The 221,275-nt window shown below is 44.7% G+C and overlaps 49 protein-coding genes and 3 non-coding genes across 56 annotated transcripts; 27 read left to right on the top strand and 25 right to left on the bottom strand.

Moving 5' to 3' along the window:
- Window positions 1-14,655: 14,655 nt before the first annotated feature.
- On the top strand, window positions 14,656-15,493 carry E1B28_003683 (uncharacterized protein; the record flags this gene model as incomplete). The annotated part of the gene is made up of 5 exons (XM_043148112.1): window positions 14,656-14,704; window positions 14,764-14,938; window positions 14,994-15,069; window positions 15,120-15,332; window positions 15,392-15,493. The coding sequence occupies 5 exons, from the start codon at window positions 14,656-14,658 to the stop codon at window positions 15,491-15,493; spliced, it is 615 nt and encodes a 204-aa protein (XP_043012704.1).
- A 3,713-nt stretch (window positions 15,494-19,206) lies between these two features.
- On the top strand, window positions 19,207-22,680 carry E1B28_003682 (uncharacterized protein; the record flags this gene model as incomplete). The annotated part of the gene is made up of 14 exons (XM_043148111.1): window positions 19,207-19,833; window positions 19,900-19,920; window positions 19,967-20,048; window positions 20,113-20,611; window positions 20,668-20,999; window positions 21,058-21,096; window positions 21,169-21,202; window positions 21,273-21,389; window positions 21,468-21,620; window positions 21,681-21,989; window positions 22,059-22,181; window positions 22,270-22,364; window positions 22,416-22,477; window positions 22,541-22,680. The coding sequence occupies exons 1-14, from the start codon at window positions 19,785-19,787 to the stop codon at window positions 22,678-22,680; spliced, it is 2,055 nt and encodes a 684-aa protein (XP_043012703.1). The 5' UTR covers window positions 19,207-19,784.
- A 3,044-nt stretch (window positions 22,681-25,724) lies between these two features.
- E1B28_003681 (uncharacterized protein) lies at window positions 25,725-28,419 on the bottom strand. Of its 3 annotated transcripts, none has more exons than XM_043148110.1 (8): window positions 28,324-28,419; window positions 28,031-28,266; window positions 27,590-27,980; window positions 27,139-27,528; window positions 26,960-27,078; window positions 26,727-26,892; window positions 26,210-26,675; window positions 25,725-26,144 (listed from the first exon to the last, which is right to left on the bottom strand). In XM_043148110.1, the coding sequence occupies exons 3-8, from the start codon at window positions 27,738-27,740 to the stop codon at window positions 26,132-26,134; spliced, it is 1,305 nt and encodes a 434-aa protein (XP_043012702.1). In that variant the 5' UTR covers window positions 27,741-27,980; window positions 28,031-28,266; window positions 28,324-28,419; the 3' UTR covers window positions 25,725-26,131. The 3 variants fall into 3 exon arrangements, with proteins under 3 accessions (XP_043012702.1, XP_043012700.1, XP_043012701.1); XM_043148108.1 differs by having other exon boundaries at window positions 27,590-27,969; XM_043148109.1 differs by having other exon boundaries at window positions 25,725-26,675; window positions 27,590-27,969.
- Window positions 28,420-29,040: 621 nt separating this feature from the next.
- On the top strand, window positions 29,041-30,953 carry E1B28_003680 (uncharacterized protein). 2 transcript variants are annotated; one of them, XM_043148106.1, is made up of 8 exons: window positions 29,041-29,176; window positions 29,236-29,487; window positions 29,561-29,642; window positions 29,720-29,944; window positions 30,006-30,156; window positions 30,212-30,412; window positions 30,469-30,644; window positions 30,706-30,953. In XM_043148106.1, the coding sequence occupies exons 2-8, from the start codon at window positions 29,264-29,266 to the stop codon at window positions 30,796-30,798; spliced, it is 1,152 nt and encodes a 383-aa protein (XP_043012698.1). In that variant the 5' UTR covers window positions 29,041-29,176; window positions 29,236-29,263; the 3' UTR covers window positions 30,799-30,953. The 2 variants fall into 2 exon arrangements, with proteins under 2 accessions (XP_043012698.1, XP_043012699.1); XM_043148107.1 differs by having other exon boundaries at window positions 29,236-29,944.
- Window positions 30,954-31,965: 1,012 nt separating this feature from the next.
- Window positions 31,966-33,398, top strand: E1B28_003679 (uncharacterized protein). Of its 2 annotated transcripts, XM_043148105.1 has the most exons (6): window positions 31,966-32,104; window positions 32,151-32,297; window positions 32,356-32,519; window positions 32,573-32,748; window positions 32,805-32,945; window positions 32,999-33,398. In XM_043148105.1, exons 1-6 carry the CDS (start codon window positions 32,043-32,045, stop codon window positions 33,023-33,025), a joined length of 717 nt encoding a protein of 238 aa, XP_043012697.1. In that variant the 5' UTR covers window positions 31,966-32,042; the 3' UTR covers window positions 33,026-33,398. The 2 variants fall into 2 exon arrangements, with proteins under 2 accessions (XP_043012697.1, XP_043012696.1); XM_043148104.1 differs by having other exon boundaries at window positions 32,805-33,398.
- Window positions 33,399-36,537: 3,139 nt separating this feature from the next.
- On the bottom strand, window positions 36,538-37,032 carry E1B28_003678 (uncharacterized protein; the record flags this gene model as incomplete). Its single annotated transcript, XM_043148103.1, has 1 exon — window positions 36,538-37,032. The coding sequence occupies one exon, from the start codon at window positions 37,030-37,032 to the stop codon at window positions 36,538-36,540; it is 495 nt and encodes a 164-aa protein (XP_043012695.1).
- Window positions 37,033-48,629: 11,597 nt separating this feature from the next.
- E1B28_003677 (uncharacterized protein) lies at window positions 48,630-50,166 on the top strand (the record flags this gene model as incomplete). Its single annotated transcript, XM_043148102.1, has 3 exons — window positions 48,630-48,823; window positions 48,869-49,593; window positions 49,661-50,166. The coding sequence occupies 3 exons, from the start codon at window positions 48,630-48,632 to the stop codon at window positions 50,164-50,166; spliced, it is 1,425 nt and encodes a 474-aa protein (XP_043012694.1).
- Window positions 50,167-54,405: 4,239 nt separating this feature from the next.
- On the top strand, window positions 54,406-55,028 carry E1B28_003676 (uncharacterized protein; the record flags this gene model as incomplete). Its single annotated transcript, XM_043148101.1, has 2 exons — window positions 54,406-54,762; window positions 54,819-55,028. The coding sequence occupies 2 exons, from the start codon at window positions 54,406-54,408 to the stop codon at window positions 55,026-55,028; spliced, it is 567 nt and encodes a 188-aa protein (XP_043012693.1).
- Window positions 55,029-57,611: 2,583 nt separating this feature from the next.
- Window positions 57,612-58,280, top strand: E1B28_003675 (uncharacterized protein; the record flags this gene model as incomplete). Its single annotated transcript, XM_043148100.1, has 3 exons — window positions 57,612-57,637; window positions 57,695-58,104; window positions 58,156-58,280. 3 exons carry the CDS (start codon window positions 57,612-57,614, stop codon window positions 58,278-58,280), a joined length of 561 nt encoding a protein of 186 aa, XP_043012692.1.
- Window positions 58,281-62,402: 4,122 nt separating this feature from the next.
- On the bottom strand, window positions 62,403-64,681 carry E1B28_003674 (uncharacterized protein; the record flags this gene model as incomplete). Its single annotated transcript, XM_043148099.1, has 2 exons — window positions 62,403-63,040; window positions 63,106-64,681. The coding sequence occupies 2 exons, from the start codon at window positions 64,679-64,681 to the stop codon at window positions 62,403-62,405; spliced, it is 2,214 nt and encodes a 737-aa protein (XP_043012691.1).
- A 2,594-nt stretch (window positions 64,682-67,275) lies between these two features.
- E1B28_003673 (uncharacterized protein) lies at window positions 67,276-70,281 on the bottom strand (the record flags this gene model as incomplete). The annotated part of the gene is made up of 23 exons (XM_043148098.1): window positions 67,276-67,370; window positions 67,433-67,494; window positions 67,587-67,610; window positions 67,679-67,872; window positions 67,939-68,036; window positions 68,113-68,209; window positions 68,269-68,325; window positions 68,390-68,410; window positions 68,467-68,615; window positions 68,672-68,720; window positions 68,785-68,804; window positions 68,866-68,929; window positions 68,981-69,053; window positions 69,116-69,176; window positions 69,227-69,258; window positions 69,335-69,360; window positions 69,406-69,430; window positions 69,493-69,520; window positions 69,578-69,664; window positions 69,720-69,823; window positions 69,879-69,922; window positions 69,978-70,046; window positions 70,099-70,281. The coding sequence occupies 23 exons, from the start codon at window positions 70,279-70,281 to the stop codon at window positions 67,276-67,278; spliced, it is 1,662 nt and encodes a 553-aa protein (XP_043012690.1).
- Window positions 70,282-77,349: 7,068 nt separating this feature from the next.
- E1B28_003672 lies at window positions 77,350-77,440 on the bottom strand. The gene has a single exon. It is a non-coding gene; the product is annotated as a tRNA-Thr (tRNA).
- Window positions 77,441-78,397: 957 nt separating this feature from the next.
- E1B28_003671 (uncharacterized protein) lies at window positions 78,398-80,006 on the top strand (the record flags this gene model as incomplete). Its single annotated transcript, XM_043148097.1, has 12 exons — window positions 78,398-78,430; window positions 78,493-78,688; window positions 78,744-78,752; window positions 78,817-78,846; window positions 78,911-78,969; window positions 79,033-79,117; window positions 79,177-79,321; window positions 79,378-79,420; window positions 79,493-79,501; window positions 79,560-79,597; window positions 79,661-79,684; window positions 79,736-80,006. 12 exons carry the CDS (start codon window positions 78,398-78,400, stop codon window positions 80,004-80,006), a joined length of 942 nt encoding a protein of 313 aa, XP_043012689.1.
- Window positions 80,007-85,334: 5,328 nt separating this feature from the next.
- Window positions 85,335-86,215, top strand: E1B28_003670 (uncharacterized protein; the record flags this gene model as incomplete). Its single annotated transcript, XM_043148096.1, has 4 exons — window positions 85,335-85,432; window positions 85,474-85,599; window positions 85,670-85,735; window positions 85,786-86,215. 4 exons carry the CDS (start codon window positions 85,335-85,337, stop codon window positions 86,213-86,215), a joined length of 720 nt encoding a protein of 239 aa, XP_043012688.1.
- Window positions 86,216-99,692: 13,477 nt separating this feature from the next.
- Window positions 99,693-101,009, bottom strand: E1B28_003669 (uncharacterized protein; the record flags this gene model as incomplete). Its single annotated transcript, XM_043148095.1, has 8 exons — window positions 99,693-99,908; window positions 99,963-100,086; window positions 100,141-100,228; window positions 100,290-100,442; window positions 100,499-100,577; window positions 100,637-100,658; window positions 100,722-100,754; window positions 100,807-101,009. 8 exons carry the CDS (start codon window positions 101,007-101,009, stop codon window positions 99,693-99,695), a joined length of 918 nt encoding a protein of 305 aa, XP_043012687.1.
- A 1,988-nt stretch (window positions 101,010-102,997) lies between these two features.
- On the bottom strand, window positions 102,998-104,431 carry E1B28_003668 (uncharacterized protein; the record flags this gene model as incomplete). The annotated part of the gene is made up of 5 exons (XM_043148094.1): window positions 102,998-103,443; window positions 103,512-103,677; window positions 103,746-103,864; window positions 103,923-104,294; window positions 104,356-104,431. 5 exons carry the CDS (start codon window positions 104,429-104,431, stop codon window positions 102,998-103,000), a joined length of 1,179 nt encoding a protein of 392 aa, XP_043012686.1.
- A 5,424-nt stretch (window positions 104,432-109,855) lies between these two features.
- E1B28_003667 (uncharacterized protein) lies at window positions 109,856-111,966 on the top strand. Its single transcript, XM_043148093.1, has 4 exons — window positions 109,856-109,907; window positions 109,967-111,232; window positions 111,288-111,450; window positions 111,515-111,966. Exons 1-4 carry the CDS (start codon window positions 109,893-109,895, stop codon window positions 111,946-111,948), a joined length of 1,878 nt encoding a protein of 625 aa, XP_043012685.1. The 5' UTR covers window positions 109,856-109,892; the 3' UTR covers window positions 111,949-111,966.
- Window positions 111,967-112,079: 113 nt separating this feature from the next.
- Window positions 112,080-113,851, bottom strand: E1B28_003666 (uncharacterized protein). The gene is made up of 7 exons (XM_043148092.1): window positions 113,281-113,851; window positions 113,146-113,217; window positions 112,795-113,093; window positions 112,588-112,711; window positions 112,507-112,509; window positions 112,290-112,454; window positions 112,080-112,226 (listed from the first exon to the last, which is right to left on the bottom strand). The coding sequence occupies exons 1-7, from the start codon at window positions 113,458-113,460 to the stop codon at window positions 112,149-112,151; spliced, it is 921 nt and encodes a 306-aa protein (XP_043012684.1). The 5' UTR covers window positions 113,461-113,851; the 3' UTR covers window positions 112,080-112,148.
- Window positions 113,852-114,407: 556 nt separating this feature from the next.
- E1B28_003665 (uncharacterized protein) lies at window positions 114,408-115,872 on the top strand (the record flags this gene model as incomplete). Its single annotated transcript, XM_043148091.1, has 7 exons — window positions 114,408-114,623; window positions 114,685-114,759; window positions 114,820-115,109; window positions 115,165-115,294; window positions 115,372-115,374; window positions 115,431-115,598; window positions 115,665-115,872. The coding sequence occupies 7 exons, from the start codon at window positions 114,408-114,410 to the stop codon at window positions 115,740-115,742; spliced, it is 960 nt and encodes a 319-aa protein (XP_043012683.1). The 3' UTR covers window positions 115,743-115,872.
- Window positions 115,873-116,031: 159 nt separating this feature from the next.
- E1B28_003664 (uncharacterized protein) lies at window positions 116,032-117,725 on the bottom strand (the record flags this gene model as incomplete). Its single annotated transcript, XM_043148090.1, has 2 exons — window positions 116,032-117,648; window positions 117,720-117,725. 2 exons carry the CDS (start codon window positions 117,723-117,725, stop codon window positions 116,032-116,034), a joined length of 1,623 nt encoding a protein of 540 aa, XP_043012682.1.
- A 4,854-nt stretch (window positions 117,726-122,579) lies between these two features.
- E1B28_003663 (uncharacterized protein) lies at window positions 122,580-123,013 on the top strand (the record flags this gene model as incomplete). Its single annotated transcript, XM_043148089.1, has 2 exons — window positions 122,580-122,587; window positions 122,659-123,013. 2 exons carry the CDS (start codon window positions 122,580-122,582, stop codon window positions 123,011-123,013), a joined length of 363 nt encoding a protein of 120 aa, XP_043012681.1.
- Window positions 123,014-123,183: 170 nt separating this feature from the next.
- On the top strand, window positions 123,184-123,890 carry E1B28_003662 (uncharacterized protein; the record flags this gene model as incomplete). The annotated part of the gene is made up of 2 exons (XM_043148088.1): window positions 123,184-123,479; window positions 123,536-123,890. The coding sequence occupies 2 exons, from the start codon at window positions 123,184-123,186 to the stop codon at window positions 123,888-123,890; spliced, it is 651 nt and encodes a 216-aa protein (XP_043012680.1).
- Window positions 123,891-123,991: 101 nt separating this feature from the next.
- Window positions 123,992-124,065, top strand: E1B28_003661. The gene has a single exon. It is a non-coding gene; the product is annotated as a tRNA-Gly (tRNA).
- A 3,257-nt stretch (window positions 124,066-127,322) lies between these two features.
- E1B28_003660 (uncharacterized protein) lies at window positions 127,323-128,884 on the bottom strand (the record flags this gene model as incomplete). The annotated part of the gene is made up of 10 exons (XM_043148087.1): window positions 127,323-127,538; window positions 127,593-127,716; window positions 127,771-127,858; window positions 127,921-128,073; window positions 128,130-128,208; window positions 128,261-128,291; window positions 128,346-128,378; window positions 128,431-128,659; window positions 128,720-128,738; window positions 128,798-128,884. 10 exons carry the CDS (start codon window positions 128,882-128,884, stop codon window positions 127,323-127,325), a joined length of 1,059 nt encoding a protein of 352 aa, XP_043012679.1.
- A 1,644-nt stretch (window positions 128,885-130,528) lies between these two features.
- Window positions 130,529-131,014, bottom strand: E1B28_003659 (uncharacterized protein; the record flags this gene model as incomplete). Its single annotated transcript, XM_043148086.1, has 2 exons — window positions 130,529-130,596; window positions 130,651-131,014. 2 exons carry the CDS (start codon window positions 131,012-131,014, stop codon window positions 130,529-130,531), a joined length of 432 nt encoding a protein of 143 aa, XP_043012678.1.
- Window positions 131,015-131,723: 709 nt separating this feature from the next.
- E1B28_003658 (uncharacterized protein) lies at window positions 131,724-132,535 on the bottom strand (the record flags this gene model as incomplete). Its single annotated transcript, XM_043148085.1, has 3 exons — window positions 131,724-132,121; window positions 132,181-132,347; window positions 132,408-132,535. 3 exons carry the CDS (start codon window positions 132,533-132,535, stop codon window positions 131,724-131,726), a joined length of 693 nt encoding a protein of 230 aa, XP_043012677.1.
- A 2,373-nt stretch (window positions 132,536-134,908) lies between these two features.
- Window positions 134,909-138,200, bottom strand: E1B28_003657 (uncharacterized protein; the record flags this gene model as incomplete). Its single annotated transcript, XM_043148084.1, has 4 exons — window positions 137,782-138,200; window positions 137,284-137,721; window positions 136,591-137,194; window positions 134,909-136,519 (listed from the first exon to the last, which is right to left on the bottom strand). Exons 3-4 carry the CDS (start codon window positions 136,636-136,638, stop codon window positions 134,909-134,911), a joined length of 1,659 nt encoding a protein of 552 aa, XP_043012676.1. The 5' UTR covers window positions 136,639-137,194; window positions 137,284-137,721; window positions 137,782-138,200.
- A 122-nt stretch (window positions 138,201-138,322) lies between these two features.
- On the bottom strand, window positions 138,323-139,778 carry E1B28_003656 (uncharacterized protein). The gene is made up of 5 exons (XM_043148083.1): window positions 139,667-139,778; window positions 139,404-139,605; window positions 139,210-139,348; window positions 138,987-139,153; window positions 138,323-138,914 (listed from the first exon to the last, which is right to left on the bottom strand). Exons 2-5 carry the CDS (start codon window positions 139,444-139,446, stop codon window positions 138,541-138,543), a joined length of 723 nt encoding a protein of 240 aa, XP_043012675.1. The 5' UTR covers window positions 139,447-139,605; window positions 139,667-139,778; the 3' UTR covers window positions 138,323-138,540.
- Window positions 139,779-145,856: 6,078 nt separating this feature from the next.
- E1B28_003655 (uncharacterized protein) lies at window positions 145,857-147,266 on the top strand. Its single transcript, XM_043148082.1, has 5 exons — window positions 145,857-146,080; window positions 146,130-146,290; window positions 146,349-146,522; window positions 146,576-146,951; window positions 147,013-147,266. The coding sequence occupies exons 2-4, from the start codon at window positions 146,218-146,220 to the stop codon at window positions 146,803-146,805; spliced, it is 477 nt and encodes a 158-aa protein (XP_043012674.1). The 5' UTR covers window positions 145,857-146,080; window positions 146,130-146,217; the 3' UTR covers window positions 146,806-146,951; window positions 147,013-147,266.
- Window positions 147,267-147,397: 131 nt separating this feature from the next.
- Window positions 147,398-149,595, top strand: E1B28_003654 (uncharacterized protein). Its single transcript, XM_043148081.1, has 5 exons — window positions 147,398-147,491; window positions 147,545-147,699; window positions 147,774-149,091; window positions 149,146-149,229; window positions 149,299-149,595. The coding sequence occupies exons 1-5, from the start codon at window positions 147,399-147,401 to the stop codon at window positions 149,524-149,526; spliced, it is 1,878 nt and encodes a 625-aa protein (XP_043012673.1). The 5' UTR covers window position 147,398; the 3' UTR covers window positions 149,527-149,595.
- Window positions 149,596-150,818: 1,223 nt separating this feature from the next.
- On the top strand, window positions 150,819-151,406 carry E1B28_003653 (uncharacterized protein; the record flags this gene model as incomplete). Its single annotated transcript, XM_043148080.1, has 3 exons — window positions 150,819-150,995; window positions 151,051-151,286; window positions 151,346-151,406. 3 exons carry the CDS (start codon window positions 150,819-150,821, stop codon window positions 151,404-151,406), a joined length of 474 nt encoding a protein of 157 aa, XP_043012672.1.
- Window positions 151,407-153,647: 2,241 nt separating this feature from the next.
- Window positions 153,648-154,086, bottom strand: E1B28_003652 (uncharacterized protein; the record flags this gene model as incomplete). Its single annotated transcript, XM_043148079.1, has 4 exons — window positions 153,648-153,690; window positions 153,746-153,827; window positions 153,893-153,955; window positions 154,017-154,086. The coding sequence occupies 4 exons, from the start codon at window positions 154,084-154,086 to the stop codon at window positions 153,648-153,650; spliced, it is 258 nt and encodes an 85-aa protein (XP_043012671.1).
- A 3,262-nt stretch (window positions 154,087-157,348) lies between these two features.
- E1B28_003651 lies at window positions 157,349-157,438 on the bottom strand. Its single transcript has one exon. It is a non-coding gene; the product is annotated as a tRNA-Glu (tRNA).
- Window positions 157,439-157,679: 241 nt separating this feature from the next.
- Window positions 157,680-159,626, bottom strand: E1B28_003650 (uncharacterized protein; the record flags this gene model as incomplete). Its single annotated transcript, XM_043148078.1, has 10 exons — window positions 159,423-159,626; window positions 159,045-159,348; window positions 158,755-158,984; window positions 158,663-158,695; window positions 158,581-158,602; window positions 158,441-158,525; window positions 158,231-158,386; window positions 158,080-158,170; window positions 157,918-158,020; window positions 157,680-157,841 (listed from the first exon to the last, which is right to left on the bottom strand). Exons 2-10 carry the CDS (start codon window positions 159,132-159,134, stop codon window positions 157,680-157,682), a joined length of 972 nt encoding a protein of 323 aa, XP_043012670.1. The 5' UTR covers window positions 159,135-159,348; window positions 159,423-159,626.
- A 400-nt stretch (window positions 159,627-160,026) lies between these two features.
- Window positions 160,027-160,550, top strand: E1B28_003649 (uncharacterized protein; the record flags this gene model as incomplete). The annotated part of the gene is made up of 2 exons (XM_043148077.1): window positions 160,027-160,164; window positions 160,278-160,550. The coding sequence occupies 2 exons, from the start codon at window positions 160,027-160,029 to the stop codon at window positions 160,548-160,550; spliced, it is 411 nt and encodes a 136-aa protein (XP_043012669.1).
- Window positions 160,551-161,411: 861 nt separating this feature from the next.
- On the bottom strand, window positions 161,412-162,025 carry E1B28_003648 (uncharacterized protein; the record flags this gene model as incomplete). Its single annotated transcript, XM_043148076.1, has 4 exons — window positions 161,877-162,025; window positions 161,648-161,820; window positions 161,534-161,594; window positions 161,412-161,477 (listed from the first exon to the last, which is right to left on the bottom strand). Exons 1-4 carry the CDS (start codon window positions 162,012-162,014, stop codon window positions 161,412-161,414), a joined length of 438 nt encoding a protein of 145 aa, XP_043012668.1. The 5' UTR covers window positions 162,015-162,025.
- Window positions 162,026-163,253: 1,228 nt separating this feature from the next.
- On the bottom strand, window positions 163,254-166,220 carry E1B28_003647 (uncharacterized protein; the record flags this gene model as incomplete). The annotated part of the gene is made up of 12 exons (XM_043148075.1): window positions 166,094-166,220; window positions 166,006-166,042; window positions 165,259-165,953; window positions 164,630-165,201; window positions 164,343-164,572; window positions 164,255-164,287; window positions 164,179-164,200; window positions 164,035-164,119; window positions 163,824-163,970; window positions 163,647-163,755; window positions 163,488-163,590; window positions 163,254-163,418 (listed from the first exon to the last, which is right to left on the bottom strand). Exons 4-12 carry the CDS (start codon window positions 164,717-164,719, stop codon window positions 163,254-163,256), a joined length of 984 nt encoding a protein of 327 aa, XP_043012667.1. The 5' UTR covers window positions 164,720-165,201; window positions 165,259-165,953; window positions 166,006-166,042; window positions 166,094-166,220.
- Window positions 166,221-166,658: 438 nt separating this feature from the next.
- E1B28_003646 (uncharacterized protein) lies at window positions 166,659-168,831 on the bottom strand (the record flags this gene model as incomplete). Its single annotated transcript, XM_043148074.1, has 5 exons — window positions 166,659-166,880; window positions 166,941-167,033; window positions 167,085-168,453; window positions 168,512-168,684; window positions 168,739-168,831. 5 exons carry the CDS (start codon window positions 168,829-168,831, stop codon window positions 166,659-166,661), a joined length of 1,950 nt encoding a protein of 649 aa, XP_043012666.1.
- A 1,731-nt stretch (window positions 168,832-170,562) lies between these two features.
- Window positions 170,563-171,043, top strand: E1B28_003645 (uncharacterized protein; the record flags this gene model as incomplete). The annotated part of the gene is made up of 3 exons (XM_043148073.1): window positions 170,563-170,658; window positions 170,710-170,728; window positions 170,790-171,043. The coding sequence occupies 3 exons, from the start codon at window positions 170,563-170,565 to the stop codon at window positions 171,041-171,043; spliced, it is 369 nt and encodes a 122-aa protein (XP_043012665.1).
- A 1,332-nt stretch (window positions 171,044-172,375) lies between these two features.
- Window positions 172,376-172,843, top strand: E1B28_003644 (uncharacterized protein; the record flags this gene model as incomplete). The annotated part of the gene is made up of 2 exons (XM_043148072.1): window positions 172,376-172,487; window positions 172,542-172,843. The coding sequence occupies 2 exons, from the start codon at window positions 172,376-172,378 to the stop codon at window positions 172,841-172,843; spliced, it is 414 nt and encodes a 137-aa protein (XP_043012664.1).
- A 17,602-nt stretch (window positions 172,844-190,445) lies between these two features.
- On the bottom strand, window positions 190,446-191,257 carry E1B28_003643 (uncharacterized protein; the record flags this gene model as incomplete). Its single annotated transcript, XM_043148071.1, has 2 exons — window positions 190,446-191,028; window positions 191,082-191,257. 2 exons carry the CDS (start codon window positions 191,255-191,257, stop codon window positions 190,446-190,448), a joined length of 759 nt encoding a protein of 252 aa, XP_043012663.1.
- Window positions 191,258-193,988: 2,731 nt separating this feature from the next.
- Window positions 193,989-194,348, top strand: E1B28_003642 (uncharacterized protein; the record flags this gene model as incomplete). The annotated part of the gene is made up of 1 exon (XM_043148070.1): window positions 193,989-194,348. The coding sequence occupies one exon, from the start codon at window positions 193,989-193,991 to the stop codon at window positions 194,346-194,348; it is 360 nt and encodes a 119-aa protein (XP_043012662.1).
- A 1,533-nt stretch (window positions 194,349-195,881) lies between these two features.
- Window positions 195,882-197,309, bottom strand: E1B28_003641 (uncharacterized protein). The gene is made up of 4 exons (XM_043148069.1): window positions 196,907-197,309; window positions 196,772-196,846; window positions 196,251-196,709; window positions 195,882-196,181 (listed from the first exon to the last, which is right to left on the bottom strand). The coding sequence occupies exons 1-4, from the start codon at window positions 197,183-197,185 to the stop codon at window positions 195,954-195,956; spliced, it is 1,041 nt and encodes a 346-aa protein (XP_043012661.1). The 5' UTR covers window positions 197,186-197,309; the 3' UTR covers window positions 195,882-195,953.
- Window positions 197,310-198,042: 733 nt separating this feature from the next.
- E1B28_003640 (uncharacterized protein) lies at window positions 198,043-199,581 on the top strand. The gene is made up of 5 exons (XM_043148068.1): window positions 198,043-198,268; window positions 198,332-198,403; window positions 198,456-198,739; window positions 198,814-199,256; window positions 199,323-199,581. The coding sequence occupies exons 1-4, from the start codon at window positions 198,089-198,091 to the stop codon at window positions 198,998-199,000; spliced, it is 723 nt and encodes a 240-aa protein (XP_043012660.1). The 5' UTR covers window positions 198,043-198,088; the 3' UTR covers window positions 199,001-199,256; window positions 199,323-199,581.
- A 743-nt stretch (window positions 199,582-200,324) lies between these two features.
- E1B28_003639 (uncharacterized protein) lies at window positions 200,325-202,343 on the top strand. The gene is made up of 7 exons (XM_043148067.1): window positions 200,325-200,747; window positions 200,799-201,017; window positions 201,081-201,152; window positions 201,207-201,502; window positions 201,582-201,705; window positions 201,875-202,033; window positions 202,089-202,343. Exons 2-7 carry the CDS (start codon window positions 200,838-200,840, stop codon window positions 202,167-202,169), a joined length of 912 nt encoding a protein of 303 aa, XP_043012659.1. The 5' UTR covers window positions 200,325-200,747; window positions 200,799-200,837; the 3' UTR covers window positions 202,170-202,343.
- A 1,769-nt stretch (window positions 202,344-204,112) lies between these two features.
- E1B28_003638 (uncharacterized protein) lies at window positions 204,113-205,555 on the bottom strand (the record flags this gene model as incomplete). The annotated part of the gene is made up of 6 exons (XM_043148066.1): window positions 204,113-204,211; window positions 204,265-204,352; window positions 204,412-204,843; window positions 204,914-205,013; window positions 205,079-205,237; window positions 205,309-205,555. The coding sequence occupies 6 exons, from the start codon at window positions 205,553-205,555 to the stop codon at window positions 204,113-204,115; spliced, it is 1,125 nt and encodes a 374-aa protein (XP_043012658.1).
- A 926-nt stretch (window positions 205,556-206,481) lies between these two features.
- On the bottom strand, window positions 206,482-207,600 carry E1B28_003637 (uncharacterized protein; the record flags this gene model as incomplete). The annotated part of the gene is made up of 4 exons (XM_043148065.1): window positions 207,497-207,600; window positions 207,203-207,442; window positions 207,008-207,139; window positions 206,482-206,950 (listed from the first exon to the last, which is right to left on the bottom strand). The coding sequence occupies exons 1-4, from the start codon at window positions 207,517-207,519 to the stop codon at window positions 206,482-206,484; spliced, it is 864 nt and encodes a 287-aa protein (XP_043012657.1). The 5' UTR covers window positions 207,520-207,600.
- A 1,014-nt stretch (window positions 207,601-208,614) lies between these two features.
- Window positions 208,615-208,986, top strand: E1B28_003636 (uncharacterized protein; the record flags this gene model as incomplete). Its single annotated transcript, XM_043148064.1, has 1 exon — window positions 208,615-208,986. One exon carries the CDS (start codon window positions 208,615-208,617, stop codon window positions 208,984-208,986), a length of 372 nt encoding a protein of 123 aa, XP_043012656.1.
- Window positions 208,987-209,319: 333 nt separating this feature from the next.
- E1B28_003635 (uncharacterized protein) lies at window positions 209,320-209,878 on the top strand (the record flags this gene model as incomplete). The annotated part of the gene is made up of 4 exons (XM_043148063.1): window positions 209,320-209,361; window positions 209,426-209,531; window positions 209,582-209,764; window positions 209,817-209,878. The coding sequence occupies 4 exons, from the start codon at window positions 209,320-209,322 to the stop codon at window positions 209,876-209,878; spliced, it is 393 nt and encodes a 130-aa protein (XP_043012655.1).
- A 1,731-nt stretch (window positions 209,879-211,609) lies between these two features.
- E1B28_003634 (uncharacterized protein) lies at window positions 211,610-214,516 on the top strand (the record flags this gene model as incomplete). The annotated part of the gene is made up of 11 exons (XM_043148062.1): window positions 211,610-211,756; window positions 211,813-212,001; window positions 212,060-212,223; window positions 212,282-212,430; window positions 212,488-212,910; window positions 212,972-213,021; window positions 213,077-213,141; window positions 213,199-213,365; window positions 213,442-213,767; window positions 213,832-214,436; window positions 214,501-214,516. 11 exons carry the CDS (start codon window positions 211,610-211,612, stop codon window positions 214,514-214,516), a joined length of 2,301 nt encoding a protein of 766 aa, XP_043012654.1.
- A 1,845-nt stretch (window positions 214,517-216,361) lies between these two features.
- On the top strand, window positions 216,362-218,531 carry E1B28_003633 (uncharacterized protein). Its single transcript, XM_043148061.1, has 15 exons — window positions 216,362-216,445; window positions 216,502-216,521; window positions 216,575-216,603; window positions 216,656-216,670; window positions 216,725-216,753; window positions 216,828-216,852; window positions 216,903-217,017; window positions 217,072-217,083; window positions 217,150-217,163; window positions 217,214-217,322; window positions 217,378-217,520; window positions 217,576-217,633; window positions 217,688-217,758; window positions 217,819-218,046; window positions 218,111-218,531. The coding sequence occupies exons 1-15, from the start codon at window positions 216,423-216,425 to the stop codon at window positions 218,402-218,404; spliced, it is 1,185 nt and encodes a 394-aa protein (XP_043012653.1). The 5' UTR covers window positions 216,362-216,422; the 3' UTR covers window positions 218,405-218,531.
- Window positions 218,532-220,554: 2,023 nt separating this feature from the next.
- Window positions 220,555-221,075, bottom strand: E1B28_003632 (uncharacterized protein; the record flags this gene model as incomplete). Its single annotated transcript, XM_043148060.1, has 2 exons — window positions 220,555-220,776; window positions 220,839-221,075. Coding segments are annotated over 2 exons (459 nt in total), but the record flags the coding sequence as incomplete, so codon positions are not given.
- Window positions 221,076-221,275: the final 200 nt, after the last annotated feature.

The following is a 221,275-nucleotide window of genomic DNA, read 5'->3' as shown; positions in this document are numbered from 1 at the left end:
TATCCCCATGTAGATAGCTTAGTAGTATATAACCTCCATGTATCTTGGCTGAATCTCCAGCCTTATTATTTTGTACCCCCTTTTCTAGTCTGGTTTGCTACTCTCAATAGAGTCCCTTTACCTTTCCCCCTTCTTCTCTCTCAGTGTGAGTTCAGTACTACTCCATAAAGTACTACCAAGTGTTCTTCTCTGTGTATGAGTTCTGTACTATTTTAAAATGTACTATCTAGCATTCCCCTCTGTGTGAGTTCAGTATCACTCCAAAAGATACTATCAGTGCTTTCTCCAACGCCTTCTTGGTGCTCTGTGTATAAGTAATTATCTCAGAATAACTTTGTCAACTCAGTGGTCTGCTTTTTGTTGTTAGTAGTATTCTTGTGTGCTGGCCACATAAGCTTTAAAACCCCACTTGTTGGATACAGTAGTTCTAGAGTATTTGGTTTGTGACACTTACAGTGACTGGCACATACCATGCATACTCCCATAGACAGTATTTTGCTTATTTAAAACTAACATGAATATATCTAAATAGAAATAAAAACAAATCTAAGTAAATTAATTCACTCTCTGCCAGACTATCTTTAGCATCATCTACACACATGTAACAAATTCTCTTCAAGAGCCTTCTTAAAATGACTATGTTGCATGCATATTCAGCATCTATTTACACACAGCATACAATAATAATGAAATGAATTTGAGCTGTAACTCAAGAGTATCTTATAGACAATTTTACAAACTCAAAATATAAGCTACATATTCCTGGCTGTCTTGTTGATTTGCTCCTTATCACCTCTTGTTCCGAATTATTGCTTCAAATTACCCTGCAGTGAAAGGATCAAGTAATTGAAATGGAACTTTGATAGGTGACAGAGGCAGCCAGGACAATCATGGTGGAGTGAAAGGCATAGAACCTGGTATTGGTAAAGGTGACATATTGTCCAATAAGTTGTCAGGGTTGTTCCAGCTTTGATGTAAGAAAGTAGGATGAGTGGGTGGTGGCAGTAGATGACATTGCAACTTGGGACAAACTTTCACTTTGGATGAGCCATGGTAGAGCCTTTAGGTCTCTTCGTCCTCAAACTTAACATTTCCCTGCTCCTTGTCATCATTGTTGACATCATATAGCGGCACGACTTTTGCTGCTCTCTTGGGTTTTGTTTTCTCACTGCTTTCTTCCCTTGATTCACTCTCTTTTCCAAAATTTCCTCTATAGTCAGTGGAGTGGGCTATTGGAGGTGAATCGGGCAATGAGCAGGAATCGTCGTCGTCATTGCTTGTCACATCCAGCTACCTCATGTACACTACGTATATCTATGCCAAATACAACCAAATATTGCCTTCGCTTATCTCTTGCTTCCTCTATCCCCTACTACATGTGCCCCGTCTAAAAATTGCATGGCGTCCTCGTTGTGCGGGCTGTCCTCGTCTCCTTCTAACCAGCATTCGCCGTTGTTAAATTTTCTCCATACTTCTATTTAGTCTTCGAAAAGTTTTGTTGCTTCCTTTGGATGAAACTGCCGTAGCCGCCTGGCATGCACCTCTCCTTCCAGTCTTGATCCATTTAGTGTGGTCAGCTGGTATGAGTTCAAATTCCTTTCAACTATTCGTCTTGGCTCTGACCACTTGGGGAGTAGCTTTCTATCTGCTCGATGTGTGCTTTCTAATCTGTTGTTGTATACCTGCACCAGGTCGCCTGGTTCAAATATGACCTCGCCCGGGAATGATGCAAGGACTTTCCTGTCGAATAGTGCCTTTCGTTTGACTGCATGGCACATGGCGTTTTCGTAGCCAGTAAGCCTTTGTTGTGCGACGTATGCCATGTGTACCGTGGCCGCTTCTGGCGTGAGGATTGACATTGCCTCTTCTATAGGTGTTCTTATAGTATTGACAATGTGTCCGAAGAAGAGTTCATGTGGAGTGAAACTCAATGCTGGTAGAATTCGATTATTGAGGGCCGCAATGGCTTCTGTTAGGACTCGTTCACTTTTCGGCAGGACACAGAGTCTCTCACATTCAAGTTACGAGGGGTGATTAGGTAGCAAGATGTATGTAGTTGGAGGCTATTGTCTGGATTGTTGTCAAGCTCGAAAGCTGGCTAATTGTATAGTTCACACAGAGTGGCAGTTGTAGTTAACACAGAATATATATTCAATGCACTACGAGAGGATTTGGATAGGTAGTAAGAGTCTTACTAGGTAGGTAACAATGGGGTAACAGTGGGTAAAAAATATTGAGGTTGAGGTTTTGAGAAGAAACCTCAAAGTTTATATAGTCTACTATGTATGTACTTATTTATATACTTATTTAACAAACATGGGCTATTGTATGTATTTCGAGGTGAGGTGTACATTCAGCACGGGGTTCTCAGGGAATTTAATAAAGGGGTACTTGGGAAATAAGGGGAACTCGGGAAATAAGGGGTACTCGGGAAATGAAGGAGTACTCTGCGAGGCTGTACAGCTGTATGTATATGGCCGAATTGAGGGGGGATTGCTGGTAAAAATTATTGGGGGGACTGTCACACTTCAGTGGGCCAGAAAAGTGCACGGATCATAACAGCTTCGTCGAGGAAGTCTGGCCACCTCGCTGGAAGTTTTTCGAAGCCATCAATTTTCTTCAGCTCTTCTGAATCCTCCCCCAATTCCGGTGCGCACAATCTTGCAAGTACGTGTAATAGTATTTTGTTTGTACCTTTGATGAGCCTGTTGACCCATGGAGCATATGCAGGTGTTGTATGATGCGCAGTGCCCCAACGGCCACAGAATTCAGATACGGTGTTGTTTTTGAAATGGGAGCCGTTGTCCGACATGAATGTTTCGTAAGGTTGGTACTTCTGAAAGATGTCTTGCAGGCTGGTTATTGTTGTTGCGGCTGTGCCATGTGTTTTAAATTTGTAGCTGAATATTTTTTGGGTGAAGACGTCCATATAGAGGCCTACTGTGTGATATCCCCCTTTTCCTTTCGTCATCGACAGGTAGTCCCCTACTAGGAGCTCGAATGGATGCCGACGTGTGATAGGTTGTAGAAGGGCATGAAGGTAAGCCGCCCCGAAGCTTTTACATCTCGCACACTCCCTGATGGCTGTCATAATTGACTCGTCAATTTTCGGGCTCCATACGCGATCCAGCAATGCGACCTTGATGAGATCGCGGCCCCAATGGCCTTTCTCCTCATGCTCTTTCTTTGCCAAGCCCACTGCCTCATCTTTACTGACACATTCTACTCTTGACCTCGACCTGGACCCATTCCAACTTACCAGCCGCCAGAGTTTCCCATCCTCTATCATGTACTCTGAAGCTCGGTGTCGAGCTCTCTTCTTGTTCCGCACTGAACCTTCGATCTGCAACCCTTCTAATGCTTCTATGACCTCCCTGAACACTGTTTCATTCTCAAACCTCTGTTTGAGTTCCATGTTCGGCGATGAATCCATTGCCACCTGAAACAGGCCACTAATAATCCCTTTCTCGCTTTCCCAGTCTTTGCTAACTGTCCATTCACTACTGTCGTTCTCTTTCAAATCTGGGTTGCCATCCCATGTGCGACTGAGTCTGTCAGCCACTACATTGAGGCGTCCTGGCACATGTCTCATATCAATGATTTGGTGCGCCAGGATTCCATCTCTCCAGCGGGCATGCGCCGCATTCAACCTGCCATTGAGAAGGACGTCTCGCAAGGCCTGGCAATCGGTTTCGAGTTCTACTGGTGATCCCCAAACTATGTCCGAGAATTTGTCTAGTGCAAACTTGAGAGCTGCAAACTCTAGTAGGAACGGTTGGTACTTCTTCTCTGCTGATGACGTTCGCTTTGATGCATAGGTGATTGGGTGGACTTTGGTGACTGAGGTACCGTTAGGCAACATGGTGGTGAACCTCTGGGCAAGTACGCCTGCGAATCCTTCTTTGCAACTATCCGTAGTAATGATGAATGGAGAACCATCCCACCTTGGGGCTCGGAGAACCGGTTCCGACATAAGTGCCCGCTTCAGTGCGATGAAGGACCTGGTGTGTTCGAATTTCCATCTACTATCATCAAGTTTGTATTTTTTATGAGCCGTTTGCCACTCAGACTTGCTACAGTGTGGCTTGAGTGGGACCGACTTTAGGAGGTTCTGTAGTGGGCTTTCAATGAGTGCATATCCTTTTATGAGGTCTCGGAAATGTCCCATTATGCCTAAGAAGGATGACAGATTTAGGGCATCCTCGGGTTGTTCCCAGTTTACTATGGCTGTCAGTTTTGTGGGATCTGTGGTTACGCCATTTGGTCTGACCTTTCCTCCGGCAAAGATACCTTCGGTAACAAAGAATTCTGATTTGCTGGCTGAGAGTGATAAGTTTCGCTCCCATACACGCTTGAAGATTCGTTCAAGTCATTCCATTCCTTCATCAAAATCGTCGACTGCAGTGCCGCCGTCATCTATGAAAAGCTCCATGTCTCCATTTCCTATTAGATCCCCTAAGTGTTTGGATGTCATGTCTGTGAATGTGGATGGTGCTCCCGTTAGTCCAAAGGGCATCTTTGCACACCAATAGTATCCTTTCCCTTCAACATAGAAGGCAGTGTAGGGTCTTGATTCTGGATGTATGTCCAATGCATAGAATCCAGATGCAAAATCGAATAGTATGAGCCACCAGTGACCACTAAGTGATTGTTGTTTTCCGTGTATATCACCCTGGGGCATTGGAGCTATTTGCGTGATCTTGTTTATTTCTGTAAAGTTTTGGCATATGCGATACTTCGTTTTTGAGGGAGTTGGGCTATTTGATATCGGGTTTAGGTCGCCAGGATGTTGGTCTGGAAGATCAAATGGGGTTTCGAGGCCTGCTGCTATACATTGACTGTTGACACGCCGCTGGAGTTCCTCCAGTGGTAAACCCCCATGCTTATGTGCCTTTTTTGCCATGGTTAGTGGTGAAACACACTTGACTTGACTGGGATTACATCGTTCCAGAACTCCTGCATCCACAAGCTCGTCAATTCTTTGGTGAAGGTATGTGCGTTCCGGTGGTGAGGTTACAGGTTTTTGATGGACTCTGGTATTGAATTTTGCATTTGGTGGGATATTAAGATAATGTACCACACCAGGAACATGCCGTACTTCTGATACTGATAGCGCAAAACAGTCGGCGTAGGATGTGATGAGGGCAGTCACCTGTTTATGCTGCTCCACTGTTAGGTCATTCCCAATTTTAACTTGCTTTAGTATCTCCTGCACTCTTTCCTTACAAAATGCTCCGTTTGGTTCAATATTCCTGGTGAACACTGACAGGCTCGCATTTGTGTCTAGTCCTTCTGGGATGAGGTCACTCTCGAAGTCTGGTGTGGCTTCGGTGGATTCATCCATTATACAGATGGGTATTTCCTTTGAGTGGGGTGCATTATGATCTCCCCCCACTGTAGTTGCACCCTTCCGGGATGCCAAGTCTAGGGTTGAGGTTCCCGTTCTAGCTACAACATCCATTCTGTTTCCCGTTTTGGTGTTCCCTTCTTTGTTAGGCCTGTCAATGGGTTTCCCTAACCCATCATTGAAGAACATGGTTACCTTTCCCCCTTTCTGAGACATGGATATTGTTTCACAGTGGTAGTCGTGGATCATCCCGAAGGTTTCAAGAAGGGTTTTGCCAAATAAGAATTTCCACCCCCCTTCACTGTCAAATACTTCTATACAAACCTTTTCATTCCTTCCATCAATCTCTATCCAACCGTGCCACTGAGCTACTGCACGTATGACTCTTCCATCAGCCATTCAGAACCTTTTGGATGATGGTTTCCATCCTAGGAGCTTGACCTTTATTTGTTTGTAAACTGACGTGTCAATCGCGGCTGTCATAGCCCCGTCGTCTACAGTGGCAAGAACAGTATGGCGATGTTGCTGGTCATCAACCAGTGAAATACTTAATGTGAAGGGAATGGTTTTGCGGCAGACATCAGACAATAAGCCATAGACATCAAAAACATGAGATTCATGTGAGACTTCGTATGTACATGATGAATGTCTAATATCAATACCACGGGTCAGACAGTCGCCGCTTATGCTGTTGACCCATTCCCGTTTCCCTGGCTGGTCTCCCCGTATGGCTCATTCAGCCAGTCATAGCTGTTGCCCAGCTCATCGACAAGGTTAATGGGTATTGGCAGCGGGGTTGTGTCACAGATTTCACTATCTTATCCCTATCTAACATTTATCTTATCTGTGCCATGTGTTTATCTTATCTTATCACTAGATATTCCAAAGATGGAGTGGACCATTGGACTTGTTCTAGACCATTCTAGACACTTCAGATTGTAGATCAGGTCCAGGGGGAATTATGTTAGATCTAGATCGCACTAGTAACAGCCTTGGCAGGCTAGATGTCTAGATGTTGATCCTTGTTGCCAAGCATGCTTGGGCAACCCAGAGTACTATATATTTACTCAGTGTTACCCACTGCACCATATGGTTTCCCAGGCTTCACCATGTGGTTTCCCAGGATTACCCAGTGTACTATATGGTTTCTCAGATTGTTGCTAAGGAACCATTGTTCTGGAATGTACCTGAAGTATTCCAATCAGACAATTACCAAGCACACCATGTGCTACTATTCAAATAGAGTATTAGAGGTCTTAGTATAGTATCTGGGGTCCTAGATAGAATTCATGTATATAAGCTAGACAGTCTGAGCCTTAGAGCCTCAGACTTAACAACATCTTTTGTCTTCATACAACATCTCTGTGCTCTCCATCTAAGCTTCACTGCTAATCTCCTTCTATCACTCTTCCATATCACATCAAGAAACTAGGTGAGTTGCAGATTTGTGATAGGTTGGTTGGCTTCTGAGCTCCGCAAAGCACAGGCGTCTCCAAGCACTTTCTCTACCAACAATTGGTTGTGAGCTTGTGCATGTCCTGGCGTCATGCCCTTGATTGCCGCATTTCCAGCACTCTCGAGAGAGTACGGATGCTGTGCCTGGCCGTAGGGGAAATGGGGTTTCGAAGGTGATTGCAGTATTGCGCCCGTGTCTCTGTGCCCACTCTATTAGTTGGCGTTGGTACACTTCTCGACCTTCGGCTGTGTTTGGATGATGTGGTAGTAGTCTGATGTTACGGCGAAGGGTTTCGATTTGTTCTGCATTGAGCAACGGGCCTGGTTGTGCGGATCTAGCTCCAAATTCACGTTGTTTGGTATTGCCTTCAGAGTCATTCAGGGCAGCGCTGGGTAGTCGAGGATTAGTACGAGTTGGCTGTAGTGAAGTGTTTGCAAATGCAGTTACGACACATGTCATTCTGGGTGTCATCGGTGGTTGACGTGGAGCGCTGAGGTTACTACGATCCATTTGTTGTAACTGCCTTTCGAACCTTTCTTCCTTCTTCTTCTCCTCCTCCCTTTTCTCTAACTCTTCTTTGATGTAGTCCACTGAGATGCTCTTGATAGCACTCGTGAACTTCTCCCAGTTCTCGGGGTCACTATCCACCTTATCTCTGATCACCCGTGGCAACTTCTTTCTAACAGCTCTAATGTGGTTTCTCCCATCTACAATTTTTGCCGTCTTTGCCAGCTTCAGTAACTCGTCCGCGAACTCTTCGAATTGGTATGTAAGTGTCATTGGATTTCGGGATAGTATCTCTTCCTCCTGGAGCACTTTCTCGAGTATCAGGTCTTCCAGTTTGACCATCGTGAGTTTTCTTTTCTTTAGTGCTGGGAATCGTTCCTTGAACTTGGTCACGAATTCCTTCCATTCCACCAACTTGTCGGCAATTTCTTTGTCATACCACTCTGCTGCGGAGCTACCTGCTGCAAGGAACAAACAGGCAGTCGGAACATAATGTTCTGCTGAGAGGTTGGTGGAGAAGACTAGGAGTAATTGGATGTTGGAAATGAAGTCTTCGGGGTTGGTGTTGTTGGTCAGTTCGCCTGAAAATTTCAGTGCTTTTGCGATGTCAAGCGACATGATTGGATGGAGGGGTTTGTGCACGGGTGACGGTGTAGGGGACTTTTTTGGTGGAGACAAATATTGCTCGGGTTCTGGGGTAGATTCTGGAGTGAATCGTGCTGGCCCAAGTCTGTACGACGGTCTGGGTGGTCGGAGTAGTACTGTAGGAGGTGGTGGCAGTTGGGCAGATAGTAGAACGGGTGTGGCGGGTCAAGAAGGTGTGTTATTCCCGCTATTACTGCTCGAAGATAGTGTGGATTTGGAGGTCAAGGTTGAGTCTGTGTTGGGTGTGGATCTGCCACTATCCAGTTTGGCTTGCAATTGTTTGGATCTTCTGGTGTTTGGGTATGGCTGGCCTATTGGGTTGGAAGAAAAGCTCTAGCCATGATACGTTTAGGAGCCACAATAGAGTTTGAGAGCAAGTAGAGAGTCTAGAGGTGGAGAGGTCTGATATGGCAGTGACGAGAGTGATAGGACTGATGACGTTGGTGGGCTAGGACTAGGGATTATGGCGCAAGGCACAGAGCAAACTCTGCACTAGGGTTGAATACACGCTCGTCACCAGATGGAGCGGGCTATTGGAGGTGAATCGGGCAATGAGCAGGAATCGTCGTCATCATTGCTTGTCACATCTGGCTACCTCATGTACACTACGTATATCTATGCCAAATACGACCAAATATTGCCTTTGCTTATCTCTTGCTTCCTCTATCCCCTACTACATCAGCACTGCATCACTGTTGATATCTTTGAAGAGAACAACTTCACCTGTTTTCCAAGATAGCTTGTTCTGATTAACTGAAAAGAAAGAAAAAATGTTAGTATGAAAACTCTACAACCCACCTGCACTCCATCACTCCAGCTTAATGTACTTTGCTTCCTGGTAATCACTTGCAGTTGCAGTATCACAGATAGAGCCTACTAGTATCTAAATAAACACATTTTAAACATTTTAATACTTAATATGATCAAAATGGGAACACAATATGAGGATTAGAGTAAGCCCAAGCTGCTAGTCAAAGCTCAGGTCTATTTGCAAGTTATCTGAAGTACAGAAAGTACAAAAAACCTGATAGATGAGAGTCTTCGATGTTCTGAAACCTGTAGGAACTGATGGAGCAGCCTTTAAAAATCTTTGTTCATTTTCATTGGCCTTGTCTCACTCGCAAATATTCGTAGCAAACAAGGGGACATGATTTTACTATCAATTTATTAATTTCTTCGATATTGGTTGAAAAGACGGAAGTAACTCTTAGAAGTACATCAGGAAGTAACAATCGGATGGATGAAACTATCTAAAGTCCATTTTGGGCTTAAAAGAACAGGAATAATACCGGTGGCTGTAACTTACAGCTGGAAACAGAAAAAGGGGCAGATGTCATTGACTTTTGATTAGAAAAGGAGTAACAAATATTCTACCTAGAAAGAACCATAGAAACAACCCCTGGAATGTAGAACGATACATTTCAGACTATTCTAAATTGGATAGAACAAGGGAGAACAAGAGATCCCTTGGGGACTCACCTTGGAAATATAAAGGGGTCAGGAGCATCTTCAGATTCACATGTCAAGGATATCCAACTTGGAACAAGAATAAGGAAGATAATAAGAAATGACCTTTGAAATATTATATTCTGGACAGATTTGTATCTAATTAACATGCATTACACCTGATTAAGGGTACTTTAGTATCTCTGAAAGGGATTTCTCAGTATTTTCGACATTTTACTATATTTTGACTTGTGATTGTTATTTATTAGAAAGGGTGTATATAAGGAGGGGTGGTAGCAGCAGTATTTCCCCAGTTACCTATGACAGAAGCCTAAGTGTTTCACTAGGGGACTCTGGCTCATACTTTGCCCCACTTCTTCGAAGTTGGCATTGTATTTGGCAAAGATTGATTTGGATTATTGGCACTTTGGTTTTTGGAACATTTGAACTTGAAGAGTCATCTGGACTCGAATTTGGATTGAATTGATTAGTCTATTTGAACTTGGAAAGATTAGAACACCTCATCAAAGTAGTGAACTTCATAGAAGCCTTTTGTTTTGAATTTGTGAACACAGAATATATTTGTTTGAACCCATAAAACCCCACCTTGAAGTTTATCTTAGAGTTCCCAGTGATCTTGCTGAGAGCATCCTTTGATACTGATCTCCACAAGTCAACTACACTAATTGCTAGTGTTGGGTTTTAACAATGCTCTGAACACTTCCACTGGCAGCTTTCCTTTCTTTGCCAATAAGGGTTATCATCCGAACATCACTGTCTATACAGAATGCAATATCACATCTGTGTTATGACTCGAGCACCCAACATACATGCCAAACACTTTGACCAATCAGCTAATATCTACATTTCCATTGAAGGTCTGGATCTTTGCACAATAACACTCAAGGCAGTTCCGAAGTCCTGGTATCACGTCTAACAAGCTATTGAGTCCTAACATAATATCTAGGCTCACTGATCAGACCATCATGTCAGCAGTAAGAACCTGAACATGCCCCCAATATGATGGAGACAAAACATCATCCCCATCGGAATCCACCCCTTTCCATATGCGCTGTCCTACAGTAGGCTGGACCCCTTCTCAAAGAAATAGTGGAACAACTGGTCCACAATGACTGCCTGGATTTGATATGCCTGGACAAAGATTGGTGGAGGACTCTGGTTGTCATGAACTGAACCAGGAGTAGTACCTACCACCGACTTTTCCTCCTATACGGTCAACTGCAATTGGACTCGGCATACGATCAAGGGAGATTTCATGTGAAAGAGGTCGATTCATAGGAGAGTACTCCTAATCTTAGAGAAGGGGTCATCGGTATAGGAGTACAACCCTTTCTACTAGATAGGTATATAAGGAGTACTTAGTGGTAGATATTTCCCTAGAATTTGATCTCCTTTGTCCTCTGTCCCCTTTATCCTTCATCCTTTATCCTCTCCTATCCTTACCTTTCGCCTCTGCCCCATTCACTCTGTTGCTCTACGTCGCCCAGGTCGCCTTCATTAGGGGACTCACCATCTAACTGTAGTCTGGACTCGCCCTAGAGTCCCTTCTCTAGTGTTAGAATACAGGATGGGGTACGCATGGATTAGGGTGCAGGTATGTGGTACACTACACTGGTGTACATTGGGTACCATCTATCATATGCTCTTGTTGTCATTGGAGTACTGACTTGTGAGGGTACGGTCCTCATTGTAGGACACTCTCATCACCGAAGGTCTACTCTCGTCATAGGAGTACAGTTCGTTGTATGGTTCACCACACAATTCACGGATATTCACGATACTGGACAACATCATTATTCATTCTCCTTGGTTGCCAGCTCTTGTCATCCTCTATTGCTGATAGGCCCATAGGATGGTCCGCCAGCATTAGTCTGGAGTATGATCTCGTAGTAGGTCAGAGTACCAGGGTTTGGTACCCCTCAGAGTGCGCCCTATGTAGGTGTTGGGTTGTTTTAGGCGTATGCTATCCTCAGTGTCAGGGCTCAAGGCCCGGCATATGCATAGGCGGTTCACCCTTCTGACACTGATCCTGAATAACTGTCAACTTACCCAAGGAATCCACTCACAGCACCATCAAGTTTCAAGGACAGGCCCACTGACTCCCCGACACTGCAGCTACCTATGTTGCCCAACACCCCAAGTCCTCCCCCTAGTCCACCAGCTGTAGGAACCCTCCCCATTACCCCAACACCCCACCACCCCCTCCCTTCCATGATATTACGAACACTGAATGGTTCTGGCTGGCATTCATATGACAAATCAATTCACCATGAATACTACCACATGATAATCCCGAGGCTGCTTAAAGAAATAGATTGCAGAGAATAAGCATGCCGATTTTAAGGAAATATAAGATATTTTCTATGTTTTATAAGGATAATATGGGTAAATCTGAAGAGATATACAAGTACTAGGGCTGGGTCCCACACTGCTAGTAGAAGGCTTCAGAAGTTGGTGTACTCTGACAATCTTACTGCTGAGATAACAAACCAGCTTCAAAAACTGTAGGAGTGGACCTCGGAAGTAACAGTTGGTCTCGCGGACTTTGTAGCCACATCAAGGGAATGACCAAATCAGTGATGGCTGGTCATAACACACTGCTGAAGTAGTGGCAACTTCTGAATCAACTTAGGATAAGGTCTGGCTATTGCTCAGATATGCAGACTTACATCCGAGGTGATCTGCAGAACAGAATTTCCAATGAGTAGAGATCTGACACATAGGCGTACACCTGGCAATGACAGAAAACATCAATTGGCAACTGGCTTTGTACGTCCAAAGACAACTGACTACTTCCGATGTTTGAAACGCATACCTTGGAAGAGAATGAATGATTCCCCTTATAGCAATAAAGGAGATAAGGAAACCTAAAGAACACTAAGGAATGAAAAGCTTATAGTAAGCAAAAGAAGTAAGAAATTTTCCATAAAAGGATAAAGGAATAAAGTTTGTCTACAGCATAGACAATTCAAACCTCGGGGTCAGGAATCTAACAAGCATGATGGGTTGCTTAGGAATGAATAAGACTTGCCAATGATGAGGAGTCAATGTCAGAGATGTTCAGGGGACTATAGAAACAAATGGTATCGATATGGGACCTATGGAACTTGTGGCAGTACTTCTGAAGAGAGAGTGTAAGGAATGAGAGATATGTGGAGTCGCTTCTGCAGTACAGCCTACCATAAGAGATAGGTTCAGAAGCATAGGAAAGGTATGGAAGAATGAGTGAAGTAGGTCTAAGTGAGCATAACGACTATCCGACACCGGGACCTCATCATGGGTACCAGGGAATGCAATGATGGATAGGAATGAAAGGGTCGCCTAGTCCCACAGGCGGACATAGCAGACAGATCCTCAGAGGCAGATAAATGATCTACTATATGCCTTTGGGAGTCAAAAGTGGAGAATAATACAGAAACTCTTCAAAAAACACCCAAATATAGTACTTTGGAAGTAAACTGCATGTTTGTATTGAATCATATAGTTTAGTAGGCAATATGTAGAAGCAGGGTATATAAGGACCGAGGTTTTCATGAAGAATCCTCAAGTAATCTACAGTAGACGTGCAATGCCTCAGCTTTGAAGCAGGGTTTAGTTGTACCAGGCAAAACCAAGTGCTGTTCAAACAATATCAATGTAGAGGCAATTCCCTACAGATAGAAGTAAATTTTGAGCCTCAGACTTAGATGCAAGATTGGGCCACATTCTTTTCACAGTTTGATTTTGAGAGTCATACAGTTGACAGGTGTGATCTACTGGGGGTGAAAGAAATTCAGGGAAAAACATGACAGTGGAGAAATAGGAGATGAGACAATTAGATTCCCATTATCACCTCATGAAAGCATGCATGCTAATTCTCACTGTGTCAAGACAACCTCCTGAGTCAACTTGAGTACCACTGGATACCTTCCATTTTCTCACTGGGAGCATGAGTGGTCAGAGCTAGCTTTGTAGGCCTCTCAATATCTTACACCTCATTGTGGAAAATATGGAATGAACTCTATTCTTGTATGTAGGTTTTACATCTGGTTTATATACTAGTAGTTCATGTATCTAGAATGTTCCTGTATATACTTTGTTCTGGGGGGGTGGGTAAGTAGTTAAGTAGGTAAGAGAGAAATAACTGGAATATTCTAATACTTGTGTTTTGCACTTGCTGGAGTTGCTGGCCAACTCAGTGATCCACAACACGCCTTCAGTCAGATACAGCTGCTATGGTCTCTTTGCCTGTGATCGGTCTCATTACATGTACATGAACGATGTGATAGAGAACAGAACTCAGTTACCTGAGCTATTTTCAAATATGTTGACAGTTGATTGATTAAAAAAGTAAAGTATCCAATTAGTGTTGTTGGGGGTTGGGCTTGAGCCCTCAGACCCAACTTGACCCAACCAGGCTTCATAAGCCCAGCCTGACCCTCTTAGAAGGGTTCATTAGGGCCAGGCTCGGGCTTGGGGTTCTGAAAGCCCTGACCCTGGCTTAAGGCTGGGGGCTTTGTCACGTGTAATATTTACCATAACAGGATGCTGACACGTACACTCCTTCCAACGACTAACATTGACAGCTGCAACCTTTTTCGTCAATGCATGTATGCTATAGCAACGGCACTAGAAACGTATGTGTTCTTGATTACGGCTGTCCAGGTAGACTGACATTCAAGCCAGTGCAAAAACTTGTTCCAACATTGAAGAGTCAAAAGTCAAGAGCCAAAGCAGAGGGAGCTGGTTGTTATACAAGCAAGGCTAGTTAAAATATAGGTATGTCCACCAGTTCTTGCACTTGTATGTAATTCCTAACTCCTTCTATAGCTTCTCAATTCTATCTAGGCAGTTGTCAATGAGAATCCGTTCAAGAATTCAAAATCTGTATCCACACCTAAGTCCCTGGAAATCAGTCGTCCTCAGCCACACCTTTTACCTTTAAAGCATGGATTTTTTTCTATTCCAACGGCACTTTTACCTTCATTTCATCATGTCTGAGCGTGATATACCTGATCCCAGTCACATCCTCAGCATCAAGCGCAAACCAAAACCAACTACACGTGATGATGACCGAATTCCTCCTGCAGTCAATACTGCTCCGACCAAGTGAAGAAAGGCGAACAACCCACCTACTACAGGCTCAGATTCGGAATCCCAGTCACCCCCACCCCCACCAAAGCGAGCTAAGAGCCAGAAGAATGTTGTCAGTTCTGATTGCGACTCCGAGGTTGAGGAGATAACAAATCCAAACATGGATGAGGGGCGTTTGTTAACTGGAGATGTGCTTGGTGAGCCCATTGGTTTGTTTGATTATTCTGAGTTCAGTAGCTTCTATATTTTAACAAACTCTTATGTACAGTGCCTACGAATGCAACAACTTCACCACCAGTTACTATACAAAGTATCGACTCGATTAAAACTAGCGAAAAGGGAGAGAAGATTCTCGACATCATTTGCTTTTTCACCAAGGAATACTCCTTGGTTGACCCTACTGATAAGAAGGAGAAACAGTACTGGGATTGCAAGTACTGCATGTATATTCCATTACCGTACCATACCTCACCTAACATACTGATTATTGTATTATAGTGCAAAGAAGCAGGAAAAGATGTGGTTCGTTAGGGATACTACAACTGCAAGATGGCATTTAGAATCTATGCACAGGGTAAGTTGCCCTTGCGTCTTCCATTCTCCACTGACTGCCATTAACTACAGGATGCGTACATCGAATGGTGCAATAGGAATGACTTCAGCAGTATGCTCCCCAGAGACAGAAAGGCTGAGTGTACTGCCGTCTCCTCAACAACTACGCAAACAACACTAGCAGGAGTTTTCCCTGTCACGTCCAATCCGACCCCAACAAAGATACCTTATACAGCTGGGAACTTCATGTGTGCAGCCCTCAAATGGGTGATTGCTACTGACCAGGTGAGTAACCAATATCCACACTTGTTGTAATGTTGATGTCTAATATATATCTCTTCCAGGCACTGTCTGCTGTTGAGGAGCCGTCGTATCGCAAGATGATACAGATAGCCGCTGCACCCCCCAATGGCAAGGTGGATATTCCCAGCTGGCACATTACATGACAGGAAATTGTTCAGATGTTTTGTGAGTTTATGACCAAAACTCAAACTCGCCTCAATGTAAGAGCCTGTTTTTATGCAAGTCGCAATATTCTGAATAGCATATTCTTCCAGTCCAACCATTGTACTGGCCTCATTTCCATCACTTGTGATGCATGGGCAGCCAGTAACCTTGACTCTTACTTTTGCTCCATGGCGCATTGGATTGATGAAAGTTCAAAGGGGTGGGTGTTGAGGATGGCTGTCATAGGCTTTGTACGAATAACAGGATCTCACACTGGCGTCCATCTCACAAATATCCTGTACAAGACAGTCAGCTGCTTGGGAATTGACAACTGAGTAAGATCATTTTGTTTATAATTTATATGTTCGTCCCACTGTCAGGCCTGATTTGATTACCCCATTGAATTCCCCTTTTAAATTTCTTCCTCTTATGTGCTCATATTTTGGACCCATATTCATGGACCCATACTTCCTTTATGGTATCGTAACTATCTGCATAGCCTCCTTTTATACATATTTACTAAGTTTGGGAGGGTTTTCACGTATCCGTTTGGTTGTTTGGAATGGACCATAGTTCTGGTTTATAGTAATAAGTACAAACAAAGGCTTCCAGTAGTATATAAACAGGGGTGTTCCCCACAAAAGATAGTTCATTCTCCTCCCTACTTCTCATCTCTCAGTCTTGGCCACCTTGGTTCAGTATAACCAAGAAGAATTGCACCCTCATCACTGTCAGGAGTGTTCTCAAGAGTAGAACAGCTGCCTACACTTTGACTGGTGAGTTCGTCGTTGCCGTCTGTGTTGCTGATTAGGTTTTCTCTTTAGGTTCTCTTTAGGCTTGCTCATTGATCAGACCAGCGCGGATCATCATCTTTCATCTCTTACTATCATTCACTGTTGAGGTATAGTCACACCTATGCCTCCAGACCTCGCAACTTCATGTCCGGTCATTGTATCCTTCTTCATCGAGGTTACATATATCGCTCATCACCACTGAATCCTTACTACTAGATTGGACATATCACTTGTGACAATGCTACTAATAACGACACAATGATGGGCGAATTGGCAATTCTGTTTGATGACTTTGATTTCATTCCCGAGGAACACCGTATACAGTAAGTTTAGGTTTTTTTTGTGTTTGGTCATCATTAACACTTGTTACTATTCAGATGTCTCGCTCATTACATTAACCTGTCAGTCCAAGCTCTCATCAAGACTTCCAGTAAATCACCGCGCTATGAACCCTCAAATTCTGATGGATATGAACTTTCTGACACCGATGATGAGGTTGGCAAAGTATGCGCGATCACTGTTAAGGTTTATATAGATTTAAACTGCGTGTCTTCGAAGTACTCTAACATTTATTTTACTAGGCCCGCCAGGGTAGTCAGCGCAAAGAGAAATTTTTTGGCGTCCAAGAGGAGTTGGGATTTTCTCCACCCAAACAGTTATCAGTTGACATGCGTGTGCAATGGTCATCAACGTTTATTATGCTCCACTGGGCATACTCGTTAAAACCAGTAAGCGTCACCTTTCTCCACCGTTCTATCAGAAATTACATGTTTCGCAGGCTGTTGATCGTTTCATATGCCTTCTTATACTTGACGAAAGCAACAAAACAAAGTGGACAAGACTGGAAGCACTGCAGATGACTGATGAAAACTGGATCCATGTACAGCAGTTCTTACGTCTTTTAAAGGTATGGTGTTTGTGCGAGTTGGATGTCTAATAAGCTAACAAAAGCTCAAGCTTGCAGACAATTGTCAGCAGGCATTCTCTGCTGACACGCACCCTACTCTTCATGGCACTCTTCCTGCGCTTGAGCGACTTCATCAGAATTGGCAAAGCCGTAGAGACAACGACGAGTACAAGCAGTTCAAACCAGCACTCACCGCTGCCTTAGGCATTATCGACAAGTATTATATGCTCACGTCACATTCAGGAGCCTATATTTTGTCCATGGGTATGTCTATGTATCTGTATAATATTTTGTTGGGCTTATAGTGTATAGTTATTCATCCAGAATCAAAACTTACTCATTTCCGAAAACACTGGAGTACGGAAGAGCAGGAGGAGCTTGATGCTTTTCTGAGGAAAATGGTGAATATTGTCTCTTGTTTCAATAGTCTTCCTCACTCACAGCATTGATATCTATCTGTACCACAGTTCCGCAAACATTACGGGAAACTTCATCCTGTGTCTCCTATGGCTGACACGGCGAAGTCATCAGGCATCTGACCTATGACCACTCAGCGTCAATGGTACGATGTTGCAGATTCTGATGAGGAGGGTGACATGCTGACAATGACTACGACACCAAGTGATAGTGGGATCGACACTTGGGAGATGGAGTACAATAAATGGATTCTGTCACCAACTGAGGAACTACCAGAAGTCGTGAAGCTGGAGGCAAAGCAAACCAAGCATCAAGCTGTTGAGCGAATGGGCATTGTTGAGTGGTGGGGGGTAAGGGTGTTTCTTTTGATTCACGTTATGGTTTCTAATTGGCGTTCCAGCTTTACGGGAAGAAGTACGGCAACACATGGGTTTCCATCACCTGTGATGTCCTTCCAATCATGGCGTCTTCTGTCTCTAGTGAACGTGCCTTCTCAAGTAGTGGTATCACGATCACTAAGCGCCGTAATCGACTGCGGGGAGATGTTGTCGAAGCCCTTCAAGTTCTCAAGTGTGCATTCAGACAAGACTATAAGTTGGCAGTCGAGTCACCAAGTACTAAATTGGAGGATGAGTTGGAAGCGGCATACATGGAGGAGAAGGATGTAATGGCTGGCGTTTCGGGTAAAGGAGATTTTATTCTAGATCTTGACTCAGACTGTGAAGAGTAATATCTAAACCGACTTTTTAGATAAGGTATAATCATTTTTATCTGCTATTCTTATCTGATGGGCCCGGGCTCAGGCCTGACCTGACCCCGGGCTTAGGGCTTGTGAGGGCTAGGACGGGGGCTTGAGGTTTGTTGAGCCCTGACCCTTGAAAACCCGACCTGACCCCAGGGTTTTGAGCCCGACCCGACCCTCAACAACACTATATCCAATGACATAGTGCTGCCTGACCGAGCCAGATCCCTCTCGCATGGTTTATCGATGAACACGCCATCTATTCTCACCGTGCTTGTCGTCGTCTTTTGCTCCTCACCATGTCCCTCTTACTGAGGGCCAGCGTCGTGTCAAGTTGGCGATGACGTCGCTAGAGCACTATGATATCTACGAAGTTCTTTTTCTTTTCTATTTTTGTAGGTTCAACTGTCAACATATTCGAATTTTTTCGAAAACAGCTGTAAGTGATATTCCGCGATTGGAATTTTCCGGCAGTATCAAAAAAGTAAGCATCACCAAGACCTCTCAGGTCCGCATGGTACTGGTTTCCTTACAACTGGAACAGCCTTGAGATGAATGGATATTCTTCGTCTCGCAGAATGCCGGAGTATAACAAGAGGCCGCATAAATACAAAATGGTGTTCTGACTGAACAGGAACAACACTTGATGTGGAGCAGCGGAAAGACGTAGAGAACACGAGGATATGGGAACAACTTGGCAACTTTCAAATTTCAGTACTCAGTCCCGACCTGATAACGGATCTAGGCTAGACCTTGAAACGGTATAAAAATGGTGAGGAACTTGACGTTTCTATAAACAAACACAGACGGTATATAAAGAGGGTTGGATACGAGGAATTGTGGGAGAGCCCACTGGGCAATCCTGTTGGGCGTTGCCTTACGGTAAGTTTGTGTGTTTCTTTTTTTCTTTTGTTCGTTTTCCTTTGAAGTTGATAGTTGCCACTCTGAGTTGTTGAGAACGGAGAGCAAAGATAGAACGACGCCTTGCGAGCGAGGGCGTCGAGCGCAAACCCGGGGGACGGGACAATCTCGAAACTTGAACATGTTTCTGAGCTTCTCCGCGGGAGGCACCCTAGTTCCGTACCTAAAATTGGGTCCGCCTGTAAAACGGAGGCCTCGAGTACTGATCCGGCTTGAGTTCGGCTGTCACAAGGTCATAATCTCTCCGAGCTCACAGCGGAATGAAATAAAAGAATTGAATTGAGCTGCCAGGACTGAGGGGTATTGTGACACCTCTGATGACCTTCCGCACCCCCAATATCCACGCGCTTCTCTGGTCTTTTGCACCCTGCTTTCCTTTTTTGGCAATTTGATTGATGGCATCTCGGCTTTCGGCTTTTGCCCGTGTACCCGTAGTCAACGTAGATCCCATAAATGCTGATGGCCATCGATATTGATTCTTGTTTCGGACTCCCTCGTACGACGTTGACATGTCAGAAGGACGCACTGTTTCCCGGCCGACTCAGAGTTGTTTCCAGTGTACGCCTTTTTTATTTTCCCCTGCCCCGTCGCCTAACACAACATTGACTTGACCTCGTCTCTTAGGTCGTAACAGGAAGATTAAGTGTAAGCGCATGGCTTTCCTTTTGCCAGGATCTGACTATGCTTGCAGGCAACCGTTCACACCCTTGCGCAGCGTGTCTCCTGCGCGGAGAAGGAGACACATGTCATGAGGTTGAGAAAATTATTGCGAGGCAAGCCAATCAGCCCAAACTTTTCATTCTTTTATGTCCTTATCAGTGTATCCCTATTTGTTAGGGCTATTGGCCCTGGTGTAACGGTCGAGGCTGTCGATGAAGTTCTTAGTAAAGTAGTTGCACTTGAGCAGAGCGTATCAAAGCTGTCGAAAATGATATCCAAGAATGGTCCCGTCGAAGACTCTTCAGAAACAGAGTCAATGCATCATCTCGGACCCCAGAAGCGAGTCCTTTCCAGTCCTCCACCAGCCGGTTCTAAGATCCAGGCCACGCGCCCCGAGCAGAAAGCTTCCATGATGCTCGCAGATCAACTTGCGATGGGGAATCGCATGAATGGCCGTCGCAACTCCATGCAATCAGAAGCGGAAAGAGCGATATCGTCGTCGCCCGTCGACCCCCCCATTCCGCTACCAAGCTCCAGCAAGTTTCCCCCAAACGCGAATGGAATCTCACACGACCACCCTTTGTCTCTTCTTGTCCGACCAGCTACTAGCATCGTCTTTCAAATTCTATCTCATCTACCTGATGAAACTGATTCAAGATCCCTGATTCGATTCTATGTCAGTTCCTTATTACCGTCATCTTCCTCCTATCCACTACTGATCGTCAAAAACAGTTCGATAGAATCGAATGGTACACCAGAATCCTCCATTATCCGACATTCTCCTACGACGCGAAGATTCTGACGAGGCAGATATCCGACTCCGCGTCTTCCGCATCCTCAGGATCCACGGCAGCTACCCATTTCTCTCTACCGTTCCTCTCCACCTACTTCATGGTCTTGTGCCTCGCTTATCATTTCATCGAATTCGACATGTGCAAGGTTCTGGATAACACCTTCGAAGATGCCGCGAAGATGTCCAAAAAGATGTATAACGCTGCTCAACTCTGCCTTTGGATCGACAACTACTTGGAGAATCATTCTTTGGAAGGCGTTCAAACCCTCATGTAAGTCGTTTTCCCACTATCTTGGTTTTTTTTTGTATGTGGTTCTTACGTTGGCTAGACTCATGGGCATCTACCAACAAAACCTCGGTGATTCTGAGTGAGTGTTCGCATGCACATGGGGCGGCGATCGTGCCTTAACTTCCCGGTCCTGATATGCCCGCCTGAATAGTTCTCATTGGGCGCTTTTGGGGTCTGCGATCAAGGTTAGTGGAATCAACTCGACTCTCGGAGGGTTCTTCAATGTTTTTTTCTAAACCTCGTTTGATTATTCAGATCGCTCAAATCCTAGGCGTTGACCGTCTGGGTACCGAATCTGACAGAAAGTCATACCCTGGTCCATGGAAGTCGGTCGTCAGAAGAGAAGTTGGGCGGCGTGTCTGGTGGAACCTGGTACGTTTCACTTTGCTGGATAATTTCACGTGCCTGATGGGTGGGGGTTGGGTTTTGTTATTTTTTCCTCTTTCGAAGATCCACAACGAATGGTCGAACGCCGCCACTCATAACGGTGCCTACACCATCGTTCCGTCACAGAACAACACCGGACTGCCACTCAACGTCAACGATATCGATCTAGAAGATGATCTGGACCCGATTGAACCAGCCCCCCATACGGAATACACCGTAAGCAACCCCTATATTCAGCCCTCCGTGTTTTCTAGACGCTAAAGACATACTTTTGAGGAAATGACCTACTCTCTCATGCGCTTCCGGTTTGTCGAGATCCATCGACAGATCATGGACAGCGTGGAGAATCATCCAACAGGATTTAGGCCTAGTTTCATTACTGAGATTGATTCGAGAGTGCTGACGATGTTGAAAGACCTCCCTGCAGCGTTTCAGGCCCCCGGAGTTTCCACGGGGGAGAGGTCTTCTCTATCGTTTAAAGGAGTGAAGAGTATCGAATATACTATTTCGCTTATTACCGCAGAGGCGATGAGGATGAGACTTCATCGACCGTTTTTGTTCCGTGGGTATACGGAGGAGAGATACGTGGGTGGTCCCTGTCGCTTTCTCTCTATTGGCCTTGTGGTGATACTACGTACTACTACCCTCTATCAGGGCCCTTCCAAGCAACAATGCGTTGCCTCTGCCAAGGCTATTCTCAAATACCTCAAGTATGATATCGGTCAAACGACGGTCCTTCTCCGAAGGTGGTCCGTGATGTTCTTTGGATTTACCGCTGTCAGTCGTTTATTCCAATCCACGAGGGAAGTGTACATGCAGCTGATTTCTTTTTTTTTTTTGTTTCATCCTTTACCGCAATTGAAAGGCCATCGTGTTACTCGTGGATTATTGTCAACAAAAAGGTGCTGGAGCTCTTCAGGATAGTAGGAAGGAACTGCAAAGCGCGTTGAATATGTTCAAGTGAGCCACTACACATCATTCGAGAACTTCTACTGACGATTTGAATGATAGAATGGTTCAGGTTTCATCCAATGCCGCTCAGAGTTTTATTCCGCTCTTAGAGAGCATGGTCGGTACGTTTAACTACTATTTTAATTTTTAAAACCTGGCTTTATCTAATACTTAACGCTTTTCAGCCGCCGCCGAACGTAATTTAACATCCAACACATCCAACAAGCACTCGGGAGGCCATCACGACGTTTGGAGCGAAATAGCCAAAGAAGCCTTCGTGAGTTCACATCCCTATCTAGACCTTCTCAACTATTGGACTAGCTGATGTCTCCTCCACTCCTTGTGAGTCGTTGTCAGAAATCCAGGCTGAGTTTGTAGTTGACTAGCCTGGGCATTAACAAATTAAAATGCTGATATTGTCTGCTGAATGTTTTCCACAGATTTTCCATATGCTACCTGGGCAATACCATTGTAGGAGCAAGACCCTAAGAGCATACAGTTAAGCTATATGTGAAAAGTGGAAGCAATTGTGTACTTGCAGACATTAAAACCAAGACAACTGAGAAATCTAATGGTACAAAACCTTTTGTCTGGGGATCTGATACAAGATTAATCACTACTGCAGTCAACAAGGAACCTGCATATAGCAATCCAGACTCCACACTACTTTTTCTAGTCAGTATGGAAGGTACAGAAGAGAAGGAAATCTGTACATACATGATAGCTACAATATCATTGTATCTTATGTGTATTGACCTTCCCATAAATTGCCTTGCTTGATGAGTAATCCACCAAATGCAGCCTCCTTTTATTGAAAATACAGCAATATTAGTGTAGCTGCAATTTAATGAAGATAAATGCACTTGCCAGTCAAGGATGTCAATATAATTTGAAGAACAGCTATACCTATTCCTACTCCATTGTCAATAGAGCTTGCTAATAAAAGGTAGTTATTTCTAGGTTTGGATGGGCTGTCATATGCAATTGTTCCCAGAATAATACATCCAAGGTCAATGCCTATTTTAATTATCATTAACATATTAGAGGATAAAGCTCTCAACAATGAAGCACACCATTCAGAATACACGCAGCCATAACAAGTGGAAACAGAATAAATTTGTTGGAATTGAAAATGAGATAACAACGATGAATCTATAAAGAAGGTTAGCTATTACTATATTGTGGTTATTTGAGAGATTTGAATAACTTACAAGCATTGTATCAGCTATTGAGCTTGGATTATTGATATCCACAGGTTAACTTTACAATAAACAGTAATGATTTCCATGTACATACTTCATAAGATTTGAAATTATGCTTCTAGTTCCACTGAGTTGAATGAATATGAGCGGAAGTGAAGGTAATTAGAATGGTATCACTCATGTCCAAGCAGCCTTCTGAGTACCTCCTCCACTGAGGTAGGGGATGAGTACAGTAGAATCCTTTGTTGTTGTAGCATGGAACTGCATGAAGGCTAGCTGAGATGTTCCCCAAGTGTTGATGGTGGTGTAGATAGTTGCTAGTACAAAGAGAGCTATATTGCCCCCTCTATATAGCCTGTAGACAGAATTAGGTTGGCAAAACAGGATATAAATTGATAGTCCAACTGTAAGACAGTAGATTCCTGCAATCAGGATGGATATTAGCATGTTATTAGAGTAAAAATGTCAAAAAATATACCATATATGAAGAATAGCATCTACAGAGCAGTAGTTTCAGCATTCACTGACATTAGGTATATAAATGATACAAACAGAGAGAGTAGAGATTGGTGCAGTGAGGATATTCCCAGTGCTGAGGTAGGGTGCTAGAGCCTGTTCAAGTTCACTTGTGGAAGGCATACTAGAGTGGATATTGAGGTTTGCTTATAGTAAGTTGAAGTTGGAAAAGACCCAAATGATAGTTCAATAAGCATATAGTTAGGCCCTCTTATAAAGACTCACAAGAGCCACAATTATTGTACAATATATCTTACCTGATTTTGGTGTTTTAAAAACCAAATCACAAATCCTTACTTGCTTTCAATTGAATAAAGTTGGTTCTGCTGTAAAGCAGTGGAGTATTAGCAAATAAATAAACAAACTTCTTCAGATTTGGCTAAGATATATTTATATTTCTTTGATTAAAATGAACAATCAGTGATATGGGTAAAAATTGTATTGTAGAAACATTACAAACTAATTGAGGCATTAGCTCAGTTCTATTTCTGATAGACATTCAAGGTGCATATATGACTGATTTTCAGAATCCTTAGGTCATCAAATGTATCAGAATAGCTTCTTCTGATGTGAATCTAAGCTGTGGATCATCTGCTTATCTAAAGACCAAGATTTGTTTTCTTGCAGGTGTGTTTTGAGGTAATTGAGACATTTATTTATACCACTGGCTTTCTAGACAGAAACTACATAACCAATACCTCAAAATTAATGAAAACTACCTTTTTAATATAATAATTCAATGACTATAACTGGTTCTGTTAGAAATCAGGTAACTGTCATAATCACAATGGAATCAAAATATTAACTTAAGGCAGTGGGAATAAGAAAATGAGTTGTTGGTATAGAGTCATATTTATATTAAAATCATCATTCAACTTCAAGATATCATTTGAATCAGCAGTGTTTGAATACTGGAATTAGAACATTTATTAGCAAGAATAAAACATGTGAGGGTAGTCTAAATAAGTACATTAATACACTGACTCTACAAGAAAGACCTCAACTCCAAGTCTAGGGTTAGTTTCTTTTCAGTTTGCATTGAGGTATCCTATAAGCAGTTATAGTTGAGAGTATAACTATTATGACCATTCTTCAAGTCATAGAAGGGAAACCTTATGCTCTGATTTATCTCCTCACTAAAATGTCATATTCTACTCAGCACCCTAACATCATTCAGGTTCTTCATATTGGTCAGAGTAGATACAGTGATACAATTCAGTCACTTGACATTCCTCTGTGAAATAAGCTAGTAAGCAAAGCATTACCAGATCTTGAGTCAGTTGTAGTCAGTGATGCTCCAAGTGCTACTTCTGTAGCCCTGATATTTGATTGATTTTTGAGTGATATACTTCTGGTCTAGAAATAGCTATAGAAAGTCGTCCACTATATTAATACTTTAGACTGAAGGGCTGAACTTATAACCAATGACCTGAATATCTTACAGAGACCTGTTGAAGGTCTCCCCCAGATATATTGCCAAAAAATGATCAAACTAGGCAATGTTCCTGAGACAGTTTTGGAACAATACACTAGTAGGGAGATGATATAACACTTCAGAATTATCACTTGGAGCATCAGTGAATTGATAAATATAGAAGACATCCCAAAGGTAGCAAGGCAGAATCACTCAGTGGAGTCTCAGAAGATTAAAGCAGGTAATGGATTGACATAAAAGGAAGGAGAGTCATATGAACGATAGCACAAGGAAAGTAGCAGCAGTACATGGATAAACAAAACAAGTAACAGAACATGATATACAGAAGTGCAATTTGTTATACATATACAATTTGTTTTACAAGGGTTTTTCCCCTCCCATTTAGAACGGAGAAGGTGTTTAAAAGAAATGAGAGTCTAGCGTGGAACGTCCATCAACTGAGTCCTGTCAGCTCTGGCCACGCCTTTCACCAACAGAGAGGGAGAGAGAAAAGAAAAACCGTACATTGCAGCGAAATGCACTACGTTGGTAGCTCATCCCTAGAGATGGACCAAGTAATGACCAGGACCTAAGCATCTCCAGAAACCGACATCGACATCCGATACCTCCCCTGAAATTGTACATCAGCTCCATCCGCTGTACGAGTCGAAAATGAAATCTGAGTCGGCGATGGGAAATAAATAGAAGCACCGCTAACGGACCCTTGAAACGCCCTCTCTTCACTCTGACTCACTTGCGCGTTTTGAATGACTTCGGGTACCCTAGGACCTGTAAGGTCGGCGGCCAAACCACGACTCATTGAACCGAAAAAACTGCCAACGCCAACTTGCGGTGGGTTATCATCATAAGCTCCGTCGGTTCCCCCTGCGAATGTCGCCGGACTGATAACTTCATCCTCAATCCCTACACCCTCCTCCTCGCCCTCCTCCTCCCGATCCATCCCATCCATCATCTTCATAAGATCCATCTCTCCCTGAACAACCACACCCTCCAACCATCTATGCATAACCATCTCTCCCGCTGACACACGTTTCTCGGGATGTACTATCAGCATGGGTAGAAGAAACGCAGCGATACGCTCAGCTGCACTTTTCCGGAACCGGTATTTTTCGTGAAGAACGGACACTAGGGGCCATGGACGTAAGGTAGAAATATGACGAAGTTCGCCTGTGGAAATGTTATTTCTTATTCAGATGAAAGTGGATAGTCGATGCGTACCTCGACGATTGAAATACTCCCGACTGTACTTACCCGTTAGGACCATGCTTGGGGGTATTGGACCCAGGAGTTCTATTATCTGAGCAAGATGATCGTCGTCTTTCGAATAACTCTGTCCAGAAACAGGGTCAAACAGATAGTCGCCACCGGTTATGAGCTCAAACACCTAAAAACCAGGAATGAAATATTTATTGTTCCACGTACTGGGAAAAAGAACAATCAAAAAGGCGAACCAGGCAAGCAACACTCCAAACATCCGCACTTGGTCCCCATTTCGCTCCGAGGATGACTTCTGGACATCGATACTGCCTTGTCTGAATATCGTCCGTAAAGTGATGATTTATCCAGGTGGCTTGGTGAACAAAACCGTTAGCTTTTCTCCCAGAAAAAATGGTACGGATAGCCGATTCACCATTTCCCAAATCTGCGATCTTCACCGTAATAGTCTCGGTTTCTCCTCCAAATTCCGTCAAGTTCCCAGGGTACTCGTTCTCCTTCCCTTGCTTACGATTGATTTTCGGCGGGCCACGTTCACGTTTGGAAGCCGGGGAGGTGCCTGAACCACCATGAGTCGACGGTTCCGGATCATCAGTCTCTATCCTGCTCATAGCAAAAGCGAGTTTATCCACGCCTAGACTGATAGGCCGGGATACCGAACGAGGCGTCTGGTTCCCACCACGTCCAGAGCTCGAAGGTACTCCAACCATCCTCGTTCGCGTACTGTCAGAAGGTAATGAAAGCTCGTGTAAAATGACGCTCTCGACGTCGGGGATGGAGACGAGAGCATTCTCGGGCTTCAGATCTGTGTTCAAAATAAGAAGGAATAAGCTGGGAAGGGAATAACAGGAAAGGCAATCGAATACCGGTATGAATTATGCCGCAATAGCGGTGCATGTAATCCAACCCTAATAGTACTTGTTTCGCAATCTCCTTGACCATGGGTAAGGGAACTCCTCGGGTTTGGTGCCGTTTAATAAGCCCTAACAAGCTTTCGCCGAGAACTTCGAAAACCATACAGACATGCGTGCCGTTGGGACCTTTGTGTAGGAAATGATCGAGAAGACCAATGACATGAGATCGACCTGGGTGAGCGAGAGGCGGTAGTTCAGGGCCTAAAACAGGGTCTTCGGCATGGGGTATGGAGGGATTATTCAACCGCTCCAACAGTTTAATTTCGTCCACCGCTGTTTCCGTATATCGAGAAGCAGACTTGACGATCTTCAGTGCGACATGACGATTTAGTCTATCCACAATCTGTTTGGTCAATAAACTCGAATATTTTTGACAAGAAACAGGGGACGAACTGCGTATTCTTCGCCAGCCAGACTGTTGAGAAATGACCCCAACCAAGCTTCCTAACCACAACGTACTTCCCATCTCTAAACACATCACCAATCTCTACAGGATGGTAGCCTCCCTTGACATAGTCCTCCAAGTCCTCCTCCGAGTCCGAATCTTCGTCACTCCTCGCTGATGTAGACGATGAGCATGAGCTTGAGGCGTCTTCGTCGTCCAATAATGGCATTTTCTCTAGATTTCTCTGCAAGATGTCAGTTGTCTCTCGACACTAATTAGATCCGAACGCATCCGAACGTACTTTGAGAACCGGGTATCTATAGCGAACTTGTTATTCGTGCAGACCCCAGGGAGGGATGTCGTGGTAGATCGATGGAAGGAAAACGTTTTTTTGGATGACATCAGTTGGTCCGTACAGCCCGGTGTGAATTTAATTTGTATTTAATTTGCAGTGGCGGGCCGGCACAGTCTTATTTTGGCCCGTGACTACGGGCGTACGATTTCCACTTGAACCCCCATGCCCATTCAATGCACCAATTGCAACGACAAGGCTCTCCCATCAAATACGGCGACCCACCGGTTAAAGAGGCTACTCAGGGATATTCTTCCTGATGAACGGGACAATCCAACTTCTGCACCACGAGATCTTTCGACAAACTTGTGCTCGATGTAAGAATAACCTAGAAGTTAGTACGTCTGCCAACCGGCTTATTGATGAATGAACCCATCTTTTGGAAGAACGCAAAGTCGTTCCTGAGCTCTGATAACCGCTGGTCCAAAAGAAGGCTACAACGTTCCTGGCCTTTTCATCTTTCAAAGGCCTGTGCTGTACTGACTCGTTCTGAAATTTTAGTACGGCTACCGTGTAATCCGTTCTTTTTGCGTTGCCCAGAACGGTCGCTAATTTCACCCATTTTGGCGATCTCCATGTGTCCAAGGTTGTGGCGGAGGCGCTTAAACTGCAGCCGTCGCATCGCTCGTTGACAGCAAACACTGTGGCGGGACATTCTCGGGGGAAGTTCTTTTCGACAAAAACAATCATGTACACCTCCTAACCCTTTCCGTACATCATCCCCGTACAGTTTTCCGACGAGGTCCCACAGATCGTCCTCTTATCGTGACGGAGCGCTCGCTAAACCCAAATAGCACGACAGGTTGCGTGGATTATCATATAATGAATCCTCATTCTGACTTCTTTTTTCTTTCTTTCCAGCTCTACCTACTTCTTCCCCTCCACAACGATGTCACTGTGGACTCCTGCTCCGGAACCTCCCACTAAGTTAGGCTATCTCAGAACTCTCTCAAGTCGTGCTGGCATTAGTGTCTCTCCCTTATGCTTGGGCGCGATGAGCATTGGAGATCAATGGAGCGATTACATGGGACCTATGGACAAAGAGTCCAGCTTCAAATTACTAGATGCTTACTTCGATATGGGTGGAAACTTCATCGATACGGCTAATAGTTAGTGCGTCGTCGCTCGTGATATGATTACCCGGGTACCCTTTCATTTTTGACGCTTCTACTTCTACTCATGATAGCCAAGACGAATCGTCCGAGAAATTCATCGGAGAATGGGCCGAGAAGCGTGATATCCGTGATCAACTGGTCATCGCGACCAAAGTGATTTATCCCCCTCTAAGTTCCTTTCTTCGCGGAATTATGTATATCTGTTCCGCTGACTGATACACCTATTATAGTATACCATGAACTGGAAACGCGGTTCAACTGACATTGCACAAAAAGCAAACTACGTCGGTAACCACGTCAAGTCGCTACAAATAAGTGTTGAAGCTAGCTTGAAGAAATTGCGCACATCGTACATTGACATCTTATATCTGCACTGGTGGGACTGGAACACGTCCGTAGAGGAAGTTATGGATAGCCTTCACCATCTAGTCGCACAAGGAAAGGTACTCTACCTTGTGAGCTTTTGTTTAATCCCGATCTTTCCTTCCGTTGAACTTAAGTTTAAACTCTCGTTAGGGGATATCCGCTAGCCCCGCGTGGGTCGTGGCGCAAGCAAATACTTATGCTCGGTGTATGGGGAAAACGCCGTTTGTTATCTACCAAGGTCTGTGGAGCGTTAAGGACCGGGATCTTGAACGGGAGATTATTCCCCTGGCACGATCATTTGGTACGTGCTACCCTCAATTAAATTCAAGTCTTCATTTCAACTACCTTCTTTCAAGGTATGGCCATCGCACCTTGGGGTGTCCTTTGTCAGGGTAAACTACTTTCGGAAGCTGATATCAAGCGCCGTCAAGAGTCGGGGGAGGGACACAGTAGGATAATTAAATCGGATACTTGGCATCAAACCGAAGACGAAATGCGTATCTCTCGTGCCTTGGAGACAGTCGCAAAGGAAATCGGAGCGAAGAGTGTCACCGCCGGTTGGTTTTTCGCAACAATCCTCGCTAGAGTCGTAATTGATAAACCATACCTACAGTCGCCATCGCGTATGTCATGCAGAAGACCCCTTATGTCTTCCCAGTTATTGGAGGACGCAAAGTTGAACATCTAGTTGAAAACTTGGAGGCATTGGATATCGAGCTCTCGGATGAGAATATCAAGTACCTCGAGGGTATCCTTCCGTTCCACGCTGGATTCCCGTATACTTTTATTGTGAGCCTCTCTCCCACGATTCCTCGGGCCCGTAGTGATTTCTGACGCGTGCTTCCAATAGGGTGATGGAACAATAGAGCACTTCTGGTTGTCGAACGCATTCAGGCATCAGAAAATGCCGCCGCCTCCAGTCCTTGGACCGGTCAAGAATTGATTTCGAATGGGAGTCAGAAAGAATATTTGTAGATTAAGAATTTGTTGTAGAGTTCGTTTCGCCTTTTGACCGAAACCACCCATACGAGAAGGATATATATATATGCGACTGAAGAAGAGTGTAATGATGGCTACCGGTCAAATGATTACGCTGCCAAGTACGGCGAAGGACGCACGTACGATTCTATTCCATATCCTGGCAGTTCTGATACACGAATCGTATCCTGCTTTAGTCGCCCTCCGATCTTCTAAACATTCACTGCCAACCAAAATTTTCCCCTCGACATCGCCTCCCTCCCCCGTGTCAATCAATGACGCTTTTGCATTGCGTCACGGTCTCCCTCAGTCTCTGCCCGGTATCATCTATAGTCGCTTCCTGGCTGCGCTCGCCGCTCGACATTCAAATCTTGCGTTGTTGCTATTGTATGTTTCATCGTCCAATCATCGTCTGTTTCCCAGCGCTGTTTACTACAGATACGCTTTGCTGTCAATGGTCATACCTAGTAAAATTATAAAGTGGTAGTAGAGAATTGGTGGAGAACCAGAACATCATAAATGCTATGTTCAACGTACCTCAACGTACCTCAACTTGTCTGTTCCCCTTACTAGGCTACGTCTGCTACTCGTCGCCCTTCATGATACCTTCACAAGAAAAAGAACGCTGCCAATGGTGATAAGCGTGAATACGAGAACAAGGAGAGAAAAGAACCTACCTTACATTTCTAGTAGACTATTTCTTCTTTTCATTCTTAAATTTAAAGACAATCCACTGCTGCTATTTATTAAATATTGAAAACTTATGAAGTGGAGGACTGGGGAAATAGATAAAATTGAATCTATGGTGTATTTACACCTCTACTACTTCCAATTTTTGATGTTGAATAAATCTGAGTATTAAATTAAAAGGGCTAGAGAAAAATTGAATCACAGAGATTCATAGGGTATACTTGAGATATAGTGAGAAATATACTGACTAATTTTTAGAACTTAGCCGTGATAGCTGCCCCTCCTAGCTCGCCATCGAGGAAGAAAAAGGACATCGCGCACAAGTCGCGTGTTGGTGCCCTGGTGCCGGCCCTGCCGGGCGTGTTATCTTATCGTATCGCTTTACGGGAAAACCTGCTGGGGGGATTATGTTTCCTGCGGTGACGCGTCTACACAGCCATTTTATCCCTCTTTTTCCACAACTTCTATTATACTCTCCCCTCAACCGTCATTGAAACTCAAGCATCAAGACCTTCCCTCATGTCCGCGAACCCCTCGAAAAGGACTCCCCTTTTAAAAGTCACAGAGGAACCGCCTCTCACGTACGCTCCGTTTCTTCCCGAAGACGTCGTCCTGACCCTTTGCCAGATCATCCGCTGCAATAAACCTGATAGAAGACAAGTTGAAGGAAAGAAAAACAGGCGACCCAGACCACATCTTCAGTTTCTGCCTGCGAGCAGAGGACCTATCAACATTCCTCGACGTTTTTGATGAGCACCTCTCTGGGAGGCCAAGGTACGTAAGCTCACCCACCGCGATGTCATTGAAATCACATTGACCCGTGCCCTGTCAGACTACAATATACCTTGACACCTCCAACGGTGGACGTCCAGATCAATCTGGTTGGAAGGTGGCATGAACAGGCGACGTGGGCAGTGTGGTCTTTGCTGCGTACATGCTTCAATCGCAGAATCAGCCGTGCGTGGAGTGTACTCCTATATGAAAGTGGTTGCGGTCGTACGTTAAGCCTTGCATTTCTCACAAAGTCCACGCTAACCCGTTCCACTCAGGAGTAACAAGCAAGGACAGGCAGGGGGTGGAACGGGGGATGGAACCGGACGGGGGTGCCGCCCCGAGACTGCGGAACGAGTGCCTTGGGCCTGTAATTGTGGTTGAGGTATCAGATAGCCAAACGTCGGCGGACCTTTATGGAAAGATTGAAAGATGGTTCGAGAATCATCCTCTGGTTAGCAATATTCACCTCATTCTTCTAATTTCAAATTGGCCTAACCTGTCGAACAGGTTCAAACAGCCATCTCCCTTGAGCTTGACAAGACGACGAACACTGCGAGATTCATGTTGTGGAAGCTGGACCACATATCCAAAATGGTAAGGGTACGCTTTTACATTGACTTCTCGCCAGAGGACAAGGATTGGGAAACTGTCAGCCAAGCCTGGTTTCTTTGTATGGGCGATTTCTTCATTGACTTCCGCAGGGAGGAAACTTCAGAACAGATTGGTAGGCTGGAAGAGACAGGGGGAATGGCAGAGTTGTTGTGTGATGAGCTGCCACTATCTTTCTTTACAGAGAATGGCATGGACATGAGTACTATGCTTCCCCTCAACAAGGAAGACTGGGATACATTTGTGCAAGACATATTCAGGTGTCTGCTGAAGCAAGCTGGGGTATAGAATGGGACATAGACTGGGGTAGGAGTGAGGTGGAAAACAAGTTTATAGAAATTCCACCAGAGCGAAAGAAATAGTGATGGATTGTACTGTACTAGCCATGGTCATATATGGAATAGATTTCCACCTGTGGTTAGTCAGACAGAAAATTTGGCAGTAATGGGGGTAGCTGTTCCAAACATGGAGCAGGGAGATGTTGGAACTGGCACTGGGAGTTCACTTCCTGTGACTCCCCTTGGCAGCTCTCTTCATGAGATCATTGATGGTGATTATCTTCAGGATATTGTCATAGTTCCTTGACAGGGTAGTTTCTTGACAGCCTTCAACCAACAATGAGATGTGAGGGGTGGAAATGAAGAGGAGTGGTTGGGTCTTGCACACATGAGATGGATACTATGCTTTTGAGGGTTTACCTTCGATCTGAGCTCAGTTTTTCCATACTTGTCATACAAATGGATGGACAGCTTATAAAAATTAAATTTCCCATTCTCAGCCCCTCCCCTTGTTCCCTTCAATCATCTGGTACCCCATTGTATTTGCTACCCTCTGGTGCTCTTTCCTTTGACTCCTACCGTGTCTCTGACTTCCCTCGGCCTGTTAAGGATGTGTGGAGATCGACCGGACCCGAGTGGATCCGACGAATTGAATGATAGATAGATAGAAAGAAGAAGTGAAGAAGTGATTGGAAGTGATCGGAATGTTTCGGACAGCGATGAGAGAGATGAGAGTGACGAGTCTTGACAGTAGCCGAAGTTATTGGACAACAGCTCCCTGAGTCGAACTGTCTTAGACCTGATCAATGAGATAACCAGAGTCGAGTTAAATTCTGAAGTACTAGCTATTAAGAAGTACATCTTATATAGTACTCGAGATATCTAAAGGAGATAGAGTGAAAGTAGGTGAGATCCGATCGGAGTCCGAGTCGGACAGACTAAGGAATTAAGCGAAGTTACTAGACTGAATGGACACTCGGCCAAGTAGAGATAGTGGAGTAAATAATGTGAATGTGTGGAGTATATGAATGATAGTAAGTAAAAGCATCTTGGTCTTTGTTACAAACAATCCTTGGTCATAGACTAGGGACTGGATGGAAGTGGACCGTAATCCGGTCAGTCCGGAATGGATCTGGCATGGATATAACATGGCCCAAGTGTTACTCCTGTTTTTTTTTTCGGCCGTGAGACGGTGAAGTACCATCAGAATATGGTTGTGGCAACCACTGTCGTTTTCCCAATACCGAGCTCCTACCTTTCCAACCCTGCCCGCCTCTCAACAACATTGCGTTGCCTGAGTAAATGGTATCATCTCCATCTGTGATTGATCCATTGTCAACATCAAGACCCTCATTCGAACTAGATCCCTGAAGCTTGATATGGCAGTACAATGGGATGATCTGGTGCCTGGTCACTTGTGTCCAGAATTTGGCAGAGAGTGTGTGAGTGGACTCAACTGCATGAACCAAATGTCGACACAAATGATGGCAGTTGTACATCTGCCGACCACAGCGACATGTCCAAGTGTCAACGTTGGTAGAATGTTCCTGGAGAGACCCAGCCCGCAGGTTCTGTGCTCAAAGAACACTCCAATTTTTTTTTGAAAGACTTTTGGAACGGTGTGAGAGGTTTTGCCTGGCCAAGGCGTGCTTCAGGTGCAATTAAATCCATCCAAGCAATGTAGCTTGGAGTGACTTTATAGATTAGAATATGCACAAGCTGGTCAAGTCTAGGGTGAAGAAGGTGGTGGAGCTGCTCATGCTTGAGCTGCTTCCAGAAATTCTCGATAATGGGCGAAGAATACCACTCAAGAGTCAACCTAATATCAGAGCTACGGGAGTAGCACCAACACCAAATCAACCCAAAAACTAGTAAACCTCCGTGTAAAGTCTATCAATAACTCTACACACCAGGAAAGATTGCAAGGGTGGACTGCTTGGCAAAGGTTACGCACAAGATCACAGTCTCAATATCGTATGAAGTTCTTATGAAATCAATGTGTAACTGCAAGTGTAAAACACCACAGCTACGGGGACTCTAGGGTTTGTAGGGGCTCTGTTTATTGTCCAGTGGACTAAGTGGGACTATGAATTTCGTCTACGGTAAGACTAATTCGAACGATTGGAGACTATTGCCCTCGACGGACACGAAAACTAAGTCCTCGGCGGACACGAACGCTAAGACCCTCAACGGATCACGAAACAGTAATCAAGACCTCGGCGGCCTACGGACGGATAGTTCTCTAGTTTTGACCTCGACGGTCTCGTATAGTTCAAATCAAGTCTTATCGTTTCACTGCACAAAGACAGGGCAAATCTCTCTATTGGTGTCAAGAGCAGTTACTCACGGGCAACCCACTCAGGACTTTCCTACGCACGGGTAGTACTTTTTTATCTACGGATACATGAGCTGCTTTTATACTACTTCTACGCTAGCTTTGTAATCCTATCTCTACTTGTTCTATCTCTAAAAATAATGCACCGTAGCTACGAATCCATGCGGAGTCTTATCGCTAGGGACTGCTACATGTGCAGAATCTTGTCTACGGAGCTTTTCCGTATTCGAATCATATGTTTTGGACCAATCTGGACCGTTCTTCATTCTTGTTTCAGCATGTAGAATGGACCTACATAGGCGTACCATATGGTATTTCCTGCCTACGGACCTTATCCTGTATTTCGACGTTATCAAATCATATGGACTTTGTGTGTCCAAGTAGTTCCAGCATATGGATCCAGAGTTCCGAATCGCCATAGCACATGAACAGTGTGGACTCCGAGATCCGTTGTTCATTCCTGCCCGGTTCCTGGGTACTCTATCTGTGATCTGGGATCTGTATCATGTCTTTTTGTCTTTTCCTCAGATCAGGACTCGATCTTCGGTCATATCAAATTTCTCCTAGTCTGCGTGGTCCTATGTCCGATTTCTTGTCAACTAAATCCCCCGTAGAAGTAGGTACTCCTAGTATGAAGGTCTTTTGACTCCGTTAAGTTCCGCTACGAACGGTTCTGTGAAGACTACAAGTCTTCTAATAGTACAATCCCTTGATATGCCAGTGCATAATAGAATGTAGAGAGTAGAACTCGGTGAATTACCGCTTAAGTCCTCTGCTCATAGTGTTCTACAGGTTTCGAACGGTCATACAGTTTTCTGACACGATCTACGGCTCTCTCTAACTGGTCTAGCTGCGCCTACGGCACATTCTACTAGCAGCACTAGCTTTAACTAGCAATTCGGGCTCACTCTAGTTCTTAATACGATAAATATCGCTCCGTAGCACTGTTTAAAGTGCAAAAAGAACCGTGTAGCATAGTCAACTAAGTCGCATTATCGACATTCATGGTTGTTCAGAGTCATGTGAGGTATGGACTTGAAGACCATGCCCAAAGGGGCCACATGGTCTGACAGTACCAACAATTCCACATATAGGCCCAAACCTCACATAGTCCTTGTTTCTTGCAGAATTGGTACATTTGGAATACAGACTTACACTGTATCTCTAAGGCAGACCGGGTTGAACCATCACGAAGGGAAAAGAATGGATGTGCGCGAAAATGTTGAGTAAAGAGATGGAGGGCCTGCTTTTGGTGAGGTGCTGGACAAAAGGTGTAGTTCAGATCTTTAGAGGAGGTCTCTCCAGCATCAAACATCCAATCTGGACCATCTTCTTGGTCCATCTCCATGTCAAGCTGAGCGATGTCATCCAGAATATTGTTTTCATCTTTATCATCCTCACCCGTAAAGACGGTTTCACCCAGACTAGAGGGAATATTGCCGTCAGTGCCTCCAGAACTTGTTGAGAGCTTCTTTTGGTACTCCTGAACCGCCTCCCCATTGATCTGTATCATGATTTTTGGGGGCAGAGCAGGGACATAGTTCTGAATAATTCCACCAAGGCAGATAGTCAAGTTAGGAATGGCTGATGCCACTACATTCAGGTCCTCCTCGAGAGTTGGTTAAATAGATGGTAAGCAGAGTGCAATTACCTCAAGCAGGTCATTATCACCTGTTCAAGTTGCTTGGATGTCATCTGTGACCGGGGGACAAAGTTGATATCAATGAAAGCGTATATTGAGTGGGCCAGTTCTGCATTATAGTAAGTGGGTTGTTGGCGAAGAATTGAGAGACGGGTTTTGATGGCACGAATACAGTGCCAAAAACAGAGCTGGTGTTTTGCATCTGGGAAACAATGAATGAAGGCATTTATCTCTGTCCGGTCCTTGTCTGTCAGAGTCGCTATAGTTCTAGTTGGCCACTTGCTTCTAAAATATTTCAGAAGTGAATCAATGTATTTTTGCTTCCTGTTTTCACCTCCTGCATGGTTAGGTGTTGACTGAATCAACAGATAGCCCAGTGGGCATCCAGATCCATAAACCTTGCCCAACAGCGCATAAATTCCAAAACGGGACTTGTTGGTGTTCCCTATAATCAAGATATAAGAATAACAGAAATTGAAGTAAATATAAATCTCAGATAATTGACGTACATGCAGAGTCAAGAGCTATTTCTCTGATTGTACCACTCCATTGACGTAGTATGGGCACCAGTGAAAATGCAATAGTGGTAAACCCAACTGAAGGATTCTCTGGGAGTGGTATGTTCTCCACTTGAAAGGTACATAACTTGATGTCCTCCACCTTGCCTAATGTGGATGCCTCTGCAATTAGTTGCTTCGCAGAAACAAGCTCATCTGGGCTCCATGCTAGTGATTGCAGTCCACATTGAATATACAGATGCCTGATTGAATCTAGGAGCAGGAAATCGAGCAAGAATCTCCATCCAAAACTTGCAACAGATAATAAATTTAGTATTCACGCTGCTGAGATCATGTCTGAGTTAAATATCTGGCCAGGACGCATCATAGCAGAATTTTTGCGCACAAACTCCTTGACATCTTCAGGTATATCAATTCTCCAGTATGGTACATGCTCATCTTCATGTTTGATTGTGATGTGTGCTTCATGAAGGCCTTCAAAAACTGTAATGTGGAGCCAGCCACTGCATGGGAATGTATCCATCAGAATCTTGTCATGAGTTTCATTTGGATCGTCAATGTTACATCCATGCCGGACCGATACAGACTGACTGGTCACAATCACTTTCATTCTATTCTTACTTACTCCACTTACCTTAATCTCCGTACTTCCCATCAAGCCTAGACTATCGGCTTGGGAGTTGGCAGTCTGAATGCGGATCTGACTACTGTCTCCATCTCAGACCTTGTACATTCTATCCTATATAAGAAGTACGACTTAGTAGTTACATTCTTTAGAATTAAACTCAACTCTGGTTTCCCAGTGACCTGGTCTAAGGCAGCTCGACTCAGGGAGCCATTGTCCAATAACTTCAGCTACTGTCAAGACTCCGTCATTCTCTTCACTATCTCCTTTGCTCTCCTCGTCGCTCTCCGACACATCCAGATCAACTCCGTTTCCTCCCTCTCTTCATCTTAGATCATTCCTCTTCTAGTATATCTTTCAGTACATATCTTATATCTTATCTTATAGTTTCTCCCTTCGGTTCTGAGTCATTCCACATGTCCTTAACAGTCAACCTTCTGGGGTTTGCATTGTTGTTTATAGTTCTGGCAACAGTGGTAGTGAAACCATATGGATGGGGTCCTCTGATGTTTGTACTGAGACTGGTATCTGTCAATTAACATGAGTGAATGGCAGAAAAGTGCTTTGCTGTGGAACCCTACTAAAACGATACTGCATCACCTTCTACACACTCTCAGCCACACTATCTGCTGTTTTGTGCAAGTCACCCTCAATATATACAGGCTCAACATTCACCCTAGCTGTAACAGAGATGACACATTGCATGTCAATGTCCTGGTTTGGTCTAATAAGGTTGTGAAATTGTTCAAGTGAAATCAATGAGAAGTCGGCATATTCAACAGAGTTGGTCCGATCATCACTTTGTGCAGCATCCTGTACCTGAGGCTTTTAATAGTCTAATCAAGTGACTTCATTCAATACAAGTAAATTTACCCACCACTTGACTCTTTTTTGACTTATTCTTTGCATTTCGGGTGTCTCAGCAGCTTAAGCATGTTTTACCAAAGTCTCCATTCTGTTTCGGGAAATCCAAGAGCAGCTTGCTCTTCCTGCAGCTCGAGCATTTCTGCTCTGCCATGATAGGGGGAATGAAGGCAAAAAAGAGGAAAATTTAAATTTACATGATGCATGTATCTAAGTCGTATCCAAGTCGACACTGGTCTCCCAGTGACACTGTCAGGATCATGCATCTCGGCAGATGCAGGTGTCACATCTTTATGGGAAAACATGCTGGGGGGATTATGTTTCCTCGTCACCATGGGCTTTCCCAGGGTAAGTCAGTGTAACGTGATTCGCGGCGCTGTGACTGTTACTGTTTCTGTTTTCCTCGCTAATCTCATCATTGTTTGCCATTTTCTCCTCTTTCCTCTCAATCTTTCACTCAAAAACAGCTCTGACGGACTCAAGGTGGAGATCCTGGGTTTGATTGGGATGGTTAGGTGACTGCAACACCGGGGTTCTGATTGCGACTCAGACACTTTGATGTGGGTGGATTGGTTAGTGAAGCCTTTTGTCCTCCTGTCTCATAGTCCTTATGTCGATCTCTTTGGTTCCTAGTATATGACGATATCCCAGTGTATTCCAGCTCGCTACATTGTACTTGCAGGCTTGCCTTTCTTCAAGGTCAGATCCAACATCAGATATATAGACAATGCAGTGGCTTAGGGACCTGGAAGACTCAGAATCGGCTCCCAAATTGAAATGTTTGAGCATATATATTTTCAAGTGACAGAGGTAAGTGATGTACATTTACTAGGTAGGTAACAGTGGGGTAACAATGGGTAAAAAATATCGAGGTTGAGGTTTCAAGAAGAAACCTCAAAGTTTATATAGTCTACTATGTATATACTTATTTGTATACTTATTTAATGAACATGGGCTATGATATGTATTCTGAGATAAGGTGTACATTCAGCACGGGGTTCTCGGGGAATTTAATAAAGGGGTACTCGGGAAATAAGGGGTACTCGTGAAATGAAGGAGTACTTGGCGAGGGGTACTGGGCGAGGCTGTACAAATGTGTGTATGGCCGAATTGAGTGAGGATTGCTGGTAAAAATTATTGGGGGGACTAACATGCTTTGGCAGGCCAGAAAAGTGCACGGATCGTAACATACAGGTGGACCAATGATTTTGGTCTGTAGTTTAAAAATTCACTTGACTACTGACGGACAGAGAAAAAAATAAAGAAAATAAGGCTGGAGATATCAATACTGGTGGAGAAGGTAAGTGTGAAAACACGCGCCACAGTGTTCTAACAACATTGCAGGCTACTCAAATATATCGAAATATACTATTTATTGATTCAAATCCTGCTGGTGAGGCAGTCCTACTACTGTCCTTGATGAGCATGTTGCCATACCTCACTGAAGTCCAGGTATGTCAGTTCCAGTCTTATTTTACTTATCTTCTTTCCTGTCCGTCAGAATCCCTGAAGATTTTTGTCATAGCCAGTATTGGCCAACCAAGGGACAAAACGAGACAATTGGGGCACCATAAGTGAAGTGATGGGGGAGTGAAGATGGGTGGCAAGTAAGTGATAGGTGAGTAATGGTAAAGTGACAATGCAGTGTTGGTTCAGTGATGGGGAAGTGATGGGGAAGTGACAAGTAAGTGATGGTAAGTGACAAGTAAGTGATGGTAAGTGACAAGTAAGTGACAGTTCAGTGATAGTTCAGTGATAGGTAAGTGATGGGAAGTGATGGGAAGTGATGGGTCAGTGATGGTAAGTGGTGGGTAAGTGGCTAGTAAGTGACAGTAAGTGACAATAAAACTTGTGCAAATCATTTGGCAACATCAGACTGTCGAAGATTTCACCTCATTCTTCACAGGACAGTCATAGAACTTGGTGGGCAATGTGGTGTAGTTTCTTATACTTTTTCGGGACCTAGAACATTGATTAAAAGTACTTAGGTACACAGGATTGAATGGCGGTGGCTGTGAAGTTCAGTGATGCACAAATGCAGTGGCTGTGAAGTTCAGTGACAGGTAAGTGATAGGTAAGTGATGGTTCAGTGAAAAATACATGGTCACTTACCATCACTTAACCTGTCACTTGAATTTGTTATGGCCCAAAATGTTTGCTTTGTGCTTTGTGCTACATTGACACATTCATTTCACATGCTTGACTTTTTGAGCGATTCATTGTGTGGGATTGATCGGAAAGGGGAGAGGCAAGTCTGAAGGTGTGTTTATATTTAGAAGCTGAATCAATCATGGTACCAAGAAAAAAAGGAAAGCATATTAGCAATCAAATGAGTAAGGTCAACTAAAAACTCCAAACCACCATTATCTCAGAACTGAGTCCTCATGACTACGTTTTCGAGTACTCTCATCTGACATCTGCACCTCAAAAACCTGGTAGCAGTACAGCAAAATTGTTTGAGCCCATACAACACAACAAATCTGACATACCACCTCCAGTGGTGTTATAGGTCCTCAGAGCCTGGACATTTTCATGGTTGAAGATCAGGTCAGAGAGGGCACTAGTAGTGCACTGCGTAGGACCTTCAGCAGCAGTGTGTAGGTGGAGCATTACCCTGAAGAGAGGATTGGTGCTGTCGTCAAGGAAATGATTTTTCCAGAGCTTACCAAGCAACTAATACAGACATTATCCTATGGTAGAGAAGAAAACATCAACATTTTGATGTCAGAAATGACAAATTCAACTACGAGTGATTCACATTGATGGAAATGGGGTGTTGAAAGAGCTTAGATTGGCCTCAAAGAAGGAAATTGTATAAGCAATGATGGAATGATGAACTAGGTGTGGGGGAGAAACCAACCGGAGCAAGCTAGGTCAACAGAAAAACACCAGTTGAATGTTCAGATTCTTTAAATATCGAGTCTGGGAAGGAGAAACCTACCGTTAACAACAGCACATTGGTTAGGTTCACAACAAAAATGACACTGTGCAGTCCTTTGAGTGATGAATTCGAAACATTCTGGTTCAACATCCCACTCACGCGAAGTACAACATTCTGTTTCTGAGAATCAACATTTTGAGAGGGATTGATGAATCAGTAAGGTGAGAGTATATTGCTTGGCCAAATGTCAAAGTGAATAACGTAGCATCGAAAGCTAGTGCAATGTACATAGATCAATGCCAGTCCTTCCATGAATCAATTAGTTCAAAACTCAACACGACCACGAAAAGACCAGAAAACATATGAAGCCAGTATCTAGCTTCAGAACAGGGATACATCCAATAAATCCTGGTGGTAGTTGTGTCAAAACAGCTGCAGGAATGGCCCACTATAGGGGGAGAATTCAAGCTTCAATATTGAATTTAGGGAGCTGTAGAGTGAACAAACATACTCCCATGATGATCAGTTGCGTGATGTAATTTGTGAAAGTCACCCACAGAACCCAAGTGGCTGCAAAAATAATTATATCAGAAAAAGAATTGTTCAGAATGTAAGAGACTCCCTGGGCAGCATACCTTGAGAGTAAATCACATGAACTCACAACACTGGAAGGTACCATCAAATGTTGTTTGTTCAGTGAGGAAAGAGCTTCCATTAAGATTTTCAAACTCACTCAAGATAACTAGAGTGGTGGTTCAATCAAATGACATTCTGTAAAATGACAATGATAAAGTCACTTCCAGTTGCAAGGCTGACAATAGGCTCAATAGGTACTGGTAGCCAAATCCAATTTTCACACGCAGTTCCAATCCAGTTCGGGTCATGTTCTGAGATCAGCTTGATAAGTGAGATGATGGGGGTAAGGTATTGAAAAAAACTAGAAAGAGATAGAAGGGGAATGACTTCTTCCTTTTCCACATGTATTTTATTTCATCCTGTTTGGGATAACAGAGACTGGGTTAGTACTAGCGGGCTTCAACGAGTTAGACTTTAGCAGGTCGCCGGTTAAACCAGTATCGCGATATAAATCGGAAAAGACCTTAAAGATGCATATTTGTACAATTTTAACACTTATGAGTTATAAATAATGGGATTAATAGGACTAGAGTGAGCCCGCACTTCTGGTTAAAGCATGAGCCTCTACAAGAGACTTTATCCGTACAAACTGTACAAAATTAGGAAAGATGAGAGACTTCGCCAAAGTTCAGAAAACTGTATGAACTTTGGGAAGCAGCCATTTAAAAACCTTCGTTCTTTTATTGGAAGGCCTCATCTTACTCCTGGAATGCTTATAGCGAACATAGGGATTTTATTATACACTTTATTGAGAATTCAACGAAGTCTGGTTGGACTGCTCAGATATATGGAATTCTCGGATATAGAAATCCAAACAAGGATAAAGGAAGGAATATCTGATTCTCACGAACAGAAAATGGAAAGAATAGAAATTTCTCGGAAAACCAAGGAAACACGGACTTCAGTGAAGTGCGCATGGTATTTGATTTCAAGAGAGAAACCTTGGAGACAGAGCCTAGAATCGAGGCTAGATCTTCTCCAAAAAGGAATAGAACAGGAACATGAAGAATGGATACACCTGAAACAGGGACTCGTTCCCTGGGAAAACAGGAAAATGCGGATATGTCGGGTACTTTGGCAAAGTCAACTCCCTACATCGCAACCAGGAAACAAGGAACAGATATTCAGTTTAATATTCAATTTGGCACTTCAGCACATAAAACTCTTGTATTATACCCAATTAAGCGAGTTTCTGTTCGACTGAAAGGAACTTGTGTGCACTCTTCTTGGTGTGGTTTTGGTTTGTGCACTTTGTGCTTGAGGTGTGTTTGCTAGCCATATTTAGTGGTACACAGCATTATTACCGGAAAAAGCCGAAAAAATCCAGACAAGCCAGCACTGTATGTTTACTGATGTACAAGTATGTGATATGGCCTGCATGCAGGTGTAACACAATTGAAACAGCTAACATCACCCTTCATCTCACCCTCATTTAAATACAAGCAACACTAATAACTTTACCTTTGTTCTCTACAATAATCATTGACTGCAGCATAGACTTATCTACTTACTCTCAATCATTTGAACTTTGAATATCTAACTATCTTAATATTCTCAACCTTTCATGTCAGGTTGAGATTGAGTTGAGTTTTAGAGACATTGAGGTTTGAGTTGAATTTTGGAGACTGAGATTTGAGTTGAATTTTGAGATGGAGATTGAGTTGAATTTTTGAGATTGCGATTAAATTTAATTTTTGAGAGCATGATTGAGATTGAGACATAAGACACTACAACCTATCGGCTTCAAAGCTAATAACAATATATTTTTGTTGCAGTGGGTTCTTAAGAGGTCGCTCAAAAAAAGTTTTAATTTTAATTTGAGAGACATTGCAACATCTTCAGTTTAAACAAAATGCATGAAACTTCAGCAAATGCACTGTGTTTTCTATAATGGGCCTGATGCAAAGGAGGCACATTGTCACAGTCTTTCTTGCAGCAGACCCCTCTTCACAAGATTATTTTCAGAAGTGGACAAGAGACTTTGTAGAGGTCATATGGGTATGGGTTGACTTCCTACTGATTCTCAGGATCCTGGTGATCACTGGAATAGGGCCATAGAAATAGTGAAAGGATGCAATTGCTTGGGATCAACTGTTCAAGTGTCCCTATGTTAACCTTCCACAATGGTCAGTTTTGTATCATCTCCTATAGTTTGATTGATTTTTTGGCTGAGATCAAGTTAGAGCTTGTGCCTCTCAGTCATGTTTGGGAAAGCCTTCACAATTTAGGACAAGGATACTTCCATTTATTAGCATGGGTAAGTATTCAACATAGGATTCATGAAGTGGAATAAAGCTGCTTGGTCTCCAGGATAAATTGGAATGCTACAGTAATGAGCTGTGGATAGATGCCAAATGAGGAACCTTGATTCATGGACTTCCAGGACCCTCTCTCTCTCCTTTCATTTATAAGTTCCAAATCAAGACCCTGCCAGCATCATCAAGCTTTGAACTTCTCTGGAACTTCTCTGGAACGACAGTCTCTGGCACTTCCTCTCTGATTGCCATTGAGTAGCCAAACTGACAATGCTATTACTTTTGTATCTTCAATTACTATTGAAAGGAGCCTCATTGATTTACCAGTCATCTCATGTGAGCCCATTGTCCTCCCAAATAGGGCAGAATCTCCAGTTGTGGTCGGAAATGCAGTCTGGTTGAAACTCTGGGGTGGATGCCTCGACCACAGAGTACAGATGTCTGATGGTGCAACAAAATGGGTTCACTGGAAATACAGAAGGATTTTAGCTCATGCACATATAGATTCACTCTTGTCGAAAACTGCATTTATTCCTCTTTTGAGTTAGGATCTAAATCATAGCACTGGGCTTGTCAAAGTGTATAAATTTTGCATACAGGAGGTGATATTCACTTTTCACTCCAAATTTGGGTGAATCATGTCTTCACACACCATATGAATTTCCCCCAAAATTAAGGGGTGCAAAATTTTACAAACTCCTACTTAGAGCGAAGGCAGAAATTCACTGTATTCGGGGTGAAAACTGGGTAAAATTGAGAGCCATGCATATGTCGTCATATCTGTTGCATATCTGTCACATCACTAAGTGGCGCAGCACTGGGAGTTGGGTAGGCCCAGTTCTCTTTCTCACTCACCACCATGTACTAATCTCCAACATCCCACCAGCAGTGTGACTCTTACTCACCATTCAGCCAACTTTCAGCTTCCTTTGGCATCAAAACTGAAGGCAGTAAACATATATACCGTCCAAAAGCAGCGCTTGAGCTCACTGTTGTTGTCAACAATTGAAGGCTGAAGAACTTCTGGTTAAAGTCAACAGAATCATTGATACATCAGATGAAAGCTTTACAAAATGACAAAGGTAAACTATTGACTATTAGTACATTTCACAATTGTACATTGACAACAAGAAAGAATCAGCACTCAAAATACAACTGAGCACCTCCCTACAAATCCTCCCCATCTACCTTGGCTTTCTTTACTGATTGCAAGGTAGGAGGGGCATCCTGCCCTCTAACCCCTACATTTGGACCACCATCTGGTTCAACAGCGCGTTTCCTCTTTTCACCAACCACAGAATTATCATCTGCTGTTGTCTCTGGGCCCTTGGTCTTCCTGCTCACATCAGCTGAATGACTATCACCACCCTTCTGCCCTCCTCCTCTTCCTCCTCCTCCACCCCTCCCACCTCCAAGGCTACGACCACCACTACCACCTCTCGAACCACCCTGCTTACCCTGATTATCTGCCCTTCCTTTCCCATTTTGAATCCGCAGACTCAGCCTGCCTCAATGCGAACCTAGCACCTGACTGTGCTAATTTGATCATGAATGAATTCTTGTCTTCCTCAGAGATGGATGTCCAGGTAATCAAATTTCTGTTGATTGTTTTTACAGCTCCCTTTACTTTTTCAAGTCATTTTTTCGGATAGGGCGGCGTGGAAGCCAATTAAACTGTGGTTGTCTCTGTGGTTGTATTCAATATATGGTGTTTTGTTGTTGAATAGTTCCTGTATGGGGTTCTACAAAGCGAGTTTTTTTTTTGTTGAGTTAGTTTATATGGGGGTCTCAAAGTTGAATATAGAAAAGGAGCTTTCTGTCGCAATGGGATCAACCGTACCTTGATGTCATTCCACGAGAAGTTCTCCCCAACACCTTTGAACTTCAGCGTTGAATCCTTCACAAATGGGATCTCTACTTCCTTAACAGTTCCATGTTGTCAATAAGAATACAACGAGAAACTTGTCACACCTGGTTGTTAGACCTGTTGTTACAATTGCCAGGGTGTGTACTCTAGTAGAATACAGTATTTATACTACCTAACAGTAATGCTAGAATATTCTACTTAACAGGCTGAGTAAGTAAATTACTAAGACACAGGTGACAGAATATACTGGAATAAACTGGGATTGACTCAAAACTACAACATTCCGTTCCCATGGTTATCCTTCGTTATTAAGAGCTTCTTCCCGAAATACTCCATATACACATCCTGTTTTTTACCATCTTTAGTCATGTTCAAGGTGGGCACATCGTGGGGAGGAGCCCTCCATCCTTTTTAGGGATTGTGACGGCGTTGAAGGCAAAATATAATTTGACTGGTCATAGGCTAGCCTTTATCAGTTCAGACCAAGAACGGAAAAATATAAAGAAAATCGACCAATTACCCTGGCTAACCACTCTCTTCCGCCTAATCTTCTCCTCGTCATTGCCCTTCCTTTTGTCAACATGGACGACATTACAGTTTGGTTATGGTTCTTTGATGTCAGTTGTTCAATTTTGTAGAGGCTCAATATTTTCCATGGTCATTCCTTCCAACATTGTGTTATAGATACCGAGGAGATAGTGATAAAATAGAGAAGGAGAGAAGGGAGGGGAAGGGATTAGGTTGTTGGTGTGAAAAAATTTCACTCTGATCATTGTTGTTACACTGGAGGCAAAACCCCAGTCGGACAAAATGTGACTGCCTGGAAAGCAGACACCTAGCTGTGACTGAGTTGGTCACTTGGTTGGACAGTGTGCGGACACTTTTTCAGGTACAATCTAATCTATCTTGTCCATTTTTGCCTTGTATAAGTTACAGTAAAGTAGAATTTATTCGTTAATTGAATTCACTATAAATCAAAGAAATCATGATCAGTAAAGCATAGGAAAGTACATACTATGGATTCAAAAGTAAATGTCAAGTATAAGAGAAAAACTGAAAGCTCACAATTCGGGATTCAATTGCATATCGTAATACATCTGCATGTTATCCACGTGGCTAAGTTTCTTCAAGATCCTCCATGTTCATCCATAGATGTCAGAACAGGCCTTGGGATCAACTGGACCACCACCATCTGAACCACCAGCTGAAAGTGACGATGATAGAGGAAGTAGAGCACCTTACCAATTGAAGAAGGGAGCATTCTACAACCACTGGGTCTTCTTTTACATCTGGCAAAAGGTTAAGAGGGAGACAGGACAGCCAGGTATATTGGAGTTTGAAAGGCAGCTGGAAAATACCTATAAACAATGTAAAGTGGTCAATTCCAGTGTTTGTTCAAACATATATCTACTAACCTTCAGTCTTAGATGGGGAAAAAAAAAAAGAAAAAAAGCCTTGCAAAATGCTGGATTTGGCCCAGAGCTTCAGAGTATTGTTGGACATCCCTGATGTGTTTCCGAACATATGGAGGTGGCACCTGGAGTGTTTGAGGTGTGCGCAAAACCAGAACAGAATCCATGGGTCACAGAGCTGGTGTTGTGGATAGACAATGACTTCAAGGTCCCCAATCTCCCCAAGGATGGAAGGGCCAGCGATGAGAGAAAGCAGACATTGTCGCACACCAATCAAACCACAGGAATAGATACGCCTTTTCCCTACATGCCCAGCAGTAAATGAATTTGTCTTCCCCGATGCTGGAAACTGTCTGGTTGATTATTTCGAGCCAACGTTCTTCAACTCGCTCAGAGCAAGAGTAAGGGCAATGTGGAGTGCATCTAAACCATATGCAGCACTACCTAAGGATGACCTTATCAAGGAGATCCTAGCAACTGACCCTCCCCATCCCTTCAAGAAAATGGATCGCAAACAGTTTACATGCACTTATAGCATCTTAGCATTGGAACCCTACAAATTTCCAACTCAGGCTGAAGTCAATGCCATGGCAGAAGAAGAAGAGTGGGCCGATTGAGAAAGGAAGAGAAGAACCAAAAGCACCTGAAGAACTCGCACAAAACTCTCCGGTGGGAGGAAAAGGGGCCATAACGAAGATGACAGTGAGGATTCAGATAGCCAGGAGAGTGAGGGTGATGACCTGGTCGGTGCCCAGGGTGGGAGTCATAGCAGTGACAGCAACAATAGTGGCAACAATAGTGTTAACAGTGGCAGTGGGAGAAATAATGATGGAAAACTGGGCGCTCCCCGAGAAGGAAAGAACAAGGGCAAGGAGAAGGAGAGAGACGAGGGAAACCACTGGGATGATGATCGGATCCGCAAATTCAAGTTTGCAGAGTTAGAGCAGAGCCTTCATCTTCCTTCCACGTATTGCTGGTATGCAGGACAGGATATGTTACATGTGTGTAACAAGAAGGACAACATTGAGTGGTTCAGATACTCAACTGGAGGGATTTTGCAAGATGGTATTCTGAATTTGATTCCCTTCGACATTCAGAATAACGATGAATTGGTCTTCACACGGCCTACTGGCAAATGTCCTCTGGTTATGATCCCAGAAGAGAATGCTTTCTACACTGGATTCAAGCTTCAAGGCCAACCTATTGGATATGCCTTCAATCAAAGACTCAAGTGGGAGTGGTTTCTTCTTGACATACCTGGTCACGACAGATCAGTCTTGCTCGACGGGCCATGTGGTTCAAATCCTCATCGACTGGTTGACCCACTCACACTGGAGATAGAGTTTCTAGATTCAGATGCGCAAATGTTGTCAGGTAAGGTCAAGCTTCAATTTAAGATAAAGAGAACCAACTAACTGGGTACGTTGCTCCATCCATTCAGATGCCACTGATGAGCCAGAATTTGTTGACAGCAGATGGTTTTCTATGCATACTTGTCAGCATTTCCAAGATCCAACCAGCTTGGAGATATTTGTAGAGACACACTCTGATTGCAAGTGGGAAACCCATGATGACAGGGAATACATTATTAGAGAGGGTCTGCTGGGCTCGATTCCCAACATAGTCATGGGCAGGAGATTGAGGTATATCCAAGCATCCGAGTATTCAGAGGACCAGGATTCGACATCAAAAGATGTTCTTGTTAATCGAAGTATTGTTGGGCAAGATTGGAAGTTCAAGTGGAAGGGACGGGATGTTACTTGGACGTTGGTCATTGGGGACAGGCTGGAGACATGGTCGGATGATTTAAGTGGAGAATTACTGTGGCAAAGGATGTGGGGTACCACCAATGTGACGATGAACTTGGATACAGGTGAAATAGCCTTTCTTCATGGACATGGATATGGACATTCCTCAAGATTCTACATCTCCCCTGGTTTCATATAATGGTAAATGTTTCTGCTGCATAAACCAAACTCTTCTTGATTGCGCTGTCTACCACTCAGTGGATGGACAACCAAGATACGAATGGTGGTTTACTGAGGATGGTGTATTATTCTCCAAAGGCCCCTATGGAGAAGGTTGGCGACGAGATGCCGGAAATGGGGTATTCTTTGAGCAAGAACCTACTGCAGGCCTTGGAAATCCGAAGCGCCCATAACACTGAGGCCGTTGACCGCAATCGAGCAGAAAGTCAAGGAAGATATCCAGAGGAAAGTAGACTACACAAACCAAAGCAGCAGCACCAGGGGTTGGAGTTTTAGCTGCTGTATTAACGACGATCAAATGGTTTGGTACGTTGCAAACGAAACAGCGTTGAAAGAAATTTGGGTTGGGATAGATGGGAAAACATTTTGGTCAGGATACTATCTAAGGACCTTTGATAAGACCACCCTAGACAGTAGAGTTATTTGGAGAAACCCATGGCCACCTCACAAGGATACCTGGAGGTTCATGCTCCTGTTAGGAGTTCTGCACATTCATGGGCTCACTACGACTATCAGGACTGATGGGGATTAGAGGCAACTGTATATAGTCAGAGTAACTACTTGTACAGTCGGTTTGGTGAATGCTTATGGTGATCTTTGCAAAGCAAAGGTGATTGGATGGTATGGTTGAAAGACTTTGATGCTTATAACAATGTTACAAGGTAGTAATTGAGGTGATTCACACAGTGAGTGGGCTTATAGGTTGAATATTGTATATTCAACAGTAAAAACAAGAGGTAAGAGTTCAGAAGGTAGGAAACTTGGGGGGAAAAGGTACAAAAAATATCTAGGTTGAGGTTTCAAGAAGAAACCTCAAAGTTTATATAGTCTACTATGTATGTACTTATTTATATTGTGGGCTATTGTATGTATTTCGAGGTGAGGTGTACATTCAGCATGGGGTTCTCGGGGAATTTAATAAAGGGGTCCCTGGGGAATGGGGCCTTCTCAGAAAGGGTACTCGGCGAGGCTGTACAACTGTGTGTATGGCCAAATTGGGTAGGGATTGCTGGTAAAAATTATTGGGGGGGCTGACATGCTTCAGTGGGACAGAAAAGTGCATGGATCGTAACAGCTCCATGGGGATGTGTGTTGGCATATTGTGTCGTTGCTACAAAGAGGTGGGAGGAGCAGTGGACAGACTCGAAGGGGAAAACCATCTTGCAGCAGGCCAAGAGACTGGATTCCCATTTCCAGCTGTTTCCATAATCGTAGGCTGCTCAGAAAAAAATTTGACGATGACCAAGCAGGTCCCACGACCCCAACGCACCAAATCTATAGTGTGGCCGACTTGACTCGCTTTGTGTGCAAGTGTGATATTTGTATGATATTTATGATATCACTATGGCGTGGGACCTGCTTGGTCATCATCAAATTTTTTTCTGAGCGGCCTACGATTATGGAAACAGCTGTCAAATGGATTTCCCAGGACACTCTTGATATTCAATACGGCGGAGAAGTAGCACAGCTTCTACAGCTGGAGCTCAGTGGAAACCCAGCGTTAAATCAACAGGGCAGAAGGGTAGCAGTGTTGCTCCTGCGGTTGGTACAGTTGGCCATCCACAAGAAGACGTTGATGTTGCACCTCCACAAGAACGTATTGGTACTGTTCCTGCAGCTGGCCCCAGTGCAGTTCCTACCGCTGGTACTCTGCAAGAAGGCATTGGTGCTGTTCCTGTTTCATGAGAAGGCAGTGCTGCTTCTGCCGCTGGGTCACTATGAAAAGATAGCACTGTGTTGACTGGTGAAAACAGGGGATGGGGACAGAAATCGAGTAAGAAGGGACAGAAAGCAAGTACTGCTGCTGCAACTGAGCCTTCATGAAAAAGTAGTGCTGCGAGCCTTGGTGGAAACTGGGGATGGATTACATGGTAGCAATAGGCTGACAAGCCAAAAGGAGAAGCAGGGAGGATAAATGAGTTGAATGTATGAAAGTGGCGCTAAGACTTACCAAGGTTGTATAACAGGTTCTTCTATATGCAGTCAAATTTTTCATTCCAGGTTTCTTGCACGTGAAGCTCCTATTTTGTGATCCTTCAACCTGAGAAAACCAAGCTCGAATACAATAACTATACACTGACCATAGAAGGCATATAGAGGGAACTATCTCGACCAAAGAAGAGATAACGCTAACAACGTAGAGTACCAGAGAAGCTGGCCACAAACAAGGTGAGTTTTGTTATGCAAGCAGGAGGAGATGAGTGACTCACCATTGTTTTAAGCCAGAGAAGTCGCTCTAAAGGCTGAATCGTTATTGAAATTCCTCATGTCTCTGCAACTCTTATGTGGCGTTGATGGTCAACTTGGAATTGCGAATCCAGGGGGTTGAATTCGCTCATTCATGTTGCCCTAGCACCATTGCTGCCTTTCCTGGATGATTGGGTATTGTCATCATTGCCGCATGTTACATCCATGCCAGACCAATCCAGACTGACTGGTCACAATCACTTTCATTCTATTCTTACTTACTCCACTTACCTTAATCTCCGTACTTCCCATTAAGCCTAGACTATCAGCTTGGGAGTCGGTGGTCCGAATGCAGATCCAACTACTGTCTCCATCTCAGACCTTGTACATTCTATCCTATATAAGATGTATGACTTAGTGGTTATATTCTTCAGAATTAAACTCGACTCTGGTTTCCCAGTGACCTGGTCTAAGGCAGTTCGACTCAGGGAGCCGTTGTCCAATAACTTCAGCTACTGTCAAGACTCTGTCATTCTCTTCACTATCTCCTTCGCTCTCCTCGTCGCTTTCTGACACACTCCGATCAACTCCGTTTCTTCCCTCTCTTCATCTTAGATCATTCCTCTTCTAGTATATCCTTCAGTACATATCTTATATCTTATCTTATCATTTCTCCTTTCAGTTCTGTTCGGTTCTGAGTCATTCCGCACGTCCTTAACACCGCAAAGGATTGGCAGACCCTGAAGTACCTGGGATGACCTGAGCTGAGCTTCTGCTAGTTTTCAAAATGAAAAGATATAGGTTCCCAGGTCATCATACAAAAGCCTGAAACGAGGCTAAAGAGTGGGATCGATCTCTCCAAAGACTCACGTTTGAATACCTTGCCAACTTTCTGCAAACCGACCGTAGAAGGTTTGTAAAATCAGACCATCTCAACCTCAGAAGAGATAGCATTGGCGAAGGAACATTTATGAGAAGAAACCCAGCCTGGAAAACACAAGGCACAGTCAGGTCAGTTGTATTTTTAACAACAAGGAATTCGAGGGGCTTACCGTTCAACTCTCTGGTAGTACCACCTTGAACGATGTTGGTGTTGATGTTGAAAAATGATGGCAATGCACAACATTGACCTATAGAAGATGCTGTGCCTCAATCTCTACCACAGCGGAGATTGGGGTGAGTTGCTAAGGGGAGAAGCCTGGGAAAATGTGGATCAGTTATTTGGACCAAACAACAGCTTTGACCGTGACTTAGCATGAATTAGCATAACCACCACCTCCACTTTGGTAGAGTTGGTGTGTAATCTTCTCCAGGTCGATTGCACATGTTCTAGTCGACCCTATCAATTCTAAACTCTATATACTGCTGGTAAGTTTCCCTTATATCTCATTTGCATTGAACTAATACCTGCTACCTTAGAAATATTCACTCTATTCGTTTATGGCGATGGCGCAGGATAAGCTGTCTGTTCTGAACCTTTCCTTTCTCTCAATTGATACTCCTCTTCAGTCAAGTATCGGTTTCCTTAGCTCCTCTATGGAAGAGTTGTTTTCGCCTCACCTTCTCATTCCTTGCCCTTCTTCGGTAGACCATTGAAATTTCAGCTTCTCTATGGAAAAGCTTGACTTCGTACTCTCTATTAATGTATTTTCTAATAAATGAATAGATTATATGCCCACACTTCTGGTTCTGGAACCTCACGAGGGTTAAGTCGGGGTGATTTTCAAAAAGGTGCAAGTCTTCGTCACCACACCCAACGCACAAGCTATATTCCACCCTTTATGCAGTGTTCGATCCATCCATCTTTGAAAAAACAACCATTTCGGTCTCAAGGATCCGCTTTACTTTCCACAGCCATTCAGCCTTGCCCATCCTCACCTCACTCTTATTCCCCTCCCATCCACCGTTTCTTTTAACAGGCCCCCACAAACGACTGAGATTAGAACCGCAAGTTCCCCCTGCACCTCCCCCTAAAACCCATGTTAAATTCAAGGAAGTTGAGGCCAACATTATGCCTCTTTTTCTCACTCCATGGAAACAGGCATCCGAGCGTGTGATGGAGAACTTCAATCCCAATGCATACCATAACCCGCTTGGCTATTTCCTCCCCGATCCTCAGATGATTGCTGTCTGTGGTCTGGAGAGCGGCAATTACAGCACACAGACAGCCTATATCATAATGTGGCTCAAACTTCACCACATTCTTTGCTACTGTCTTCGAACATCCTCCATAACTCCACTTGGACCCTCATGTTGGCGAACAGTTTTAGGAATCGAGAAGATGGCCTTCAAGGAGAAAAAGGTGGCAAAACAAAAGGCAGAAGTAGAGGAAATGTTGGTGGAAATTTTGAAGAATTCTGGGAATATGGTACACATTGATTCCTTCAATTTAATGACTTCTAGTGGGCTAACTTATCTAATTAGATGTCGGTAGATTTGACTCGTCTAGACACAGCAAAAGTTGAATGGAACGGTGCGCCTATCGAAGTTGCAACATCTAGCCCAGCCAAGTTGAAGGAAATTCTGTGGGAGTTGTTTGAGGTTGGGTTCCAATACGAGCTTCTCATGATGGATTGCCTACTCTATGGTGTGGTAGAGCCCCCTGGTTCTTTCGTAGATTCCTTACGCCGATGAGGTTTTCCTTTTTATTTAACTTCTTGTGCTTTTCTCTATTGTCAATCCCTTTATAACAAAAACCTTATTTACCTTTCATTTCAAACGCAGTTGCACTTTTCTTACAGTGTATTCCCGCTATCAGTCTTATCTTCAACTTCTTACTTTACGGTGAGCCTTTGATCTACTTCATTCCCGTTCCTTTTCCCCTCCTACCAGTCCACTCCCGCGAGGCCTTGTCCACCTGGCAGTAAATAGCCTTGTGCCGTGTTGGGACCTCATCCACCCAAAGCGAAGACTTAGCAGCATAGACTGAGGTGGAACTGGCTCGACAATGTTGTGGGTTGAAGGTCTAGCCTCTCCGTTATCTTATCAGAGAACCAAGTAGATATACTTTTTTTAACCTAGTTTTTTTTACTTCTTTTTATTGCACACTCAGACCCAGAGTCCTTTCATAAAATCTGTCAAACTCGTACAGGAATACAAGCCCCCTTTCTTCCCTTCCCTCTCTGAGCCCACTCTGAGCTGAGCAAAAACTTCGAATCAAGAGCCCTATCTACCACATCGAGCTTCAACGACGACTCCGAGATTCATATTCCATTTCATCATCACTGATCTCTGTGATCTCCACCATCATCCTTGTGTTCTGCAGCGCCTTTCCTTTGTTACGACTTACCTCTTGCCTCATGTCAATGTCAGGATCTTCTTCATTCTTCTTCCACTTCTCTGTCAGATTTCCAACCAGTCGCTCTCGCATCTCTTTTTACCAGCAAACCGCTAGATCCTGCTGCAACAGCAGTTCAAAGCCACGGGAGGAACAAGAGCCAGAGCTCCTGATCTCCTTAATGCGGCATTGGAAAGGATCTTTCATTCCTGCTGACCTCAGTGAAGGAAGAACAGGTTTTGCGTCTAGGGACCTTCTTGAACATCGAATGGCGATATTTCACTTTCTTATTCTTATAGATGAATGGAAGGATGCAGGCAAACTTCCTCCTTCTCTCCAACAGGGATCCGCGATGTGGAAGCGAATTGATGTTAATGTGACGGTAACCTCTGGGACCACCACTCGCGAAGTCAATGAGATCGAATACATCATTGCCCAACATTATATCTTTTGTTTTGCTACGAGTTTCGGATGGGTGCCCACTCTCCCTCATCGTCTATCTTAATTTTGCTTGTACAGTATAGCTATGATGCACTAAATCTTGACCTCCATTTGTTGCACCTCTACTACTGCCCCTGCAGGAATGTCAGATCTCAAGTCCAACTACATTCGCATTCATTGAACTTCAAGTACAAGCATTACATATAATAACAGACCACAAGGCAAGTTTTTTTGCCCACTCATTCATCTTTGACTTATTCAATTAACTGTTTGATCCTTTCCACAGCTCCGTTGATAGTTTCCAGGGAACAGTCATATCGTTCTATGTGTGCTATGCCACCTTTCAACCGAGGATTCTCAGCAGCCATATGAGTCAGACACAAGAAAGTTCAACGTACAAGCACATTCAAGCTCGGATATATGAAAGCCTGCGAGTTTCATCCTGAGATGCAACAACAACTCTAAAAGGTCGTTTGAATGGGCAAGACTACAGAATAGATATTCGTAACTCACCTACGTGACTGACCCAACAGACTTCGACTTTATACGCCTCCCACAACTCTGTTTCATCCATCTGGCATTTCCTTCAGTGTTCCTTCAACCGGCATTCTGGATTATTCGTTCTGCCTGCCAGCTGGTCTTTGGAAGAAACACAAGATGGGATAGCTGGTTTTGAATGTCCCTGTAAGAGATTTTCGTGTGGTTGAAATATTCCATGAGCAAGACTGAAGAAAATTCACATCGCAAACGTTCTTTAGCTTGGGTCTGTCGGGATTTCGGGAAACTTGTTCTTTTTGTGTAAATTGAAGATTTGTGGCAATTTTTGTGGCTGAGGACATGCGAGAATGAGGGCGAAGGGTAGCTTTGTGTCCACCTTTAGGAGCCATCATTGAGGGTCGTTGTGGGTAATCGAGAGCAGGCTCAGGCTTCATGGACATGTCGTGGCTCCCTCCACTCTTACTTTGCTCAGCCACCACCACCAAGTGTTTCAGTACTCTATTTCTTCACCTCACCACAGAGAGGGTACAATATCAACAGGAGCAGGCAAGCATTCACACTTTCGTTCTCCCGTAATCTTGTTCAAAAACTTGAATGTAGATGCTCAATAAGCTCAAAGACCTGGTCAAAAATAAAAATAAAATATTCGCCATGGCAAGTGAAGAAAGTTACTCCCTCGTATATCTCGTTCCTGTTATTCTTAAGCTTTACGATTCTAGAAGGAAACAAATCAGATCATAAAACAACGTACCACATTTGAAAACACTCTCATTCGGCACATTGCCAGAAAGGCAGATTTTTTGAGATATGCTCAGTATGAAATGAATCTGGAATTGTTCAGACGGAAGCAGTTACAACAAATGAGCCAGCCTATATATTCTTCTTCCAGGCTCTCATCCACCTGCTAGAGTTGCCTTCTGGTCCCGCAACTATCTCTGACTACACTTTAGTGCGAAGGCAATTTCACATTTTTGAATGGCGCTTGAAGCAGTTCAAATCCGATGTTGGGCTATGGAGTAACCACCAGGTTTGTTCAAGTTTTCCAGGTTTTAGGCTGAAGTGGACTTACTTTGAGTTGTTCTAGAGCCCTCCAATTACATCCAAATACACCTGCGCTTTATATTCTAGTGGCCTTGCGTAAATTAAATGATCTTTCACCATCCACAGCCCATTTGTTGCTACAGCGCGGTATCCAGATCAATCCTGAGAGTGTCGAGATGTGGAAGGAGTATGTCAAAATGGAAATATGCTTTATTGAAAGTCTCAGAAGGTGCTGGGAGGTAGTAGGGTTCCACAATGATAAAACTAATAAGGGGAAGGAAAAAGAGAAGTTGCTGGACTCAGAGATTGTTGATGAAAATGGTGATCTACCCATGGTCACAATGACAGATGATGTGGATGTGATGGCTTTAGATGGACAGGAAGGAACAGCGGCCAGGAAAGAGATTATGGGAGGTATGATCGTCAATGCCACCATTTTAAGTGCTGTTCAAGGTGTGTGGACATGATTATCATTTACCAGCTAATGACGAGTATCATTTTCAGGATCAGCTTTGCCTAAAATCAAACTATTCAAAGCATTGGACCAATTGATCACCAGTTATCCATCAACTCCAGAACTTTGGGGCTCAGTAATAGCCCACAGTAGTATATCTTGGGTTTGCAAGTGACAAAATAGAGTAAAATACTCTAGTATATTATCTACTGTGAATTGATATAGTATTATTTCCACCCACAGTTCAGAGATGAACATACAACGAGCATGTTTTGTTGAATTCTATAAGTTCCAGCAGGACGTGGATAAACAACAGTATGAGATATAAGATGGGAAGGTTCAATGAAATGTAAATCACCATATTCAGTATCTACAATTTCTGTATTAAATTGGGGACGTTTTATAAATGGTGACTTTTCTCTTCGTCAAGGGGTAGTTTCTTGTGCAACTTAACCAAAACAAAGATACGAGCAACTCCTACAAGTGCAAATTTGATAATTGTGTCTATAATGCCTGTGAGTTTTCCATTGCAACGATAGTTCCAGAATTGGATAGTGCTATTCCCCTCATGAGTTGAATATGTGCTGAAAGTTGCTCCATCATGATGAAAGCATTCTAGAATTTGAGCAGAAGCTGGCAAAATGTTGGAGTTCTCAGGGGGTGGACCATCCTTCCAGTTGCACCAATGAGAATGAGGTTGAGAGCTTCGCAAATAACTCAGCAATGCCTCATATTGAATTGTTGGAAGAGCAAGGCTGTGCTGTCACACTTGAGCTTCTTCAAAAGGAGAAAGGGGTAGATTATCATCATTGATGGAAGAAGGTGAAGTTGGAGTTAGAATTTTGAATAGATTATTGAGTTTGGACTCGCTTGGGAGATATTGGTCATGAATAGCAGCCTGAAGGCGGCCCAATGTGCACATTTGATGGAGCAAAGTGTAGTCAAGATTATCTATTATTGTTATTAATTTAATTAATTTGAATAAACAGATAAAATAGACTTACAGACCTGTCAATTTGTCTTGATTTGTTGGAATTTTCCATTCATTTGCTCACCAGGTGCCTCGCTAAGCAAAGATAATGGTCCCCAGTGTTTCAAGAGTTGAGCATTGTGCATTCCATAGTGGTGGTTTGGCATGGAGGGTGATGTTGGAAAGAGCATAGAGTTTGACTCTCAATACTTCAAATAGTGAGACATATATGCATCAGCCTCTTCATCTGAAGTTGAGTATGCTGCAACAATGTTTACAGATGCAACAAGATGATAAAAGTTGTCTAGAAGGTTGTTATCAAGTTCCAAAGAGTTTGTGTTGAACCAGAATTCTGGTATAATAAGTGGAAAGGCAATCGTAAACAGTAAAAGATAATCTGCTGCTTTGAGGGATCCATGTGAAGGTTCACCTAGATTGACTGGAGGTCTAGAGACATAGGAAGGCAGTGTGAGATCTTGAATACAAGTGCGAATAGCCTCAAGTTGGTTCTTGTCAAAGGTGAAACCGGATGTAGTAGTCTCAGGTTCTGATCCATCAGCCATATATTCATCATCCCCTTCATCATAGTCTGATCTAATATTTCCAAAGAAGTCAGCTGCCACGAACTCGCCGTACTCCGAGTACTCCTCCATAGCACTTCATGTGCTATCACAACTCCTCCTGTCCTCGCGCTTGATCATTTCAATCTCTGCAATCGTCCTCCCTTCAATTCCTTCGGCTCCTCACCATCGACCACTCTGTCTGACTCACGATCGCTGTAGACCATCATAGATAGGGAGGCCCCTGCCCCCTCGACCCCTTACCCCTTAAGTAGTGTAGTATATAAGTACTCCAAGTGTACAGTAGAACTTCACTCTTGTCTGGTCAATCCTACCTAGGAGTCATTCTTTTCCCTTCGATTGTCAGCTCAACTTACCCAAGGTTCGACTCCTGACATCAGCTAAATGTGTTGGAGTTCTGCGACCGCTCTCATGACTTCCTAGTGATTGACTTCGCGATTGAACATATTGTTTAAAAAGTTCATCCTGTTCTATATCACTTTCTTCTGACTCTAATCCTTCCAACTCATCCTGTAGTTGAATATTGCCTTCTGCAAGGACTGCTTCCCATGCAGCTTGAACTTTTCCCACTGTATCAATTCCCCATATCGTGCGTAGGTGATACTGTAGAACTCCCTCCAGAGTATTGTGTAGGAAGCCCAAAAGAACATTATTGATAGGATCCCAGTTTGGAAGCTCGTGTAATGGTGTCCATCAAACCCCTGTTTCAGTTGCCAATCTCTGGTGTTCCATAACTGTTTCTGCATTATGCCAGACTTGAACCTGATTCCGAACCGTTTGAGAGTCCCGTAACTCCCATTTTGATGAATCCAATTCTCCTACATTCTCCCGCAAACAAAGGCACCAGGTGCATATAGATGGAGCAGCTGTCACTTCTAAGGTCCGAAAATTAGTGAGCTTATTGGCTTTTATATGTACTCTATGCTCTCTGATTCCTTCTAATTCAATTTTTGTTTAGGTTTGTCAATCTCAGATTTATTTGATATATATGGACCAATTTATTTACTGTGCTACTATTTTTGGTGCTGTGTTTCAAAAGGGGTTTCAAATTTGTCCCTTCTTCTAGGGTTGCTTTTGGCTCCAACTCAGAATAGATAGTGGACAGTGTTGATATTTTAGTTTTCCATCACACTCGATGTTGGGAGTCAATGTTAAGCTTCTTGAAGAACAGACAGCCAACCGACTGGCCCGGCTTCGAAAATTGGAAGAATAATTTTCCATTTTATTTTGTCTCAACCGTCAAAAAGCGAGGTGAGGAGGGCGGATCGTTGCACAGTGACAGTGTGAACAAAAAGTTTTTGACCGACTTGACGTCTTGTGACCGTCGGCCGAGCGGAGTTTTAACACGGCCACGGGACCAAGGCAAGCGCGTCGACGCTTTGTTCATTAAGTGCTCTGGCACTGGCCACTGGCCCGTGCATTATCTACCTCTTTTACGCACAAATGATTGCCACATTGGCCACAATAACTAACATATTTTACTACAAAATCATAATCTTGGTTAGGTTAACTTCGATCAATTTTCATTGTTCGAGTCACATTTCGGTCTAACCGAGCACTTCCACATGGGGTCTACATGACTACGACATGACATAGACAACACAATTGCCACATGACAACAAAATGCCGGTGGTGACTTTGGCGTTGTTCGGCGATTTCGGCGATATACACTTGTTGAAGGTGTGCGCGGCGAATTGCCGGTGGCTGTACGAATATTTGCCGGATTTCCGCGTCGATAAAATCGTGGGAACCCTGAGCCATATCGGTTTCGCCGCGGCTGCACTGCCACTAATTCCGAGCTTTGACTCGTACCACCATGCTGCGCATCGTCGTCGTCGTTGCGGGCAGCGTTCTGGTACGTGTATTTTCTTCCAACTCTTTCTTATTTCCTTTTTACTGATGCCGGCTAATTTTCTAGGCCTCAAAACCTTCAAAATAATGCAAGAATTCACGACATTCTGAAGGGCAAGAACCATAGGGGGAATTGGAAGTTGGGGAGGAATTGGGGAACGGGATGAGTGTTGTGAATGGCGGCCGTACAACTGACAACAACGAGGATTCGCTTCGGGCGACCTGACGGGGCTTGCTACGTGCAACCTCAAAGAGTTCGCTTCGTGCGACTCTAAATTAACTTGACCATTTTCAGATATCGACGAATATGCGACTAGCGAGCGGCTTGCAGGGTACGAGGGAGAACGAAAGTGTGGAGGGAAGGGAATAGAGGGTGGACAGCTTGCAAGGTACGTGCTGGTTCGATCTTCTTGCTTTGTATTACTGACATTACTTGATATTTTCGTAGCAAATCCACAGGAACGCCAAACCGGATAAACGAAAAACGGTTGAAGCGTTACAGGGAGTATCGAGGGGGAACGGAAGCGTGGTGGGAAGGAAATCGTGAGTGGGTGGTAAGTACCGTCTTCAAGGTACGTTCCGTTTTGATTTTCTTGGTTTACAGTGGTGGTCCAACTTAATGTTTTCGCAGAACCGTTAGGAACACGACAGAACATATACCAGAGAGGACGAAGAACGGCGAACCAGTAAAGCGGTAACGAGGGTGAACGAGACTGCGGGGTGGGGGGAACAGTAGTCGAATGATAATACCAGTCATCTAGGTACGATTTTACTGGTATTTTTTCACTCGCGATACTAATTGTCTCCGTATTTTTGCAGTTTAGGGTGTTACTGATCACGAAGACTGCGCCAACGCTGCGGCGCCGTGTAGAAGTGGCGATCAAGAACAATGTTTTCACCATGACAGTGATACACCAAGAAACGGTCGTGTATGGGACAAGCAGCGAGGGCGGGCAAAATTGAGGGGGATGGGAAGGAGAGTGTAATCGCAAGGGGGAGACCAACATGAGTTCACTCTGAATGACTCAGTTTGACGATTCTCTTCACGAGGTCGTCGCTGGCGATTATCTTTATGATGTTGCTGTACTTCCTTAGTGACTTTCAACGACGAGAGGCGAGGGGTGAAACGAAGGGGAATGGTTGGGTCCCGTACAAGTAGATCAGTAGGTCCTTTTTGTTCTATATTTTCGTATCCGCACTTAATGTCATTCGCAGCAGCGATTTTACGTTCGCAAGGGTGCGATGACGTGATAGCATAGCAAACAAGTTGCTGCAGAGCGAAGAGCGATAGACATTGAAGAATGAGAAGGCACGGACGGATTGTGGTACGTTGAACATATCGTTTGTGATCTTCGGGTTCTTTGGTAACACTGTATCTCTTCACTAGGTATGACAGGGAAGTGTATACGTGGTGAACGATGGCAAGAATAAGAAGATAAAACAAATGATAGCGATAATGCAAGACTCGACTCTCGGGTAGAACTGGCGAAGGGAACGAGTGATTATAAACGCTATAAACGGCGGTGGGCAAGACTGGCAAAAGCAAGATGCGATTAACAACGTCCCTTGGTAACACGGGGGAGAGAGGCGATGCCAACGGAGGAAACTCAGCGGGGAATGAACACTTGGAGAATTGGAGAGTGAAGGACACAGCTGGAAATAGAGCAGGATGCGCAGTGAGTTGGTATGTGTTTCTTCACCGTATTCAGCGTAATCGTCTGACGTATAACCTTCATTATAGGTCTCGTCTTCGACTACGCTGTCCTCGATATCACCATACTCGACTTCCGAAGAATAATCCGGGTCTGGACCTTCGGATGGAGGAAGTTCGTTGGCGCAGGCTGAATGGCTGTCATCGCCATGGTATTCAGCATTGTCAACGTGCTCGTTCCTAACCTCTTCATCTGGTACGTCGTATCCGTTATCGGAATCACGCTCGTAGCTGATTGGAGCCTCAAGATCTGGATTGTAGCCATAGTCCTCGGCATCATAGTATGGGCCGTCATCGAGTAACGGTCCTTCAACATCCTTCGAGTCAGGTAAGTATTCTCGGGAATGTTCTTCCGAATGCACGTTGATGTCTGGATATTCACCAGAGGCATCAGGTTCATCCAGGAAATTAGTTTCGCCTTCTACGAAACTACGTGGGCTTTCGACATCATCGACAAGGCTTGGACAACATTCTTCGTTGTCTGCCATAGTGTCGACGACGTCCGCGGACTCCTTGTCATCACCGAGCTGCTCAGTCAGCTGTTCGTTGACGGAATCGCAGGTGCGTGCTTGACTGTTCACTTGGTCGGAGTACTGACTATCATCTGACTCATAGCCGGGCTCAACATGACTCTGAGTGGGGCTTGCAGAGCGCTCCTGACCTGATGACTGACTCAAGTCATCGTCAAGGGAGTCAGACGATGAACCAGCAGCACTTGTAAGGGAGGGGGAGCGAGGTGGGTACGGGAGGGAGGGCGAGCATACAGAGACAAGCGACAGTAACGATGGTGTTGGTGAGGGTGTGTAGCGAGGTGAGGGAGAATGGGGGTTGGGCTCAATAGTGAGCGCTGATGGACGAATTGTGGTGGATGATACAACTGTCGTCAATGGGGGTTGCTGTTGGGGGGAAGGAGAAAGTGGAGGGGTAGTCGGTACTACACGGTGAGTAGAATATTTGTTAGACTGTGGTGTACGCCCAACTGACTCACGTCTGTGTAGACCTGACTCGATGCGGTACTCCACAAAATCGGCAATTTCGGGTACAGTTGCAATATCGTACAACCGATACATACGTCGCCAGACTTCGGGACCAGCATGGGAATGAAGGTATTGTTGAAACTCATTCGGTAAGTTGTCAAATGTTGACTCGACAAGCAAACACATCTCAACGATATTCTCTTCAGGTGAATAATGGTTAACATCACGGTACCCGAGGTCTTGTAACATCTTTGTACAAGCCTTTCCGAGATATTCGACATCTTGTTCAACTGTGCTCACTAGGTGTGAAGACGGTTGTGGGTGACGAGGGCTCTTGGGGTATCGTTGATGAGCTTGAGGGGGGACATGGTGGGGGGAGGGGTGAGAGGGATGAGATGAGGGATGAGACAAGGGGCGGGGGGTACTGGGGACAGGATGGTAGGTGAAACTGGGGGGATAGATATATTCGTAGCTACGATAATTCATGTTGAATTATGTAGACATGAAATATAATGCTGTTGAACACTGTAATGGGGGAACACAAGTTTTTACAAGGGAGTAAACCTTTTGAAGGCAGTTTCAGCCTTGTAATTATGAAACGAACCGTTCAACCTTAGAACCACTGCACCCAACTAGTGGGGTTTTAAGGCTTACGTGGCAAGCTAAACGATAGGGACCGCTGAGGCGGCAAGATTTACTCGATGGTAAACACTTGCTGGAGAATACTGGGAGGGAGTTTGGAAGCGCTTGTAGCACACTGGAAAGGATACTGGGGCTGAGGACACTGGAATATTTGGGGGAACACTTGGGAACACTGAGGAGAGAGAGAGAAAAGCAGAAAGCACAAGAGACAAAACACAAACGGAGGGTTTAAAATTACAAGGCTGGGGAAAAAGCTAAATACATGGTGGGTTTATATACTACTGAGCTATCTACATGGGGATAACAGTTAGCCAATAGGAAATAACCATGGAATGACTGTGAATAACTGGAATGACTGTGAATAACTAAATGTCACAGTTTCTAGAATGGTAAGGATGTCCAGGATGCCCAAAAATCGATTTCTGGGGATTATTTGCAGCTGGACATGCCCCGGAAAGTGAACGATTCGTGACAGCATCGCATCCAGATCTGCAATGAGAGGAATGAGAGCAACCCGTATACTGGTTCCTTGTGGATAGTGAAATGTTTTAACTGGCTTTCCATTCCAAAATGGAGTCAGAAATTCAACAACAGGCTGAAGCACCTGAAACATAGCCAATGGACTTGGTTCATGAGGTGGTGGTAGAATGCCAATGATGAAAACATTTCTCGGGGCAATATCAGATATCTGGAGGTAGATTGAGACAGCAGAGCAAAAGTACTCTACAAGAAACACATTTGCCTCAAATTTTGTTGCTAAATGGATTGAACCAGTCAATGTAAAGTCCAAACATGAGATTGCCTTTAGTCATGGGAAAATCAGGATTATGCCATGTGGGACTATCCCAAGTGCTATGCATCTTTCCATCAGGTGAATGATGAGGTCCATAGGATTTGTCAATCAGATCCTCAACGCCTGGACGTGATAGGAAAAATTTGAGCCAAGGCTCAAATGCCTGTATATTATAATGTATCGAGGAACTGTCTTAACACCATGACCTGTTCTCTGTTTGTGCTTCAGAGGTTCCTTGCATTCTCGACGACCTTTAGTATCTGTTCGGAATGTGCAGTTATCAGGAACACTGTCTAAAGGGTATTGGGCCCAACACTTTGGGCAGCAGGCATTACAGATAATAGTTGGTTCAAGATGAAGGTGTTTGAGAACAGTGCAAATATCATAGGGAATGTTGGGTGGAGAGAGGTCAATTTGATTACCCAGAGATAGGAAAAGAAATGAGAATAGCTGAAGGGAAGTGGCCAAAATAAATCCGATGCTTTTAAGAACTATATTTGTTGTTTCTCTGCTAGTTCCAGCCTTAATAGTGTGTAATAGTGGAAATCAATAGATGGTATGACAACTGAAGTTGAATGTAGATGTTGTAGTGTAATCCACAAGAATCTGTGCTACGAACTCAAATATCTAAGAACTCAATTGTGCTAGGAAATTGGTTCCAGACAACAGGCATTGATGGAAGCAAAATTGGGGGCAACTATGCAGAAATCGTAAAATGTGCCCGCCACACCAACTTCCCACCATGTCGCTATCAAACAGAGGCCCCTAGTCAAAGGCCAGACAAAGGACCTGGGTGGGGCTTGATTTGAATATAACCTTGTTCTACTAGCTCAAAAGAAGACTCAAGATACTCAAATGAGCACAGTTTCTGAAGATATAAATGTCTGCAATGGCAATGAGGTAAGATGTTATAATCTCAAAGGGATAAGCATAATGTACATACCTGAAGTCAAAGCTACCCAACTCCCAGATCTACAATTTGGCTTGGGAAAAGCACAAATGAAAATTGAAGGGGGTTTGATGAGGAAAGATTATTGGGCAAGTGTTTTCTGTAATAATATTTGCATAAGTACCTTATAACCAGGCTGATTGAAGGTTGAGAATGTCCAAGGAGTATTGAGGTACTGGAGAACAGAGTGGGAAAAAGGGAGGAAAGGTTTGAACAGTACGAGTACCTTGTATTTATCATTTAGAAAGAACATGTGAACACAATTTTATTGATAAGATAATGATAAGATAAGGGTGAAAGTGTCCGCGCACTTTCCGTGCACTTTCCGACCAAGTGACCGACCCAGTCACAGCCAGGTGTCCGATTTCCAGGCGGTCACTTTCTGTCCGACCAAGGTTTTGCCTCCAGTGTCACTACAGACGCAAATAAACGCGCTCCCGGCCCGGTCTCGGGCCTCGGCCGACCATGGTCCGTCTCCAGTACAGTGAGTACTCGAAGAAACCACGATATCCGACAAGAGAGAAAATATTCAAAAGCCCGTCATATTAGTCGACAAGTGAGTCAATGTCGATGATAGTTCTATAGTACTAGTGAACGTTACCGAGAAACCGAAAAAACTTCTCAACTGCAGGCCAGAGAGGGGTCACTGTCAAGACCGGCCCTACCATGCAGTAAGTGTGCTACCATCCATCATCCTCAGGCCGGGGGCGCAGTCCCATTACCCTTCGGGATCACTTCTCCCCCTGGTCCAAACTCGCGTTCATACGCCGGACACAGGTCCTTCCAAGATTCTAATATCAAATAATCAGGGACCCCGCATGCTAAACACCGCCCAAGGGTCGAATTCACTTACGCGGTGCAGGATCAATCTTAGCAATACCACGGGTATCTTCTGCAAATACGACCGCCAAACCGCTGGAATTAGAGGGGGGGGAAAGAAGTTGTTAGCTTTTGATTCTAACGCGCAAAGAACGCAAATGGAAGTTGAAAGGGTTATCATAACATACATATCAAGATGTCGATCAATATGACTAAAAAACCCAAAAAACGTCAGTTACAACGGAATAACCAAACCAAACCAATGGAAGGACCCCCTTACCAATGTAAAAACCAAACCCCTGCGCTGTTATCCGTCCTTCGTGGGCCAACATCAGTGAAGAACCGAATGGTAACGTTATCTCCCGTCACTCCCGTATTGACGACATCTCTCCTAACAGGATTGTCATAATTGTAGGTGCTACTGTTGGCAGAACGAATGACGGAGAATGAGTGGCCGTGGAGGTGCATTGGGTGCTTATTGAGTTATGTCAAAGTCAGAGGGGACTTCTCGCAAAGTAACAAAACTTTCAAATGGCTCACCGGTCCACCAGTATCACCGCCAGCCCCAAGAGGGAAAGCGAGTTGGATGGTTTTGTTTGCTGGGACGTAATAGATGGACTCTGGCGGGAGAAGTTGTTCTATGGAGAGCAAATACGGGTAAAAAACGGTGAGGACATCATTAAGGGCGAAGGAGGGCGATCGGAGTTTCCTTACCGGGACTGGATTTCCCACTCAAAATCTGTAACAGAATCGGTGCGTTCGGCGGTGTGTAAGGCGCTCCGTTGATAGTGAACTTTAAGTTTACAGGGTCCTGGGGTAGGGTTGAGCAAGCTAAATCCAACAGAAGAAAACAGGGGAAAGTTTACGAACAAATCCGATAACCAGGTTGTAGTCGACATCTGCTCCGTCGATGGATGCCCCTCCAGGCTACCATAACGACCATTCATTTCTCAGTTTTTCAATACGACGTATGAGAACGTTGGGTGCTTACCGCCTTGGGATCTTTCAATGGCTACAATGATCATCACTCAATGAATCAGAAAGGAAGAGAAGAAAAGAAGAACATACCTGAAGATTCGACTCAATGAGTGGGACATTGTTCGCTTGCTGCGTGGTAGTGGGATCAACTTTCTTTGCATGCTTGTACCGAAGGATACCCAAGTTGGTCTTCTGGTCAAAGGTCAAAGATACGCCGAAATTCGGGAGTGCACGAATCCCTGTGTTTTAGCGTCAACTTCACTTTCGGAAGGGAAAAAGCAGACGTATGGCGTACAGAAGTTCCCATCTCCATTCGACGAGTCTGTATGTGCGTTTGCGTTGAGCTGGATTCGAATTTTTATAAGAATTCTTTGCGGTAACTCTTCGATGAGCAACCTTGGAACTTACAACGAACGAATAGCGTTGCCCTGGGTTGCGTTTCGGATCAGCCTCAAGTGCATAGAAGCTCGAAAAAGGGCGTAGGCGTACCTGTGTATATCTGAATTGAATTCACGACTAGCGGAACGGTGTTTTGCCCATCTACTTCAATTACCTAGAGCACGTTTTCAACGTCAATGGGGCTTGGGCTTTCAAGAATACTGACCGTCAAGTCATGTCCATCAATGGAGAAGATGTAGTTGGGTTCGCAAGATATGGATACAAGGCGGAATCGATAGCTGGGAGGGGAAACGAAGAGACGTAAGTAAGGGGTAGGAGCTCAGAGAAAACGAATACGTACCGCTTCCCGTGTTCAACGTTAACTACAGCGAGCGGTGAGGCTGTTCCATTCAAGTACCTCCCTAATTCTGAAGTTTATAGAGCCCTAGATTAATAGAAAGAAAAAACGGACCGAGTCCATTGATTAGAGTCGAGTCCGGAGGACTGGACGAAGGGTAACATGATGAGTATGTTGTAGTGGTGAGATGAAAGTGGAATGGGTGGAATGGGTCGGACTCACGCGATGGGACCGTATTGAGGCGCGGGCTTGTCTTGAGGGCGGAGGAAAGAAGGTTAGGGAGAGAAAGCGACGGGGTATTTTGTTGACTTACGGTACCTTAGATCCGATCAAATTTGAGTAAAACGAGAAACCAAAATCAAAGAATGAATTGAACTTACCAGTCCGCCAATGTGATGATAGTGCTCTCTGTTAGTTTGCTCATCAGATCCAGTGGTCGATGAAAGTACTAGTAGGAAGCCTTACCATCGTCAACATCGTAGAGTGATTTGTGTGGGTCATCCGGGTCATACACAACGAACACGCCCCTCAGTCCATCGCAGTACTGAGTCGCTAAGTTCCGGATAGGTTAGATCGAGAGTAAAACGAAAGAACGGGGTGGCCTTACAGAAGTGAGAATGATACCAAAACGTCCCAGCTTGGTCTTTCGCTTGAAAAATATGCTGGAAGGAGCCTCCGGGCGTGATAGGGCATTGAGTGACGGACGCGGTGCTGGAAATCTCGAGGTATGAGAAAAAGCAGAAAAGATGACCCAAATTGCAATCACCCATCTGCCCAGTTGCTTCCGTGCTGGCTTAAACCGTGCCAGTGCTAGTGAATAATTCTGTTAGCCTACACTCGCAGTGAGATGAGGAGAACGACGCACAACTGAGGTACTCCTAACCATGGTTGTATCATACAGTTTGTCGATGACATTGATTTTGAACTCGTCATTCTTGAAGAGTGTCAATAAAAACGACTTTGGACGGAGGAGAGAGCAGACGAACCTTTTTACCAACAATGACAGGACCTGGAAATGTACCCCCCGGGAGAACTGCGGAGCGAGTGAAGCCATCAGGAGCGATTTTGGCGTTGACAATGGGAAGATCAGCGACAGGACCGATGGTGGACCCAGACTTCTTTGCACAAACCCCGGCAATGAGTGTGAGCGGTAGGAGGAGGTTCAGCATCTGGGGAGGAAGACGGAGGGAAGGAAGGGGAGATGAAAGGGAACAGCTACCTGTAGGCGTGACATTTATAAATGAAGGCGCCGACGTCAAGATCCACTATTTTGATTGAGCGGTGGTGACATCTGAATTGGAAGCTAGCTGTGCCGGACGAAGTAAACCGTTACAACGTTCCGTGATGTTCCTATTCAAATGGAACATATCATAATTACGACCTTGCCACGGTATCCATTAGCTACCCCGGTTTGTAAGAAAGGCCAGAATGTTCCGAATAGCCGTGGCCTTGGTAGATTGATCTTGATGTTGAATATGAATTCTCGTACCTGGACACTTGAGATCTTGAGAACTGGCTTGTAAAGTGAAAATGATACCATCTGTATAACGTGGAAAGAGTTGAAGTTTATTTCCGTGGGAAACTAAGCCGCTATCCCATTTAAAGAAGGACCGGGACGGCTCCACCGTTCCGGTCATCCACTAGTTGTCCAAGCTTCAAAACACCAGATGTGCGAGCGCTGCAGTCGGCTCCGTTGGAGCGATTCAACCTTGCGGTGTTTCATAACACAATCTGTCGCTGAGTAACCCTACTAGCTACTGTGCCATGGGGTTACTTCCAATGTAATGAACCGAATATTCGACATTGGTTCAAGAATGGTTCAACCTTGCACTTCAACAGTTGCACTGTGTAACTCCTTCAAGGCTATAATAATACGAGGAGGGAATACATAGTTACGAAAGCGTTCTGTACCGGGTCCGTGTACTGAATCTAAAAACAGAAACCCCTCGGCTCCGCTTATACTCCATTTCAAGTTGCCCTTCCATTCTGATGCTATGAAGCCCTGAGACCTGAGCGCTGATGCGTGGGGTTTTAAGGGCGGGTGTCACGGATGGTAGAGCTCCTCTTGCTCTTATTTCGTCGTATCCCCTCCTCCGTCTGGGGTTTAACTAGGAGCGAGATCTGATCAAACTCGTCGTGCGTCGCCTGGCGCTCGGAGAATTCGAGGCATCGAAAAAGGCCTGAAGATCAGGACCTGGTACTCGGGCGAACTCGGCACTTCTGGAAACAATCAATCAGTCGATGCCGCTGTGTATTGATGCTGCCTGCTGTTCTGGCGAATCAGGGCAGAAATATACGTCTATGCCAGATTTCAAACGCATGGACCTGTAGCGACAGTAAGGAACGTCGAGAGTCTAGTGACGGCAGAAGATGTATCCAGACAGTTGAAGGGGCATAATCCGCAACCCGCAATGACGGCCCCTCGTTACTCGTCTACTTCTGACAGAAGCCTTTGAGATGGCTGATAATCACGTTTCGTCGCTAGTAGATGATGAATCGATGATAGCTCGTGATGTCTGATGTATAGGTGGAAGCGAGCACGCGGTTGATTCGTTTTTTTACCAAGCTCTGACGTGAGCATCCCATCGTGTTTCGTCGCTAATATCGCCCATGTGTTGTATTGAAGGACTCGATGATCATTCGAGTGTGGCCAGGCATACAATCACTGCGACTACTTGTCTGGTCCAGCTACCGGGGATCGGGACGGGTGTGACATTGGCCCTAGTCCTAAGTACAGATGAAACTTTGTACTTCTCAAGTACTTCTTCAGCTATCGGCCGAGAGGTGAAAGTTGGGTGAAAGATCCGTGCTGTTGAGCTATTTGTTGAGACAGTATGACCCCCCTGAGACCTGAGGCTAGTTGGATTCGAAGTATCAGAGAGCAGTCATGATAGCAACATGATGGACTGAAGAAGGGTAGGTAGCGGCCGCAAACTTGGCACGTGTTGAACAGCGACCAAATATGACCACACAGGCGACGCGGTCCCGCCGGTCAGCCCCACCGTCCACGTCAATTACAACGCCCATAACCGCCCACACCTCACATCCTCTAATTCCTTCCATTCGACTTCCATTCGAGCTAAAAGCTAACTCTGGGTCAATTCCTCGAATATCTGCCAACTGACGTTATGATTTGAATACCTCCTACCCGTTTTTTTCTTGTTCTGATGGAAACAATCAGTCGAAAGGACTCAGAAATCAAAGGATCATACGGATTTACGGCTGTAGTCCGTTACCTCTTCGTTTACTCGCAATCAACGAGTACGTACTACGTATCGCCACTGACATGGGTTCAAAATCAATTCAGCTAAGGCTTAGCCCCATACTTAGCTCATCTAGCGACGACATCTGTGCTAGCAACGTCGTCATTGGGATGGATACCTTGTCATGGGGTTGTCGTTGGTTTGTAGGATCGTATGGCTGGTTGGAATGGCAAGGGATTTGTACGAGAAGATTTTAGTCTCCCCTCAGGGTCGTTGGAAGTTTGGATTCTCGGAAGTGGAGTATCCACCGGTGTTCGTAAGTGGTCCAATCAATCATTGAAATCTTTCCGTCGTTACTAAAAAGATCAACAATCAATCAGGAGACAAAGTCCACGTAAGAGAGTGAAGGAAGGCGATCATTACATCTCTGAGTCTCCGATATCTATCGGACCCCACTCGACCGAAACAGTGCACCTATTCGAGAGAATTCGAAGAGATGTTACCCTCATCAACTTGGAAGACCTGGAGACGAGACTAGAGCGTTACGGGGGTACCTATAAGGAAGATTACAATTACAATGCACCACACTCCTAACGACAAAGGCCCCCTCCATACGTGTGGTAATTCATTTTTGACAAAGCTGTTGATCATGAACTCCGGGTAGATCAAGTTACGGTACGTATTGTTAATCAATTACTGGAACATTCACTGTCCCGCTCATTCTTTGATGAACAGAGGTCGACCTACTGTACGCATGTGGAAGTGACATGTAGTGCTGTAACGCGAAAACCCTTTCCACGACTGTCGGACCATGTCATCTTACATTGGGAGGGTTCGTAATGCTGGCCCTTGTTCTTTGCCCTCTACTTACAATGTTTGTAGGTCTATCGCAAGCACTAAGTTAGGGACCACACTGCCAGAACTGAAAACCACCAGTGCTATACGTGATGCATCAACCGGGTCGCGGGACTTAACCCGTCTATTTCTTTGCTCTCAAACACCGCTATATTCATCGACCCTTCGAACCCTTACCCTTCCCAAAGCCTGTAAGATGTCTTTTCTCAACGAACTCGGCAGAGAATATACATATATTTACCACTCGTTCAAGTTAATCGGGAGCAAAAGGAGCCTGCATTGCTCAAGGAGGTGAGTATAACAGTTGTCTGTACGGTCTTTACTTACAACTTCCACCAGGTACGGTGTGCCGATGTATCTGTGGTCTAAGGACATTCGTAGCGAAGTGGCATATCGTGGGATTAGAACAATTTCAATTTAGACTTTCTTAGGTTGGTTAAAACAATCTCTACCGTCGAGGCTTACCCTAATCAAGGTGACGTTGTACTTAAAGTGAACATGGCACAAGGGGACCCCCTGGTTCTCCTTACAGCTACCAGTGCTCTCATGGGTCTATGCCAACTAGCTTTGGGATGGCGCCAGATAAAATGTTCAGGATCAATCCGTCCGATATCCGATGATATTGGTATTCTGCAATGGCAGGCTCACTAATATTAGAAACTCCTGCCTTGGACCAGTCGTACTTCCTGCACTTGTCCTGCATTTGACGCCAACATGAACATCAATCTAACAAAACGGCAATGAAAGTTCCGTCCTGGACGGTCCGGAACTTCCCGGGACCAGTCGGCCCTCGTTTTTCCGTCCGCTTTGCTCGTTACTTCAAAATCCCTATCTGTGGAGCTCAACAAGCCCTCGGGACGCTGGATAGCTCTTGCTTAAAATTTCACCCCGATCTCTTCAGACTTGGTTCTTTATCGCAATTGAGGAGACACGATCAGGTCGATCGGTCTCAGGTCACACACTTTCCCAGCTACCAATGAGCTTTGCTATCAACAATTGTAGACGGCCTTCGGGGGGTCGGATATAATAAACGGAGGTGGAGCTCTTCAAATTTTTGCCAGCTCCTCGTCTGTAGAGTGACAGTAACCGTGTTAGCATCTGGTGGATGTAGGGCTGGAGCACGAGAACTGAAAACAGAGCCGGGATGCCCGCAGACTTTTCGGGCACGCCGATTGGGCGCTCTCTTTTTCGCAGCTACAGCCTCCTCTCGACGACCTCTGCGGAAACTTGGGAGTCTCCTTGGTTCTCTTCGATTGACTGCATATAGAAAGGCCACGAACCTAAAAGGTTCTGTCTGTAAGTTCACGGTAGAGCCTCTGAAGCCCTTGGCCCTTATCGGTATGTTCCCATTCCAAATCGGACGGTGCTTATAAGCCTTCACACGTTTCCGTGGAGAGAATTTTGAACATAGCGGTCGTAGGGACGCCACAAATTCGCGACTCTCACGCGACGGTTTTGGCCTTTCAAGCCGTTCCCTCCGTTCGCCTCGCGCATTGGGGGTGTTCTCAGGTTTGAACGTTGATCGACCTCCTTGCATTAGCCAATTTCCGCGTCTCTCGAATGATGACTGGGGAAATTCATATTGATTATTCTGCTCACGGTAGTTTTCAAGAAAGATAAGAACGTTCGACCAACGGTACGCTACACGCTGTGGGCCTCGTGTAGTGGGGGTAGCCTTCCAAGCAAGGAATAACTGGTACTTCTCAGACTCCTTTAAGGTCAGACTTATGATTAACACATCTTAGTCTCGACGTGGAAGTAGTACATCCCCTCGGCCGTATTTCTTGTCATATCGAATATCTCACGTGATGGTCCTAACAGAAACAGGACCTGGAGAAGACTCCACAGCAGACCCCCCTACTGGTAAGTACTTAAGGAGGCAGTGATATGTTCTACTAAGAGTAACCACAGGAAAGCTTCACTGCTTCCTACGAGCCTAACTCTTCCTACCTACGAAACATTCACGACTGTTACGGACTTACTATGGCTAACCGACACATCAAATTGAGATCCCAACGGGCGGCCAAACGATTTTTCCACGGGCTGCTTTCCCTCTTGGTTCCCGCTGATTTATCGGTTCGTACCTACGAGCTTTTTACTCCTTGTCTGTAGCAGTCGATGACTCTAAACTTTGTTCGGACGTTAAACAGGTCGCTGGGGCTCATTGCCAGGCCTCGTGTTGTAAACCATACCATTCACGTTCACACAAGCGGCGAACTTATTATTGATTTTGGTTCACGTCACGAATGAGATATGGAGGTTCGTGTATAGTTCCTTGGTGGCGCACGTATTGTTGAGAGACTGACTCCCAACATTTCGTCAGGGTCTCGGCCTTGCCATGATTATGAGCTAATTCCTGTGATTTTCACCATCTTGTACTGTGAATCTGCGAATGTATACAAATGAAATATATGACTACGAACTCAAGTTGAACATGCGCAAGCGTGATAAGTAGTTCAAACAAGCACTGCTTCTTCGACCATACCCCCGATACCTTTCTACCGCCCTCGGGAACCGTGATAACGGGATTATTTTGAACCAGAATAGATAACTTAGGGCATAATTTCCGGAGCTCGTAAGGGTACAGGAATTACGTGTAAGAGTCCTGAAACCTGAGCGCATGGGGAAGAGGCACTTTAATTCAATACTACCACTGCCGGGAAGACTGTTAAACGCACGAGAAATTGTATTCCGAGTTGTACGTACATTGAAAATTCGCCAAAGATTGTCGAGTCTGCTTCCACTACATAAGTAATTATAAGGAGCGTTCCGAGCTGCCCGAGATCTGGAAAAGGCATTAAATCCCAATCGGGAAGTAGGAGGTTGCAGCAGGGGGCACTCCACATATCCACGCACGGCGGCGCCACACGGACTCGGAAAGGCTCAGGAAAAGCTTGCGCCTGATCATTGACACCCACTCAACACGAGTGGTTTCTGCCAGATACCCTATATTTTCACGCGATGTCCAGCTCACAGTGGCGTGGTGCGGTGCAATATAAGGATTAAGACTTCTCTCTATTAATCCGATAAAAGATCGATAAAAGTTGCGGACGCTCGGGCCACTGGTTTCTGCGGCCCGTCGGCCCGGGTTAAATTAAGTAGAAGCAGGCGGAGCCAAACATAGCCATACTACGCCTTGCATTTCGACGCCCATGTTTCTCATCTCCCCAGGTACCACTTTTCCTGACCCCCTCTTCAAAGCAGCTCGACAATTGCATATAAGAATTACGTTTCTCCTCAATAACTCATCAAATTGAAGTTGGACCACGATCTTTTACGGTCGTACATGTACCAGTGGGGGGAATCTCAACCTCCGAACAACGGCCTCGCCGGGGTTCTTTCGACGCATCTTCACACGCAGACAGCATTCGGGCATTCTCCCTGAAATCTTAGATCTCCTAGTGGCATCAACACTTCCCAAATTGCTGGGCGTCGTACATGGAGTCGCCAAATAAGCCCTCGTTCTTTGGAGTAAGTCCAAATGGGCATCAGAACGGAGATGTACTACTCGACGAGAATCAGTTTTCCTTTCGGGATGAGCAATGTCTTGTTGTGAGTTATTATTTCCAGATAATGTAACCATTCTGATAGCGATGAGGCGGAATTCGTTCATTTTCAAAACCCCGAAAGTTTTTTCCTTAGGTAGATGAAACTCCTCTCGACTCGGATGGGCAGTACTGTTTACAGGGTCGGAATACTTCAAGTAACATAGGGTCGTATTCCGTATCCTCAAGCCTTCGTTCGTTTCCATCCGTCTTCATATCAGTTCTCCAAGGAAACATTTTATTCATGCGCTTGACAGGTCCCGGCAAGACTGAATAGTTGGCTTGCGGTAGAGAGGAAATTGTGATAAGGTGTCTTTTGATCGATAATCTTGGTGTCACTTGGGATGACAGATCTGCAGTTCGTTCGAAGACACCAGTTATGTAACGAAATCGCCGTTCGTTGGGACTGGCTTTTCTATTTTTTGGTGTAAGATGAAGTGATGAAAGGAATTATGGGTAATGAGAAACCGACCCGACCTGGTTCTCGCGCAATTCCAACGGTACCTCATGTTTCCAGAATCGTTCGATCCCGCATGGTACCTAGCTCTCGTTGTGTCTAGTGATATCCTCTTACCTGGATCGCCCCTTGAGCTTGATAGGCAAGTGAGGGCCAAAAGGGTAGAAAAGGACGGAATTCCCTCTAGCCGACTTGAACGACTGACCTCTTCATATTCTATAGCAATCGTGTATACTAGTGAAGCGCTCTACCACTGAGCTAAGAGGGATACACAATCAGGGTTATGTTATAACACACATAAGGAAGAGTGATTCATGGGTGGTACTCACTTTTGCTCAGAACCCCAGTGACCCATTTCATCGTCCACGATGATCATAATGAATGTAATTCAAGTGAGTTCCGTTTTTATTTTTTAAGCTGACGGTACCTAGTATTATGGCCTACTTATATCCGTTTCGAATCATCTATGGCGGTGGACACGTAAGTGTAGTTCCTGTACGCCTTGCTTTTGGTGGAGTCGGGTCGACTGAGTACTACGCAAGATTTTCAACGTCTTGCCCATCATGATTTGACTCTCGTCAGATACCGTTGATTAATCGATTCCCTTGAGCCAGGTCCCGCAGATCAATATCAAACCAAACGCCCAGGTGTTGTGGCAGTTCTAAATTTTGATGAAACATCATGGTGGGGAACCTAAAACCTGATACCCGTTCAGAGCGCCTTGTTTCTTTTGAATGAGTCCGATAAAGGCTCGAGTATAGCAGCTTCCGTAGAAGTCGAGAGGAAAGGAGTGGACGACTAGAGGAAGTCGAGCGGAGCCCTGGCAAGCCCGGCCCGTTACGGAAGACAGTCGACTTTGAAGCTCGGCGAATCGGCTTCAACCGGCGACCTGGTAAGTCACGACAAAGGCACGATGTCCATGTTTCGCCTGCATCTTAATTACAAGTTACCATCACTATTGCGATGCACTGCTGGCACACTTTTAATACTTACCCTCTGCTTCATGTCATTACAATTATCCTCTCCTTCACCTTCCCCCTGTCTAGGCTAATGCCATGGCAGAACCGGCATCTCCATCCCTCTCACCAGAGATTCTTCAAGTAATAGTGACAGCATATGCTCATCTGTATGTTTTCATTCAGTCAATCATTGTTCAAGCTCATGGAACACGAATGACCGTTGCTGTAGATTAGTGAACAAGTATTATGTTCTCGCATCCACCATCATGCTTTGTTATGACCATCTTTTGACCTTCGATGTGCGTTTAAAGTCTAATTCTGAGCCCATTGGTGCTGACCCAGTCTCTCTTATCCCAAACAGGATGAGATAAAATATATGTGGCAAAGGAAGAAGGCCTTCCCCTTCTATCTCTTTCTAATTTTTCGATACATTACCCCCATCGTCTCACTTATCAACCTGATCTCGGAACACGACCCGAACTGGATTGGAGCTGCGTGTAATAATTGGATTTGGCTACCAGTAGCTATTGGGCCGATTGTCAGTCTTGCAACTGGAAGTGAGTTTATCGTTATTGTTTTACAGAATGCCATTTGATTGAACCGCCGCTCTAGTTATCTTGAGTGAGTTCGAAAATCATTAATGGCCTCCCTCACTGAACAAACATCGTTCGATGGTACCTTCCAGTCTTGCGAGTTCACGCGATTTACTCTCAAGGTCTGCTGCCCACACAAATATCTTACTCTGAAAAATTCTTTTTCTGATTAAATCCTTTTCGCAGCCACTTGGATTCTATGCGTCACCTTGCCGATTTATATCACACAACTGATTGTTATGGGTGTATGTTTGTCCATTCCACAGCTCCCCGAACTCAATACTGAAGCTTGAACTCTCCCCCCATAGTGGGCCATTCCTGCGGCTGTTCCAGCGAATCTACCACCAGGATTTATTGGATGTATCCCCGTTCCGAAGCTAGATACTGGCCTTCGTACGTTTTCCAGTCTTTTTGTGGTCGCGTTGAACTTCGAACTAATTGATTGATGGAAGGACTGGCCTCGATTTACATCGCTGCACTAGCTTTCGACGCTACGATATTCGCTTTGACATTTGGTCGAGCGATATACTCTCGCCTTACTGGTTCATCTATCCCTCTCAAAACGTTGATTATTCGAGACGGAACGTTGTACTTTGCGTGGGTGGAATGAATTCTCAGAACGGTTCAAATTTGATAACTCAAGGGCTGCATAGTGTCATTTTCGTTGTGAATTTAACTAACGTGCTGTTGTTAACGGTGAGTCTGCTCCTTTCCGACTGAATATCTGAAAAATCTGAATGTTAAACTGGTGCTTTTTTGTCTACATAGCTCGCTCCGGTTGGTGATTCCCGATTCGTCATTTCGTCGTCGCTCATACGCTTTCCTTACCTTTAAGCTCGATCTGAGCGCTATCAACGCCCCGTTCGCTTCTATGTGAGTTACTCGTAGCGTACTTTAATCAGCCGTTTTAATAATATTGACGTTTCTTCTCCATAGGATAACGGCTATATTAGTTGCTCGGTAAGCTCTAGAAAACCCATTTCCTGATGATATTGCTAATCCTCTCTTCAGGTTAATGCTCCACCTACGTGCTGCAGCCGATACCCAGAAGGTCTCATACGGAGCACGTCCTCCTCAGGCCAGAGTGACTAGTACCCTCCCTGAAGATATCTACACCTTCAACCGCGACAGTGTTCAAGCCGCCGGAGGTGGTGGTGCAGGGTCATCGGATTTATTGGGTCGTATGGGTGCAAGCGGGTTCGCCGTACCGCTACTGGATACAATTTTTGAGGAGAGGTCGTCGGATCAGAATACACAAGAAGGTAGTCGTGAGGAGGTGTGAATGTTTGAATAAAAAGCGGTTTGGAGTTGTTAGTTTATTATGATTGTTTACGTGCATTCTTTCTTGTTGATACCATCACGATTAATTCGACTTGTAACGTAAACATACCTTTGGACTTCCCCCCCTCCTCCTTTGAATGAGAGAGGATAATTATCCTTGTATAATTAATCTTGAGTTGTAATTCGGAGGTAGGGGGAAAGATTAGTAACTCACAAGGAGATTTTGTGTCATCTAGACGAAAGACAGTTGAAGCAAAGACGAAATGTAATTTGATATTCATGGAAATTTATAAATCGTTACCTACACTACTATAGAGCGGATTCATTTTAGTTTAGGCTCTGAAGCACCGCAAAGCTGGAACTCGCGCGTCCCGTAGATCTGGAGGCACCAGTTGATTTGAAATGTATTGGTCCTGATATAGCAGAAATTTGCCCCGAAGGGAGGTTCGTTCTCGCGTCTGCATAGCTTTCTTTCTGACTTCCTCATGTTTGCCTGCAAACAATGGGCGGGGAAAAAGGTGTGCGTGCCATCCGCTCTGACGTAGCTACATCACAACCGTTTTTTGCAAGCTTACAAAAACCTCTGTCTGTACGGATGACCACAATGGCAGGTAATCCGTCATCAATTCGTCATAGGATGACCCGTGGTGCCTACTACTTGCCTACTACTGGCACTTACATTTATTCCGACATGGTCATCTTGAACGAAACCGTTCAAATGAAATACATGTCCCGGAATTCATTATTCCACTACAACAGGACAAGGTTAGTTGAACTATATCGATTCGAATCACCTTTTGATGAACTGAGTTGAACTGGCTTAATGTACATACAAATGTAACAGGTATTAAACTACATATTGAGCTAACTTTATAATTCAGTACTATTGAGTTGAACTAGAACATGTCTAATACACTGTGAGCTATCTAGAATTTTGAAATATCTGAAAGATTGAACTTTAAGGCAAGAGCTAAGTTGAGAATTTAAGTAGTTTAAACAACTGAACTAAGAAAACACCTAAACTTATGAATTTGTAAAGAGTATTGATACATTGTGTAGAATGCTAAAGGGAGTGATGCTAGTGATTTTGATTGTGTTACACCCGTGCATGCATGTGGCTGTGTAATCTACAGAGAAATTAGTCACACATAACCCATTATAGCAACATGTCACACATGTGGGTTATTATGTGTGACTAATTTCTCTGTAGATTGCACAGCCATGCACACGTGTGGGTGTAATGCAATCAAAATCACTAAGTGTGCCCTGGCAAACATGATCAAAGACAGAAGAAACAAACTACATCTCGCACTTTGTTGTTGCTCGTAATTAAAACTGGACAGGGAAGTAATTGATGGTCAATGTCAAGCCTTTACATTGTCAATGAGCATGCACTGCCAGTTTGACAGTTATAGTACATGAGTACTGTTCATTTGCTCTTGGTAGCTTGCATTAAGTTGGGCTCTATCTGACTAGATTGGCACCTGTGGCATAGTGGTCAAAACAGGATCAAAACATTCAACCTGCTCCACAAATTTACAAATCTTGTAGAATATGCTCTATCCTGGAACCAGCCACAGATCTGTTGGTCAGCTGTGTAGCCATAGATTTGATAGCACACAAAAAACTTCAGTGCTACTGACCCTTTATAAAAGGTGGGTATGTGAATGGACTTCAGTGCGTTACCTTCAATCCAATGCACCTTTGGCTCTTCTACAACTTTGAACCATTCAAATACTTGTGATTAGCGCTTTCCTGTGAAGCAGTTCTTGAGTTGCTCAAGTGAACTACAGTTTTATCATGGATCCTATGCTCTACGACACCACAGATGACAATACACTCGAGCTCATGAAGCTTCACATGCAACAAATCATCCCAAATTTTCAACAGCTCTTCCAGTTGCCATTGATAAATGATCCTACTCAGGATGTCCCTTCCCCAAAGTGTTAGGAGTCATGCACTTTGCAGACTCACTATGACTATCAAGGACTAGGTGGGATTAGAGGCAAATTGTATTAGTTAGAATATCTACCTGTATTGTATAGTTTGTGAATGATATAGGGTGATTTGGTGATGTCTTTGAGGGGTTTGATACTTGTAACAATGTTACGAGGTTGTAATTGAGATTGTTCACACAGTGAGTGAGCTTGTAAGGTTGAATATTGTATATTCAGTAGTAAAAATAAGAGGTAAGAGTTTAGAGGACAGGTAACTTGGGGGAAAAGGGTACACAAAATATCTAGGCTGAGGTTTTGAGAGGAAACCTCAGGGCTTTGATACTCTACAGTTATGTAAATAAGTACAAAGAAATAAAGGTGAGGTGTACCCTCGGCACAAGTATTACTTGAGAGAATTTAGTAATAAAATCTGCCGAGATGAGGTGTACACTCGGAAAGGGGGTTTTCTCGGGAAAATTAGTAAAAGAATCCTCGGGGAGTGAGGGGTACTCAGCATGGGGTACTCGGTGAGGCTGTACAGGCTGTGTGTATGGCTGAATTGAGTGGGGTTTGTTGGTAAAAATTGTAAGGGGACTGTCCATTGGTTAGCATGCTTCAGCAGGCCAGAAAAGTGAACAGTTCGTAACACAAAGGTTGATTGTGTCGCTATAGTCAGAGCTGGTGTACCGGTATCGCACTGAAAATCGGATTTAGCCTTAATATGCATATTTTTAATCATTTTATTAACATTTGAGTTATAAAATGAGGGAATGTAGGACTAGAGTGAGCCCGAACTACTAGTCAAAGCACAAGCATCTACGTGAGACTTTAGCAGTACGAAAAGTACAGAATCGGAAAGATGAGAGACTTCGCGACCTCGGGAAGTCTAGGCTCTGTCAGCGTAACATGGATACAGACAGGGAATTCTTGGCTTATTATTTTCATTCATGGTTTCTGGCACAATCTCTTGTATTATACCTGATTAGGCGAGTTTCTGTTCAACTGAAAGGGATTTTGTTATTACTCTCAAGTTTATTACATATCTTGGACTTTTATTATTGTTATTTAGAAAAGTGTATATGAGGAGGGAGGGTAGCAGGAAATTTCCCCCCAGCAGCCTATGAGCAGAGACACAGTTCACCTACTAGGACTAGCTCAAGGATTTTATCTTTGCCCCTCACTTCATCGAAGTTTGGTGTTCTGTGTTTGGATAGGACTGATTTGGACCTTTTGCAATTTGGATTTGATTAGGACTATTGTTGAAATTGAACTTGGATTTTGAAGTTGATTTGGACTTGTATTGAATTGGAATTGCATTTGGACTTGATCAAAAATTTGAACTTGAACTTGAACTTTGTGAAGTCTTGAGAAAAGCTTTGTTGAATCTTTATTGTGGAATTAGTGAACTAGTGTTTTGCCTTGTCATTTGATAAGAAGGAATAGAACCTTGATTGAACCTTAAAGACTGAATATCCCTATATTCTCTCTTTCTTAGTGCCTCTTAGTGCAAACTAAAGCCTTAGAATACCGACCTCCACCCTATACTCTAAGAACAATCTTTTGGTGTGGTTGGTTTGTGCACTTCGTGCTTGAGGTGTGTTTTCCAGTCCCATTAGTAGGGCGTTCCAAGCATTATTACCGGTAATGCAAGAAAAACACACCAAGCAAACAGATCAACAAATCTATTGCTCTTAGTATTCTCTAAAAGTGGGGGTTCTAAAGTTCGGTTTGTCGAAGGTAACACCTTCTTTGATCTCTTGAGATGGAGACAAAACTAACTCTGATATTGAAGTCTGGTCTGAGATAGTAGAATTCTCTACTACTAATCTGTTTCTGCTTATATATATATGAATCTAACAACCTGAAGCCTACTTTGGCTTATGAAACTCAAACAATCTGTTGTGGCCCAAGTGTCTAGAGTTCCCAAGTGAACTATTCCAAATTCCAAATTCCAAATCTGACAAAAGCCCCCACGTGAACTTAACCAAATACCAATTCTGACAAAAGCCCCCAAGTGGACTTAACCAAATTCCAAATCCAAATCTGTGTTCTGATAAAACCAATACACACTGACGGAGTCAGGGCAAAATCACTACTGATTCAAGAGTTCCTGCTTAATCGTACAATTTGGGCAGTACTAACTAAAGAATCCTAGCCTTTACAGGGCTCCTTATATACTGCTCGAGAACTAGAAAATATGAAAAGTAAATAATAAATGGATTTTCTACAGAATCTCTGATTTCAGATGAGAAAAGAATTGGAATAGATGTCAAATTTCCTTCTTCAGCCATTTCTCCTTCGATTTTGAGTATAATGTTCTTCTTCCCTCTCTCTTCTCGGTCTTCTCGGTTTCTTCCATGTGCAGTCCTTGTAGGTCCAAGCCCCTCTTTCTTCCGGTCTGAAGTCGGACGCATGGTCTGCATATTCGATCGCTCCTTTCCATTCCACATCTTTCCGCTGCTATGATCGAATGAATCTCATATCTCTTGTTCTCCTAATCTGCTCAATGTCCGAAAACACTTTCCCTTCGACTATTTCTAATCTCCTCTCATCTGACTTCTCTTATCCTATCTCTGAGTAATCTAATCTTATTCAGAAATCTTCATGTCCAGGATCTCTTACTTCGCTCTGATATCTATCAATGTCTTAACCATCTGTCTGTAATCTGTTTTCCTCGATGTCTAATAGAAGTAAAACAAAATAGTATAATATCCCTTGATTACCCAAAACATGTTACTGAGGGCAGAGAGGCCAATGAACATAGAAGGCTTGGAAATAGCTGTCTTCTTGAAGTCCTACAGGTTTTGGATTACTCTTCTCGAAGATCTCTCTCTATTCAATTTCCTTCAAACAGAGGTCTAGGGTTTTGACTAGCAGATTGGGCTATCTCTAGTCCTCTTATTCCACTAAATATTATCTGTTCTTCTTTCTTAAAAGCAAAAATTGAAGTCTTTTATAGTATTGCGCAAAACAGGCGCAACACTGGGACTCCTATTGGCATTGAGACTCGGTAAAGATACCCAAGTTGACGTATATGAAGCTTCTAATCATGCTGGTGGTTGCCTTTACACTTGTGGATTCCCAGGTGGTGGGGAGTGGGATTACTTCATGAATGACTTACTTGTTTGTCTGTATCTCTGTGGTGATGCAATATATCTGACTCCGACTTATGTGGTAAAGGACATTGGTGCTATGCAATTGCCCGACAAGGCTGCAGTGATGAAACCAACATATGATCTTTTCAGACAGCTTGGTATTCCACTTCTCAACTATCAGATAGGCTGTGACAAGACATGGTTATGCTACAACAACATTTGGGTTCAACATGGTGATGCATCTTGACAAGAATTTGGCGCACATGTGAGCAAGGGAGGGATGTTCTGGACAGGTGCATGGACAAAGGCGTAGATGGACTGATGGAGAATGTGTATGGGAGATTCCTCGCCAAGCCTAGGGCAGATTTCAAAGTTGGCTATAAGGAGTTGATGAAGTACGATGAATACTCGACTCGAAGTTTCATGGCACTTGTAGAACTGGAGTCACGGAAGGGACCCAACTCCCAGGCGATGAGTATCCTGCAAAGGAGCGCTATCCTACTTCTGTCGTCAATTGGCTTGAGACTATGACCTCTGTAGGATCATTTGATATGTTGTTGAGGTATGTGTATTTTGATTTGTTATCTAACAGTTGTAGGCATCTTATCATGCTCATCACTTCTCTATCTTAGCAAGACTATTTTGCACTACTATTGCTTTGCAGAAGGACTGCCAGGCACAAAATGGTGTTGTCTCAAGTGGGTATTGACCTTATGTGATGAATTGAAGCTAATTGTTATCGGTTTAGACATGGTTCTGAGAGGATAACCGATAAACTGTACGAGATCTTGACGACCATCCAGCCTTTCAAGAAAAATGTCAGGTTCCAGTTTGGTAGGAGGGTTAACCATGTGAATTATCATCAGTGTTCCAGCAATTTATATCGCCCAGACCAGCCTCCTCATCACCCAGATCATCTGAAAGATGCTTCTTTTCATCCTTGTCAAGATCCTGGTGTGATGTCTGTTACTTCCAATGGTGCTAGTGACATCAATCACCCCATGTATTCACAGGTTGTCTTGACTGTATCTCCTCAGTGTATGAGATACATGGATCTTTCGAAGCGCAGCTCCCTGTGTATGCTTACTCCTGGCCCTTCAATCAAGGTTGGCATAAAATTCGAACAAAATTGGTGGGCTGACCAGAATATCACTGGGGGACAGAGCGTGACTGACTGACCCATACATACAGTTGTTTATCCATCATATGCATATGGAGGTGGTCAATCCGTGGTGCTCATTGCAAGCTATATGTCAGGAGGGTGAACCATCTATGCATATGCTGGGCCTCGAACCCTGACACTGAGGTTAGCATACACCTACAACAACCCAACACCCACATAGGGCATACTCCAAGGGGTACCAACCCCGGTACTCCGACCTACTACAAGACTATACTCCAAACTAGTGCTGGCGAACCATACTACAGGCCTATCGGCAATAGAGGATGACAAGAGCTGGTGGTCAAGGAGAATGAATAGTTGTCAGGAGTCGATCCTTGGGTGAGACGAGCTGACAATTGAAGGGGAAAAAGGAATGTGTCAGGAGGGTGAACCACCTATGCATATGCTGGGCCTCGAGCCCTGACACTGAGGATAGCATACGCCTAAAACAACCCAACACCCACGTAGGGCATACTCCGAGGGGTACCAAACCCCAGTACTCTGACCTACTACGAGATCATACTCCAGACTAATGCTGGCGGACCATCCTACGGGCCTATCGGCAATAGAGGATGACAAGAGCTGGCGACCAAGGAGAATGAATAATGATCATGTCCGGTATCGTGAATATCCGTGAATCGTGTGGTGAGCCGTACGACGAACCGTACTCCTATAACGAGAGTAGACCTTCGGTGATGAGAGCGTCCTATAATGAGAACCGTACCCTCACAGGTCGGTACTCCAATGACAACGAGAGCATATGATAGACGGTACCCAACGTACACCAGTGTAGTGTACCACATACCTGTAACCTAATCCATGCATACCCCATCCTGTACTCTAACACCGGGGAAGGGACTCTAGGACGAGTCCGGACTACGATTAGACGGCGAGTCCCCTAATAAAGGCGACCTGGGCGACGTCGAGTGACAAAGTGAATGGGGCAGAGGCAAAAGGTAAGGATAGGAAAGGATATAAAGGAAGACAAAGGATAAAGGACGAGGGACAAAGAAGATCAAATTCTAGGGAAATATCTACCACTAAGTACTCCTTATATACCTATCTAGTAGAAAGGGTTGTACTCCTATACCGATGACCCCTTCTCTAAGATTAGGAGTACTCTCCTATGTTTCGACCTCTTTCACATGATATCTCCCCTTGATCATATGCCGAGTCCAACCGCAGTTGACCGTATAGGAGGAAAAGTCAGCGGCAGGTACTACTCCTGGTTGAGTTCAACTGTATGTATGTTGAACTTGAGGAGGTTCAACTGTGGAGTTTATTCAACACACAAGTTGAATACCAAATCATAAATGGTATTTTATACCAAGATGAACTAGAGTCTAAGAGAAGTGGAAGATGGTATGACGTGAGTGTGCCTTCTCCCCACTTACTATAAAAGGTTATGTGTGACTAATTTCCCTACCAGTAGGGATTACACAGCCACATCCAAAAATGGTAAGCACACTACAGGACCACACCACAGGACCACATGCAGGTGTAACAAAATCAAAATCACTAACATCAGCCTTCATTGGCCCTATACCTTATTAACAATAATACTACTCACTATTATAGTACACTGTATTTTGCATTTATTATCTTCTTGTACTTGTACTTCTAGTTGAATTACTTAGTGTAAAATCTAACATTTCATAAGTACTTGAGAGTATTACAGTTCAGTTGAACTGCACAGTTGAACTCAATTTAGTTTAATATTAACATGTAGTTCAATATGAATTAAACCACAGTTTGAATATATGCGCTTCAAAGTGATCTATTCTCAACTAACCTCATTCTACTTTTCGATGGTCTACAGCGATTGCGAGTCGGACAGAGTGCTCAACGGTGAGGAGCCGAAGGGATCGAAGGGAGGATGATTGCAAAGATCGAAATGATCAAGCGCGAGGATGGGAGGAGTTGTGATAGCACGTGAAGTACTATGGAGGAGTACTCGGAGTACGGCGAGTTCGTGACAATAGTGATGATGTCCAGTATCATGAATACTTGTGAACCATTAATAACACTTGGAACACATTACTAATGGGACTGGAAAACACACCTCAAGCACGAAGTGCACAAACCAACCACACCAAAAGATTGTTCTTAGAGTATAGGGTGGAGGTCGGTATTCTAAGGCTTTAGTTTGCACTAAGAGGCACTAAGAAAGAGAGAATATAGGGATATTCAGTCTTTAAGGTTCAATCAAGGTTCTATTCCTTCTTATCAAATGACAAGGCAAAACACTAGTTCACTAATTCCACAATAAAGATTCAACAAAGCTTTTCTCAAGACTTCACAAAGTTCAAGTTCAAGTTCAAATTTTTGATCAAGTCCAAATGCAATTCCAATTCAATACAAGTCCAAATCAACTTCAAAATCCAAGTTCAATTTCAACAATAGTCCTAATCAAATCCAAATTGCAAAAGGTCCAAATCAGTCCTATCCAAACACAGAACACCAAACTTCGATGAAGTGAGGGGCAAAGATAAAATCCTTGAGCTAGTCCTAGTAGGTGAACTGTGTCTCCACTTGTAGGCTGCTGGGGGGAAATTTCCTGCTACCCTCTCTCATATATATTTTTCTAAATAAAGATAATAAAAGATCAAGAAATATAGTAAACTTGAGAATAATAATAAAATCCCTTTCAGTTGAACAGAAACTTGCCCAATCAGGTAGAATACAAGAGATTGTGCCAGAATCCTTGAAGTAAAATAATAAGCCAAGAATTCCCTGTCTGTGTCCATGTTACGATGACAGAGCCTAGACTTCCCGAGGTCTCTGAGTTGCCCACATATCCTTGGAAACATGTCTCCTATATCACCTTTGTCCTGTTGTCCTCTAAATAAGGAAAAGATCCAGTTGCCGTCCATGACATATCTCCTGTGTTCCTGTCTCCAGTAACAACTGTCATGTCAACTTTGCGAGGTCTAGACTTCCTTTGTTTCGGAACATTTGTAATCCTGTCCTTTTACTATGACTTCATGGGGAGCCGGATATCTCTATCCTAAATCTGCATGTAGGTCCTTTGTCTGATATATCCTTCATTAATTCCTTTAAGTCCAAGTTGTCCAACAATACTTCGTGAAGTCAAAGCATTCTGCAAGTAAGACACGGCCTTCTATTCAAAATACGAAGGTTTTTAAGAGGCTGCTTGAAGTTTCTACCATTTTCAAAGCCTCACCAAGTCTCTCATCTTTCCAATTCCGTAATTTTTGTACTGCTAAAGTCTCATGTAGAGGCTTGTGCTTTGACTAGTAGTTCGAGCTCACCCTAGTCCTACATTCCCTTATTTTATAACTCAAACATTAATAAAAATGATTAAAAATATGCATATTAAGGCTAAATCCGATTTTCAGTGCGATACCGTGTAATGTTATAGGAAGAGTGAACCTCCAATGACAAGAGTGTACTGCGACAAGGACCATACTCCTATGAGTTGATACTCCAACAACGACAAGAGCATATGACAGATGGTACCCAATGTACACCAATATAGTGTACCACACACCTAATCCATGTGTACCCCATCCTGTACTCCAACATAAAGGAAGGAACTCTAGGATGAGTCTGGACTCATGACTGAACAGTGAGTACCCTAATAAAGGTGACCTAGACGATGGTAGAGTGACAGAGCAAATAGGGCAGAGGCACCAGACAGAGGAAAGATGAGGTGACAAAAAGACAAAGGAGATCAAACTATAAGGGAACTACCTACTACTAAGTACTCCTTATATACCTACCTATCTATGAAAAGGGACATGCTCCTATACTTGCTACCCCTTTCTTCTAAGATCAGAAGTACTCTCCTTTAAGTTGATGCTTTCACATGGTATTCCCTCAATTGCATGCCAAATCTGATCATAGTTGACTCGAAAGGTGAAAAGTCAGACAAAGGGTGGTGATGAAAGAAGATCAAATTCTAAGGGAACTATCTACTACTAAGTGCTCCTTATATACCTATCTAATAGAAAGGGTTGCGCTCCTATACTGATGACCCCTCCTCCTAAGATTAGGAGTACTCTCCTATGAATCAACCTTTTCACATGATATCCCCTCGATCGTAGCTAACTCCATGGGTGGAAAAGTCGAAGGTAGGGTACTACCCCTGGTTCAGTTCATGTCACTATAATTGGAGTAAGCATTCAATTAATCTGGGTTTAACTGTGGCATGACTAATTAAAATGGAACTTCATATAGCTCAAGATGCGAGCAACATGGGGGTGAAATGAACTGTTCAACCTTAGAACCACTGCACCCAACTAGTGGGGTTTTAAAGCTTACGTGGCAAGCTAAACAATACGGACAACACTATAAAGGGGGACCACTGAGTCGACAAGGTTTACTCAAAGGTAAATAATTACTGAGGGATGCTGAGGGGCTTAAAAGCACTTGAAGCACACTGGAAAAATTCTGAGGGCACTGGAAATATGGGAGGGAACACTTGGGAACACTTGGGAACACTCAGGAACACTGGACAGGAGCAATGGCTCAACTGAAGAGAGAGAGGAGGAAAAGCATAAAGCACAAGAGACAGAAACACAATCAGAGGGTTTAAAATTACAAGGCTGGGGAAAAAGCTAGATACATGGGAGGTTTATATACTACTGAGCTATCTATAAGGGGATAGAGCTTAACCAATAGGAAATAACATGTGAATAGCTACCAGAGTTCTGATTAGAACAGTGGAAACCTGCAGGAGCTATCAGATTTCTGATTAGAACAGTGGAAACTTTTTGTAAAGATGACCAGATACCAGGAATGCCTGGGATGTGTTGAAACAGCAATGAGCAACAGGAGACAGTCGTCTCTAACTCACCGAATAAGATGTTGAGACCTTGAAGAGTCTTAGTAGAGAGCTAAGTAGAACAGAGAAGTAGAACTATGTTCGTTATTGTTCAGAGTGAGCTACATACAGTATTTATACTGTAAAAGACTACAAACCCTGTACCCTACGATAGATAAGAGTAGTAAGCAACATATGTAAAACATATGGTGAGCATATGGTGAAAAGCATGTAAGTAGTGTGCATATTTCATATAATGTATCTACAACCACTAGCACTAAAGACGTTGTGCTGGTAGGAGCATGTATCTAATTAATATTGTTAAAGGGTTGGTGAAACATATGTAGTACACATGTATAGTAATACAATTGTGGCTAAGGGCTAAACTATGACGACTGCGTCTATACATTTCAACACTCCCCCTCGCTAAAGTCGTTTAGACCTTGGCGGAATTATTGAACATAAGACCGAGATTGGATCTGAATTTATTGAAAGTTGGATAAGGTAAATTCTTTGTGAGAAGATCTGCAATATTGGTATCGGTCAGTGTATAAAATATCTTAACCGAACCATCTTCTAACTTATCTCTGATATAATGATAACATATATCAATGTGTTTAGATCTCTTTTCTGTAATAGCATTTTGGGCCAGAAAGATTGATCCTTGATTATCGCCAATCAAAGGAGTAGAAGATATAGGAAATCCAATTTCTTTAAATAAAGATTGAATCCAAATAATTTGACGGCAGCTGTCTGAAAGCGCCATGTACTCGGCCTCAGTGGAAGATAGCGCTACCGTCTTTTGTTTGTGGGAAACCCAACAGATCGGTCCAGCGGCTAATTTAATCGAATATCCGGTATGTGATTTGCGATCATTGGAATCACTAGCCCAATCAGAGTCAGCATAAGCCAAAATTCCTTGATCAGATCTACCATCGAATACTAAACGATAGTTCGAGGTATTTAGCAAGTAGCAACAGATATACAGCGCTTTTGCAAGATGATCTTTGGAAGGATTAGCTGCAAATTGCGACAATCTAATCGTAGTGTAAGCTATATCAGGGCATGTTCCTAACATTAAGTAAAGTATTGATCCTATCACTGATTGGAATCTTGATCGGAGTTCGGAATCAACGGGACCGTTATGTGTGACAGGTTTATAGCCGGACGGCAAAGGTGTTTGAGCAAGCTTGGCATTGTCCATACCAAAGCACTTAACTATCTTATTAAGATATGAGCTCTGATCCAGCGTCAATAAGCGCTTAGATCTATCTCTCTTAATTTTCATGCCAAGAAATTCTTTGGCTTCACCTAAGTCGCGACATTCCCATTTATCCATAAATTCGCGTTTCTTTTTAAGGACAAGATTGCAATCAGAACCCATGAACAAAGCGTCATCTACATAGATGATGGCAATAACGGTTTTGCCTTTTTCTGTGAAGACATATACACCGGCATCAGGTAAACAGCGCTTAAAGCCAAGTTTTTCCATGGATGAGTTGCACTCTTTCCACCAGGCTAAGCTAGCTTGTTTAAGACCGTATAATGCACAATGTAACCTCCAAACCTTCGTTTTATCCTTAACGAAGCCTTCAGGTTGTTCCATATAAATTTCTTCATCAAGCGCGCCATATAAAAAGGCCGTCTTTACGTCGAGTGCCTCAATTTCCCAATTCTCGAGTGCAGCTAGTGCAAGAAGAATGCGCACTGTTTCAAATCTGACAACAGGCGAGAACAATTCGTTATAATCTATCCCTTCTTTTTGGAAGAACCCTTTGGCCACGAGACGAGCACGTTTTCGGCCATCAGACTTAATATTAAATACCCAACGACATGTGATAGGCTTTTTGCCTTTAGGCAAGTCCTTAATATCAATGATTTCAAAGAGATTTCGCTTTTTAAGCATAGCGATCTCTTCCTCACATTTCTCAAACCATTGTTGGAATTCTTCCTTAGGAAGTTTGAGAATATCACGATAGTTCCATTCGCGAAAAGTTTCAGCGTTAAGAACCGTTTCGGATTTGTGAAGTAAGAAATTCATTAAATCTACTCCCCCTTGCTTCGCAAGTCTAGAAAGAAGTTCTTCTTCCATTTGAACATCGCCTTCATCATCAACTGGGGCTGGTTCTGCCATATCCTCGTCTTGAGGTGGCAAAGTTTCTGGAGAGGGAGCTCGCTCACGCGTAAACTCTCGTCAAACATGTGGTTTGTAACCAGTTTGACGTTTCCAGGAACCAGTTTCAGGAATATATCAGGTAGGTGCTTTCCTGGCTCTCCCACCAGGATTGATCCGGTGCCATTCTTCTATATCTTCCAGTCGATAACTAAAAGGATTAGGTACCGGAGGTGGAGCTGGAGGAGCCTGTGGAGGCGGGGGTAAAGGATCATTGTTGTCGTCATCCTCTGGATCAGGATCATCTACCAATGGAGGTGGAAGGTCTCTATTGGGAGATCTCTGAGGTGTCGAGGGTGGAGTGAAAAAAGGTACATCGTTATTCTTATCACTCTCTTCGTTAGGGTTAGGAATAGACAGAGAAGGTATCGAGGAGGGTTTTTTCTCTTCAATATCCTTTTTAAGTCTAGGAAATTGTTTTTCATTAAAGACACCATGGGTACCAATAAAAATTGTATTGTCAGATCGCATAAAGCGATAACCCTTTGTTCCTGATTCATAACCGATGAATGTCATCAACTCAGATTTTGGTGCAAGCTTATTCCTTCGTTTATCTTTTGGAATATGTACGTAGGCAGCGCAACCAAAAGTTCTAAAGTAAGACACATCAGGTTTTTTATTTAGGAACATTTCAATGGGTGTTTTCCAATTACCGCGTCGTAAAGGCGTACGGTTATAGATATGGACAGCTGTGTGAAACGAAAATTCCCACCAGGATTCAGGACAGCCGGCTTGTAGTCGCATGGCTTCTGATTTATCCATTAAAGTACGGTGAATTCGTTCAGCACGTCCATTCTGTTGATGCACATTAGGTGCAGAAGTTTCCAAAGCAATACCATTTCCACACAAAAGATTGTTAAATTCATTATTGATGAATTCTCCCCCTCGATCAACACGCAAGGTTTTTATCTTACAGCCGGTTTGTAATTCAACAAAGGCTTTAAAGTCCTTGAATGTTTGAAAAGTATCGGGCTTCCTGGCAAGAAAGAACGAAATTGCAAAAGAGGATTTATCATCTAGAAGAGTAAAGACCCATTTTTTCTTATGATAAGATAGGGTCGGTAACTCAAATAAATCAGCGTGAATTAATTCCAGCGGCGCTATTGTGCGCTTATCAGAACTATGGTAAGGTTTTGCAGGTAATTTACCAAGAGCGCAACCTGAGCATGGAATGTCTCGATTACTAGGAATACTTATTTTAGGAAAACCATTGACAGAATCAGGAATATGTCGTAAGACAGTATCTGACGGGTGACCCATACGATTATGCCAAACGTCGTAACTAATAGATGTAGTCGATGTTAGTAAATTCTTCTCAGGCTCAACAATAGTTGATTTAAGCCAATGAAGAGTGTCATTCCTGTGCATTGGATGTAGTGACAAGAGTAATGAATTATTTTCCTTAGACTGGATTGAAGTTCCATCTTCGGAGGCTTGTGAATAATAGCCTGCTCGGTGAATGGTTCCAATTGAGAATAGTCGGTCTGAGCAGTGTGGTTGATAATACACAGGATTAAGGGTCATATGTTGAGTAATTCCTTCATCATTTGTATGCTGGATTATTACAGATCCAAAACCTTCAAGAAATACGCGCGATCTTGTATCGGCTGTCATTACTGGAATAGGGACATCAAGCTTTTTGTAATCAGCGAAGTCACTTATATTTGGAGTAATGTGCACAGAAGCACCAGAGTCTCCAATCCAGAAGCCGTTATTAAGAGTATTATGCGCGGCGCATTTATTTGTCTTAACCTTAGACGTTTCACGCAGTTTGTTGTTACAAAATGCAGCATTTAATTTAACAGATCGTGATTTAGATACAGGACTAATTATATTTAGACTACGTTTTAGACTAGCTAAAGTTCGTGTCTTAAGTCCGTGAGTGATCTGGCGCAAATTGTTAGTTAAGGTTGTAGACTTTTTAGGTTTAGAAGGTTGATCATACCAGTAAATTAATTCTTCATCCGTGCCTGCGTTGTATACTTCGAGTTTGTCGGCGGCGTCGTAAAAACCTTCATTGTCAATGACAATAGGGGAGATGGAAGACCCTTGAACAAATTCTGGTTGAGGAGTTTGGAACCTGTGAAGTTCAACGAACCGAGGTGTCTCCATTTTAGTGGCGACTTCAATCTTCGTTTCTTTGGAATCCTCCTTTTTCTTTTGGCCTCCACGTTTGCCACGTTTATGCTTTGGTTTCTTATCACCCCCTTCCGACGAACCACCAGACTGATTTTGCTGCTCTTTTGGAGCGCTATCAGAGGATTTATCCTTCTTTTTCTGGTTGTTCCAGGAAGGATTATTATTATGGCGTTTGACGCCAGAAATCCGAGAAGCGAAAGAGGCAGCCGTGCCATTCCGACGTTTATACTCGTCTTGTATTACCGCAACAACATTTTCTGATGTTAAGTTATCTAAGTGATAATTGGCCAAAATTGACGAGGCCAAGTGATCCCAGGATCTGGGAAGCGCTGCTAGGATTATCATGCATCTGGTCGCTTCATTTAGTGCTAGTCCCATACCGGCAAGTCGCGCAAACATTGATTGCAGCAAGGTAAGGGAAGACGTGGGATCAACTTTATCAGACAACTCAAAATGGATTGCCTGTCTAAAATCTGTAAAGATAGAGGTGGGGCCGGGAGATCCGAAATGCTTTTTTAGGATTTCGAGCATCTGTACGGCTGTACTGCAATCCTTGATCAAATGTTGTATGTGTTGAGGGCAACGGAGTTGAATCGTTCCCATGGCTTTATCCTCCAATTCGTTCCAAGCGATGATCTCTTTTTTGATTTCTTCGGTTGTCGTTTCCATAATAGATCCAGGAGAATTATCCGTTGCTGGAATATTCCTGTATGTCCGGAGTGGTTTTTCATCCGGACGTGTGACAACTTTGATGAGACCAGCGAAACGGAGGTAAGCAACGAGAGCCGTAGAGAAGGCTTCCCAATTGCTGCTGGTGAGTTCGGGAATCATGGAGATGGATGAGGAAGACATTGTTTGATGTAAGCGAGATAAGAGTTTGATATCTGAAATTGAGGAGCATCAGCAAAGAGCTCGAACTCGGTTACAGAACTCAAATCGCTATCGAAACTAGTCATGACCCACTGTGAAGTGGTTTGGATCGCGGTGTGTGTTTCCTTCAAGTCATCTGGCCAATAGCCATCCAGACTAACATGTACAGTAAAGTATAGTAAAGAATTTATAAAAATTCAAGGAACTGTATGCGGGGTGAAAGCCGTTTGTAAAACCAGCTGCATCGTCCTGTTTGTACTTGATTAGACCACCGCCGATGCTCAGCCGAAGCGAGCGAAGGCTCTTGGAATAATCTTCCTAATAAGGAAAAGCGCTCAGTTCACTACTGGGTGTTTAAGGGACTTAAGCATACAGTGGAATGCTACACTATAGGGATCCCCAAAGGTGGCGACTTGTATAAAGCGGGACTCAACTGTGGGGTTACCAAGTTGTATCCACTGCATAAAGAAACCCGCATGATGCTGCTGAAGCAACCGAACAGAGTTTCCCAAGTGTGCCTGCCAAGACTGGCATTGCCTTCAGAGACCGTAATTATGTACGTAAGTCAGTGGTTGTTAGGCAGCCGTATATATTTTGGGCGCCTCAAACGGTGATGAGAAAGAAACATTTTACCTTTTGATCCGTACCAATCAACACACACATCTGCTATGAGGACAACTATCTCGGCGGTCAGGACGAGCGTCTTTGTTACACGATCCTCAATGTGTCCAGGACACAATGAGTAACGACCAGTGTCGATGGCGACTCAGGGCCCATAACCTGTTGAAACAGCAATGAGCAACAGGAGACAGTCGTCTCTAACTCACCGAATAAGATGTTGAGACCTTGAAGAGTCTTAGTAGAGAGCTAAGTAGAACAGAGAAGTAGAACTATGTTCGTTATTGTTCAGAGTGAGCTACATACAGTATTTATACTGTAAAAGACTACAAACCCTGTACCCTACGATAGATAAGAGTAGTAAGCAACATATGTAAAACATATGGTGAGCATATGGTGAAAAGCATGTAAGTAGTGTGCATATTTCATATAATGTATCTACAACCACTAGCACTAAAGACGTTGTGCTGGTAGGAGCATGTATCTAATTAATATTGTTAAAGGGTTGGTGAAACATATGTAGTACACATGTATAGTAATACAATTGTGGCTAAGGGCTAAACTACGACGACTGCGTCTATACATTTCAACAGGATGCCTCAAAAAAAAAAAATTTCCAGGCATTTCTTGAGACTGGACATGCCTCGGAAAGTGAACTATTCGTGACAGGGGGCTTGGATGTGCAACCCCAGATCTGTTGATGAGAGCAATTTGAAGGATAGATCACTCAGTTCACTACACAATATTCACAATATAGGACACTATCACTGTTCATTCTCCTTGACCACCAGCTCTTGTCATTCTCTATTACTGATAGGCTTGTAGGATAGTTTGCCAGCATTAGCCTGGAGTATGGTCTTGTAGTAGGTTGGAGTACCAGGGTTTGGACCCCTTGGAGTATGCCCTATGTAGGTGTTGGGTTGTTATAAGTGTATACTATCATCAGCGTCAGGGCTCAAGGCCCGGCATATGTATGGATGATCACCCTCCTGACACATCTCAAGTTGAGACAGATGTCACAACATTAAGATCTTTGAGGAAAATGCATGCATTTAATGGCTACTGTTAGGGCTCCATCACTCTCCTCTCTCTCATACTCTTCCTTGTCACTCTCCGACACTTCCCAATCAGTTCTGATCTCTTCTGCTCTATTGTACATAAAGCACTGAGATATCAGCAAATGGATAAATATACTACTGAGCAACTTGGGTTTCATTCACAGCTTGTTAAAAATGATTAAAATGAATAATCAGTGAACAGGGATGAATATAGTATTATATGAGCACTACAAAGTAATTGAGGCATTAACTCAGTTCTGTTTTTGATATAGATTCCATCAAGGAGTGTGTACATATGTTACTGATTTTCAGAATCCTCAGATCATATCCTTATCTAAGGATCAAAATTTATACCACTGGCTTTCCCTGGTACTCTGACCTACTACAAGACTGTACTCCAGGCTAATGCTGGTGAACCATCCTTGTAACAATCATCACTAACTATCAATCATTATCTGTTGAATGAAACCAACTACTCACATCTTGCTCATTAATCAACCCTAGCTTGAATTTTAAACTTGTACAACCTACTTAGCTTGAACATTTATCTTGTTGAGCAGCTACTGAGTCATAACATGTGTGAAGTACTGGCACTTGCATTTACATTTTATTCTGACAAATCATCTTTGCTTTAAGCCTCAAACTGCATCACAACTATTTTTCCTACAAAAATGTCACGAACTCGCCATACTTTAAGTACTCCACCTAGTGTTCTGTACATCATCATGACCCCTTCCGCCCATACACTTGATTATCTCGATCCCTGCAATCACCCCTCTGTCGATTCTTGAGCTTCTTACCGTCGACCATTCTGTCCAATGCATGATCACCGTAGACCATCGCAGATAGGGAGACCCCTACCTCCTCGACCCCTTTACTCCTTAAGTAGTGTAGTATATAAGTACTCCAAGTGTACTGTAGAACCTCACTCTTGTCTGGTCAACCCTACCTAGGAGTCCTTCCCTTCTTTTCATTTGTCAGCTCACCTCACCCGAGGATCAACTCCTGACAAAAAATCTCTGTCTATATGAATGTATCTGACCGCAATGACAGTTAATTTGCCATCAATTTGTCATAGGAACAACCCATGGTGCCTACTAGTTAAGAGTTGTGCATTTGCCTATTTCTAGAGGCTCTTGAAATAGGCAAATATGCAACTCTGAACTTAAGATTCCAAGCTTTCCCAATCCCTGATGCAAAAGCAACTTCAGCTGGAAGTGTGAGGAAGTGTGAGATGCTACAGGAATCATGGTCATTATAGAGGGAGATATCTACTCAGGCAAAGTTTGATGAGCAGTTGTTATGTGGGTGGATTGATATTACTTTACTTTTTTCTTTTGCACTGTGGCCTTATTACTTACAAACCTGCCTAAATAATCAGAGCCAATATCAAAAGTTTTTTTCCACAAAGAGAATATTAATGACCACCAGAATTTATCAATTCTAAAGTACTTATCCAAAGTGAGAATTGTACTACCAGATTTTCTTACTGAACATTTGATTTAAGAGTCTTAAAACTCTGTAGGCAGGCATTGCATTTACAATGAGATATGTACAAAAGGTGGCTTCACTGATGCAGGTTTGATGTCATCCCATCTCTGCTTGCTACTAGTTCTCCAGCCTTAGCTCTATTACAAGTATCTTCATCATAATTATTCAAAACATTTAGATTTGGAAAATCAATAAATTACGCTGAATCTTTGTAAAAGTTCACTTGATTACAAAACTTGAGTCCAAAATGCAATCCCTGACTCTGGGAACAGTCATTCAGTGACCAGCACATCTAGAGCTTGATCTGGTTGGGTATCAATGGGGGAAGGGATAAAATGACCATGCTATACATCTATGTCTAGACCTTCTCAACTGTTGGAATAGCTGATCTCTCCTCCACTCCTTGGGAGTCATTGACAGTAATGCCAGGCTGAGTTTGTAGCTGGAAGTCATTAGTTGCTTGTCTTGAGCCAGTCTGGGCATTAACAACATGGAATGTTGATATTGTCTGCTGAACACTTTCCACAGATTTTCTATATGCTACCCGAGCAGTAATCATTGTAGGAGCAAGACCCTAAGAGGATACATGTAAGTTATTTATATAAAGTGGAAACAATTGTGTACTTACAGACATTAAGATGACAACAACTGCAAAATCAAGCTCAAGATAACCTGTTGCTTGGGGATCCAATACAAGCCTAATCAATACTGTAGTCAACAAGGAACCTGCATATAGCAATCCAGACTCAACACTGACTTTTTTAGTCAGTATGGAAGCTATAGAAGAGAAGTGGATGTGTGCATACACAATAGCTACAATATCATTATATCTTGTGTGTGTTGACCCTCCCATAAGTTGCCTTGCTTGGCGAGTAATCCACCAAATGCGGCCTCCTTTTATTGATAAAATAGCACTATTAGTGTAGCTGCAATATAATGTTGGCAATGGACTTACCAGTCAAAGATGTCAATGTAATTTGAAAAACAACTATTCCTATTGCTACTCCATTGTCAATGGAGCCTGCTTTAAATACCAGGTAATGATTTCCAGGTTTTGATGAGCTACCATATCCAATTATGATAACAATGATACACCCAAGATCAATGCCTGTTTCAATAATTATCAACACATCAGAGGATAAAGCTCTCAACACTGAAGCACACCATTCAGAATACATGCAGCCACTACAAGTGGAAACAGAACAAGTTTGTTTGAATTGAAAATGAGATAGCAGCGATAAATCTATGAAGAAGGTTAGCTACTACTACATTGTGCTTATTCAGGAGCTTTGAATAACCAACAAGCATTGTATCAGCTATTGAACTGGGATTGTTGATATCAACAGGTTAACTCCACAATAAACAGTAATAATCTAAATGTGCATACTTCATAAGAGTTGAAATTATGTCTGTAGTTCCACTGAGTTGAATGAATATGAGTGGGGGAAAGTAATCAGAATGGTATTACTCACCTCCAAGCAGCCTTCTGATTATCCCCATAGAGATCCTTGATCAATAAAGTGTAATCCTTTGTGGTTGCAGCATGAAATTCTATGAGGGCTTGTCGACATAATCCCCAAGTGTTGACAGAAGTGTAGATAGTTGCTAGTACAAAGAGAGCTATATTGCCCACTTTATATAGCCTGTGGACAGAATTAGGCTGCCAAAAGAGCATATAACTTGATACTCCAAATATAAAACAGTAGATTCCTGCAATTGGAGTGGATATTAGCATGTTATTAGAGCAATACTGTCAGAAATTATATGCACCATATATGAAGAAATGCATCTATAGAGCAGTAATTTCAGCATTTACTGACATTAGATATATAGATAATACAAACAGAGAGAGTGGAGATGGTGGTAGTGAGAATATTCTCAGCGCTGAGATAAGGTGCTAGAGCCTGTTCAAGTTCACTTGTGGAAGACATTTGATGTTTGCTTGGGATAAGTTGAGGTTAGAAAAGATCCAAATGATGGCCCAGTAAGTACATAGTTTGAGCTCTTATAAAGAGTTACAAGAGCCAAATTGTTCAACAATATTTCCTATCTGATATTGATATTTTTGAAACCAAATTATAAATCTTTATCTGCTTTCAATTGAATAAAGTTGGGGATGCTATAAAGCACCGGAATATTGGTAAAAAACAAACATACTTCTGAGCAGCTTGGGTTTCATTCAGATCTTGTTAAAAATGATTAAAATAAACAATCAGTGAATTGAGATGAAAACAGTATTGTAAGAGCATTGCAAACTAATTGAGGCATCAGCTCAGTTCTGTTTCTGATACAGATTCAATCAAGAAGTGTGTATATATATTACTGATTTTCAGAATCCTCAGATCATACAATGTATCAGAATAACTTCTTATGATGTGGGTCTGAGCTCTGGATCTGTTTACCTAAGAACCAAGATTTGTTTCCTTGCAGGTGTATTTTAAAGTAGTTGAGACATTTATACCACTGGCTTTCTACCTCAAAATTATTGAAAACTAGCTTTTTAATGTAATTCTTCAAGCACTATAACTGGTTCTATTAGAAATCAGGTAATTGTCATAACTACAATGGATATCAAGATCTTAAAGGCAGTGGGAATAGGAAAATGAGTTGAAGTTATAGAGGGGAAAAACTTGTTCTCTGATTTATCTCATCACTGAAACATTATATTCCACTCAGCCCATTCATGTCCATCATATTTTTCATAATAGATGCAGTGATGCAATTTAGTCACTTTACAATCCTCCATGAAATAATCCATGTGCTACTTCTGTAGCCCTGGTATTTGATTTATTCTTGAGTGATATGCTTCACCCATTATCAGCTACACACTAAGTGGATAAAAATAGAACCTGGTTTAGAAATAGCTATAGAAAGTCATCCACTATGTTAATACTTTAGACTGAAGGGCTGAACTCCTGGCCAATAACCTGAATAAAATAAGCATCTCAACAGAGATCTGTTGAAGGTCTCCCCCAAATATATAATCAAAAAAAATGATCAAACCAACCAGTGTTCCTGACTGAGATAGTTCTGGAACAATACACTAGTAGGTAGATGATATAGCACTTAACAACTATTACTTGGAGCATCAACAAAATGATAGAAGATATTCATCCCTAATGGCAGAATTATGCAGCGGAGTCTCAGAAGATTAAAGCAGGTCATGGATATTGACGTAAAAGGAAGGGTTGATAAGAGAGTGAAGGATAGCACAAGGAAAGCAGTGGCAGTATATGGATAAATATTAAAAAAGTAAATAAACATGATATACAGAAGCACAATTTATTATACATATACAATTTGTTTTACAAGGATAGTTTTCACCCTTCCATTTAGAGCGCAGAAGATGTTCAAAGAAAGGAGTCTGGCATGGTATGTCTATTGACTGAGTCCTGGGAGCTCTGGCCCTTCTACCAACAGAGAAAGAAAAAAAGAAAAACTGCAGATTGCAGTGAAACGCACAATGTTGGTAGCTAAAGATGGATCAAGTGACAGCCAGGACCTAAGCATCTCCAGAAACTGATTTTGACATCTAATACCTTCCCTGAAACTGCACATCAGCACCATCTGCTGTACGAGTTGAAAATAAAATCTGAGTTGGTGACAAGAAATAAATAGAAGCACCACTAACAGACCCTTGAAATGCCCTCTCTTCACTCTGACTCACTTGCGTGTTTTGAATGACTTTGGATACCCTAGAACCAGTAAGGTCGGCGTCCAAGCTATGACTTGTGGAACCAAAGAAACTTGCAACACCAACTTGCGGTAGGTTATCACTGTAAGCTCCATCAGTTCCCTCAGCATCTGCAAATTTGCCAGACTGATGACTTCATCCTCAATCCCTGCGTTCTCCTCCTCCTCCTCCTCCTCCTCCTGATCCATCCCATCCAGCATCTTCATAAGGTCCATCTCCCCCTGAACAACCACACCCTCCAACCATCTATGCATAACCATCTCTCCTGCTGACATGCGTTTCTCGGGGTGTACTATCAGCATGGGTAGAAGAAAGGCAGCAATACGCTCAGCTGCACTTTTCCGGAACCGGTACTTCTCGTGAAGAACGGACACTAGGGGCCATGGACATAAGGTAGAAATATGACAAAGTTTGCCTATGAAAAAATATTAATGGTTTCTACTTCAGATAAAAGTGGATAGTCAATGTGATGTAAGTACGTACCTCGACGATTGAAATACTCCCAACTGTACTTACCGGTTAGAACCATGCTTGGGGGTATTGGGCCCATAAGTTCTATTATCTGAGCAAGATGATTGTTGTCTTTCGAATAACTCTGTCCAGAAACAGGGTCAAACAAATAGTCTCCACCAGTAATGAGTTCAAACACCTAAAAACCATGAATAAAAACTTTATTGTTGCACATACTAGGGAAAAAGAAAAATCAAAAAGGCGAACCAGGCAAGCAACACTCCAAACATCCGCACTTGGTCCCCATTTTGCACCCAGGATGACTTCTGGACATCGATACTGCCTTGTCTGAATGTCATCCGTGAAGCGATGACTTATCCAGGTGGCTTAGTGAACAAAATTCATTAGCTTTTCATGCAGACAAAGTACAAATAGCCGATTCACCATTTCCCAAATCTGCAATCTTCACCGTGATAGTCTCGGTTTCTCCTCCAAATTCCGTCAAGTTCCCAGGATACTCATTCTCTTTCCCTTGTTTATGACTGATTTTCGGCGGGCTACATTCACATTTGGAAGTAGAGGAGGTCGACGGTTCCGGATCATCAGTCTCTATTCTGCTCATCGCAAATGCGAGTTTATCCACGCCTAGACTGGTAGGCCGGGATACCGAAAGAGGCATCTGATTCCCACCACGGCCGGAGCTCGAAGGTACTCCAACCATCCTAGTTCGCGTACTATCTGAGGGTAGTGAAAGTTCGTGTAAAATGACGCTCTCGACGTCGGGGATGGAGACGAGAACATTCTCGGGCTTCAGATCTGTGTTAAAAATGGGAAGGAATAAGCCGGGAAGGGTGTCACAGGAAAGGCGATCGAATACCAGTGTGAATTACGCCACAATAGCAGTGCATATAATCTAACCCCAATAGTACTTGTTTCGCAATCTCCTTGACCATTGGTAATGGAACTCCTCAGGTTTGGTGCCGTTTGATCAGCCCTAACAAGCTTTTGCCGAGAACTTCGAAAACCATACAGATGTGCGTGCCATTGGGACCTTTATGTAGGAAATGATCAAGAAGACCAATAACGTGAGATCGGCCTGGATGAGCAAGAGGCGGTAGTTCAACGTTTAGGGCCTAAGACTGGGTCTTCGGCATGGGGTATCGAGGGATTATTCAACCGTTCCAACAGTTTGATTTCATCCACTGCTGTTCATCAGGAAACACCGAAAACTACATGTATCCTCGGGCCGGCTGTCTGTAGCCTCCGTGGGATATGTTTGTGTAAGTAGTATTTGCACGTCACTAATGACTAACTATCTATCCCCATATGATCTGTATTTGTCTTGCGCGGAGTCTATAAGGCTCCGTGTTGCATCACTGTCGGCGCTATAGTCACCTGTAGAGTCAGGGCCACAACTCTGTATCCTCTGTACACTCTGTATAGCATATATATATCTGTTGCTTCAAAACAGTCTGAAGATATGGTTAACACAGCAATTCCCCAATCTGCAAGCGACAACTAAGTCTCTACACTATGGCTCCAAATATAACCTGCCACGTGATGCGTGCACAAGTGTAATGCAAGCATAAGCGTTAGCACCAGGTCCAATTTCGAACATACAATAATTGTCAGGAAAAATTCTTTGTTATAGTAGATCAACTAAAACTATACTTTAGTGGTCTAAATTAGTGCCTTAGTTGTTACATCTAATTTAAATTAAATAGTTTAGTAGACAATACTACCATATCTAATACTTTATATGAATGTGGTACGTCAGAATAACAACTCAACGTCTATGGGATGGGTTACTACTATATAAGGTAAATTTTTCTGTTGTTATAGTCCTTATTACGTCGATATACATTGGTTGTACGGGTTTAATATGGAGGTGCTACGGAGCACTACATACAAGGATCTTGTACACTACAGGTCAGTACAGAGCCCTACATTGTCTTTGGTGGGTCTCTACGGAGCCTACAGATATCATATTTATAGGGGGGGGGTGGCTACTGCGCTACTCTTGCTACGGATGATACAGAGATATACATTGTGTCTTCGTTTTTCCCTGATGACTTTCCATATATCGAGAAGCAGACTTGACGATCTTCAGTGCGACATGACGATTTAGTCTATCCACAATCTGTTTGGTCAATAAACTCGAAGATTTTTGAGAAGAAATGGGGGACAAACTATGTATCCTTGGCCAGCCAGACCATTGAAAAATGACCCCAACCAAGTTTCCTAACCACGACGTACTTCCCATCTCTAAACACATTGCCGATCTCTACAGGATGGTAGCCTCCCTTGACATAGTCTTCCAAGTCCTCCTCCAAGTCTGATTCCTCGTCACTCCTCGCTGATGTAGACAATGAGCATGAGCTTTAGGCATCTTCGTCTTCCATTAATGGCATTTTCTCTAGACTTTTCTGCAAGATGTCAGTTGCTTCTCAACATTGAATAGATCTGAATGTACTTTGAGGGCCGGGTATCTCTAGCGAACTTGTCCTTCAGGGCAGACCCCCAGGGAGGGATATCATGGTAGGTCAATGAAATCCGGAGAGGGAAGGAAAACATTTTTTTTGGATGACATCAGTTGGTCCGTACAGCCCAGGGTGAATTTAATTTGTCGTTGGCCCAGTGCCGGACCATGGACAGCTTTTTTTGCGGTCTTGTGGCGTGACTACGTGACTACATGATCTCTCGCTCGAACACCCACCATTACTGAACCAATTGCAACAGGTTCTCCCATCAACTATGGCGACCCACCGGTCAAATAGGCTATTCTCGGTTATTCTTCCTGATGCACGGGACCATCCTTCTGCACCACGAGCCTTTAACAAACCTGTGCTTGATGTAGGAATAAATGAAGGCTACGGCGTTCCTGGCCTTTGCCTGTACCGACTCATTCTGAATTTTTAGTATGGCTAAAGTACACCGTGTAATCTGTTCTCTTGTCACCGTGTTATTGTGACTGAGTGCTTGCTAAACCCGGATAGCACGACAGGTGGCATAGATTATCATATTGTTTTTCTTTCCAGCTCTCCCCACTTCTTCCCCTCCACAACGATGGCGCTGTGGACTATTGCTCCGGAACCTCCCACTAAACTAGGCTATCTCAGAACCCTTTTGAGTCGTGCTGGCATTAACGTCTCTCCCTTATGCTTGGGTGCGATGAGCATCGGAGATCAATGGAGCGATTGCATGGGACCTATGGACCAAGAGTCGAGCTCCAAACTATTAGTCTCAGTCCCACTGAAAGTATTGTTCCGGAACTGGCAGCATTAACACACTCGCTCTAATGCCTATGCCTATTGAAGTTCTAATTCTGGAGGTTCCTTGCTAGTTTTGTGCTATAAAGAAGACATCGATACAGATATTAGCTAGGGTTCCGGGCTTACACACGAACGCTCACTGCGCTCGGATGTGTTCCTGCCCTTCACCCAGCTAGGCGGGGCTTCGCCCCTGCACCCCATCGCCTTTTTCTTCTTGAGAAATATGCACCGCACGTGGCCCGGTAGCTCGCTTCAAATCTCAGTAGCGATAGAAAGTAAAATTTCATTACTGTCGCCATGTAATCTAAATCTTTTTTGTTCCCCATCTTCAAATACCACTGTTTTGACTAGGACGATTACAACCCCACGTTGTCGTACAGTTTCTAGAAGGTGAGCGGGAATGTAATGTCGAAATTTCAGAATCTTATGGCAGCATGTACATTTTTGCTTTTGCTGACATTTCTTACAGTGATCGGGAAGAGGTGTGTTGGGTTCGTTGGGGTATGAGCGCTCTGATTTCAGCACCTTACAGAGCGAGCACCTCTGACTTGTCTTAGCATGATGGCAAGTCTTGCATTGGTCATGACTGTGTATTGCTGAACGCGTGAAACAGTTGAACTACATTGCGGAATGGACATCTTTTCCGGGCTGGTAGGTGAACTGTGAGGGATTCTTCAGTATTGCTATCTCAAGGAACACTGGGGACACGGGCATGATGGTTTATGAGATTGTAAGACGGTAGAGAGGCTATATCCTCTACAACTGAACACCCTGTATGTATTACCTTCCCTATCCGTTGTCCAACATATCTTACTGGCGGTGAAAAAAAAACACGTCGTAAAAGCAGTGAAAAAGTATTGATTTCTGTCATTGAACTTGATACATGGGTGATAATAAGTCTTCTCTTTTGATTTTTGAGGTTTTGGAACAGGTAGAATGGAGGATTTCGGCGACGAGCAAACGAGTCACGCAACGTTGAAACGGAAACAACAAACAATTACAAACAAAAGTGGACCAGCCCCGGGTCTATACGAGCAGCAGCACACCACAATGAAAAACCAGATGCAGCACATAGCACATCTGGTGCAAGATGCAGCACACTGAGCTTAAATGCAGCATACTGACTCGGAAATTGATTTCCGAGTGTGCTGCACCTCATGTGAATGTGCTGTAAATCGAACTCAGTGTGCTGTGTCCTGTCGTAATTTACTAATACATTCAAAAAATAAAAATAAAAAATAAAAAATTGTACCATGCCCAATATGACACGTTGTGATGCCATCACATGTGACTGTTGATTTTGTTCAACAAACCATTTGCAGACCCCATTCATTCTGGTCTTTTCCCCCCTGCTCTACTTCTCAAACACCTTACAGAATCAGTAGTTAATTAATAAATTATGTGTACATATCTATTATAGAGAATAGAACATATATTTGAAGTGGAAAAGGGAGGGACTGAAGGGTGATGATGGATGTCGGAGGAAAAAAGAAAATGCTGTGCTGCCAGGGTCTGCGGGAGCCGATATTCCGTGCATGCTTTGGGGTGAAACAACCATGTGACTATTTCCCACACTCCTGCTGAGAACTGTGTGGGAAATAGTCACATGGTTGTTTCACCCCAAAGCATGCACGGAATATCGGCTCCCGCAGACCCTGGCAGCACAGCATTTTCTTTTTTCCTCCGACATCCATCATCACCCTTCAGTCCCTCCCTTTTCCACTTCAAATATATGTTCTATTCTCTATAATAGATATGTACACATAATTTATTAATTAACTACTGATTCTGTAAGGTGTTTGAGAAGTAGAGCAGGGGGGAAAAGACCAGAATGAATGGGGTCTGCAAATGGTTTGTTGAACAAAATCAACAGTCACATGTGATGGCATCACAACGTGTCATATTGGGCATGGTACAATTTTTTATTTTTTATTTTTATTTTTTGAATGTATTAGTAAATTACGACAGGACACAGCACACTGAGTTCGATTTACAGCACATTCACATGAGGTGCAGCACACTCGGAAATCAATTTCCGAGTCAGTGTGCTGCATTTAAGCTCAGTGTGCTGCATCTTGCACCAGATGTGCTATGTGCTGCATCTGGTTTTTCATTGTGGTGTGCTGCTGCTCGTTGAGCCCCACCGGCCCCCCCACCCGACGATAATAATTGCTCGCTTCGCTCGCAATCAGCACCAAGGAAGCATCGAGGAACGGTAGCACTCACCCTGATTCACTAGCTAGTCTCCCCCGTCTGTTCGATTCAGTCGTACTCCCTTGTTGCGGGACAGAACCCTCGAAACCGCACCATGGCTTTGACTCCTACCAACAACGATGAAAGAAAAGTTAGTGAAAAGAGTTCAATGTATGTATGCACATTAATACAATAAACCCTTCCTCTCAACTCAGTTAACATTCGTTCGCTTCGCTTTCAGCACAGAATTCCAGTTTCGAGAAGTATCCTCTTGATTATAAATTGAACGAATAAACTGTGTCGAAGATTAGAAAAGTCTGAGACAGAGAAAAAAACCTATAAACAGATCTCACTCGATCGTCTCGCTTCGACCATTCCTCCACCGAACCTCCTTAAGTGCTAGCGTTGGTACATTCGATTATTCTGATCCTGGCATGAATTACCGACGAGGACACAAAAGTTACCAGATTACAGGTCAAGGTAACTGTGACTTGCCTGAAGGATAAACGCTACGATTATACGTATGTTGGCAGTAGAAGGAGGCCTAGGGGAACGAGAGGGGGAAGAGGCAGCGCAAATGGCATAGGCTGCACACACATTGGCTCAGGAACCCACCGGTTTGGTCCGGCTCGAAGTAGTCTCCTGCGCTGTACACTCGGTTTTCCCACACTTCAGCTCTGTTTTTCTTTCTTTTCACCTCTCCTAAATCCATAGTATCATTGTACCGTGCATTATCGAAGTTTTTGATGGTCGACTTTTAGCAACAATTGAGGGGGAACGCGTGAATCGAGGCGAGAAGGAAAGGGAGAATGGCTTTGAATCCGCGGAATCCGTCGAAAGGTCCGATGGGCCGGCAGCACGTGTCACATAGCGGCAGTGTGCAATATTTTTTTTTCTCCCACGCGACGGCCACGTTTCTTGTTTTTCAACCACGACCGAGACTCTTTACATGGAAAAAAGCGGCGTAAGTGTCGCGTGGATTCCAATTTTTCCTCTTCACTTCACGAAAAAAAATATTTTCAGCCCAATCATGCACTTGACGCGCGTCGTTACCGATCGGATACCTATGCAAGCGTTATCAATCGAGACATTGAACGCGGGAATCTCTCGAGGCTCAACAAACCAGTTCCTACCTCTTTCGATTCTTCGCATCCTTCCCCGATCTGCTATGAGATGCTAGATCTGCTTACCTTTGCTCTGAAATCACTCAATCTAAACAACACTCGGACCGTATCCAACTTCCGAGCACAGTGGCATCGAATCTGTGCTTGGACATCGTTTTTCATCCATCACTCCATTCTTGACGGGACTGCGCTCACACCTGAAAGTCTCGGATTCCAAAATCGACTCATTTATGTCTCGGCTGAGGTCGCCTCCATGCTTGACGTGGCTGGGTTTACGGTGCCAATCCACATGCTGAGGGTTCCACCTTCTCCAAAGCGACTTCACCTGGTCGAGGCAACTCGGGATTTTATTCCGTTATTGGTCGAATTGACGATTCATCTCGCTTCTATTTCTCATCCCGGATTTGAATTCCTCTGGTCTCACATCCTGAGGCTGGATAGAATCCTCGACAAGCAAATCTGTGATGCACTGAACACTCTGATCAAGGCGCCAAATCCAAAGTACGACGTCGCTACAGTACTCCACGACATTCTTTTGGAGGAGCTTAGGCGAAATACAGATGGGGTTAACGTATGGGCTCTACGGTGTGCCCTCGACATTACAACCCGCCTCATGTTTTCGGGTCCAGTCACCATCCCTCGTCAACTGGTGTCCAAGGGGATCATAAAGACGCTCACAGGGGTTCTCGAACGAACGGCTGTATTCTCACACAACGCGAATAACCGGGAGCAACAAGATGCAACTATAGACGTACTCAATGACTGTCTTCGCGGCATCGAGTGCTGCATATCCGACGGATTCGCGCCAGTGTGCGACGCTCTCGACGCGGGACTTCTCCTGGCCATTTTGGAAGCATGGTTTATCGTGTATTCCTGGCTGGAGTACCCCGACGATGAATGTCCCTTTCGAAATTTCAGCGTGCAGATTTTAGACACTATTCGGCAACTTTTGATCGTTCCGTCTGTTGTTCGCCGAGTCCTGAAGAAGACACGGAATATACTGTCAGATAGGACGATTGCGATTCCATTGATGTATCAGTCAACGACCCAAACTGCTGTGGTAGAGTCGGTGGAGCTTTTAGGTAAGGAAGCGTTCAATATGAAGATCGCGTTGGACTATTTCGGTAAAGCGACTGAGAGACGGCTTTCGTGCTCGAATGAGGGGGTACGTGTTGGTTTTTTGACCGTATTCCTAGTGGAGTACTCAATTTATGAACTAGAAGTGCCCGGAAGCTATAGTACCGAAATCCTCCGAGGGTAGCTTGTTGAAATATAAACTTTGCTCTTGCTGTCGAGTTTCCGTCTACTGTTCTGTCGATTGTCAAAGAACTCATTGGAATGATGTGCACAGAGCTCAATGTCTCGCACCCAGACCGGAAGAGGGTGAGTTAAGGCTTCCTTCTCTCAATGTGTGCTTACTTTTAGATGAACCCTTTCTGTCTCATAGGTTGCCCGTTCCGAATATCTAAACTGGACGAATCCTTCATACGCTACTATGTCACTGAATTCGAGATTCAGGATCATAAAGAGCTCGTCAAAGACTCTCATGATTTGAACCTTTCGGGACAGGAAACAGATTTACTCGTTCATCAGTTTCACTTCAGCATGGATCCGGCGGATGAGAAGTACAACGCAATCGATTATCATGAACTCTTAAAGGAATTCAGCACTTGCCCGGAGTGTAACTGGATCAAGGAAAAGACGATTAAGGAAAGGGCTGAACTAGATGAAGCTCGGGAAGGGTTGGTGTATGTGTTGTATCCGGGAAGGAAAGCGATTTCGTGCATGATTTTCCGCGTTGATTTGGAGGTCGCCTTGAACAGTACCGGTGTTTGGGAGGAGGCACAAGCGCAAAAGATGTCAACTAAAATGTTTTACTAGATCTGGTAGTAATGGGAGGCGTGATCTGGCCTAACCCTCACATCCATGCCTACGCTTATGGGATTATAATATTATTTTCCCATACCTTAAAGTGCACTAAAAGGCTAGATTTTCGGTGCTGGGGACAGTGTGCGAAAATCTCTTCATTTTTTCTAGGGAAAAAGAACTTTTCGGAACCATGATAAAAGATAATCAGCAAATCAGACTGGGAAGTTGAATTTTCCGTTGCACGGGACCTCCAAGAACTGCAACTTCAAAGTCACTTTCTTATTGAGTTGCTATCATCGAAAACAGGCCAGGCATTAACAATACAAACAGTCCAAGAGAAAATATGCACGTACGATGGTGATACCCGGCTGAATGGCCGGGCAAGCAGGTCCCACAGCGCGGAGTTGTACGACGCACTTGCAAGAAGAGCACGATGTTTTCCCCTGGAACTGGTTGATATCAGCAGGGGTGTTGCTCGTGGTGAGAACCATATGGTTTCCGGAGAAGCCGGGCCAACCCTGGGATGAAGAAGATTAGAGGAGCATCTTTAGCTGAAAGCTTCCGACTCACAATCTATATACGTCAAGAAATTGAGGAAGAAGGCAAAAACCATTCAGTTTTCTGGAGCACTAATCGAGAAACTGAACGTACCCAACCGTAAGTTGCTGAACCATCAGCCGGTCCAATGAGATCCTTAAGGTAGAACTTATCCACAGCCCTGACAGGTCCAGTTCCGCAATCCGTCGGCGCCTTGCAGATCTGGAATGGGATGTTTCTGGGGGGAGAAGTGTGGTTAGAATCGAGTTAGGATTCAACGATCCAACGCAACACGGGAAGATATAAAAAGCTTTGACGTACTGGATGTAGCCGCCCTGAGCATACTGATCTATGTGCTCGGCGTTGAACGCGCCTCTTCCAAGTTGTTGTCCGTTAGGGTACAACAACTGATAGCATTTTCCAAACTGTAATCCACTAGTCGTGGCGTCTCCGCAAGTAACCTTCAACTGACATGCACCTGGCTGTTGAGCGGGGCAACCTTGGCAGCTAGAGGGTGTTGGCGTAGGGATACACGCTCCGTCTTTGTTCAAGGCAGATTTGGGTGGGCAGCATTTGCCGTTGGGTTTGATCCCGGTGTAAATCTGGTCAAAACCACAGCACTAGATGGAGGAGATTGGATGAAAAAAGAAAAGTTGTCATAGTTATACCCACCACACCGGCACGAGACTCTTCGTCGTAGATCACCAACTGTTCTCTAGGGTCACAGCAGAGACGTGCGTTGTTCTGTAGTGTTTGATCACTGAGCTAGCCGTCGAACAGGAAGGAAAGAGAAGTAAAAACACGAACACTGTCAACGTAGCGCCGTTCCTCACCACCAACGCATCTGTGAATAATCTCCTCGCATATAGCTTCTCCATCGAGTATGATCGGCTCGTAACCGTCTGGGCAGCCGCCATCAGCTTGAACTCCGGAAATGAGGAGGAAAGATAGGAGGAGGAGTGGGAGCGTAGAGAAGGAGTTTTTCATGTTGTCCACCGTTCGAGTCTTCTCCTGAGGAAGGTACCTTGAAGAAAAACCTGAAGGGGTGATGTATCGGGCGGAAGGAAACGCTCTACATTTACCGTTTTATAATAAAAAGATCACGAATTCTGAAGTCGAAGTTACAGCTCTTTTCCCACTGTCCCCACTGGCATTAGATGGTTCCATTATCCATAGTCCTACAGTCCATTTTTGCGGTAGTTGATTGATGAAGAGAAGATGACTAGACTGAAGGAACGACTGCTCAAAAGTCGCAGTTATTCGACTTCCAGCCTGTTTGGACGCGTCGCATATAACATATTATCTTGTTGCATTGGGGAACTCTCGAATGAACAACAATCCGACGTTGATCCCACTACAGATGACTGGTAATGTTGTGATAACGAAACATGACCGTGACGATTCGAGACGTCGATAACTTGACCGGTATAACGACAGTTCTTAAGCGAATGCTTAAGAAAAGAGAAAGGAGAGAACGAAACCCCGGAGTCCTGATTCAGACAGTCACGTGTCACAGTGTGTCACAAGACGAAATTGAAATTTCCCGCTTTACGTTTCTCAACTCGCATTATGTCATAGCTTCGGCACTTGCCGAGCCACGTGTATGGTGGACGTTATTGAATGTTGAATTCGCCAGGCAAAGCTTCATATTGCATCATCTTGCACAGACGGCAGAAGCTAGTATTAGCGACTCCAAGGTACGTCATATGTATGTAAACTTCTCCAGACAAAAGTTACATTCACATCACTGCAAACAAGACGTCCTCAACGCGCGCATGGAGGCCGTCCTCCATCGGAGACACCAATGATGTTCCTTAACGGAGCTCGTGGCCGGTCGTCTGGATTTGTCACGTTGAATGACGCTCGGTACGAAGCGAACCGCTCCAGCCTTCAATGTTATCTTTGGCGAGACGTGCTAGCTGCCTACCATAGCAATGGTAGGTGTTATAAAATCTTCAAAAGGCCCACAGTCGTTGCTGTTCACCTTACAGTTTCTCACCGAGAGCAGGAGCAACTTATACGTCCGGCGAAACAGATTGGAACTAGGAATGCAATACCTCTTTGTCATCACTGCCACTTTCTTGCCTTTCCTCCTCGCCGCAGTTCAGGCTCAAGAGGAATGCGGCCCCGAAAGAATCTATGTAAATGCGGTGAGTATTGCGCGATTTTCCGCTATTTGAAACCATACTTAAAATCGATTTTCTCTGATAGGAATCAAATGCCCAGCATTGTTGCTCACCAGGTCAGGATTTGGTCATCTATGACCAGAAGAGTCGTGTCGGCGTGGTACGTCTCATTTACCTTGTTCGAGTCCCACCACGTCACACTTTGAAATCACGATTCTAGTGCTGTGGTGTCGACCAGGACTATGCGGGAATCGCTCCAAATGGGAAGTGCTGTCCTCAAGGCCAAATATTAGGTGCCGATGGCAAGTGCACCAACCCTCCTGGGGGCAATTGCCCGTCTTGCCCGAATCAACCAGTCGGTGCTTGCCGACGTCAACGTGCCTGTGGAGACGTCAAAACAAATGGATTGAAATACGGGAGCTGCTACGAGATGACTTTCCCCAATTCCGGGGGGAAACAAATGGGTAGGGATTGGCCCAGCGATACATACATACCGGATGGACATGTTCAGTTAGTCCCTCGAATCGAATACTGGGGAGACGTGAGAAACCATTGACGTCTATAGAAACATTATATACAAGATCTGCCAGAGCACAGATGGGGCCTGCGGTACCGGCCCTGTCAAGCCAACCGATACTTTCGTCATTGAAGATAAAGTTGGCAATGAAGGAGATACGACCGATGTACAGAGTTGGGTACGATGTCTTTCGGTTTATAGGGCCAGTATTCACTCACTGGACACCCATTCCTTTCCCTCTCTTCCCCCGTCTAGATTGTAAGTCTTCGTAGCCAGTTCCCCGTTCTCAGGTTCTGACACTCTGCCCTGATCAGGGTAACGGCGCAGTCAACGGTGCTTCATTAGCTCTGACCACCATTGCCACCAAAGCCGCTCAATTCCAGGGAACCACATCCTGCTCTAAATGCACCTGTGTTGTCGCTCTTACCGGTGTTGGCAGAGGATTGAGTACGCGAGACGGCGATCCAGTACACATCGCCTTCGTCAGTATCACTATCACGCCTAACTCTTTCTTGGGAACCCATACTGACTTTGTCACTCCCAAACAGTCCCCTAACCCAAGGGTTACGCTGGATATGGAATTTACCGAATTACCTTGCGATGATCTCGATTTTCCTGAGGATTAGTAAGAGAAGGTGATGAATATCTAAACGTGGTGTGACCCGGGCGGCTCGGTCCTGTGGGGTTTAAGAAAAAATGGTACCTAATTTCTATGATTGTCGGACCGCACCGAGCCTTCAATATATTTGTTACACCGTCCGGTCTGCCTTACTGTCGGAGAAAAGGAAATTGTGACATGTATACAGGGGGAAAATGTGTATGGGCCTCGTGGTTCCTTCCAAGAAACGATAGTTTGAAAAGTCTTTCCTCGTAGCGTGTGAATGTTTGCAAGTACAAAGATTCAATATGTATACATCATTCGCTAAGTGATATAAGGTCCCTCCAACAATACCGCCTCAAGCCAACTACTGGCTTAACCCAATACCCAACCACCTCTTTTTCGACACTCTCACCTTCAACCACACGTACAGCCAAATCACTCTTTGCATTGATACTTTCCAGCCAACGCACATCAAGATGCGTAGCCCTCCCACGAATTCTAAGAAACACTGACTTCAGTTCACCATCTACCCGCGACTGAAGCATGTTCTCGAAGGCATTATCTTCCCAGTCATTACCAACAATAAAATTGGCTTCGCGAAGCATGGGTAGTGCGACCGTTTTACGTGGATATACCGAAGACTCGTGGCTTGCAGTAGGCCAAAAGTTCAACGCATGGAAGAAAGCGGTAGTAAGGAGGGGAGGAAAACCGTCATTGGTGATTGAGTGGATTTCCAGTGTACGGAGGGAAGGTAGTACGTGAAGAACCTGTATGAGATGAGTCGTTGGAATCGGGATTTCGACGACTTTGAACGACTTGAGAGTTTTGGGACCACCAGAGCGACGAAGAAAGCTGATCAATGAGTTGCTGAATAACAATGAAAGGACTACCGGCTGTTCATATGAAAGGTTTGTCGTGATAACGGAGAGAGATGTCAGCCATGGAGAGGTAAATGCGCACAGGAAGAATGATATCAGATGAAGATCGCTTTGGCTTGGTGCCTCTACTGTCAGTGTGTGCAAGGTTCCGTGTGTGTCTGGGATCATCGAAGAATGCACCTCGATTGGGCGTCCAGTGTTCGCGAGTACAAGATGTGCGGCCACGAGGTTCTGGCAGGAACGCAATAAAGGAATCGCGTCTCTGATGTCGACTTCAACCCGAAGTCGAGTAAGGAGCGGAGTGTGCCCAAATATTCCGAGAAAGGGCATTATTGCGGTTCCACTAAAAGAAAGATGGACAGTTTGGAGTGACGAGGACACGATACATGGCGTAAGCTCAGGCGGGACTTCCTGGTCATAACTTTGATCAAGCACAACCTTGAGGGTCTCCAAGGCGCGCATTTCTCGCTTCAGTATGAAATCGAGGTATAGGAAATCTCCTATTTGGGATAGCTGTATGTAGTGGAATGACCTCCATCGATGTGATTGCTGGAGAACAAGATCAAGGAATCGTGTAGAAGAGTCATGTTCTATGACCATAAACTCAATTTCAATTTCGACAGACAATGGCGAATCTTGAGAACGTAGAAGATGATCTGTGAGTCGTTGAAAGGCTGTGATGGGGTAGGTGCGAAATGGATGGATCTTCAAGAGGATAGTGGTCCAGAGACGAGATGTTGTTTGGGAGAGGTTCCGCCATCTTCGACATACTTGTCCCAGCTTGTAGGTATCCGAACTGCAATGACCTGGTCTCCATCCAAACGAGTTCTTTTCCACCGCATACTCGAAAATACACTCGAGTGTTTCTTCAGGGATCCGATAAAAAGGAGATAAGGATGTTTGATATTCCAGACGAATCCGTTTCAGACGTGCCAGTTCTGTTTTGTGATATGCGATCTGTTCATTCATGGAAGTGACGGCTGCCATGATAGAATCAATGTTGAAAAAGTTCCGGGGACCAGGTGTTGAGGAAAATGAGGATATCTGTTGTTTCTAAGGGCGAGTGCTACCGTTAGCAATCGCGATCGAGCAGGCAAAGTTGACGAGCGAGGGGTGCCACTAACTATCATCGTTGTTGCTGTGCAAACCTCGAGTTGTGGGAATATCACCGTCCAATTACATAATTTCGGCTACTTCAACTGGCTCACAATATTTTTAAAATTGCGAGTCACACACACGCCAATTTTGCCAAAAAGTCTGTTCTGCAGAAATGTGTCTCCATTCCTCTTAATGCCGAGCAACCAGTCATTTATTTTAGTCCCTCCACGTATCCAAACCAATAAATCCCTCTACCGGTACAGCGTCCTGTACGTCGTCCGCTTGAGGGTTGAGTTCTAGAAAAATGTCTGGTTGAACAGAAGGCGTATCCCATAGACTCCAAGATTAAGATAAGGACCATAAGAGAATTGGTGGAGGGGTGATGTAAAGTTGTAAACCTCTAGGTCCGCGTTGTACATGTCGTGACTTCCCGCATGAAAAAAAAATGATAACCCCCAGAGTCGTACCGCGAGATCAGAAACTTGTTACGCATATTCAATATATTGAACTTGGACAGAACTTCACTGCCACGTTTTCATCTGCAGAAAAGAACGACCAACGTGGTGTTTCGTGGTTTCCACTTTTGAATGCGGCAAACGTCGAAAAAGTGCTGAAGCCTGACAGTCGCGTCATTCACGTTATCGAGTGGTGAAATTTGAAAGGTAAAAATAAATAAATAAACCACTTGAACTTCGGGGTCTGTGGACTCTGTAGAAATATGGTAGTTCAACCAAATGGAGAATAAAATTAATGAAGTCAAGGAGGCTAATGCGTAGTTGTAGCTTTTGTTATCAGTTCCCCAGAACATTGTGGTTGAATGGAAGAAGGGAAAAAAAAAGCATTTTGCTGTCGCAGTGGCGTAGACGTACACATGAGAATGTATTACTAGATTAAGATTACGAGCTGGAAGACGGCGACTTGGCGACTTCACACTCGAGATTTGCGATTCCAGTACATAGCCAATATTGTAAGTCAGAAAGCTCTGACCCGGGCCTTACGGTCTGCTAAGCTCCCTAGAAGACAGGTCGCCACTGGCTGAGTTATTACGACATCCAGCATTCAGGCCAAAGTTGAAAGGTGTTCGAGGGCGTTATTGTTTCGATGTGAGCATATAATAGCACGGTAATTGACAACACAAGCAAGGACAGAGGTAAATATACAAATCCCAAGAGTATTACTATGAACATGAAGAGAGAATAAATTCCAATAAGAGATACCACAGAAATAACCAGCTAAGAAATCCGAACGACCCCGTTTTTTTAAACCTGAGCATGAACCGGAGGTCCCGAACTATGCTGAGGAGGATACATTTGTCCCTGAGCTGGGGCTTGCTGTACGACTGGTTGCACATAACCCATCTGGGGCTGTTGACCCATATATTGCGCACCCATAGTCTGGCCAGTACCTTGCGTAGGTACGGTGTTCCTGGTATACTGAGGTTCACCATGATGAAGAACCGAGGGTAGAATACACTGAAGACCTCTTGCCAATAACTCACCTGGACAAACTTAAACAAGTTGAAGACACAATCAAGGCAATTCGTACATACAACTTCGAGGCAGAAAAACTCCAATGGACTGAAGACGAATTCCATGCTTTCCGAGATCTGTCTACTGAGGGTTTCGATCTAGACGACCCCGATATCACAATGTCTTTCCAACTTTACCTCGCTCTTTCCTCTACCTGCTCAGAAGCCATATATCGAAATACCTACAAAATCTGGAAGATACGACATCCCGACTCCAGCATTCTGTCATATGATCAGGTTCGAAGCTGTTTCAGGTTATTCACTGGCATAAACCCACTATGGTACAACATGTGTATAAACTCATGTATGGCTTTCACTGGAATCCATGCACATCTTGACCATTGTACAGAGTGTGGAGAAGCACGTTTTGAGGCTGACGACATCACTCCACGCCGCAAGTTCGTTACTTTACCTCTCGGCCCACAGCTACAGGCTTTGTGGCGACATCTGACATGTGTCTCCAAACTACAGCATCGAGTTGAACATACCAGAGCCCTTCTGGAGGAACGAAAAGCGACCGGGAAAATTGAAGTTTATGATGACGTTTTATGTAGTTCGGCAGGAATATCATTTCCCACGATTAATCCTAGACTCAAAATTCAGTAGATTCTCACGCTGTAGTTTAATCCTATTACTTGTATATAATCCTAACATAATTCAAGATGTTCAAATGTAATCCCAACTCAAAAAAAAGGACTATAATCCTTGGATAATCCTATGTAATCCTGAATGGGAGGTAGGATTAATCTAATTTAATCTATGATCCAACTGTAATCTAATTCTGTGTAATCCTAATCTAATCCTAATCTAATCCAATCTGGGTCAGTTGCTGAAACACCAAGTAGTGCTCTTGGAGTTGAGGTTGGCTGCCTTCAATCAAGTTTATTATAAAAAGCTGGTACCCAACATTTGCACTTTGCAGTTAGCATATATTTTTTGGGTGCAGACAACAACTCACCCTTCCTTTCACTTCCCATTTGAAAAGCATTTCTTGGCTTATTTTTCTCAGTTCTTCACTCACTTCTAACCCTTCTTGACCTTGCAGACTTGTAACTTGTTGTGATAAATTGGGAGGGACATCAAGCTGACTTGATGTGTTAGCAGGTGAGATGGGATTGAGAAGAGGCGAGTGGCAGCTGTGCAGCCGTGGCATGACTGTTATAGTCCAGCTTTCCCACGAATCTGTCAACCTGTAGCACGTGCATGTCTTGTTGATGTCTGGCGCATTCCTCTCTTCTGCATTACTTCCACCATCCCCAATATGGTGTTTCTCCTCTGTGCATCGTTGTCAACTTTCAAGTGGCTCAGTAATTGGCCAATATAATGTGAAGGAGTTTATTTGGACTCTAGGTGTGTAGTCATTTTATTTTTATTTCCAATAAATTCTGACTGCTTTGAATTCTTTTCATGTTGTATTGCATAATCACAAGGACCCATCAATCATGCACTACCTGTATGCTGTGAGGAAGTGGCTGCAGGTAGGAAATTCCAGAGTGAAGTCTACAGACCCCCAGTGATGGTTGATTACACTAAGTCCACTCACAGATACTAAACAATGTCACATGCACAGTCTGGATTACCGTAGGATTAATCCAACCTTGGTGGGATTATAGTAGGATTAATCTATCTTGGTGAGATTAGTGTAGAATTAGGTGCCAATAAAATTACATAGGATTATATAGGATTAACAAGGATACTATTATGTAGAATTAAATAGAATTATAATGTGATTAATCCTTATTTTTGTTGGTTGGGATTGTACTTGCTTCTCCTCAGGTTATGATAGATTATATTGTAGTGATAGGATTAATTTACAGTGTGAGAATCTACTGAATTTTGAGTCTAGGATTAATCATATGTAGTGCAATTGTTGGGTTCGGAGTATCTGGATTTGGTAGAGGCAGGAAAGATCAGGGAAAATGATATGGTCATTGCCATGTCAATGGATGGAGCGCAGCTTTACCGAGATAAAAGCTCGGATACATGGTTTGGCATCACAATGGTTCTAGACCTCCCCGGTGAGATTCACCACAAACGCGAACATATTCTTCCATTATTTGTTATCGGTGGACCGAATCCTCCAAAAAATTACAGCTCTTTCTTATTCCCAACCCTTTCCCACCTCTCCGCTTGTCAAAATGTTGGCCTATGCATCTGGAACTCAGCTGATGGGTCCACGTTTATGTCGTACCCATGGTTTGCATATGGCTTAGTGGATACAGTCAGTATGGCAGAGCTTAGTGGATCTGTTGGCCACACCGGGCGAAATGGCTGTCGTATTTTGTGTCCTACACCAGGGAGGCACAAACCAGGTGTAGGTACTTACTACCCTGCGATGTTACGGCCCCTGGGAGACAACTTACCTGCTGGTTCTCGTCACAACGACATCAATATCAATCTTATTACAACCTGCACTCCCGAGGAGTATCAAGATCAACTTCGCTACGTTCTATTGTCACCTACCCTACGAGTTTACGAAAAACGTCGAAAAGAAACTGGAATCTGTTGGCCCTCTCTCGTCTCTAGTCTCGTGAAAGCAACTCTGGTTCCTAGGTCTCTTCCTGTTGACCTCATGCATCTTTTTTTCAACCTCTCTGTACTACTTGTTCTCCTCTGGCAAGGTGCTATTGACCATGCTAAGGACAACCTATCTTCATCATGGTCTTGGGCACTTTTACAAGATTCAGAAATTTGGCAAGCGCATGGTGCACAAGTAGCTCAAACCCGCAAGTACATTCCTGCTTGCCTCGAGTCTTGAACCCCTCAGAACCCGGCAGAGAAAATTATTACTGGTTACAAGGCCATTGAGTACCTTGTCTACGTCTTCAGCCTCTGTCCTGCTCTACTCTATAGTGTTCTTCCAAATGAATTTTACCTCCATTTTTGTCAGCTGGTCTGGGCAACACATATTATTCACAAACGTAGCCAAACTCGAGGTAGACTATTGGATGCTTACAAAGCTTTCATGACATTCATTGTCAAGTTTGAACTACTCTATTACCAGTGAAAAATGACCCATATGCAAATCTCAGCCAAAGAATTATCGAACACACCCATTCGAATGTGATTCATGCTATCGCCCCCCATATTGTTTTGGAAGACAACGTGGCACCAAATGGGTCAATAGTAGTGGGCGATAACTTTGTTCTTCTTGGACCCCACGATCTCCACTTCATGGATAAGCCTGAACTTAATGCCTTTCAATCTTTAGTTCAAGAGCATGGCTGGCAGATGCAAGTAAGTGATTCGGAAATGATGATAGCTCGATTTGCAAGATTATCACTTCCAAATGGTCAGATCGCACGGTCTCTATGGCAAGAAAACAAACGACCTGATTATAAAGTCCGAAGAGCTAGAAATGTCTGAGTGAGTTTTCCCCCCAAAGTCAGGCAATGGTCGTAGTCTCGTACTAATTGTTATTTTTATACTTAGTTAAGTCTGAAAGGACAGCGCCATTTTGCAGAGATACTTTATTTCTTTCTGGTTGACAAGGGCAATCTCCGCTACACCTGCACTGTAACAAGAATGTATTTGTTGCTGGACAACGATATACTCGAAAAATCTTACAATACCCTTGAAGTCTGCTCATTTTTGGGAGATGAAGAAACTCGAATTGTTGATGCAAAGTCAATTGAGAGTGTTGTTGGTATGATACCCTTCCGACAACAGGGAGCTACAGAATGGAATGGGACCTCTTATTTTGTGTTAGAGAAACTGAGTTCTGCAGAGCTGAGTGTGGTTGTAAATGGAGAGGAGCTAGATGAGTTGGCCAAGAACGAGAACGAGAACTAGTAGACAAATACTTATACTTGTCATACTTAGGTTATCTTGTATCCCGACATGGCTGAGAAGCCTCACGTGCTGAGACAACTTGTGGCCACACATACTGGAAACATTTCAACACTTTGCTACCATCAGCGACGCTGATTGACCTTGCTTTGCTCCTAACAGCTTTTCTTGCTATGTTTCCGTCTCTATCTCCAGAAAGCTGCAATGGATATAACACTGAACATCAACAGTTCCAGTTCCAAATCAACAACCTTCCAATGTTTCAATCTGCTAGGTCACCTGAGCGACAATTTAATCAAACGCATTACTCTCGAGAAACTTCTCAAGACAGCATCAATATATGTTCAACAGGCCAACTACATGCTCTGATCTCTGCGATCACAGAAGATCAGTTGAGATCAGCGAGAAATCCAGTGTTTCTGAAGCTGGAGCAGAAGGTCCGGCATTTAGAGTGTACTGTCCAACTTCAGTGCGTGTATCAGTATCTAATTCCTGACAAGCTCACTAACATTGCATTTCTTCCAGAAACGACCTTTTACTACTCTTGTCTAAAGTCCAAGAAAGACTGAAAGCCACTGAACTCAAAAGAGAAGATTACCCTCACGTTCTCTTCTGGTCAAAGCCCAAGAATGTCACAAAAGCTTCCAAGTCCAAGATCACTACAATCAAGATAACTGGGGATGAGGATGACTCTGATTCCCCAGGCTCAGACTCATCAACCGGCAAGAAAGGGAAGAACCTACCACCTGTGCACCTCCAGAAGGCCAACAGCTTGGTTATTAGCTTGGTCGAATACTCAGACTTGCTACAGGATTGTCGAGGGTTCTGGAACGATGATGCGCCTACTAATGGGGTAGCCACAAATAAGCTCCTAATATAGCAATGTTGGGTATCCACTGCGCCCTATGGAATATGGTCTGTAGGGTCTTGAGTCAGTGAGCCACTTGTATAAAGTGTAGAACCACTTTAGTATAAGTACATGGCACTATAGCTCAGTGGTTGAGAGCACCTTAGAACCAATGAGGAGGTCTGGGGTTCAAATCCCCATAGAGCCACTTTTGGAAAACTGTTAGTTCAGTGAACAGGCATCTTAACGACAAAATTGATACGCAAAATCCACCTGATAACTGATCGGCAAGTGGAGTTCAATGAGAGTATCTTGTGATGAGGACTGTACTCCTACAAGTCGGTACTCCAATGACAATGAGAGCATATGACAGACAGTACCCAACATACACCAATGTAGTGTACCACACACCTAATCCATGTGTACCCCATCCTGTACTCCAACATAAAGGAAGGGACTCTAGGACAAGCCCGAACTCATGACTAAACAGTGAGTACCTCAATAAAGGTGACCTAGACAACGGTAGAGCAACAGAACAAATAGAGCAGAGGCGACGGATAGGATTAGGGAAAAGGATAGAGAACCAAGACAAAGAAGATCAAATTCTGGGAAAACTCCCTACTACTAAATACTCCTTATATACCTATCTAATAGAAAGGGTTGTACTCCTATACTGATGACCCCTTCTCCTAAGATTAGGAGTACTCTCCTATGAATCGACCCTTTCACATGATATCCCTTGATTGTACATCAAGTCTGATCATAGTTGACTCCATAGGCGGAAAAGTCAAAGGTAGGGTACTACCCCTGGTTCAGTTCATGACAATCCTCTATTGCTGATAGGCCTGTAGAATGGTTTGCCAGCACTAGTCTAGAGTACGGTCTCATAGTAGGTCAAAGTACCGGGTTTGGTACCCCTCGGAGTAAGCCCTATGTGGATGTTGGGTTGTTATAGGCATATGCTATCCTCAGCGTCAAGGCCTGGCATATGCATAGACGGTAATGCGACTTTTGACATCTATGCTACATTATGTCCATTTTAGCACATATATTAAGTGCTTTGGAACGATATAGATATTGTATGAGAACTAGAGTGAGCCCGAGCTGCTAGTTAAAGCTTATGGCCATTAGCAGAGTACACTAGTACAGCTGAGAAACAGCTAGAGAGCATCCCGTAGCGCTAGCCTGAAAACTGTAAGACACTACGCGAGCGGTCGCTATTCAGAAAGACCACTCTCTGTACTCTATTATGCACAAAGCGATTAAGGGATATTAGGTTGAGGCTTATGTTTCAGTACTGGACTCGTAGCTAAGAGGGATGAAGTCTTAAACAGACTCCTAAAAAGAGAGAGCGAACACTCTCGAACGAAGACGGACTTAGGGAAAGGCGCGCTGAAGTGTTGAGCACTAGCGGTTCATACGGACCAAGCGGATGCTACGGAAAGAAGTAAGAACACTCGCCCAAGATCAAGGACGAGGTGAAGTCGAGTACAAGCGATCGGAGAGGTGTCCAAACATGTGCAAGCATCAGAGAGAGAAGGTCTTTGGACAGGTCGGAGAGAGCTAGCGCTTGCGGATAGGATTAAGGATCGGATTCCATGCGCCAAACCATATGAGTTCTCGCTAAGAGACTAACCAATGAATAGAGACCAGTGACGTTAAGAGCTAGACTCTTCCAGACTGTGTGCAGATGCCTGGCAGAGAGAGCTAGCGAAGTTAAGAGGCATATGCTAGTGGTATTAGTGAGCGAGAATACAGCTATATAGCATCACCTGCAAGAACCCAGCATGGGCACCCAAGCCCGAAGACGATTTGTAAGCTAGTGTAGAAATTGTATATATACCAGGCCTGTATCTGTAGTTAAGGCAAGCAAGTACTGCCAGTGTGTAGGAAAGTTTTGGAGCAGCTGCCCGCACGTAGCCTCCAAATAGAGATTAGATTTGCCCTGTTAAATCAGTGATTGGATAAGAGATTGGATAAGAGCGAGCAATTCAGAGAACAGTTCAGAGACCTTCAGAGTTATTCAGAGAACAGTCTTCGTATTGAGTTTCATAGTCCACAGAGGACCCCTAGCTTTCCACTCTCCTTTCTAAGTCCACTGGACCCAAAGCAACCCTAATACAAAAACCCCTAGCTGTTCAAGTGCATAGCACCGATAGCTGTAAATAAGAGCTAGCTTTCCCTAGTCTTTAGTATTACCCTTTTTGAGATAAGAAGTGTACCCTTTGACAAGCATTTCCACCCTTGCAATTCTTCTGGGGTGTTGAGTGGTGATAGACTGTTCACAACTGGGATAGCTATATTGTTGAGGATTGATTGATTTGTCAGTGCTACACATAGCACTGATAGGTTGGTTTGTTCTTTAGGATAGAGGTTGATATATCATTCCCAGCGCCCATTAATGGTCACCCTCCTGACAAAATACCTGTTGAATGAAACCAACTACTCACATCTTGATCATTAATCAATCCTAGCTTGAATTGTAAACTTGTATAACCTGCTTAGCTTGAACATTTATCTTGTTGAGCAGTTACTGAGTCATAACATGTGCCTAGTACTGGCACTTGCATTTACATTTTATTCCGACAAATCATCTTCGCTCCAAGCCTCAAACTACATCACAACCATTCTTCCTACAAAAATTTCTGTCTATATGGATGTACCCGACCACAATGGCAGTTAATTTGTATCAATTTGCCATGGTGCCTACTATTCAAGGGTTGTGCATTTGCCCATTTCTAGAGGCTCTTGAAATAGGCAAATGTGCAATCCTGAACTTAAGATTCCAACCCAATCCCTGATGCAAAAAGTATCTTCAGCTGGAAGTGCGAGGAAGTGTGAGATGCTACAGGAATCATGGTAATGATGGGAGGAGGTATCTATCCAAGGGAAAGTTTGATGAGCAGTTGTTATGCGGGTGGATTGATATTACTGTACTTTTTTCTTTTGCACTGTAGCTTTATTACTTATAAACCCACCTAAATAATCACAGTCAATATCAAAAGTTTTTTTTCCACAAAGAGAATATTAATGACCACCCAACTGGGAATCTATCAATTTTAAAGTACTTATCCAAAGTGAGAATTGTACTACCAGATTTTCTAACTGAAAATTCGATTTAAAAGTCTTGAAACTCTATAAGCAGGCATTGCATTTAGAATGAGATGTGTACAAACGATGGCTTCACTGATACAGGTTTGATGACATGCCATCTGTGCTTGCCACCAGCTCTCCAGCTTCAGTTGTATTACAAGTATCTTCATCATAATTATTCAGAACATTCAGATGTGGAAAATCAATAAATTAGACTGAATTTTTGTAAAAGTTCACTTGATTACAAACTTGAATCCAAAATGCAATCCTTGACTCTGAGAACAGTCATTCAGTGACCCAACACATCTAGAGCTTGTTCTGGTTGAGTATCAATAGGGGAAGGGATAAAATGATCATGCTATACATCTATGTCTAGACCTTCTCAACTGTTAGAATAGCTGATCTCTCCTCTACTCCTTGGGAGTCATTGACAGTAATGCCAGGCTGAGTTTGTAGCTGGAAGTCATTAGTTGCTTGTCTTGAGCCAGTCTGGGCATTCACAATGTGGAATGTTGATATTGTCTGCTGAACACTTTCCACAGATTTTCTATATGCCACCCGAACAATAATCATTGTAGGAGCAAGACCCTAAGAGGGAACAGTTAAGCCATATGTGAAAAGTGGAAACAATTGTATACATACAGACATTGAGATGGCGACAACTATGAAATCAAATGGCGCAAGACCTTTTGCTTGGGAATCAAATACAAGCACAATCAATACTGTAGTCAACAAGGAGCCTGCATATAGCAATCCAGACTCAACACTGACTTTTCTAGTCAGTATGGAAGCTATAGAAAAGAATTAGAGGTGTACATACATGATAGCTACAATATCATTATATCTTGTGCGTGTTGACCCTCCCATAAGTTGCCTTGCTTGACGAGTAATCCACCAAATGCGGCCTCCTTTAATTGAAAACACAGTGCTATCAGTCTGACTGTGATATAATAAAGGCAAATAAACTTACCAGTCAAGGATGCCAATATAATTTGAAAAACAACTATTCCTATTGCTACCCCATTGTCAATGGAGCTTGCTTTAAATACAAGGTAATGATTTCCAGGTTTTGATGAGCTGCCAAATCCAATTATGATAACAATGATACACCCAAGATCAATGCCTGTTTCAATAATTATCAACACATCAGAGGATAAAGCTCTCAACACTGAAGCACACCATTCAGAATACATGCAGCCACTACAAGTGGAAACAGAACAAGTTTGTTTGAATTGAAAATAAGATAGCAGCGATGAATCTATGAAAAAGGTTAGCTATTACTATTTATTCAAGAGCTTTGAATGACTTACAAGCATTGTGTCAGCTATTGAGCTGAGATTACTGATATCAACAGGTTAATTCCACAATCAACAGTAATAATCTAAATGTGCATACTTCATAAGAGTTGAAATGAGGTTAGTAGTTCCACTGAGTTGAATGAATATGAGTGGGAGAAAGTAATCAGAATGGTATTACTCACCCCCAAGCAGCTTCTGTGTCATCCTTATTGAGATACTTGATCAATAAAGTGTAATCCTTTGTTGTTGCAGCATGGAACCCTATGAAAGCTTGCTGAGATAATCCCCAAGTGTAGACAGAAGTGAAGATAGTTGCTAGTACAAAGAGAGCTATATTGCCCACTTTATATAGCCTGTGGACAGAATTAAAGAGCACATAAATTGATACCCCAAATATAAAACAGTAGATTCCTGCAATTGAAGTGGATGTTAGCATGTTATTAGAGCAATACTGTCAGGAATTATATGTACCATATATGAAGAATAGCATCTGTAGAGCAGTAATTTCAGCATTTACTGACATTAGATAAGTATATAGATAATACGAACAGAGAGAGTAGAGATTGTTTCAGTGAGAATACTCTCAGCACTGAGGTAGGGTGCTAGAACCTCTTCCATTTCACTTGTGGAAGACATGATGGAGTGGATATGTTTGTAGTAAGTTAAAGTTGAAAAAGACTCAAATGATGGCCCAGTAAGTATGTAGTTTGAGCTCTTATAAAGAGTTACAAGAGCCAAAAATGTTTATATCTCTATCTGATATTGATGTTTTTGAAGCCAAATCATAGATTTTTACTTGCTTTCAATTGAATAAAGTTGGGGATGCTATAAAGCACTGGAATATTTGTAAAAAAAACAAACATACTTCTGAGCAACTTGGGTTTCATTCAGATCTTGTTAAAAATGATTAAAATAAACAATTAGTGAATTGAGATGAAAATAGTATTGTAAGAGCATTGCAAACTAATTGAGGCATCAGCTAGGTTCTGTTTCTGATACAGATTCAATCAAGGAGTGTGTATATATATTACTGATTTTCAGAATCCTCAGATCATGAAATGTATCAGAATAACTTCTTCTGATGTGAGTCTGAGCTCTGGATCTGCTTACAGGTGTGTTTTGAAGTAGTTGAGACATTTTTACTGCTGGCTTTCTCCACAGAAAACTACATAACCAATACCTCAAAATTAATGAAAACTAGCTTTTTAATATAATTCTTCAATACCTATAACTGGTTCTATTAGAAATCAGGTAATTGTCATAACTACAATGGATATCAAGATCATAAAGGCAGTGGGAATAGGAAAATAAGTTGAATTTATAGAGGGGAAAAACTTGTTCGCTGATCTATCTCATCACTGAAACATCATATTCCACTCAGCCCATTCATATCCATTATATTGTTCAGAATAGATGCAGTGATACAATTTGGTTGCTTTGCAATCCTTTTATGAAATAATCTAGGAAGCAAAGCACATATTGGTTTCCATACCAGATTACTTGAGCTGGTGGTAGTCAATGATGCTCCATGTACTACTTCTGTAGCCCTGGTATTTGATTGATTCTTGAGTGATAAATTTCACCCATTATCAGCTACACACTAAGTGGATTAGAACAAAATATAGTTCAGAGATAACTATAGAAAGTCATCCACTATGTTAATACTTTAGACTGAAGGGCTAAACTCCTGGCCAATAACCTGAACAAATAAGCATCTCAACAGAGATCTGTTGAGGGTCTCCCCCAAATATATCATCAAAAAAATAATCAAACCAAGCAGTGTTCCTGACTGAGATAGTTCTGGAACAATACACTAGTAGGGAGATGATATAGCACTTAACAACTATCACTTGGAGCATCAGCAGTGAATTGATGAACACAGAAGCCATTCATCCCTAGGGTAGCAAGGTGGAATCATGCAGTGGAGTCTCAGAAGATTAAAGCAGGTCATGAATATTGTCATAAAAGGAAAGGATAATAAAAGAGTGAAGAATAGCACAAGGAAAGCAGTGGCAGTATATAGATAAACATTAAAAAGTAAACAAACATGATATACAGAAGCACAATATGTTATACAATTTGTTCTACAAGGATAGTTTTCACCCTTCCATTTAGAGTGCAGGAGGTGTTTAAAAAAAGGAGTCTGGCATGTAATGTCTGTTGACTGAGTCCTGGGAGCTCTGGCCCTTCTATCAACAGAGAAAGAAAAAAGAAAAACTGCAGATTGCAGTGAAACACACAATGTTGGTAGCTAGAGATGGATCAAGTGACAACCAGGACCTAAGCATCTCCAGAAACTAATATTGACATCCGATACCTTCCCTGAAACTGCACATCAGCACCACCCGCTGTACAAGTGGAAAATGAAATCTTAGTTGATGACAAGAAATAAATAGAAGCACCACTAATGGACCCTTGAAGTGCCCTCTGTTCACTCTGACTTACTCGTGTGTTTTGAATGACTTTGGGTACCCTAGAACCAGTAAGTTCAGCATCCAAGTCATGACTCATCAAACTTGCAACACCAACTTGCGGTGGGTTATCACTGTAAACTCCATTGGTTCCCTCAGCATCTGCAAATGTTGCCAGACTGATGACTTCATCCTCGATCCCTGCATCCTCCTCTTCCTCCTCCTCCTCCTCCTGATCTGTCCCATCCATCACCTTCATAAGGTCCATCTCCCCCTGAACAACCACACTTTCCAACCATCTATGCATAACCATCTCTCCCACTGACACGCATTTCTTGAGGGGTACTATCAGCATGGGTAGAAGGAAGGCAGTGATATGCTCAGTTGCACTTTTCCAGAACCAGTACTTCTTGTGAAAAACGGACACTAGGGGCCATGAACGCAAGATAGAAATATGATGAAGTTTGCCTGTGAAAAAATATTAATGTTTCTTCTTCAGATAAAAATGGATAGTCAATGAGATGTAAGTATATACCTTGCCAATTCACCATTTCTCAAATCTGCAATCTTCACTGTAATAGTCTTGGTTTCTCCTCCAAAAAGTTCCCAGGGTACTTCCCTTTCTTACGATTGATTTTCAGTGGGCCACGTTCATGTTTGGAAGCAGAGGAAGTCAATGGTTCCAGATCATCAGTCTCTATCCTGCTCATCACAAAAGTGAGTTTATCCATGCCTAAACTGATAGGCTGGGATACCAAACAAAGCATCTGGTTCCCACCAACCTTACGGTCCGCTAATTGAAGCTCTCTAGAAAAGCCTGCCTGAGTTAACATGACATCCAGTATTTAGTCCAGGCTCGAATAAGATGGAAGGAACCGTAAGTTGTATATAATAGCAACGACAATTGATAACATGAGCCAAGACAGGTATAGAAAGTACACAAATCCCAAGAGTATTAAGTACTATAACATGAAGAGAGAATAAATTCCAAGTTTCATTAGGTTTGCAAATAAGGAATAACCACAACAATAAAACAGCCTAAATCTGAAACGACCCATTTTCAATCAAACCTGAGCATGAACCGGAGGTCCTGAATTGTGCTGAGGAGGATACATTTGTCCTTGAGCCAAGGCTTGATGTACGACCAGTTGCACATAACCCATCTGGGGCTGTTGACCCGGCATATGAGATTGTGCACCCATAGTAGTCTGGCCAGTACCTTGTGTAGGTACAGTGTTCCTGGTATACTGAGATTCACCAGTGAATGATCCACTACGGTTATTTTTGTTCCAGGTAAAGTAATCTGCAGCACTCATGTCGACCAACCAAACATTGTTCCCTCGAGACTTTCCGATGAGACAGAATACGATAGTCGTAGCTGCGTATCCAAAAAGAGTGATCCAGGTGATGAATAAGAGGGCTTTGATGGCTCTGAATTCTCCGCAGAACGTTTGGCCAGTAGCTGAACAGAAGCGAGAGAATAGGTAGGTAGATTTAGGAAGTCGTGGATAGACAACATACTACTAAGGCAGTTGGAGGAGCACTGAAGGCTTGCATACAAAACACTGTCCCATTCAGTGTAAAGAATTCTGTTTGCCAACCAGAGGATGCTCAGGAAGTCCAACACAGGGACTTCGATGATGTTCATGGTGAACCAAGAATTTTTCCTCAGGAATCCAACAACTAAACTGAAACCCAGAAATCAGTTAAGGACGGCAAAAAGAGGGGAAAAATAGAAGGGAACATACAACACAGGAACCAAAATAATGGTGAGTACAGCGACAGCGATGGACAAGTTCTCAAAGTCATATACAATGAATTCCCTCATAACGCTACCATCAGCAAATATCCGGCCACGCTGCAATGCTGGTACCATGTGTAGTGGCCAACCTAACACTACACTACAGGTAGTGAAGATTATAAGAGTCTTGTGATCGTCTTCTGATAGTCTTGCAACCAGTATGAAATTCAGTACAACCCACCCCAATGTCTGCCATGGTCCATGGAATGGACAGGTTTTTGACAGTGTCACAGTGCTGTGGTGGAACTCTCAGTATCCTGCAAAATCTGGTTAAAAACTACACTACTATGTATAACTCTTACCATCTGTGGCAGTGCGTAGCAGGTTTAGTAGCGGGATTTAGCCACTGTGAGCAGTTGTAGCCATAGCAGCACATTTTGAGTGTTTGCAGATGACCTGGGTGACTGGTATTTGCAATGTTTTCAGTGATTTCCCGGTTGCTAAGGACCTGTCACGAATTGTTCACTTTCCAGGGCATGTCCAGCTGCAAGTAATCCCCAGAAATCGATTTTTGGGCATCCTGAACATTCTTGCCATTCTAGAAACCTTGACATTTTGTCATTCCCAGTCATTCTGGTCATTCCCAGTCATTCCATAGTCATTTACAGTCATTCCATGGTTATTCCATTTTATTTCCTATTGGCTAAGTCTTATCCCCATGTAGATAGCTCAGTAGTATATAAACCCACCATGTATCTAGCTTTTCCCCCAGCCTTGTAATTTTAAACCCTCCGTTTGTGTTTTGTCTCTTGTGCTTTCTGCTTTTCTCTCTCTCTCCTCAGTGTTCCCAAGTGTTCCCCCAAATATTCCAGTGTCCTCAGCCCCAGTATCCTTTCCACTGTGCTACAAGCGCTTCCAAACTCTCTCCCAGTATTCTCCAGCAAGTGTTTACCATTGAGTAAATCTTGTCGCCTCGGCGGTCCCTATCATTTAGCTTGCCACATAAGCCTTAAAACCCCACTAGTTGGGTGCAGTGGTTCTAAGGTTGAATGGTTCGTTTCAGGACCACCCGGGATCCAGACTAAATTTTCCCACGCTTCTTTTCCCTTTACCTCGTTGCCTCATCTACCTCAGTGCGTCTTTGCAAGTCCCTCTCTTCCCCTCCTCCCTCGGCAACGATCTCAATGAGGTATTTCTGACTTCATAGTGTACGGACCATCCCCAGAGATATATAAAGCAAACGAGTTGGCTCCCACTGCTCTCGTTTCTTTCTTCCCTCCCACCACCATCTCCCTCTCATGACGATGCCCTCCCTTTCATCCTTTCTTTCCTCATACTTGATAGTTCAAATCTGGTTTGCTGTTCTGTCATCTTCGTTATTTGAAGGGTGGTTGTAATGTGCGTCATGTATTTTTTTCAATCCTCAGATGAGGATGAGGCTGATCACACGGTGTATTCCTCACAGGCTTGTACACTGTGCACATCTCAAGCCCCCCACACTGGGGGCATTTTGCTGTCATGTGAGTGCTGTCTTGTCTATGTCATGAGTCGTATGTGGAAGGGTTTGATGTGACCAAATTGTGACTCAAGCAATAAAAATTCATGAAAATTAACCTGAATAGGATAATAGTTTTGTAGTAAAGTATATTAGTTATTGTTCCTAATGAAGTGAGTGTTTGTGTAAAAGCCGCTGTAATGCTGATTCAATGTTACATAAGGTCACTGTTCACGTGACTTAGTGACTTCACAATCGACGTCGAAGCAACAAAGACCCTGCATTGAGTTAGCATTCCAGCACCTTTTGCGCAAATGATCACTGCATTGGCCACAACAACTAATATATTTTACTACAAAACTGTGATCTCATTTAGGTTAAATTTCATCAATGTTTATTGTTTGAGTCACATTTTGGTCACAATAAGTGTTTCCACATACAGCTTACATGATATAGACAAGACAGTTCCCACATGACAGCAAAATGCCTCCAGTGCCACTGCTGTCCACATCAATCATTGTTCTCGACCATATATATGCAGGCATAGCCACCGGCGGTCACTCGTTCTTCCTCGATGGCTAGCTACGTGAGACAGCTATCACTTCTAAGGTTTGCAAACTGGTGAGTGTATTTCTGCATATATCTACATTATACTCTCAAACTCTTCATGGTTCAATATTTGTTTAGCCCTCTCAATCAAAGATTTATTCAAGATACCAATTCACTATTTACAAATTGTTGCAACAGATTTGCTGTCCTTCAATATTTGCTGTAACTGATTGAGTCTTCATTTTCTTGTGATAATTTGTTTTCAGTGACCAGCTCCTGTATGTCATCCACTGTGGAACTGTTAAGGGAAACTTGAAAGGCATTGGCAAGGGTATAGATTATAATTTCATGAGGTGCATTGTCATTGTTTGCAGGTGTTAGGGGTGGCTTATGCCAAATCGGGCATAAGCCTCCACAGACACACAACATGAACCCGGTTTAAATATCTGGGTATAAATCATTTGCTAAAGCGATATAAGGTCCCTCCAACAATACCGCCTCAAGCCAACAACTGGCTTAACCCAATACCCAACCACCTCTTTTTCGACACTCTCACCTTTAACCACACGTACAGCCAAATCATTCTTTGCATTGATCCTTTCCAGCCAACGCACATCAAGATGCGTAGCCCTCCCGCGAATTCTAAGAAACACCGACTTCAGTTCACCATCTACCCGCGACTGAAGCATGTTCTCGAAGGCATTATCTTCCCAGTCATTACCAACAATAAAACTCGCTTCGCGAAGCATGGGTAGTGCAACCGTTTTACGTGGATATACCGAAGACTCGTGGCTTGCAGTAGGCCAAAAGTTCAACGCACAGAAGAAAGCGGTAGTAAGGAGGGGAGGAAAACCGTCATTGGTGATTGAGTGGTTTTCCAGTGTACGGAGGGAAGGTAGTACGTGAAGAACCTGTATGAGATGCGTCGTTTGAATCGGGATTTCGACGACTTTGAACGACTTGAGAGTTTTGGGACCACCAGAGCGACGAAGAAAGCTGATCAATGAGTTGCTGAATAACAATGAAAGGACTACCGGCTGTTCATATGAAAGGTTTGTCGTGATAACGGAGAGAGATGTCAGCCATGGAGAGGTAAATGCGCACAGGAAGAATGATATCAGATGAAGATCGCTTTGGCTTGGTGCCTCTACTGTCAGTGTGTGCAAGGTTCCGTGTGTGTCTGGGATCATCGAAGAATGCACCTCGATTGGGCGTCCAGTGTTCGCGAGTACAAGATGTGCGGCCACGAGGTTCTGGCAGGAACGCAATAAAGGAATCGCGTCTCTGATGTCGACTTCAACCCGAAGTCGAGTAAGAAGCGGACCGTGCCCAAATATTCCGAGAAAGGGCATTATTGCGGTTCCACTAAAAGAAAGATGGACAGTTTGGAGTGGCGAGGACACGATACATGGCGTAAGCTCAGGCGGGACTTCCTGGTCATAACTTTGATCAAGCACAACCTTGAGGGTCTCCAAGGCGCGCATTTCTCGCTTCAGTATGAAATCGAGGTATAGGAAATCTCCTATTTGGGATAGCTGTATGTATTGGAATGACCTCCATCGATGTGATTGCTGGAGAACAAGATCAAGGAATCGTGTAGAAGAGTCATGTTCTACGACCATAAACTCAATTTCAATTTCGACAGACAATGGCGAATCTTGAGAACGTAGAAGATGATCTGTTAGTCGTTGAAAGGCTGTGATGGGGTAGGTACGAAATGGATGGATCTTCAAGAGGATAGTGGTCCAGAGACGAGATGTTGTTTGGGAGAGGTTCCGCCATCTTCGACATACTTGTCCCAGCTTGTAGGTATCCGAACTGCAATGACCCGGTCTCCATCCAAACGAGTTCTTTTCCACCGCATACTCGAAAATATACTCGAGTGTTTCTTCAGGGATCCGATAAAAAGGAGATAAGGATGTTTGATATTCCAGACGAATCCGTTTCAGACGTGCCAGTTCTGTTTCGTGATATGCGATCTGTTCATTCATGGAAGTGACGGCTGCCGTGATAGAATCAACGTCGAAAAGGTTCCGGGGACCAGGTGTTGAGGAAAATGAGGATATCTGTTGTTTCTAAGGGCGAGTGCTACCGTTAGCAATCGCGATCGAGCAGGCAAAGTTGACGAACGAGGGGTGCCACTAACTATCATCGTTGTTGCTGTGCAAGCCTCGAGTCGTGGGAATATCATCATCCAATTACATAATTTCGGCTACTTCAACCGGCTCACAACATTTTAAATCTTTCTGCCCGCAGCTACGTTGCACAAGTCTCTTCGTCAATACCATCCCCTAGCCACTTGATGACACCGAAGTTCATCTGCCCCACGCGGATCCGCCCACCCGGGCCACCATCCTTCATCATTGGAAATACGCCTTCCAACTTTTCAAGCTCCTCCGGCGGTATAACTCTGCTCGACTCCCACTCTGAATGGTGACCCTCCCCAAAATCAAGGTTCATCTTCAAAACACGTAATCTGCACTGTCAGGAGAATCTCATCGAGGTGTTTCCATCCCGGATGATTGTACTCGATCTCGGTGATACTGTCGTAGTATGCTAGAATGTAGAAGTTGAATTCCATGAGAGACAAAAGAGGATGAAGGGGATAAGGTTGGATTATCGTACCACCAGTTCGAGGTGGTTCCTAGACACTCCGTTGGGTCGTTGATCTCATAGTTGATACCGAGGTGGATGACTCGAAGGGAGGAGATATCAAAGGGCTCAAGTTTGAGAGGCATCGTCTCCGGAGACTGTTACGAAAACAAACCGATCGGAAATAGCATGACGAAAGGCGGGAATAAGAACCAAAGACGGGAAAGGTGAGCAGAAAGAGACGTACTTGATACTTAAGGTAATTCTCATCTCTCCCAGCGACATACTCGCTTCTACATCCTGACGAACAGAACGAACAGAGTTCAAAGTGTTTTCGAGTTCAAAGACCAAACTCAACTTCTTTAGCGACAACAACGCCAGGTTCGAGCTTGGCCGTTAGCCAGCCACGCACAAAACCGGGATAAAAGCCCGGGTTCCAAGAAATAACCCCAGCGATTCGATGGTCCGGTTATCTGTTCTCCCACTCAACGCTCCTACGACGTGCTTAGGGGTTAGAGGACCGGCCTGCGAATGTGGTCACTGCAATCGACGTGTGAACGAAATATTTATACCCTTGCGTTATATTTCGTGATAGTTTCGTCTGGACACTCTATGCTTCAAAAGAAATTTCGTACAGCAATTCGGTCGTGAGCGTGAGTCGAGTGTAGAAGATGGTGTGGGACTGCTATAAGGGTTACTGTTGGTATATGAAAACTAGAAAAGAAAGAGGAAACTGAAAGCGCACTGGAATGGGAAGGCGGCTCCCGCAAAGCCGAGCAACCAGTCATTTATTTCCTGCCCTTCAGTCCCTCCATGTATCCTAACCAATAAATCCTCTACGGCTCCTGTACGTCGTCCGCTTGAGGTTGAGTTCATTGAACTTGGACAGAACTTCACATTTTCATCTGCAGAAAAGAACAGCCACCACTTTGAATGCGGCACGTTGAAAAGTGCTGAGAGGTCGCGTCATTCACGTTATCGAGTGGTGAAATTTATAGACCGCTTGAACTTCGGGGTTTGTGGAGAAACACGGTAGTTCAACCAAATGGAGAATAGATTTAATGAAGTCAAGGAGGCTAACGCGTGGTTTTTGTTATCGGTTCCCCAGAGAACATTGTGGTTGAACTGAAGAAGGGAAAAAAAATGTTTGCTGCCGCAGCGGCGTAGACGCACGAGTGAGAATGTATTACTAGATTAAGATTACGAGCCGACCTTACGGTGCGCTAAGCTCCCTAGAAGGACAGGTCGGCAGTCTCCGGCATTCAGTCCAGGCTTGGATAAGATGGTTCGAGGCCGTTAATGGCACCTTAAGTTGTTTTCGATTTGAGCATATAATAGCACGGCAATTGATAACACGAGCAAGGATAGAGGTATAGAAAACACACGAATCCCAAGAGTATTACTATAAGCACACATGAACATGAAACATTAGGTTTGCAATACGAAACACCACAACAATGAAACAGCCCTAATCTTGTAAAGAAATCCGAACAACCCCGTTTTTTTAAACCTGAGCATGAACCGGAGGTCCCGAACTGTGCTGAGGAGGATACATTTGTCCCTGAGCTGCTGGGGCTTGCTGTACGACCGGTTGCACATAACCCATCTGGGGCTGTTGACCCGTATATTGCGCACCCATAGTCTGGCCAGTACCTTGCGTAGGTACGGTGTTCCCAGTATACTGAGGTTCACCATGATTTTTGTTCCAGGTAAAGTAATCTGCAGCGCTCGCGTCAACCAACCAAACATTGTTCCCTCGAGACTTTCCGATGAGACAGAAGACGATAGTGGCAGCGGCGTATCCGAAAAGAGCAATCCAGGTGATAAATGAGAGGGCTTCGACGGCTCTGAATTCTCCGCAGAACGTTTGGCCAGTAGCTGGACAGAAGTGAGAGAATAGGTAGATTTAGCGCAAGTCGTGGATGGGTAAGCAAGTTTCGAAGAACGTACCACTAAGGCGCTTGGAGGAGCACTGGAGGCTTGCGTACAAAACACTGTCCCATTCAGTGTAAAGAATTCCGTTCGCCAACCAGAGGATGCTTAGGAAACCCAACACGGGGACCTCGACGACGTTCATAGTGAACCAAGAACCTTTCCTCAGGAATCCGACAACTAAACTGAAACCAGGAACCAGTTAACGATGGCGAACAGAGAGAAAGTAGAAGAAACATACAACACGGGAACCGAAATGATGGTGAGGACGGCAACGGCGATGGACAAGTTCTCAAAGTCATATACGATAAATTCCCCGGTAACGCTACGCATATGCCCAGCGAGAGCAATGGTGACGAAGCTGAATAAGGCCGCAATGCCTAGTTAGAGTCGTGAATATCATTGCGTATTATGTGAGAACGGATGGCAACGTACCCAGCACGACCATCCTTGCGATGGAGATCATTGGCGACACCATGTTCGCTCGTGTTCTTCGGACTAGGGGGATCGATGAAAGAGGAGTGGAAAATGGAGACAGAAACGAGGCGAAAGGGAGTTGAAGGGCTGGATGTTGAAGGAGGGAAACTTATAAGGGCTCCTGTATTCACGGGCACAGCCTGCCTGCCATGAGAGGCGCCTTTGAATTTGAACTGTCAAACGTCGATCTTCTGACAGGATGTACTGTTTTCGTCTCTGACCTGATTAGGGAGTCAGTTTATGGGCGTTGCGGGGGGAATACATCGAGCGAAAGAAGCTTGCGGCGGTCGACTCACTTTAGGGTCTTTTGGCCGAGGGTACGGTATGCGAGAGGGGGAAAAGGAGAGCGTAGGGACCGCTTGAATGATTCCTTCCCCTTAATTACAATTCCGTGCACTCCGGGTCTTGGCGTTAATTAATTAGCGATGCCTTGGCGTAGCTGCTTCCATTAACCCTACCTTATTCTCTCTGTACAGTGCACATCGATCTTTTCATGGCATGTTCCCCATAGTCATCAATGATACGACTGTGAAGAAAACATGTCTATCTACCGTCCAAACCATGCCCTGGACCGTTGACCAGGAGACCTACGCAGGCAATAATACTCTGAGTCATGACTCAGAGTTAGACGTTGGCCCTGCAAGCCTTGGCGTTAGTAAATAGGATGTAAGGGTACCCAGCCACCCCGAGAAAAGAGTACCTGCAGGGTTGACAATTGGTCCCTGGCGCACTGCCTCCGGAGCCCATGTCACTCCGGATCCTGGTATGACGAGCCGGCCGGCGATCCCGCTTGGGCTTGAGCTTGCCTTCGAGGCTACGCTCATTTTACGCTTCTTATACTTCACACAACTCTAATTGAGTTGTGTACGAAAATAATTTGGTTCGGGCTGGTTCTGCTTTCTGCGTCGTCTACCTTCTTGCATGTCCTTCTCAAACCGCCTGGTACAGTAAACATTAACAAAGTGTGACGATACCGTAATTGATGGCGGGCCGTGTCGAAGACGTGCGAAGATACATGTGCAAATGGAAGTTGAACCTTTTCAAGTTACTTCGCATACCATAGGGAGGCAGTACCATAAATTTATACGCCCCACTTGCAGCTCTTTCTCAGCGCCATTTCTTTTCTTTTCTTTTCTACAAGCAGTAGTAATGTTGGTCTCGCGAGGCAAGTGAGCTGTTCTGCTGAGATCGTTCTTACCCGATTCTTACCGATTTTCTATTCTGTATCGGCAACAACAGTGGCTTCAAAGAAGTATCTGACAACTCCCGATAATACTGCGCCCTCGGGCTGGAGATGCACGACCAGGTGCGTACGGCTTTGAGACGGTATGGTTTCTCTTCTTTTCATCATTCACGCCTCGTCAAATTAGCGAATGCGGTGTTACAGGACAACGAAGGAATGGAAGACGGTGGATGCGCGAAGGCGAGAGGGCTGGATTCCGTGATTCTTTGACGCTCAACACTACAAAGCCGTAAGTACACCACCTTGGTATTCCTAGCTGGCCATGGGCTGGCGTGAACGGTTAATAAGGGTGATTTAAGGCACCTGGTTCTGTTTACGGGTTCGAAAAGTTACAGGTTATAGATGTTGAAAGGGAAGTACGGTGGTGGTAGGTAAGCAGGGAACGAAGACTTCGTTTAATGACAAATTCTCCCTCAGTCGTTTCTAGCACCTCGACCTCAGGGATCAGCTGCCATCCATCGGTACCCACTGCATCATGCTTATCATTCGTCTTTCAATGTTGAACGAGGCCCAGACGATTAGATTATTTGTTGAATAACTCGGTTCCTAGAACCACTACCCAGGGCCGTGGCAATCCGCTCCCAGCCCTACTCCTTTAGAGTAGATGGAACGGGTATATCCGAACGTAACGCTGAAGCCTATTTCCCCCGGTTCGTCGACGTCGACTATCCCACTCCTCTGAGGAACGGCAAAGATAAGGATTGTGATTACCGAGCCAGAATATCAGTGACGTAGTGAACTTTCGTGAGGAAACATGAGACTCCCACCTTTCGGTGTCCAGAAAATCTATATTTGCAATTTCTTATGCGGACCATGGTACTGTTTTCCCAGGGAGAGTCTACATTGAAGTCGTTTTTTTACTATCAAAGCTGACCCCAAAGGGTTTCCCAACTTCCCATCCCATTCTCGCCCTTGATCGATTGTACACACACATAAACTCTCAGGTCTTCCAGATCCCTCCACAAAAAGCGCTTGCATCTCGACTCAAATCAATGGAGCCGCTGTAACCACGACCTCCGCCGCTTTTCTACACACGATGGATCTTGTGGGTAGAAGATACTCCACCCTGTATCAAACCGTCTCCAAGTCGTCCTCTATTTGCTCCGGGTCGTTGCAAAGAACATTGATCCATCCGTACTTCAGTCAATACTCGTGCTAGGAATGTAATAGAAAACCGGGCGGGTTGAAAGACTTTATTGAATATGACTAGCGATGGGACTGTGTGCAATGTGTGCAGTGGTTACTAATTACTAGCTCCTCTACCCAACGTATTCTAAATCTATTTCTGTACAGTCGGGCGCCGAGAGTCATAGGTTCGTACGTCCTACCAACCTGATTTTCACAATCCGGTAAGTTTGCGGTTCAGCCGTGATGGACTGGGCATCGCGCATCGCTGAGGGGGTGTGGCCCGCGCGGAACAAATCCACTAACGTTTCGCCACAAAGTCCCGAAGTTACTTCTGGCTCCAGATTAAAAGATGAAATTTATGGGATGGTCTGTAGCCCTTGTACCTTGTGACTGACCTGATAGACTAGTCCTACCCAAGCTATCTCTCTTACCGTTCTTTTTCTATGAGCGCCCTGCCTTATTTTCGGCTTGTGCCTCTACTGGCCCGCTGGCACTCGATCAGTTCGCCCTTTTGGATTCTGGGACCCGAATCCCGTCTGATCTGGAATGAAAGTGGCATAAATGGTTTACGAGCGTTCAACTATTTTTATGTGGGTCTGAGTCGGAATTCGATAACCGCTCGTCGTTTTGTAGCTCCGTTCGTTTAACGTCGCTTCACAAACGTTGCTTATCGACGGCTCCCTCACAACGTTCTGGGAGCAGTTGTACCCATCTGTCTATTGCGATAGCGACCAATTCTACTCTCACTTCACCCCATCAGTGTTGAAAACTACCCTTCCACAAACCGAACTCTCAGGGACCCATGATAAATGCCGAGATGACGCAAATATTGGCAATTCAGTTCACGGTAAAAATCGATTGCTTTGATCTGAATCTGTATGATCTATACCACATCGGCAAAGACTCCGAGACCGCGCGGGTGTGCTTGGTTCCTTGAAGGTTCGAGCTCCCAGTAAGATCAAACGTGAATTTAAACCGTGGGGTTTCGTTATTCAAGAGCCTCGTGGTCCCTCCAATCATAGTAAGCTGCATATTGAATGAGCCACAATACTATACGTCACAGAACAGTGTCCTCGTCGTAAATTTGAGTGAAATACCATTTTTTTGGGTGCGTATGTATCAAGGTAGTTACAGAATACAGTCCATATACAATATAGACATGATAAACGCTTGGTTTTCAAAAGGGGGGGAAAAAGAAACAGAGGAAGGGGAACCCATGTGTAGAGCAAAAAAGTTCAACGAAAAACCGCATCATAACCGCCAGGAATGAGATATTGAGAACCTATTAACGACGGCTACATGCAGGCCCCCTCCTCGAGCCATGCAGCTTCATGAACGGTAATCCTTGCGGCCGCCACGACTCACGGATCCCTCCTCTAGTCGTACTGACTAGGGGAATGAATACTTGAGTATGTGGTGCTCGCTCGGGTGTACCGTTGACGTCGCGCGTAACGGCTTAAACAGACAGTGAAGGGGAGTTGGAAGAAATAGGGGAGGGCTATATGAGTTGTAGGACTCGATGCAGAAAAAAGTAGCGATGCATTCCCTCCCTTTATACTGTTCTCCTCGGTAAAATTGCGTAATCCGAGTGTTCGGTAGTTGAAAAATGGGGCAAGATCGATGCAAGGTTGCGTCACAGTATGGCCGAGTGGTTTTTTTTTTGATTGTGGACCGGGACGTCTTGCGATTGGTCGGATAAGTGTTGTGATGCCGAAGGCAGGGTAAGGACCCTACTTAGATCTCCCATTACCGTTAACTCGGTTGAACGTGATCCACATTCTGAATGTACAACAGACTAGCACTAATCGGATACACAGTAGCTTGAGCCGCTGCGTCAGTTGCCGAGAAGACATGGGATGATGTTGATGACTGCGATATATTTATATAGAATACCGTCAGTTATCGTCATTACTGGCACAAGAATAGAATGGTTCTCGCACCGAGGAAACGAATGCGAGAAAAAATTCCCAACGAGTTCTTTCCAGTGCACGCCAGATGGTTCTTTTTTGGAGCCCGCGTGCTATCAATACTAAGTTACAGAGTTGAGGTGACAGGCCCTTATACGAGAGGTGAAGAGTAGTATGAATGGCTCTCAGGCCTCCGACGAATATCTGGAACTGTACTAAGTCCGAGTCGATTTAACGCATGATCTTCATGATCTTCAACCAATCAATGAGCACGGCGCTTCAATGGACCTCCACGCAAAAGTCTCAGAAAGGAATATCAGAACTTTAACAGCACGCTCACAGAATCATGCAACCTGCTTGATTTGAATCAAGCACTTTACGACAGTCGGCGGATACGAATAGTAAGCCGATTTAGAGCCAAAGTTGAAATAGATACAACCTGTATCATCCGTTCCATTCAAATTTGGAAAATAGTTGTAGTTTGACCGAGTAAGCAGATAAATTAGAATCGGCGGAAAAAGGAGAGAAGGATCGGGAAAATGTCCTGCCCTTAAGAACCGTGCGTGGAAATCTTGTGATTGTGCCGTTCGGCATCGCGGCCTTCCGCGGCCTTTCACTAGTTCCATACTCTGAATGCTGCCTTCAACAACACGAGGATCTCCGAGACGCCACCGCCGTTCGGGTATGGAATTCTCATCTCATAATACTCATAGGAAGGATGTCAAAATCCAGAATCACATAGTACGATCCTTCGTCGGCTCCGTTTACATAATATGGCACTCAAATTCTATAGTACGACTTCTCTTCATTGTCTCTTTCGACGTTAGGTTCTGCTTATCCGATATAAGTCGATAGTACGCCGTTCAGCCTCCCGTCTTACCCGGGCTGACACCATCTGGTGAAAATGGATAACGTATGCGGCATTGTCGTCGACTCCGCTGTCAGCGCAAGCAGTGGTTTCGTGTACCGAAATGAAATCTCAACGGCCTCGAACAGTGGCGTGTGCCCCATCGCAGTAGCGTTACTCGGTCGCTTGGTCGGATCACCTACAATGGTATTGGGAAGATGACAGAGGACTGATTTTCTTCGAAATTTCAGCTCTCGGATGCCAAATCCGAGCGGTCTCGAGGTTATGGAACGTGTCGCGGAGTTAGAGGAGGTACCAAACTGGTTTGATGTTTTGGAGGATGTGAGATGGCGCGTGGTGAATGAAACTCAGGTTTGCGCCCTGATCCGAAACTAGTGAGAACTATCGTAGGTCGAGGTACTTTATGATTGTCTGTTGGACTACGATGCTCGGACGACGGCGTCTGCACTCATAAATCCCAGGCTAGCCTGTAGTTCCTCCGGTTCCTGAATAACAAGATGGTGGAGCGCCAGATGTGGAAAGAGGCTGAAAATGGTCGAAGGCGTGCTCAAGCGATAGATGTCAGTGAATTTTTGGCATCACAGGGTCTCGGAGAACTCAGGACATCCGGGAGAGCCCTTCAGGTTCAATGGAATCTGAGAGAGGAGATAAGGATTACGATGATGGGAAACAGGGTACATACCCTAGATCATTGTGCCCTATAGATAACGGTTGTGATTCACCATTTGGGAAACGGCAGAATAATACACGAGCCGCGATTCTGGCTGTATTCTAATCTGCGGCCAAATTTGTTGTAACTACCCCGTTGTAACGGTACTAGGTAATAGTAAAAAACGTTAGTCTGGGACTAGACGAAAAACCCTAATGCAGCGACTCCTGCGAGTTCACGACGGGATCCCAATGCCCCCAATTTGAATAAGGAGTAGAACGGTCCTCAAGACTCGTGGCCTTGGTCTGGTGATCCCAGTGATAGAATCATATTCATATTTTAACCATAAGGCTGTTCTACTGCTTCTTTTCTTTCGCTTCTATTGAGTATTTTTGCATTCTTCTCTAATTTCTTGTCGATAGACCCATTTGTAATATCACCAACTTGACCGTAATATTATATATCCTCTTCGGACAGGCCAAGTTGAGGATGAGAGTTCCCAGTCATGAAAGCGAAAAATACAATCTCGACTGGTCAGTATCGATTTAAAAAAAATTATACACCACGTGCTGGGAAATTAAGCTGGATCTAATAAACAAACCAAAACACCGCTCTGCTCCTCCTTTCATTCGACCGCCCACAACTGCTCACACTTCCGTCGCGCTCCGCTCGAATTATACTGGCCCAGCAGCAAGACGTTCTCGAGCCATAAAAACCCTCCAGTGGCGTACTACTCCTCATGCCTTTTGCACCCGTTTTCTTCCGTGGAGGCTGAACATAGTCAGAAAGTTTCGTTCGATGCCGCATTTATGGAGTAGAATATTTAAGTGACCCTTGAAGGTATACATCTATTCTCTTCGGGCTCATACTATTAATTAATCATTATTAGTGCAATTAATCGCTCCAGTGCTGCCTTGTCCCTCGAATCCGAATTGAAACCAATTCTCAAGCAATGTTGTGCTGGGGGATCTCTCATCATGATCGCGAAGAGAGTGTCTTTGTTGGTGTTGGATTGCTTTGAAAGCATTGGATGTAGAAGGGTTCAAAACCGTATGTTTTTGTGTCTTTAATCTTGACTGGTTGCTGATTTAACGATGTTTCTATGAAGGTCAGGCCGACTCTGGAATTTCGAGGATAACTAAAAGAACAACTTACCAAAGATCTGCTTTATGCCACCCATCCCCTCCAGCAGGCGTAGCGTCGGGCATTGTTCCCCGTTCTAGAGGCTCCGTTCGCTGGGATGAGACAAACAAATATGGGTTCGTTGCTGGAAGACTTCGTGGTATGTTTCCTCAAAGTCACAACGATATCTCAGTTTAATTGATGTTACCTTAGTGCTGCGACCACCTTTGTGCCTTCTGGTAACATCTTTTTCTATTCCTTGGACTTTCTTCACCCAACGCCTTTCAACAAACTTCTTGTTTCAAGCTACGGGTTATCTTGCCATCCATGCTTGCCGAAGGCAATTCCTTCCAAACCAACGATGTCTATGCAAATTTACTCCAACCCCTTTACTCCCTTTTTATACGTTTATCCGGCCTCCAGCTCCAGGGTCCGCGGGATAGCCATGGCAGTACACCACTTGAAGTCTCATGCTTAACTTTCATGGATAGTACCACGGGCGCCTGTATGTCGTGATGTCAAACCGCTTACGTAGCGGTTGAAGAAAATCTCCACGGCACATGTCCGAGTTTAGCACACATATACCCCAGTACGTCTTTATCGATATATGTCTGCCGTGATCCATATCGGTTCTGATAGCGAAGCTTTAGCTTTTTGTGGTCAGGGACAGTGCCTTTGTTAGACAACCCTTGTCAACTACACTAGTCTGTCGATCAACCCTCCGAAGCGTAACGGTGATGTCTCGCCGAGTGTTCGCGCTTCGGGCGTTGGTGCTGATCTCTCTCGGCGACTGGTGTCCGTATCTGATATTTCTGACCCCTATGCTTCTCTCTTTGTTTGCTCGGTGCCTGTCGTAGCTAATACCAAATTGTATTATACTCATCATTTGAGACGCTCGGTAACCCCTAAGCATCGGATCCTGTGATTGGGTTCGCGCATGTACTGCCACGAACCTGTCATTACCCGTGGGAGAGAATGCACTCTTGCGTTACGAGAGCTGATATATATCTGATCTTGTCGCTCATTCTCGCCCACCATGGTTCGTTTTCTCCCCCTTCCTCATGTAGTCTCAGTGTTATTGAGAGATACAAGGCGTAGAAAAGAACTTCCCTCAACCCAGAGTCCATCCGTATGTTTGCAATCCTCATTGAGCATTGCAAATGTGTTTATGCTTCTTATTAGCCGGCCCCAGGCATTTCGACCTCTTCCCATCCTTCCGAATTCAGCGGTGCCAGGTTCCCCCCCGAGTTACTATCCTACATATTTAGTTTATTGCCTTCCGAATCATCCACGTTTTCCCTTCAATCGACGCCTTGGACTCTCTCTCGTGTTTGTAGGTGCGTTACCTCTTCGCCTCTGCTAAGAAAGCGTGTCCTTCTAATTTGCTTCTCTACTTGTGGACCGTGATTAGGTTTTGGCGCAATGTTGCCTTAGCAACACCTTTCCTTTGGAGCTCAATTTCTATCGACACCAGAGACGATACTTTATGGAAGAACCTACAAGGATGTATACAGATGCTATCTTCAGTTCTGGATCACTCGAAAGATCAACCGCTGGACGTGGAGATTCTCATATCCGTTAACCCATTCAATTCCTCGAATAGGTGGCAAATCCTCTTCAGCATGTTACATGATCACGGCCATCGCTGGCGTTCACTCGTATTCCGCATTTCTCTCTGTCTTATACACACCGCTATCGATATAGGTCAACCACCTGTTTGTGGATACAAAATTCTTGAATCTGTCAAGCTTTGCTCTATTGATAGATCCAGGGATCACCTCATGCTTTGCGCTCTCCAACGTGCTCCCCTGCTCAAAAAAGCGATTCTACTCTCGTCCAACGCCTTATCACAACCGACAACACCTCCTACCCTCCCATGGAACCAACTCCTATACCTTGATATTCCAGCTTCACACGTTGGTCCTATATCAGAACTGCAACTGCTGTCGGTTTTATCGCAATCTACCTCCCTACAAACGCTCATAATCAGACACGATCGAATCTGTTTTGATGGTAACGCGCCTTTCAACTCCTCTCCTATCCGGATCGATACTCTCCGTACCTTCGAGCTTCATCATCATCCCCAACGACAGGAATTCGCAATCACATACGATAGATGGTTGACCTCCCGTTTGACCCTACCCAATCTACAAAACCTAGTCCTACATAACGTGCGATGGAACATGGGTAATAACCTGACCTGCCTCATCTCTATGCTTGAAAGATCCGCGTGCAGGCTGCAGACTCTCTCGGTCACGGGCATACACGTAGCGGATGTGACGATTGAGAGATTACTACGCTCTCCTGAGGTTGGAGAAGTGACGAAGTTGAAATTGGAAGGACATCCAGGGGGCTATTTGTTTGATCGTATCGCAAGTGACGAGAGTTTGATTCCTCGCTTAACGCAGTTGTGTGTCTACATGGCTCACGGCGGGGATGTGGTATTAACCCCTCCTATCCGAAATATCGTCAACCTGGTACGTTCGAGGGCAAGAGTCTTGAAGGTCGTTAACCTCGACTTCTATTGGCACACTCACGATATTGAGTTGGTCCATCAGCTTCGGGAGTTTGATAATGTTCGTGTCGGACGACTCGAGCACGATTCAGCTTTAAAGGAGAACCCGCGCTTACGGGACGAGATATTGGCAATTCGTCAACTGGGAGGGATATTCAAGAAGACTTTGGTTCTCTCTCACCGTATGTGGAACGGGAGGGCTAATCTTGTCGAGGTATGCTAGTTCAATTGGTCTCTCTGAGCATAGCACGACTTACTTGGGTTTTAGAACATGCCCGCCGTTAGTCAGCTCTTTAACGAGCTTGAGCATCTTTTACAGTCCATTTCCTTGACCGACGCGGAGGTGATGTGGGTAAGTGAACTAATCTCAAGCGTGGTTTTGGGTGCGTCGACTCGTCTGACCAATTTCTTCACTTTTCAGGTTGGGGAGGCCCATTACGTTCTGCTTGTCCTTGCTTCACGTAGCGTTTCCATCCCCCGAGACGCAGAGTTTGAGCTACCGGAGAGGGCTAGTAGACTCTTGGAGAGTTTCACTCGGTCTTGCGCCGATGACGAAAAGGAACACCGAAGATTGTCTAGTTCCTTACGAAAAAGATGGCAAGTAGTAAGAAAGGCCTTTAGTCATGGACGGAGACCGCTGCACATGTAGTTTCGATGTAGTTTACAATTACCCAAATTCTATCTTGATGCGTTTCTAAATGCATAATATTAACCCCGGTAGTAAGAATCGCAAATACCAGTCATGAGAATTGAGTGAGATAGTCCCGGAACCTTCAATCGGCCTTGAGCTTGAGCCTGCTCCATGTGTTAAAACCCTGCTTTGTCGGTCCCAATGTCGCTCCCCTCCATGTGATTTTCTTGCCAACAACATCTACAGTAGGTGTTTACTCGATTTATTAAGGTTGAAATTGAAATTTCTACGGCTGCTCTTTTCTGACATCTAAGGTTTGTTCAAGGTAGACAATGGACATGAAATGTACTCAACCACATACGCCGAACTGGGGGTATAGGAGTCCAACGATGAAACTTCGACCTCGGAACTCTTGGAAGGTCCTTCCTCAAGAGTTCCTTTTGGAAATCGGGACTCCAACTAGCCGAAGTGCCGCTCATGGAAATAACAGGTAATCCTAAGTCCATCTTGCTAGAAACCCTCAGGCTCCGACGCGCACGGCGTTGAATTAGCTTAGTACAATCTCTTGAATTCATGAATGTCTGGATATCTACCCGAGGTGGCCATTGCTAAACGGAAACCGAAAGGAATATCGCAGACCACGTGATGTCAGAACTCCAGCCCAACGCTCCTCAACGGTGAGCCTGTTTGCGTTGGCAAGCCTCAGTACACATTGAATACTTTTGTATGCTACATTAACATTGTCAGAACTGGATAAAAGATGGAACAGGGACATTTATTGATCAATAAAAATAAGTACTGAAAACATTTAAAACATTTTTCTACACTATGACACTACATGTATATGCTCTGCTCCGAGTCGGCCCTCTGGATCTCAACGTTCAACATTGAAACTCAAGCTCAAATCTCTGCATTCTGACCAGATTTTCGACCCACCACCCTAAATCAAACAGTAAAAGGCTGATAATGAGCAAACTGCTAGGTGCGTTGACGTGGGCTGCGTTGGGAGCGTGGATATTTCCGTACCACGTAACGGGCGTCAACGTGTTTCAATGCCAGACCCCATTTTCTTAATGGTGGAGCATAGACAAGTTCCATACATGTCGGCCCTGCCCTGGGTAACGCCCATTTCAACTCACATCCATTCAAAGAAACTAAGTATAGTACTCCCAAATGCGACCATTGTATCTGCGGTAGGCCATGGAACCGTGAGCGTCCAGCCAGTTACGGCGTCGGAAGTGTGGTCGAAATCCATGGTATAAGATCTCTTCGCGAACAGTTTCTATCCTGCAACTCAATCACAACATACAATGTTCACAACAAATCTTACCACCGTCTCTCGTCCTCTCATTCGTTCCACCGTTGCGTCCAGAAGATTCGTTCAACATCTCTCAACCCCCTCGATCCTCGACACATGGGCTCGATATCCCGCAGCTAGGCTTATCACCTATGACCTTTTGAAGCCTATGATTATGAATCCCCGACCCGTAAGTTCCCTTCGCAAATCCCTCCAGAGATCGTATTTGACGTCCTCCGAACTAGAATACATTCCTCATTGACGTCCGTGGTCCTGACGAAGTCGAACAAGGAATGATACCCTCTGCTACTCATATCCCCATCGCCCACCTTGAAGAATCATTGAAGTATAGCCTGCAGGATTTCCAACAGAAATATGGAATCCCAAAGCCAGAGAAAGACCAAGAAGTTGTATTTTACTGCAAGAAAGGGCTGAGGTCTACCATGGCGAGTGAGATAGCTGTTCGGGCAGGATATACGAAGTACGGGGTTGTTTGCTATTTTTTTTTGTTTCCGGTCGTTTACCAAGACTTTTCCCTAGTGTCGTCAACTACAAAGGTTCATGGCTCGAGTGGGCAGAGAAGGAAAAAATAGCGCAGTAACGGTGGTGTACTAGTAACCAAGAAGATGTTCAATTCGACTATAGATTCCTTTGAAACACCTAAGAATGAAAGCTAAGGGACTGAGGAGCGGGAATCCAGTGACGATCAACCTGACCTTCGATGGTCGCTTATATACCTCACACCAGCATATGGCGACAAATTGCGTGCTTTTAGTTACTGGACTCGCTATGACCCCAAGGTTTAGGGATCCCGCTACGCGGAGGGAAGAGTATGTGAGCACCGAGCAGTCCGGAGTGAGAAGGAAAATTCTACCTCAGCCCGAGTTTAGGTAAGGTTACCAGAGAAGACGATAATGTTTTAACGTTCTGCACGAAGACCTGTTCATATTTAGATGCAAATCCTAGAGCCATAATCTCGTATTTACCTAGATCGTACGGCTCAACTGGTAATACAACGTCTCCACGTCCCTAACTTGAAAGAGTCAAGAACGGAGATTACGTTTGCGAGCGGCTGAGAACAGAAATCTTGGAGTTTTCGTTAGCCTGAGTCTCTGATGGAATGGCGTACTGTGGACTACGAGTTCCGCCAACAGATAGGCGTTACTTTTTGTAGAGTGAGTCGATGATTTATTGAAGGTGAAAGATAGCACGTCCTGGGAAAGGATCCGTAAGAAAGGACATGGCGATCATGGTGTGAAAAGAGAGAGCCGCGGAAATGATATGTCACTAAAGTCGCAATGTGACGCTAATGACCTGTGAAAATTTGGTAAAAATCCTTCGTTTTGGTGCAAGTCCAAACCATGTACCGTATATTACGCGCTATCTCTCCTGAAACTCTCCTGGCCTTAAATAATTTATCGTCCGAGTATACAGCTCCTTGAGAAATCGGATGTACTTATAAGGAAGTTTCGACGCCCGGGCCGGCTCTCCCGCAACCCGGTTTTGAGCTGGAAGCCAAATCTAGTCAAATAGTACCAGGTTATGGACCGACCACGACCACCCACGACCTGTTCCTCATTGCCCGCCTCAGGCTAGTCCCTCTCCAAGCTAGATTCCTTGACACAAAGGAGACGCAGGAAATAGAAGTAATTGCGTCTTCCAATTGCGGATTTGGTGCGGATACTCGTCCTCTATGCTCTTTTTCTTGCTGAACATCTCGAAACTCTCCATAGACAGCCTTTGCGTTTACGGCGAGATGAATATTCAAAATCGGTGGCCTGGCTCTGGCCTTTACGTGTACCACGTCTTCCATTCTCCAGTCCGGCCTTTGCTTTTGTTGCAAAGATTTTCGCCATAATCTGTCTGAACGTTTAGATTATTAACAAAGTTAGGCTGAGTTTTTTTTTGACTGTCATTCCCGGCCACTGAACAGTAAAACTTGATCTAGAATACGTTCCTCGTCACTTGAAAGCAAACCTTCAGTCGCATGCAGAGCTTGTTCGGGAGTTGAACAGCGATAGGCAAAGGGTACAAGTGCTACGGTGTGTTTTTGTTCCCGTTCTAGCGCGGAAGTTGTACTTTTGTGGTTCATGAGCTTCGTTCGATCTTCAGGTACTTGACGAAGGCGTTTAGAAGAGAATGTGTTTTGCCAGGTCTAAATCCCATCAAATGGTTCCCAACAACGTCACCTCCATCATATCCCGCCCAGTTGAAGAATGTACAGCTCAACCCTTCACCCGGGAAGTGCGACAGGATGGACATCGTTTCTTCATCGGTTGGGGTCCTTCTCTTCATTATTTTTTAGTCTTTTCGTACTTGCTAATACCATTGCGAACAGGATCCGAATTCAAGTTGGTCGATTACGGATCCGTTATATTGGTAGGATGAGAATGAGGCGTCGTAGGATGTGTCGTTTGGTAAGGGCATGACCAACCCTCGAGGCCAATCTTGGGACTCATGGTGTGTTTTTTCCCCGCCTTATACGATACCCTCCACTTATTAGCTGCATTCACCTCGATAGTTTAGACGAAGGGCAATATTCCAACTTCGAACCAAAGCTAGTAAAAGCAACGCGTGCTCATTGAATTGTACAACCGTGATCCCCGTGATGAATTGATACAGTTTTCTCCGAATAGATACAAGCATACTACTTTTAGTGCATCCTCCATGGTTACCAATCAAGTCCGTCTCTTCCCTCTCGGCCTCCAGAGTGTCCTAGTTCAAAGACCGAGAACCCTTCAATAAATATTGATAGAAGTCGGCAGAAGCATCAGGATATCAATGCAAGGTATAATTCCATCGTCATCATCATTGATCTTCCTTTTCCTTTGCCCCGAAGCAATCACGAAAATATGGAAGATCCGACCTCGGTTATATCGGCGTGTCTATTCGAGTTTGTAGTAAGTATGAGATTTACGTTCTAAACAGAATGGAGCTTACGTTTCAATGATACTGAGGTGATGGCGTTTCCTGCTCATTCTGTCAGATCCTCTTGATCTCGACCCAGAGGCAATGATGATGGCTGGAAATGAGAATGGAGCCATCAGATTGATATTGATGTATCGTCGAGAAAGCTAAAAAGCGTACCATCTTCCCGAGCTTCTGTAGGGTGGTAAATGCCACGTCTTTGTTGGACAGTGCTAGTGGGCGCTGGAAAAAACACGTGTTTCAGTTCATTCGGACTCAAGGCCGACGGAGGTATCGTACGCACCAAAGGTATCAACAAGAAGTTTCCTGTCGAATGCTCGGTTGAATGAAGCACGACTGTATTCGTTGGTCATCGTTGTTAAGTTGTCAAGTAAAGGTTAAGCACAAGTTATAAGAAGTGAGTTTCTGAAGAGTTCAAGGGGTGGAGAAGGTCCTTTTATACGTGTGTCCAATGAAAACAAGTGAGGATGATATCAGACGGACGTCACTGTAGTCCGAGAGCACTGGGTTACGGTCCGAACGGAAGGGAAGTGGAAAAGGCATTGGACAGGTAAGGAGGAACTGCAAATGGGCACGGAACTGACGGAAATCGTAAGCGATTGTCGCTTATGCGCGCGCGAGTTTGGTTGGATGCTTAAAAGTTGAGGATTGAGTGATTTCTGCTCGCCTCGCCCTCGTACGAGAGGCGTCTCGCGATCTAGACGGCCCGGGTGAGGGCAGGATGCTGGGTCGTGTGCCACAACGTGGTCATAATCAGCGTGCCGTTGAAGGTATTGAAGTCCATCTAGTGGTTTCTTTCACAAACCATGAGTTCCGTTCGTACGAGTACGAGCAGAAAGGAAGCCATGTGTTGGGCTTTAGGTGTTTGATAGGCTGGAAAAACGAATTCTACATATAATTTGAGTTTTGTTTCATTCGCTTACACAGCAACTTGAATTGCCCGAGACCCAGGTTCGGGGACTCCTTTGTGTAACTCTGGGTCCGGAACTCAAATCTCTACGGACAAGTAGGACGGTAAATCCGCCATTGTCTAGGTACAATTTAATTTACATTGGCACAACATGTTGGAGGTCGAAATTCGAGGCGACTTAACAAGAGTCTGAACTACTCTTAGCTCGTTTTATGAGAGGAGCGGCTGGGAACGGTTGCGTCATTGGTGGAGAAATATTGAGAAGGAGAGACTCGATACGCGTACGTATCATCCACGCGCCCATAATACGTTGATTTATAAGCTCTCTATCGGTGTTGCGTTCTTCGCGGTCTCCGAGTACGAGCCAAGAGGTCATCAAAAATGATGAGCCCCGATCGAAAAGAAGCGGGGTGCTGGAGTGGCATGATAAGGACCTGAAGCGAAACACCTGTCATTCGATGGCCACTGGGACAGAAGAAGCAATGGATGCCGCCTTCACCTTTGATCTTCCCGCAGAATCGTACGTGGAGTATCGTCCGTGGGCTTGCAGTCAGGGCCGTACTAGGAGGAAAGTATCTAGACCTTTCCCAACGCTGACGCAATGATCAGTGCAGGGCCATACTAAGTAGCTTTGGCCTCCTTTGCACGTAATTTGGCGTAACAATGAGATTTGTGGGTGGTTGTGGGCGTAACACTGAGAGGCGAGGCCATGCGCCACCACGGCCGAGATAGATTTGCGCGGGCGCAAATCTTGAGCGTCGCAACTCGTATTCCTTTACTCGAGCCCATCGTTTAGCGCAAATCCGCGATAGTCACGGGTATCAAAGATCTGGATCAATGGTCGGGCCAAAAGGCGCTGATTCCTGAATATCGTGTTTGTAAGTAACCCTAGCAAAAAAGATTAGTGTCAGTTGCTTTTCGGTGAGGAGAGACTTCCTTGATAAGGCCAGGATTGAAATATACTTTTAGAGGGAGCCTTCGCAAAGAATATGAAATCCGTACGTTCGGATTGGTGCTTCAGAATGCGAACAAGGCACTTCCTCTCAGCTTTGACACTGACAGACGGTATTCTCTTGGTATATACAACCACCACGGCCGAGCCTTACACGTTTCTTACCTCTTGACCATCGTCATTGCTATCCACTTACCTCCTTACGCACTCCGAGGCCGATAACCTCAAAGGAGCAACTCAATTTCAAAATGTCGCCACATGTCCCACTCTCTGTCAACGTCCTCGACAACTACTATCATCGGGCAAGTGTTTATAAATTTTTATAAACCTACCTCGGAGAACTTGTTCCCGTGAACTATTGACGTTCGGCTTCCGTATGTGAGCTGATATGTATGTAACCTGAATGACTTGACAGAAAAAAGTGGTGATTTTGAGTTGGTTATGGTTCGAGAGTTGTGCCGCAACGACGACTCGAAAAATGTAGGTGTTTATAACAACCCATAGCCCATCAGTCACGGAACGTCACAGCAACGTCATCCCGGCAACACATCGGCAAATCTCGCGTGGTCAACGCACTGCTTGCGCGTTTTGGATATTTTGTCGGACAAACAAGACATAGCTTGGCAGATTCAAACTCCGCATGGAGGGGATTGCGGCAGATGTCACGCGAAATGGAAGTCGTAAAAAATCGAGAACTGTGCGGCCGCAAATTGTTCTTATGCACTATAAATTGACATATAACTCGATAATTAGTATACGAACATATCCCAAGAGTTTTTAGCACCATCCCGAGTGAAAAACTTAAATCCGGCGATTGTTGTACCCAAATTTGGCCTTAAATCAGTAATTTTGATGTCTTCATCCTCTGCCGAAAAGAGCTTCCCTCCATGTTCCCTCAAAGTTAATGCATAGATTAGTAGTTTATAGGTAAGTCTTTCGATCCCGAGTGTTGTAGCACAAGAAAACCGAGCGGGACAAGAAAAAAATCAAATTTATAAACACCTACCCGGTTATAAAGCCATAACCGATGATAGTAGCACATGATTCTGACCCTCCGTGCCGTACATACTCCAAGGAAGATGGCATAGTACATTATGAAAATGACTTCTCAGGAGAGACGCCAAATCATTGCCCGATAACGTTCAGTGTTCACTCATATTCCTCCATCTGTAGTTGTGTGGCTAGGGCAGCTATCTCCGGGATACGTATGCACGATATTGAGCTGGCTCCTTCGAAGTAAATAATAGTTACCATGGTCTACACCGACGGAAATTGCAGTAATCTCCGATCGTCTCTATGTAATCGAAATAGAGCTGAACCCATCAACCGGAGTGATCGCTTTGAACTTATCATATTGCGTCAGCCATCGATAATCAAGATAATGCTACTCCTCAGGTTTACCCTCCGACGGGGACGATCAAAAACGTCAAAAAAACCTAGCAAAAGATAGCCGTTGTCAGAGCAAGTCAACCCCATATGTCCGGTGACTGAATAAGCACGCATACCACCCTGAAATCTACTTGAAGTGTCGTTTTGCATGGCTTCCCCACGATGGATCACCAAGGTAGCGGACAAAGTCAGTAGTTGTCGGGTCAATTCCTCTATCAACTTGCCGAAATGAAAATGACCGTACAATATATCATGAATACGAAGCCAAAAAGGGTATGGACTTAAATTAAGTACGTATCACAAAAGCAAAAAGCAACAGATTTTGGAACGATGCAGTAGAACTTGTGCAATTACATAAAATAGATTCCGTTACAGGGAATCGAACCCTGGGCTATCGCGTACGACCAAGGGCAGAGATGAGAGGCGATAATGTTAGCCACTACACCATAACGGACATGGCAGGAGATATTTATTTTTAATCCTTAATCTTGAAACAAATTCTTTGCGCGCTGCTACAATATCTCCTAATGAAAAGTACTGAGTAAGATAGGATTGAGCGGGAAGTTTGTATCAGAGGGCACTATTCAAAGTGGGGTGAGGAAAGCGACAATAAGATTTCTCTCTAAGTCTTGAAAATTCCAGGTCCGACGTCAAGGTCATGTTCATGTTTCCGTTCTAAAATAGATAGGCTCGACCTATTTATTATAGCTAGTACCCTCTAAAAACGACCTTCCGGATCGACTACTAAAATTTGACTGAGTCTGGAGTCTATGACTACCATCCTCACGGTCTTCTTCGGGATCTGTCGACCTTCCATTCATATTGGCGCGAACGAAGATGAGTGTCGGGGTAATTCCCTAACGCAAAGTGGGGGACAAAATGGTAAGCATTAGTCGTTCTACTCGGGTTATTTGAAGAAAACCCGAAGCTTACCCCGATTTGAATCATCATAGATCCCAAATCAAAGGAATTCTTGACGAGGTTCCCGATGATAAATACGACATACATGAGTAGGTAAATCAAACCCGACTCAAGCCTTCAAGGGTTCACCGTCAACGATATCACTCCTTGGTAAGAAGTCTGAAGGAGACTTACAGAATGGCAACGATGGTACTGAGCCCTTTCATAGGGCTCTTTGTATACCGTATGTCCCGGTTCTTCCGCAATAGCCACCAAATTCGCGTAGCTAACACCATACAGCTGGTCAAAACCACGGGCCTCTCAAGATAACTTAGGAATGACGCACCAAGAAGGGTCGTAAGTATGAAATTAATCAATGCAAGAAGTCCCAGGAAACCATTCGCGAGGTATTGTGGGATATTCACGAAATGTGAGAAAGCAGGAGTTCCTATCCTTCTCCAGAATTCGATTTCTGTCCAAATTGAGAAAATCATGCCGAGCACTAAGATTTCAAACAGTCGTGAATGGGGGTTAAAAGGGAATTAACGTTACTTACTATTGAAGATGAAGACTAGGCCGATGAGAACTGAAAGAGCGTATTTGTTCTTTTGATACCCAAAGATGACGAAACAGCGGAATATCTAGGGTTCTTCGTGAGGCTAGGAGTCATGATAGGATTGATGTGTGGGGACGTACCAAGATACTGTCAATGAACAACCTACACCAATAATTTGGGCATTTTAGAAAAAAGAATCAAAGTCCACGGTGAGATACTTACATCATGACGTAGATGATAACGTATCGTGCAATCCTATCAGTTCGACAAAATGAGTCAGATCCCGGGGGAGAAGAAACATACGTCGCACATACTGTATATCAATCTGAGTCTTGTAATACGGGTTTGGATTGCTGTAATACGCAACGGCGACGTGGTAGATATCAAACGTCAGACCCAGCGGTACGGCAACCGATGCCAAGGTGAATAAAACTATCAGTGCTATTTTGTGGAACATTTGTGCGCGGGATGATGGTCGCTTTTTCATCAGGTTAAGCGAGGTGCGGAAGAGAGGGATGTAAAGGCCATATAGTAGGAAGTGGAACTGTGGGACAATCGTCAGCGGGGAACTTGCTATTCGAGTCGGAGAGAGAGATATACTGACGGCTGTTATGATGAAAGAGCTCACTACCCGTACGATGAAGATGTGAGTCTCGCCGTTTTGCGAACCTCGGAGGGTTACTGTAGGTGCCATTTGGGGAGGAAGACTAGGATGTAGGGTTTCCAATAGTGCGACGACTTTTAAAACAGCAACACTTGTCAATCAGATGTTCGCGGGAGGCTATTCACCATGTAAACCGCCTTTCCTCCTCAAATCAGACAGAATTCATGGTGCCTCTATAGTTGAATTTCGTGATATATCATCGTGTATTATGGTTGGGGCACTGTATCAGTGATTTGGAGTTGTTCTAGTAAAAAAAGTGTTGTTTCTCATAGTAAGTGTAACGGAATGTTGAGCCAGAAATGAGATAAATCAACTTACAGTTCGAGAAGCAAAACCATTCGTTGAAGGATACCACCTTTCATCGGTGTTGGTCAACACCCGCCGGACAGGTGGCATTTGGAAACGAATGGTCCTGAATTTGGAAAACCTGCGACAACTGGCCATCAATATTCAGTCTTCAAGCTCAACGATGAGGCAAATGATGGATAGCCCGCTTGATTGGGTCATGGAAGAGCAGGCGGACTCCACTGACTCGGTTCCGAATATGGCTTACACGGTCACATGTTTACCATGTGCTACGTGACTCACCGGGCACGCGTACACTTTTCTCTTCGCATCCTTTCCATCATGAGCCACGATAACGTCCTTCTTAAAGGGATCATAGTATCCCAGAAGCATATTAAGTTCTCAGTTCACTAACTTTGTTCCTTCTATTTCTCACTCGACTGTCAGACAATCAAAGTTCTTGAACGGGAATCCAACCAGCTGCGTGGTGCTCTTCGTGTCTTTACTGAGAAAGGGTAACAGCTTGTAGGCGAGACCGCTGAAGTTCTTGGGGAAACGGATCTTCACAAGCTCGTGGAATCTCTCTCGGAGTCTGAGATTGACCTGTGCTCGAAGGCTGCCTCTTAAATTGTCGACAATGCTGAAGAAAGAGAGAGAAGGGCTTGTGCCGATCTGGGACGTAGAAGAACGGATCTATCGGTGTGTCCTGTGCGTCCGGGAAATTATTGAGCGTGAATGTCAGAAGCCTGAGCGTGGCGAGGCGTATTTGGATTACGTGCGTATACCGTTTCTTTTTTTTTTTCTCTTTCTTTTTCAGAGCTTTTTGTTGTTCGTCGTGTTTTTTACTTGCTCAAAGACAATTGATAACGCGACCAACATCCGTTATAGGTTTACGAGGAATCTCCAGATGGTATTTCACTCGATGCGAGCAACCGAACCTTTCATCTCTGCGACGAATCCTACCTCTTACCCTCCATGCGCAGCACCACCCCCGCTTCTTCATATCGACCTCAACTCGTCTTCATCCAGGGACTGTGGCGTACAGATTCGAAGGTCGCTTATACGAGTACAAAGCTCTCCTCACTCGCGGGGCTACTCGTCTCATGTACGAAACTTTCAACCTCTCATACTCGGCCAAAACCAGGATCGTACTCGAAATGATTATGAGTGTGCTGGAGATTGCATCGTCTTGACCGAGTGCGAGCTGTGGAAGATCTTTCTTCGGCAGAGAGATCCGTTCGGCGGATGATGATGTTGATGGATCCAAATACGTGAACGACTTTTTGGAAGAGGCCCCTTTTGTTCGACAGGGATTCTTAGTGTCCATTGGAAGACAGCAGAGGTTCGGACGGGAGCCTGGGAAACAAAGGCTGATTTCAAGCGAGAAGGGAAGGGAAGATTTGTGGGAATGTTCAGGACGATGGGAGCCCTGCGCAAGTCCGCAAGTCGCTAGTTAATATAGCAGCTGATTGTGATGACGATGAAAGAGTGTTATGATATGATGAAGAGAAAACTCTCATGTCAACAAAAGAGGTGGCTAGGGGTAGGTTGCGGGCGAGTCTGGAGTTGAATATAGAGTCGAGTCTGACCCGAAATGAAGATTTCTTTTGGGGTCCTGACAATGGCAGGTACAAGTACGACAGTGCGAAGGGGGTGTAACCCAGGAGTACAAGTTTTATCGTCCTAGGACAATCAGTGCGAAGAGCAGTAACGAGAAGAACTCAAATCAGCTGATATCTTTCTTGGGGCATTATGTAGAGACCGTGGGGGAACTGTGGATTGAAAAGTAATTGATGCCGTCCACATGTTTCATTAAATCAATTGACTTGCATTAGAAAGGGTTGAAAAACGATGGAGTAAAAGACTAGACTGAGCAGGAATGTATGTTTGTTATTGATTTTGATTTACACGAAAGTTCACTGAACGGCGAATTGGACATCAATTTCTCAGAACTAGTACTCGTACTACATACTACATTTATTTATTCAAAAAGTTTCAAGCTCATGCGTAATACCCTATGTTTCAGTCCTTGACGTGAAAAAATAGGAACACATCTTGTTGATCAGTACCCAAAGGTTGACATTGAATCTGCACCGGACGTAAGCAAATGAAATGGAAAACATGGAAAACATGATAAAACTCACCTGACCATCTTTATCGCCTTCGGGGATGACCCATCGCGACTTCTTGTCAAATGTGAAGATCCTGGGTGAAATAAGTTAATCGGTTTGAAGGCCCAAAAAAACCCATCTACATACCTGTATCCGTTAGGATGGTCTCCACGAGCAGGTTCAATAATCCATGTCTCGCGGTGTGGATCATCGTCCTTCAAGAAGGCCCAGACCAACTTGTCAGATGGACCGGTGTCGGCTTTCCTATTGGACAGTTGGTATACATTGGGTTTGCCACCTATAAGATGTGTGGCATCCCACTATATGGGAAAAGGCAATGAGCAACATTAATTGTCTAAGAAAGCTGATGACTGACCAATGCATAGTCAGGCCGGATGGGCTTCACATGCTTGACAACAGGTTTGGGATCGAGTGATTTGTCTTCATTTTCGTGACGAGCAATGAGCTCGCCGCGAGGGGAGAAGATGAAGAAAGTTCCGGTTGTGAGAGTCATTTGAAAGTGAGTGCGATGAGTTGGAGAGGAGGATGTAGGGAACTTTTTATAGCCAATGTCGAGGCTTACAAATATCGAGTCTTGATAATAACGGCTAACTTTGTAATTAAGAAAAAAAAAACAGCGGGAGATGCGAATGCGTTCTATGTGATTGTGACCAGTAAGATTTCAATAATCTCTTACTCTTCCGGGCAATAACATGGCAGGGCAATACAGTGCCAAGCGTTCTGAAGAGGACCGGAAGTGTGATTGCACCGGTCATCCAATTGATAAGTTCTTCAAATACGTCCGATGGGTTCGGGATAGCACTTCTGTTGGGATTACTCCAGTTTCGACTTACAGTTCCTCATTGGGCCGCCGGCGTCAGCCACTCTCCGTAACTCTTCGAGTGTATTGAAGAATACTCGTTTGACTTCGGTTCAAATGACAAAGGGGAATTTGTCGTAGAATTATTTCCCACGCAGACTCGTCGGTATGTCCAGGCTAAAGAACACCACAAATTCGGCTGTGGCGATGTGGCCCAGGCTAGTAGCTCAAAACTGTCGTGGTAATAACATAAGAGATGATCAACCTAGACCGAATAGAAGGCAACGCGAGCGGCGGTGTACTATGGAAAGACTCTTGAGTTCCCATGGATGAAATGCTGCATACAAAATGTGGCGCACACCCAACGAGGGAGAGGTAACTTCCAAAATTGAACGCAGGAATATTGTCGATGCCACTCGAAATACGTCAAAGGTGAATTTATACCAACAGAAAGCTCCATCTCCGTCGGACTCGTTGAATAACCGTCTTTCTAACGGGTATAACTAAAGTCCGCTTTCACTGGCGGTGTCACCACCCACTGGACAGGTGGATTTTGGAAATTAATAGTCCTGAATTTAGAAAGCCTCCAGTCTCCAAGCGACTGGTCATCAAGCTCAACGACGGATGAGTTGACAATTGCCTGCTTGATTGGATTACAATATTAATGAACAATTGGACAGGACACTCCAACACGACAAAATTCCTTTTTTACAAGTTTGCGAGGAATCTCCGGATGGTATTCCACTCGATGAGAGCATCTCTTAACCCTCCATGCGCAGCACCGCCCCGCTTCTCGATATCGACCGCGCTCGTCTTCACCTCGAGACCGTGGCGTACGGATTTGAAGGTCGCTTATATGAGTACGAAGCTCTACTCACTCGTGGGGCTACTCGTCTCATGTGCGAAACCTTCAGCCTCTCATACTAGCATTTATCATAGCGCGTACCCTGTCTGAATCTCCGACAACGACCTTACGGATCGACTAGTAAAAGTCGACTGAGTCTGAAGTCTATGACTACCATCCTCATCGGCCTCCTCGAATTCTGATGGCCTGCCGTTCATATTGACACGAACGAAGATGAGTGTTGGGGTAATACCCTAGCATGAACAAAGAGCGGTGAGCATCTGACATGCTACTTCAAGTTTTGTTAAGAAAACTGAACGTACGCCAATTTGAATCATCATCGATCCCAAATCAAAGGAATCTTTTGCGAGGTTCCCGACTATGAATACGACGTACATCACCAGATAAATGATACCCGATTCCAACCTTCAAGGGTTCAGTTTCAATGATAATACCCTAGAAGGAAATGCTAAACGGCTTACAAAATAGCAACAACAGTACTGAGCCCTTTCATATAGCTGCTTGAAGGTTCATTCCCCCGCATGCTTTGTATCTCCCGATTCTTCCGTAATAACCACCAAATTCGCGTAGCTAACATCAGTTGGTCAAAGAACACGAGTGTCAATTCGTGGAATGACCCCGTGGTGGAAAATGCGCACCAAGGAGGGTCGTAAGTACAAAATTAATCAATGCGAGGATCCCCAAGAATCCGTTAGCGAGGTATTGTGGGATATTCACGAAATGTGAGAAAGCGGGCCTTCGTCGGAACTCAATTTCTGTCCAGATTGAGAAAACCGTTCCGAGCACTAGGGGGTGTCAAACACGCATGAATACTCGTACCGGGCAAGGGGATAATTAGAGATGGCGTACTGTTAAAAATGAAGACCAAACCGATGACTACTGCAAGCGCATATTTTTTCTTTCGATACCCGAAGATGACGAAACAGCGGAAAATCTGGGGTTCTTCTTTCGTCAATCTAGTAGGAATGCGGGGTAAGACGAGCTCGGACGTACCAAGATACTGTCGATGAACAACCTAGACCACAAATTCAGCATTGCAGAAAGAAATCAAGCTAATTGATTGACGTACATCATGATGTAAATGATAACGTATCGAGCAATCCTGCGCATTTGACGAAATGAACCGCCGATCAATGGAGACGGAGATATACACGTACTGTATATCGATCTGAGTCCTGTAATAGGGGTTCGGGTCGCTGTAAAACGCCAGGGCGGCGCGGTGGATATCAAACGCTAGACCCAGTGGCACGGCAGCCGATGCCAAAGTGAATAAGACTATCAGTGCTATTTTGTGGAACGTCTGTGCCCGGGATGGTGGTCGTTTTCGCATTAGGATAAGCGAGGTGCGGAAGAGGGGGATGTATAGGCCATATAGTATGAAATGGAACTGTAACTCCAACGTCAGTGGGAACTGATATCGAGTCAGAGAGAAAGAGACACTCACGGCTGTTATGATGAAAGAACTCACCACCCATACAAGGAAGACGTGAGTTTCGCCGCTTTTCGAGTCGCGAAGTAATGGTGTAGGTGCCATTTGAGAAGGGAGAAAAGGAGGTTTGTACTTGCAATGGCCTTTTTACATAGAACCATAATCCATGTCAATCATTTTCTCGGAGGCTATCCAACATGCGAGACGTCTTTCCTTCTCAAGTCAGAAAGAAGTTCATGGGCGCACCATTTATTATGGCTGATATCATCAGTGATGTTGAAGCTCTTGTGATTGCCCCCGTGATAAGTTAAAAGAAGTTTGGAGCCAGAAACGAGGTAAATATATTGCCACAAGACTATTCAGCGCCTTTTCATTACCGCTCGCCATCCTCTCGGAAGGGGCCAAACAAATTGCAGTGTTCCTCGTCACGCTCACTGTCAACGACTTACGAGTCGTCTTTCAACAGAAGGGCGAGTAAACCTTGCGAGAAGTCCTTTAGCTCTCGCAGTAATCTCAAACTCTCTGTCTCGCGGGAAGGTGATGCCGCCGGAAGTGAGAATAAGTAGGACATAGTGCGCTTCTCCGACCTGTTCATTCAGGTACTCGGTCAGGACTGGACACAGCATCATATCACTTTGACTCACCCACATCAACTCCGGATCCGTTAAAACAACGTGCTGGAGAAGACGCTCGAGCTCATCCAAAATGTGGCTAATGGCGGGCAATGGGCATGTTCTAGGTACTCCAATCTAAGTTAGACCTAATATACCTCAAGATGAGCCGTTCCGTTCCACATGAAGTGGGAGAGAACCAAGGTGGATTTGAGTATCCCTCCCAATTGACGTACTCCCAAGACCTCGCCCCGTAAGTTCGGGTTCCTCTTCAGAGCGTGGTCATGCTCGTGTCAGACGACTCGAGCTCTAGGGTATGAAGGTTGTCGATCTGAAGGGAGTTCAAAGTGGAAGTGGAAATGAAACCGTTGATTCGACCACGCCTCACGATGAGTGTTCGTAAGGAAATGCATTGGTACGGTCGACAACATGGAGCAGGTTTATATAGTCTGAGAGTTAGTCCATCGCCTCATCATCAAGGCAGCACAGGCACTCACGTCCGAGAACATTCAATCTTGTTGAACGTGAACTGTTGGTCACCAAGCTGGACTGACAAAGTTGATAACTCCTCTCGCCCTGCCACATCTTGAATTCAAGTTTTCGATGGAGAGCGAGTCGCATAGCTGATTGAAGGAAGGAACACGGGAAGTATCGAAATGGACCCAAACTCCAAGTTTACACGCCTCAGGAACCATCTACCAATCACTGACTCGACCGCTCCTACCCATCTAGATGGTACTGATCAGACATAAGCACCGACGAGATTCAATCGAAACATACAGCAGCCTGCAAGATTGCCTTTGTCATACCATCGTTTCTATGTCATATCGTCAGCCGATAAAACTAACAGAAATACCGGCAAGCACACCAATCCCACGATATCACATCTACTGCTACGAGATATAGCGTATCCATGCTTATCCAGTGACGGTGTATACGCTGTGAGCTGTGTGTAACAGTCACCATCGGGAACGAGATGATATAGGAAAGCAGAAAAGTGTGACGTGACCATGATACGTGTGACTGGATAAACGAACCAGTGCGCCACGTGTCATATCTATGCGGCATTTGACGCTCTGTGGGTCTTTCTCGTCTCCCATGCTACCGGTTCAACAGCTTTCGCTTTCGTGACTAAATACGTCTTGATAACGAGGGTACCAAATTCGATACAAGTCGTTCAATCTCCATACAAACCGGTAAATGTTCCACCTCAAATCTTTTGGTTCCTGGGTGAACACAATCAATTTCGATATTTCGATGGGCTTCGCCTCGGCGTTACCCATTTTCACCTCAGCATGCCCACTTCAAGTCCTCGACTCGTTGATAGGAACCTGAGCCTCATTTTTTGGAATCTCTCGCTCCAGAATGTACGTATCAATTCAAACTACAATCGTAACCACTGAAGTAACTACCTCGAAATTTTCGGCAATAGTTTATCGGCTACAAATGGCCGCTCGCCATCTTTTCTGGAGGAAAGTGAGCAAACCTCGGCGTTGCTTTTCATTTTCTCTCCCGACCACCCGGTTTTCACCGGAAGGGCGAGGAAATCTCTCCAAAAGACTCTTAGCCAGGTCTGATATCTTGCATTCAACATCTCGAGGGAGGGTTATCCTGCTCGAAGCAAGATTCTGCAGGGTACAATGAACTTCTTCAACCTGGGGCGGCCAAGAAAGCAGGTCAGGTGGGTCAAAAAGGCGTGATATGACTTGACTTACACACGTCAGTTCTGCATCCGTGAAGTCCGTTAAGACAATGGACTGTAAGAGGCGTTCGAGCTCATTCAACAGATGGCCAATGGCGGGCATGTTCTAAGCAAAAGTAAGTTTCAGAGGTCAGGCAAACGAGTTGACCCAACATACGTCGAACAGCATAACCCTGTGATTCCACAAAGGGTGCGAGAGAACCAGAATTTTCTGGAATATTCCTCCAAGCTGACGAACGGTCCACATCTCGTCCCGTAGTAAACTTGGTGTCTCGAATTTATATTCGAGTCGTCGTACACTCACATTCCCCAACTCTCGAAGTCTCTGGGCCACCCCATTATCATGCGCATGCCAAAACAACTCCAGATTCACAACCTTCAAACCCCGTTTCCTCGACTGTACCAGGTTGAGTATACTTCGAATAGGAGGAGCTAATATCACCCTCTGTCCCCCTCTGTCTGTATGAGCCATACAGACACGCAACACTTCCAAATCAGGAAGCAATCTCTGGTCACCCGTGATACAATTGAACAAATACCCGCCTGGATGTCCCTCCAACGTCAATTCCGTCACCTTTCTCACCCCGCGAGAGCGTAACAACCTCCCGATTGTCACATCCGCCAAGTCAATTCCCGCGATCGAAAGTGTCCGTAACGTGCATTCGGACTTTTTAAGCACATCCACCACCCAGGAGAGGTCACTATCCATGTCCCAACGTACGTTACGGAGGATGAGCGTTTGTAGCTCAGGCAACACCAACCGGGATGTCAACCACTGGTCAGTGTAAGTCCTTGCGAAAAGATCGTGGTGTCCGGGAGGGATATGAATCTCGAGGGTATGAAGACTTGGGATTTGTAGAGGGATAGGACTGAAGCTTAGAGCTCCAGTAAATGTGGATGAATCCACTCGAGTGTTTCTCACGACGAGCGTTTGTATGGAAGTACACTGCGATAGAAGCAAGAGAAGTTCGAATTCTGGGATATGTTTTGCATGTAGGGATGAAATATCGAGATGGAGAAGCTGATTCCACGGTACTACGGGACGGGATGTCACTTGAGAGAGTCGGTCAATTGAAGAAAGGGTTGCTCTTTTCAAGGCCGGAGCACAATGAAGAGCTAGAAGCCAAAGGTAATCTGGGCACCTGTTCGTACCAGATATCTGGATAGATTCGAGCATTTCGTATTCCCAAACTGGCGGTTTACTGGAGCTGGGGAGTTCAAATATCGGTGATAGTTGTGTCCATTGGGGGGTTAGAGCAAGGGGTAAGTACAAGGTGAGTGAGCGCCAGCGATGCCGTTGAGATCGTACCATGTCGAAGAGGATTTGCTGTCGACTCGGGGGGTTGAATGGAAATGGATCAGCCTTTATCCGAAACGTAACGTCGAGCGGCCGATTCTTGGAGTTATCGATGACAGCACATAACATTTGGATGGATTCTTCGTTCGCCCGAAAAGTGAGCTCTTCGGTGTCGATGTAGATTGAGGTCCATAGGGAAGGTGTCCCAAATGCAACGGTGCGCCAAAACCTAACCACCAAAATTGGAAATCGGAACCCACTTCCACGCGGGGAGTGGAAAGACCCACCTGCAAACACGAGAGAGAGTCCACGGTATTGATTGAAGGGAAAAGGTAGACGGTTCTAGAGGTAATGAATCGAATATATGGGATAGTATTTCGAAAGGAACCCTGGAATTGCCAAAACCGTGTTCTGGATACCGGGAGGATTTGGGCACCGGGTAGTTTGTGCCAGGTACCTGCTGATGTAAAGATGTAGTTGGATCTCAAAAATCCAATAAGGATATCAAACATACGGAAAGACCGAACGATTCAGCCAGTTCACTTCTCCCATTCATGTCTTCAACTTCAAATTGTAAGCGGGGCAGGGGCGAAAAATAGGCATTCATGAGTAGCAGATACGAAACACCGTGGGATCGTGAAGTTGGGGTTTAAATACTCCAACAGCTTCTGTGTCACGAGGACATGTTGAGCATGATCTCATGTTGTTCGTTGTCAAGTTGAACTTCGAATTACGCTGACGAGCACGGTGTACATGAGATGGTACCCGGCACGGCAAACTCCTTGGAATTCTTTCGCTCCGTCAGAAAGAGATCCTCTCTTCATGCCAGCCTGTATATGGCGCAATAGTAAGAGGACCGGACGGGGTAGTATGGTGTGTCTTCCATCAATAGATATCAGAAGGGTGTGAACAGTTGGTGATCGACATCAGATTGAACGGTCGGATAGACGCTCAAGATGCAACCAGGTGAGCTTCTGCAAGAATAATGTCATCGGGATGCTAGTGATACTGGAGGGCGAATGCGTGAAAGACGCGAGAAGTAATGGTGTCGCGTAACAAGAGGGATGGAGTGGCTGTGCTCAAAAGTGCTTTGCGGTCCGGGACGGGCGGAGGCGGATTATAAGTGCCATAACTCTATGACTGTTACTCCGTGTCACGTTCTCTCTCAATTGTCATCATCCTTCATCGTTCCTCCCTCTTTCTTCTCCATCTTTTGCTCAATAACAGGTCGGATGGAACTTGGGATTGACATATTGAATTTGGATGGAAGATTTGGGGTAGTACACGTGCGTATTCAATCGTCTCTATCTAATTCTATACTCATTTCCAATGATTGAAATTCAGGTTTGAACGTGGAACGATCACCGCAAGCGACGAGCTGCCGTGTAGAAGCAGTTTTCTCAAGGTTAGACTCGGAATAGGACAAGCGCACAACGCGAAGACGATATCTAGGAGGGTGGGGAATAGGTGTTAATGTTTGCTTCGTGCAACGTATGAGGGTTTGCTACGCGTAACTCTCGATCGGAGCGATTCTCTACATGAGACTGCTCCCGTCTGGTATTGGAGTCAAAACCGGTTGTATGAGCCGTGGGTGGGCGTGTACGCGTTCCGGTCGAATTTGAATTTCTTTCACGGATGGGATACTCGCTATTGACAACGGTGCATTCACTGCATGCGATGCTAGAGGGTCTGCTGCAGGTAGCTCTCGGTCTGAACAATCATCTGCATGAGACCGTTCTCGCATTCTCCTTTCAGAGTTCCGAGCTCGATTCATCGATGGAGCATGGTGTTCGTTGGGTCTGAACTGAGAACCATCACTGTTTTTTTCTCGACGCATTAATTCCAGGCGAGTGTTTGTTTAGCTTAGATTCTCGACTGCTATTCGTTGACTGAAGCTTGACTGCGATGAAGACCAGGTCAAGTTATCAAACGTCCGCGATAAAAGTCACGACTTGCGGGGATGTCGGTTCGAAATGGGAAAGCAACAGTATTGGTGAAAGCGCAGCACAGGGTTCGTGAACCTTAATTCTCATCGCCTGGTTGAGAAGCAAATGGTCCATTTATTTTGAATTTAGGAGCTAGCACTCGCAACCTGTGCGTGAATTGATTGACTCAGCATGAGGTTACTGCTTTCCCATAGCTAACACTGCATTTTGGGACCGTCAAGATGAAAATCCATTTGAATCAGTGTGTCCGACAAGGTCGTGAATACATATCGGCTGTATATGTTCCTCGGGTTACCCGCAAACACTCCACTGCCCGGGAAATACGAGTCCAAACTATAAGAACGGCCTTTGATAATTTCTGAATACCTCAACACAAACAATTTGTCCCTCAAATGATCCTTGCCAGGCACCCGGACGAAGCTCAGGTTGCAGCCTTACTCGAGGACTACAGGGTTTCATTGGTGATCCGGCCTGTGATGGAGATCCTAGTAAGTAACCTCGAGTGCCACCTTCCATCAGTTTTCAAAGATTCTCGGTAGATTCCCGGTTTCCTTTACGGTGAAGTCTTCAAGCTTCAACTTCCATTTCTCTAATCACATTGACTTACTGCTCATGTTAGGTGTATACGCCGTTCTCTATGGTATCTGCCTCAATCTGTTGAGGAAACGGAAGACACCAAACCATGTTCTTTACATCATTATGATGACAGCCCTCTTCCTTTCCGCTACTGCTGGCCTCGCTCTAAATATCACTAGTGTCATAATCTCGGGCTTTCAAAACCTCAAAGATGGTGTTCTGAACTCCACTTCCCATCCCTTTCCTCCAACCACGTGCGTGGAACATGAACTTATCAGAGCTCAAATTCGCAATTAAGTTTACTTGCTTACACGTTTACCTCCCTTTCAGCCGTGCTTTCTTTTGTGTTTGTCTGCTATCAAGGCGAGTTTTCTTACAATCTAAACTTCTCGCAATTTGACTTCATTTGTCACATTCTCTTTATAGCCTTTTCGCTGATTCAATTTTGGTACGTTGCCCTGGTTAACGAGTCACTCCGCTGATACTGTACCTCGTAGATCTTACGCTGCTACTGTATTTGGGGTCGGCGTCTGATCATAGCGATTATCCCAGCAATCGTATGTATCGCTGGTTGCGGTAAGGACTCTCCGTGAGGCTCCACCCCTGATTCTCAACACCTCTAGTAGCGGTTGGCATTTCCATAATAACCACCGCGGAAAAGTTCATGCCTGGTGAAACATCCCCAATATTTATACCGTACGAACGCAGCGGGAGGGATCTCTTCTCTGCGTTCGTTGTAATAGAGCTAGTGTTTAATATATCCTTGACGGTCATGATTGGTTAGTACCTACATAGATACCCCCTTCCTTCCTTAACTTACTCAGCCTCACCAACACTCGAAGCGGGAAAGATCTTTCTGATTCAGAGACAAGTGCGAGGAATTCTAGGCAGGAATGTTCAAAGTATGTATTATTCTATTGTGATCATTATGTGAGTTCTTAATTACCTATAATGATTCCGATTCGTACACTACTCAATCTTTAAAAACCATTGTTTTAACCCCAGAATAGAATCGGGAATGATGTACTCCATTACTTTGATCCTCTTACCCACACTCGCACAAACTGCTGGTAAAACAGTAGTGGCTTACTCCTTAATTCAAGTGGTGGTAGGCTCTAATTTTCTGGCCGGAGGTCACCCTTTTATCGAATTACTCCTAGGGAATTGCTCCAACTATTATTGTGGTACGCGTGGGTCTCAGAACTACAGTTCAAGATGTTCAGACGTGTTTGGAAACGATGTGGATGCCAGAATCCTAGGGCAACAAGGAGGGAGGAAGGGTTATTGAACTATCTACGTGAATCATATACTAGCTTTCTCTCGTCCCTCTTTCCTTCGGCCGGAGGGTCCGAAGGGCTTTCAATAAGCGGTAGATGATAAGATGATTATGGACATATCGACGAATGATGAAACATCGGATCCGAAGGAAAGTGTACTTCGCTATATTGAGAAATATTGATCTCTCACATAACTTCGTACAAGGGTGAACTATTCATTGATCAGTAAAAACTAGAGTAACTGTTCTTTTTGAAGTTATATTATTCGCAAATGTGATCCTCATATATAATCACCTTCAAGGCCGTTTCCAAACCCATCAGCTTATTCAACGTCTTCGTTCGTCTTCTGACCATGTCACATCTTGAATACTTCTCCTATCCAGGTTTCGGGGAGACTACACGCCAACAATTTTGGTTCAATCAGGCTGTCCGTATCGGTGATCGTATCGAAATTTCGGGTCAAGGTTCGTCCTTCTTTTCCTCCTCCATTCGGCCCACAAATTTACGCGTTTCTACAGGCGGTTGGGATCCCACCACCGGCTCACTTCAGGAAGGAATATCCTACCCGGATGAGATCGACTCCGCCTTTTCCAACGTCGATCTCGCACTCAAACACGCTGGAGGAAAAGGCTGGCCGCAGGTCTACAGCGTGAAGATCTACATGGCAGATCTCAGCAAGGAAGGGTTGGCAGTAATAACTAGATACTTGAAGATGTGGATGCCGGATCATCAACCTCTTTTGACGGTGGTGGGTGTTGCGAAGCTGGCGTTACCGGGAATGAGGATTGAGGTCGAGGTCTGTGCGCATGTTTCGGGATGAGTGGAAGTCAGGAGCGGGAGGCATTTTTGGGTGAAGAAATTGACAGATTTGTATCGTAACGACACTTGTATTTCATCAGTTTCTGGTCAATTTAGATGATTCTGGGGTGATTTTGGGGGTTTTTCTACCCCCTGAATTCGATTTTGAGCTTATCTAATTGTTTCCGTCACTCCTTGAAGAGATAGTGCTTTTACTGTGTTGCAAAACAGTGTATATCATGTATTTTAATGAGAACTGATTCAATCCAGGTTCATCTGGGATGTTTTCTAGGGTTATTTGACCCTCTGAATCCGATTCTGGCCTTAGTAAAAATTTCCCCCCACTCCCTGAATTGATATCATTGTTTGGCAAGAATTTGAACCATTTCAGCACTGTATAAGCATGGTTGATGATAAAAATATTGGAGGTGGGTAGAACTATGTATTTTTGGGTGCTGAACTCGAATTTCCAATCAGCTTGATGATAGGATGTCTCCCTACTGCACTATAAATAAATAAAATTTATTCCAAAATATCGGAAATAATATCTATTTATTTCAATGAAAACTAATCCATTTTGTGTAATCCTGGGATGGTTTCTAGGGTTTACTGACCCTCTGAATTTGACTATGAGGTTAGCTGAGCTCTCCTACCCCTCCCAGAATTGATACCGTGGTGTGATTCAATTTCTGACCAATCCAGCACTGTCTGAGTAAGGTAGGTGATAGAAATGGGTGAGATGGGTGGTAGTATGTGTTTTTGGGTGCAGAATCCAAATCCATAATCAGATTGATGATAGGATGTTTCCCTGTGACAATATAAACCAAGATATTTTATGCCCAAATATTGGAAATAATAGATATTCAATAAAGAAGGCAAATCAAATATTGAATCACAGGGAATTTGGGGGAATGTTCTGGATATATGTAAAGGCCTGCCTACCAATTTTTGGACCTTAGAAGTGACAGCTGACCCCCCTAGGCAAAAAATGCTAAAAAAGCGCAAAATAATACACTGCATACAGATATTATTTCCACACCAATGATACTATACCAGTAATTAGTAATATATAGGGAGAGTAGATTCCCAAAATATGTAAGCAATTGGACAATATTGTGGTCTGTGACTGACTCTACAGAGAGCAGACCTTAGCATTGAAGGTCAAGAGAAGCGAAGTGGAACATACCTTGAAAGCTGGAAGTAGCCTGCCGTTGCATGCATTTTGATTAATGATCTTATGTCGCGACATCGCTCTCATCTCGAGACATCTTGAGATCTCCTGAGAATATCTCAAAGATCTCAATAAAAGTACATTCCCCATATTAAATAATACATGCTATTATCTCAAATTTTCTATAGTCATTATCTCAAAAAAATAAGATCTCATCATCTCAAAGAATATATCTCACTGTCTTAAACATCTCATAAGTTTCAATCTCAAAGATATCATAAATCTCAAGCTGAATGTCTATGTCTCAATTTCTCAGTAACCGAGATTGCTAGTTGGTATTCTAAGCTAAGGTTGAACATAATAGTGATGCTAGCAATTTTGATTGTGTTACACCCGCCTGTAGGCCCTTCACCCTTATAGTAGTTTAAGGCCCTGTTCAGTAAAAAAAAGCTGCAGCTTTTTTTTTGCAGCTTTTTGATAGCGTTTGGCGGTAGCTTTTTAGATAGCATTTCAACAGCCTTTTGATAGCTTTTTGATGTAGTCACGGCGTGATATGCGGCGACCTCGGGGTGACAGTAGTAGTACAAACATGAATAAATATTGATTGTCTTTTTTGTACATGCATCATCGAAACAGCTGTCATTGATCGATCAATGCCTCTTCAATGTTCCCCAGTGCAGTACCATCAGTCCCTGCTTGTCCTTCTTGCTGGACATCTATTTCAACTAGCTGGCTATGCAGCTGCTCTCTATCATATTGCTTTCGCTGCTGTCATTCAGCCATATCACACCTCTGCACTTAGTGGACAAGCCTGGATTGAGGAACTTTGGGAGGGGCATGAGGATAGAATAGCTCATGAGCTTGGGGTGTGGAAGCATATTTTCAATATACTCCTCTCAGAGTTATGCTGGCTAGGAATTGATGACTCCCAACATGTCAGTCTAGAGGAGAAACTTGGCATTTTTCTCTATACATGTACAACTGGGCTATCTGTTTGCCATGTTGGTAAACGATTTCAGCGGGCAACTGGAACCATATTGCAGTTAAGTGGTAAATATTGATACACTATAGTGGCACTAACATGAAAACTAGATACTTCAATGAAGTGCTTGATGCATTTACAGAGCCAGATTTCTATAACTGATATGTCTGCTTGCCAGATGCCAATGCACCAACCCCTTCATATATTCAGAACAACCCCAAGCTATTTCCATTCTTCAAGGATGCTATTGGTGCAATGGACGGGACACATATCTGTTGTTGGCCTTCAAAAGAAGAGTGGGATCTGGCATGAGATCAAAAGGGGCAATTATCACAAAACTCCTTGATCTGTTGTTGATTTGATATGCAATTTCAGTATGGAGTTACTGGCTATGACGGGGCTTCAGCAGATGCTACAATGTATGCTCAGTCCCAACTAACTGATCTCTACATTCCAGACAGCAAGTACTACTTAGCAGATGCAGGATTTGGAATATGTGATTATCTTATGGTGCCTTACGTGGTGTACGGTATCATCTGAATGAGTGGCAGAGGGGTAGTCTGCGGTATGTTTCTGTTTTACATGTGGCTATATTTCTAAGAGGCTTTCAGACCCATGAATTGGGAAGAACTTTTTAATCTTCGACATGCGAATTTTTTTTCGGAGTCCTAAAGGCAAAATGGGGAGTTCTGCTTCATCCCATTCGATATTCAATGGGGTCCAAGTTCGGATTCCACTAGCGTTAATGGCAATTCACAATCTTACAATGGAATATGATCTGGTCAAGTCACTTTCAGCCATTCAAGATTCAATTGAGGAGTTCTATGACCCTACTGCTGAAAGGGAGACCAGTGGTGACTTGACAACCTCTATGGTTGTATCAGATGAGGAGTTTGAAAGATCACTTCAATGATGGGATGCTATTGCACAGAATATGTGGGATAGCTATTTAATAGAACTGGCAGAATGCGGTGAATAGTAACTATGGATATGATGGAAGATAGAGATCAAATGGAGGAATGGTTAACATAGTATCTGAAAGCAAATCATAGTACTGTGGGATGGTAATGTTAAGTTTACGGAGAATCCAGGTTCGTTGGAGCAGCAACTGCAGCTTTGTCCTTCTCAAACAAGTCCTGTAACTGGAGACAGAGATCCAAGGGAAGCCAAACCTTTTCACTGTCCAAAGCTTTGATAGCTCCTGCAAGGCGACTTGGGGTATTATTTGCATTGTTCCCCCATGGCAAGTTGAAAATGTGAGAGCATGGTGATTGAATTTGGTAATGCCACTACCAATCTGTGCGAGAGCAGTAGCTGCTTTGGTGCAGTGATCAGATGAGGCTGGAACATGCTGGTGACGGGGACCTGGGGTGACAGGTGTTTGTGGTTTGACACGCTTGTCCACTGACTTCTCCTTCGGAAGTGGTGTTTCAGAAGCACTGCATTTTCGGCCAGTAGATGCAGACTCGGACACAACTGTAGCAGCAGTGGTGGTTGACGATTTCCTGGACAACTGAGAACAAGTTACAATATTCAATACAACCTGTCATATGAATAGAAGACTCACAGTGGATGTTGCCTCTTTATCTGCATGAAACTGCTTATCCATCAATTCATTGTCCCAGTCTGGACTGTCCAACCTCTGCAATACAGTTGGTTGAGAGTATTCCTGCTCTCCAGCCTCCTGAGAATTTGCATTGCTGGCCACCAGACCAGCTCCTCCAACCCCAACCTCAACCCCAACCTCACTCTCATCCAACTCATCCTTGTTCTGGGCTTGAGTCTTCCAGCAGCCAATACAACATATATTCATCTGTTTGGGAAGAGTAGTATTCAGCAGCATGAGAATATCGAAGTGGTGCTGGTATTCATAGCCCTTGTTCCAGAAATGCGCCGCCCTCAGATTGACCTTCACATACTCAAGCCAGTTTTGCTCACATTCAGGTGTGATGCTGCCCCCTTTCTTTCGGTCCCAGGGTGGCCAGCCAGACTTATGATTGATTTTAATGACTTCTTCCCAGTCACATTTGATCTAGAACGTAAAGAGAAAAGTCTCAAATGAATAGAAATGTCAAAATTGAATGAACTGTCATGTACTGTCCTATACTTGTCCTTACAGCCTTTTCCCATTTATTTGCTCTGATATCAGGTGGATTCAGCTCCTTGGCAACCTTGTTGAATACTGCAACCTTGAAATTCCCACCTTCTCCAATTCTGTCAACCTGTTTGACGAGTCCTGCCAGCAATGTATCCACATCACTGTCAGTCCATATAGTGCGTAGCTTCTTCTCTTGGTCCACGGGTACAGTCTTGAGATGACTGTTGTTGTTGATGGTGCCTTTCTTTTTCTTAGCTATAGCGATAGGCGGGCAGTACCAGAATGCAGAGGATCTGCAAGGACGCAGCATAGACATGCAGATGTAAAGAATGTATTAGGTAATGTATGTTACATGGTCAGTCACTACATAGTCACTCGTTGTCACAAAAAGCTGTGAGTAAAAAGCTATCAAAAAACTGCAAAAAAGCTGCAGCTTTTTTTTTACTGAACAGAGCCTAACTTAGTCATGTAACAGATGACCGTCAGCCTACACGTGGGTGTAATGCAATCAAAATTGCTAGCACCACTATTATGTTCAACCTTAGCTTAGTGTCATGAAATGAACCAGGAGTAGTACCTACTGCCGACTTTTCCTCCTATATGGTCAACTGTGGTTGGACTCGGCATACAATCAAGGGAGATATCATGTGAAATAGGTCAATTCAAAGGAGAGTACTCCTAATCTTAGAGAAGGGGTCATCAGTATAGGAACACAACCCTTTCTACTAGATAGGTATATAAGGAGTACTTAGTGGTAGATATTTCCCTAGAATTTGATCTCCTTTGTCCTTTGTCTTCCTTGGTCCTTGGTCCTTTATCCTCCCTATCCTTACCTTTCGCCTCTCCCATTCACTCAGTTGCTCTACGCCGTCCAGGTCACCCTTGTCAGGGGACTCACCATCTAATTGGGATTCGGACTCGCCCTAGAGTCCCTTCTCTAGTGTTAGAATACAGGATGGGGTATGCATGGATTAGGTTACAGGTATGTGGTACACTACACTGGTGTATGTTGGGTACTGTCTATCATATGCTCTCGTTGTCATTGGAGTACCGGCTTGTGAGGATACAGTCCTCATCATAGGACACTCTCATCACCGAAGGTCTACTCTTGTCATAGGAGTACGGCTCATTGTATGGTTCACCACACGGTTCATGGATATTCACAATACCCGACATCATTATTATTCATTCTCCTTGGTCACCAGCTCTTGTCATCCTCTATTGCCGATAGGCCCGTAGGATGGTCCAACAGTATTAGTCTGGAGTATGATCACATAGTAGGTTGGAGTACCAGGGTTTGGTACCCCTCAGAGTATGCCCTACGTGGGTGTTGGGTTGTTTTAGGCATATGCTATCCTCAGCGTCAGGGCTTGAGGCCCAGCATATGCATAGGCAGTTCACCCTCCTGACACTTAGTATACCAACTAGCAATCTCAGTTACTGAGAAATTGAGGCACAGACATTCAGATTGAGATTTATGATATCTTTAAGATTGAAACTTATGAGATGTTTAAGACAGTGAGATATATTCTTTGAGATAATGAGGTCTTATTTTTTTGAGATAATGAGATAGAAAATTTGAGATAATAGCATGTATTATTTAATATGGGGAGTGTACTTTTATTGAGATCTTTGAGATATTCTCAAGAGATCTCAAGATGTCTCAAGATAAAAGTGACATCACGACCTAAGATCATTAATCAAAATGCATGCATTTACTGAAGTACCATCCACCCGTTATTTCATTTTCTCCCTGCTTCCACTCACCCTCATATCATTACAGCCTCCTCACCGATCACCAGTTCTCCATATCTTGTAGTCTTGAAGTCCCAAACTATTGCCTACAGCGAAGATTTCCGGAATACCCCAAGATCGTCGATATTGCGTGTTCTTGATCCTAGTTTGATGGCATTGACCATGCAGAGACACCAGATGAACTGGTTACCTCCAGGTAACCAAACAGCCTGGAACAAATCTAAAGCTATGGAACACTCGGGACTAACCAGTAGTACTCTTGATGGTCATGGTCAATGATGAAGTCCAGTTAGGTGGTGGTGCAGTCGCAGCAATACTGTTATGGTACGCTTTTCCCAGGCTTTTGTCACCGGCGGCTTCAGCACTTTGCCATGTTCAAGTGTTTAAGCGCCTCGCCGCATTTGCACGCTTGTGCCCAAATGCAGTTTTGTCAGGAGGGTGAACTGCCTATGCATATGCCGGGCCTCAAGCCCTGACGCTGAGGATAGCATATGCCTAAAACAACCCAACACCCATGTAGGGCATACTCTGAGGGGTACCAAACCCTGGTACTCCAACCTACTACGTGATCATACTCCAGACTAATGCTGGCAGACCATCACACAGGCCCATTGGCAATAGAGGATGACAAAAGCTGGTGACCAAGGAGAATGAATAATGATGATGTCCGGTATTGTGAATATCCATGAACCGTGTGGTGAACCATATGACGAGCTGTACTCCTATGACAAGAGTAGACCTTCGGCAATGAGAGTGTCCTATGATGAGGACTGTATCCTCACAAGCCAGTACTCCAATGACAACAAGAGCATATGATAGACAGTACCCAACATACACCAGTGTAGTGTACCACATACCTGTAACCTAATTCATGCGTACCCCATCCTGTACTCCAACATGAGAGAACCGACTCTAGGACGAGTCTGGACCCCAATTAGATGGTGAGTCTCTTGACAAGGGCAACCTGCATGACGTACAGCGACAGAGTGAATGGGGCAGAGGCGAAAGGTAAGGATAGGAGAGGATAAAGGAGAACCAAGGATAAAGAACAGAGGACAAAGGACAAAGGAGATCAAATTCTAGGGAATTATCTACCACTAAGTACTCCTTATATACCTATCTAGTAGAAAGGGTTGCACTCCTATACCGATGACCCCTTCCCTAAGATTAGGAGTACTTGTTAAGGACGTGCGGAATGACTCGGAACCGAATGGAACTGAAGGGAGAAACGATAAGATAAGATATAAGATATGTACGGAAGGATATACTAAAAGAGGAATGATCTAAGATGAAGAGAGGGAAGAAACGGAGTTGATCGGAGCGTGTCGGGGAGCGACGAGGAGAGTGAAGGAGGTCGAAGAGAATGACAGAGTCTTGACAGTAGCCAAAGTTATTGGACAACGGCTTCCTGAGTCGAGCTGCCTTAGACCAGGTCACTGGGAAACCAGAGTCGAGTTTAATTCTAAAGAATGTAACTACTAAGTCGTACATCTTATATAGGATAGAAATGTACAAGGTCCGAGACGGATCCAGTAGTCGGATCCGTATTCGGACCGCTGACTCCCAAGCCGATAGTCTAGGCTTTAATAGGTAGTACGGAGATTAAGGTAAGTGGAGTAAGTGATTTTGACCAGTCGATCTGGATCGGTCCAGCATGGATGTAACAGTATCCCCCTCTTAAGGTTCTTGCCCTCAAGAACCTTTCCGAGACGGAAACCGAAAATGACATAAATCGTAAGTAGTTCGGAATGAATGGAGCCCGAAGAGGCGTAAATCGTAAGGTAAAAATGATCGAGTGATAGCCGATAGGCCAAAGCGAGACAAATATGAAGGAGTGATATAAGGCGTACCATGAAAATTTCAAAGTCCAATCTTCCTTGTCCTCCTTCCGCATTCTCTCAAATTTTTTTCATTCAGCTCATCATGTCCAACATCGTCCAGCCCCCTTCCCACCTCGCCCTGCCTACTCCCAAGCCTGTCTTCGTGCGCAGAGCTTTTGATCAACCAAAACCCGATCGGACGCCGAGAATTTTCGATGAAGATGAGTTCGATCGTGCACGGCCGGAGGGTATTCCGAGGAGGACCTGGGCTAAGAGAGTGGAAGACGAGCAGGAGAAGGTCAGGTCTTTTAACCTGGAGTTGGAGGAGGAGGTTAAGCAGTGGAGGAAAGCGCGGGATGCGCATGAGGATGCTGAGGATGAGAGGTCGGAGGCCGTCGAGGCCGAATTGAGGCAGTGGGAGGAGACCGAGGCTGAAAGGCGACGTCTGTTGGAAGCATGGTGGGTAGAAGAACAGCGGCAGAGGGAGGAAGCCGAAACTAAGAGAAGTAAAGGGAAAGAAGTAAGTGTCGCTCCTAGCGGGTCCGGACGTGATGGAGATGATGAGGAAGAAGAAGAGGACGACGGAACCGATACAGGCGAGAAGGTAAGTCATAAGTTTTTTAATAACAATCTTTTCTCTTCTTTTTCATTACTGTTTTTAGCTCATTTTCGCTACAACTCACGATGCTTTTAAGCAGGGTGAGATCTTGGGGTACCAACGAGGAAAGCGGGACGCCGAGGAGTCCTTGAGGAGTCCAATCGTGGGTTATCTCAAGCATGGGCACCCGGATCCGAAGGGAAAGGGAAAAGGAAAGGAAAGAGCCTATGTGGAGGCTGAAACTAGTAAGTGTTTTCTTTGTTTTGGAAGTTTTTTGAGTACTAATCGGTTTACAGAGTGCAAGCGGTGTTCCGAGCAGGAGATCCCTTGCCGGATCCCGGACGGACCGAGCAAGGCGAAAGCCTGCGAAGCATGTAACCTCAAGAAGGTTGGGTGTTCGTTCGCCGGAGGAGGACGATCGGCCGTGAATGTTGCCGATAACACAAGGTTGGAAGAGTTGGTGGAGGAAATGATAGGAGAACAGAAGCGGACAAATCAACTCCTAACCGAGTTGATTGGTCGCTCTAAGAGTAAGTTTTTCTTTGTTACTCGTTTCTTTTTTGCTCACTATTGCAGAAGCTTCCAAGATTGCGATCCCCGAAGCGGAGGCCGGGCCTTCGAAACCAAAAAAGAGAAGAAGGATCGTGAAATCGGTGGAAGTAGTAGTACCGAAAGAGAAGGATATTGAGGAAGAGCCGAAAGAAAGCGGCAAAGAAGGGGAGGATGAGGATATGGTAACGGGAGAGTAAGGGAACGTAAGCGGCCGAAGTCGGACCTTTAGTAAAGTAGAAAATTTGTAAATAGTACGGACCGAACCGGCCATTTGGGCCTTATATTGTAAAAACTTTTCTTGAAATTGAACACAGTGAAATGAGTGAATAAGGATCATAAGGATCCGGAGGGACCCGGTCTATTAGGGTACTTAGCGTGAAATTCCGTAATGATCTCCTCGGCCTGGAAGTTATGGCCGGGATCCAAGAGTATTCTTCGTCAGTACCTTCATATCCTAACCACCGTACATAGTACTGCAGCTTGCATCGGAACCGTCGGTCGATTTTGGAATCGAGTATCTCCGAGACCTCGTAATGATCTTCAGAGTCTTCGACGATAACGGGTCCGGGCGGGTCCTGGACACGATTAGGGATAGGATTAGGAAGGATAGATTCTAGTTGAGAGACGTGAAAGACGGGGTGAATAGAGCGGAGTTCTTCCGGAAGCCGAAGAGTATAAGCAACTGTGGACGGTTGAGCTATGATTTCAAAAGGACCGAGATACTTCTCCGAAAACTTCTTGGTCGGCCGAGTCGATTTGATGTTTTTGGCTGTCACCATGACTCGGTCTCCGACCTTCCATTCGGGATGCGGTATAAGCTTTTTGTCCTTCTGTTCCTTGTAGCGTTTCTGAGCTGCTGTTAACTCGTCACGGAGCATAGAATGTAATTCGTCAAGATCGACGACAAACTCACGGGCCCGTTCGGATGCGATATCGCGTTCTGGATGGACAGTGATGTTCGGATGATAACCCTTGTTGGCAAAGAAAGGAGAGATGCCGGTGGAAGCGTTCGGAGCGTTGTTATACGCGAACTCTGCTAATGGAAGAAGTTCGTCCCAATTGTCCTGCTGATAATTGCAGTAGATTCGGATGTACTGTTCTAGAGTTTGGTTAGCACGTTCGGTCTGTCCATCGGCCGAAGGGTGGTATCCGGAAGTGAAGTGAAGCTTCATATCCAGAGCGGTACCTAAGGAGCGCATGAATCGAGAGACGAATTCGGAACCGCGATCGGAAGTGACATGATTCGGAACCCCGTGTTTAGAGAAGACATGAATAATAAAGATGCGTGCAAGCTGTTCGGAAGTGATAGTAGTGTCGGTTGGAATGAAAATGGATTGTTTAGAGGCACGATCTATAATGACTAGGATGGAATTATAGCCATTAGAATTCGGGAGTTCTTCGATGAAGTCCATGGATATAGAATCCCACGGACGGGCCGGAACTGGTAGAGGCTGAAGCATACCGTACGGTCGATGTCTCGGAGACTTGTTCCTATTACAGATAACACAAGACTTAACGTAATCACGGACCAATTCACGGATCCGTGGCCAAGTGTACTGTCGGCGGATAGTCTCTAGGGTACGATTCTGACCGAAATGTCCAGCTAGAATATGGTCATGGAAGATGCGGAGGACCCGGAGTTGGAGATCCTTAGCATCTGGAACGTAGATTTGTTCATCAAGACGAAGAAAACCAGACTCATCTAAAGACCAACGGGATTTCTCGGGATCCGTAGCGGACCGGAAATGTTCCCGAAGGGATTCGTCTTCTGACTGAGCTGTTCGGATGTCTTCGTGAAGTCGTTCAATATCCATAATGACACTAGCGCGAAGGACGGGCCTTCAAGGAAGGTAGCACGGAGGGAGGAGGAGAGTTGTTCTTGTGTAAAGACTGGACGGAAGTTATGAGGATTAAGACTGGCATAAGCGGTATCCCCCTCTTTAGGGTAGACGTCCCATCGTCTAGTAAGAGCGTCCGGTTTAGTTCCAAGACGTCCGGGACGGAAACGAATAACCATGTTAAAATGAGAGAGATATTCGGACCACCTAACTTGCCGACGGGTAAGAATCTTGGTAGAAGTGAAGTATTCCAAGTTCTTGTGATCTGTAACCACGTCGACCGGATCTCCGGAACCCTCCAAGTAATGTCGCCACCGTTTGAACGCTTCGAATATAGCAAGAAGCTCCTTGTCGTGGACGTCGTAGTTGAGTTCGGGAGGCGTGAAAGTGCGTGAGTGGAAAGCAATAGGGTGAATCTCACCGTCCTCGGTCCGAAGGGAAAGGATTGCAGCTAATGCATAATCGGAAGCGTCGGTCTCCAGAATGATTTCCTGATCAGGAAGCCAGTGCGTAAGTATAGGAGCATGAGTAAAAGCTTCCTTTAACGTTTCAAACGCTTTCTGACATTCGGGACCGAAATTCCATTTGATCTGCTTCCGGGTGAGGCGGGTAAGAGGGACAGTGATGGCACTATAATCGTAAATAAAGCGCCGATAGAAATTGCAAAAACCAAGGAAAGATTGGATATCCTTGATCTTACGCGGCGGAGGCCATTCGGTAATGACTTTGACCTTTGCCATGTCCATTCGCAAGCCTTCGGGGGAGAGAATGTAACCGAGGTATTCAATGGTGTCTGTGTGGAAGTCGCATTTCGAAGCTTTACAGTAGAGACCGTTCTTTCGGAGTCTATGGAGTACTTCCTTAACATGCTCCCGATGGGATTCGAGGTCATCCGAGTAAATAAGGATGTCATCCAAATAAACAAGGACATTGACGTCAAGCATGTCAGAGAAAATATCGTTAACAAAGCGTTGAAAAACAGATGGAGCATTGGTTAAACCTTCCGGCATAACACGCCATTCAAAGGATCCGTAACGAGTCCTGAAAGCGGTTTTTGGTTCGTCTCCGGGAGCGATCCGGACGAGATGATAAGCATGACGTAAGTCTAGCTTGGTGTAAATCCGAGCCCTCCGAGGTGAGTCTAGAAGGTCAGATATGAGAGGAAGCGGATACCGGTCTTTCTTCGTGATCTTGTTAAGGCCACGGAAGTCGACGCATAGGCGGAGATCGCTGGACTTCTTCTTGACAAAAAGAACCGGAGCACCGTAAGGGGATTTCGAAGGAGTGATGAGTCCAGCACTGATGTGTTCGTCTATGAAGTCTCGAAGTGCTTTGAGTTCGGCTGTGGAAAGAGAGTAGATCGGTCTGTAAGGCGGATCCGAACCATCCTCTAGATTGATTTTAATATCGTAAGGTCTATGCGGGGGAAGTTCCCCGGCTTTCGACTCGGAGAAAACATCAGCGAACTCGTGATACTCCGTAGGAATACGTGCGAGATCCTCATCGGATAATTCCGAGGCTCTTCCGGTCACCGACTTTTCCGTTGTGTCTACCATCTGCATGGTATAAGATCGCGCACCTGATTGCTTTGTAGCGTTCAAGTAAGCACGAGCAGAGATGATGGAAACCAGCGGAGTCGAGTTGGACGGAGCGTTAAGAAGATCTGCATAGGAGTAAATAGGCTCAAAAGGAAAGTGAGAAGTTTTAGAAGCGTAGCGGAGTTTAGCCTGTTGGCGTTTGCTCGGGCCCGCCGGAATGGATTTGTCTGAGTCCTTGACAGAGGGAGTCGGTCGGTCGGCCGGATTCGGAAGCGTGTCGGTTCGGAAAGTGATACTGTTTTCAGACCAGTCAATCAACGGATTGTAGCGGTTGAGCCAGTTGTATCCCAGAACCAAGTTGCAAGTAGAATCTAGAGAAGTGACGTAAAAGTCGATTAGAATGGTTTTGCCTGTAGAGAACTTCATCGGAAGCGAGGCGGATGACGTAATAACGGAGCCGATGGAACCGTCGAGTAATCGTAAAGATATAGGTGAAATAGGTATTGTATGTACTAGATTCTTTGTAACAAAGCCTTTATCAATAAAGCAATGGGAAGAACCGGAGTCCACTAGGGCCAAGAAATTATATGTATCGGAGGTAAGAGGAACCGTAAGCGAATTAGAAGAAGAGAGCGCAGCTGCGTTGAGTGTAACCTCAGGATAGACACAATCCGGTGCAGTGCAACTCCGAGCTTGTGTCGAGGCATCGGAGTTGCAGCCTAGTTTCCCGACTTCTCGTCGGACTTGGCCTTCTCCGGAGTAGAAGAGACTGTCGCTGCACGGGCTTTAGCATCCTTCGCAGTCTGATTAGTCTTCTTCTTTTGACAATCCTCAACTTTATGTTTACCCAACCCACAATAACTACACAACCCTTCCTTCAACCGTCGGGCCTTCTCGTCGGCGTTGAGTTTTCCATCCGTTCCTAACTTCTCCAAGAATGGGAGACGGGGAGCGGCGGAGGCCGAAGCGGAAGCGTTGGAAGTGGAAGAGTTCGAGGTCTGTCCTTTGCCTTTCGGCTTGGACTTGGATTGTGAAGAGGAAGAGGAGTTGTTGTTGGAAGTAGAGGTAGAGGAAGAGGATTGTTTCGGAGTAGAATTGGAATTGGAATTGGAATTGGAATTAGACTGGCGATTAGCTCGGGATTTTTCGGCCTCGCGCTGCCAATAGCGAAGATCTACGGCTTTAGCAGCCGCTTTGAGAGGATGATACAACGCCGGCTTCCCGCCGGTGATGTTACTAACTCCGTCCTTTAGACGTTCAGGAAGACCTTTGTAAAAGGCATGCTGAAGAGCGGAGTCGCTATAACCAATTTTAGCTGCGATGTCGTTGAATTTAGTAATATACGGCGCGATTTTCTCGTTCGACCGCATAACCAAGTAATCCAACTTATCCACCGCTTCTCCGGCGGCATCCACTTGACCAAAGTTAGTTTGGAGTTCTACTACCCAAGCTCTGTAGCTAACCATCCAAGCTGGCGGATCCAGCTCGGAAAACTCGCTACCTAACAAATCAGGTTCAAAGTAATCGAGAGCTATACCACGGAGGAAGGAAAGTCCGTAGTTGACTTTGGAAGCGGAGTCGACGAAGGATTCGGAGAAATAATTGAACTGGAGTTGTAGACCAGTGAGGAAGTTTTTGAGTTTGGTGGGGTCGGAGCCGTTGAAGGTTTCGGGGTCCTTCGGTTTGGCACCTTTCTTCGGTTTTGCTTTTTCGCGTAGCATTTGCTGAAGCAGAAGATTGTGAGTGGTGAGGTAGGTAGCATAAGCCGAAAAGAAACCCTCGGCTCCGCCGCCTTGTGGCGGACCATGACCACCACCTCCACCACTGCTAGGAGGACCACCGCCTCCTGAACCACCGATTGGAGGATCCGACGGATCCTCCTCCGGGTCAGTACCATCGTCAAAAGAGTCATCCTCGTCGTCATCCGCTCTACCCTTGCCTTTATTCCTCCTCGGTGTCTCCGGAACCTCCTCGATATGCATTTCGGAGATGATCGGAGATTGTCGGGGGGTGCGTTGGTTGGAGCTGCGATTGCTGGAAGAGCGTCGGGGACGATTAACGGTACCTTGGAGTTTGCTCGGAGATAGTAAAGTATTGTATGGGTCGTTGGAATCAGAAGCATAAACGCTACTGACCCTTCGTGAAGAACTGGGAACTTGAAGATGGGATATACGAAGATGAGACCCGACATGGGTCGTAATCGGAGTAGGACGGGAAGGAAACATAGAATCGAAGATCTTGAACTGATCAGAGACGTCGTCCGGAGTGAACGACATTTCGACTCAAGAAAAAGAATTAAACTACTGTTAAGGACGTGCAGAATGACTCGGAACCGAACGGAACCGAAGGGAGAAACGATAAGATAAGATATAAGATATGTACGGAAGGATATACTAAAAGAGGAATGATCTAAGATGAAGAGAGGGAAGAAACGGAGTTGATCGGAGCGTGTCGGGGAGCGACGAGGAGAGTGAAGGAGGTCGAAGAGAATGACGGAGTCTTGACAGTAGCCAAAGTTATTGGACAACGGCTTCCTGAGTCGAGCTGCCTTAGACCAGGTCACTGGGAAACCAGAGTCGAGTTTAATTCTAAAGAATGTAACTACTAAGTCGTACATCTTATATAGGATAGAAATGTACAAGGTCCGAGACGGATCCAGTAGTCGGATCCGTATTCGGACCGCTGACTCCCAAGCCGATAGTCTAGGCTTTAATAGGTAGTACGGAGATTAAGGTAAGTGGAGTAAGTGATTTTGACCAGTCGATCCGGATCGGTCCGGCATGGATGTAACAGTACTCTCCTTTGAATTGACCTATTTCACATGATATCTCCCTTGATCGTACGCTGAGTCCAACCGCAATTAACTGTATAGGTGGAAAAGTCGGCAGTAGGTACTACTCCTGGTTCAGTTCTTGACAAGTTTATAGCATGGTTTATCATCATTCCAAAGGGTCTATTGCAGGTTTATAGCGATTTGATTGAAAATATAGATACTTTTATGTTATTCCTTCAGTTTACAAGTAATTACAGTGTACCTAAAGTATTTTTGGTTGCCTTTTCAGGATTTCTTGCTTGTTTTTGGCTTCTCAGTCCTGAAATTGGGGGGTTTTTGCCTTAAAGAGGGGATAATGCCATGGATTGTTCTGTTTCCAAGACAGGATTTAGCCCCTAGAAATGTCTGAAATTGAATTACATGGGCATCCTGGGCATCCTGTAGTGATATCAATGGTTGGGTTCCAAACCACTCTCGATCCGAACCGAAGCAGATATCCCTGTTCGGCTCGGAATTTCGGTTTTTAGACGAGGCCAATATTACCGGAATGGTTCAATGTGCAAGCTGTAGTTTGTGCCAGTTTGCACTGGTTTTGTGAAAACCCCGGTTCGCATTAGGCAAGTTTTTCCATGTGTCACGCCATCAAGGGTCAAATTCCAAATTTGAACAATTTAATAGCCAAATGTTATCCTCATTAATTTTATTTACATAATTGTCTAGACTTGTGGGAGCTGCAGCCCGGCACTGTTTTCAAACAGCTCTTGTCCAGAAGCTGCACTGCCACAATGGCTCTGAACCAAAGATGGGCTGTTTTGGTAGGATCGCAATCTGCACTGAACAGAACCGAACTCCTGGGGACACTAGCATCCTGGGCATCTTGGGCATTTTTACACAGCTTTGCATTGTTAAACACATGTTTCTGTAGTTTTGCACAGCTTTTCCACAGCAATGCATAGTCATACACAGCTTTGCACAATAGGTAGCTCAGTAGTATAAAAGCCCCCATTGTATCTAGCTATATTTCTAACCTCGTTGTTTTAATCCCCCCAGTTTGCCTTGTGTTTAGTTTGTTTCTTTTTGTTTCTAGTGTCTTTTTCTCATTAGTTTTACCCAATATATCTCTTTTTCCTTATCTGTGCCTGATTTTCCAGTCCCTCACAAGTCTTTAAGTATTTTTGGTTGAACCTTAGCTCCCATTTAGTGATTTCCCAATGTTCTCAAGTGTTTGTCAGTAAGTAATTACCTTAGTGTGAATCTCGTCGCCTCAGTGGCCACCCTTGTGATTGTTGTTGCGTTTGTCTGCTCGCCGCATAAGTCTTAAAACCCCACTTGTTGGGTGCAGTGGTTCTAGAGAATTCATTTCATGACCTCAACTTGTCTGTTCTTCTTACATCTGCCACCTTCACAAGTCCATTCACCACATTGTAGTGCAGTTATGATATCTTCCCAAGAAACAAATTGCCTGACATTTCATGCATTTTGTTTAAACCGAAGACGTCATGATGTCTCTCTCAAATCAAAATTTAAGCTTTTTTTTGAGCGACCTCTTAAGAACCCACTGCAAAAAAAATATTGTTATTAGCTTTGAAGCCTGTAGGTTGTGGTGCCTTATGTCTTATGTCTCAAACTCATAGCAAATTTTTATAAGGACATGATATGGCCGGCATGCAGGTATAACACAATCAAAACAGCTAACATTACCGTTCATCTCACCCTTGCTTAAATGCAAGCAACACTAACAACTTTACCTTTGCTCTCTATAATAATCATTGACTCTAGTATAGACTTACCTAATTACTCTCAATCATTTGAACTTTAAAGATCTAACTATCTTCATATTCTCAACCTTTCATGTCAGGTTGAGTTTGAGTTGAGTTTTAGAAACATTGAGGTTTGAGTTGAACTTGTGGAGATTGAGATTTGAGTTGAATTTTAAGATTGAAATTAAATTTAACTTTTGAGAGCATGATTGAGATTGAGACATAAGACATAAGGCACCACAACCTACAGGCTTCAAAGCTAATAACAATATTTTTTTTGCAGTGGGTTCTTAAGAAGTCGCTTAAAAAAATTTAAATTTTGATTTGAGAGAGACATCGCGACGTCTCCAGTTTAAACAAAATGCATGAATTTACTGAAATTGCTGCCAATGGTGGTAAAAGCAAATATGAGAACAAGGAGACTTCCTGTTTCGTGTGTGCAAGACCCAACCACTCCTCTTCATTTTCACCCATTGTTGGTTGAAGGCCATCAAGAAACTACCCTGTCAAGTAACTATGATGATATCCCAAAGATAATCACCATCAATGATCTCATGAAGAGAGCTGCTGAGGGGAGTCACAGGAAGCAAACTCACAGTGCCAGTTCCAACACCTCTCCCTGCTCCATGTTTGGAACAGCTACCTCCATTACTGCCAATTTTTCTGTCTGACTGACACAGGTAGAAATCCATTCCATATATGACTATAAGCAGTACAGTACAATCCATCACTATTTCTTTCACTCTGGCAGAATTTCTATGAACTTGTTTTCCAACTCTCTCCTAGCCCAGTCTGTATCCCAGTCTGTATCCCAGCCCATGTCCCAGTCCCTATTCTTCTTGACACCCTTTGTTTCAACAGACACTATAAATATGTCTTTCACAAACACATCCCAATCTTCTTTGTTGTATTCAAGGAAGATTGGGATGTGTTTGTGAAAGACATATTTATAGTGTCTGCTGAAAGGAGGGGTGTCAAGAGGAATAGGGACTGGGATACGGACTGGAATAAGGACTGGGGTACAGACTGGGATATGGACTGGGATACAGACTAGGATATGGACTGGGATATGAGGGAGATGGCTGTTAGAACCTGTTCGACAGGTTAGCCAATTTGAAATTAGAAGAATGAGGTGAATATCGCTAACCAGAGGAAGATTCTTGAAACATCTTTCAATCTTTCCATGAAGGTCCGCCAACATTTGGCTATCCAATACCTCAACCACAATTACAGGCCCCAGGTCCCTGTTCCGCAGTCTCGAGGCAGCACCCCGTCCAGTTCCATCCCCTGTTCCACCCCCTGCCTGTCCTTGCTCGTTTCTCCTGAGTGGAACGGGTTAGCCTGGACTTTGTGAGAAACGCGAGGCTTAACGTACGACCGCAAACACTTCCATATAGGATTGCATCCCACGCACCGCTGATTCTGCGATTGAAGCATGCACGCAGCAAAAAACACACTGCGCACGCCGCTTGTTCGTGCCACGTTCCAACCATATTGATCTGGACGTCCACCTTTGAAGGTGTCGAGGTATATTGTAGCCTGACAGCCCATGGTCAATGTGATTTCAATGACCTCGCGGTGGTGAGCTTACGTACCTTGGCCTCCCAGAGAGTTGCTCATCGAAAACGTCGAGGAATGTTGATAGGTCCTCTGCTCGCAGGCAGAAACTGAAGCTGTGGTCTGGGTCACCTGTTTTCTTTCCTTCAACTTGTCTTCTATCAGTTTTATCGCAGTGGATGATCTGGCAAAGGGTCAGGACGACATCGTCTTCGGGCAGAAGTACGGAGCGTACGTGAGAGGCGGTTCCTCCGTGACTTCGGAAGGGCGAATCTTTCTCGAAGAGATCGCGGATATGAGGGAGTGTCTTGATGCTTGAGTTTCAATGAGAGTTGAGAGGGGATGTGTAGATCAAGGCGAGAAGAAGAGAGGATGACAGGAGTTGTGGAAAAAGTCGGATACAATGGCTGTGCAGACGCCGCGGACTTTGCCACCCGGGTCCGTAGGGGTAATGTGACTCGCGGGACTGTGACCGTTACCGTTTCTGCTTTCCTCTCTAATTTCATCATCGTTTGCCATTTTCTCCTCTTTCCTCTCAATCTTTCGCTCAACAACGGGTCGGACGGACTCAAGATGGAGATCTTGTGGGGTGGGAACGCTTGGGGATAAGGTGCCTGACGAGTTTTGTTTCCTCCAAATTCATCCTGATTCAAATCATCATTTGTTATGACTAGGTGACCGCTGGAATAATCTTTGCGGATGCCGGGATTCCTATTGCGGTTCGGACGTTTTGACGTGGGGCAGACATGAGTTAGGTTAGTAACCATCATCATTCATCATTCAACCTCGTATCTTGATGGCTTGATCATGTTCTATTCGGGAGAATCATGGCACTGCAATCGTTCCCAGTGTGATAGCGTTTAGAAATCAAGCCACCGGTAAAACCCACTGGCGAGCTATGAGGCGATGTCGTGCCATGTCAAACAGCAATTGCAGTGAGTGTCAAACAGCAGGGGGTTAGCAATTGCAGTGTCGAACGTTGAACGTTGAACACTCCGGGTTGCTGTCAAACGAATACCCTTTCCGTATGAAGGTGCGCGAGAACCACGTTTGAATTAAATGATCGAAAATACAGTACCCGTACCTTTCCTCTTTCCCTCGACGACGTCAACACCCCCGAAGAGTCCATGCCCAGTAAAGATGAACAAGCGGCAGCCACTGCTCGGTGCGTCTCACCTCCATTTAAGAGCGTCAATTACTCAAAGGGAAGGTAGAGTTCTACAATTCTCCCTTCAATGGGCTAGCATCGGTGCGCCACTCCCTTCTCAGGACGGTTCCGACTCTAACAATACACGAATCCTCGATCCATACAACCACTTAGCACTCCTCTATTACGACTACGCTCTCACATTTCCGTTAGAAGTGCAATACATTTGGCGGGCACCCAAAAGATGGCAACTCTCGACAATACTGTACATTTGTTGTCGATATGCACTGGTGGCGAACGTGTTGTTTCTTTTGGCTATTGCAAAGAAGTTGGGTAGTAGGGTGAGTTATTCAGTGTGATCTTTCCATCGCCTATCTGACTCTATCCCAGTAAGTCCTGGAGTACAAACCCGGATTCCATTCACGAAGACAACCCGGTTGACACGCTGGCCATGACTTAGTTGCGACGTGTGGTACAAGATAATAGGAACTTTGAGTGTATTTGGTCGGGGCGCTGTTATTAGTTGAGCCGCGAACTTTCGTCTCCAATACCCCATTTTCAAGCTCATTCGCGCCGTTGGCCCTTAGTAACCCTAACTGCGAGAACGTTCGCTGTCTTTGGTCGGGATCGCTTAATCTTAGCCTACTTCCTCGTGCTAGGATTAATGTGCATCGCCCTAGATATCGTACGCTTTTTCTTTTAGCCTATTCATCCCAGAGTATTTATGATATCTGGTTTGATTTCCAGTCCCACGTACCAGGATTGAAATGCGTCGGATCACATAGCCTTCCTATGTAAGATCCCCTACATTCCTGCAACTTTGGCAAGACTTCTTGAGCTCTAAATCCTCTATCTCGACTTTCTTTCTTCGCAGAGGTGAACGCTACTTTTGCTCATAAATATTTTATTCCACTTACAAGGATCTTTTCGACAGTAAACAATCTCCTTTCCATCGCCATGGTCGTCTTTGAGTTTTCTGCTGCGATCCTGACCACCATACGGAGCGTACAGACCTTTAGAGCGGGAGGTCCATGGCAGAAGCAGAAACAAGGGTTCATGTATTTGGTTTTTGAACAAGGTGACGTTCCGATTATAATTTCGATACCATCGGCGGCTGACATTCACAATGAACGATTGGATATGGAATAGGCATCCTTTACTTTTGGTGAGATAGCAGTTTGGTGTCTGCATCCCGCACCAACTGAACTACAAATTCGAAATCAGCATCGTGTCGTTATTCACTATAGGGGCCGTCATCACCAATTTCGTGAGTGCTTTCCCATATGCGGTGGGATATTAAATTCAAGTTCCAGCTTTTAGCGTGCTCCAGTGAGTTACAGAACCCCTTGCCCGTTCTTGGGCGGTTACCATTGCGCTCCAAGAAGATCAGACTTACTTTTTTTCTAAAAGCCAGGAAGCTTTTTCCAGCGTCTACTAAACGCACTGACACTACCGTAAGTACCTGCTATCAGCTCCGTAAAAAATTAAAGCTAACAGCCGTCTCCGAGCAGCCTTTCGGGGCTCCTAACTGCTCGATTTCTACTTCACATCCGACGATGGTCAGACAAACGCTCACAAATGCCACGTTCTTTGAGTGCTCCCGGCGATAGGAACAGCCCACCTCAATCGCGCGTCGCAGAAACAGGAGAATATCCAGAAACGCAATCTCGAATGTGGCGTACCTTTGCAGGGACATTATCTACCATCATAGAAGACTTCGGGGAGGACCCGATAGAAGCTGCACATACTCGTACTTCCGTCGGGACTCCTGCCTCCCCCAGTTACGAGCTATCCTTGTTAGAGGAGGTTGGGAAAGGGAGGGCAACACTTCGGGCTGCACCTTCAGCCGATAATAGCGCCGTTCACACGATGTCTTCCAATCCGAAAGGAGTGGTAGACAGTCGATCGCCGGGAGAGGGGAGTCATGGGGTTGTGTAGATTTCGCCAAGAGCATCTTGCGTTCTCAATTGCTCTGAACCTTACCGGTATTTATAGTCCTAGATTGTGTATTTCATCTACTGTAGTTGTATACTAATTTTACTAATTCTGTAGTATAGATCGACAATTAATCATATCCGATTGAACAGACATGTATAGCAGAATGCGTAGTAGGCAACAATTCTCACTTCGGTTGAAATCGGAGTGTCGTAAAGAACAAATCAGGCGAGAAACCTTTGCCATATGAATGTAGTTAAGGCACATTATCGTCAAGCGACCATTATCGAGCATGACAACTTCTAATTTGAGTGAGTACACCTTAATCTAACTGTGCGAATCGAGATGTTGGTATTCAGAATATCACGGGTCCATAAGAGGGTCTTCTACCCAGAGCCCAGTGGGAAATTTACATCCTGTCAAGCATGGGTTTTCGACCGCTTGGATCAAATGGCCGCGAGATTTGGAACGCGGGGGGCAGAGAAAGATTGATTGAAAGCTTTAACGTCATTGCCAATTACATTCAGATTTATCAATTGACACTCTCAAATACGGGTTCGAACGTTCAGGAACAATGGGTTCTGGAAAGCAGTAATTTTGAAGTTTACAGGACTCATGATCACTGTAAGCCATAGAAATCCGCATCGAATATTTCGGTTCCAAGTTTTTGAAAGGCAATCCAAGCGTGCGAAAGCATCGATCTCCCCACCAACCGGACGTTAGGCTTATATTTCCTCACCTATATGATCCATCTGGCGTCACTATTCCAGAGTCAAGGCATCATCTTAGCTTCGACTGCGGTTGGGGACCCGCCAAGGTGGAAAGGACCGTGTAATGGTTTTGAAATCACTCGTTGCGAGTGAATAAACTAATATAATCATCAAATTACCTTTCCAGCTGAAAACAAGGAGAAATAACGCGACTGTACGTCTTATAGAAGTTCAGCACCGTTCACGTCGAATGCCGTTTGGATTCCCCCTTGGGGGAAAATTGACAGGGGATGATGGTGCGCAGGTGGATTCAACGCGTTTTCAAAAAGATCTCCGCTATTCAAATATTCACTGGTGGCGGGAATCAATTAATTACAGCCCGACCAAATCCCGACGCAACTAACATGAAGCAGAAATTAAAAAGATAGATTGGTGACTTTGTTCCAAAACGTTCCTGGTTTTCGGCTATGTTTTCCTTTTTTATCTCGGCATGACAAAAAGTCCAGCTATCAATGATTGCCGGAATGTCCGCGGTCCAGCCGAAGGTAAGTCACGCGCCCCCTTGCCAAACACGCCCACACTATCGGACTTGTTTCAACCTTTGACCGGTGACCAACAGCACACTTATCCTTGAAAATTCCGTACCAATTCCCATTGTCGCTCTCCTGCCTCCCCTTTGAAGACTAGTTTCTGGAGAAACCTCAACTGTACCAGGTGTCAGCCAGCAAGGTACCCTGAGGCAGAGTCTCTGGCGCGTTTTGGCAGGTCAAATGGTCGAACCGGGGTCGAGACTCGAAACACGTTGGAAGTTCGGACTTGTTGCTCTGCTCAGGTATGCTCCTTTTCTATTTTAACCAATAATTAATAATAATTTTGTTCTTAAAATTACCCTTGTCTATTATCTATCACCAAGGAACTCCTCCCCCCAACACTCTGTCTGACTGAACACCAATTCCAACGGTAACCCATAGAGCTTCAAACACTCTTTATCATCACATGTGATCCCTTTCGTGGCATAAAACTCCTCAGCATCATCTTCATCCCAGCTGAACGTCATCTTGAGCTCCTTACGCTCGGTATAACCGACCCAGCCCATTTTACCTTCGTGGTCGTTGAACCTTCCCATCTGCAACGTGTCAAATCGGAGGGATGCGGTCGTCAGTGATCCACTCAAGGCCAACTTATCAAATCTCACCGTATCCTTGAGATAAAACGGAGTCCTTGACGTAACAACATCTCCCACTCCTCCTGCTGCTGAGCAGTCGTCGGTAGATCGGCACACCTTAAACGGAATATCTTGGAAGAGTCCATTCGCGGTGTAAATGGTGTGTTCCCGGTTGGATCCTATGGGTGTACCGTCCACGAGAGTTAAGACGTAGCATGAACCGTAGTGGATGTTGAAAGTCGCTTCAGGCGCGTTCAAGTCCAGTTCCTCTTCCTCTTTCTCGGACTCTTCTTTGGTTTCGGTTGACTTGTTTACTTCTTGATTGGCGGTTGTCGATCCCGAACACCCACATCCACCCTTCTTCGACATAGCCTTCTCAGGCCTGTCGATACTTAGACACTCTCCATCGACCATTTCTGTATCAAGAGTGCAACAACCACCTTCTCCCAATGAAATGTTACCAGTCCAGTGGTGGCCTTCTGCGCAGCACTGTAGAAAATGCGACGTAAGTCCACCTGTGTCTGCGGATCTTATCCTTATTTTTCACTCACGAATCCGAGCTTAGCTTCTTCATCGTACCACGTAACAGAACCGCTCTCGTGGCAACAATTTGCAATTCGAGTTTCCTGAGGAGATTATATTGATTAGTGTCCCTTCGTCCGTTTATCGCGTGGAGACAAACGAACTGGATGGTAGTACAATTTCTCAACTCCAGGTTCACACTCGAGGTCCGCTACCTGTCGAACGCAGACTTCTTTGCGATTACCGCGTTTCCGTTTGACTTTTTCTTTTGTTTTGGTATCGGTTTTTTTCACTTTGACGATCTTCCACCCGTCCAAGGGCTGTCCTAGTCTTCTAGCCGCAGCTTCGCATGTGATTGTGCTGGAGTCACTGCTCAAGGCTGTTCCGAAGAGAAATGGGGCGACCACGGTTGAGAGTGCGACGAATCTGTGTTTGAGGTGCATTGTAGATGAATGGGAAGAGATCAAGCTTGGTCCAGTTGGGGAGTTCCGTTATTTCTTTTTTCTTTTTCTTTCGCGCTTTGGGTGTTCTCGTAGCTTGACGCCGGGAAACAGGTTTCAAATTCCACCCTTTATGGCTCTCCGTTTTTATATTTTTTTCCGATGCCCTTGCACAGGCGGACTCATTCAGCCCGTCAAATACAAATTGGAACATATTCATCTCCCATTCATTCATTGCGTCAGTGTTGATTTGGCGTCTTTCATGCAAGCCGGGGTGAGCCGTTGGCATCACTCTTGAAATCCGTCGCCACTATCTGTGCAATACATCTGTTTCGTGGAATGTTGCTCTTCGATTCTCCTCCTCTGCTGAACTCGTTTAGAGCGCTTTTCGTTGGTTTGCAGTTGACAAATTATTTCAAGTGGTTTCGAGCTATTCGGTTTCGTTCATTCCTTTCCCTTTCTTGGGGATTCGCTCAAAAAAAGTTTGCATTTCGTTTTCATTTCAGATGTTAATGTTATTATACAAGGTCAATCCGCGACGTCTCGAATCTTCACGGTCATTTTTCTTTATTATTCCGATTGTTGTTCATTCGAGAGTTCGCTAATGCAACGACGTACGTTATACGCGAGCCATCTAAACAAGCATGAAGTTGGACGACTGAACTTTCAACCTTGGTTCAGTTTTGTTCATTCAGTCTATCCGTCTTCTCTGGATTAACGGAGCGCTGCAGGAATGAAATGCAGGATCATCGAACGAAGCGCTAGAAAAGGCCAGGGGGTCAAGTATAAGGTTGGCCTTCATCCGTCATTTGCTCTGATATAAAAAGGATGAGGTTTTGGTTCCTTCCTATCTATCACCCCTTCCGTAGGTTCCTGCCTCAATAGAACGATCGATCAGTAGACAACATGACGAGCTTCTTCTCCACGCTGCCACTCCTCCTCTTATCTTTCCTCCTCATTTCGGGAGTTCAAGCTGATGGCGGCTGCCCAGACGGTTACGAGCCGATCATACTCGATGGGGAAGCTGTATGCGAGCAGATTATTCACAAATGTATTGGTGGTGAGGAACGGCGCTACGTTGATAGTGTTCGTACTTTTGCTGCTCTCCTCCCCCTGCTCGATGGCTAGCTCAGTGATCGACCATTACAGCACAACGCACGTCTCTGCTGTGACCCCAGAGAACAGCTGGTGATCTACGACGAAGTGTCTCGTGCTGGTGTGGTGAGTATAACTATGACAACCTGTCTTTTTTCATCTAATTTCCTCCCTCTAGTGCTGTGGTTTTGACCAGGTTTACACCGGGACCAAACCCAACGGCAAATGCTGCCCACCCAAATCTGTCTTGAATAAAGACGGAGCGTGTATCCCTGAGCCAATACCCTCGAGCTGCCAAGGTTGCCCCGCTCAACAGCCAAATGCATGTCAGTTGCGGGTTGCTTGTGGAGACGCCGCGAACACAGGATTACAGTTCGGCAAATGCTATCAGGTGTTGCTCCCTAACGGACATCAACTTGGAAGGACTTCTACGGATACGTATATTCAGGGCGGGGACATCCAGTACGTTGTCACGTTCTCTTCCTTTTCGTGTGACGTGGGATCATTAATACGCAACCTTCTTCGTTTTCCCCCAGAAACATCCCATACCAGGTCTGCAAGACGCCGACGGATTGCGGAACTGGACCCGTCGCGACTCTCCAAGACTTCTACGTCAAGGATCTCGTTGGGCCGGCTGATGGCTCAGCACCTTTCGGTTGGGTACGTGCGGGCTCTCGATTAGTTCGCCAAAGCGCTCAATGGTTCACTTCCTCAATTTTTTGAAAACCACTTTACGTATATAGATGGTGAGTAGGAACATTCAGCTAGGGGTAACCCATTAAATGCTCTTCTAATCCCCTCCCTCCTTTTATCCTCTCAGAGCAACTCCTTAAACGGCGCCCACATGACTATCACCACGAGTAACAACATCGTTGACCTTGCCCACTTCAATGGACGAACATCGTGCTCTTCTTGCAAGTGCGTCGTACAAGTCAGCGCGTCATATGCTTGCCCGAATATTCATCCCGGTATCACCTTCGTGCGTGCTTTATTCCGTTTTCGGCTGTCCTCCTGCTGACACCTGACTTGTTTTTGATAAATTCAGTGGCCAAACAAGAAGGTTACTTTGAAGTTGCAATTCTTGGAGATCCCATGCAACGGACGATTCAACTTCCCGATCTAATAACAGGCTGGTTAGAGGTCTACGCTTCTGATTATTCTCTGACTACGTGGCCGAAATTCCTTATAAATCGTAGCTGCACACATTTAAATGTTTCCTTTATAGTATAGTATAAAACGTGCCTATCCTTCCAATAGATTCAGAGTTCCAAGTCAAATATATTTTTGTGTGGTATCAGTGTGGTATGCTACAGACTAGCAAACTTCCGGTTAGGGTATGATAACTATTGAAGCTATTGAACCATTAATTTGAACCGTTACATCACCTCCACCCCAAGGTGAATACTTCTATAATGTATCACACCCGCATACTGTACTTACGGTATATATCGGCGGTCACCATCCGAATCTCCCCTCGGCTGCTCGCCACCAAACTGAGTCGGCCGAAACGGTAAGGACACTGCGTCTCGGGCCGGGTTCCAACTGTTGGTGGGTGTTAGTGGGTGGTCGCCTGAGTGCTAAGCGGCATCTCATTTCTTATTATCATCACATTTACCCTTATAACTACCTTTTGTACGCTACTGATACGGTTCGCATAACCAACAGCCTGAGGCACGTGCACAACTCGCAGTATCGATTTCGTGTTCCCCAACGTTCTCATTGCTCAATCCCGATTCGAAATCACTTGAAAATCACCCGCTGCTTTTTTTGGCCCGGAAATTTCAGGTATCTAAATACTAGTACATTATAGGCACTGTAATATGCGAGGTAACCCAAGCTGAGTCCTAGTCAACCATTGCCTATTTGATCTCAATCTATTTCTGTTTTTCACCCACCAGGAAATCCGAGCACAGCCTCGGATATCGACAAGGCAGAATTTAGTCGTATTTGGCATACGCGGTCCGTGACCCCATGACCATGACGAGAAACGCTTTGGCCTCTGCATGTGATCGTTCGAATTACTGTCGTGCCTTTCTAGATCTGTTTCCTCTCCTTCCATGGGCATTTGCTTAAAACCCCTCCGTTGTATCTCAGATCCTGCGCTACAACGCCATTATACACTTAAGTTATTGGCGCCTCGAATCGTTAGGGTCATGTTTCGTCAATGTTTCGTCAATGTTTCGTTATCACTGAATTGTTCATTCGAGAGTTCCGAACTCTCCAATCAACAGCAATCGAGTCGCCAATGCAACAACATATTATGCTCTATGCGAACGTCCAAACAGGCTGGAAGTCGAATAACTATGACTTTCAGCACTTTTTCATTCAGTCTATCCATCTTTTCTTCATTAATCTGGAATTGCAGGAATGACCGGAGGACTATGGAACGATCCGCCGAAAATTCCAGGCGGTCAGGAGTAAACATGTTGCACTTCAAATTCGTGGTCCGATTTATTATAAAAGGAAAGAGGTAGAGTGTTTCCTCCCGCCCGATACATCACCCCTTCAGTTTGTTCTTCAGGGTACCTTTACTCGCTAGAAGACTCGAACGGTAGACAATATGAAGAACTTCTTCTCCACGCTCCCACTCCTCCTCCTATCTTTCTTCCTCATCTCGGGAGTTCGAGCTGATGGCGGCTGCCCAGACGATTACGAGCCCGTCGTAATCGATGGGGAAGCTGTATGCGAGCAGATTATCCACCATTGTATTGGTGGTGAAGAACGGCGCTACCTTGACAGTGTTCGTGTTTTTTCTTACCTCCCATCCCTGCTCGATTGTTAACTCAGTGATCGACCATTACAGCACAACGCACGTCTCTGCTGTGACCCCAGAGAACAGCTGGTGATCTACGACGAAGTGTCCCGTGCTGGTGTGGTGAGTATTACTAGCAACTTTTCTTTTCATGTAACCGAGATTCCTCCCCTATAGTGTTGTGGTTTTGACCAGATTTACACCGGGATCAAACCCAACGGCAAATGCTGCCCACCCAAATCTGTCTTGAACGCAGCCGGAGCGTGCATACCTGAGCCATTACCCTCGAGTTGCCAAGGCTGCCCCGCTCAACAGCCAAATGCATGTCAGTTGGGGGTTGCTTGCGGAAACGCCGCGAACAATGGATTACAGTTCGGCAAATGCTACCAGCTGCTGTTCGCTAACGGACATCAACTTGGAAGAGGTGTGTCTTACGGTACTCCGGATATGTACACTCAAGATGGCTATATTCAGTATGTTGCCGCTTTTTCTCTTTCCTTTCGTGTAACGCGGGATACATGATTTCTGACCACCTTCTTCCTTTCCCCCCAGAAACATCCCATACCAGATCTGCAAGACGCCGACGGATTGCGGAACTGGACCAGTTGCGAATATGCAAGACTTCTACGTCAAGGATCTCGTTGGACCGGCTGATGGCTCGGCACCTTTCGGTTGGGTACGTGCAGGCTCTCGATTAGTTATCTAGACCGCTCAATGGTTCACCTTCTTCCTCGATCTTTTGAACAACTCAAAACCACTTTACGTATACAGATGGTGAGTAGGAACGTTCAGCTAGGGGTAACCCATTAATTGCTCTTCTAATCCCCTCCTTCCTTTTTTTCCAGAGCAACTCCTTAAACGGCGCCCACATGACCATCACCACGAGCAACAACATCGTTGACCTTGCCCACTTCAACGGACGAACATCGTGCTCTTCTTGCAAGTGCGTCGTACAAGTCAGCGCGTCGTATGCGTGCCCCGCCATTCAGCCCGGTATTACCTTCGTACGTGCCTTATTCCCTCTTCGCTGTCCTGCTACTGATACTAGCTTGTTTTTAGTGGGCAAACAAGAAAGTAACCTTGAAGTTGCAATTCTTGGAGATCCCGTGCACCGGAAAATTCAACTTCCCCATCGTATAATGGGTTGGTTACGGGGCTAAATCCTAGTATGCTTTGACTTGTGTTTTCCGAAAGTTCTTTATTTCGCCCGATTTTTTGTTCTATCATATATAAAACGCAACTTCCCGTTCGAATAGATTCAGAGTTCCAAATCAAACATCATATACTCAATATCTCTATTGTTTTTCCTTTGTTTTTGAATGTCACTCGCGGATAGAGAGACCGGAGTCCCGTTCGGTTTCCAGTTGACCGTGACCGACCGCGGCTAAGGCACGGCTTGAGCCGTCCTGTTGGAAACTTCGGCTCGCCAGTAAATTGAAAGGTTGCCGGATCGGATAAGGTCCCGAACTTGTTCCTTCTGCTCGTCGGCTCCCAAATTCAAAGCCAGCTCAACGTCACAGCGCGAAAGACTTGTATAAATTGGAGATTTGTGTTCGGTCACTCAACCTACTTTCGTTCCTCTTTCTGTCTTTATGTTATTCGTTGTTCTGATATTTATAAGTTAATGTTTGTCATGCCACTCCCAGGTGGATACGTCCCCTCTCCCGCTTCGATTATTTCCTTTGAATTTCCCTGACTGTCGAGTGTTAAGTTTTAACCTCAGATAGTAAGCCGATACCCCTCTCAATGACTCTAAACTCATGGCATCCACGCAAATACATCGGCCTTTAGAGTTTTTGGTGTCCCTGGGTGGTGAGAGGCCTACGGTAAGCGTAGTGTTCTACTCTTTCTCCGATGATTATCTTGTACTGTACTGTTGTTTCATGCATTTTGTTTAAACGAGAGATGTCGTGACGTCTGTCTCAAAGTCAAAAATTGAGTTTGAGATCTCAAAATCTCAATCTCAATTCCAGTATCTGAGTCTCCATAGTAGCTGAGGTGAGGCATACACTAGTCCATAAAATAATGTTATAACTTATTCTCAAAATTTCAACAGATCTCAATATATTTAATGTCTCAATTGTTCAAATCTCAAAATTATTTTACAATCTCAAAAACTCAACTCAGGCTCAAATTTGAGATAAGGTTGAATTTATGAGTTTAAATATCTAGAGAGAAGAGATGAGACAGGTATATCTATGTATGTATGTATGTACAGTATATAACATATCAATCTGAAGCATTAGAATTGGTGTTATTTTCCTTAGGAAGGGACGAAGAGTAGTGTTAGCAATTGTGATTGCGTTACACGCGCGCGCACGCTATATCACGGACTTAGGAATTTTTTTGACTTCCGAAAAATTCCTAAGTCCGTGATATAGCGTGCGCGCGCGTGTAACGCAATCACAATTGCTAACACTACTCTTCGTCCCTTCCTAAGGAAAATAACACCAATTCTAATGCTTCAGATTGATATGTTATATACTGTACATACATACATACATAGATATACCTGTCTCATCTCTTCTCTCTAGATATTTAAACTCATAAATTCAACCTTATCTCAAATTTGAGCCTGAGTTGAGTTTTTGAGATTGTAAAATAATTTTGAGATTTGAACAATTGAGACATTAAATATATTGAGATCTGTTGAAATTTTGAGAATAGCAATAATCTTGTTTTATGAGCCATCCCCCACCTTGGCTATTCATTGGGACTCAGATATTGGAGTTGAGATTGAGATTTTGAGATCTCAAACTCAATTTTTGACTTTGAGACAGACGTCGCGACGTCTCTCGTTTAAACAAAATGCATGTATTTACTGTACTGTACTATTCATTTATACGCACATATCAGTTCATCTCTAGTACTATTTGTCAGAACCTCAGGGAGGTTCTAAAGCTATCATAATTACCTAGAGGTTAGTATAGTAGTGACAGTATTTGTACTACCTATAAATATGCTAACTAACTTTGTATATAATAGACCGATACAATGTACGGATCGGCTTCGGTTGGGGGAAGAATGGACTCGGATATGATTGGTTGAGATGAATACATTAAGAGGATTCAGACTGAGAGAGGCTACAGTTTGGCTCTGGCCTTGCGATAGGGAACGGACAGGTTGTGGTCCAGTAACCTGCTCACGATGTCTGCGAGGCTAAAAGGTTGCTGGAGAGGGACCTACATATCGAAGTCAACAATGAAAAATTTACGTTCAAAGAAGTGATGCTCACCATATGCCCCGCATTTGGGACAATCGTTACAGAAGCCGCTGTTCGTCCTGAGTTAGGGTTGAGGAGATCTGCCTTAAGTTGTTGGGGGCTAGAGTTCCGCAGACCACAATCAGTTACCACCCGACCTGAACCGATTATTGGACGTACAACAAGGGGAAATCCTGCATACCACCCCATACAACGTGAATCGGAATTTCCTTGCAGAGCTTCCCAAATATTTCCGCGCTTTCTTGTAGTCCCTCTATATCGGCGTAAATAGCGCTTTCCACGAGTCTTGAACATTTTAATGCGACTTCCCCCTTCGATCCTGCGGAACGCATCCCGTACTGCGTGTATAACCTCAGTACTCTGTCATCCCATGCCGACCACGGGTTGCGGTTCTTCAAATCAGCATAAGCATCTTCTCTACTTGCCCAAACGTCCCGCCCACGAAGGGTAAGTTTCTGGGACATTCGAATTCCAGCTATTCGCGCATCGTAAGTCTCTTGAAAGATTTGTCGAGTGAAAATGGTGGGCTCGATGAGTATAGTGGCAGTAAAATGAATGTGGGCATCATAGGCGTATTTGGTTGTCAACATGCTACCATTGTCGAAAAATGATTTTCAAATTGAATGACTGGAGTGACTATACTTGAGGAGAGCAAACTTACGCTACACCCGCACCCGCTGAATGACCGATAGCGACTAAACGGTGTCCGTGGAGTTTGGATTTGACCAAGTCTGCAACGGTGAGAGCCCATTCGTTGATTGCTTGTACCCAGAGCCAGGGTCAGCAAGAAGAGGTATATAGGTGTGAACAAAAAAGAGGTACACACGAAGACAAGCAGGCCATAACTTCAGCGCCTCCCGATTCAACAAAGCGGCATCTCCGTGATTCTCCCTGTCGAATGCCCATACTTCCCGGATGTTCACGTGCTTTGTTGACTCGGAAATACGGAAAAGGCGGGTAACGACGGGTTCCCACTGTTCTTTGTCTGCGAGATCCAAGCAGGTTAGGAATGACAGGTACTAGCGATGAAATCATGATCGGGAAACTTAAACTCACGGAACCCAATACCATGGAACAGCAGTAAAGTTACTCCTCCGTCAACCCGGTCGTTTGGATGACCGTGACGGTAAGTACTCCAGCTGTAACGATTGGCGGTGACCTTGAGGTTGAGCTTTGGATTGTCAGGGAAGGAATGTCCGTGGAGTACGAAAGCTTCTCGCAGGATATTCGAGTCAATTGGCTCGGATGGGCTGATTTGGGAGGGGAAGGACAGTTGTTCATATAGTTGTGTGCTGGATGACATGGTGAAGGAGAAAGGGAAGATATCAGGGGGACAAACATCCTACTTGTATAGTATGCAGTAGCAGCTCTTCGCAGCATCCCACGAAGAAGACCGTTTTCTTCAGATCGCGGGCCTTGAAGCTGTGGAAAGTCCGAATTTGATTTATCATGATACATCAACTGGGTCAATATCGACCGACATATTACCCAGATGCTGGGAGAACGTGGTCGGACTTTACAAAACATAGACCAACGTCACGGTCTTGCCTGCTTCCGAGTAGTGACACTGATTTTCAAGCAACCTTCAACTTTCAAGTGGTACTGGGTCTTAAACTCAAGGAGAGAGGCAACATAGCCCGAAGGACTATGTAATGGTAAGAAACATATTCGCATCGGTATCTTCGCGCGTGGGCACTAATGATTGGTAGGGTTAGATAGATATTCTTTTACATCCCTTCGGAACAATGTACACCTGTGATTGATTTCGGCAGGATGCGCACGGATGATTAATTGATTTTCCGCATTCAGATCTTTCATTTATTTTCCCAGCTATGGATCATAAATAGAACTATTTTTAATGAGAATGACAGGGTACGTATCGAAGGTTTGAGTTCCTCTCAAATTACTGGCCAGGTAAACGCTTGAACATGTCCGGAGGCGCGCGCCGTACTGGAAACTTCGGCCGGCAAAGAAGTTCGCCGGATCGGATAAGGTGCCGACCTTATCCTATTGTCGCTCGCCGTCTCCAAAAACCTCTTTGATTGCCGAAATTCCGGCTGACCAAAAGTATGAAGATTTATCAAAACAACCCTCCTAGCTCGATTATAATTTGTACGCATTTCTCCGAACCTTTTGCTCACCCGATAGACACAGATGGAAAGGAGGCTCCAGATCAGCACTCGCGACGAATGTAAAAGAATGATCGTGTAAAATAAATGGGTGACCGGGTCAGAAGAAGGTGTACGACGGAGGTAGCTCTACCGGTCGGGAATAGTCACTCTTTGACGTCGGGGTTGCCGGTAGTCTCAAGCCACTGTCTTCGTGTTGGATAATCTCACACCCCGGCACATTAACCTGCGTATTCCCGGGGCTATTTAATGTATTATCTGACGTCTCCTCTGAAGAATTGGTAGGTGAACCGGGGCTCCGTACCAAAGGTTCCTTTTCGGTCTCCCTTGTTGAGAATGCGGGTGAAGTGAAGGGAGTTATGTGTGCAGGTTTGCCTTCCGGATCCTCGAGAGAACGAGACAGTGATGCCTTCTTTCTTTGGTAGCGAACGCCGACCAGTACTCCAGCCACAAGCAATGCCACGGACACCCCCACCGTAATAGCGGTGATTGTGCCAGGGCTAAATACGAGTTGTACGGATACATAAGCGGATGTAGAAGGGAGCAATTGGGAGACCTTGGAGCTTGTACTAGGTGTATGTAAGTAGTCAGGGTAGGTATCGGATAGGCATATAGATGGAACTTACTTCAATGTAGACGAAGGAACTACAGCACCAGCTGAAGTGGGATTCGCAGATACAGTGAACTGCAGTGTTTCTGTTGGCAACCTGACATTGTTCGGGTTGTCGTTCTCTTTGAAGACACCAATGTTGAATAACCTAAAAATGATGTGGAATTTTCCCTTGAGTAAGTGAAGTCAGAAAGACATCTGATAGGCTCACCCTGTCCTGTTAAAGTCTAGCGACGCATTTCCACCTGGGGCTGTCAAATCCAACTCCACAGCGTTGTCAGACCAAGAAGTAGTGCCACTCGGATCATCTAGCTTTTGGAGTCTTAACCAAACTCGGCCAGTGGGGTCGAACTGTTCCCGTTGCCAGAGAAATAGATTGTTTTGAGGAGCGGTTGGAGGGGTAGGGAAGGTGATGTTCAAGGCCCATACGACTCCAGGTCGTAGAGTTAATCTGTCGCACTCGGGCTTTAATATGAGGGACCTTTTTTCCAGAAGAGCTACTCACATTATGAAAACCAGTAGAATCATTTATCAGTTCAGTATCCCTTAAACCAAACGGTCTGGGTCACGAATCAGGGCAATCGAGCAATGAAGTTTATGGAGGGGGAATGGTGGGTGGGCAATGGACAGGTGTAGTCGAATAATTTATAAAGCGGCACAGTAAAGGTGAGTCTCTTGATCATGGTTTCGGGATTTGTTCGACCACAGCTTCACCATGACAGCGAAAGTCCGACGAGTAAATTCAAAGTAAATTGGCAGCGATCATTGATATTGAATGTGCCACCGTGGCAGTCGGCATAGTTCACCACCACCACAGTGCGATAACCCGACACTGTTGAGGCATTAACCGCCTCCGACCACTCTAATAGCAACAATCCCTTCCAGACTGCGAGGGATCCCGGTAACGCCTGAGTTCCAACACGCAATTTTTTTCTGGTCATTGAACTTGCATTGAACCGTACACTACCTTTCTCTCGTCTTGGAACATGGGCTTGGACCGACCCCGCATAGCCTCCTGAGTCACTGCTTCAAAATTGTAGCTAGAATCACGTATATATCACTGTCGGCCAAAGCGTTCAAAACAGCACCCTGTGACTGTCTGATTCAAGTGCCGAGATTTATCCTCATCGGGTAATAGACGGCCAAACAAGAGCCAACATCATCTTTTTGACTACAAACGCCCACCATACGCTAGCCACCACATTCTTCCGAGGATGTTCACCGACACCCTACAGTCAAAACGACATGAAAAAAGGACAATAAAGAATGTAAGGGAAAACCCCGACTTTTTCTTGGGCCATACTGACTTTCGCCGTCCATCACAGGTCTAGGCATCGCCTTGCAATTGACGGCGAGAATGTTCTAGTGAGTCAACCGTGTTAGTCGCAATAGTACGCTGTTAACCCAATCAATAACTCTAGCCCCTGGCTCTACTGCTATCTTTCCACGACTCACATCTACGCTGATCGCAATAAATCTCCGTTTCGCTCGCTACCCACCACATATATTTACTCCCGGCTTCCTTCCCCATCATGAAAGCTCAGAAAAACCAGTGGTTACCGGGTCAAGATCATCTTCGTGTCTAGGTTGGGAATAGCCCATTGGTTCACAGGATTTTCAGTGATGGGAGAAAGCGAGGATGGAGTCGGAGTTGATTACAAAGCAGGTCGCGTTAAGGACATCCAGCCCGTTCCAGCTCCTCCTTCGAGGAAGCACGGACCTGTAACCGTTAACGGAAACCACGTTCTTCCTCGTTCCTTCGCAACCCCTCTCTTCGGATTTCGAGTACCCGTCGAAGTGTATGGTTGCAGCGACCGAACACGATTCCTTCTACCAGCTTCACCGACCAATGCAACTTTCATATTCATCACTAGCGGCTCTCCCTCTCTTGGCGTGTTTCGAGACACTGCCGAAGGTGAACTACGTTGGGGTCAGCATCCGGGGATGCTCCAACCTGAAGCACGGTTCGAACTTTGGGTAGGAGGAGGAGGGTAAAACATCCAACGTTCTTCTCGCTCGGAGGATGTCATTATTACGGTGTCAGGCGAAAGCAGAGTGAGAGTAGCTTGGTGGAGAGCGCAAGTTCGGATTTCCAATGGATTAGATGGCCTTCGTCAACTACGTGGCGGGTTCGGAACGCAAGAATCGGAGATGGGCGTCGAGAGAGGTGAGCCAAATCTGAAAAATTCCTGTCAGGGTTTTAAAGCTCAGTTTCCTAGAGATACGCCCATCTTTCCTTTCAACGTCTATCTTGGGATCGCAAGTTTATCACCCTTATCCTCTTTTTCGGAGTAACAAGTACTGCGGATCGACTGTTGAAGATGCGGGATGAACCTGTGCGCTTCTCTGAAACGAGAAGTGCGTCATGCGGTAAGGGTGATTCCGTTTTCTGTCATTCTCCAAATGTCTCTAATATACGCATGTTCTACCGTAGGGTTTCGGTCAAGCCTGCCTTGATCATCTGTCTAGGGAAATTCCTGATCGAAGAAGGATTCGTCAGCGTTGGTTGGATGTCTTTCCACGCATGTTATTGTCTTACTGTGGGTTTCCTCTGTTATCTCAGTTTTCTATGTCGCTTATTCATCATTAGTCCATGGAAGTGGAAAATCTGATCTTGCCACCTTTCCCATTTGTTTGGGAGAGGTCATAGCTACCGAAATGAAGTTTTGCAGAGGTGGATCTATAGAAGTCTGTCGGGAACGTTTGTTAGGAAAAGGAGAGCCAATTTTAGAGTTGGCTGCGCGTAACGGTTTAGGCGTTAGGGCATCATCGGGTAAGTGCCGTGTGAGCGTTCGTGGTGATAGCTTGCTGATCGTCTTCCCCAGAAAACGAAAGATTTCCGACTACCACCTCCACACTTTTCAGCCCACGCTACCATACGGAATGACACCAGCACCGAATCCAACAATATGCTCTTCTCCCTCGAATACCATCATCGTGATTTATCATGTTCATCTCAATCGCCTCCACCATCATCACCTCTGGCTCTTTTACTCCCCAACCGAAAATCGTTCCGTTTACTCTCACGTCGACCCAACCAAAATTCGCCTCCATATGGCTAACGAACGCTACCTTCGCCATACAATGTGCACCATCGTACTAGGCCCCCAGTTCTTGGCGTTGTCGATGACAATACTGGTTTCGAAATATGCGAAAGGACGTGTTCGGAGTTGAGTGCTGAGTGTTTTAGTACCAGCTCAAGGCAGGGAACGCTCGCTCGAGAGGAAGGAACAACGGAGCATGTAAACCATGGGAGGTTATCCTGCTTTTGTTTGTACCCAAGGTGTCTATCCAGTTGGAAGGGTACGATGATTGTCGAAGCACCGTGCCGCTATCGTTGATGGTTTCTCCACTGGATCGCCGACAACTCGATGTACCCTCATATCCATCTTCGCTGGAATGGTCATACCATGGATCTCCTTGTGATGATACCAATCTTGTGTTACCCGTGGCAACCCGAAACTTGAATTGGTGAGAAGCAGACGAGGAGAGCAATGGGATTCGGATGGTGACTGGCGATACATGGGTCGTTGTACTGGGTTGGTGTGATGAAGGCGTCAGGTTTTCTCACCTTTTTCGAGCCCCCGGCTTTTCTTCTACGATGTTCTTCCGGTTTTACGCGCGCTTGTTGGAGTATTATCCTCTGCCCGCCTCTTTTTCTATACTTTCTTAGTTTTGGTGCCTGAAATTACATATATATCCCAGAATTCAACACCAGGTGGCGTACTATTCACAATGCGCCGACACTTTCGATATGCGAGATAGAAACTAGTACTGAAGCCTTATTGGGAATTCTCGCTGAGCTCTTGAGGGCAGGTCATTCGAATTTCTTTGCACCACGTGCTGCTGTCATCCTCCTTTCCTCGCTTCATCCGAACAATCTCTCTCAAGGCCTCTCTCTCTGCCAGCGCGTTGTTGGGACTGTTCGGGTAGAAATTGTGGAGTCGCTGGCTAGTAACCACCAACCTCGCCTTCGTTGTTGTTCAGGGTTAAATAAAGTAAGTAACTAAACCTTAGATATCTAGGTCGTTAGTAACCAGGTTTACATATTCTCGCTACGGCTAGACTACGCATCCACACAACGTCCGCAGACGAGAAATTGGGAGCGCTCAAGGGCTCGTTAATCAAAGATTGTGAACTCGTTTGATGAAGGGTTATAGTAGACGCTAACTCAGTTCAGGTAGACTTGAAAACTTACTCGAAACATATCTCCCTCACGACTCCCGTCCCACTTGCAACACCATTGAAATATTTCAAATGTGCCAAGAAGTTGCACGTAGTTACCAACCCACCCGTACTCGCAAGCCATCAACAGATCATCTCACAGGTACCGCGCCGCCGCCCACGCAATTTTCCCTTACCTTTCCTTTCACAGCAATTTTGATTGATTGATGCAGGGTGAAACACGACATTGACATGAGCAGATTCTATAAAAGAATGTGCCAGCAACCTATGATTTCCTTTCCTCAACGTCCGAGTTCCTGTGGGACTAACCGTCTTCCTTTTTCTACTCTTCCCCCCTTCCTTCGTTTTCGTTTTCTTTCGAGTTGTGCTCGGTCACAACTTTCTTTCGTTTCACTTTCGTTCCGGTTAACCTTATAGATCAGGATCAGAGATCATGGTCACCACTTTTTCGTTGGGTTTGCTGGCCCTGTTGCCTTTAATCGCTCTCTCAGTTCGCGCGGAAAATGACTGGAAAACGCCTTGTTTGAGCGGTGTTTGTCAATACTCTCTCAGCGGTAATAGCTCGGGTACAGTCAAAATCGTGCGTCTCATTATTGCTATGACATGATAACCTCCTTCTCACACGACCGTTTGTAGTGGGGTTCTCCGGATGCCATTACCGATATCACGCCCGCTGCTGGTTGGGAGATCCTGGACTGCTCTCCTGATACTTTGGCTCAGGATATCCGACTCGTGTGTCAGGGTGATGAGGACTCGGAATCTGGATGTGCACATCTTTACCAGACCATCGGAGCCGAGGGGAAGGTTGTCCGACTTCCGGAGAACGTGCGTCGCATGGCCCTTTTTTTGTCCCTCTCTCAAGTCTTAACACTCTCTGCAACAGTGCGGAAAAAGCGCTTTCGCCCGCATCTCCAAAGCCTGGGTCTCAGAAGATCAATCTATTCCTGCAAAGGTCGCGAAGCGTCTTGTCAGGAGGGATGGTGCACCACCTACCGTCAAAGCCTTGCGTCTGGATACCGACTTCGGTGCAGCCGACAAGTGGCAGAAGTGGGTAGTTTTGACTTCTACGACGTCAACTATTTCTCATCCCTATATCGAAATGTAGAGTTGGACCGGTCAACATCGCTATTCAAGGAGCCAATTTCGCTGGCGTCGATACTGAAGGCATTATGAGCACAGTCGGACCTCAACGCCAACGTCGGGCCCGTCTTTCTCGACGTGATACCAACGAATTCCTCGATGGCGTCATCGGAGGTAAGGTTTTTCAATATCAATAGGTCAACCTTGATTTTGAATGCATTTAACTTGCAGCTATCAAGGATAAAGCCGGTGACGTCGTAGACACGGCCAAGGATACAGCCGGTAAAGTTGTAGATACGGCCAAGGACGCAGCTGGTAAAGTCATAGATACGGCCAAGGATGCAGGTGGTAAAGTCGTGGATACAGCTGGCAAAGTCGCAGACAAAGCAGGAGATGTTGCGGACAAGGCCAAAGATAAAGCGGGGCAGGTTCTGGACAAGGCAAAGAATGTCAACGTCAACAAGACTATCGACCTCCCTCCCATCAGCTTGACCAAAAACGCGAACCTCCTTAACAAGAGAGTTTCCTGCCCACCTCTTGACGCTGGTATTAGCGTAGACATCAGCAGCAGTGGCACCGCAAGGGTCAGTCTCGGTGTTGCTGCTCTCGGAAGTCTGGTACCGCCCAAATTCGATAGTTTCCAGCTCTTCTCAGGTATTTCGGAGTTTTTTCATTGTTTAGACGGGAGTGTTCATGCTCATTTACCTCTGAACAGGTCTGGATGCGGATATAGATGGTACTCTAACTATGACCGCAGACGCAACGGTAAGACCAACCGCATCTAATACTTCTGGTGTCAGTTTTCGCTGACGACTTCCAGGGAACCCTCGATTCAGGGCGTATCAAGATATTCGAGATTGGTGTTCCAGGCCTTACGATCCCTGGGTCAGTAAAGTATCCTTTCTCAGAAGATACCCGGCATTGACGAAAGTGGCATAACAGCATCCTCTCCATCGGTCCCTCTCTCACAATCAACGCTCAGGCCACAGCTGACCTTGACGTCAACGTGGACATGACTGTCGGTTTCGTCTATCAAGTCAACAAAGCTTCGCTCGTCTTCCCTGACAAGGACAAGAAATCCGGTGGAGATTTCCAGATTGGTGATACCCGTAAGTTTTCGTAACCCTCTATGCCTCGTTTCCTAGGAAATCTAACAATCGAAATACTGCACCCTTCGCACTCTAGCCTTGACCCTCTCTGCAGGTGCAAACGCTCAAGTCAACGGACTCGTACAGGCCCATCTCATCCCCGAACTCGATTTTGGAATTTCAGCCTTGAGCGTCGCCAACGCCCAGGTCTTCCTCAATGTCGATGCCAGTGCGACATTGAACATGAACGCTGATGCCTCGGCGGACAAGACTCAAGGTGCCGACGCTACTAAGACCGCCGGCGGATGTGTTGATATGAGCGCTGGGCTGGATGTCGGTGCTGGCGCAAGAGGAAGCTTGTTCACGATATTTAATGAACAAACTCAGGTATCGTTATTTAACAAGCAGTTCCCGCTTTTTAATGTGAGAATATTTTATATGACTCCCTTTCATGGCACTTAGTTATTGACGTGTTTTCCTCTACTAGAAATGCTTCGGAGATCAAGGCAACTCTACTGGAGCTACTGGAGGAGAAACAACCGCGGAGGACGACACGACTGCAGAGGACACGGTCATCGCCGAGGACGCCACGACTACAGAAGACGATACCACCGCCGAGGATGATCATACAACTGCAGAAGGAGATGCAACCGCCGAGGATGACACTACTGCAGAAGGCGACACAACCGCCGAGGACGACACGACTGCAGAGGACGAGGCCACTGCGGAGGGAGAAACCACCACAGAGGGCGAAACAACCGACGCAGAACCGGAAGCCGCACCTCCCGTTCGTCGTCACTCAAGGATCATGGGAAGACAAGCAAAGGATGAGAAGGCTCCAGCCAAGCCAGCCGACCCCAAAGTACCGGCACCTCCACCTCCTCCTAAAGCACCCAAGACCCCTCCTCCCCCTCCACCCTCTAAAGCACCCAAGACCCCTCCTCCCCCTCCTCCCGCTAAAGCACCCAAGACCCCTGCACCTCCCAAAGCACCAGCCCAAAAGAAACAAGGAGCCGCATCCCAGGTTCTCCAGTGCCTCAAGAACAGCGTCAAGCCGACTCCCTTGACATCAGGCAAGATCAGCAAATCCAAGTAAGTGGTTTAAGCTTTTTCTAATGATAGTAACGAATGGTTCTCCTGACATCTACTCGTTTAGGATCAAGGCAGTGTAATTTTATTTTACCGGAGCCGTTCATATACCTAATACCTAACTTATGGAGTGTATGTACTAAGTAAACGAGATGAATGAGACCATTGTTCCTAGTTCGTCCGGAACGTTGGCGAACGGGGAGAAGATACCTACTACCTAGTAATTTCAGCTAATAGGGCCATGATTGGTGTTCGCGGTCGAACTTTAAATTTGCTTTAATTTGTACTTACCACCCCGATCCGTGGGAAACTTGATACCCGGCCGGTGTACGGCTTTGACGTCAAAGCGGGGAAGCACAACTCGGTAACCACCACCATCGATCTACATAGTGACTGAAATCGTCAATTGAAAGGTATGACTCGCTCTGCCATGGCTTAATTTCATTCAAACGCGAGTGCTGCTTGCGTTATACTCCTTCAACTCGCGGCTAACATATCTACTCCAGGTACGATTGTATCAACCGAGGCCAGGGCTATATTGAAACTCATGCTACTACGTACTTGTAGGATGAACCCCACCTCTCTATGCCAGAGCAGACCGCAACTATCCTAGTAACTCGTAGATTTCCTCCAGAACGATGAGAAAGCGCTCCGACATTGACTGTCTTGCTTCTCGTTCCTCTCCAGTTCCTGTTCAAAAAATTCTTTTCGAATTCGAATGTATCAATCTGAAGCCTATCCCTGGGACAACTCGTGCTCTTGACCGCAAATTAGTCTCATCGGAGGAAACAGCAGGCACAGGCTGAATCGGTCACGTGGCCGAGGTCAACGTCGCCATCTGCATCGCCGGCAGCGACAAAAACGATAACGATGACCGCTTTTTCCTCTTCATCCCACCTCCCGAGTCTCATTGAAGACCTTCGAATTCGAGATGAAGAACGGCTACACCCCAAGTCAACTAATTGGCTCAAAGACGATACATCGCTCCCTCAGATCCTCCCTGTTCTCAAAACTTGGAAAACGATCTCCCATGCTTGACTTCTCTTCTCTCCCTGAACGGATCAAAAGCGTGTTTTTTGATGTCTGGCGCCGGGGAGGATATTCGGGGAAGATAACGTATATTGGATTTAAGTGTGTCAAGTTCTTGTTCGAGGAGCATTGGGAGGTTGCTGAGACGCTGAAACGTGTGTTGAAGCATTTGAGATTTGTTGCGTCCCAGGAGCGTTAAGTGGGAGCGCTCTCGGATGGGGGTATGTTTCAGTGAGAGGGTGGATATGGTTTCCTCGAACTTTCCTTGAATACGTTCACGGTGGCAGTGAAAGTAGACACTCTTCCTCCGAATTCGACGTGGTCGTTGGTACGGGACCGTAATGTAGGTCCGATCGTGGTAGCTTTACCGTGTTCTCCTTCGAAGTCACTGACCAAGATGGTATTGAACGTTTTAAACACGGTATGTATTCGTATGTATAAAACAAATCAATACGAAACCCAGCACTAGATGCCCACTCCAACCGTGTAAAGTGTACAAGAAGAATACAGTAGACAAGATGGAGAAATGGCCCTACAGTAATTGAACATACATGTACAACACCCACATTGGGTGAGACCGTCCCCTACAAGTTTTGACCGAAATAGTCGGATCTGGGCTCTGGAGTCCGGATGAGTGTCTTTATCCCGAATTCGCCGAGCTGATGAGCGCTTTACCGTAAGCGAGCGCGGCGACTCAGGACACCGCAGCTCATGCATCATGTTCCAGGCGTTGTTTTGGCGCTAATTGTACGTTATTCACTTACCCAATGGGAGAGATCTTACCATAGTGACTGGATCAATCAAACGTGGGAAGCACGGAGTTGACGCGCCGATTAAATTTAGCCGAACATGTGCCCTTTTTATTTACAAACCGTGCGCGGGTTAGACTTTGCGTTAATTGCATTCGCCCCTCTTTCCTCTCGACCATCGTCTTCAAGACTCGTCTGCGGTTCTGCAGTCATGGCTCCTCCATTGCGACTTGTGTTCGTACAAACCTGATTGACCTGATCTTTACTTTATTATTGATTCTTTCTTCTAGCTTTGGACCCATGTTGATAGGTCAGAGATCGGTTTTAAGGGGGGAAAGGTCAACTGAGGTCAAGCTTTGCCAGGTGTTTTTTTCAACGTCATGTTATGGGGGGTACGTCGATTAGCATATCCATCTTCTTCATCTCACTGACGATTACAAAAAGATAATGGCGGTACAGGTGAACTCTTCTCATAAGGCTTCCCTCGAAGAAAATAGACGAACGCGTTTGCAGACCATGGCTTACTTTCAACGGTATAAAATGTCAGACATGACCCTGAATTTCTCGCCGTGACTGTTTCTGTCAAATGCTGTCAGTTGGCTGAACACTTGTCCAGGGACGCTCTTATATTGCGATTCTTCGTACGTTTCATGTCTTAGTGCAAGCAGCCTCCGTTAACGAGTCAATACAGGTCTCTTATCTCATTATCGCCGAGACCGTGAATTCGATACTGGGTATGGCGATGGTTTACAACTTACTGGTGACAGAATGGGGGTCAAAAAACGCAACCATATATTTTCCTGAGCGTAAGCCTCGCATTCGCCATCTGTGGACCGCTTTCTTAACAAGGTTTCATTTAGTTTTGTTAGCAGGTATGATCATCGCCGAAACCATCTTTTGCATGGTGTGTTAACCCACTGACGACCCGTCTTCATCAGATCCGCTTCTAACGGTGAGAAATTGATCACACGACCTCTCCCGACACTACTAAATGGCAACCAGGTTTTGATATCCACCCCGATCCAGATCTTCGTAGCTTACCGGATACAGATAATAAGTCAAGTGATTTGGATCCCGATCATTGTAGTTCTACTGGCGCTCGTTTCGATGGGTAAGTGACTTGTCCCTACCGCTCTGTAAATGCTCTAAACCCGTGTTTGTTGTAGGAGGCGGGCTCTGGACGTCGGTTATGGTCCGGATGGTCAAGCTATTTGCGCGCAAACCCGAGCTACATACACCTGCCTTGACGTGGTTATTGGCATCTGCTATCGCGGATGTAGCCATCACTATTAGTTTATGTTGGAGCTTGGTACGTTCGTTGTCTGCGATTTATCTGATCCTTGGTTTGACCTCGCTTACTTCAGGCCCAACGAAAAACTGGATTTAAGCGAACAGATGACATGATCAATCGAGTCTTACGATGTGAGTTGAGTCATAATTGTCTGGCTACCTCACGTCTTCATTTTATGTTACCAGTAACTGTTCAAACGGGTCTTATCACCGCCGTCTTTGCCCTTTTGGATGTGATCTGTTTTCTCGCCCTACCGGTATGCTGTCACCACTATACCCGATTCCACTTCCGCTCACGTTCCCGAGTCCTGTTTTAGCGTAGTACCATTAACTTCATATGGGATTTCGCACTCTCGAAACTGTACACCAACGCACTGTTGTCGACCCTAAATGCACGTGCAGGGTGGTGTTCCGTCGCTGGTGTCGATACGCACAATGTATTATTTGGTACAAGTCTTGCGCCTGCGTCCGATGGGGAGATTGAGTCTCGTTGGAGGGGATCGATGTATACGACCCATCCAGAACTGTCGTTCCCACCGTTCAAGGTCCGTTTACTTCCTTTGTTGTGGTTTTATCACATGTCCTGAACATTGTATGTGCATGAATCAGACAGGCGGGTATGAGATGGATGAAGTAGACACCCAGAGTCGTACTCAACGCCGACACGGAGATGAACCTCGATCTCAGCAGCGTCTCTCGTTTACTACTCAAAGTGTTGAACCACCAGATGGTGGTGTTGGTGGTGTGAGTAGTGTTAAGGAGGTGAAGGAATCTCGTGTTGTTTTGGACGAACGGGAACGGGAAAGGGAACGGCGTTTTCGGACTTTTACTAAATCTCGGACGCAGACTGTGAAGGATACAACTGTCGTTTTATTACCTCTCCCCACGTTCAGTCCCGATTGATAGCTCTGCTTATGGTTTTCCTTTTTTTTTGTCCGTTGAGCTTCTATAGTTTGTAGAATATAAAATATATGTACGTGAACGAGACGTCTGGGACGAAGACGATAAATTTTCAATATTATGGAACATTTCAGATGTTGGGTCCCCGGGGAAGTGGAAAGTTCCTCATAACTCTTCAGGTGAACTGGGACGTCCGTGGTAAAGAAGAACTTGAAGTATGTATTACTGTCTATGCCTTTTAGGGAGGGGGAACGTGCAGGAAACAAAATGAGATTCACTGGCACATTAGATTTGCGTTGGAAAGAAAGAAACGTGAAAGAAAGAAACGTTTTAAAAACGGGAAAAAGGTTAGTCCTATCTTACCTGACCTGCAAGTCGCCGGCCGGGGTCTTGGAGGCCAAACAGTGTCAAATACTAGCAGGTTGACAGTTGACCACGACCTATTCCTATTTCCCCGTTGCCCGCCCCAGAGTTACAGCCTCTCCAAGCTAAGTTCTCCTTGGCAGCAAGAAGACACCTGCGTGCGTGTGAATATTTGCATGCGATTTCTCTATGACGTTGTTTTCTCGTTGAAATATCTTACATAAACCCTCCATAGATAACTTTGGTGTTGCAGTTGCACCGTTTACGACGAAAAACACACATATAAGGCGTGGCTTCCTTGTCCATAATCATCCATATGCTATAGCATTCCTTCTTGGCGTTGGTTCTCCAGCCGACTTCCGTTGTGAGTCACTCAGCGTTTAGATTCAATTCCAGGGATTACGAGGACTGAATTTTTTTAAACATCTGTCCAGGTAACTAAACTGCAAAATATCGATCCAGAATATTTTCCTCGTCGCTTGGGAGTTTTTTGGGAGCAGCACTCAGTTGCGTGTAGAGCTTTTCTGGAGTTGGGTATCGGTGAGGCGAGGGGTACGGGTGCTCGGTGTGTTTTTGGTTCACGTTCGAGTGTAAAAGTTGTTTTTTTTGTCGCTCATGAGCTTGTTCTAGACCCCTCAACTCCAATTTCTTGGTGAAGGCATTTTTGCATCCGTTTTATTTGGTCTAGATACTCTTGCATGGCTATCAATTCTCGCCACGTACCTCACCTCCCTCACAGCTCACTTGCTCTCCTCGGCTGAAGAACGTACTGCTCAGTTTTTCAACGATATCCCTTGTTTGGGGTGAACTTGGTATTTAGCGATAGGAAAGTGCGACAGGATAGGCATAGTTCTTCACAAGTTCGTATCGTGTTCTCTTCTTTGGTTCCTTTTCAAGCTCGTATCACTACTGATATCGTGAATACGATCCGTTAGTAAAATATGGGTGGGATAATAATGAGGTGTTGTAGGATGAGGAATGGTACGGGTATGACAGACCATCCGCGCTCGATGTTGTCAGTACTCGTGTTCTTTTCTAACCTATACGATAACCCTGCACTCATTATCACTTGATTCTAGCATGTCTGTTTGGTCCACCTCTATAGTTTCCAAATATTTTCGATGAACGACAACATTCCGACTTCGAACAGAGACACTGTTGATTTTTCACGCTCAACGGCGACTGCTTTGTGTCGTTTAAGAGCTTTGTTTTAGACCGCAGGCTCTGAATTAAGGTGGGGGCGTTCAGAATGGGCTACAATCAACAGTCTTTCGCTAAGTTTACGGCTCTCATTCCTTCTCAGTCTAAACATTTTTGTTTTACGCTGTGATTGGACATTTACACCATTGCGTCAGTCCGGGAACAGATGGTTTACGAATGGGTGGTTTTGAAGGAGCAGGGAGAGGTCGACGAGGACGGATTGGCCCGAAGGGGTGGAAGGAGTTAAAAGGAAACATACTGAGGTAAGGTTGGCGTTGGGAATTGTCTGATTTTTTTGATTTGTTTTTTTTCTCTCTCTCTCTCGTTGCTCTTTCACTAGATTTAGTTACCCGAGGTCATTCACAACGCGCAGGCAGAGGGAGAATAATGTTTATCCGTTAGCGATGACCGATTCCATGTTTGGCTGATACAGTGGGTCCGAGGTCGTTTGTTTTGAGATTCAGCATTATTTATTTATTGTCTTCAGCCGCATACGCATCATTCACGTTACATTTTGGTTACATTTATAGATATTCTCCGAGCGAAAGAAGCAGAGCTATTTCGTGGGGCGACCGTACTGACGATCTCCGTCAATCAGGATCTTTCGCAGGCTGAAGCGCTGAGGGTCGGAAAGTACGGGAATGCGGGTCTCCCGAAAGCACCCTCGTCCCCATATCGGCTCCACCGTCTGATGGTATCCCGACTTGAGCGGCAAATGATAGATGATGAGATTGAGACAATTGGGTTGATGCTCCGTGCCGGCGCTGACCAGGACTTGGAGAGGCTACCTCATCGAGCTCTAAAGCACCAGACTAATCTGTCCGTCAAGATGGGAGTAAAGATCAAATCACAACGAAGATAGACTCGCCTTTACTTGACTTGATCCTGCGAATGACATCTCCGGATTGGTGAGGTGCATCGGTTCTCTTCTGCGAAGCTCAATTTCCCCATCTCCTGTACTAGATGTAAAGCTTGTGCCGAACAATACATTGTGCGAATCGACATCGTCGGGGGAACTTCGACCTGCACGCCGTGCGTTGAGTGTCGAAAACAGTGCGTTGGTGTAGAGTTTTGACAGTGCGAAATCCCAGATGAAGTTGATGGTGGTATGCTGAAAAAGGGGTTAGGGGGTTAGGGGGTTAGGGGGTTAGGGGGTTAGGGGTTAGGGGGTTAGGGGGTTAGGGGTTAGGGTTAGGGGTTAGGGGGTTAGGGGGTTAGGGGGTTAGGGGGTTAGGGGGTTAGGGGGTAGGGGGTTAGGGGGGGGTTAGGGGGTTAGGGGGTTAGGGGGGGGTTAGGGGTTTAGGGGTTAGG

Source organism: Marasmius oreades, chromosome 2, assembly GCF_018924745.1.
Source record: "Marasmius oreades isolate 03SP1 chromosome 2, whole genome shotgun sequence".
Classification (NCBI taxonomy): Eukaryota; Fungi; Basidiomycota; class Agaricomycetes; order Agaricales; family Marasmiaceae; genus Marasmius; species Marasmius oreades.
Note: the sequence above shows the minus strand (reverse complement) of the source record. Positions and strands in the feature narration are given on the sequence as shown.

Excerpts from the sequence above, each read along its gene's own strand:
- E1B28_003681 (XM_043148109.1), bottom strand. The coding sequence starts at position 28,251 with ATGCCATTATTGGACGACGAAGACGCCTCAAGCTCATGCTCATCGTCT. Across the intron at positions 27,079-27,138 it reads GATCGCAGATTTGGGAAATG|CCACCTGGATAAATCATCAC; the intron begins GTGAATCGGCTA and ends TTGTTCACCAAG. Across the intron at positions 26,893-26,959 it reads TTTGGAGTGTTGCTTGCCTG|GTGTTTGAGCTCATAACCGG; the intron begins GTTCGCCTTTTT and ends CCTGGTTTTTAG.
- E1B28_003680 (XM_043148106.1), top strand. The coding sequence starts at position 29,264 with ATGTCACTGTGGACTCCTGCTCCGGAACCTCCCACTAAGTTAGGCTAT. Across the intron at positions 30,157-30,211 it reads TCCCCTGGCACGATCATTTG|GTATGGCCATCGCACCTTGG; the intron begins GTACGTGCTACC and ends CCTTCTTTCAAG. Across the intron at positions 30,413-30,468 it reads AGCGAAGAGTGTCACCGCCG|TCGCCATCGCGTATGTCATG; the intron begins GTTGGTTTTTCG and ends CCATACCTACAG.
- E1B28_003679 (XM_043148104.1), top strand. The coding sequence starts at position 32,043 with ATGTCCGCGAACCCCTCGAAAAGGACTCCCCTTTTAAAAGTCACAGAG. Across the intron at positions 32,520-32,572 it reads ATATGAAAGTGGTTGCGGTC|GAGTAACAAGCAAGGACAGG; the intron begins GTACGTTAAGCC and ends CGTTCCACTCAG. Across the intron at positions 32,749-32,804 it reads GGTTCGAGAATCATCCTCTG|GTTCAAACAGCCATCTCCCT; the intron begins GTTAGCAATATT and ends CCTGTCGAACAG.
- E1B28_003667 (XM_043148093.1), top strand. Across the intron at positions 111,233-111,287 it reads TTTCGTGCTCGAATGAGGGG|AAGTGCCCGGAAGCTATAGT; the intron begins GTACGTGTTGGT and ends TTTATGAACTAG. Across the intron at positions 111,451-111,514 it reads CGCACCCAGACCGGAAGAGG|GTTGCCCGTTCCGAATATCT; the intron begins GTGAGTTAAGGC and ends TCTGTCTCATAG.
- E1B28_003666 (XM_043148092.1), bottom strand. The coding sequence starts at position 113,460 with ATGAAAAACTCCTTCTCTACGCTCCCACTCCTCCTCCTATCTTTCCTC. Across the intron at positions 113,218-113,280 it reads AACGGCGCTACGTTGACAGT|AACAACGCACGTCTCTGCTG; the intron begins GTTCGTGTTTTT and ends CAAACACTACAG. Across the intron at positions 113,094-113,145 it reads AAGAGTCTCGTGCCGGTGTG|TGCTGTGGTTTTGACCAGAT; the intron begins GTGGGTATAACT and ends TCCTCCATCTAG.
- E1B28_003656 (XM_043148083.1), bottom strand. The coding sequence starts at position 139,446 with ATGGTGTCGCCAATGATCTCCATCGCAAGGATGGTCGTGCTGG. Across the intron at positions 139,349-139,403 it reads CGCAAGGATGGTCGTGCTGG|GCATTGCGGCCTTATTCAGC; the intron begins GTACGTTGCCAT and ends GACTCTAACTAG. Across the intron at positions 139,154-139,209 it reads ATCATTTCGGTTCCCGTGTT|TTTAGTTGTCGGATTCCTGA; the intron begins GTATGTTTCTTC and ends TCCTGGTTTCAG.
- E1B28_003655 (XM_043148082.1), top strand. The coding sequence starts at position 146,218 with ATGATCGCGAAGAGAGTGTCTTTGTTGGTGTTGGATTGCTTTGAAAGC. Across the intron at positions 146,291-146,348 it reads ATGTAGAAGGGTTCAAAACC|GTCAGGCCGACTCTGGAATT; the intron begins GTATGTTTTTGT and ends GTTTCTATGAAG. Across the intron at positions 146,523-146,575 it reads CGTTGCTGGAAGACTTCGTG|TGCTGCGACCACCTTTGTGC; the intron begins GTATGTTTCCTC and ends ATGTTACCTTAG.
- E1B28_003654 (XM_043148081.1), top strand. The coding sequence starts at position 147,399 with ATGGTTCGTTTTCTCCCCCTTCCTCATGTAGTCTCAGTGTTATTGAGA. Across the intron at positions 147,492-147,544 it reads CCTCAACCCAGAGTCCATCC|CCGGCCCCAGGCATTTCGAC; the intron begins GTATGTTTGCAA and ends GCTTCTTATTAG. Across the intron at positions 149,230-149,298 it reads CCGACGCGGAGGTGATGTGG|GTTGGGGAGGCCCATTACGT; the intron begins GTAAGTGAACTA and ends TTCACTTTTCAG.
- E1B28_003641 (XM_043148069.1), bottom strand. The coding sequence starts at position 197,185 with ATGCACCTCAAACACAGATTCGTCGCACTCTCAACCGTGGTCGCCCCA. Across the intron at positions 196,710-196,771 it reads AAGAAGCTAAGCTCGGATTC|TGCTGCGCAGAAGGCCACCA; the intron begins GTGAGTGAAAAA and ends CATTTTCTACAG. Across the intron at positions 196,182-196,250 it reads CGTTTTATCTCAAGGATACG|ATGGGAAGGTTCAACGACCA; the intron begins GTGAGATTTGAT and ends GACACGTTGCAG.
- E1B28_003640 (XM_043148068.1), top strand. The coding sequence starts at position 198,089 with ATGACGAGCTTCTTCTCCACGCTGCCACTCCTCCTCTTATCTTTCCTC. Across the intron at positions 198,404-198,455 it reads AAGTGTCTCGTGCTGGTGTG|TGCTGTGGTTTTGACCAGGT; the intron begins GTGAGTATAACT and ends TCCTCCCTCTAG. Across the intron at positions 198,740-198,813 it reads ATTCAGGGCGGGGACATCCA|AAACATCCCATACCAGGTCT; the intron begins GTACGTTGTCAC and ends GTTTTCCCCCAG.
- E1B28_003639 (XM_043148067.1), top strand. The coding sequence starts at position 200,838 with ATGAAGAACTTCTTCTCCACGCTCCCACTCCTCCTCCTATCTTTCTTC. Across the intron at positions 201,503-201,581 it reads ACTCAAGATGGCTATATTCA|AAACATCCCATACCAGATCT; the intron begins GTATGTTGCCGC and ends CTTTCCCCCCAG. Across the intron at positions 201,706-201,874 it reads GCTCGGCACCTTTCGGTTGG|AGCAACTCCTTAAACGGCGC; the intron begins GTACGTGCAGGC and ends CTTTTTTTCCAG.
- E1B28_003633 (XM_043148061.1), top strand. The coding sequence starts at position 216,423 with ATGGCTCCTCCATTGCGACTTGT. Across the intron at positions 216,446-216,501 it reads GCTCCTCCATTGCGACTTGT|CTTTGGACCCATGTTGATAG; the intron begins GTTCGTACAAAC and ends TCTTTCTTCTAG. Across the intron at positions 216,522-216,574 it reads CTTTGGACCCATGTTGATAG|GTGTTTTTTTCAACGTCATG; the intron begins GTCAGAGATCGG and ends AAGCTTTGCCAG.